General features: G+C 39.5%; 1 protein-coding gene and 1 non-coding gene across 10 annotated transcripts; both read right to left on the bottom strand.

Annotated features, from left to right (window-relative positions):
- Nucleotides 1-43633: 43633 nt before the first annotated feature.
- Trnat-ugu (transfer RNA threonine (anticodon UGU)) lies at nucleotides 43634-43707 on the bottom strand. Its single transcript has one exon. It is a non-coding gene; the product is annotated as a tRNA-Thr (tRNA).
- A 48355-nt stretch (nucleotides 43708-92062) lies between these two features.
- LOC126321333 (E3 ubiquitin-protein ligase CBL) lies at nucleotides 92063-278350 on the bottom strand. 9 transcript variants are annotated; one of them, XM_049994172.1, is made up of 14 exons: nucleotides 276969-278134; nucleotides 274221-274367; nucleotides 255357-255488; nucleotides 243989-244126; nucleotides 243640-243865; nucleotides 243312-243452; nucleotides 186911-186991; nucleotides 173958-174106; nucleotides 170965-171062; nucleotides 164252-164332; nucleotides 138869-138949; nucleotides 135205-135516; nucleotides 101041-101125; nucleotides 92063-94843 (listed from the first exon to the last, which is right to left on the bottom strand). In XM_049994172.1, exons 1-14 carry the CDS (start codon nucleotides 277505-277507, stop codon nucleotides 94504-94506), a joined length of 2550 nt encoding a protein of 849 aa, XP_049850129.1. In that variant the 5' UTR covers nucleotides 277508-278134; the 3' UTR covers nucleotides 92063-94503. The 9 variants fall into 9 exon arrangements, with proteins under 9 accessions (XP_049850129.1, XP_049850130.1, XP_049850131.1 ...); XM_049994173.1 differs by having other exon boundaries at nucleotides 243643-243865; nucleotides 276969-278073; XM_049994174.1 differs by having other exon boundaries at nucleotides 243646-243865; nucleotides 276969-278072.
- Between the last annotated feature and the right edge of the window lie 10008 nt (nucleotides 278351-288358).

Genomic DNA, 288358 nt, shown 5'->3' with positions numbered 1-288358 from the left:
TCCAGAAATGATAAATACGAATTAGCAAATAATTGTTGCTGCTTGGGTGTAAATACAGCACGCCAACCCTCAACGCTAAGCACTGTACCACAGTGCATGCAGCAGAGCTTACGGCGTTGTCAGTTGTTTTTGACGAGTTCTAGTCACAAGATGTTTGTCTGTGTATAGCGATTTGGTCTTACTCATTGTGGTTGATTCCCTTACCGACTTCGTTTACTGAAATTCTAAGAGGATTGCGATTAGTTAGCACAACAAAATTCGTAGAAGTACCAAGTTGGGTTCTGAAAGCTACTCTAAGCTTCATGTGTCAGACCACAGGGACCTTTATTAGATTTCTAGATTCATATCAAGCTTGATTACGACAAAAGTGATTCGTATATGGATTTGTCAAAAAACAGTGGCTTTGGAGATTTTGCTTTAGCCTTTAGGAAACAAAACTGAGAGGCTATCTTTCTTTTATCACATCTGGTGAGCAGATCAGATAACGCATTACTGCCTACATGTATATGACCGCCTGCGTAGTCGATGGATGGAGCCGGTGCGATAGATCAGCGTGTTCGGTCAGGGGGCTGATCACTCTCTGCAATACAAAAACTGAGTTTTCACCGATAAATGATGAGAAGACGTTATGCGACGTCGTCACGAAACTAATCTCCTTGGAGAAAGAGAGGGGCGTAGAGAGAGAAAGGGAGAGGGAGGGAATATTTATGGTTAAAGTCGCTGCCTTTGGGGCGCAATGACCCGGGTTCGATTCCCCCCCCCCCCCCCCCCCCCTCATATTTCCTCAGACATTTTTCTGGGGTAAGGAGGTCTGATACGGGGTCCACGTAGCCTTTGTGACGTCAGATGAGGAGCTGCTTGGATAAAGGAGAAGGGATATCATCAAGATTCATCCGCTGGCGGCTGGCGGGCTTGGCGACATGCTCATGTTTCACTACCTAGTAGGCAACAGTCGACCAGTCGGAATCCGTGAGTTCTTGAGTTACTGGTTTACATACCATTCATACTTTCACAAGTGATGCGCTCATTTCCGCAACGGTGCACAGTGCGTCATGTGATCATAACAATTCTTATATTCCTTAAACCGTTTAAGATATCGAAATTGGTTTCTTTTGCAAATAATAGTGCGCAAAGAGATATTTTGAAATATAAATAATCGAAAACTTTTTATTCACCGAGGTGTAGAAGTACCTCGTCCGCAGCAGTGGGAGGGTCGGCGGAATGGGACACGTAAACACGTCTGCAGTGCATAAGTGAAACCGAGGGGTTGCATTTAAACACGTTCTCAGCGCCTGTGGGGTATCGGAGCACGACGATTAACTCATCCACAGTGCGTAAAGGGTTAACCACGGGTCTAAATTCCTCGGTTTCAACCAGCTCTAGAGTGTGTAGTAAGATACCGTGGGCAACGGCCTTAACTCCCCTGGGAAGGTGATTGCATACTTCTAGACCATCAGCGGATCAAAACCTGCCTAACTGGATGCTACTGAATGCCATCTTCACCGTCACAGTCTGATACGACGCTTTCCCTTATGTATTTTGTTTTCTCGCACCGGCTAGAACTCGGCAACAGGAAGCAGACTTGCTGAATGTTGAAATCTTTGGAAATTAGCAATTGAACTCTTCACTTACTTGCACGCATGGAGTTTCTGTTTCAGAAATGATTGTGGCTGGTAGTAATGCAATGCAGAATGGAAGGGAGCACTACGATAGAGGGTTCTACAAACTAGCGTAAGAAGTAGCCGAACATGAACAATTGGAGTAACACAGAAAGGGAAACACTGACAAAATGTAGTACCGTTCATGGTACAAAACAGGTACTGTATTCTAAGGATTCGTGTGAATCGTATCGCCGAATGTTAATCGCAAATGGAAGATGGTTCATATGGCTCTGAGCACTATGGGACTTAACATCTATGGTCATCAGTCCCCTAGAACTTAGAACTACTTAAACCTAACTAGCCTAAGGACAGCACACAACACCCAGTCATCACGAGGCAGAGAAAATCTCTGACCCCTCCGGGAATCGAACCCGGGAATCCGGGCGTGGGAAGCGAGAACGCTACCACACGACCACGAGCTGCGGACATCAAATGGAAGATTGGGTGTGTCCTTGGCCCAAGCAAAGTACTTACCAACAATGATTGTTTCTAACCATACCCAATCACTGATATGAAAAACACCTGAAACTTCACAATGAGCGAAGTAGACTGTCTAATCGAAAGAATCTGGACACCTGTATGCAGTGCAGAGCTGACCACTAAATGTCACGAGAGGCGGACCTGCAAGTATAAAAGAAGGTGGGAAGTATTGTCAGCAGAGAAGCAGTAAGAGTAAAATGGGTAGGCCAGGAGTACTCAGAGATTTCGTATCTATACTACTACTAAAAAAAAAAAATCGTGTGACGAGGGCCTCCCGTCGGGTAGACCGTTAGCCTGGTGCAAGGCTTTCGATTTGACGCCACTTCGGCGACTTGCGCGTCGATGGGGATGAAATGATGATGATTAGGACAACACAACACCCAGTCCCTGAGCGGACAAAATCTCCAACCCAGCCGGGAATGGAACCCGGGTCCTTTGGATTGACATTCCGTCGCGCTGACCACTTTTTTTTAAATCTCATTTTGTTCGTGTTTGTTTGTTGTATCTGCTCGGGGCGGACGTCGCAAGAACCCCCGTTTCAGTTCGTCATTGATCCATTAACTCAGTTTTTTTTTTTTATTACAGAGGACAGCTAACCCTCTGACCGAACACGCTGAGTTACCGCGCCGGCATCACTCAGCTACCGGGGTTGGACATCTATACTACTCACTTGATGTCACTGAGTAACAAATCCAACAGGAACGTTTCAGCCCTTGTACAGCTGCCCAAACTGACTGTTGGTGATGTGACTTTGAAGTGGAAAGGTGAAGGAAGAACTACAGCTAACCCAAGACGAGGTAGACCCCATGTACTGATGGGCATGGACTGTCGAGTATTACGGAGGGTGGTTCTAAAAAATTGCATAAAATTTGTGGATGGAATTTCTCGTGAGTTCCCAAGTCCTATCAGCAGCCCAGCTAGCACAATGCCCGTGCTTAGGGAGTGAAAAAGAATGGGCTACGATGGTCGAGCAGCTCCTTGTAAACCACACATTTCTGTAGTCCGTGCTAAGTTTTGCTTGAGGTGGAGTAAAGAGCGATGTCACTGGACAGTTAAATACCGGAAACGAGTGATTTGTACTGATAAGTCATTATATACCCTGTGGCAGTTCCATGAAGGATTTGGGTTTGGCAAATGCCTGCAGAACATAACTTTCCATGATATATTGTGCCAAAATTGAAGTACATAGAAGGTTGTGCTACAGTATAGAGGTGTTTTTCGTAGGTGGAGTGTGGTCCAATTACCGCGTTTAAGACAACACTAAATATGGAAGTATATGAACACATTTTTGAGCATTGTGTACTGTGTACACTTGAACAGTTCCGAGACGATAACTGTTTGTGTGAACATGACAGTACACTGCTATAAGCTTGCATCATTGAGGCAATGGTCTGTGGACAACAACATTCGTAAATTGGGCTGAATCCAATTATGTATCGAGAGGTTGTAACAATGGAAAATTGTACTGAAATGCAGGAGGATCTGCAGCGAATTGACGCATGGTGCAGGGAATGGCAATTCAATCTCAATGTAGAAAAGTGTAATGTGTTCCGAATACATAGAAAGATAGATCCCTTATCATTTAGCTACAAAATAGCAGGTCAGCAACTGGAAGCAGTTAATTCCATAAATTATTTGGGAGTACGCATTAGGAGTGATTTAAAATGGAATGATCATATAAAGTTGATCGTCGGTAAAGCAGATGCCAGACTGAGATTCATTGGAAGAATCCTAAGGAAATGCAATCCGAAAACAAAGGAAGTAGGTTACAATACGCTTGTTCGCCCACTGCTTGAATACTGCTCAGCAGTGTGGGATCCGTACCAGATAGGGTTGATAGAAGAGATAGAGAAGATCCAACGGAGAGCAGCGCGCTTCATTACAGGATCATTTAGTAATCGCGAAAGCGTTACGGAGATGATAGATAAACTGCAGTGGAATACTCTGCAGGAGAGACGCTCAGTAGCTCGGTACGGACTTTTGTTAAAGTTTCGAGAACATACCTTCACCGAAGAGTCAAGCAGTATATTGCTCCCTCCTACATATACCTCGCGAAGAGACCATGAGGATAAAAACGGAGAGATTAGAGCTCACACAGAAGCATACCGACAATCCTTCTTTCCACGAACAATTCGAGACTGGAATGGAAGGGAGAACCGATAGAGGTACTCAGGGTACCCTCCGCCACACACCGTCTGGTGGCTTGACGAATATGGATGTAGATAGATGTTGATGAAACCACTGGAACATCTTTGGGATGAATTAGAACGCCGACTGCGCTCCAGACCTTCTCTAGTTTCAGCTCTTGAGGAGGAATGGACCGCCACTCCTCCACAGACATCCAGACACCTAAATGGAAGTGTATCCAACAGAGTTCAAGCCGTCAGAAAGGCGGAGGGTGGAAACACTCTACAATGATATCCAGTAACAATCATCTGGATACTTTGAATCAGATAGTGAATTTATAAGTGGTTGGAAAGCATAAGGGTAGGTCCAGCGAGGATGAGAATTCACATGAGACTCTGCTCCTGTTATCGATTGTCTTGGGTGCGAGGCCTGGAGTGTAACCAGCAGTGCAACAGCGTGGTTCTTAATTAATGAATTAATAACTAATTCTGTTAAACCGAAACTTTGGGTACAGTGCCTGCTGCATCTGCATATATTTCTAGTAGTTCTCATTGCCCAATTCAGCAAGATTAACTTCTGGACATTTTACTGAAATATTAATTCATGTTAACAATGCGGAAAGTATGTAAGTTTTTGTATACTAAATCAGTGAATTACGCTTCTGTTTCTTTGCTTACTATGTATAATGGAAAATGGGTTATGCCACATTATTATTAAAAATAAATAAACAGATTTAAGCGGGAACGTTTTAAAAATTTCAGTATTTTGTGTGCTTGTGTAGCTGCAATGCAAGTTTGTCATTTGTTCTGTTCCGACAAATGAAACAATGAGTTCGAATTAATATTTATTTATCTAGTGAAAAAATCCGCTCTTACTGCTGTTACAACTGTGGCATACAACAAAACATTGTTTTTGTCGAAATGTAAGATTTCATTAAAGTGAGCTGAGTTGAGACGGAAGGCAGTATTGACGGAGGTGCTACAAAGTCGGTTATGAGAGAAGTCAGCAAGCGGTATGAAGAAACTGGTTCAACCGACGATGCTCCAAGAACCGGCAGAATACCAATATTAACTGATCAAAACTGCCGTAGAATCCACCATCTTTCTCTGCAAGGTCGTCAACGTACCGCAAAAGATGTAAATCAAAAGTCAGTCCCAGGAAATACTGAGAAACATCGTAGTAACTTTTGTATTTGTAAATTTTTGAAATTGTTGGCTTGTGAGTATTTTGTTTGATTCTGAATTATATTTAATTACATTTTTATATTTTAACTCAAATTTTCAAACTGCTGGAGCATAGGGTATGTCTCTTGAACATTCGTAATATAGTATAATGTACTATTCAGCGAAAATAAACTCCTGAATCCGATATTCAATTAATCTCTACAAACAGTCCGTAATTAATACCAGTACTGTATACAAAAATTATCCATTAATTTTTACTAATTAACATATCAAAAGTTCAATTAGATGAATACATGCCCTTCATTCTTTCTTATTTAAATGATGCTACACTATTGTGCATTCTTTTTTTCCTATTTAAAAGGTACTACACTAGTCTGCAGATCTTGAGGACGGAAGCGACTTTAACACGATGGTTCCCTGTCACGTAACATAGCTCGATGAAACTTGGACCATACATGGAAATGTTTTACAGTGAACTACAGAAGGTAATTGAAATAAATACACAATAAGACAAGCAGAAATGATATTTTCATTCAAGGACAGTAACTACAATGAGGCCACTGCGATTTATGATGGACCCCTGGAAAGTGTAAAAGGTGGGACATGGTTCTTAATACGGCGTGTGATTACCACAGATGATAGGGCACGCTCTACAACGTGCTTCCATGCTGGCCATGAGATTGATAATGAGTACTTGCGGCAGGGAGTTCCATCCTCTACCAGCGCGGATGGCCGTTGGTGCATGTGGACATTCTGCTCCTCTATGCATCCCACACGTACTCGATGGGATTTAAGTTGGGGAATGGGCAGGCCAGTCCATCTGCCGAATATACACTTTCCAAGAGCTCCTCCACCCGCACTGTTTGATGCGGCAGTGCATTGTCATCGATAAAAATGATGTCAGGGCGGAATGCACATCTGAAAAGATGCACATGGGGAAAGAGTACAGTGTCAGAACAACGTTGACTGGAGAGAGTGCCAGTCTCAAATATCTGGAGGACAGTATACCCATGCACCATTCTACCTCTTCCTGTCATAACACATGTATCACCAAAACAGTCATGTTCTGGATTGTTCATGGTGCATTACATACCTTCATATGCCAAGAGGTGGGAGCACCTAATGCTTCCAGTGTCGAACAAAATCATTTTGGTGGTCCAGGTGCTAGGGTGTGGGGAGACAAAGTGTTGCATGAGTGCCGCGCGGGATTAGCCGAGCGGTCTTAGGCGCTGCAGTCATGGACTGTGAGGCTGGTCCCGGCGGAGGTTCGAGTCCTCCCTTAGGCATGGGTCTGTGTGTTTGTCCCTAGGAAAAATTTAGGTTAAGTAGTGTGTAATCTTAGGGACTGATGACCTTAGCAGTTAAGTCCCATAAGATTTCACACACATTTGAACATTTTTGTTGCATGAGTGTACTCACCTTCACATCGTTAAACACACTACTGGCCAGCATTACTGTGTCACTGTACTACTTCCCAATGAAGCACTTTTCAGGGGCGCATTCGGCCCTGACTTCTTTCTTATGGATGACAATGAGCGATGGCATCAGACAGAGCGGGTGAGGAGCTCTCGGAACGAGACGAAATTTGGTGAAGGGAATGGAGTGGCCTGTCTGTTCCACCGACTTAAAACCCGTCGAGCACGTATGGGACACGTTAAGGAGACATAGTGTAGCACGTCCACATGCACTATAGTTCAATTCCTTTTCTTGGTGGGTTTGCGCATGCCCGCCCAGACGCGGGAGATTGCTGTGTTGCCAGTTTACGGGGAAGCGCGCAGTTTATGAAGTAAAGCCACCACGGCCGCATTAACCCTTTCGCTGCTACAGAGACGTGCTCCCCGCATTCTGCGCTGTGCGCGATTTTGTCATCACTGCACTGCTCGCCTGTGCAGACACACGGTGTTTCGACTGCTTTGACACACTTTATCATTCGATTTCACAAAAACTATTTGGCCCAATAATTTAATTTTTACACATCTTCTTGACTGATACCTTCCCCTCATAAATGGCTTAATTTTATTTCGATGTTAAACGCAGTTATTGTGCAGCATTAGATTTAGTAAACCATTGCATGAAATTTTGAAGAGTTTGAAGAGGTAAAAGTCCATAGCGTATACTTTCTGTATGGTCGATTTTAGTTGCCACTAGAAATTTTAAAAAATTACATTCAAACGAATAAAATTCATGAAGTAAGACACTTCGATATTGTTTTTAAATAAAGAAAATATTATGCACCGAACAAGGTTTGAACTCATAACGTTTCACGTAGCAGCTTTGCACTTTCACCATTACTCTATTGCATGGTATTCAAGGGACTTTCAAAAGGACTTTAAAATAGCACGCAAAGTACCGACAAACGCTGGTGGTGACGATGAATTACTCACGTTTCGTCGAAGTACAATAGGAAAGAAACAATTACCGCTGTTCCTTATTGCGAAAAAGCGGTTAGTGAGAATGATACAAACACCTTTCCTTGCTATCGCCTGAATTAGGAGACCTATTGCTTGTTTGGTTTAATTAATTAATAGAATATGAAGCAATTGGTATAAAGCATGCTTTTTCCAAACTTTCTATAAAAGAAAGTCAGGTATCAAGACATTGCTTTTGTTCAATTACTTTATTAATGACTGAACGTTTGTAAAACTGAACACACTCGTCCGTGCTCTGCACTGCAGTCGAGCTCTGGCAACGTAGTTTTCTGTACATTGGCTGACTGTGTTTTGTGTCGTCAGATGCGCAGAACGAACCATAACTCAGCCGCCGTCGTAAATGACGCGCACTTTAACAACCATCCAGCTGGTGGAGAAATCGAATGCTTCACTTCAAGAACTCACAAGAACTCCTTACCGACCTTGCGTCCAACTGGAGAGCACGTTGCAGGGCATGATCTATCGTCTGCGGTGATCACGCACCCTATTAAAAACCATATTAGGTCTTTTGCAATGCCCAGAGGACCATCATAAATCGCGGTGGCTCATTGTAATTATTGTCTTCGAAAAATAGTGTCAACCTGTTCATCTCATTGTGTAGTTCTTACAGTCACCTTCTGTACTATTCTGCAGCAGTTCTTTTTATGTATGGTCCACGTTTCATCGAGCTGTGCTTCCTAGCAATGACTCATCATGTCCGCCCCCGGTACCTGAGTGGTAGCCGGCACGGTAGTTCAGCGTGTTCGGTCAGAGGGCTAGCTGCTCTCTGTAACAAAAAAACTGAGTTAATGGATCAACGACGAACTGAAACGGGTGTCTTTCGACGTCCGCCCATCGACGCGCAAGTCGCCGAAGTGGCGTCAAATCGAAAAACTTGGACCAGGCGAGCGGTCTACCCAACGGGAGGTCCTCGTCACACGCCATTATTATTATTAATGACACATCATGCGAAAGTTACTTTAGTCCTTAATTTTTACAGTCTATTGTATTGTCTGGTGCGTTAGGTGTAAGACTTCGAAAGGAGAGCTGTCGATGTGTGAGGCGGACTTGCCATTTTGCGGAGCTCCTGCGTCTCGCTGCAGTCCTGCTCGAGGAAGGCCTGCAGCGCCTCCACGTGGTTCTGGATGGTCTCGGCCGCGACGGTGAGGCGGGCGCGCTCGGCCTGCATGCACGCCTGCAGGCGCAGCCGCTCGTCCCTCCCCTGGGCGGCGCACAGGCGCATGCGCAGCACGTCCCGCACCTCCGAGATGTAGCGTCGCAGCGTCGTGCGGTGCCTGCTCACACAACGCCGCCATCACACACCATCCGACAAACGACATCTTTCTGATCATTTATTTTCCAGACCAACATTCGGGCACAGAACCCGTCATCAGTGGCACCTGATACAGGCTGTAAACCACAAGTAAAAGCAGACGAAGGGCATTTAGTAGGTAATGCAACACATGTTTTGATCAATTACGGTTGTAAAAATGAGAAATTTGTTGCCGGGCATCACGAAATATTTCTGCTTCAGCCCCTGTAGTTTCATGGAGTACCGACAGGTGGCGGCGCTATATGTAGCCTTCAAAATGGCGTCTGTAGCGGAAGTGTGTTCCAAGTAGAGAACACCGGCATCACACATGCAACTAATCACACCACCATCCGACAAAGGACACCTTTTTGATTATTTATTTTCCACACCGATATTCGAGTGAAGAACACGTCATCAGTGGCACCTGATACCACAAATAAAAGCAGACGAAGGACATTTAGTAGGTAATGCAACACACGTTTTGATCAATTTCGGTTGGAAAAATGAAAAATTTGTTACGGGACATCACGAAATATTTCTGCTTCAGCCCCTATAGTTTCATGGAGTACCGGTAGGTGGCGGCGCTATATGTAGCCTTTAAAATGACATCTGTAGCAGTGGTGCGTTCCGAGTAGAGAGCTGTCACTGCGTTTCTTTTAGCGGAAATCGAGAGCATCGAAGATATACATAGGCGCCTGCTGAATGTCTACATCTACATATATACTCCGCTAGCCACCAAATGGTGTGTGGCGGAGGGCACAATTCGCGCCAAAGTCATATCCCCCCCCCCCCCCCCCTCTGTTCCACTCGCGGATCGCGCGAGGGAAAAACGACTGTCTGAACGCCTCAGTACAAGCTCTTATTTCCCTTATCTTTGAATGATGATCATTACGCGATTTGGAAGTAGGTAGTAGTAATATATGCTCTACATCGTCGGTGAAGATTTGATTTCGGAATTTAGAGAGCACCCCCTTCTGTTTAGCGCGTGGTATATCTGCAAGTGTGTCCCATTTCAAACTTTCTATGAGATTTGTAAAGCTCTCGCGATAGCTAAATGTACCAGTCACGAATCTTGCCGCCCTTCTTTGGACCTTCTCAATCTGCCGGCCGCGGTGGCCAAGCGGTTCTACGCGCTTCAGTCCGGAACCGCGCGACTGCTACGGTTGCAGGTTCGAATCCTGCCTCGGACATCGATGTGTGTGATGTTCTTAGGTTAGTTAGGTTTAAGTACTTCTAAGTTCTAGGAGACTGATGACCCTAGACGTTACATACCATAGTGCTCAGAGCCTAGCCTTCTCAATCTCTTGAATCAGACCCAACTGGTAAGGACCCCATACAGACGAACAATACTCTAAGACTGGACGAACTAAATATTGTAAGCTATTTCCTTTGTTGAAGGACTGCATCGCTTCAGGATTCTAGCAATAAACCGCAATCTAGAGTTCACCTTACCCGTTACTTGTGCAATCTGGTCATTCCATTTGAGATCATTTCGAATAGTCACACCCAGATACTTGACTGATGTTACCGCTCCCAAAGACTGATCACTTATTTTGTACTCATACATTAACGGGGATTTTCGCATAGTTATACGCAGTAGGTTACACTTAAAAATATTGAGATGTAACTTTCTGAAAATCCTGATTCATTTGTTCACATCTTTCGTGTGATACTACTTTCCTGTACATTACAATATCATCGGAAAACAGTCTAAGGCCGCTGTCATTACCATCAACCAGATCGTTCATGTAAATCGTAAAAAGCAGAGGACGTATTACGCTGCCCTGGGGCACACCTGAAGTTACTCTTGTTTCTGTTGAAGCTATCCCGTTCAGGACAACATACTGCTCCCTGTCTGTTAGAAAACTTTCTATCCAACCACATATGTCATCGGATAGACCGTAAGCGCGCACTTTTTGTAGCAAGCGACCTTTCGACCTTTCGAAAGTCGAGAAATATGGCACCAACCTGGGAGCCGGTATCTAGAGCCTGTTGTATATCTACAGAGGCCTGACAGTGGACAAAAGCACGGTGAGTCGTTGCGCGAGGCGTCTGCGAGGCGTCTGTCTCAAAACATGCCCTTACCTACAATGAATAACAAACATACACAAAACGCAAAGAATCATTAAGTGTTGAAAATGTAATATGTATATTATTTATCAAGAATCATTTTTGTAGCTGATGTAATCATTAACGAATAACTACATGTTACAAAAGATATATCTTAGAGTTACATATAATAATACCTGAGGTCACGCTAATTTTTAGTTATTAAAAGAGCGCCATTATACGTTTCGCTTCCTCTTCTGTTTGCTTTCGATGTGAATGGTCGAACTGTATCTGAGTAATCAGACGAGCTCGCGTGCCCACACATTGTGTGTGTGTGTGTGTGTGCGTGCGCGCGCCTGTGTGTGTGTGTGTGTGTGTGTGTGTGTGTGTGTGTGTGTGTGTGTGTGTAATTCTGTTAAATAATTACAGAGCACTTGATGGAATTATTTAAGTACTGTTACTACCCTTCCACGTCAAATTCATTAAGATTTTTCAGCATTCAGAATTTTTAGCTGTTCGAGCATCATCGCTGACGAGAAGCAGTCGCCGCCATGACGCAACAAATATGAATTTAAACTAATGGTGCAAAGGGCGCACGATCTGGAACTATGTAAATTGTTTCATTTGCAGAGGAGCTGAGCAGTGCAATTTATAAACTTTTCTCACTGAATTTTGACTTAAAGCCCAACTTGGGACTTTGCTTGGACTAACGTAGGCATTTATATTTTTGTAAACAGTAAAGAGTTTTGCAGTATACAGTCCATGGAAGCATTAACTAATATAGCAGTGAAGTATTCGTCTTGCAGTCAGTATTACTACAGATGTTAAATAAGCTCTTCGCAGACCCATGCGAGTTTCTATGAATCTCTCCACCTTATGTAGAAATGGTAATACGTAATATTCTAAATGTCATGTAACTGAGCTTACCATACATAGAAATGGTAATACGTAATATTCTAAATGCATGAAGCTTCCTGGCAGATTAAAACTGTGTGCCGGACCGAGACTCGAACTCGGGACCTTTGCCCGCGAAAGGCAAAGGTCCCGAGTTCGAGTCTCGGTCCGGCGCACAGTTTTAATCTGCCAGGAAGTTTCATATCAGCGCACACTCCGCTGCAGAGTGAAAATCTCATTCTGGAAACATCCCCCAGGCTGTGGCTAAGCCATGTCTCCGCAATATCCTTACTTTCAGGAGTGCTAGTTCTGCATGGTTCGCAGGAGAGCTTCTGTAAAGTTTGGATAGTAGGAGACGAGGTACGGGCAGAAGTAAAGCTGTGAGGAGGGGGCGTGAGTCGTGCTTGGGTAGCTCAGTTGGTAGAGCACTTGCCCGCAAAAGGCAAAGGTCCCGAGTTCGAGTCTCGCTCCGGCACACAGTTTTAATCTGCCAGGAAGTTTCATATCAGCGAGCACACTCTGCTGCAGAGTGAAAATCTCATTCTGTATTCTAAATGCAACATAACTGAGCTTAGCTGGCAAATAATAATTTTCAGTATCAACTGCATTATTGCGGTCAAACAAAAATAGACAGCAGTTATTTCATTACGATTTTTAAAGACAATTTGCAACAACATTTAGGTTTTCAAATCTCACTTTATAGAAAAAAATATCTGAAACGCAGAGACAGCATATTGTCATCGTCACGAGAAGTTGCGCAGACCTATCTGACCTCACGTGTGCCGGCTGCAGACAGCTATGGCTCCTGCAATATGGAACGTGCAGACAGTCTCACTCGAGGTAATCGGCGAGTTACAATGAAACACCTCGCTACTGGACTTGATGTGTCCGCAGCTTGTGGTCTAGCGGTCGCTTTCTCGCTTTCCGAGCACGGGGTCCCGGGTTCGATTCCCGGTGGGGTCAGGGATTTCCACCTGCCTCGAGATGTCTGGGTGTTTGTGGTATCCTCATCATTTCATCGTCATTTATGAAGGTGGCGAGATTGGACTGAGCAAAAGTTGGAGCTGATAACCGCGCAGTTGAGCGCCCCACAGACCAAACATCCTCATCGTCAGAACTTGACGTCTCTGTTGTTAGAGCTGACACAATCGGCCACCAGCTGGGGTACTCAAAGGCAGATGCTCACTGGGCTTCTGTCCGTCTAACAGAACTTCCAGAACTTCCATCTGTTTTGCCCCACGAAAGTGCCCCGCAGGAAGCAGTACGTGGAAGACGGGGACTTTATTGATGCAGCATGACACTGCCTCCGTCGTCTACCAATAGAGTGTTACCATGTTGGCATAAAGAGCCTCACACTAAGGTGGCGTAAGGTCGTCACGTTGAACGGAGATTATGTTGAAAAATAGGGGTTTGTATTCAAAAGAATGGGGAATGATATGGTGTTTGGAATCTTGCAAAAAACCAACCTGCTTTTAGAAAAAAAAGTGGTGCATTACTTATTGAAAGCCCCCTGCACATACCGGGTGATCAAAAGTCAGTATAAATTTGAAAACTTAATAAACCACGGAATAATGTAGATATAGAGGTAAACATTAATACACATACTTGTAATGACATGGGGTTTTATTAGAACCAAAAAAAAAACAAAGTTCACAAAATGTCCGACAGATGGCGCTGGACAGCAAAACGTCAGTGACTGCGCATGACAATCGTGTAGAAAAGGAGCTGTAATGAGAGAGAGGATCAGATTCGCCAGCAGTCGCAGCATGTTGACGTTACCTGAAAAGGCGCTTTTAGTGAAGCTGTATTATCAGAATGGGGAATGTGCTAGCTCAGCGTTACGATCCTATCGCCATAGGAAGGGGATCCGAACGGGTAAAGGTCCGTTGACAAATGCAGCTGTGGCGAGAATGATAGCGAAGTTCGAAGCCACGGGTTGTTTAGACGATAGACCCCGTAGTGGCCGACCGAGCACAAGGCGTAATGTTGCTGAGACAGTTTAGGAAGAAATGGAGACTGTAGCGGGTTCGTCCATGCCCGGGGAAGTCAGCGCTCGTGCAGTCGCACGTCGCACCGGCATTCCATACACTAATGTTTGGTTGGTACTGAGGCGTACCCTCCGATGCTATTCGTACAAAATCCATCGGCATCATGAAGTGTTACTGGCGATTTAGTGAAACGGAGGGCATTTGCGGTGTGAGCGTTTCAAAAGATGGCGGAAGATGACGATTGGTTGAGTATCGTGATGTGGACCGACGCAGCTCATTTCACGCTCCGAGGGTCTGTCAACGCCCACAACTACAGAAATTGGGCTACCGACAATCCTAGAACTGTCGTGGAAACTCCACTGCACGACGAGATAGTCACGGTATGGGTTGGATATACCACATCTACCGTTATCGGTCCTTTTTTTGTTCGAGAAAATGCATGGTTCTGGTTTTGTAACTGCTACCGTGACGGGTGAGAGGTACGCCGATATGTTACAGAATCGCATCGTCCCCAGCTTCGCTGATAAACACCTGCTAGAACGTACGATGTTTATGCAGGATGGCGCTCCACCCCATATTGCTAGAGGCGTGAAAGATCTCTTGCGCGTGTCGTTTGGTGATGATCGTGTGTTCAGCCGCCACATTCGTCATGCTTGGCCTCCCAGGTCCTCAGACCTCAGTCCGTGCGATTATTGGCTTTGGGGTTACCTGAAGTCGCAAGTGTATCGTGATCGACCAACATCTCTAGGGATGCTGACAGACAACATCCGACGCCAATGTCTCACCATAACTCCGGACATGCTTTACAGTGCTGTTCACAACATTACTCCTCGGCTACCGCTATTGTTGAGGAATGATGGTGGACATATTGAGCATTTCCTGTAAAGAACATCATCTTTGCTTTGTCTTACTTTGTTATGCTAATTATTGCTATTCTGATCAGATGAAGCGCCATCTGACGGACATTTTTTGAACTTTTGTATTTTTTTTGTTCTAATAAAACCCCATGTTATTCCAAGCATGTGTGTCAATTTTTATCTCTCTATCTACATTATTCTGTGATTTATTCAGTTTTCAAATTTATACTGACTTTTTGATCACCCGGTATATCAATAACACCAGAACACTTCGTATGCTCTAAAGTGCACCTCAAGATACAAATTCCTCACCCAACCAGCGTACCTACAAAATGTAGTTCTTCCAAGTGTTTATCCTGAAAAACCCCTGTAAACACACACTGCTAGCTGTCCAAGCCAAACCTTATACACACTAAAACACATGGATTGGGCTAGATGTAATGTGCCTTACAATATTAGTAAGCACTTTAAAACATCATTTTATTCTCTGCAGATTCGAATTTTGAGACCTGTACCAGACAGCTCCGCATCATCCGGGAACAGGTGCTTTGCGACGTGAGATAATCATGTGAGATGCAACTTATACACTCAGATAGCCTAGTCATGACCTGAATTTGCAGCAGGAAATATACCATTCCATAACAACTATAATTAATTGCCTGCATCCATATGGTGGATCTGTGCTACACAGTTTTGCATCATTTACTAACAAGTGCTTTGAGACGTGTGAATAGCACTCCAGAGGCAACATGTGCACACCAAAAAGCTAGTAGCGACCCGATGCTATAATGAGGTGTATTGCATGGAAAAATATCTGATTCTGTCAGCACAGAAACCATCTGCAACATATCAATTACAATTTGTTGTCTGCTATGTCATATTACTTTAGTTATATTACACCGAATTTATACGTGTATTAGAAAAAAGCCTTATACAGTGTCAGTAATCGGAATTTTGCAGTAGAAGCTGGAAGAACTAGATGTAGGAGAAGGATGACCTAACGTATCTACACTTTAAATGGGGAAGACTAAATACAGGGATATTATAAATCACCCATTCTTTTCCAAAGTTCTATATTTTTTCCAAGTATTATATCCACAACTATGAGTGAAACGTGAACATAACAGTAAACATATCGAGTTTGCATTGGGACTAGTAGTTGGCGTTACGAGTGCAGTCCTTGACAAAATGGTGACAAAGTAACAAGAGAGTTTTCATGTGTTGGAATATGTGAGACTTTTTTTTATTACAATCATGCAGCATACATTAAGAAGGAATAAAGGAAAAGAACCACAATGGAGACTGAGCATGTGTGTCGGTTCGACAACTGAGAAACACTGATTGTCTCTATAAATAGAAAAGTATCGGTCGACTAAGTGTGCCAGATGCGACCGTGGAGAGATGACGAAAAAAAAAAACAATAGTCCGCGCAAGCCACGAACTTGAAATATCGCACCAAACTGAGTCGAAGATTTTGCGATGTCGGTTACATTTCATACTATACCGTCTGCAGCTCGTGCTACGATTAAAACCGAAGATTAGGACCGGTGCTTTCAGTTTTGTAGCACAATGCAGGAAGCACTTCAGTATGGACATTTCGCTTCCAAGCTGGTATTCAGTGATGAGGCGACCTTCAATTTGTCTGGAAAGGTTCATCGCCACAATGTGGACAGCGGAGCACTGAAATTCCTCGTAAAATTCTGGTGCATGGGTGAGATTCACCGACGATTAATGTTTCTGAGCAATGTCATAGATGAAACTGTGCCGTTAAAAAAACCTTGTTGAATTTGTGGATGTTTTCATTCGTCAGTAATATTTTTAACACCGACATTGAACTCTTGATGGCTGGAAATATGTTGCCTTGTCGGAAGTCACATGCATTGCAACAATAACGCGATTCCTATTTAATCGCTTCGTTGCCAATCAGCGCAAAGCCACAACAACCTCTAAACATACTCTTTATTCTTTATCATGTTGGCTTACTTGGCGTATCTAGAATGACTTCAACTATAAGATGCAGACAAGAAACCAGGGTTCTGTACCAAGGATTGATAGATCTTATGTAACTGCCACTCTACACAGTTTAATTGAAATCCCCTCAACCCACGCATTTCGTAAACCTTCACCTCATTCTCATTTTACTGCCCTCCAATCTCTTCCATCAATTTTCTGTTCTTCTTCTTCTACAACTATTACTACTACTAATAATAATATTCTCCTCCCTCCTACTTGGCCCTGCCTGTTCCCCTTTCCTTTTGCCCTTCCTCATTTTTCCGCCTGTCACAAAAAGGCACCACCCACTCCCAATGAAACGACGTGCAGGGCAGGCAGCCAGCTGCTACGCCTTAGCTACGCCACTACCTCACTGTTACCGTTGTTGCCTACTGGTGATTTGGTGCCTGCATAGTTGCTTTAAAGTCAAGTGGGTCCCATTGTACTGGTGAAATTCAGGGTACCTATACGTCAATATGTACTCATTTTTCTAAGGTATTGTTTTATTTTCATGTATAATAGATAGGTTACATCTAATAAAACTTTATTCCACTAATTTAAGCACTAGCCTTCTGCAAATGATAAGTCTCTCCATAATAAAACTGATCTAAAATTTTTGGACCATTTTTCTATCACAGGTAACCATAGCTCCTGGTTTTTGCCACTCGTCGATTAAGCAGCGACCAGAACTGACAGTTGCCTGCTGTTGCAGGCGCTAACTTGTGCAGGTTGTCTTGTAATTGATTACACAGTTCCACCATCTTAGATTTTAAAATGGCCATCTTGTATTCTATACTTAGATAAGTGATCTGGCAACCATGAGGGCTGTGTTCAGGTCTGCCATTTTGGGTCACTAAAGTGGCCATCTTGGATTCTACACTCGACACAAGTGGCCATCTTGGATTCTACACTCGACACAAGTGGCCATCTTGGATTCTTTACTTAGTATGAGTGGCGTGCTCAGGTCTGCCATCTGGAATTCTATTTATTTTTAATTTCCCGCCATTTTATGCTAAAGGAATTGGCCTATGTCTATCATCCTGGATAGTGATACCAGGGGATAGGGGAGGTATGGAGGAGAAATATGGAAATGTTGCATGATGTCATCTGGTGATATCATCAGCTGATGTTATCAATGATATTATCATAAATCTGGCATAATGTAGCCTGTGCTTGAATCGGTAATTACCCATTACTTTCCATTACGCTGGAACTATAATAGTTCCATGACGGCTAGCAGGATATTTTCCAATATTTCCAGTAGTACTTCACAGAATAAGAACAGTAATTTCCTCTACTGAGCGTGTTAGACAAAGGATACGGGCTAATGAGATGGTTGTGAACAATACAAACCCACGTATTTATGGCAACTCTCTGTTGTTGTAATTGTGTTGCAAATCAGATTCCAGATTCAGTATGTTGCACTGAAAGCAGTCAAAAAACTTGTAACAATTGCCCCGAGGGAAGTCCAGCAATCTTCAAGCATCCCTGGTGGGAAAAACTGAAGCTGTGACATTTGGATTACATGACAAAATTGTACCTTTTATTTCCTCTAATAATTCTACGAATTTGTTTACGTCGTTCTTTTACTCTGTATAGCCACACAGAAGATTACAACCTCTTCACCATGCTTCACAGTTAGAAGAGAGTCTGGATTGTGTACTACAGCTCTGTCATCAGAAAGCAAGATTGGTACCCTATGATCTTTGCTGTCAAGGACTCTGCCGACAGCCATTAAGAGGCCCCAGTGGGGTGGGCCATCACACATGCTTTGTCACTTATGTCGAACCTAGATAAAACCTGGGTACTAAGTGGCTGGGCTAAGCCTCTGCTTCATTTACACTGTACTTTTGAGACATGGCTATTCACTGGATTTCAACGAGACCAAATTGCTGGTCTACAGATTACTGATGGATTTACTTGACCCTGTACTGTCTGCATTATTCTATTTGTGTGTTCTACAGTTTATGAAGATCCGCCAGGGACTGGAATTGTGAACTGTCAAGTGATAATGATGTGTCCATATTTTCCGTGAAATGAAAAGTGTGTTGCACAATACCAAGTATAATATTTGCACGAATACTCTAACTTAGTGTTTGTGTGAGGATCAGAGACTAAGGTAAGTGATCATGGATCCGGAATTTTTGAAACTGTGGCAGGAACAAATGCATATTCAAATGAAATACCAGGCATGACATGGCGAACTATAAATGAAAACTCTGGAACAACAAAATAATTCTCCATAAACCATTAATTTCGGTGTTTGCTCCTAAGAAATGCGTCCCAGAAAACATAACATAACACCTATAATCCTGGGCCCTCTTCTTCAGCCATTAAATTATTCAATCCACTATTGCTCAACATCAAAACATGGTAACTCCAATCCCCTATCCATGCTATCTCTGAGACCAGCCCCCACAACTGACTTTCGTGAAGTACTGAGGTATCAGACAGACAACACCTAACAAAGTCGCCCACAAAAATTTCCTGATACCACATCTGTAACAGCGAAGGATACAGCCGAGGTTCTTATCCTCAAATAAGTTAAGAAATACATTCAACAATGTTGCCTGGAACGCCTGCCATGCCACTTCCTTCCAGAACACGTTTTCCCCTAAATAACGAAATCTAGATGAGACAGGGAATACTGTTTCTGACATCGGAAACGACTCCTGCCCAGTGCTCGTCCCACCGCTGTTGTGTTAGTGTGTCGAAAACGTCCAGCACGCTGACCACTGGTAGATAAAGGCACTCACAAAGCGGCGTGCCAACTGGCCCAGCATCACACTGGACACTGAGAGGACAGTCTGCAGGGCGAGACCTGCGAGTCAACCCAGTCAGCACCCCCAAAATGATTTCAACTCGACAGCGCCCATGGGAACACTTCCATATGGATTTCGACGGTCCCTCCTTTGGAGAGATGTGGCTCATCGTCATGTAATCATTTCCCAAGTTTCCTTATGTTGTTAAAATGTCAAATACCACAGCAATGGGGACAATAAGAGCCATACAGGAAAAATTTGCCATTGAAGGGGTCCAAAAAACAATATTTTCTGCTAATGGCTCCCAGTTTTCATCGAATGTTTCAGGATTTCTGCTCTCAGGCGACATAACGCATCTGACAACGGTGCCATTCCATCCAGCATCCAGTGGTGAAATCGAGCAATTTGTAGGCTCATTTCAGGTCCTATCAGCTTGCTCTCAATTTTGTACAAAATTTTCACAAAGATCTTGTTAAACCGAATTAGTCCCACCCTAGACTCAGCCCAACCTATAGAACAAGCAGAATTACGAAGCAATTTTAGCACTATTGACCACAATCTGACAGTTAGTGAAGTGATAAGCAGAGCGAATGAATACCAACTGCCTCTCTGGATTGCCTTTGAAAAGACATTTGACTTTGTTAGCCATGTAGCTGTCCTCCAAGCAAGGAGTGGGAGCAGCATACATTGAAGCGCTCAGGAAAATCTACGAGAGTTCTTCAGCTTATGTTAACATCTGCGAATCAAACCCAAGAATTCCGCATCATGAGGGGTGTCGAGCAAGGCGATCCCATCTCCCCAAAACTGTTCTCTGCTGTATTGGACATGGCTATGTCAAAGCTGAGCTTGGAATGTAAGGGAATTAGAATTAATGGAAGAAGGCTTACCAACTTGAGATTTGCTGATGATATTGCCTTACTGGCCAAAGACTTCGCAGAGTTCCAAAACTTAGTTACAGATCTTGCATCGGAATGTCAGCTGGTTGGCTTGAACATGAACCTTTCCAAAACAAAAGTAATGTCCAACAAATGGGTCCCAGCTGGAGATGTGAAAGTCAAGGACAGTCTATTAGAAGAGGTCAGTGAATATGTCTGCCTTGGCCAGATTATAAATATGAAGGGAGACATAAGGCCAGAAATCTATCGACGCATCAAGCTTGGCTGGCAAGCATTTGGGAAGAATTCAACAGTATTCAGATCAAAAATGCCAGTAAATCTGAAGAAAGCAGTATTTGATCAATGCATTCTTCCTGTGATGACGTATGGCTGCGAGGCATGGACACTGAACTCATTTACAAAAGGGAAACTTAGGACAGCACAGAGAGCCGAGGAGGGATCAATGCTGGGCTATACAAGAAAGGATAGGAAAAGGGCAGATGACATCCGGTCTGTGACGAAGGTTAATGTCATCTTAGAGACAGTACGTTCCTTGAACTGGCCACGTCGCAAGAAGAAAAGACAACAGATGGACGAAGCTAGTACTGGAGTGGAGACCGAGAGAGCACCGGAGGCCTAGAGGAGGACCACTGGACAGATGGGACAGAGACATCAAGAAGATCGCTGGTAACACCTGGCAGAGAACTGCCCAAGACCGTCCCACTTAGAGAAGACTGCTGAGAGCCTACCTGAATCCCTGACTAGAAGAGGCCACATCATTTAATGATTGAATTGGCTGCTGCTGATGATGATGATGTTGATTTCAGGTGCAGATGTAGAAGACGCTGTCAGCCGGACCCAAGGTCATCGTTCTAACTCAGTTCCTGGCTTCCTACCTTCCTACAGGACTGCATCCACATTTGTACATGTTTGACCTCACGGGAATGCTGTATAGCCACTAACACCAAACCCTCTGTGGCATCACGCCTACGTCACGCCTACATCAGTCCAGCTGTCGCCCCCACTACTCACTGGACAACGGGCTTTAGGCTTATACTTTCAGGAGGATCATGGGATGGATGTTAGGTGTTCTGTAAGGCACCCTGCGACAGAGAATGTTTTCTTAGTCGACGCTAACGACGACATGCTGGTACAATACGCCAACCAGATGCGCCTATGCAGAGTGGCTTCCTCTTCGAGGAAACCACGACTGCCTTTGATGCCAGTATGATACAATTCCAGAAGCCTGCTCGAGACCCACAATTCCATGTTCAGTGCCATTGGAGCTGGTCTAAGTTTCCCACTAATGTGTTTCTGTATAAAGTTTAGCCCAGATTTACCTACCAATCCATACAAAGTCTACGTATTGCCAAAATTATGTACCCACAAACTGTTAGCCAACTAAAACTCGTATCCTAACCTTTGCCTAACAGAACCTAATTTGAACTGAACTGTAACTGGTCTTAATACAACTTATCTTTGTATTTGTATTAAATGCGCAACTGAAGTAAAACAATTATCTGACCCTAATAAAAATTTTCACTTAGCTCTTGTCTTGACAACATTATCGCAGATGTTTCGAAAGCACAGCAGCAATCAGCAAGCCGGCAGCAGCTAAGCTAGATTTCTATTTTTAAATAAAATTTCCAAATAATATCAAACGGTTGCACACCACAGAGTGCAATGTGGTAGTGTGTAATGATAAACCTTCTTTAAAAAGTGGACTGTGGAGCGTAACTTTTTCTAAGCAAGGATATTCCAAGACAACGATTTTAGAATGAAGTATGTATTCAATAAGACAGTGAAATTTCGCGTGATCTTCATACATAACATTGGTCTGAAAAATACTAGGCTTAACAAAGGATATGTGGCGAGCAACTGTCGTCCATGCCATGTTACAGACACAGCACGTTGCTGAGTCAGGGGACCATATTGAACACATGTTGAAACTTGTGACCATATCCTAACGAACGTGCCAGAACGATCCTTATCATTTGTTTTATCGTTCTCCCCTCTTTCCTACACCCACATCACATTCTGACTGCTTACAGCGCTATATTTTCACCTGGTGGCAGAAAATTGAACTGTGATTTTTTTTTCAGGATACTCCGCGAGGGCGCCGTTTAGTGAATGTACCTACGATTTTCAGCCTCCTGCGAATTATACACCTCAGATTGCAGCACTCGGAATACCTGCAGTTTAATTACTATTGCACAGTGCAAAGATTCAAGCACCAGTTTTAAGTGAGGAATCTAGGAATATACTAAAGCTACCTACACACCGCTCTTGCAGAGATCACGAAGACAGGAGTAAGTTAATTACAGGTTGCAGAGGGACATTTAAGCAGTCATTTTCCCTCGCTTAGAAGAGGTACAGTGGAAAGTACCCTTTGCCATGTACTTCACAGTGCTTTCCGGAGTATGGATGTAGATGGAGTTGTAAACGTAAATATATGGTGTGTGTGAGAAACGGCTTAAATGAGGACCACTTGTCTAAACAATGGTGTTGGCAACTTTGCGGGCACGGGATGCAGTAACGAAAGTATACCAGTGGAACAGACTCTCAAGGGGAATCTTTCCAGGTGAATGGCTGCTCGAAACATGCACTGCACCACAGATGCACACAGACTGGGGTAGTAATTACGGCTGTTTGCTGATTACGCTCTGGTGTACGGGAAGGTGTGGTCGTTGAGTCACTGTAAGAGGATACAGAATGATTTAAAATTTCTAGTTTATGTGGTGAATGGCAGCTTGCACAAAATGTACAAAATGTAAGGTAATACAGCCGAGTAGGGAAACAAATACTGTAGCGTTGGTATACAAGATTAGTGGTGTGTTCCTTGATACAGTCATGTCGATTAAATATCTAGGTCTAACGTTGTGAAGCTATAAGACAAGGAAAGAGCACTTCAAGTTGGTAGCTGGGAATGCGAATGGTCGACTTCGTTTCATTGGGAGAATTTTGGGAAGTGTAGCTCATGTATATAGGAGACCACATACTGTGATGCATTCTTGAATACTATTCGAATCCCCACCAAGTCGGATTAAAGGTAGACATCGAAAGAATTCCGAGGCATGCAGCTAGATTTATTACCAGTAGGATCGAATATCACATGAGCATCACGGAGATGCTTTATTAACTCAAGTAGGAATACCAGTAGGGAAGGTGATGTATTGTGAATACTAATGAGGAAATATAGAGAACTAGTATTTGAAGCTGACTGCAGAACGATTCTTCTGTTGCCAACATACATTGGACATAAGGTCCATGAAGATAAGAAGAGAGTAAGTAGGGCTCGCACAAAGGTTTATCGATACTCGTTTTTCCCTCGCTGTATCTGCGAGTGGAGCAGGGAAGTAAACGACTATAACTGAGACGGCGTAAGAAGTTCCTCGACAGCTCACAGCGCTGTTGCCAGCTTTCAACAATGAAGCGCTAACGGCTGCACGCGAAAACAATAACTGTTTACTGAGCTGTGAGAACACTGAGGCGTTACCATACAGACGTTACAAAATCACGTTACGTTATCGACTGAGGTAGGTCTGCGAAGCTGCTGCACCCAGCCCACTGTATCTGTCAGGGATCAACTACGCCGACTCCCATAGTAGTGGGTATGTGGACCGACCACCATGCATTGTACGGTGGCTTGTGGAATATGCATGTAGATGCAGATGTGAGGTATAATGCTATGGACAACGGTCACATGGCCTCCCATGGGAATTGTGGCTGTAACGAAAGACACCACAATAGCTGTCAACTACGTGAACATTATTGCAGAGCACCTGCATCGCTTGGTGCTTGAATCCCTACCCAACGACAACGGCAATTTCCAGCAAGACAAGCGGCGGCGTCACAAGGCAAGAATCGTCCTTGAATAGCTTGTGAGGAGTTATAGTGAAATCACATTGATAGCTTTGTCGCGGAATTTGCCTGCTCTGAACCTGGTGAAAGACATCTGGGATGCTATAGGGGTCACCTCCGTGCCCAAAAACCATCGGCCAGTAATTAACCGGAATTCTGTGACATGTGTGCAGATATCTAGCGCAGTTACCGCCTATATCGACGTCTACATACATACTCTGCAAGCCACCGTATGGTGAAAACCATACGGTGAGAACCATATTCCACTCGCAAACAGAGGAGCCATAATTTCTCACATCTTATCTTCATGTACCCTAGGCGGAATGTACGTTGGTGGCAGTAGAATTTTTCTGGAGTCAGCTTGAAATGCCGATTCTCTAATTACCTGCAGTAATGCCCTGCGAAAAAAGCTTCGTCTTCTCTGCAGGTATTCCCATTTGAGTTCAAATAGCATCTCTGTAATACATGTGTGCTGAACGAACCTCTCGGTGACAAATCTAGCAGAACGCCTCTGAAGTGCTTCAATGAATTCCTTTAATCCGACCTGGAGAGGATCCCAAATACTTGAGCAATACTCAATAATGGGTCGCACTAGTGTTCTATAAGCCGTCTCCACATGGAGGAGCTACACTATCCCAAAATACTCCCAATAAAAGAAGTCCAGCATTCTCCTTCCCTAGTACCAACATAACTGGTTTTTCCATTTCATATCGCTTTGCAGTATTACGCCTAGATATTTAATCGGTATGATTGTGTCTATCAGCACCCTACTAATGTGTATGAGGTCCCATACTCCGAGGAGCATAAGGGACGATGCGGGAGACCCGCAGTGCTGTACCAAGCAAGGTTCTAGTGGAGGTGGTTTGCCATTGCCTTTCTCCGACCGTAATGGAGATGAAAGATGATGACGACGACGACACAACAACATCCAGTCATCTCGAGGCAGGAAAAATCCCTGAACCCGCCGGGAATCGAACCCGGGACCCCGTGCGCGGGAAGCGAGAACGCTACCGCAAGCTGCGGACACCCTACTAATGCTGTATTCGAACATTAAGGATTGTTTTTCCTACTCATCCGAATTAATGTATGTTTTTCTATATTTAGAGTAAGCTGCCATTCATCACACCAACTAGAGCTTCAGCCCTACAAACACTCAACGACGACACCTTCCCGTACGTCACAGCATCATCAACAAACAGCCGTAAACTGCTGCTCACAGGTCATTTACGAGCCACTCACACATAAGGGAACATAAATCGTATGCTCGGATCTTCGTCAACAATATGCAGTGGCGTACCGTGTCAAATGCCTTCCGGAGATCTAGGAGCATGGAATCTATCTCTTGCCCTTCATCCATGGTTTGTAGAACATCGTCACAGAAAAGGTAACTGAGTTTAGCACGAGCGATGTTCTAAATTCGTGTTGATTTGTGGATAGAAGCTTCTCCGTCTCAGGGAAATTTACTGTATTAGAACTCTCATGGAGACGTCCCAAGCGGTGGGATCGACTGTTTGAAATCATCTATGCCGCGATGTAGGTTGTTGTTCCAGGTATCACACACTGCAACCATTTACCCTGGCCGGCCAGAGTGGCCGAGCGGCTCTAGGCGCTACAGTCTGGAACCGCGCGACCGCTACGGTCGTAGGTTCGAATCCTGTCTCGGGCGTGGATGTGTGAGATGTCCTTAGGTTAGTTAGGTTTAAGTAGTTCTAAGTTCTAGGGGACTGATAACCTCAGCAGTTAAGTCCCATAGTGCTCAGAGCCATTTGAACCAGTTACCCTGGTGGACTGCCGGCCGCGGTGGTCTAGCGGTCAGGCGCTCCGTCCGGAACCGTGCGACTGCTACGGTCGCAGGTTCGAATCCTGCCTCGGGCATGGATGTGTGTGATGTCCTTAGGTTAGTTAGGTTTAATTAGTTCTAAGTTCTAGGGGACTGATGACCACAGATGTTAAGTCCCATAGTGCTCAGAGCCATTTGAACCATTTGAACCCTGGTGGACTCTCGTTTGCGAGTAGTCGACGAAAAAATGAAATTGGAATTGTACGCGACGCTCAGTAGCGTTAAAAGAGAAGAGTTTCTGGACCGGTTGTGTGGTGTAATGGATACGGTAAGACCTTTACGAGCTGAAGGTTATGGGTTTGAATCTCGTCTCGTGCTTTACACATCTTATTTTTAAATCTTTGTCGAAATGACTTTAATCATTATTTTTATACAGAAAACTGGTTTACATGTAACTTTTTGTTTCTGTTTCTTCGCTAGATCATTTTAATCATCGTGTGATTTTTCATTTGCTCTCATTTTTTCTTTATGACATTCTTTTTCCACTCGGAATTTCTGTGAATATAAATTTGCTTACATTTACCTGATATAGTATTTAAATATTTGAAAATGCCGATCTATCGGTTAAAAAACAAAAGACGTAATAATGTAGTTATACTGACTGTTGAATGATATCAAAAGTATTTTTTGCTCGAAGACGTGAACTTTTTTTGGATGACAACACTAGTCAACAGTCATTTTGCATCTGGGATGTGATACATCAACTAGTGTGTATTTTGGTGTGTAGAATCCGAATATATCTTTCAAAATGTTTTAGCACGTACCATTTTTGAGTTTTTAAATGTTTTTTTTTTATTTTTCGTATTCAGTATTTCGCTTTTTGCTGTTCTTCTGTTTTGATGTTTATTTATTTATTTATTTATTTATTAATGTGCAGAGGAGAGCTAGAAGATCTACAAATCGTCTGTAAATAGTTGGTGTGGTAATTCAGTAGTGTGAAAGAGATCCTCAGTGAGTGTTTCCTATGAAAGGTAGTGCAAACTTTCTGTGTTTAAAACTTATACTAAGAAAAATGGCATCTAGTAAATCTCGTTGGCACTGTCTAAACCACCCCGACAACTTTTGTTATGTGTATGGGAAATTCACTCCAAAAGCACAAAGAAAACCGCTTCATATTGCCTGCATAACCTGTACTACAACTTTAACCGAGTGGTTGAAAGGAAAACGCCGAGACATGCCATTCGCTGTTCCGATGGTGTGGTGTGAGCCTAATGACCATTATTCAAACTGTTACTCCTGTCTTACAAATATTTCGGGACATTCAAGCAAAACTAGACATAAAATGAAGTATCCAAATGTATCTGTAGCGCATTTGCTTGTGCCCCATGATGAGGGGTTGCTTGTTCCTGTTTGTAACTCGAAAGCCATGGAACCAGACACCATGTCAAGTACATCAGAAAGTATTGAACATATAGAATAGTACTGCCCTCAATATCACGACACTTCGCCTCAGCTCTTTAATCAAAATGAATTCAACGATCTGGTTCGCGATCTAAAACTTTTCGAAACAGCAAGCTGAACTCTTGGGGTCGAGACTGCAACAACGGAACCTTCTAGCTCCAGGGACAAAAATTTCCTATTTCAGATCAGTAGGTGCTCCTTTCGCTCAATGTTTCTATATGCAGAATTCGGCGTGTTTATGTAGAATGTCAATGGTCTGATGATGCAGCTAGGTGTACAACATAACCCACAGAAGTGGCGACTATTTATTGACTCCGGTAAAACCAGCTTGAAAGCAGTACTACTGCATAATGGCAATGAATTTCTCTCGGTACCTTTGGCTTACGCAGTAGACATGAATGAAACTTATGAAACCATGGCTTTGTTGCTAGAGGCAATCAAAGATAAGGATCGAGACTGGCAACTTTGCTGTGATTTAAAAGTTGTTGCACTCCTTACAGGTTTACAGGCTGGACTCACGAAATACTGCTGCTTTTTGCGCCTTTGGGACATCCGTGACACCAAGAAGCACTATACAGTCAAGGAATGATCTATAAGGAAGTCATATGTACCTGGAAACCTAAATGTGAACAATACCCCATTGGTTGAGCCCGATAAAATCATTTTTCATCATCGTATCAAATTGGGCCTTATCAAGAACTTTGTAAAAGCTCTGGATAAAGAAGTGAGGCCCTCAATCGCTTAAAAGAAAAGTTAAGTGAAGCAAAGCTGAAAGAGAGTAGATTTGTTGGACCACAAATAAGAAAATTGTTGAAATATCCAACCTTTGATACCAAACTCACAGAGATCCAATTAACTGCTTGGTCTCCTTTTAAAGTAATTGTGAATGTTTTTTTTTTGGGTAACAGAAAAGCCAAAAATTATGCTACCATTGTGAATGACCTGTTGAACAACTATAAGAACATGGGTGTAGAATGTCGCTTAAAATTCACTTTTTACATTCCCACCTTGATTTCTTGCCGGAAAATTTGGGAGCGGAAGCGATTAGCATGGTGAACTCTTTCACCAAGACATTCTTACCATGGAACACCGTTACCAAGGCCATTGGAACCCTTCGATGATGGGTGACTACCGCTGGGTTGTTGTTATGGAGAGTGATGAAGCGGCAAACAAAAGAAGAGCTCCGTCGTCGCATTTTTCCAAAAAGGGGGGACGATTAAAGGGGAAAATATCTTCTGAACTAATTTGGACCTTTTATTGGCACAATGCCAATATATACATACAAAATACTATTGATTTCAGACGTTCTGAATGTGTATTTTTGTTTGACATAATTGCGTCAATTTTCGTTATTACCATTTTTTATTCTGCTGTGTATTTAGGAAATGTGACGTCGTAGAGAAAAACTGACGTTACCAGTGTATTCAGCGGCACAAAATCAGGCAAATCCACCCATTTGCAAACCAGATGCAGAAAAAAATTTAAATTTATTACCTAGTGTAATCATTGTGCAAACATTTAAAACATACCCTGAATTGCTATTGCACTATGGACAAATAACCTCAGATGAAGATTTAAATGAAAGAGGGGATTAAGTAAAAACAAATTCAAGCAAAATGAGAAATAGAAATAATGAATGCAATAAGATGGACGAAAAAATAGGATGATAAAATGAAATGAATTAAATTGAAATTAATATCTAAAGTTCATTAAAATCACATGACCGAAGATTTCAAGCGGAAAGAGGATGACTATTGGATAAAAATACCAAAATGAAGTTGCTAATGCGACATTTAAAATGGTTTGCCACAGGAAGAGAAACAAAAAATTACATTTAAACCAATTAAGTGAATAAAGATGATCAAAAATTTCACAAAAAATTTAAAATTCAAAGAAAATTAAAGTAGCTACCATGATTAGAGCCCACGTCTTCTTCACAGCAAGACCTTATCCTATCCATTACACCATCAATACGATACAAGTTTTTTTAATGCTTCATACAATATTCCTAAATTTCTTGGTTAATAACTCGCACTGGAGGTATAATGGTGCATATTATTTTTTCTTTCTTCACTCTTCTCCTTTTACGTATGTAAACGATATACACACAAAGCCAAAGGTAAATAAACCAGTTGCTTCGTCGCAGAGATAATGTTTTGACACAAAAAGGAGAAGAGATACGCTCTTCAATTGATTAATTTGTGTATCTTCACCTGTTTGTTTCTACACTCCTGGAAATTGAAATAAGAACACCGTGAATTCATTGTCCCACGAAGAGGAAACTTTATTGGCACATTCCTGGGGTCAGATACATCACATGATCATACTGACAGAACCACAGGTACATAGACACAGGTAACAGAGCTTGCACAATGTCGGCACTAGTACAGTGTATATCCACCTTTCGCAGCAATGCAGGCTGCTATTCTCCCATGGAGACGATCGTAGAGATGCTGGATGTAGTCCTGTGGAACGGCTTGCCATGCCATTTCCACCTGGCGCCTCAGATGGACCAGCGTTCGTGCTGGACGTGCAGACCGCGTGAGACGACGCTTCATCCAGTCCCAAACATGCTCAATGGGGGACAGATCCGGAGATCTTGCTGGCCAGGGTAGTTGACTTACACCTTCTAGAGCACGTTGGGTGGAGCGGGATACATGCGGACGTGCATTGTCCTGTTGGAACAGCAAGTTCCCTTGCCGGTCTAGGAATGGTAGAACGATGGGTTCGATGACGGTTTGGATGTACCGTGCACCATTCAGTGTCCCCTCGACGATCACCAGAGATGTACGGCCAGTGTAGGAGATCGCTCCCCGCACCATGATGCCGGGTGTTGGCCCTGTGTGCCTCGGTCGTATGCAGTCCTGATTGTGGCGCTCACCTGCACGGCGCCAAACACGCATACGACCATCATTGGCACCAAGGCAGAAGCGACTCTCATCGCTGAAGACGACACGTCTCCATTCGTCCCTCCATTCACGCCTGTCGCGACACCACTGGAGGCGGGCTGCACGATGTTGGGGCGTGAGCGGAAGACGGCCTAACGGTGTGCGGGACCGTAGCCCAGCTTCATGGAGACGGTTGCGAATGGTCCTCGCCGATACCCCAGGAGCAACAGTGTCCCTAATTTGCTGGGAAGTGGCGGTGCGGTCCCCTACGGCACTGCGTAGGATCCTACGGTCTTGGCGTGCATCCGTGCGTCGCTGCGGTCCGTTCCCAGGTCGACGTGCACGTGCACCTTCCGCCGACCACTGGCGACAACATCGATGTACTGTGGAGACCTCACGCCCCACGTGTTGAGCAATTCGGTGGTACGTCCACCCGGCCTCCCGCATGCCCACTATACCCCCTCGCTCAAAGTCCGTCAACTGCACCTACGGTTCACGTCCACGCTGTCGCGACATGCTACCAGTGTTAAAGACTGCGATGGAGCTCCGTATGCCACGGCAAACTGGCTGACACTGACGGCGGCGGTGCACAAATGCTGCGCAGCTAGCGCCATTCGACGGCCAACACCGCGGTTCCTGGTGTGTCCGCTGTGCCGTGCGTGTGATCATTGCTTGTACAGCCCTCTCACAGTGTCCGGAGCAAGTATGGTGGGTCTGACACACCGGTGTCAATGTGTTCTTTTTTCCATTTTCAGGAGTGTATAATTTGTTCCGGGCGGACGTATGACGAGATCCGACATACTAGATTTGTTTAAAAATGGGTATTTCAAACGTACATTAAAAGTGCTAGAAAAAGTTACTAGGAAACTAAGGTTTTATTCATATATTCACATCGACCACACTCGTCCGTTCATCATTTCGCCCGCGCTGAGAATCCTGCTTCTGCAGGTTCAGAGCAGATAAAAGGAATTTGCGCTAGCAGAGGAGGAGCAATCCTGCATCGGAATTGTTATAATCAGGACTACGCACAATGGAATTAATGTGAAGAAGTATGTAACTTAAATGATGAATGTTGTTGTTGTGGTCTTCATTCCTCAGACTGGTTTGATGCAGCCCTCCATGCTACTCCATCCTGTGCAAGCTTCTTCATCTCCCAGTACCTAATGCAACCTACATCCTTCTGAATCTGTTTACTGTATTCACCTCTTGGTCTGCCCTCCAATACTAAATTGGTGATCCCTTCATGCCTCAGAATATGTCCTACCAACCGATCCCTTCTTACAGTCAAGTTGTGCCACAAATTTCTCTTCTCCCCAATTCTATTCAATATCAACTCATTAGTTATGTGATCTACCCATTTAATCTTCAGCATTCTTCTGTAGCACCACATTTCGAAAGCTTCTATTCTCTTCTTGTCCAAACTATTTATCGTCCATGTTTCACTTCCATACATGGGTACACTCCATACAAATACTTTCAGAAAAGACTTCCTGACACTTAAATCTATACTCGATGTTAACAAATTTCTCTTCCAGAATGAGATTTTCACTCTGCAGCGGAGTGTGCGCTGATATTTAATTTCCTGGTAGATTAAAACTGTTTGCCAGACCGAGACTCGAACTCGGGCCCTTTGCCTTTCGCGGGCTTTCTTTCAGGAGTGCTAGTTCTGCAAGGTTCGCAGGAGAGCTTCTGTTTAGTTTGGAAAGTAGGAGACGAGGTACAGGCGGAATTAAAGCTGTGAGGACGGGTCGTGAGTCGTGCTTGGGTAGCTCAGTTGGTAGAGCACTTGCCCGCGAAAGGCAAAGGTCCCGAGTTCGAATCTCGGTCTGGCACACAGTTTTAATATGCCAGGAAGTTTCATAACAGCGCACACTCCGCTGCAGAGTGAAAATCTCATTCTGGAAACGTCCCCCAGGCTGTGGGTAAGCCATGTCTCCGCAATACCCTTTCTCTCAGGAGTGCTGGTTCTACAAGGTTCGTAGGAGAGCTTCTGTAAAGTTTGGAAAGTAGGAGACGAGGTACTGGCAGAAGTAAAGCTGTGAGAACGGGGCGTGAGTCGTGCTTGGGTAACTCAGTCGGTAGAGCACTTGCCCGCGAAAGGCAAAGGTCCCGAGTTCGAGTCTCGGTCTGGCACAAAGTTTTAATCTGCCAGGAAGTTTCAAATTTGTCTTCTTCAGAAACGCTTTCCTTGCCATTGCCAGTCTACATGATGATGATCTTAAATGTATTGACACTGAAGATCTGTTGATATTAGTAGCAGTTAAAGTTGATCCAGGATAAGTATGACTTCCAGTTTCTTTCAGTTATTCTTCCCAATTAATTTTGTTTATTATTCAAGCAACAATTATTAATCAGCTTCCATTATTTGTCCGCCAGCTTATGCTGCCACCAGTTAAGGGACCACCAGGGTAAATGGCTACAAGCTGTGATAGCAGGGACCTTAATCTACATCACTGTATAGATGGTTTCACTGCTGGGGACCACTTCTTCTCGCAATGTGTTCAAGAATACTGCAGCAAACAGATGTTAAGAATATTGGTCAGTAATTATGAGGGTGCGACCGTTTACCTTTCTTATATGCAGGGGTCATATGCGTTTTATACAAGTAGCTTGGGACTTTCAGCTGGTCTAGAGGTAAATGCAAGTTAATCCGTGCCAAAGAAAATCACTCCTACACTACTGGCCATTAAAATTACTACACCAAGAAGAAATCCAGATGATGAACGGGTATTCATTGGACAAATATATTATACTAGAACTGACATGTGATTACATTCTCACGCAGTTTGGATGCAGAGATCCTGAGAAATCAGTACCCAGCACAACCACCTCTGGCCCTAATAACGAACTTGATACGCCTGGGCATTGAGTCAAACAGAGCTTGGATGGCGTGTACAGGTACAGCTGCCCATGCAGGTTCAACACGATACCACAATTCATCAAGCGTAATGACTGGCGTATTGTGACGAGCCAGTTGCTCGGCCACCATTTTGGTGAGAGATCTGGAGAAAGTGCTGGCCAGGGCAGCAGTCGAACATTTTCTGTACTCAGAAAGGCCCATACAGGACCTGCAACATGCGGTCGTGCATTATCCTGCTGAAATGTAGGGTTTCTCAGGGATCGAATGAAGGTTAGAGCTACGGCTCGTAAGACATCTGATATGTAACATCCACTGTTCAAAGTGCCGTCAATGCGAACAAGAGGTGACCGAGACGTGTAAGCAATGGCACCCCATACCATCACGCAGGGTGATACGCCAGTATGGCGATGACGAATACACGCTTCCAATGTTTACCTCGATGTCGCCAAACACGGATGAGAGCATCATGATGCTGCAAACAGAACCTGGATTCATCCGAAAAAATGACGTTTTGCCATTCGTGCACCCAGGTTCGTCGCTGAGTACACCATCGCAGGCGCTCCTGTCTATGATGCAGAGCCAAGGGTAACCGCAGCAATGGTCTCCGAGCTGATAGTCCATGCTGCTGCAAACGTCGTCGAACTGTTCGTGCAGATGGTTGTTGTCTTGCAAACGTTCCCATCTGTGTCAACAGGGATCGAGACGTGGCTGCTCAATCCGTTACAGGCATGCCGATAAGATGCCTGTCATCTCGACTGCTAGTGATACGAGGCCGTTGGCATCCAGCACGGCGTTCCGTATTACCCTCCCGAACCCACCGATTCCATATTCTGCTAACAGTCATTGGATCTCGACCAACGCGAGCAGCAATGTCGTGATACGATAAACCGCAATCGCAATAGGCTAGAATCCGACCCTTATCAAAGTCGGAAACGTGATGGTACGCCTTCCTCCTCCTTTGCACGAGGCATCACAACAACGTTCCATCAGGCAACGACGGTGAACTGCTGTTTGTGTATGAGAAATCGGTTGGAAACTTTCCTCATGTCAGCACGTTGTAGGTGTCGCCAACGGCGCCAACCTTGTGTGAATGCTCTGAAAAGCTAATCATTTGCATATCACAGCATCTTCTGCCTGTCGGTCAAATTTCGCGTCTGTATCACGTCATCTTCGTGGTGTAGCTATTTTCATGGCCAGTAGTGAACATAACTGTATAGATGGTTTCAGTGCTGGGGACCACTTCTTGTCAGAATGTGTTCAAGAATTCTGCAGCAAATAGATGTTATAATACCAGTCGCTTGGGACTTTGCGCTGGTCTAGAGGTAAATGCAAGCTAATCCGTGCCAAAGAAAATCACTCCTATATTGCTTCCTAAGGTGGACCGACACGCCATGAAACAAGCGTTCACGATGTTTCGGCTGGACAGAGTACGAAAACGTCAGTACACTGCGAACGAGTGAGGGAGTGAGTTGAAGGGCTGGACTTACTTCATGGCGGCCCGCTGCATGGTGCAGAACTCGGCGGGCCGCAGCGGGTGCCCGCCTGTGGGCGCGGCCCCCCTTCTGGCCCCCAGCCTGCGCGGCGCCGCCTCGTCAGACGGCTTCTTGCGGCGGCCCTGCTGCACCGCCGGCCGCTCGCGGCGTGCGCGCGACTCCACCGCATTCTGCGGAAACACAGCTCAGCAGAGACAACACACGAGCATCTGTAGCGTGTCCCAGATACGGAGTAAACACAATTATAGCTCGCCGACGTGAACACACTCCCGTGTTTGAAAAGCAACTTTGTTGATTGCGAAGGACCACTAACTTCTGGCTTTAGTTAAACACTTTCAAACACCACCTCCTATCTAAAGGGCTGACGATTTGACACCTCATCCTCAAGGTGGCTGCCGACCGACTCCTCGATTTCGCGAGATGCAGAATACTCCACGAAATTATGAGGGGCAGTCAAATGAAAACTTAACACCCGCCACATCGGGACCATGGAATGGTTCCATGCAAAATAATCACCACAAAAAAATGTTCAAATGTGTGTGAAATCTATGGGTCTTAACTGCTAAGGTCATCAGTCCCTAAGCTTACACACTAATTAACCTAAATTATCCTAAGGACAAAAACACACACCCATGACCGAGGGAGGACTCGAACCTCCGCCGGGACCAGCCGCACAGTCCATAACTGCAGCGGCCTAGACCGCTCGGCTAAACCCGCGCTAATCACCACACACATTAAGCCATTCATCCCACCCGGGGGGCCGGCCGCGGTGGCCGAGCGGTTCTAGGCGCTTCAGTCCGGAACCGCGCGACTGCTACGATCGCAGGTTCGAATCCTGCCTCGAGCATGGATGTGTGTGATGTCCTTAGGTTAGTTAGGTTTAAGTAGTTCTAAGTTCTAGGGGACTGATGACCTCAGATGTTAAGTCCCATAGTGCTCAGAGCCCTTTAAACCATTTGAACCCACTCGGGGACGGTAACAGGACTAGCAAATAGGCGCGGCCAGGAAATCACATGTTATATCATGACGACATCCTTTCTCGCATCATTACATGAGGCAGGTTTCGTGGCAACTCCTCCATTTGTAAACATGGGCTTCGAAGTTGAGGAAAAGGCCTCTTGTGAGTATTGTATTGTGTTCTTACACCATTGCGCTGTTTTAGCTGTGAAGTCATCGCTGGTGTGCATCCACACACACAGTAAACAACGGGTCCTATGGATAAAACGAAGAATGTGCTTTATTCTCGGAGAACATACGTTTACGTGAGTATTGCGAGTCGGAGAATATGCTTCATCTGTGAATGTCCTCAGCTTGAGTTAAAGGAGGTTGGAAGTTGCTCAACACGAAGATTCGCCGATTTCGTATGAATATAACTAGAGAAGTTTTTGAAAAGCGGATTTCATTCTCTGATTTTTGAAGTGAGCTCTATACCATACTCTAAGCTAAGTGTAAGTTCTGAAGAGGTTAAGTTCTTCCGCGTTTTATCAGTGAAAATGGCTGTGTTTATATTGCTCGGAAGATAAAAAAAATCAACGTAGCCCTAAGAAATACTGAAGGGAGAAACTCTAGAAGCCCATACAGGTTTAACAACAAAAACATTTTAAGCATAGGCTTCCGTGGCCGTTGTCACAGTCAATAAAATTCTGGTTATATGACCCTATTGTGAATGTGTAAAATTTTCCACCGCATCGGCTCCTGTTAAAAATGGCCTTCGGTTATGAGGTAAAGGGTACATCTATTTCTACCTGGTTACTCTGCAATTCACACTTGGGACTTAACATCGGAGGTCATCAGTCCTCTAGAACTTAGAACTACTTAAACCTAACTAACCTAAGGACATCACAGACATCCATGCCCGAGGCAGGATTCGAACCTGCGACCGTAGCGGTCGCGCGGTTTCAGACTGTAGCGCCTAGAACCGCTTGGCCACTCCGGCCACTCCGGAAGATTGCATTGAGAGCTATGTAGGGTGCATTTAGAGGATGACACAATATTTTATAACCCGAATCGGCCCCATGCGTTACTATTCGCTGTGAAGAATGTACTGGTGCGTTGTCATGCGGCAAACGGACAAAGTTATATACTTTCTAGAAATAATGTGTAGTTTTTACAGACATAATCTGAAAACAGCACACCATAGAAAGTCCCAAAAGACGTTCAGTATGCCATTCACAGACGGCGTCGACGCCTCCGCTTTTTTGCATATACTCAACAGACGACAGTAACACGACAGACGCAGTTGAAGCAAGCCAGACGGCTTCGACTTAGACAACAAGGGTTCCAACTGTCTTCTGACTACCCTTAACTCACGAGGCGTGGTCTCTTAGACCGCGCCAGATTGTACTAAGTCCTTCTCCTTGGTCAGTTATGGCGAAATGGTTTTATACACGGCCTACCCTCTTTTAATCACCGACCCTAGAAATTATTACTGTCAGTTGCATTATCGCCCTGTTGCTGGCAAATGTTGTTCACATGTGATGGAGTATCCTAGACCGCACTTCGTGAGCTACGCATCTGTTTTAATTAAAAAAATGGTTCAAATGGCTCTGAGCACTATGGGACTCAACTGCTGTGGTCATTAGTCCCCTAGAACTTAGAACTACTTAAACCTAACTAACCTAAGGACATCACGCACATCCATACCCGAGGCAGGATTCGAACCTGCGACCGTAGCAGTCGCACGGTTCCGGACTGCGCGCCTAGAACCGCGAGACCACCGCGGCCGGCTGTTTTAATTAGTTCAGTACCAAATATATTCGCAAGAATGTGACGATTTTACGCAATCTAAGTTTGATGAAGTCAGTGGATGGAGGATGATGTCAGTGATAGAAGAAGACAGCGATTTTTTCAATAGTTAGTGATCAGAATGCTGCTAGCGATCAAGAGGACCTCTGAGAGAAAGAACTTCAGGACAATTGTGATGAGCATCTTCCTGTTTCTCCAACAAAATACTTAATGTGTTAGTTAAAACTAAATGAGTTCTGAGTGACGGCAAAGAAAAATGTAGAACTGAGTATTGAATGTTAATTCTGCAGCCTTTCGTTTTGTAACGATTGAGTTCAGTTTTTATTTGCAAGTTTGAACCCCGGAAATTAGTTTTATGTGAAAATTTGCTTTCTACAGAGATACCACAATTTTTAAGAACGTAAAATTCATTTCTCTAAGAGTTCGTTTATGTGTATTATTGAGAAAGCTTCACAAAAGTATGTGATTTTGCGTGATACAAAAATTAAATTCTACTGGCTTTATTTAGCGCAATACAGTCAACAAGGAGAATATAAACAACACTTATATATTTGTAACCATAAATGTTATACAACTTAAATTAAATTTTCAAAAGATTTACTGCTTAAATTTTGGTTTAAAGATAGGGATCCGAGAGATCATACCTTGTAGTATACGTTACGGAAAAGTCACCTCGTGGATTAAGGGATGGAATAGTTCATTTTGACTGATAGACACTGACCAGAATAACTTAAACGTTCATAGAACTAACAGAAAGATAAAAAACAGTAATAAGAATAGTTAGTAAATAATAGAATGACACAAACAGTGTACAGCAACACTAACATTTCTGTAGCAGTTACAGCGCGTTTGTATTAGAAAAATTAACAGAAGTGTAGTACCAGAAGCACACAAGGCTTTACAGCAGGCATTTTGAGTGTCTTCTGTGCTCAAGCAGCTCAAAGCTCTATGCTGCGATGCTCATCAACAGGTGGACAGTGGAATTGAGAGAGGGCGCTGCTACCCAAGAGCGATATCTTTGGTAGTGTCAGTCTTCAAAGCCTCACACTTTCCTAACTATTGTTATTACTCTCTTCTTGAGTGCAAACATTGTTAAACTTCCACTTCCTTATTTCTTAATTTTAATAAGTGTGAGACGCTGCAATTACAGAAAACTAGAAACAGAAGAAACTGCTACTGGTCCGCCCTGTGTCCACAGGGCCGGACGCAGCAACTAGAACGGCACTGAGCACCGCAGGAATGCGCAGAGTGGAGCCAAGTGCTCGTAGGTGCGCAGCATTGTAGCGATGTGTGCGCGCAATACCGGTGGGAAATGAGAAACGACGTCCATAATGAACCATTTACTTTCACGTACGTATACTGCACTAAACTTGTTTGTTGTGCAGAGCGATGCGGTTTGACGTCCACGCCGGACGCACCGCACTGCGCCGAACCTCTTTCCTTTTTTCGGCGCAGCCCGTGGTGGGTAGCTCGCGCAAATTAACGTGGGACCAGCACGGCAAAGCATTCTCGTCCTGAACACCGGGCGACTCCACTCCGTCGTTCCGAAGGGGTAGCAGCCTCAGTTGACGGTCGTCTGCCGACATTCACAGTTGGGAGCAATCTCCTTGTCTCTTTCCAACACTGCCTTGGAGTACCATAGTTCCAGGAAAAGTTTTTCAGAATCAGGCACGTGTGATTATATGCAATACCATTACACTTTTGTGGAAAGAGCCAAAAATCTCACGATACTGTGCTGCAGTGGCTTGCACGAACCACTAGCTATTTGAATCACAAGATAAAGAGAGTAAAAAAGAAGGAGAAAACTTAGCTACAAGTGCTTCCAAAACCTCCGCTACTTCAGGAGAGACACGGAAGGAGGACAAGAAAACTAAAATAATTTTGACGAACAGGCTGTCAGGCAACTGAAAACTAATTTCCTCCTGGCTCCTATTTCTTATTTTACATTATTTAGTATCGGAGCAGGCACCATTGTCCGCTATACAACATTTTTACTCCTTTTTTTGTTTTATGAGACTTGCTTCTGGCAACAAGAGGCTGGACTTTTTTTTATTTGGTTGACCCTTTGTTTACGAGACTATTTATTTTTCTGCACTCTAGTGAGAAAAACTGACGTTGAAAACCTATATTGATTAAATGATTGGTTTAAATGGCTCTGAGCTCTATGGGACTTAACATCTGAGGTCATCAATCCCCTAGAACTTAGAGCTACTTAAACCTAACTAACCTAAGGACATCACACACATCCATGTCCGAGGCAGGATTCGAACCTGCGATCGTAGTGGTCGTGCAGTTCCAGACTGAAGTGCCTAGAACCGCTGGGCCACACCGGCCGGCAAATGATTGGCCATGCTGACATAACTTCTTAATACCATCGCTTGCTGGCTCACTAGCTGTAGGCCACAAATTATGCGGAATTTGCGGCTGCACGTAGGTTACAGCCGTCGAACTGCACCACTCATTCCGTTTGGTTGTCATTCACTACGGAGGCCCTACCACTACCGCAGTCCACGCTCTACTGCTCAGTCTGTTCAGGTATGGGCCATGTTATTTTATGCATGCTCTAACAGTTTTCCGTCCAGCTTTAAGTTATTCATGTAGCTGACAGCACAACAAACCACAGCGGCGAAAAAAAGTGTCTCCATCTCCGCAATCAACAGCTTATGTATCAACATGGAATTTTCTATGTTCAAAAAAGGTAGGAAGACGGATGTATCAGCCTGTCAAAGATGAAGTCAGTGAGGAGGAGCAAAACGTCGAATTGTGGAAGAAAGCAGATGTGGCCTTTCAAAGAATCCATTCCGGAATTTTTCTTAAGCGATTTAGAGACGTTATATGCTGCACCACTGCTTTGTAATTTGGCATTTGTTATTGACCAATCAAAAAACCGGACAGCTGCAGGCTTTAGAGAGGCCAAGCAGATAGGAAGCTGGCAAGCACGATGTCTTCTCAAACCATGGGTGTGCCGAGCCATCCCGTTTCAGCCACGCAGCGTCTGTCACCGCTTGCAGCCAACCCTGAGAGGTACTCCATGACAGTCATTGACCTGATGCGGGTTATCCAGTCTGCTGTTATTAGATGCCACCTCCGCTATTTGCAAAACTATCAACTGCGTGAAGGCTTCACTCCGTTCCACTGGGTGACAGGGTGGAGGTGGGGGGGGGGGGTGGGTGGGGGGAATCCCGCGCTGCCTACCTGAAAATCCATTGTTCAAAATGGTTCAAATGGCTCTGAGCACTATGGGACTTAACATCGGAGGTCATCAGTCCCCTAGAACTTAGAACCACTTAAATCTAACTACCCTAAGGACATCACACACATCCATGCCCGAGGCGGGATTCGAACCTGCGACCGTAGCAGTCGCGCGGTTCCGGACTGAAGCGCTTAGATCCGCTCGGCCACCGTGGCCGGCAAAAATCATTGTTCTCACCTGGCTCTGACTACGTTAGTTGCTGAACCACCGTTTCCCTATGTGGGTACTCTGTGCTGCTGTCGACTCTCCTCTGCAAGGCACTGTCACTGCACAATTAATAAAATGTTCCGGTCTATTGTGCCGTGGTCAAAAGGACTTCACTTTAAAACCCGACGTTTCGTCCGCATCTGCGGAGGACATTTTCAAGGCAGATCGTAGTTTTGTTGAATGTCCGATTCACAAAATGGCTCTGATCACTATAGGACTCAACTGCTGTGGTCATTAGTCCCCTAGAACTTAGAACTACTTAAACCTAACGACATCACACACATCCATGCCCGAGGCAGGATTCGAATCTGCGACCGTAGCAGTCGCACGGCTCCGGACTGCGCGTCTAGAACCGCGAGACCACCGCGGCCGGCTCCGATTCACACCCTGGGTCGCTACACAGTAGAGCAAAATGTCTTCCGCAGCTGGGGACAAAACGTCGGATTTTAAAGTGAAATCTATTCGGCCATGGCAAAATTGCCCGGAACCTTTTATTTATTGTGACATTTCCGCCTGGAAAGTATACATTTTAGAACCGTCGTTGTAGCCTGCACTGGGGTCCTCGGTTCCTCTCCGTGTGCTGTGGTGCTTCCTGTACTGAGCTGCACATGTGTGCCGAAAGTATGGCCGACTCTCTACGACGCTCACCATATCAGCGTGTTAGCCCCCGGATGAGCCGTGTCGTGCAGCTCCACTTGCCGAGGTGCTGACCGCGTAACTTCGCACCGCTGCCGCCTGTTCTGCGTGGCTACGCTGTGTCTTGGCCCCCTCATCAGGCTGTGTGCTGAGGTCAGCACACTCCATGTCATACAGGGTCAGCCTGCATCTTAGGCTGCTGACCACAGCACAGTATATAATTTGCGGCTTCGCTTTCAAAAGAACGAACGCGGCAACAGGGGTTGCAGAAATTTAAAGGGCTACCTGACTTCAGACTCTCAATTACCAAGTGCATTTAACCTTACCTGTTGATCTTCAGCTGTCTTGACCGTGGCCTCATCTATTCTAATACGAATTTCTGACTATTAATTAAAAGGTTGTAGGTGGCAACAGGGGAATACTATGGACCAGAAGTCGGACAGATCTTTTAAAATCTTGCATATATTTCCATAATGTTAGGTAGCTTGTTACAATTAAATTATCGGAATCTACACGCAAAGAATTACCACAAAACTGACAAAGTAAACGTCTTGCTGCAGGACAAGATAAAGGGAACAATTTGCAACATAAACGAACTTCCTGTTAACTTGTTCAGCATTTGATCAGAGAAAGAGTGTGTGTTTACACTGAGAGATAAATGGTAATTATTATTATTATCCACGAGAAAGAATAAACTGAAGCCCCGGCAGAGGCAGTATACTGTACTATGAAACAAGCATGGTTAGGTTCGTCGCGACTACCTGTCGATATGAAAGCCGCTGCATTTGTGATGGTTCACGACCGAAATAATAGCGGTTGCTTTACGTTTAATGCGAAGCAGCTGGAACCGAATTGTAAGGCCCACAGCTGCTACTGATAACAGAACGCAAGCACAAAGATATACAAATGGCGGTAGCTTCTGCACTACTGAACTCCACAGAGCTACTCCCACTAACCACTGCAACCAACCGAGGACGAGAGGGCCTCTCCCGTCAATTTTGCTATCGAGAATGTGGCAAACCAGTAAGCGTCCGCCGGCAAAAAGAGCCGTAACCAACCTAACCGGAGTGAGGGTTAAGTTTTGTTCTGGCGCGCAAGGCCTGGTCTCACGCTTCTGAAGTTGGTTCCCTGGAGTGGCGCCAACCCGTCGAAAGGGAAGGGGTAGACTAGAGTCCCTCCGCCACGTGGAAGACGTGGTCTTGAATAACGGCTCGAACAGCCTTTGTGGCTGTTCGCCATATTGCAAATTTTTAGGAAATTTAAATCAAGGCTTGGAAAATTACTCCACCCCCTCGAGACAACAGCCCTCAGGTTAGACAAGCTTACGATCATAACTGCCTGCGGGGGAAAAGTAGTTTGATATGTTTTAAATGACGAGTAATTTCATCGTCTTTCTGAACATTAATCGAATATACCTTTGTGGTGCATCGAATGATTCGTAAATTTGCTTGTAGTCTGAATCTACTCTCAGAAAAATAAAATATATTTTGTTATGACACACTTACTTTGTGAGAAAGGCTGGACAGGGGGCTGTCGTTCCTACTACACACTTTGTGGTAGGCTACACAAAAGTTACTGCTCTACAAAGCTAACTTTACGACTGCTTTACTTTACCCACGGAATAAATGAACCAGTGTCTTTACCACTCCATGACATGTCATTGGACGTCCATCTGGCTCCACGCACCTATTGCGCTGCAGGTCAACCTATAATGCCACATCAGATTGTAGCGAGGTGAATAACTACATTCGCCGTCCTAACAGACGCTACATACCGAAAATATAGATCTTTACAATGAAAGGAACACCTATAGCTGCTTACAGGCGTTGATATACGTCAACGGGGACAGATGAAAATGTGTGCCCCGACCGGGACTCGAACCCGGGATCTCCTGCTTACATGGCAGACGCCCTATCCATCTGAGCCACCGAGGTGCGACTGCAGGGATTCATTTCTGGCACGTCTCTCGCGAAACCCACTTTCCCAACGTATTCTCCCGTAGTACTCATTACTCGCGGCGCGTTTCCGATTCCCGTAAGAGTTCGGGCACTGTTTGTGCATTCGCACAGAAGCTAAGGGTGTTCATTTCATTGTAATTTCATTCTAACGAGCTGCATGGTCACCGATGGTATCTGTTCTTTCGGACATGTCCACGAATGTAGTGCGGGACAATACGTTGAGAATGTGGATTTCGCGAGAGGCGTCCCACAGATAAATCCCTGCAGTCGCACTATCCTCTGTGTCCTCGGTGGCTCAGATCTATAGAGCGCCTGCCATGTAAACAGGAGATCCCGGGTTCGAGTCCCGGTCGGGGCACACATTTTCATCTGTCCCTGTTGACGTATGTCAACGCCTGTAAGCAGCTAAGGGTGTTCATGTCATTGTAATTTCATTCTGACGAGCTGCATGGTCACCGATGGTATCTGTTCTTTCGGACATGTCAGAAAGAGCAGATACCCTCTTAGTGTATATGAATGTAGATCTTGCTAACGGAGGGGGAACTGACTCAGCGTCTTCCCGAATGCGATTTCAGTGTCTTATCAATGCGTCACTTCATTCGGTGTTCAACAACAGAAAACTCGGTTTCCATCCATTCAGTACGGTGTGCTACTTCGCAATTCATACTCTAGCGGCATTCCGAGAAGGAATAGTGCGGTAAATAGTAAACAGCGCACAGTACAAGGAGCATATGACGGCTGCTCAATGCAGAACTTCAAGTCATTCTTCATCGCTGCTTCTGATAATACGAAAATGATTGACGGCACTCGTATTGACACGAGCTTCGTGCGTATGATCTAAGGAACAAATAGTTCACTAAAATAATGTATCACTTACAAATAATGTATCACTTACCTGTAGGAGGAAATGCTCGTCGTCCGGTGGCAGCCAAAACGGCTTCAGGGTTTCGGGGATCGCGGTGACATTGCCTTTCGGCGGCACGGTGGGACTTTGGCCAGTGAGCGGCATGTTAACGAGGAAAGCTCCAGGTCAGTTGCGGGGAGAGACATCCAGTGATACAGTGCCCCACACTCGCGTCGGTAAAACCTGTATTAATATCAACGAAACGTCTGAATGCACATTAAACTGATGGTGGGTACAGACATGGATAGCATTAGCACGCCCTCAGAAGTACAGGGGAAATAACACACCTGAACTCCAAAGTACACCGATTTTAATGTTTCCGGCAAATTAGCCCAAAGTACGCCATGTGAAGAAATAAATCGTGAGGACCTTAGCTGTTATTACAAAAGTCACCAGCATGTAACTCATAATATACAAGGTTTCCTTTTACAGCTATTACAGAATTAATCTATTATGGACTCATGCGATCTTTCAGTTTTTATTTGTGAATTTCATTATTTGCGAGTTCTTCGGTTTGCAGCTGAGGTGGACAGTTTGCAAAAACTGTTGAACAAAAGTGTAAAGAACACAAGCGTTGAAACTCCACTCAAGCAACCAACTACTTATAAATCAACTGTTACCAAATACTGTCTAGTCTTCGAGCATGAACTAAAAGATGAAGAGACTAGCATTATGGTGCAAGAGATTATCTTCTGAGACAGTGTATTAAACGAAGCAATGGAGATCAAAGCAATGACTAATTTAATTGAGAAGTACAAAGCCTTTAATTTAAGCAAAGCGAGGGATCTGGTACTCCGTTTGTTTGAAACACTTCGTAAAACATTAGGATACGCTCTCTTTCTCTTAAAGTCTCTTTTTTTCGATCTGGATGTGTGGTAGTGGTGGTGGTGGTGGTGGTGGTGGGCGGGGGGGGGGGGGGGGGGGTGCGTCATCAGCCTTGCGGTCCACCACGAATTCCTCTCCTGTGCCAATCTTTTCATCTCAGACTAGCTCCTTCATCCTACGTCGTCAGTTATGTGTTAGATATATTCCCATCCGCGTAGTCCTCTACAGTTTTTACCTTCGACAGCCCCCTCTAACACCATGGAAATTATTGCATGATGTCGTAAAACATGCCTTATAATCCCGTACCTTCTTCTTGTCACCATCTTCCACACGTTCTTTTCTTCGCTGCTTCTACTGTGAACCTCCTCATTCCTTACTTTGTCATTCCATCTGATTCTCAAAATCCGTTTATAGCGCCACATCTCAAACTGTTTGATTCTCTTCCTTTCTGATTCTTCCACAATCTTTGATTCACTGCAATACAATACTGAGCTCCAAACGTACATTCTCAGAAATTTATTCCTCAGATTAAGGCAAAGTTTGATACCAGCAGTTTTCTTTTGGCCAGGAATGATCTATTTGCTTGTGCAAGCCTACTTTTCATGTCCTCCTTGTTTCATCCGTCATGTGTTATTTTGTTTCCAAGGTCCCAGAGTTCCTTCACTTCATCTACATTGTGGCTCCCAATTTTTAATGTCAAGTTTCTCACTAATCTCATTTCTGCTACTTCTCATTTTTTTCATATTTCTTCGATCTGCTCTCGGATATTCTGTTCTCATTAGGCTACCCATTACAATCAACCTGTCGTAATTCTTCTTCAATTTCAATGAGGATAACAATGTTATCAGCAGTTCTTATCACTGATATCCTTTGACCCTGAATTTTAATCGCACTCTTGAACTTTTCTTTTATATACATCATTGCCTCTTCGATATATATACCGAACAGTAGGGGCAAAATACTACATCCCTGTCTTACAGTCTTTTAATATGAGCATTTAGTTCTTGCTATTCCAATCTTATTGTTCCCTCTTAATAAATTGTGTATTAATTGTCTCATCCTAAAACTTACTCGAATTTTCCTCAAAATTTCGAATATCTCGCACCATTCCAAACAGTCGAACGCTCTGTCCAGGTCGGTAAACCCTATGAACGTGTCTTGATTTTTCTTAAGTCTTGCTTCCATTATCACCTGCAACGTCCTACCTGCGTCTTTGGTGACTTTACCTTTCCGAGAACCAAACTGATCGTCATCCAACAGTTTTCTTTTCCACTCTTCAGTATGTTATTCTTGTCAGTAGCTTGGACGCATGAGCCGTTAAACTGATTGTGCGGCATTTCCCGCACTTACCTGCCCTTGCGATCTTCGGGATTGTGCTGATGCTATCCTATCGAAAATCTGATAGTATGTCTCCTGATTGATGGATTCAACACGCCAACTTGAATAGTTGCTTGGTTGCCACCTTCCCCAGTGGATTCAGAAAATCCGAAGGAATATTATTTCCCCTCTCTGCCTTATTTGATCGCAAAAATCTTCTAAAGCTGCATTTAATTATGACTCCAATGCTAGGTCCCGTAAGTCTTCGACATCGACCCCCATTTCTTCGCCAATCACGTCATCAGAAAAGTCTTCCCCCTCCCAGAGTGTTCAATACTCTTTCCACCCATCTACTCTCTTCTCAGCGCTTAACAGTGGAATTCCGCTTGCATTATTAATGTTGCAGCACTTGCTATTAATTTCGCAGAGGTTTCTGACATTTCTATACGCTGAATCAGTCCTTCCGACGATCACTTCTTTGTCGGTTTCTTCACATTTTTCCTGCAGCTACTTCGCCTTAGCTTTCCTGCACTTCATTTTTATTTTTTCCGTACGTTACTTATATTTCTGTATTTCTGAATTTCCCTGAGCATTTTGGAACTTCGTTTTTTCGTCAATCAATTGAAGTATTCCTTCTGTCGTATGTGGTGTCTTCACAATTATTTTCCTTGTACCTATGTTTTTTTTCCCAACATATGTGATTGGCGTTTTCAGAGGTGTCCATTCCTTTTCAGCTGAACTACATACTGAGGTATTTATTATCACCTAATTTCTAGCCTCAGAGAACTTCAAGTTTATCTCATCATTCCTCGGTACTGCACTATACCACTTCTTTGCACACTAGTTCTTAAACATCAGCTTATTCTTCATAATTTTTAAATTCTGATCTCGGTCTATATCTGCACAAGGTGCACCGTACAAACCAATATCTAATTTCTAAATCTCTGCCTGACTACGATATAATCTGTCTGGAATCTCCCTGTATCTCCAGATCTTTTCACAGTATACCTCTACCTCTTATAATTTTCGAACAGGTATTTGCTATTAGTATCTGAAATTTATAGCAGAATTCGATTACTCGTTCTCATCTCTCATTTCTACTGCCAAGTCATATGCTCCCATAAACCATTGTTCTATTCATTCCACTACTGCCGCATCCCAAACCTCCATGATTATTTGGTTATCATCAGTAGTATGGCAAAGTGCCACCTAGGGCAGTTTGACCTTTGCAGCAAAGTTGTCTACATTAAAGGGCATGGTCAATAACCTTCTACACATGATGTCACCAAGCCATGCCCATTCTTCTAATCGCCTCCCATGCAACTCCCCACCCCTTCCCCCTTCCTCTCCACTCCCTTCTCCCTCACCTCTCTGCTCTCACCCTATCTCCAACCAATCATAGCACAGTACTAAAAATGAAAGATGGTTGGTTTGGTTTGTTGTATTATGTGTATTGGGTATTGAACCGGAGGCCTAGAACCGATGGAGGGCCTTTGTTGCGCCGTAGCCGTCAGTGGTTCACAACACCACAACAGGTCAAAGCAGTCGACCCACCTCACTGCCAACCCACACCCAACACAAGGTTATTCAGTGGTTCGGCCCCTAGTGGAACCCCCCCCCCCCCCAGGAACGTCTCATACCAGACGAGTGTAACCTCAAATGTTTGCGTGGTAGGGTAATTATGGTGTACGTGTATGTGCAGACAGTGTTTCCGTAGTCATCGCCGACATAGTGTAACTGAGACGCAATAAGGGGAACCAGCCCGCATTTGCCGAGGCAGATGGAAAACCGTCTTAAAACCATCCACAGGCTGCTCGGCACACCGAAGCTGGCCGGAGTGGCCGAGCAGTTCTAGGCGCTTCAGTCTGGAACCGCGCGACCGCTACGGTCGCAGGTTCGAATCCTGCCTCGGGCATGGATGTGTGTGATGTCCCTAGGTTAGTTAGGTTTAAGTAGTTCTAATTTCTAGGGGACTGGTGACCGCAGATGTTAAGTCCCGTAGCGCTCAGAGTCATTTGATCTGGCACGCAAGACCTAGACACTAATCCGCCAGGCGGATTCGTGCTGGGTACCGGTATTCCTTCCCCCTCGGAAAGCAGTGCATTAGATGGCGTGGATAGCCGGGCGGTACTTGGTTGGTTGATTTGAGGGGAGGGGCCAAACAGCGAGGTCATCGATCCTATCGGATTAGTGAAGGATGGCCAAGGACGTCGGCAGTGCCATTTCAAAGCAATCATCCCAGCATTTGCCTAGAGTGATTTAGGGAATCGTGGAAAACCTAAACCAGGATGGCCAGACGCGGGTTTGAATCGTTGTCCTCCCAGATGCGAATCCAGTGTGCTAAACACTGTGCCACCTCGCTCAGTAAAAATGAAAGAACCAACGAGAAATCCAGGATGGTGGAAGTAGTCTAATCATGTAAATGGGAAAAACTTAAAAAAAAACCATCCCCTGTCCCCTCCAACCAATCACACAGTGTAGTAATACTGATTTTCAGCCAATCATACTACAGCACTGAACATTCAAGGTGATGGAAATACGTAGATCAATCGTGTGCTTCATACCTCACACCTCCTCCTCTTTACAACCAATCAGTGTACTAGAAAATAGTGCCAAATACGCATTACTAATAACTTACCCTCAACTTGAAAGTCAATGACATGCATTATATATGTGAATTGGTGCATACACATTGCATAGTGTTCCACCTCCTTCCCCTCTCCTCCAGCCAGCGCCTAGTATTGCTATTACAATGTAGCCGCATTTGGTCTGCACTAAAAAGTATCGGAAGCAATTATTATAAAATTGTCAAAGTATGTGAATTGCATAAAATACCGAAAATGTTATCAACTACATTCAAACTAGTCACAGGAATGCTGACAGGTGACGTCGTCGACACACTCCAATGTTTCGACAGGAGCACATCCTGCCATTTACAGCAGGTGAGGTAACATAAAATCCGTCTCCCTGTTTTGGAGAAGTGATAGAGCAGGAATCCGTGCACAATTTAAACAAAAACCACCATCTCCATTCATAGGGTTACTTACTATTTTAATTTCAACAGCTTCCTTAATAATACTATTCCAATAACTGGAAGTGAATGCAGAATATCTGTATTGTTATATTCCATAGGATAACCGGTGCCAAGACATTGTTCTGCAGTAGCGGATTTGCTCTGCTGTTGTAAGCGTCAGTGCTGCTTACGCTCAGAGCAACGCCCCTCCACAGTCCCGATAGTCTGACCAATACAAGACATGCCACATCTGCAAGGAATACGGTAAACACCAGCCTTACGTTAACCAAGGTCATCCTATACCGAATCTAAAAGAGCGCTGATCTTAGATGGTGGTCAGAAAACTCACTTCACATCATATTTCCGCAAAATATGACCAATCACCGGGTTCACAAAAAAATGTTTCAAATGGCTCTAAGCACTATGGGACTTAATATCTGAGGTCATCAGTCCCCTAGAACTTAGAACTTCTTAAACCTAATTAACCTAAGAACATCACACACATCCATGCCCGAGGCAGGATTCGAACCTGCGACCGTAGCGGTCGCGCTAATCCAGAATGAAGCGCCTAGAACTGCTCGGCCACAGCGGCCGGCTCCGGTTCACAGTTGGTCGATAGTGCAATGCATATCTGATCTGTCTTCCACTATAACCATTCTGGCGAAAGGTGACTTCGAGATCGGCTAACTCGCTGAAGAACTCTCAGGGTCCGAGATGACATCGGCCCTGTGAACAAAGATACAAAGTACCGCTTCACGTTGAGCTGGATCGTGACAACTATTAGTCTGCAGATACAAGTCACTGTGAACAGGCTTCCGACAAATGGCACGCCCCAACGCACCATCCACCTTCCTACTTGTACTTTCTGTACTTTTGCCTTGTTAATAGCAGGTCGTGCTCCCGTCGAAATATCCGCGGCTGTCGACGACGTCACCTGGCTGCATTTCCATAAGATTTTTGAACATTGTATGTGCCGGAAGAAACTAAGGTCCCACGTTGTCAACTACGTTTGCATGATTGTCTTTCCACAAATTGTTTATAGACGTCATCACCAATCTCTCTTTTCTTGTTGTGTGATCCGCCTCACGCCATATTTCTGTATGGTGGGGTGGCTGGGTCAGCGGTACAATATTCCGCTCTTCGGCCAAAGAAGTCTTCAAAATATAACAAAGATGAGAAAACTGTGAGGACTGTTTTTCATTTCTAAATTAAAATGGTTAAAGATGACCAGCTTAAAAGACGAAAATCCATATAATTTAAAAACACATAGCAACTTGTTGAGATTCTTCTACGAAAAAGCACTGAAGCAGAGCACTTTCACTTTAAATCTAAAGAGCTGCAAATGAGTAAGAAGTATTTTGGAAGGAGAGAGGATATTCCATACGATTGTTGGGTTTGGGTAGAAAGATAGGGGGTCTGTTAGGTAGAAAGAACATGGACATCATAGTTAGGGGTTGATGTGGATAGTGGGAGAGCAGAAAATGAGAAAGACAGGGAGTGAAGAGAAGTTTGGTGTGTGGGTGAAGTAGTGATCACAAGAGGAAAGCGATGGGGATGGATGGAGATGGAAGAGTAGAGAGGAGTCCTAGTATGTGGTGGTATAAATGGGGAAGACTTGAAGCTGCTAAGAGGGATAAATGTCAGTGTGGATCTTTTTGTCTAGGAAAGGGCGTGGTTGAAGTTGCATTGAGATACTATGTGGAGCGTGTAGGGTTAGGGACAGTGGGATGAGTCTGTAAAGGTGCGGCAGCACACCAGTGTTGGTGATCAGATGGGAGACAATGGGTTTATGGGATGAGTTTGTAAAGGTGCGGCAGCACACCAGTGTTGGTGATCAGATGGGAGACAATGGGTTTATGGAAATCTAGGTTGCGGATAGTATAGGAGATGTAGAGGTCTTTGATGTTGTGAAGAGGTCTGCTATTTACTGAGTTGGTAAAGGACACAGTGAAGGTGAACAGAGTACATGGCTTTCGAGGTTTTGGAGGAACTTAACAGAGCTTTGGTGTGGTGGATATCCATGAGTAGAGGATGAGTCAGATCAGGGTTTTGTAGGTGTAGAGTATAGTGGAGGGGTGTCGTCTCCCATTTCAGCTTGTTAGCGGTTTTAGTCTATTGTGGGCTTTCTATTGGATGGCTAGTTTCCACGTTAGTTGCTGGTCGAGCATAAGTCCAAGATATTATAGTGTTTTAGTTAACGGGACAGAATAGTCATAAATGGTACTGTAAAAGTCTTGGGTACAGAAGATATGGATTGTTCATCCTATAATTATTACCTGAATATTGGAGAGGTTGATCTTGAAAAGCCATTTTTTACTCAAAGAGGTAAACTGACTCAGGTGGATTTGAAGGGAATATTGGTACCTCTGGGCTGCAGGGTAGAGGGTGTGAAAACAGCGTCATAAGCACACATAAGCAGGTGGAAAGCAGGTGGATTGGTGGAGGTGATCTGAGCACATCATCAATGTGGAAATAAGATAAAGGAAGGGGGGGGGGGGTTGGATGGAGCCTGCAGCGGACTGGACGGTAAGGGAATTGTTGTTAATAATGACAAAGAATGGGAGATTGCAGAGAAAGAATGCAATACACGCAAACATGGTTAACTGGAAGTGTGCATGACTGGAATTTTAAAAGAAGATCAGAATGTCTCTGATTGTCAGAGGAGAAATTGGGATGGGTGCCACACTGGTTAATGTGAAGAAAGTGGAGTAGGTTCAGGTGTTGGCTGATGCAGTGGGAGGGGATGGGTTCCAAGTCCATGATAAACACTAAGGTGAAGTAAGTAGGAAGAGGTATCAGTGAGAGGTTTGTGCAGTTTGAAGAAACCATGATTATGGAGGTTGTCTGTAATTGAAGACAGTAACCTGTGGAGAGGACAGAATGTTAAGAGTGGCGAGGGTGACTAGGAAGGAGAGGGACACTCTTTGAGGTAATGCAGTCATGACTGGGGCTGTGTCGTGTTTTTTGTGGAGTATGTCATGTGCTGTGGCTGGTGTACTTAATTCTGGTTGTGGTACGCTTCCATGTATTGGAAGCTGGGACTCAGGGGTGGGACAGCAATGTTTGTGCATTCATGGATGGTAGGGAATGATAGTCATCAGAGATTCAAGAGATCAAGAACAGATAGGATGCAAAGTGGTCAGCTTTGCTCAGGTCGTCAGGTAATGGATGTTTGTTGTGGAAGAATGGGTAGTGAGGGATGGGGGAATTTGCTAGTGACTAGACTGAATGCCTTCTAATACTTCGAAGAGTTAATGGAGAGTGTAGCGTTTAGTGTGATGCATGTCTGGCACCAATCCCAGAGTTTCTTTATATTTGACAATTTACTGATGTGCCTCTGTATTTGCCAGTGGTGTGCAGGTGAGTCATATCAGTACATTTCATTCAGAGCTATATATCATTCATAATGGAATACTGGAATGAGTATAAACATGTTCTCTATAAAGACTTAAAAACCATTTGCTTATAAAATACAAATAACGAATTAGGAATATATGTGGCTCTAAGCACTATAGGACTTAACATCTGAGGTCACCGGTCCCCTAGACTTAGAACCACTTAAACCTATTTAACCTAAGGACATCACACACATCCATACCTGAGGCAGGATTCGAATCTGCGACCGTAGCAGCAGCGCGGTTCCGGACTGAAGCGCCTAGAACCGCTCGGCCACAGCGGCCGGCAGGAATATGTCGCTGTCGAACATTTTACTTTCATTACTACTACGCAAAACCGGAAAATGCGAAATAAATTTAACTACTGTTACGCATCACAGTGACTTATTATCACCAACCTGCGACAAAAGTTCTATCTCCACACTTCGAGTTGTTCTCACTGTCACCAACATATGTCTGCACTGGGTAACATGTGTTCTAAGTTTAAGACACAAAAGAGCCCTTTTTGTCGTCATTGTACTTGCAAAACGTGTAGAATCTCACATATTCTACAACTTTATTTTTACTCGAATTTCGAGGAGGTCTTGCGTATTACAATGAACTTACAAGTTGCGTGTACTTTTATAAGTTATACAGTCACATATAGAAGCGGAAGAATGCTTAGTTTACAGGTCCACAGAGTTTGCATGTGTACTTCATTTATCGAAGTTTCATCATAAACAGGTTCTGTTTAAACTAAGAGTTTCAGCTGTAGTGCGCATGGACAAGCCACGAGTATTTTAATAAGTAATATAGTCAGTATGCGACAATGTTTTATATGACCTTTATTGTTCTTGCACAGTGTATGAAATCTTCACATAATGCAATTTTATTTTGCTTGAATTTTGAGAGAGATCCTGCATATAGCTGTTTTCAGTTTATTAACTAACATAGACAATTTAGATGATGAAACATTTAATTTTGAAGCATCACTGTGCTTGCAACGTGTGAGAAATTTCACAATAACTTATAAATAATTTTATTTAGGTTCAAGATATCGACTTCGACATTGTCTCGTTCTGTTTGGGAATGGGACAGGGAGAGAAGATGCTAGTTGTGGTACGAGGTACGCTCCGCCACGCACTGTATGGTGGATTGCAGAGTATGTATGTAGATATGTAGATGTAGATGTCTTTGGAGATGTCACATCTCTCACTATTACCATCTCTGGTTGTCTCTCGCACAAGTGTGTGTTTATAAACAGTCCATGTCACTGTGGTTCTACAGTTTAAGTGATATATCATAATAAAACACTTATACCTTTCTAAAATCGAACAGCTTATTCCTTCCATCCCTCTAAAAAAAATCACGTGTGTGTGTGTATGTGTGAGTGTGTGTGTGTTTGGTAGTAGGCTTGCTTTCTATTAGATGTTGGTATAACTAATGACAGATCAGCGAGCCACAGTTTCCCAAAATGCAACAACAGTTTATTTTAGTAATACTTGTAATCGATTTTATTTTTCTTGTGATGCATTATGTTCGTTCCCATCCCATCCTAAACTGAGGATGAAAGAAACAATGTCACGTGATTTTTAACAGTTTGCAAACATTATCAGACAGAATACACTTTACGTAGTTATATACTGTTGCAACGTAAACTTTATATTTTCCGACGTATCCTAGAATAGTGCGGCTTCATAGATGAGGTAAGGTAATTAATTTGAACCTTACAACGTTTTTCTTGTACTTAACCTCTGTTAATGCAGTCAATTTGTGCTCAAAATTGCCCCAAGGGGGAAAGTTGTGGCGTAGTTCTTATTTCTTACATTCTATCTGTTTTCTGGAATGCTGAATCCGAAACTCAGATTTGTCAACAAAACTTCGTGACACAACACTGAAAAAAATTCAAAAAGGTACAAAATCTCATTTTCCGCGATTTTTTTGCTTATAACTTGAAAGTTGCCAACTTTTCATATATAACCTCCATAATTCGAAACGAAAGTGCACAAAAGTTTCTACAAATATCACTTTTTACATTTTATCTTCACCAGACCGTTGTAGATCAAGTGCCAGTTGAAAACTGGCATATTTCTGCTGACAGCAACAAACCTCTAATTTATCGAATTCCTCCCAGTTTTAAGCAGAATACGTTGTTCACTGGTTTCATTTGCTATGCCAGCACCAATACTAAATAAAAGCAATTCCAAATTCACATTATATTTACATTCTTGCAAATAATTCTGTCGAGTACATCTTTTCATTTTATTTATTCTCACTCTTCATCAGGGCCAGTTCGAGAACATGTTTCCACATAAGCGACTTATTATTTGGCGCACTCCCCTTGCCTCATTTTTCTTCCCTCAAGAATGAGGTCCCACAAGGTTCAGTCTTAGGGTCCTTATCGTTCTTATATATATTAATGACTTGCCACTCTATATCCATGAAGATGCGAAGCTGGTTCTTTTTGCTGATGATATAAGTAACCACACCCAACAAACAAGAATTAGCTAAGGGAATTGTAAATAATGTCTTTCAGAAAATGATTAAGCTGTTCTCTGCAAATTTTGATAAAACACAGTATATGCATATCTGTACAGTAAATGGCACACCATTAATAAATACAGAATTTGAACAGAAATCTGTAGCTAAGGCAGAATATTCCAAATCTTTGGGTGTGAGCATTGATGAGAGATTTAATTGGAAGAAACACACTGCCAGTCTGCTGAAACGTTTGAGTTCAGCTACTAATGTCATTAGGGTTATTGCAAATTTTGGCGATAAACATGTAAGTAAATTAGCTTACTATACCTATTTTCATTCAGTGCTTTGGATGGCATCATATTTTGTGGTAATTTATCATTTATCATTCTACATCAACGCACTTTATCCAAAGTTTCATACGTTTTTTAATAACTTTGGATAAAAGATTTTTGTAGCACCTGTAACCCATTTTGCACTGCATCAGTGACTTCTGCATCGGTTCCAAATCTTCTTCCCCTGAGCGCTTCCTTCGATGGTCCAAACATATGGAAATCATTTGGAGCCAGGTCTGCACTACTACACAAGTGTGCAAATACACTCCTGGAAATGGAAAAAAGAACACATTGACACCGATGTGTCAGACCCACCATACTTGCTCCGGACACTGCGAGAGGGCTGTACAAGCAATGATAACACGCACGGCACAGCGGACACACCAGGAACCGCGGTGTTGGCCGTCGAATGGCGCTAGCTGCGCAGCATTTGTGCACCGCCGCCGTCAGTGTCAGCCAGTTTGCCGTGGCATACGGAGCTCCATCGCAGTCTTTAACACTGGTAGCATTCCGCGACAGCGTGGACGTGAACCGTATGTGCAGTTGACGGACTTTGAGCGAGGGGGTATAGTGGGCATGCGGGAGGCCGGGTGGACGTACCGCCGAAGTGCTCAACACGTGGGGCGTGAGGTCTCCACAGTACATCGATGTTGTCGCCAGTGGTCGGCGGAAGGTGCACGTGCCCGTCGACCTGGGACCGGACCGCAGCGACGCACGGATGCACGCCAAGACCGTAGGATCCTACACAGTGCCGTAGGGGACCGCACCGCCACTTCCCAGCAAATTAGGGACACTGTTGCTCCTGGGGTATCGGCGAGGACCATTCGCAACCGTCTCCATTGAGCTGGGCTACGGTCCCGCACACCGTTAGGCCGTCTTCCGCTCACGCCCCAACATCGTACAGCCCGCCTCAAGTGGTGTCGCGACAGGCGTGAATGGAGGGACGAATGGAGACGTATCGTCTTCAGCGATGAGAGTCGCTTCTGCCTTGGTGCCAATGATGGTCGTATGCGTGTTTGGCGGCGTGCAGGTGAGCGCCACAATCAGGACTGCATACGACTGAGGCACACAGGGCCAACACCCGGCATCATGGTGTGGGGAGCCATCTCCTACACTGGCCGTACACCTCTGGTGATCGTCGAGGGGACACTGAATAGTGCACGGTACATCCAAACCGTCATCGAACCCATCGTTCTACCATTCCTAGACCGGCAAGGGAACTTGCTGTTCCAACAGGACAATGCACGTCCGCATGTATCCCGTGCCACAGAACGTGCTCTAGAAGGTGTAAGTCAACTACCCTGGCCAGCAAGATCTCCGGATCTGTCCCCCATTGAGCATGTTTGGGACTGGATGAAGCGTCGTCTCACGCGGTCTGCACGTCCAGCACGAACGCTGGTCCAACTGAGACGCCAGGTGGAAATGGCATGGCAAGCCGTTCCACAGGACTACATCCAGCATCTCTACGATCGTCTCCATGGGAGAATAGCAGCCTGCATTGCTGCGAAAGGTGGATATACACTGTACTAGTGCCGACATTGTGCATGCTCTGTTGCCTGTGTCTATGTGCCTGTGGTTCTGTCAGTGTGATCATATGATGTATCTGACCCCAGGAATGTGTCAATAAAGTTTCCCCTTCCTGGGACAATGAATTCACGGTGTTCTTATTTCAATTTCCAGGAGTGTATGTTTTCTGATGTATTGCTGCGACACATTGAATTCTTTCCAGACTTGGAGTTTCCACTGTATCCATCGCATGTTGCAAACGTAGAGTCTCATATAGCTATGAAACGACTTTCACTATTCTTTTAATTCTCTAGTTCAATTACTTTTACGCTCGTCCCATCTGAGAGGCATGCACGTAGATCATCGAAAATTGTGAATATCGCAGAAATATTTAGTAGGTTGATAGGTATTACACGGATAAAAACAAACCATACCTGGTTATGTTAGCAATATGAGCATATACATATTGTAAAAATTATGACTTGAAAATCGGAAAAAATTACTAAAATTGACGGAAAATGCTTGTAAATTGTGGGGAGACATGACAAAATGCGGGAAAATTGAGGGCGAATGAGAGAGTACTTACATGTCTGCTAAGTGCAGAAAAATTCTTGTACATGTGATCGAGAAAATAAATTGAAATGGAAGCACTGGGACCCAGGAAAACAGTAATGTGATTATGGGCGGCGATAAGACGACAGGAATACAATGTTTAACGTGCATGACCTGCAAATGTAGGGTATTAAATTTGTATATGTCAGATCACAAGCCTAGGTGCAACCACCATATTATATGTAACCACCCAACTTAAAAAAGCTTTTACATCCTCTGTAGTAAAAGGTATTGTATTACCAGATTTGGGGCTGCAGTATACAACTACTGAATTGATCTTGTGTTTGCCCCTGTGCAATAGTGCCTAAGTTACTTAAACTTGAACAAACAGTATTTACAATGTGTTGCTCTGTACTATCTACCAACCACAATCATGTGGTCCTGCTAACAGTTAACTTACAGAACAGTTGCTGCATTATTTTTAACAACATTCTGCAGTATGCCTACTGATGTGGTAGGAATACCTACAAATTTTCTGCAGTCTTGGATGTCTTCATATAAAATTGTTCTGGACTTAGTTAGAACACTACATACCTGCAATCATAGACCTCATCATACCACAGCCAACAGAGGACTACCAACACAAGTGTGCTGAATCATGTCCACCAAACCGATGGGAAACCTGTTTTGGCACCCTCTTTTAGATGAATGAAGGTCCATGCGTATTACACCATTTCCCATTTTGGATGTGAATTGAGTCGCTAGTATCATAGATACTTTGATTCCAAGTTACTGTCAGATGTTTGTGAGGTTGTGCAGACCCTGTGCATACATTTGCTTGACATTTGTTGTGTATGTGCATGTGTGGTGGGGGGGGGGGGGGGGGAGGCTTCATGGAATTAGTGTAGCATGTCAACCAAATCGATGGAAAACCTACTTCAGCGCCCTCCTTTTTAAGAACGAAAATGCATACGCAGTTCACCATTTCCCAAACACATTTTGGACATGAATTGTCTGTCTTATAAATACATTGATTCTAAGTCCCTGACAGAGGTTTGTGAGGTGCTGCAAACCCTGTGTGTACATTTGTTTGACAGTTGTCCTGTTCATAGAGTTAGTGCAGCATGGTGTGTGATTTCACATGTCAAACACCGCTGCTATGCATTTGTCTATTTCCTCATAACATGCATTTTCTGTTGCTAGTGATCATTTATAGAACTGATGCGAGTATAGCGTAATTAGTGTTAATGGTGGGCACTATACACTTCCAGAAAGCTATATTATGCATGTGCAGCAAAGAATTTATTTTTTTCTTTGGTGTAGAAGCAAGTAGTTTTAATTTTTAAAGTTTGTCACAATACTGAGTGAGATAGAAAACCTACAGGCAGGGTGCATGTGTGTCAGATGTTGGACATATATGTCCTGTGTTAGAATATTAAGAGCATTGCACTCTGCATAACTAATATTTTGGAAACCACATGGCTTTAACAACATAGTGTGTTTAACTGCAGAATCTCCTTGATACTGATTCCACACATATAACAACATTCCAAAACTGACAGCACAAATGATTTACGTAAAATGCTTAAATCTGTCCAGAGCTCCATCAAGCATAAACCATATGTTTCTTCTTAACTATTTGTTATATTACCACAACATTCTCATATCTACTATACGCCGCTAACATGTGCTAACCTTCTCAACATGCACGCATCTGGAAAGACCTTATGCACTTGGACAGGTCGCGTTTGATAGACTGGTGCAGAACAGTATTTGCTGAACAGCAGTTACGGACTCAGATCGTTATGTTCCTTTGCTAGAACGTGGAATGTAGCGAATATAGTGCCCTTCTACTTCTGGTGAGTAGCAGATTAAATCGCTGACAGTGTTGCAGGGAGGTTGGTCCAGAAATTAACCATGAATTAACATACTGTGCAGTCAGTTACCTACATTCACAATCAGGTAGATGGTACAAGCAAAGCGGTGGATGTGTGGTTTATTGTTGATACAGAAACTGTGAAGCATGCTGCAATGTCATTAGTCGGCGTTGAAATTACGGAAAAAACGGTAAAATTTCTTACAGTACATCGTCCAATATCAATGGTCCCTTTTCCATCCCATCCATCCACTAGTATGCTGTTGATTACCGCATAATAATTTACTGACCACTTGCTTGAGATGGAGAGAGTCCTGGTGGGAACAAATCTTCCATGGACGGCCAGCACCACAACACTGATCATGTAAATTGCTGCAATGTGCAGAATCACTGCTCTTGGTCTCTTCAAGCTGGAACACTGAGACATCTTCTACCCTGTCACTGTGGAAGATGATATTAAATCTAGAGGTCATCACCTTAGGACAGCTGTTTCGAAATGCTCCACAATGCCGCAAATGATGTCTGCCACTTTTTTGTCAATAAGAAACACCACCTCTGACTTCTATTTCAACCATCCTGTGTGTTGTGGGAGCAGCATAGTTTACACCATGCAATGCCTGGCTTTATGTGAGAGCCAATGATCTGAAATGCGTTAATGTCGGTTTAGCATCTGACACAGACCTCAAAGTCACGGTAGAAAAACAAAATCTATGGCTGTATGCACAGCTGTTGTCATACATCACTTTGATGTGTTACAGCAAAATGTAATGTATGAAACTGCTTATGGAACAACAACACAAGAGCACTGTCCTTGTGACTGATAGTCTATGGGGTACAGTCTCCGTCCAAACTATTTATGAAACAAGAATGCAAGAATCGTTCCCTTGTGATTGATAATCTGTGGGATATGGTCTTCATCCAATACAGGCGACATATGGTCTTCATCCAATACAGGCGACCAAACTTTACGCAGGTCCGTTGAAGCGACTTTAATCACTGGATGCCTGCTCTAGTGGACCAATACTTGTATATTTAATAGTACCACTGCATAAGATCGATGTTAACACGATGTTTCCAATATATCAGAAGACAGAGACAAAGGAAAAATCTTATTGTGTTCTCCACCAAATGACATTAGCGAAGTTTTTATAGTTCACAGATTTACTCTGTTGGATGTTGCAAGAATAGCGAGGAGTTGGAGAGAGAGAGAGAGAGAGAGAGAGAGAGAGAGAAGGTGGGTGGGGGGGAGGGGAGGGAAGAGACACTGTGCTGTCAACGAAGACTTAGACACGATTACACTGTCATATTTCTAGTGGAGTAATCGTAGGAATACAATAAAGGAGATTAGGTCAAGAACAGGGGGATACTTATAGACAGTCTTTGAGTATCAGTGAATTGTAGATGTTATACTTCTGAATTTATTTCTGCAGTCCATGTAAGCTCTGCATGATTGTGAATTTCCTCCTACACGTTATTGTGCTACTTTTCTTGTTCTGGTAGTTCTCTATCCAGTCAGTGACGGGTGGTGAACTAGACATCCTTCTAACTAGTAGAACAGTGCTGTCAGAATGTAATGGGATTTCGAGATAAATGATAGTGGACACCTCTTACTCATCGAAATCATATGGACTGAAATGAAGACTGAGGGATTCATGAGAATACGGCATGTAGGTGATACTCTGATGAAAGGGGAGCTCAGAGATGGGCTGTATACCATTTTTCTAAGTATTGTGGGCAAACATATCACAGCATCTCACAAAGTGACTGCAATTAGAAAATTAGGGCCTAATATGAAGGTTCTTAAGAGATATAATCAGTAGCAGAAGCTCCATCTTAGTTTTCTTGATAATACAAAGACAACATTCTTCCGTGGGATTTGTGTGCCTATAAATGGATGGATTGACATCTTAAAAGGTGGACTAAATTTACATCTACATCTATATGTATACCCTGCATGCCATCGTAGGGTGCATAGGAGAGGGTACCCATTGCCACTACTGGTCATTTTCTTTCCTACTCCACTCACAGAGCGAGGTAGAGAAATACTGAGCCTCCATATAAGTGCTAATTTCTCATCTCTTATTTTCGTGGTCTGCAAACGAAATTTTTGTTGGCGGCAGTAGTATCCTTCTGCAGTCAGCTTCAAATGGTGATTCTCGTGGTGTCCCTTGAAAAGAACATCGCATTCCCTCCAGGGATTCCCATTTGAGTTCTTGTTGCATTGCCCACTAATTTGGCGGGAGCCAATAGAAACGCTTCTACAAAGCTGTGTTCTAAAGGAAACCTAGGTCTGCAGACTCGTACACATCTGGGATGTGGTGGTCAGTAGACAAGTATTTTGCTATTGCTCCCTGGTTCAGCCTTTCTGGGATATATTGAAAACACATCTCAGAACATTTTGCTTTGCAGGAGGGATGAGGGGAAGCACATTGTTCAACATCCCAGTAATTATTGCAATAACACTGAAGCGTCTAGTCCTTCTTAGAAGGATAGGGCGACTTTTGCGATTCTGGAATCTTTAACAACTGTCTGGCACAGCGAGCGATGGGTTCTCGGCTAGGAGGAGTGCAACCATGATATGCTTGAGGAGGTTCATGACCCGGCGACAGCAGTCGCAGCAGTTCGCATGTGATCAGGTGACGGGGGCAGGGATGAGGGCACAGGTGGAGAGGAGAGTGAAACATCCCATAGACTGACAGGTCTCAGCAGGATCAGTTTGGGAGTAGTATATTAGTATTCTAAGTGTCTTAGTTGCATCACCGTGACAGAACGCAGTTAACATTGGATATCTTCAGCTATTTGGCAACAGCTGCCACACATTTGAGTATCAGAGGAAATGACTACCTAGCCTGTGGAAAGGCTCTAGAGATGTCCTGAAAACCACTTAGCAGAACAATATGTTAATGTCATAACTAAATCAGCTGTCACAATTTAATTAATTTCCATATCAATCTGATATCGAAAGTGTCCCAGAACTGGCTTTACCCTTCTACACCTAGGTGTTACTTCCAGTACTTTTGGGATCACGTGATTAATATGTGAATTCACAGCCTAAATCGCCGATTTTTCTACATTAAGCCTTTTAACGAATTCCTTCAACACATTACAAGAACTTCAGAGTTAATTCGTTCTCTCCTGTAAATGCATCATTCTTTACTGTTTCAGTTATTCTCACCTCTTCGAGCCGTCCGTAGTGGCCGATCGGTTATAGGCGCTTCAGTCTGGAACCGCGCGACCGCTACGGTCGCAGGTTCGAATCCTGCCTCGGGCATGGATGTGTGTGATGTCCTAAGGTTAGTTAGGTTTAAGTAGTTCTAAATTCTAAGGGATTGATGACCTCAGATGTAAATACCCACAGTGCTCAGAGCCATTTGAACCATTCTTTTCACCTCTTCGAAAACAGCATGGATTCAAAGTCAGCAGCAGCATATACACATGGCAAAACAGTTTTAATTTACGCCATGTCAGTAGTAACACGATTCTATCAGTGCACACATTTTTTGTCTACTTTAGTTGCAGTTCTTCCAGATTTCAGTAAGTAGCGAAGTCCAGTTTCATGACAATTCCAGATCTGTTGCGGCTGAAATGTGCATAGAAATAAGCCGTATTGGTCAGGAAAATGACTCTGTCTTTCCCTGCTTGCACAGTTTTTGGTGTCACTGAAAGTGGAGTTGTTATTATGAGCCTGCAGCTTTTTTGGTCACAGAAAATGTCAAATGTCACATCCTGTTAATAGTCTGGTCATATCCTACCTCCCCACAATATAATTATAAACCCGCCTATTTTACCAACAGTCACATTTTCTTCGCTACCTTCAGATTGGCTCTCACTATCCTTGACAGATCAGGCGTGACACTGATCTGCTGTATCACTGACCACACTCATTTCCAACTTCTGAAGTTACGCAGATAAGTCAGTAGAGTAAGAGAAGGAATGATAGTGGAAGATATCATCAATTTGTGCTCCATTTAATTTGAGACTGATTGGTATTAACCGCAGCGTAATCACAGCTTTTGATTGGAAGATATTTAAATTTCAATTGAATGTTGGCATCAGAATTCTCTCAGCTGCAGTAAGCCACTTAGGGCTAAGTAAAGTGCAGCTCACTCTACTGTGGTCAGAGCAGAGCAATGGGTCTTGCAGACATGCCGGAAGGATACAACATCAAAACTAAAAATAAGACGCAGTTTGCAGGGGAAAACAACCCTTAATAACAAGCGATTGGACTTGTTCCAAGCACTGAAGCCAGAGAAAACTAGTCATCCAGCAAAATACAGTTTCAAGGAGTTAGCATATTCATGAAATTATCGCAAGCAGTTTTCCACGATAGAGTTGCCACTGTAGGAAAAAGTATAACACATAACATCATAAAAAAAGTAAATATAAGGAAAATGATTTGTCCGACATCACAGTCGCCAGAAATGTCATAAATAGGTGTCGCAGATCATTGTGCAAGAAGAACGCCCCAGGTATTGGCTGGGGCAGGACCTGTGTTTGATTTCAGTTTCACAACAGCGGTTTCATGTTGACAAAGTCTGAATACGAACATCCGTATAGGCAGTGACGTTAACTGGTTATGGCAATGCCTACAAACTTAGATGATGATGACAACGTAAACAAAGCTGTTGTGTCATTATCTCATCTCTCCCCTTGCTGTTAGTAAGTTGGACGATGCTTATTATATGGTTGTGAAATTTCCTGATGTATTAAATCGTCGCCAATGAACTTCTGGTCGTGACTGTGTTGGTTAATTTTATTGTCTTGTAGAATATTGTGCTTGTTTTTACCAGCCAGATTCAGATAGTATCTTCACATTTTTATGGTTCTAAATGTGCACAAAACTAATCGAAGGACTCAGCAATATAGTTTTTTTTGACAGAGTAGCGTATTATTTATTTTATTGTGTACAAATCTCGTCTTGAGTTGTGTAGCGTTGAAACAGAAATTCATTAGGCCGCGCCAGTGGGAGGGCAGTGCGAGAACGAGTGCAGTACAGGTAAGGGCACGTAAGGTTTAACAGGCATAGCTTGTGCGGATTAACTCTGACTACACAGAGCAAAAAGATAAATCTCTGTTATCACTCAATCACCCTCCCTAGTTATTCCTCTACTTACAGTTGCAGGCAGCTAGTTTTAGTACACGTTGCAGGAGGGTTTTTGTTCACATTCCTCCTATCCGTTTAAACGAATGTACTAATTATTAATGTCTAGATCACCTGAGATGTTTAACAGGAGTGCAGCTCTGATTCTATGAACTATCAATATCCTAATAATTCACAGGTCGGAAGAATAAATGTTGCAAGCAGACTAACAAGAGAAAAATGTTTTATAGCCTTGAATACAAACTAAATCACCTTTACTCCAAACACATCAAAACCGTTCCACGCAAGTGCAGTAGTTTACTGATTAAGTTTATCTTTGTATTTTTATTTTTTCGTGAGTCCACAGTCCATAGCCACCAATAATTTTTTGTAAGAGGAAACTTGGTGCATAGTACGCTGTAATATTCTTTATTAATCGTGCAATTGGCCGAGTTTGGCGTTTGTCATTTTCGAGCACTTGTGGGTAACCATAGTGCGATTTATCACGTATGACGTGGCATATGAATCAAGTTATTGTTGCACATGTGAGCCATATTCGACCTAATCCATATACAACATTAAATGTAAACGAAAATCAAGTCATTATATGACATGGTCACATGATGATAAGAGTTATCTGTAACCACTCACTATACAAACTGACAGTTACAATCAGCTGTTCACTAGTTCATTAGCTCGTTAATAAACTAATCATCTGCATTAGTTAATTAATGAACAGGTGATTGTAACTGTCACTTTGTGTAGTGAGTTGCTACAGATAGCCTTATTGTTATGTGGTCCTGTAATGTAAGGACTTGGATTTCTTCAGCAAGTAATTTTGTATATGGACTATATTAAATGTGGCAATATATGTGGATTAATAATTTCATTTATACGCCACATCAAATGTAATAAATCATATGTTGGTTACTTGCATGTGCTTGACAATGTAAATATTGAAATCGAAAGACTGCACAATTTATAAAGAATATTGTAGTCTACTACAGACCGTGTTCTCCTTTACAGAATTTGTCTTTGTTTAGTCTTTAACGAAACTTTTAGGGAGACACGGCTGTTATATTGCTTTAGAAGGTTGATCTGCACTGCCATCGCATTCTACACATAACAGAAAATGTAAGAACAGCTTATATGAATGCGTGGTGTCCGTTTTTTCGGACGGGTATTACATAAACTGAAGGTGGAGGGCAGAGAAAGGACAGAAAAGGAAAGGAACTAATTATATCAGCTTAATCGGGACCTTACGTGGAATCAAAAGCGACCAGTGAAAATGTATGCCTTACGTTCCTCCTCCCCCTCTCCACCTTCTATTTACATAATACGTAAGAATATGTCCACCTTTTATAAGTCATTACCCCAAAATTAATGCACTAAAATCTGACTCAGAGCGAAATGTAACAAATATGAACGTTTTTGAACAAAACTGTATAAAATACATGAGTAATTTGTCCTGTAAGGTAGCCACATCGTTTACTTTTTATGGAGACAGCGTCCTTTCACTCACTTAACAATGAAATCGTTATGGACTCTTTGCAATGGCAGTCAGCGCTTATTTAGTACGTTACGATACCTTGTTACTGGCAGTTCTTTCGAAGACTTGAAATTCACAAGTGCAGTTTCACTTTACAAAATTTGAGACACAGTAATGGAAACGTGTCACGCAGTAATACGGCACTTGCACTAAAGGATTATATTCGGGTAAGTAATGTATACAAAGAGATCTATATATCTATTTTTATTAATAACTTTGAATTTTTTTTAAATATCTTTCATCGTGCCCGTTCTCTGTATTTTTTGTGCATCAAATCTTGCGATTCATCATTCGTAACATTTATATTTTTGTACTCGTCTGCCCTAACATTCGACAATGCCGAGAGTGACATAATTTTCGTTGCAGTCTAATAATAATTTTCTTTCGTCTTGTTTTGAACTCATTTTCCATACAACAGCAACAAACTTAACCTCCTTGGTCTGTATGCCATACGACAGACTGTCTAGGATATTGCCAATTCTGCCCACAGACGGCACATTTCTGGGAAGCACAATATACACTCCTGGAAATTGAAATAAGAACACCGTGAATTCATTGTCCCAGGAAGGGGAAACTTTATTGACACATTCCTGGGGTCAGATATATCACATGATCACACTGACAGATCCACAGGCACATAGACACAGGCAACAGAGCATACAGAATGTCGGCACTAGTACAGTGTGTATCAACCTTTCGCAGCAATGCAGGCTGCTATTCTCCCATGGAGACGATCGTAGAGATGCTGGATGTAGTCCTGTGGAACGGCTTGCCATGCCATTTCCACCTGGCGCCTCAGTTGGACCAGCGTTCGTGCTGGACGTGCAGACCGCGTGAGACGACGCTTCATCCAGTCCCAAACAAGCTCAATGGGGGACAGATCCGGAGATCTTGCTGGCCAGGGTAGTTGACTTACACCTTCTAGAGCACGGTGGGTGGCACGGGATACATGCGGACGTGCATTGTCCTGTTGGAACAGCAAGTTCCCTTGCCGGTCTAGGAATGGTAGAACGATGGGTGCGATGACGGTTTGGATGTACCGTGCACTATTCAGTGTCCCCTCGACGATCACCAGAGGTGTACGACCAGTGTAGGAGATCGCTCCCCACACCATGATGCCGGGTGTTGGCCCTGTGTGCCTCGGTCGTATGCAGTCCTGATTGTGGCGCTCACCTGCACGGCGCCAAACACGCATACGACCATCATTGGCACCAAGGCAGAAGCGACTCTCATCGCTGAAGACGACACGTCTCCATTCGTCCCTCCATTCACGCCTGTCGCGACACCACTTGAGGCGGGCTGCACGATGTTGGGGCGTGAGCGGAAGACGGCCTAACGGTGTACGGGACCGTAGCCCAGCTTCATGGAGACGGTTGCGAATGGTCCTCGCCGATACCCCAGGAGCAACAGTGTCCCTAATTTGCTGGGAAGTGGCGGTGCGGTCCCCTACGGCACTGCGTAGGATCCTACAGTCTTGGCGTGCATCCGTGCGTCGCTGCGGTCCGGTCGCAGGTCGACGGGCACGTGCACCTTCCGCCGACCACTGGCGACAACATCGATGTACTGTGGAGACCTCACGCCCCACGTGTTGAGCAATTCGGCGGTACGTCCACCCGGCCTCCCGCACGCCCACTATACGCCCTCGCTCAAAGTCCGTCAACTGCACCTACTGTTCACGTCCACGCTGTCGCGGCATGCTACCAGTGTTAAAGAGTGCGATGGAGCTCCGTATGCCACGGCAAACTGGCTGATACTGACGGCGGCGGTGCACAAATGCTGCGCAGCTAGCGCCATTCCACGGCCAACACCGCGGTTCCTGGTGTGTCCACTGTGCCGTGCGTGTGATCATTGCTTGTACAGCCCTCTCGCAGTGTCCGGAGCAAGTATGGTGGGTCTGACACACCGGTGTCAATGTGTTCTTTTTTCCATTTTTAGGAGTGTATTTGAAAAGTTTTTGATGTTCGCAATATTACTGCGCAGCCTCTAAATCTCACCTCTACAAGTTCAATATTATTGCTCACCAGGAAGTACTGCCCAATATTATTGACCTTCTAGAGCAGTTATTTTACCCCTCCCCCTTCCTATTTCCTTTCCTCAATATTTCGTATACTAGGCACAGAAACAGCCCACGAATTCTATTTACTTCTTTCTAATGATTGTAACTATCAGTTACAACAACAACAACAACAACAACAACAACAATAATAATAATAATAATTAGAGTGTATCGTACGAGCACATCGCACTTAAGAATTATATTCAACTTATCATACTTTTGTATTATTCAAACGTGGTTAAAGTTAACAATTACAACAAATTTACAAATAACCACGACTGCCAGTATAGTTATTGGAACAGAGAAAATATGTGTACTATACTACATATTTTTTTACGGACTAATTAGTTAAATTTTAACTGTTTCCATCTATATCGCTTTTGATTTATTTCGAATGAATTATTGTTTGAAAGATCACGACGACAGAACAATGACAAACATTTAAATGCCAACTTAAAAACTGTTATATTCAAACTGATTTGATGTGTGTGCTTCAGCTTGTGAAGAAAGCAAATCCAGTTTTTGGCTGGGTTTTCGAAACCTCAACTCACAGATTCCCTTCCAGCTGCAGTCGAGACCGATGTTTCTCCGTCTTGATGAATGGAGCTGCGGGAAGTGTTGACTCACACAAGTAAGTTAATACGAAGGGTTGATACGCGTCCACTGTTCCTGTTGCTAAATTGAACTATACGTATCTTGCCTGCATTCAAAAATTTTTCGAGAGACTATAATGTATATTTATTTCGAAGTATTCTTTCACAGCGGAGTTCTATTAGTTCCTCCTGTTCTGTTTTTGACGAATGGTCTCTTATGATCGCATCCAACGGATTGTGCAACCAGTCATACTCTGATGAAGATTCGGGACCTCGAATTTTTGACGAACGTTTTTCATATGTACTACGCCAATTGTACTAATTTTATTTACATCCAACTCAATTTTCCTTATTCGAAATCATTAGGACAAGAAAATAGCTCGCAGTTGTCCTTCTCCATCTAGGTTTTCCAAAGTCCAAGTTTTCTCTTACATGCACGTACTTTCTCGCTTAGAAAGATGATGATGATACCATTATTTCGACCTTGAAGTGATAAGTTAAAATCATACAGCTTCTCAAAAACGTTGGGCAAGTAGCACAATTTTAGAGGCAATTTTTCATCTAGATACAGGGCCATGAGTGTACGACTACTCTTCAAGAGGAAAAACCTAAGTTCATCCTTTAATTGAACAACGCAAAGAAATAATTTTACCACAAGATAACCTGTGTGCAATAGAAGTGATCATGACAAGAAGCCACCTCCCCGCAAAGAATGGATATCCTACTGTTCAAGGCTCGTGCTTTCACGAAATTTATGGCACTAACTGCATCATTCTCGTTTGGCACTTTACAGACTTCCGGCTGTATTACTTACTTTGCTGATCTCCGGCTGTATTACTTTAGAATACAATGCCTCCCTGTATATCACGCAATGTGTGAGTCTTGGAGAAGGAGAAATAGCATACGCTCGTGCCGTGGAAGCCCTTTTGAGTGCCAGTAAATGGTGCCAACCTATCTGTACATACACCAGCACAATTTGCCCATCACATATTGTTGTCAACAGAGAAGGAATTCACTAGAAAGAAAATATCTTCCAGAGCTTTATAAAATAGAAATCTCTCCTGCATTTCAGTGTCATAACAGTAGCTTACAAAATAAGATGTTGGGGAACTGTGATCGTTCCTCACTCCCCAAAAGAACGCTGGTAAAGCCTAATATCAGATAATCAACTTGATCTTTGTGCACTCTGATTTTGGGTTTTAAAACTAATATTATGATAGGAACAGAGAAAGATGCGAAAGAAGCATGTATTTTTATTAAAATCGAATCTTTTTCGTTATTACAATTATATACTCTCGAAGGAGGAGAGAAACTCGGTGAATTACTCCCATGGGATTTATTGTTACCACGGCAAATCAGGCACTTACCCATGCGAATGTCGGAACTTGTGTCACTTTTTTTTACATCAGAATAGCTATTACTACTGAACATGCACGTGGATTCAACTGCTAGCTAACTCACCATCTTTGATCTCACTCCGGAGTCCAGGCTGAAATCGCGCACATAGTTACAGTGGCTGCGATTAATAATCTATTATTGTAATCAGTGTTGCAAGTACGTGGCGGTCATCTAATCGCGTGGCTTGTTGTCATTAGTGGTTGTCGAATGCTTGGTAAATAGCTAACCCCGCGGTTGACAGCTGACAGAAACTGTGTGACGAAATATTACTTGCGACTTTTTTTCTCAGCATTCCCGCTGACAGGTTTTACTGGTCATTTCTTGTGAAATAAGAAAGAAAATTAACTTAGTTCACGAAAAAATGAGAATATGACGCCGACCATCTTTGTTCACCGGAAGTCTTTTTCTTACATAATCTGATATATAAATGTATCAATGGAAGCCGCCGCCCCTCTCTATTACACTCTGCACACGTCCCCCCCCCCCCCCTTCCTGTCCATACACACCTCGAAATTAAGGACGGCAGGTGTATGGGACGCTTAACCAGCGGTCCTGTCATAGCCGAAGTACAGCATTTGGCGGAAAGCGAATAACAAAATAATAGCGAAGGAACGCAGTTGATAGAAAAGAGCTTCCGCAGTTTCAGATTCACGTTTACTTTGATACCGGTCTTCAGTAAATATTATGAACCAACCATTCTGCTGGCAAAACGGAAATTTGTGGTAAGGTCGTATGGGACCAAACTGCTGAGGTCTTCGATCCCTAAGGCTACACACTACTTAATCTAAACAAACTTACGCTATGGACAACACACACATCCGTGACCGAGAGAGGACTCGAACATCCGACGGAGGGAGCCACATCATTCTGCTAGCCTGACCGTCTTTTATCTACCAGACTGGTGTAATTAATTAGGTTGCTGAAAAGCGGATGGCTAGATTCTATTTGCTAAAGGACCCAGAGGGAGTTAGTTGTTCATATTATTGCCCATCATTAAAGATAGCGAAAAAATAATTATCACAACTAAGTAGTGTCTGTACTTTAGTTATGTCCGGAACTAAGAAATGGAGCAAAGCACTTTGGAGCAGAGGACTGGAAGCAGAAACCTGATAACAGCAATGTTTGTGACGTGGTGACATTAATAACGAAAGTCAGGAAGGAAAATAAAACAGCTCATCTAATGTTCTTAAAGGGGCACACCGGTATTCGGTACAACAAAGCAGTAGATGGCTAGTAAAAGGCAACATCAAAGAAGGGAATTCGTTATTTATACAGCTTCCATTTTATGACATAGGACCTACTTCATGTTTTAAGAAAAGAGGCATGCCAGCAGTGGGAACATCAGTGCAAATATCGTAGTACGGAAAGCAGGTGTAGTCTACGTACGTTTGAATCCAGCGTACCATTCCAACAAAACCGTCAAGAATGTGCCTAGGAGACATGAGACATCAGTTGCCCGTTCCAGTGTGGGGGAGACGCGTGTTTCTGCGCTCCTCTATGATCGTAGTGACAAACACTCCCACATGAAATGAACATCCGGAGATCGGAATCATGTCATATTGGGAAATTCGCCCCGCACCAAAATAAACTGTGGGAAAACCTTGCAAAAATGCAAATTTCCTTTCCAAGGAATATTATTAGAGTCAGAACAATCTAGAAATTAACAGTTTAATAGCACGTTACCAACAAGAGGCGGGCATAAATCTCTGACATATCAAATACTGATGTTTATAAATTGGGATATGTATGAAATGGCTTTGTAAGTTTGCTTTAATTACCTTCATTAAACTTACTATGTAATGATTTCATTCTTTCCAACAAAAACCCAGTAAAATTAAAGTAAAATGAAACGGTGTGTGTGTGTGTGTGTGTGTGTGTGTGTGTGTGTGGTTTGAGAATATGCCATTCTTACTTAACAGTTGTAAATCCCATTCGCGAGGTACAAGCATATGCAGACTGACTTGTCTGATGTGAACCGTTGCCTCTCTACGGGAAACTCCCAAGATTATTACACAGGGAGAAACTCCAACCAAACCACATAAAGTAATAATTCTGTATTGTCACGAAGAAACGTGCAGTCGAAATTCGGTAGTTTCAACTTACAAGAGTGGACTAAAAGTTCGGAAGAAAAATAATAAATAATAAGAAGCTGTATTTATCAACTTCATCTTCATTGAGTCCAATGACTTTAGTTTAGCTAGCGCTATATTCATTTTTATTTCCTCAGAAGAGATAAATGTTTCTAACTTTGTATAATAGTGGTTTACAGCACAGATAGCGCTCTCATTAGAAGAAGTTTCCTTTATTTCCAGCAATTTTAACTGCTGGAAAACAAAAATAACACGTGGGGCCAAATATTGCCTCGATCTCTACTAGCTTACGCTCTTTTGCTATCAAAATGGTAAGGGCAATAGTTTCGATACGTTCTGGAATCTACTGCCTGTCCCTGAGGAAATAGGTACCACAAAAATACTAGCTGTCATCTTTCTTCCAATGCGATATCGCTTTGGTGTTATTGACCAAGAAGTTTGCAAAAACACATAGCTGGAACACTTTTTCTTGGACGCAAAGCATGTTGTTTACCTTGTAAAACTGTCCCACTACCAATTCTATACTTGGATTTCGTTTTTTTCTGTAAACCTACTTCAAAAAAGGCAGTGAAAGTAAGTAAATAAACATATCTAATCCGTTAAGAGTGGGCATTATCCACTGGTATTACTGTTGCCGAATATGTAGCACTTGCACATATTTCCGAAACAAGTATGAGCCTTACATAATACGTTCGTCGTGACTGTCCAATGTTTCCTAATGAAAAGTTGGAGATAATGTTTATCATCCTGGTGCATATTAGCTGGAAATATGAGAAAATCTGAATAGAAATGTAACACACTGACGTAACAAAAAATGCACTACTGGAAATGAATAGCTAAAAACGCTACCATAACAGCTTATCTAAAATTACCTTGACGCGTTTGTAGAACGAAAGCGTGGATTACACAGCACAGAGAATTGTGTTTTTTTCTCAATCTATAAAGTAAATAACAGGCTAATATAAACATTTAAAAGATATATCCCATAGATGCTATATAAGAAGTCACGAATGTATGAAGCATCTGTGAACATGACTTCCTGTTGTGGAATTTTAGGTAGCTCTCTAAAATCCATTTATACTCTTTTTTCGCTCTTAATCCAAAAAAACTTTCCGCAAGTAAAGGTATCTGTATCAGAAGTATCACTGGAACATTTTTCTCCATTTTTACGGTGAAGAAGCGTTTAGCGCTGCCACCTTACACCACGCTAACATTTTTTATTTTGCCCAGCGGTGTTGAAAATGTTGTAATATCAGCAATTTGTCCCTGCACTAGAGTACAGTATGATTGAACCGTCAATAGAGGTGATTATTACCGGGGTCCAGATTGTATACTACGGAACCCTACAGCTCCATGACAAAATGCAAAATGCAAATTTCAGCTAGATAATAAATCCATCTTACAAGTATAGGAACTAAGCCCTCCAGTTGTTTATAACAATCTCACAGAAAATTTCGCTCTGCAATTATCATTAGGTTTCCCTGAATCTTGTTAAAAGCTTCATGACGAAAAAATTCTCATAGAATTTTACCTCTATGACTCGTAAACCGCAACTACCGTCAACTGTTTTGGGTATTTTTATTTGTTACTGCTAACGTACTGACGTCATGTCGAGTGCCATCAGAAGTCTTATTACCGGTACTGGCTACTTATGGAGGTTTGACCTGTTGAAATTAGGTAAATTCCTTTTTAATACTCACGTTTGTTTCCATGAGGTAAGAAACAAATCATAAAAACGGATATTATTCGGAGAATGTAAAGCAGTCGACGGCGTAGTTTACTGTATCTTGTTCCCGCAGTAGTTACAGGTCTGTGCGGCTGTAGAAATCTGCAATAGCATTGACTTTGCGGTTAAAGGCTTGTGTCATTACGGATATTTGCAGGTGCATCTGCTGTTATCCGCAATGTGAAATACTTGCGTACTAAAGCTCGTTGTGTGATACTCTCTGAATGTCTGAAGATGTTCGGATCCAAGAGGGAGGACACTTCTCCATCAGGCCTCATAAAAATAAGTAGAAACGCTTATATCTATACATATTCAAATTTCCACGACATTCCTCCCTCAGGCCTCAATAACTTAGTAGAAACACTTATACCTGAACACATGCAAATTTCCAAATTTCACACCTGACTTTCAGACAATAATGAAAACTGAGTCTCGAAAATAACAATAAGTTACAAGTCTTACAGGCAAACGAATATTTCACAGCTAAGGGTAGGTGGATCGGTTTGTGACCTGATCGTTAAATTTCAGCCAGCAAAGTGCATATGTACAGGCTGAAGAACTTGCCGTCAACAAAAAATCGGACATAGTTCGTGAGCCCGATGATAAGACCATACAGAACAATAGTCTGTGTAGAACTGGGAAGCAACTGGAGGTTGCGTATTTGAAGACGGAAGGACAAAAAAGCTCCATAAAGAAGAAAAGTAACAGAAAAAAGGATTTCCCGAGAATATACTGAAACGACTCAGAGGAACAGCGTTCCTTTCATTAACACGCTCTTATAGCCATAGTTTGCAGACCGGTCACCGGTGTTCACAGTCGTAGAGCTTGGTGAAATACTGATAGTCCTGAGTGTACAGTTCGACTGTGCAGGGTGAACATTACTAAAACAGACAAACTGCAGGGACGGATTCCTGACTGGAAATGGACGAAAAACGGTCCTATGGACATGTGCCCCGAAATGTATCACTTCCACGGTAGATAGCGTTGACAAATAAAAGTTCCTTTGACCACGTGCCGTGTGTTCCATATGTGTTGCAAGCTGTGTGATTGACGCAGCGCACTGTAAACAGCAGAATGGTCCGGTATTCATGTCGGGAACAAGTCAAGACGGTGTTTGTGTACGGCCAAGCAGATGTAAACGGTCGCGAGACGCACGGCTATGGCAAAGAAAGTACTTTCACAGACACCAACCATACCACAAAACATTTCAAGCTCTTTTTGGGCGTTTGTGGGATCATGGGCCCGTTCAGACAGACGCACATGCAGGAAGGCAGCGGACTGTGCGTACACCAGATCTGGAGGAACAGGTTCTACAGCATATGGAGACAAACCCTAGTACAAGCTCCAGGCAAGTGACCCGCCAACATGGCGTAAGCCAAAGTGCGATTATGTGTATCCTGCATGACAGCCGCTACTATCACTATCATATGCGAAGAGTGCACGTGTTATCAGTGGCGGATTTCCCTCTACGGAAGGATTTTGTCGATGGTTTTTGATACAGCCAGCCGAAACTTGGAGCACATTTACACAATCTTCACGCCCGACAGAGTTGTTAGCAAAGACCAGTCAGGTCGCGGCCCTAGCTGGCCAGCCAGATCACCTGATCTATCAATGTGTGATTAATTTTAGTAGATAGCTCTCAAGTCCAACGTGTATCACAACAACACTCATAGCATCAGAATATTTCGGACGAGACTGCAGTAATTCCAGCAGAATGAGCATAGGAGGTGCTTACACTATGTTATACGAGGCAGTACCTGAAAGAAATCAAACATTTTTTTGGTGGGCAGAGCTTTTGTGGTACCATGTTTTTCCACTAGGAGTGCATAGAGTGAACAGTGCCATTGCTGAAAAAAGTCAGGACTAGTCTTGCCAGAGTTTATAGTGATACCTATATTGTGTGACTGCTGTTTTTGCAACGGCTGATTTTTGTGAACAGTATGCACTGGTGAAATTCTGCTTTTTGCCTGGAAACTCTTGAAATGTACAACTGGTATACTAGGATGATGCTATGGGAGAACTTATGCATTTGAGTAGTTTTACAGTTTTAAAAATGGTGAAATATCATTTGGTGACAAACCTCATTCTGATTGTCCTTCGATGACCTGAACACATGAAAATGTTGAAAACATTGCTGCAATCATCAACAAAGATTGTTGATGGACCACTGAAGAAATTGTGGAGTTGTCAAAAGTTACTTGGAGTTTGTAAAGGGGCATTCTCCTCTAGCGTCACTTTTCCTCAACAGTAGCAGTCGACACCAGTAACATTTTTTTGAATTTTGGACAGTTCAATATTATCTCAGCTGATTTTCTGAAAAATTTCATACTTTACATCTACAACCAGGGACATCAAAGGGAGAGATAATACAAACTATTTGTGAAGCTAATTTGTTTGTGGACTTGTGTGCTTTTTAAGAAAATGAATAGGGATGAATGAAAAAGGGAGGCAGAAATGGAAGCTGTAGGATCAAGTCAGGACATGTCTGAGCCAAGTGAAATTGTAGTCAGTAAATAAACAGTAAAACAGATATTTTGCAGTTAATTTTGGCAAAAATAGAGGAAATGAAGTCAGATAACAATAGCAATTTGGACACAGTACAGGATCAGATAGATCAACTTAGTAATGAAGTTTCAGAGCTGAAAAATGGATTGTCAGAGGATTTCAAAAGTGTGAATGATAAAGTTGATGTTTTAGTTAGATATGGTTAGTCAGAATTTGTATCACAATTGGAGGAATGAAGTGAAAGAAGATCTAAGCACGAAGTATAATTTTGACAGTAACGTGTTTTGTGTACCTTCTGTAACAAATGATGTTAGTTGTGTAATGGAATCTATTTATTTTGTTCAATCTTTACCTGACAAAATAAGGAACCAAAGTGTAGTGGCACCACCATTTAAGATAAGAAAGTTAGATTCAATGCAATATTTCTTAACGCACAAGTTACAGCCAGGCTTGGGCCTGTTGACAGTAAGTTATGGCTGACCAGCGGTTGCAAAGTAGAATGGAGAGCAAACATAGCAGTTTGCATGGCGCAAGTTACTGGCAGAAGGGGCCCCCTTGCCCAACCTAGGTGTTATGAGTACATGTCTTGGAGCGGCATGATAGCAAAACAGAGGTGCACAGCCACGTATAAATAGGTACCAGTTTCTAACAATGGAATTCACGTGTGGCAGCTCTCCTGGATGGCGGTGCGTGTTACACCACCAGCTACACGCAGCAGCAGATGGGGCGCCAGCGTTCCAATCCACAGCGGGTCACTTGTTCGACCTTCTGAGGCCAATGTGGGGTCCGTAGACAGCCAGCGGAGGGTCACTCGATGGCTCGCTACCGCGGGCAGTCTTGTTGACTCCCAACACACGCCGGAGGCATCCCGAGCTAGGACCACAGATTTGGCTGTCAGATAGCAGGCGCATGTTGTTGCCACAGTCTTAACCATGACGTCAAAGAAGCACACAGCAGACTGCCCTGTGGCTCCCAGTGGGTGGCGCTGAGGCAACAGAGATGAAAGTCACTGTGTCGGTTGCGAGCGCATCCTGACATTGTCAAAACTCCATGGCTGTACACGATCGGCATGCTGCAGTACATTGCACGGGTCGCTGAGGTAGTCCTTCTGCACCAAGCTGTTTTGCAGACAGTAAAGTGGCGTCCTCAGCATCGCGAGACCCAGTGACGTAGACAGAGAGGAATGCGGCTCTGTAGCTGGGATTAATAAAAAACTTGAAGATCATGGCCGAGTTTTAATACAGCACATCCTGACAGTTTCTGTCCATGCCCTACATTCCTCCACCGCACGGCCAACATCTACATTTGGCAGTGATGGCTACATTTGATGTCAGAATAGCGGGCGTCGTCTGTACAGTACAACATTCAAGCCCACTGCCTGCATTGCAGTCACAAAATGTGGTGAGTAGTGTTGAGCAGCTTTTCTGTTTAGTGTTGGACGTTTTCTTTCTTTGCGCTGTCAGCATAAGTATTAGTGTGTTTGGGGTAGTAAGATTTTTTTTCTTTCTTGGCATTTAATTAGTTTTGTATTGGGTTGAGTATGATGTTTTATTTATCTCCTCCTAAAACATAAGATGATATACTGAGCTGTAGGAAGTAAGTTTATTTTTGTAGTTAAATGTTTTATTTCTGTGGGATTTTATAGGTTGATATGGGACTAACTGGGAACAAAAGTAACATAATGGCAGAACCAGAAGAGGTACAGATTTTGTTGGAAAAGGTAGCACAATTAACAGCAGACAATACAGATGTGAATTAACATCTAGGAGTGAGTGGGAAACCACATCTGATCAGTCGTTGTTGTCTAGGGTGCCACAGAGGAGACTGATACAGCTGCCGCAAGTTTGATTATTCCATTTTCTGGCAAGGCATCTTAAGATGTGCATTCGTTTGTGGAGGACTTGGAAACATCAGCTGTGATGAATGGGTGGTCTGATGAACAATTGTTACATGTAGCGAAGATTAGATTAACGGGTGAAGCAAAGACATGTAAGGTGTTCTCAGGCCTTAAGGAAGGCACGACAGTTTAAGCAGTTGAAGTAGGGGCTTTTACAGAGGTACAAGAAACAGAATAGCACTCGGTACTTTAGGGAGAGGTTGAGTTCAATCACGAAGAGACAGGGGGAGACAGTAGAGAAATTGGCGGACAGAATAAGAGAAATTAACGAGTATACTTACAAGTTGGGTCAGAGCAATGAAGTGAATGGTGTTATGTTGCAGGAGGTTGAGGAAGGGGCACTTGATGTATTTTTGAAATGGTTACCGGCACATATGGCGCGGAAAGTGCGTGAAGGGTCTCCGAAAGATTTGTATTCGGCCATTCATCTGGAAATCCAATGTGAGGAAATAGATATGATAGACAAACAGTGTTATGAGTGTGGTCATATGGAACATGTGCACAGGCAATGTACCCAGTCACCGAGGAATAGAGGGAGGGATGGAAATCTGCAGCATGGAGGATAGAGAAGTGGAGTTAGTAGAGGTGGACAATCATTAAACCCACCTAAGGGAGCTCTTGTTTAATTTCAATGCTACAAATACATATGCAGAGGTGGAATTTTCAGTGGTAGGATCCATAGGCATTAAAAAGGTTAAGATTTTTTGGAAACATAGGCGCAAGTGTCAGTGGCTACTAAGAGTTGCATGGGACAAAGGAAGTTAGAACCACCACATTAGAGGTTGTGTGGAGTGGGGGATAAGGAGGTCACACCTTTGGGGTCGGTGACAGTTCATTTTCGCATAGGGCAAGTCCGTTTTGATGTATGCATGGAGATAGTATCATGGGTAAGGGAGGGCTACGACATGATCCTAGGAGTAGATTTCCTGCATCAAAATCATGCCAAAATTGACCTTGGACAACAAACTGTGGAGCATTATGGAATGTTATTTCAGCTAGGGGAAACAGTTGTCGATGCAGAGCTGTCACTAGGGGCATTCCACGTAATGAACAAACCACATGAGCCACGTACATTAGCATTAAGGCTTAATTCGCATGAGTGTGTGTCTAGTGGCACCGGGAAGTCGCTTTGAGTAGGTGTTGAGTCAAATATACCTCTAGGTATGGTATGTGTTATTGAATCATTGGAGGATAATGAAGTTTTGGATCCATTAGATTGTTTTGTGAAATGTAGTATTGTACGCATACAAAAGGGTAACGGCGGGCAAGTGGTCCCTGTGAACATGGATAATTTCAGCGCTGTAGACGCGAATTTGGGAAAAGGAGATTTAGTAGCAAATTCGGATGTACCAGATGACGAATACTGGTGTTCAAGAGGCAGGCATAGCTATAAACCACTAACTGCTGATAGAACTGCATTGTGTAACAAAGTTAAGCATTTGAAAGCAGGAGAAAAAGAGCATATGGAAGAACTGTTGTGGGAATTTAAAGGATTTGTTTTTTCTGCAAGGGCTGTTACCAGCAAATCCATTAGCTCAACATAGGATACCAACAGGTAACAAAGCACCTGTTTACCATAAACCATAAGGAATAGCAAGGTATTTGCAGCTGATTGTGGAGGATTTCATTAATCAGCAGCTTGCGGACGGTATTATAGAGCATAGTAATAGTTGCTAGAGAGTGAGCATTGTCGTTGTGCCTAAAAAATCTATGGATAGAACTAAGAAATACAGGTTCTGTTGTGACTACTGATACCTCAATAATAAGACAACAGTGGATGCATACCCCATTCCAAATATGTTGGAGACTTTGGAACACTTAAGACAGTGCTAGTACTTTTCTACGATGGATTTGACAAGTGTTTATCATCAGTTAGAGGTGGCTCCAGTGGATCATCCAAAAACTGCTTTCTCTACTCCTGGAGGTCATTAACAGTACATCAAACTCCCACTTTGTTTGAAAAACTCTCCAGCAACGTTTCAGAGGTTGCTAGACAGTTTGTTGAGGGATTTGAAACCACAGTAGTGTCTTGTCTATTTGGATGACACTATAGTGTTTTCAAGTAGTACGGAGCAGCATAGACAGCAGCTAAAGGGAGTCTTTAAGACGTTAAGAGCAGCTCGTTTGACGTTGATCCTGGAGAAGTGTCATTTTGCATAGGGAGAAGTGAAATATTTAGGTTGTGTCATCAGTAAGGACGGAGTGTGAACAGATCCGAGGTTGGTACAGGCTGTAAGGGATTTTCAGGAGCTGAAAACAGTTAAGGAAGTGCAATCATTCATTGGAATTTGCAGTTTATGTGGATTTACATCACCATCAGTGGGACGAGTATTTGAGGCATATTATATGTGCATACAATGCAAAAGTCCGTACCAATACTGGTTTGTTTCTATTTGAGGTAGTGTATGGGCAAAAAATGCCATCACAGTTTGATTTAATGAAGCTACAGAAAGGAAGGGATGGTGAGTCTGTACGTCAATTCGCAAGGACATTCGGGATGTTTGGAAACAGGTAGGAAAGGCGAATATGAAGGTTTTCGAAAGGCAGGAAGTTTACTGCAGTCAGTATAGGGTAGGGCAATGTGTAATGCTATCCAGCCCCTGTACGGCAAAAGGGAAAACGAAGAAGTTGATCATGAGGTATCAAGAGCCATACCAAGTAGTTTAAACCACATCCCCCATTAATGTTAAGCTTCAGCTGCAAACTAGAACAATGAAAGTACACATTGGGCAGTTATGGCCATTTAGTAGTTGTCCGGATGTGATTCCAGATTCCAGGCATGTCACAGGAAGGGAAGAGGAAGAAAGAGAGAGTGGAGAGAGGTGTTAAGGGCAGGGAAAACCAGGAAGATAGAGTACAGCATGATATACCATATGCTTTGCGATCCAGCAAGTAGTAGAGTACTTTTAGTTCATTTCAGAGCAAGAGGGGCACATGTCAGCTGAGCAGCTTGTGCAGTGTGTTGCTCAATATAGGGAAAGGCAAGACAAGTAATGATTGTTTTAAGCACCTCTGTGCCAAGTGCCATCGCAGCCTTAACGTTGTTGTGTGTTGTTTTCATTCTGATCAGGCACAGAGCCAATTCCAAGAGGGAACCGACGGTAGTCCAAACCCCAGTGGATCGGATACCGAGGGCATGAGACGGGTAGGTAAGTGGTTGATCGAACATTAAGCGGTTTTAAGAGGACTAGACCACATCTTAAGTTTTTTAGTAGTAGTAGTAGTAGTAGTAGTAGTAGTAAATATGTCATAAGTCGACCCGAGGACTGGGTCTTTCCGAAGGGGGGAATAATGTTGCAGTACCACCATTTAAGATAGGAAAATAACATTCGGTGCAGTATTTCTGAGTGCGGGTCTGTTGACAGTAAGTTACACTGACCAGCAGATGAGATGTAGAATGGAGAGTAAGTGCAGCAGTTTGCATGGCACCAGTTACAGGCAGAAGGAGCTCACTTGCCCAACATAGGTGTTATGAGTACGTGACTTGGAGCGGTATGTTAGCAAAACAGAGGCACACAGCCATGTATAAATAGGTGCTGGTTTCTAACGTGGGAATTCATGTGTGGCAGCTCTCCTGGATGGTCGGGTGTGTCACACCATTGATTACACACACCAGCAGATGGGGCCCCAGTGTTCCAGTCCACGGAGAGTCCCTGGTTCAACCTTCTGAGGCCAATGTGGGATCTGTAGTCAGCCAGCACCGGGCCACGCGATGGCTCATTACCACGGGCAGTCTTGTTCGGAGGGCCACAGATTTGGGTGTTGGGTTGCAGTTGCTTGTTGTCACTGCGATCTTAACCAAAACAGCAAAGAAGCACGCAGTGGGCTGGCCTGTGGCTCCCAGCGGGTGGCGCTGAGGCAATGGGGACAGAAGCCACTGAGTTGGCTGCCAGCGTATCCTGACGTCATCAAAACTCTGCTGAACACGGCTGGCACGCTGTAGTACATTGCACGGGTCGCTGAGGTAGCCCTTCCGCACCGAGCTGTCTTGCAGACAGTGAAGTGGTGTCCTCAGCATTGCAGGACCCAGTGACATAGACAGAGAGGAACGCGCCACTGTAGCTGGGATTAATAAAACACTTGAAGATCATGGACGAGTTTTAATAATGCGCATCCTGACAGTTTCCATCCACATCCTACATTCCTCCACTGCATGCCAGCATCTACATTTGGCAGTGATGGCTACAAAAGTAATGCTATGGTACCTGTAAAGCTGATAAAACCTTGTGAAGACAGTGTGGATGTAGCATTTGATGAAATTGAAAGTGATCTTTTGCATGAAGTGTCTGTCAGCAGAGAGAATGATTCAGATTTTGGGTGTCCTTATATTAAAGTTAAGACTGATAAGTGGGAAGGTAATTGTTTGATATATACATGTAGCCCTATTTTGGTATATCTGTTCCAGTTTTGGGACAAAATCAGGTATAGTAAGAATTTTGTGGAACTGCTAATTATAGGTGTAAAAATAAGAGGAGCTACTGGTAACCAAAGGAAATTGGTTAAATCTCAAGTACTGTTAACTTTCAGTACAGAAGACAAGATCTTTGAACATGGATGCTTAATGATCCCTAGTCCAGAAGTAAATATACATTGTATTTGCATGTACACACAACTATGTAATCCTGGTTTGTAATGGATTTGTGCTTCAGAATCTGATACATATATGCCATCTGACTAAATAAGTAGATCCTTTTGCAATTTTGAAATGGGACAATGCCATTAAATATCTGGTAATAGATATCTTATCTTAGAAAGCTGTTAGTGTTAAATATTATTATTATTCCTGTGTACTTGCAGAAAATATTAAATTGAATTGTCAATTACCTCTTTAGGGTAAAGTCATCAGTGTTGTGGTAAATTGAGCAAAGACTCATTTTATTCATGTGTACTGTAAATATTAGGAATAATATCTTAAAGTTTTATATATGCAAGTATAACTGTGTATATTACTTTACTAGTTCATTTTTTCATTGTATTTAGCTCTGTTTATTAATGTACCGTATATGTGAACACTTTTTAACTCATTCTTCCATAAACCCATATACTTCAATAGAAATAGGCAAAACATATGCCGTGTGACGTGAGAGAGGTATTGAACAGCATACTTAGTACACAAACAAAGTTTCAGGATTTGATGTGAAAGCTAGACAGGATGTTGGAGCCTGTGATGAGAAATTTAGGGAGGAAACTGAAATATGTGGGTGGATCCACTCCCACACTCCTGTATGGCTGCACCCTTGCTGATCCAGTCAACTTACAAGAGATCATAAGTGCTGGGTAACATACTCAAGCATGCGTCAACTACATCAGTCTTGTGACGGAAATTTGTAAACTGTTAGCCAAGAAATTGTCCTATATGAAGAATTCATGGAGTTATTTGTTCAGAAAAGTAGTCACCTCAATGGACAGTGTTATTCCACATAAATGTATGTTTCTTCAAATAGGGGGATTAACTTCCCAATACATTATGTAACTTTAAAAAATGTTGTGGAAGGTTTATGTTCTATGTCTGACGACTTGTTATGTGAAAAGTTAAAACTTCAAGAGCACATTCATCAATTTCCTTATCTCAGCACTCAGTATATATTTTTTTAATTAGCTGTAAATGTATCTTCTAGGCTTCTATGTACATAGATTAGTTTGTATGAACAGTTAGCAAATAGTTTGGAAGACATTTATGATGTTGTTGTTGTTGTGGTCTTCAGTCATGAGACTGGTTTGATGCAGCTATCCATGCTACTCTATCCTGTGCAAGCTTCTTCATCTCCCAGTACCTACTACAACCTACATCCTTCTGAATCTGCTTAGTGTATTCATCTCTTGGTCTCCCTCTACGATTTTTACCCTCCACACTGCCCTCCAATACTAAATTGGTGATCCTTTGAGGCCTCAGAACATGTTCTACCAACCGATCCCTTCTTCTGGTCAAGTTGTGCCACAAACTTCTCTTCTCCCCAATCCTATTCAATACTTCCTCATTAGTTATGTGATCTACCCATCTAATCTTCAGCATTCTTCTGTAGCACCACATTTTGAAAGCTTCTATTCTCTTCTTGTCCAAACTATTTATTGTCCATGTTTCACTTCCATACATGGCTACACTCCATAAAAATACTTTCAGAAATGACTTCCTGACACTTAATCTATACTCGATGTTAACAAATTTCTCTTCTTCAGAAACGCTTTCCTTGCCATTGCCAGTCTACATTTTATATCCTCTCTACTTCGACCATCATCACTTATTTTGCTCCCCAAATAGCAAAACTCCTTTACTACTTTAAGTGTCTCATTTCCTAATCTAATTCCCTCAGCATCACCCGACTTAATTCGACTACATTCCATTATCCTCGTTTTGCTTTTGTTGATGTTCATCTTATATCATCCTTTCAAGACACTATCCATTCCATTCGACTGCTCTTCCAAGTTCTTTGCTGTCTCTGACAGAATTACGATGTCATCGGCAAACCTCTAAGTTTTTATTTCTTCTTCATGGAATTTAATACCCACCCCAAATTTTTCTTTTGTTTCCTTTACTGCTTGCTCAATATACAGATTGAATAACATTGGGGAGAGGCTACAACCCTGTCTCACTCCCTTCCCAACAACTGCTTCCCTTTCATGTCCCTCGACTCTTATAACTGCCATCTGGTTTCTGTACAAATTGTAAATAGCCTTTTGCTCCCTGAATTTTACCCCTGCCACCTTTAGAATTTGAAAGAGAGTATTCCAGTCAACATTGTCAAAAGCTTTCTCTAAGTCTACGAATGCTAGAAACGTAGGTTTGCCTTTCCTTAATCTTTCTTCTAAGATAAATCATAGGGTCAGTATTGCCTCACGTGTTCCAACATTTCTACGGAATCCAAACTGATCTTCCCCAAGGTCGGCTTCTACTAGTTTTTCCATTCATCTGTAAAGAATTCATGTTAGTATTTTGCAGCTGTGGCTTATTAAACTGATTGTTCGGCAATTTTCACATCTGTCAACACCTGCTTTCTTAGGGATTGGAATTATTATATTCTTCTTGAAGTCTGAGGGTATTTCGCCTGTTTCATACATCTTATTCACCAGATGGTAGAGTTTTGTCAGGACTGGCTCTCCCAAGGCCGTCAGTAGTTCCAATGGAATGTTGTCTACTCCGGGAGCCTTGTTTCGATTTTTTCGATTTATGATAGCGATCATAAATCAAGTATAGACTGTATAACAAGATGTATACATTTCTGGTTTCACTCTCTGATTATGGTCCTGAAGCAACTCGATTATAGCATCATTCAAAGCTATTTAGGACTCTGATTACCTGTATTTATCCTGATATTGTTTTATTGTATCTCATTGGAACTTTAGTTGTGTGCTAACTTATACTTAACTCTGTTTTGTGTACACCTGCTCACCACGACTGTGTGTGTGTGCACTCAAGGAGAGTGTGCAACTATTGACTGAGGAGGATAAATACTTCCTATAATTATTCTTTACATACAACTGAAATTATTGATATATGATTATGAACTTTATTCATTTTGTTGTGTCAAAACATTTCTTCTGTTGTGTACCTGAAGTGGTTTGGAGTCACAGATCGCCCGCATCTCATGGTCGTGCAGTAGCATTCTCGCTTCCCATACCCAGGTTCCCGGATTCGGTTCCTGGCGGGGTCCGGGATTTTCTCTGCCTCGTGGTGGCTGGGTGTTGTGTGATGTCCTTAGGTTAGTTAGGTTTAAGTAGTTCTAAGTTCTAGGGGACTGATGACCATAGATGTTAAGTCCAATAGTGCTCAGAGCCATTTGAACCATTTTTGACTCACAGATTGGTCCCCACATCATAAGCATAGGCCCTAATATTATTTCATTATTTTCTCCTTTCATGAGTAAACATATCCTTACTTACTCTGGTTTATGAGGGTGATTGATTTTGTAGTATACCCCTACTCGTGATTGAATATATTCTTCTGGTCTGTACCTGCTGTTGTGTTTTTTCAAGTCAGCTCGTTCGTCATAACTTAGGCTCTGAATTTTTTTCCTCTTTTATGATGATCTTGAAGATGTGACTTTACAGATGTAAACTTGCAATTTGTAATGCTAGTAATTTACATTATCTCTGCACTTATTTCTATAGTTTAATGTTGTAATGTTGTAGATTTGACTTTGTGTCATTTGTCTTGTGACAGAATATTCCACAGATCTGAAAATGTGAATGTCATGTCCTCATATATGTACAAATTATGACCTGTATAGTAGATATTTTTCTTACATTTTCTGTAACATGTTATGTAACAGATACTTCTATTCACCTGTATTCTGTCTTTTGGCATCATTTTGTACACGTTTAGTAACCCTTACAGTAGGTCACAAAATATCATAAACACATTGTTTCCATATTATGTAAGACTTTTCCTCAACAGTAGTAGTCAAAATCATTAATTTTTTTGAATTTTGGACAGGTCAGTATTATCTCAGCTGTTCTTCTGAAAAATTTCGTGTAATTTTATACACAATATGTTACATTTCAAGCTAAAATTTATGAAAGGGAATTACTTTATTTTCATTTACAACTGATACGTACTAGTTCTGAATGCACAGTTAAAATTGCTTTTTTTTTAAAACCATTTGAAATTATGACATATTTGGCACACTTAAAATTTCTATTATTAATTATGCAATCTAGTATTGTTTATTATGTTTATTTCTGGATCCATTTATAAATTAATAATCGGGACTATAATAGAAATTTATTTGTCAATAAAAATTGTAAATGCTTTGGAATATAGTTGTTATCACAGAGTGAAGTAGTAGTAAGCATGCCTTTCATATGATCTGATGTACTTTCGTATTTTGAGTGAGCACTATAATTTTAGCTTTGTTAATGTGAAAATCCAAAAGACCATGTCATATACTAAAATGTGACAGAATAAATTAACGTAAAAACAAATCTTCAACATTATTTAGATCAATTCACCTACGATGACCTAAAATGTGAGAATTTCGGCTTCAGGAATCAAACCTCTAGACAAGAAGAATTGGAGCCAACTCTACAAGAATAGATAAGTAAACTAAAAAGTTTATGGTAATCTTACTCCACTCTAATCTTCAGAAAAGACTTTGCTCATTGTGAACAATAGCAACAACAAGGAAGGAAGGGGTAGATTACAAGATCACTGCAGAAAATTGTGACAGAAGACTTGGGAATGAAAATGGTGGCTGCCAAGTTCTTGCCATGACTGTTGAACAAAAACAAAGTTGTGTGGAAGCACCATGTGCTTCAAAAGAAGTCAAAAATGATGCCAACATTAAAAAAAAAATCACAGATGATGAAACTTTGTGCTATGCTGTGCTTATGATCCTGAATCAAAGCAACAATCAAGACAGTAGAAGACTTCAGTTTCACCTGCCCCAAGAAAGCTCAACAGGTGAAATCAAACATTAAGGCAATACTGGTTTTTGTTTGTTCTGCAGGCTTTCTACTCTACAGTGTGTGTTGCAGAAGTGGCCTGATTTATGGCAGTTGAGTGACAGATTTTTCCATCCTGACAATACCCCTGCTTGTACAGCCTTGTCTGTACAAAAGATCTTGACTAAAAATGGTATGACCCCTGTTCCTCACCCCCCCCCCCCCCCTTTTCCCGTTCCTCACACAAGCTGGGCCACAACTTCTTTTTTTGTTTGCTAGAATGAAGAGAGACATAAAAGGAACACATTTCGCTGATGTTACTGAGGTGAAGAAAAGAATGACAGACGCACTGTTAAGCATAACAAAAGATGAACTTAAACGCTGTTTTGAAAAATGGAATAAAAGATTATAGACACATGTATTAGTGCAAGTGGAGAGTACTTTGAGTAAATAAGTTTAAAATAATAAGTTCTGTTTCTTTTGGGTACCCCCTCGTATATCCTCCCCTCCCCCCCCCCCCCCCCCGACATTATTATAGTGGTCTATATTTTATGAGACTATAGTGCTGATGTATAAATGTGAGAAGTTTGAAGAATATTATAGGTCAAATCTGTCATAGCAAAATTAAGGAAAGATTTTACTGTTGCAAAGATAATATGTTGTAGAAATCAGCGAGAGCAACAGTGCCCATGTGAAAATTAGCTAGTGACAAAAATGACATCTTTAATTAAAGAGCATAAGTCTGTGTGTTCTTTTAACAAGACTGGATAAAAATAGTAGTTTTGTGAATATAAGGTCATAATTATTTATGGGGACAAATCTCATGCTGTAAGCCAAACAATAATCTGTTAATACACTTACTTCTGAAATTGTGAAAAATGATATCGATGGTGTTTGTTACTAGGAAATGGGTCAGCATAAGTAAGAGTAAGAATAACAACAATATTAGGCAAAGGACAGATTGCTTCCCACTGTACAGATGAACCACTGAGTTGCAGACAAGCACAATGAAAAGACTGTTACACATTATAGCACTCTTTCCAAAGCATATGCATTCATGCAACTTTTTGTTCAGCAGTTGTGGCAAGAATTTGGCAGCAACCATTTTCATTCCCAAATCTCCTGTCACAATTTGCTGCACTGAACTCCAATGCCTGGCATTTCAGTCAGAGCTGTGACTGGTAGTGGTTATGTGCGCAGGATGTGTGGTTGCTTGTGCAAATATGTGTGCGTTTTCTTGGCTGAGGAAGGCTTTGGCTGGAAGCTATATTGTGTAACAGTTTCTTTGTTGTGCTTATCTGCAACTCACTGTATCACCTTTACAGTTAGCAGTAATCTATTTCTTTCTTAATAGAGGGGGCAAAGAAAGAATAACTATAATTTCAAGAAAAAATTTCAGGAAAGAAACATAATTTTCTGACAAACGTGTATATTATGAAACAGTTTATAAAATACGTCTCCAATCATCGGCACAGACACTTTGCAAACTCAATTTTCTCCAGTAGCATTCCTGAAAATGCATCTAGCAACTTAATTCTTGGGGAACTAAACATGATTTTTATAGTGTGACACGCAGTGAAATATTTCCAGATACTGAATAGACAACAAATAATGTGCAGAGGAAAACAGAATGTAGGAACAGGTGTTTTTGATACTTTACCAGTATTTCAAAATATTACAATGGTATTACTGAATTCTATCCACAGAAACTAACAATGATGAGAAGAGGCCCAGTTATTCAGAAAAAACTCTAACAATTATTTATTTTTAACAATGTCTGAAGTAACAGACATTGGTGACAATTTTGCAGCTGTACTAAAATTTAAAAATTTATTCACAATTGCAGAATCTTCTTGATATTAGCTGCATTAGGTATGAACATATTACCTATTGATGACGCATGTAAATTTGTGCCTGACCAGGACTCAAACCCAAATTTCTCCCTTGTCACAAGTTGTCACCTTAACCATTTCAGCTATCCATGTGCACTTCCAGGACTGACCCAAACTTCCAATTCTCATACTGCTTATCATCCCATTGCCTGCAACTTTACTTGGATTTTTGCCACATGGTTTCAAGGAGACAAACATATTCATTGTTAGTATTATGGTCATCATTTTGTCCCTCAATGACTGTAATACTTATTTTTAACAATGTCTGAAGAAACATACATTGGTAACAATCTTGCAGCTGTACTAAATTTATGAAATTTATTTGCAGCTTCTGAACCCTTTCTGACATTAGCAGCATTAGGCATGAAGATATTAGCTGTTGGTGACAATAAAATAGCTAGAGCCACAGGATTTCAAAGAGCAGCTGCAAGATCATCACCAACGTATGTTTCTTCATACATTGTTAAAAATAAGTATTACAAGCCTTCATGGGCAAAATGACAATCGTAATACTAACATTGACTATGCCTGCCTCCCTGAAATCCTGTGGTGGAGACCGAAATAAAGCAATGGGGTGATTGATAGTATCACATATGGAAGTTTTGGTTAGTCCTGGAAATGTGCCCAGGTAGCTGGAGTTGTTAAGGTGACTGCTCAAGACAAGCACAAAATCTGAGTTGGAGTGCTGGTCTAGTGCAAATTTTCAAGATATCTTCAGTATCTTCATATATAAAGCAGTTAACATCAGAAAGATTAGACAATTGTGAGTAAATTTCTATCAGTTACAATAACTGGACCCATTCAGAAGTATGCATGCTGCACAGAGATGAAAAAAGGAGTGAGATGAGAAGTAAAGAACACTTTGCATGTGCTTAATTAACATAGACAAAGATAAATTAACATAGACAAAGATAAATTAACAAAGACAAAGATAAATTGTCTACCTTCAGAGATATTGCTAGATACATGCTATAGCAGTGATTTAATATTAAAGGTTATTGATTTTTCTCTCTTAAGCATGCTGCAATTTTAGTGTTTTTAACCTGAGGCAGTTCGCCTTTGTTTATTGGGCATTGTGGTTTATGCATTCTGAAGTGCACACATCATTTTCCTTTGTTGTGACCAGAGACTGAACTGGGAAAAAAATCCTGGTTGCAAAAAGTAAATGTGCAGCCAGGTTTTTATTCAGCTTTGCCCTCTGCTAACAACAAAGAAAAGACAGTGAATTTCAGAAGGTGTGAACAAGAAAACACCAATGCCCACAGAAGCTATTTTATAAATGAAAGTGTACTGCATCTGACGAAAAATACTCTCAAAACTGCACTAAGCGTAAGACAGAAAGCTCAATAATTATTGATGTATAAGAGCTGTTGTGGAAATGGGTGAGGCAAACAAGCATATGTGATTAAATTCTTTTTCACACATAAAGGAAATGTGAATATTTCATGTGATCCTCTGAAGCTCACATGACACTGGACATTTACCTGCAGACATTCTTCCAATTATGCAAATATATTGTTCTGTAAAGTGATGAAGAATCATATGTAAACTGCAGAATCCTAGAAAACATGACATCAATGTAGCAAGGTAAATACCAGTAATGCACCATTTCCTTTACACATACACAAATTGGAGTCAAGATGTGATATTATCTTTTTATTTATTTTCAATAAATGTTGATACACAGTTTCTATGAGGATAGTGTTCTTATTAAAATGAAATTGCTTAGATATGAGTCACCACATGATTCCAATGGACACTGGAGAAATGATGCAGTAACCACAAACCGCCTTCAAACTCTGCAGCAGCTACTTTCTCAATGGAACACACTGATAGGCATGAATATTTTGTTACTTATGAAGTGAATATGATTGCTTCAGTAGTTCTTTTAAAATATTGCAACAGTGGCATATTGAACTGACTGTGAAGTATAAAAAGAACATTTAGCTGTTGTAGGGCACAAAAGTTTTATTGCATTGGCTTAAAAAAAAAAAAAAAAAAAAAGGCTGCAGTAAGAGGTGAAGATATTGGTGAGTCTAATGAAATGTTGCCACGTATATTTTCTATCGGCAATCATTTCAGTAATTCTGAAACAAAGTTTGCACCTTTACCAAAAATGTTCAAGTATGTAAGAAAAATAAAATATCTGGTCACTACTGAATATTATGTTTGTAGTTAACCAGAATTCAAAGAAGAGTACATACATGGGGGAGGCCTTTCTCCAATTAAATTTGTTTCTGACCGCTGAAATGTTTCTCAGCTGACAAAGTTTTATTTTTAATGGAATTATGGATTCCTTAATTTATTTTAACAAAACTAAAGTGATGCTTTCACTTACATGAACTGAACTCTGAAACTCACTCCATCATCCTCATCATAAATCACTTCAACAGTTTCTCATACATATGAAAGTGTAAATACATTATTTCCTTCTTCATATTTGATATATCAGGAAACTTTGTAACTCCTTACAGAGCCTCCAAATGGACACAGACATATCACCAGCCACATAGATTAATTTAAATAACATATTTTTCTTATTAAGCAATGAAACAATTATATTACATAATTATTATAAATAACTTTCATTTGAGACTCTAAGAACAAGTACATAGGCATAACAACCAGATAAATTAGTGAAAAAGGGACATTTTGGTACATATCCGTGATCATCTGTATCTAAATACAATTATTAATATCTGACAAAATGAAAGGGCAACTGTACTAGCTGTATGCATTTGTCAATTGCTGTTCAAGAAAGTTCCAGTGTCCTGGGATGAAGGAACAATCAGTCAGTACTGTTTAATTTGTACATTGGAAACATCACATTATCCACTCGACCAGTGTGGTGAATTCTAAACAACTACAAAAAACTTCATTCAAAAGAATTCAATAGATGTACCACATCAATGAAAAATGAATATGAAAAAAGTCATTCATTCCATAATGATCCTGTAAACCAATAATGCTTAAAAGGCACTCCAAAACACACTTATCTGAACTGTAGGAAGTAATTCCTGATCCTGATCAAAAACACGATTCAGAACAATATTAACCTTACACACACTGATTTGGATCATCAAGAACAAGCCATATATACAATAACCTCTTGCATTGTAATAAAAAAAGAAAAAAATCTTTTTATAGTTTATAATATGATGATAATGGTACTGTGCAATTTAATATGTTAGATGATATTAAAATGTCTTGAGAACAGCACTTCAGCATTATTGCTACAGCATATTTCATTTAACAGTGCCAACAAAGAATTCATGTAAAAGTACATGCCACATTCTGTAGTATGAAACTTGAAATAAATACAGGTAAAAGTGTAAGGAATACGTGGAATTATGAGGCACTTGGAGATTGGATGTCGGCTTCACTATACACAACACGGAGGTTAATTCTTTTAGTTCACTTTTTCACAGATAAAATAACACAATATAAAATGCAATACAACAATAGTTCACATTCATTGATTAAAATCTTAATTAAACTTTGTTGGTTCAAAGAAAAATGTTCTTTAGATGGGAAATGCTGCACAAGGCAACAAAGAGGTATTTTTCTAGTAATAGTCTCACATGGCCTTTACTCAGTCAGTATAATCTCTCAGAATGATCAATTTCTTCCGCTGCTAATTAATGGCAAAACAATTTTATTTCTTGTACTGCACATACTCATTTGTATATACACATTTATATCTTTTAGTCTCAGTCTTTTCATGCATTTGTTGCTATATAAAAATATTTAAGTTTCATCTGCAACAATTCTTTGATTGATATGCAGAATCTCTCTTAAAACTAATTTCATGTACAGTAAAAGTAAACAACAACTGGAGAAATTAAGGCCATCAACAGATGTATCGAGACACTTGGGTACGATACACAAAATAACACTCTGTGTACAAGGAATGTTATATAACAGTGATGTCAATGTGAATAGTAACAAGATTAATATTGATGAGTAATGATTCTCATTAACAAATATAATACACAATACACAAAAATGTGAAAGTATAAAATGGTCTGTTATCAACAACAAGATTTAGAAATTTGTATGCTTTGATTTTAGAAGAAATTCTCCATAATGTCAATAAAATCTGTTCCACATACGTGCATGTAATGTCGACCTCTTCATACAGAAGTCAAAATGTTTCAAAATGTAAACATTCTGGATGGAAGAGGTTTGCTTCTAAACCACTATCTCATTACTCCAAGTCTTTTTACTTTTGAATTTCTGCTCAGAAGGAAATTAAATGATCAGTATAAAACTGCACTGACATTACACTTAGATACAAAAGAAAAATGCAATACAGCTAATGACTGTAGACTAGCTTCAGAAGCATATGATACTTAGGAGGAGAGAAAGTGGCGGCAGCACGTTACAAAATCAGCAGTAACGGGTGTGCAAGCTGCCGCCAGGACCTGATCACGCACTTGTTTGTTTTGTAGCAAATTCATGCAATATGTCCCATGCCATTTCTATATCATTGCGAGTGATTCCAAGAGCACGTATGACAGCATCCTGTGCATAGCCTTCTGATGTAAGCTGTGCAATATAGTCCATATTCAAATTCTCATATGCGACTGCTGCTTCACCCGCTGATGCTGATGCTATTGACTGGTGATAACGAGCTTTTTGTGCTTCACTGGCCTGTCTCGGCCTCTGAGTTGGACCATGCTGCAGTTGCATGTGAGACTGCATTTGAACGTGTGTTGCAGCCTTTGCTGGAGTCATTGTATCCACATGCATGTCGTAGCTCACTTTACTGTTGGGGAAGAAAAAATGGTTAGAAAGAGAAAAAAGGAAGTATTAAAAGTTGTCTACAAGTTACAAAACTAAATTTAATAACTGTAAATCTATCAGAAATCAAAACGACATGCATTTTGTATTGTCTTATAAACATATTTATAACCAGTGCTTCTTTTTAACACAATATTGGCACCTTTTTTCTTCCATTTTAAAAACTGTTCAATTTATTTTGAGCAAAATGTATTATAAATATTCCAGTTGATAGTGTTGTCTTTGGGAATAAAATTTCCAGTTTTGTTTCTTAAAAGTTGGCACTACACTTTATTCCTGGTTCATATGATAGTATCTCTCTTCCAATTAAGGAGACCATGAAGTTCAAAAGAAGTGAATTCCACAAAAATGAAAGACATAGTGGTGCAATTAGATCAGGTTTTATAAAAGGCAAAAAGAAGCTGTTGCAAAGTGTCTGCTTTCAGGAGATGACGATTATCTACGTGCATGTGATAAGATTTCAAGTGTTGGCCATAAAATCCTGGGAAGCATCTGACATTTTGCAATGCTGGAATTATAAAGTTAGCTCATAAATGAAAGAATATCTGCAAGAAAATAAATTCCCAGATATATTACTTCTTCTGTAGCACAGTTTGGGCACAATTGCAGTATCATCCAGTGAATGTGAAAGGGGTTTCTCTTAAATGAATCTTATTGTTATGTCAGCTAGATGATTTATGCTTGTACAGACAACTTTTGCATTGCTGATCATCAGGATAGTAGGGCCTAATCTCACTCAGTTCAGACCTAAGAAATATGTAAGTTGATGGCTGCTCCAAGGTTACTGTTCTGCAGTGGCAGCAAAAGCAAGAAGCTATGTAGAAATGATAAGTGTACATCAGAGGAATGTTAAAATTGTGGAATTTGCTGTAGTAATAGCTTCTTTGTGAGTACTGCCACATTTTATCCCTCAGAAAAAAAGCACTGATCATAATACAATTTATTTTCCTCCTGTATTTTGTTTCAAAAAACACAACAAAGGATACATGGAAAATGATACCAATTATACACAGTTTTAATATGTATATATCACAACTCTATTCTAAATTCTGTGTCATACTCATTAGGAATAATCTCTGCAATTATTCAGTTGTGTTTTAAAGATGTGGACACAATGACAAATAGCATACATGAATATAGGAAGAATATGATAAAGTAAGCAACAATAGTAAAAAAAGCATTAATCAACAACACAACATTATTAACAGAGAGAAGGGAAGACAGGCAGAAATGATATAAACAGCCAGTTTGTCTTCTGAAACAGTGCCTTTATTGTGTACTATACACCTATTGAAAAATGCCATTACACAAAATTTCCTTAAGAACTGAGGCACGTTATTCCGCAAACTTTTTGTCAGGGTCATGATAACCTGCCAGTCCAGTCCACTACTGTACCCATCATTGCTTTCGTTCCCTGCTAACTGCCCCTACTTTAGTTACATGCCAGCTGGGTTCCAAACTACAATCAGCTGTGATAAGCTTGCTTGCCTAGATGATGATAGAGGTACCACTGAATATAATTTAATGGAAAATTTACGAGGTTTGTTTGCCATGATGGACTTCAACAGATCACATTCAAACACATATCATGCTCCTTCAAAAACTGTTGTATAAGGCATGCTGTTGGCTTAATACAATGATAACTGTACTTACATACACTGAGTATTCAGCAAAGCTCACTTTTGTCTTTAAAAGAGCATAGGAGTTGCTGAACATCTGATTGAAGTGTGAAAACTAATTTCATATTGTCTCTCTTTAAGATCTGAGTTCCTTTACCCTTTGTTGACCTAAATGCACGTCTTAATGTTTTATAATGTATAGAGATTATTGAAGCCACTTCTTTTGTGAGAGCTAATTATGAATAAGGGAAGATTATATACAATAATAATAATAATAATAATACTGAATTTTATAAGAACTTCATTTAGATACTTATTATTGTACTTTATTCAAAATTAGCAACACATCAAATTTTAGGACATTACATTACCAATGTGGATGTGCACTTGGTATGATAAGTAAGTTCTGACATTTAGACAAATGAAACAATATGCTCTCATAATTTTTAATAAAAGAAAGTGAGTGCAGATCTCTCTCATTTTTCTTAAACTCTTGACTACTGGTTCCATGATAAATTTGATGCTGGAGACAACCATCACTGTGTCACTTTAGTCTGTCCTCCTCCCCCCCCCTCCCCCCTCCCCCCATCATCCTCTGAAGTTATTCTGCACAATACAGTTTCAAATATGAACAAAAATGCTAGTGCAAAACCTTGATTATAACCTAGCTCTCATGAATTAACAATTTGATTGCTCAGCATATACTTACTCCACAAGTAAGCTATTTTGAAACTCTTTCTTAAAAATGAGTAATGCTGCGAACTCTGAAAAAAGGAAATTCCTATGTGAATTCTATTATCTTTCATAATGAGAAGACATGCATTTTACACAATAATATATTGTTTATGATTTTTTTCTGTGGCCAGTTCTGTAAAGAAGATTACCCTGCTATGTCCCTATGAGTGTTATAACTCATAAATTCAACAAAACGACAGTGTCTATCAGTTCAATGGTGATGGTCAACATTTGTCTTTTTTCTCATCAATATGGTAACCACATATTTAATGACCTAAAAAACAGTGAAATATGCAAGCATTTATGACCTAAAACTTACATAAATATGATCTTAAGAAATAAAATATGACTTTACATAAGTTTATTTAAAAACTTTTCCATTGATTTTTTAAATACTGGATTTAATCCAAGGGCTATCTATAAATGAACAAACATTTTGATCTATTGCAATGGTGGGCAGGGCTACAGCTGCCACTTGGTGCCATAACGTTCCTACACACAGTATGCATCCAAAGGTGGTAGCGTGTGACCTGTGTCTCTGCTACTTTGCTTTCTGTGACATATTAATGACATATTAAGATGTGTGGTGCAATAGGAAAATCTCATTACGTGTGAAGCATGTTCTGTAATTAGGTTTCTATTGGCAAAAAACTGCAATTTATTATGACTTTTGTGTGATGTGTATGGAAAAGGAATAATGAGTGAAAGCTGAATGAGACAATGGTGCACTGATTTTAGAAATGGCCATACCAATGTTCACAATGAGGACTGCAAAGGTAGGCTTAGCCTTGTGACTGATGAACTGGTGATGAAAATCAATGAAAAAATTCATGAAAATCGTCATTTCATGATTATGGAATTTTTGCAACATTTTCTCCAAATTTCACAGAGTTTGGTGCATTAAAATTGTGCTAGAGAAGCTTGCTTGTCGTAAATTTTGTACTCGGTGGATTCTCAAAATCCTGATGGAAGAAGAGCCTGGCTGCAGCAATGATTGTCCTCTACAATTACGAGAAAAATGGTAACAAAAATATCAATCACGTTGTAACTGGGGACAAGACTTGAGTGAAAAATGTCCATTGTGAAAGAAACAAAATGGCAGTCAATGGAATGGGAACTCCAAGAAAACAAGGAAGTGTTTGCAAATGCTGTCAGCAAGAAATATCATGGCTAATGTGTTTTGGCCAACAGAGTAATTCTTATTGATTTCCTTGAATATGGCACAACAATTAACTCTGAGGGATATTGTTAATCACTAACAAAATTAAGGCGGTGATATAAGTCAAGTGTTGGGAAAAACTTAGCATGCACGTTTTGTTTTTTTTTCATGACAATGCATGTCCAAACTTGGCCAGTCACAGATGAGAGTTACTATAGAGTCTTGGATGGGTGGTTTCTATAATCTACCATACAGCCTGGATTCAATGTCGAACGACTACCACCTCTTCCCATCAATAAAACCATGGCTTTTACACAACGGTTTAATACTAAAGCCTAATTTCATGATAGTATAAACCAGTGATTGCAACTGCAGGTAGAAAATTTCTACTGAAATGATATTGTGTGATAAGTGCATCAATTTGAATGATAATTATGTAGGACAGTACTGAATGGATATTTTAGTTACTTTAGCTGAATTTTCCCAGAAAATAAGACAATAGGAAGTGAAACTATGCCGAATATGCTTCTCTAGTTAACACAATGGCAAACATTGTTAAGTGAAAAATTTGCTGTACTTAGCTTCTTGATTGGTTTATCTATTTTTTCCACTCAGTGATGGCTTGTTAACCAGATGAATATCATGGAATTTTATACATGTTGTTTCACACACTTTCTGTAAGTACTCATAAATTACAAGTAATGAGTGTTCCACACTGCTGTTCATCTCATCAGCAGGTATCTCCCATCAAGACACAGGAGTTATTCGCTTATTTGTGTCCTATCCACAACTCTGGCAACAATTTAAGCTATCAGTATCAGTTATGTCATTCTGTCAAAGCACCAAATGATAGTGTACAGAGTGTGGATGATCCAGTCACAATGACAAATCTGCATCCACTATTAACAATCTATCAAGTTGTGTGGATTCTTTTCTACCTCTATTGTAATTAGTACAATATTCTACTCACATTCCCTGTGGGAATAATAATATAGGCACACCAGTATATTTGAAAATTTTTCAATGCTTGAAACTTTGTAGTTGGTGTCTATCTTCTGGCATCTGCCAAATCACGTTATGTAAATAATGTGTGATACACGTAGATTTTGCACTTCTCTGGTTTTATGACTACTTCTAAACTATCATACCAAGAATGAACAGTGTAGCATCAGTTTATCCCACTAAAATTGGTGAAAAGAGTGGAGCACAACAAATCACATCTTACATACTGCAGGTTTTGAGATGTGGTACGATAGAAATTTTGGGGAAAATGATGTTAAGGCATTTGCAGTTCAGTTTCAGTTGAACAAATGAAATAAAATTAAAGCTTTTCATATGTTTTTGACAACTGTGAAAACTTTGGTAGAAATTGTGAAAACAAAGCATAGTATCTCACAAATTAGCTTCCACTGGTGATTACATCAAGACAGTTCCAGTGCCATCAAGTGAATGTCAATCTGATCATTAATGATGGCATAGCCTCTCTGTTAACAAAAAGTGTTTCTTCACAACTTTTACTGAAGTGGAAAGACCCGTCACTAACTTGCTTTGATCCTTCAAAGTACGTGGAATCTTGGCTCCTTCATGAACGGCACACCATTATGGACACCAACAGCAAGGAAAGATTGAGAGGAGGGATGTACAACGAAAGCCTTTCAAAACTATGAATAGTTATATAAACTGTAAGTTAATTTTCTGTAATAAATCATAAATAGAGAAATAATGTTTAACTTAATTAATAAAACATGTCATGAAAGTTTTAGTTTTCACCAGTACAAATATTGTATTCTCACTTTTAAAATGCTCAGAAAAGTGTTAAAATAATTTTTGAAGAAGTCTAAATTTCAGAAACACCCCCAGAAGGTCACAGTACCAGAGCCTCTTCTTTTTCTCTACAAAGCACTGCTGTAAAATCTCTGACCAATTTTACTGTTTATCTGAAAAATACCCCATCACATCCCCATCAAGCTTCTTTAACAGTAGACAATTATTTCCTGAAAATAATACATCCCCATCAAGCCTCTTTAACAGTAGACAATTATTTCCTGAAAATAATACCATATATATATATCTGCTTCTGGTATCTGAAACTCAGAAAGCTCCTGATACAGAGAGATTAATCCTGCCATTGTTATGTTTGTAACTCTTGTAGCTTTTGTGGGATTATCAACAGCTGGATTATTTTCTTTCTTCAACACTCAGTCCTTCCACTAAAACCAACAGAGCATAGATTAAGCCACTTTCTACTAGCTGAATGTAAATTAGAACTAAAAGTTGAGAAAATAAAACAGTGAACTAAAAACAGTAACCTCTTTAGTTCTTAATAAAGAACTTTCCTCACTCTTCTTTGCCTACAATCTATTTAGATTTATGTGTTTTCTAGTTTTATTTTAAATTTTATAGCAGTACCCCAGTTCATTGCCAAGGAATGCGAGGCAGAAGCCAACAAGCAATACATCAATGAGTGGCAATGAAAGCCTCTACAATTATGAATTGTTTCAAACTTCGGCAACGTGACTGATAATTATAAATTATTGCTTTGATAATTTCCATAAGCTAACAAAATAACTGATTTCTTCAATGCATTGAGTATTCTAAATATATTGCAGGACATACTAGTCCCTTAAAGAAGTCCCTAAGTTTAAATACCTTGATTTCCTTGACAATGATGTTGCAGATGGAGAGTCCATTTCAGTAATGGCATTGGCAACAGGTTTCACATGAGTCACACCACCTGTAAATGAAAGTTGTTACCAATATACTCTTCACATTTATTGATTAATTATTAAACTATAAATCCACAAAACATAAACACATCTGATATAATTCTTATACAGGGTGTTTCAAAAATGAGCGGTATATTTGAAACGGCAATACAAACTAAATGAGCAGCGATAGGAATACACCGTTTGTTGCAATATGCTTGGGACAACAGTACATTTTCAGGCAGACAAACTTTCGAAATTACAGTAGTTACAATTGTCAACAACAGATGGCGCTGCGGTCTGGGAAACTCTATAGTACGATATTTTCCACATATCCACCATGCGTAGCAATAATATGGTGTAGCCTCTGAATGAAATTACCCGAAACCTTTGACAACGTGTCTGGCGGAATGGCTTCACATGCAGATGAGATGTACTGCTTCAGCTGTTCAATTGTTTCTGGATTCTGGCGGTACACCTGGTCTTTCAAGTGTCCCCACAGAAAGAAATCACAGGGGTTCATGTCTGGCGAATAGGGAGGCTAATCCACGCCGCCTCCTGTATGTTTCGGATAGCCCAAAGCAATCACACGATCATCGAAATATTCATTCAGGAAATTAAAGACGTCGGCCGTGCGATGTGGCCGGGCACCATCTTGCATAAACCACGAGGTGTTCGCAGTGTCATCTAAGGCAGTTTGTACCGCCACAAATTCACGAGGAATGTCCAGATAGCGTGATTCAGTAATCGTTTCGGATCTGAAAAATGGGCCAATGATTCCTTTGGAAGAAATGGCGGCCCAGACCAGTACTTTTTGAGGATGCAGGAACGATGGGACTGCAACATGGGGATTTTCGGTTCCCCATATGTGCCAGTTCTGTTTATTGACGAAGCCGTCCAGGTAAAAATAAGCTTCGTCAGTAAACCAAATGCTGCCCACATGCATATCGCCGTCATCAATCCTGTGCACTATATCGTTAGCGAATGTCTCTCGTGCAGCAATGGTAGCGGCGCTGAGGGGTTGCCGCGTTTGAATTTTGTATGGATAGAGGTGTAAACTCTGGCGCATGAGACGATACGTGGACGTTGGCGTCATTTGGATCGCAGCTGCAACACGGCGAACGGAAACCCGAGGCTGCTATTGGATCACCTGCTGCACTAGCTGCGCGTTGCTCTCTGTGGTTGTCGTACGCGGTCGCCCTACCTTTCCAGCACGTTCATCCATCACGTTCCCAGTCCGTTGAAATTTTTTAAACAGATCCTTTATTGTATCGCTTTATGGTCCTTTGGTTGCATTAAACCTCTGTTGAAAACTTCATCTTGTTGCAACAACACTGTGTTCTAGGCGGTGGAATTCCAACACCAGAAAAATCCTCTGTTCTAAGGAATAAACCATGTTGTCCACAGCACACTTGCACGTTGTGAACAGCACACGCTTACAGCAGAAAGGCGACGTACAGAATGGTGCACCCACAGACTGCGTTGTCTTCTATATCTTCCACATCACTTGCAGCGCCATCTGTTGTTGAAAATTGTAACTACTGTAATTTCGAAAGTTTGTCCGCCTGAAAATGTACTGTTGTCCCAAGCATATTGCAACAAACGGTGTATTTCTATCGCTGCTCGTTTAGTTTTTATTCCCGTTTCAAATATACCAGTCATTTTTGAAACACCCTGTACATATGATGGATTAATTAATCTGTTGCAATGACTAGTAATAAAACGAAAAACTGTTGTAAACTGTAAAAATCAGCATCAATAATTATGAAAACTGAAGGGCCTGAAAATGAAGAAATCCTTTATGAGAATAATGAATGAGTATGTTAAACAATGGAAGCTCCTTGATGGAATAATGTCAATATTACGACAAGGATAGATTACTACTCACCATACAGCAGAGGTGCTGAGTCACAGATAGGCACAACAAAAAGACTATCAAACAAGTAAGCTTTCAGGCAAAAAAGCCTTCATCAGAATCAGACACCACACACACAAACACATGTAAATGCAACTCATACACACATGACCACAGTCTCCGGCTGCCGAGCCAGACAGTCGGGCCTCGGCAGCCACAGACTGTGGTTGTGTGTGTGTGTGAGTTGCATTTGCCATGAGTGTGTATTGATTCCAATTGAAGGCCTTTTTGGCCAAAAGGTTAAATGTTTGACAGTCTTTTTGTTGCAACTATCTGCAAATCAACATCTTCGCTATATGATGAGTAGTAATTTATCCTTTTCATAATAATGTCATATGAGTATATTGCTTGAATAAAAATTGACAACTACCATTTAATGTTGGCTTAGGTTTTAATGTTAACTTGTTCACTTTATGAATGCTTAAACTGAAAATTGTACGCACAACAAGAAAAGTTTTGCATCAGCCCAGTTCCCAGAACTCCTGAAGATAGACATTGACTGTGGATATTGCATCACAGACACAGTCCCTTTGATTGTTCAGAGATATCACTAAACCCACCCAAAGACGTAAACAACCATGCATGAGCAGTGCCTATTAGACGGAGGGGGTCCGACAGCCGATCAGTTCCAGTCATTCCACCGGGAGGAGGTACACGGATCATGTTGTCTGTAGTTCAACCATGCCTAGATGGTAAATGCCACAGTTCAATCATGTCTGCATAGTTACTTTGTGCCAGGAAGGGCTCTCAACAAGGGAAGTGTCCAGACATCTCAGAGTGAACCAAAGCGATGTTGTTCGGACATGGAGGAGATACAGAGAGACAGGAACTGTCAATGACATGCATCACTCAGGCTGCCCAAAGGCAGATGAACACTACCTACAGATTATGGCTTAGAGGCGCCGTGACAGCACCACCACCATGTTGAATAATGCTTTTCATACAGCCACAGGACGTCATGTTACTACTCAAACTGAACACAATAGGCTGCATGATGACTAACTTCACTCCCAATGTCCATGGCATGGTCTGGTCCATCTTTGCAACGATGATACCATGCAGTGTGGTACAGATGGGCCCAACAACATGCCGAATGGACTGCTCAGGATTGGCCTCACGTTCTCTTCATCGATGAATGTCACCTATGCCTTCAACCAGACAATAGTGGGAGATATGTTTGGAGGCAACACAGTCAAGCTGAACACCTTAGACACACTGTCCAGTGAGTGCACCAAGATGGAGGTTCCCTGCTGTTTTAGTTTGGCATTATAAGGGGCCAATGTATGCTGCTGGTGGTCATGGAAGGTGCTGTAATGGCTGAACGATACGTGAGTGCCATCCTCAGAGCGATAGTGTAACCATATCGGCAGCATATTGGTGATGCAATCCTCTTCATGGTCAACAATTCGCACCCCCATTTTGCACATCTTGTGAATGGTGCTTGACTAGAGTAGCCAGCATGTTCTCGAGACATGAACCCTATAGAACATGGCTGGGATAGATTGAAAAGGGCTATTTATGAATGGCATGACCAACCAACCTATCTGAGGGATCTACACTGAATCGCTATTGAGGAGTGGGACAATGTGGACCAAAAGAGCCTTGATGAACTTGTGGATAGTGTGCCATGATGAATACAGGCATGCATCAATGCTACTTGGTATTAGGGATATTGGTGTGTACAGCAATCTGGACCACCACCTCTGAAGGTCTCGCTGTATGGTGGTACAACATGCAATGTGTGGTTTTCATGAGCAATAAAATGGGCGGAAATTATGTTTATATTGATCTCTATTACAATTTTCTGTGCAGGTTCCGGAACTCTCGGAACCGAGGTGATGCAAAACTTCTTTTGATGTGTGTATATCGAATATTCCAATGAGAAAACTGTAGAATTACAAGGTGACAGAATGTCTGGCCAGTTCTTTGGTGAAGTTTCAGTTGCTGCTGATAGCCTCATTCCCACATTACATGGGTTCAACATGGTGTAATTGTTGAGGGATTCATTGATGTATTCAAGGCCAGGATAATATTGGGTGACAAGGGGGATGCTTCTGTGTGGTCAATTACACCAATAACCTGACCAGTGCTTTCCTCTTCCTCAACTATCCTGCAGACCTTGTCCACAAACAGATCTCCCAAGCAATACATTCCTCCTCATCCAACAATAATGTTCCTATCCCCAGACCACACAGAAGCATTCCCCTTGTCGCCCATATTATCCTGGCCTCAAATACATCAACAAATTACTATGCCAGGGATATGACTTTCTCAAGTCAAGCCCTGAAATGAGATCATCCCTTGACAATATTCTCCCTACACCACCCAAAGTTGCCTTTCATCACCCCCCCCCCCCTAACCTCTATAACATCCTTGCCAAACCCTACACGATTCCCAGACCACCTCCTCCACCCAGCGGTCCTACCCCTGTAACCAACCCCACTGCAAAACCTGCCCCATGCATGCCCCCACAACCACCTACTCCAGCCCTGCTACTGGTAAAACATACACAATTCAGGGCAGGGCCACAAGTGAAACAACACATGTCATTTATCAGCTGACATGCTTGCACTGCACACCCTTTTACATTGGTATGACGACAACTAAACTGGCTGACCGCATGAAAAAGGGCACAGATGAACTGTCCGCCTAGGAGATGTCCAATACCCAGTAGCAGAGCATGCCCTCCAGCATAATTCTAGGGACCTAGGAGCCTGCTACACTGTACGTGCCATTTGGCTTCTCCCACCCAACACCAGTCCCTCAGAACTGCAGAGATGGGAACTTGCACTCCAACACATCCTTTCATCCCGCCATCCCCCTGGACTGAACCTACGTTAACCAACCTCACTCGCATTTACTCTTCAGTCTTCTCCTCTTTCCCTTTCCTCTTTAGCCATTCAAGCATCTTTTCATCCTACATAGTTGTGTTTATCTTTATACTATATACCTCTTCACTTCTGTTTGCATTCTCTTTGGTCTGAAGCTGGCACAGTACCTACAGCAGAATATCTTTGGCTTCCCTCTGACACCCAGGCCACCATCTTCGGTACCCTCCCTGTTTACCTTTCCCCTGTTGCTTCATAACCTGGGTTGTGAGTAACTGAATCCACTTTCCCTTCTTCCCCTTTTTTCCCCTCTCTCCTCCCTGATGAAGGAACAAAGTTCCAAAAGCTAGGATAAAAATTTTCTGTTCTGTTTTGTGTATCTGTATCTATCGGCTGTACTGAGTCGAGGTAAGTACTGGCCAGCCCCTCTATCTCTTTGTTAGTATTTGTTTCACATCTTTATATGAGATTTTCCATTAATCATTTAAATAAATATAAAAACATAATTGAACCTCTAGTTCTTAGAACTTTCAAAGGAGAGAGTGGATGATAACATTAGGAAGGAAAAGCTACCTTTTTTTACTTGTTCTTGTGACTTTTCTCATTATGTATGAACTACAAGGACAATTTGAAAGAAAACATACCTTCAAACCATCACAAACAACTTTCAGTTATGTTACTAGTGCATTATCTCACACAACATGCCTCATTGGAAAACTTGTTCTCGAGCACATCATAGGCATACAGTTGCTTCAGGTCATAGATGGTTTTTTCAACTTTTGAAGTAAGAAGAAAATCACATGAGACCATTCCTATATTGTGAGATGGATATGGAAATACCTGGCTATGGGACTCCATACAAATGCTTGTATTTGGTTAATATGCTCAGAGCAGATGAATGTAATGATTGCACAAGATGCCATACAAACATGCATTTTCCCACCTCTAGGTTCTTCTAAAAATTAAGGAAATCATATTAAAAAGTACAAATCTGAATTACGTATTCAAGTGCAATAGCTCCAATATGCTTGCTTTCAAGGAGGAATGTGCACAGTTGTCTTTGACCCAAACTCCTTGTGCACTTCCTTATTGTTGGAAGAGTATGATTAACAGAGATGTAGTAGATGCATAATGATACTTTGATTTTGATTTCTAGAGTAGCCTCTCACTGAAATGAATAAATTTAACAAATAACTGTTACAGACCTCCACGCATTAGAATAACAGTTATCAAACATCTATTTATAGAGCTGTAAATGCTGAGCCATCACTTCCTTTGGTGGTACTGACCGAAAACCTACCACATTTGAAGACTTTCAAGTAAGATGCAAAGGATGGCTACCAAACTACTCTCAAGAGTATACTCTATATATTGGGAAGTATTGATGGTGTTTATTTTCCATATGCAAAATACATGTCTGCACCAGTAGCTTCGATGTACATCTGAACCATCTTGCATCTTTGACAGTTTTTCTTTCCTGTTATTGAACTCATTAAAACAATTACAGACTGTGAAGCATCTCCATGGGACTTACTTTTTGGCTGTTGAACTCATTAAAACAATGAAAGTTTATGAAGTATCTTCACCAGACTTTTTTATGTTTACTGAACTTGTTCAAACTGTGAATCACCAGATTCAAATATACAGCTCTGCAAAACTGAAGGACAAGATAGCTAAAGTAACATAACATATTAACTGTTGTGACTTGCCAATTTCTCTTTTTGCATTTGTGACACATGGCCCAATGTTGGATACAATCAACTCGTGAATGTTTCATAAAACACCGCGGACATGAAAGAAGTTGCTGTGGGGTTTGCTGCAGTTTCGTAGAGGTTGTTTACGGTTAGGCCAAGGCTGCGCTTGGGAGCATACTGTGGCAATGTCAGCCGGTGGGGACACGCCACACGCTTTGCCAACAGTGCACAGAGGTTGTACGTTCCCAACGTCACCCGCTGCCTCTATTTGCGGTCCAGCGGCATGAGAAATTTCAAAAGACTGAGCGATGGATTGGACATCATCAAGAGTTAGATTTGCCAACTGAAGGGCACATTGCCTAACTTCTTTGTCGAGCGCCAACCGGATAATAGCATCCCGTACCATGGAATCAGTGTAGGATTCTTTGTGAACATAAGTAACAAATTGACACTTTTGACTGAGGCCGTGAAGTTCAGCAGCCCAAGCGCGATAGGATAAGTTCAGTTGTTTTTGACAATGATAAAAGGCAACACGAGAGGCTACCACATGCAAATGCTTTTGAAAATATACGAACAGAAAGGAGCACATTTCAGCAAAGGACAAAGATGCAGGATCTTTCAAAGGAGCCAACAACAACCGATATATTTGAGGTGAAATCCATGAAAGGAACAGAGACTTACATGTTTGGTCATCTGCGACATGAAATGCGAAGAAGTGCTGTCGAAGACGTTTTTCGTAATCAGACCAGTCTTCCACCGCCTCATCGTAAGGAGGAAAAGGAGGGAGCGATGATGACAAGAGACGCCCCGGAAATCACGATTTGCATTTCTGAGAAGCGTTTGCTGTTCTATGAGACCTTGCAATAGTTGCTCTACAGTAGCCATGGAAGTCTGTAGGTCAACGATGAAAAAGAAAAATTCACTACCTCGTCGCCAATTGTTATAACGTCAAGTTGAACAAATATATTTCAAGGACGACACAATACATGTAAGTCACAGATCCAGTAAACAAAGTAAGATGGATGTACGCTTTAACAGTCAAATCAGAACTGAGTCTGAGTCTAGCGGCCGCTGGCTGGCTGGCCGCTTAGTGGCGCTGCTGCTGCATGGCTGGCAGACAGCACTGCATGTAGAGGACGCGCGTAGCTGCACAGCGGCACTTTGAAAGAGTGGCGAGTCACAACATTAACTACTCTGTGGAAATAAATAAAAGTGTGGGATCATGTTGCCAGGGTTCATGCACAGATAGATGGATGTCACATGGCATGAGGTCAGCAGGACTATAGTGCCAGACAAAGCTGGCCCACAACATGAGGCAGTTGAAGGGATGGGAAAAGACAGTCAGTGTCAATCAACGAGCAGTTATGATGCACTGCCGTAGCGTTCTTAATTGCAACATGGCCTGGAGACAAAATTTTGATGACTTCACGCAGGAAAGAATCACCAGGGAACTGGAAGGGTGCAGTGTGGCAAGTGCAGCCCATGGGTTTGGTACTGCTCACAGCTTTGTTCACAGGCATGGAGAGTGTTCCAATCTCTGGTAGCCAGCTCTATGGAAGTTGAATGCCCAACAAAGGTAATGGACCTAGATGGCTGTTAGAGGGCACAATCTTGTAGCAGCACTGTGATCACAGCATAAGTGCACCACTCTTATCACCATGTGAATGTGCTGGCCAATAGTGATCCTGAAGGTCGATATCAATACAACTATCCAGTGAATGGTCAAATGGTCCTGTACTCATGTCTGATATTGTCAGTTACTAGCATCTCTGTAGTCTGGAGTATTGTATAACAACCTCACTTGAGCCTTGGTCTTTCTCTCTTGTCGTGATGCAGATTGTCTCTCTCTCTGCTCTTGGTCTGTTGATATCATTGTGGCACAGGTTTCTGCTTTGCACTTTGTCTTTTACAGAGTTTGCTTTGATCTTGTTCTTGTCTGTGTCCTGTACACTGTCAGTGAGCTGTGTTTAGCTCGGCTACTGCTTGGTGTCATGTACCTCTACTGCAGGTTGCTCTTCTGCCTTGTGGCTTCAGGTTTTTCTCTCCTGGGTTCTGACACACATGCTGATATCCAGCTACTCACAGTTATAGCAAAAACCACAGGCAATTCTGCCCAAAGATGAGGAAGTGGTCAAACATGGTCAACTACAGCAGCAGTTGACTGCTATATTATGCACCATGTAAGAAGGGACCCCAGCAAACAGTGGGTGCAATTGCTACCACATTTAAGATGACTGCAGTTTTGCAAATCTCGTGCTCCACAGTGGCACAGCAACTGCATGATGGTGGTCTCTTTACCCAATGACAAGAATTTTGTGTTCCGTTGACGCCCTCACATTGTCGTCAGCATTTGCGATGGTGCCAAGAGCATAGGGATTGACCAACAAGAACGAGGGTCACATGCTCTTCTGAGATGAGTGCATATATAGCCTGGGTAGTGATTCTGAAGATCCACTTATATGGCCAGAGGTGGTAGCAATTAATGCACCCAGGAACACTACCAAGCATGGTAGTTTTGGTTGTCCAAGTATTGTGGTGTGGACGGGTATAATGTTGCATGGGCATACTGACCTTCAGACCTTTGAAGGTGGTACAATCACCACTCATTGTTACTCTGAATTTGTACTACTTCCTCATAAATGTTTTTTCAGGGATGCATTCAACCCCGTCTGCATTATTACAGATGCCAATGCAGGAGTGCATCGAACAGCACAGGTGAAATAGGACTTGGAACAAGAAGATTTTCAGCAAATGGACTATCCCTTGCGTTACCCCCATCTAAATCCCATTGAGCACATGCTGCATACTTTGGGGAGACATACATGAAGTACATTCCCATGCACAGATGGCATCCAGCAGTTGTCAACTGCACTAGTGGAGGAATAATACACCCTCCCAACGGAACTCCTTACAAACTTTGCAGCCAGCACGGATGCATGCTGCAGAGTATGCATTGCTGTACACAATGATCACACACTCTATTAAGAACTATGTCCCATCTTTCATGATATCTGGGGGTCCATCATAAATCATGGTGACTTCTCAGTAATTATTATCTTTCTATAAAAGTTTCATTTCTGTACATATCATTGCGTATATCTTTCAGTTACCTTCTGTACTAGAATGAAGCTGTTATTTCTATGTATGGCCCAATTTTCATCGAGCTATGTTACTTGCCAGCTGCACATCATGTGAAAGTTACTTTAATCCATAAGGTTTGCACACCGGTGTAGTTGCTCAGGATACTAATCTATGATCAAACTTTGAAATCAGAATGTGTTGGTATGTTCTGATGGTTCCTTCTTAGTTCATATCCACATCCATACTTATCGAACCTCTGTGAAACGCATGACAGAAGGTATTTGCCATTGCACCACATACTATGGTATCTAGCCATTCCAGTTGTGTGTGTAGCACAGGAAGAATGGCTGTTTAAATGCCCCTGTGCACACTTTAGTCACTCATATATCGTCTTGTAAGTCCCTATGATTAATGCATAATGGGCTGTACTACACTACTGGTCATTAAAACTGCTACACCATGATGATGACGTGCTACAGATGTGAAATTTAACCGACAGGAAGAAGATGCTGTCATATGCTAATGATTAGCTTTTCAGAGCATTCACACAAGGTTGGCGCCGGTGGTGACACCTACAACATGCTGACATGAGGGAAGTTTCCAACCGATTTCTCATACACAAACAGCAGTTGACTACCATTGTCTGGTGAAACATTGTTGTGATGCCTCGTGTAAGGAGGAGAAATATGTACCATCACGTTTCCAACTTTGATAAAGGTCGGATTGTAGCCTATCATGATTGTGGTTTATCATATCACGACATTGCTGCTCGCGTTGGTCGAGATCCAATGACTGTTAGCAGAATATGGAATCGGTGGGTTCAGAAGGATAATACGGAATGCCGTGCTGGATCGCAATGGCCTCGTATCACTAGCAGTCAAGATGACAGGCAACTTATCCACATGGCTGTAACGGATCGTGCAGCCACGTCTCAATCCCTGAGTCAACAGATGGGGATGTTTGCAAGACAACAAACATCTGTGCGAACAGTTCGATGACGTTTGCAGCAGCATGGAATATCGGCTCGGAGACCATGTCTGTGGTTACCCTTGATGTTGTATCACTGTAAGGAGCACCTGCAATGGTGTACTCAATGATGAACCTGGGTGCACAAATGGCAATACATCATTTTTTTTCGGATGAATCCAGGTTCTATCCGTGTTTGGCGACATCACAGTGATCACACATTGGAAGCGTGTATTCGTCATCGCCATACTGACTTATCACCCTGCGTGGTGGTATGGGGTGCCATTGGTTACATGTCTCAGTCACCTCTTGTTCGCATTGACGGCACTTTGAACAGTGGACATTACATTTCACATCTGTTAAGACCCATGGCTCTACCCTTCATTCGATCCCTGTTAAACACTACATTTCAGCAGGATAATACACAACTGCATGTTGCAGGTCTTGTAGGGGCCTTTCTGGATACAGAAAATGTTCGACTGCTGCCCTGGTCAGCACATTCTCCAGATCTCTCCCCAACTGAAAACATCTGGTCAATGGTGGCGGTGCAACTGGCTCGTCACAATAAGCCAGTCACTATTCTTGATGAACTGTGGTATCGTGTTGAAGCTGCATGGGCAGCTGTACCTGTACATGCCATTCAAGCTCTGTTGGACTTAATGCCCAGGCGTATTAAGGCCGTTATTGCGGCCAGAGGTGGTTGTTCTGGGTACTGATTTCTCAGGATCTATGCACCCAAATTGCATGAAAATGTAATCACATGTCAGTTATAGTATAATGTATTTGTCCAATGAATACTTGTTTATCATCTGCATTTCTTCTTGGTGTAGAATTTTAATGGCCAGTAGTGTATGTTGCAAGATTCCCGATATAATACTTGTCTTTGAGACTTTGCAAGTAGGCTTTCCTGGAATCCTTTTATTTTATATGTTTAGTCCTGTATGACCAAATTAAGAAGAAAAACTCCATGGTCCTAGATCACGTCAGTACATTAAAGTAAAATCAGAAAAATTAATAACAGATAAAATTTACAAGAAGCCTATACAGATGACAAGCTGCTGAGTATATTTTAGTATGATCAACAATATGATCAGGGAACTGCCCGATGAAATAGAAGGCATGAGCCATGAGGAAACTCTTCAGTTTGGACTTGAAAGATCAAGGATCAATGCTATATTTTTTAAATCTTGTGGTAGTTTACTGGAAATGGATGTAGCAAAATACTGTGTGTCTTTCTACACAGGCATCAAGGAGGTGCGATCCAAATGCAGGTTGTATTTCTGCCTCATATTAACCAAACAAATGCTGATAATCCTTGGAATAAACTTATATTGTTAACAACAAATGACATTAACCCACTAATCATATGCTCATTCTGTGTATAAAAACGATGGTTTTAATTTAATTGTATTTTACCAACTGTCAAAACTGTGTCTTACTGTAATTTACCATCAATTTATCTTTTACAAGCCACAAACTTATGTCCTGAACTGCATAATTTGGTACACTGCCTATGTTGCACACAGCATACTTCATTATCAAGCTAATGTCGTCAACAAACGAAAATAATTTAGAATCACCTGATATACTAGAAAGGCATTTATATACATAAGAAAGAGCAGTGGCCCCAGTGCTGACCCCTGAGGCATCCCCCCCTACTCAACCATGCCTCAATTAGACTCCATCTGGCAGCCATTCTCATTACTGTGGGAAATGACCTTTTGCTGTCTGTTCATAAAGTATGAGAGGAGCCAATTGTGAGCTACTCCTCTTAGTCCATAGTCGTCCTCTCCTGTCGTAATATTTTGTGTTCAACACATTCAAACACCTTAGTTAAATCAAAGAAGATGCCTAGTGTTCACAACTTTTTGTTTAATCCATCCAGCATCCCACAGAGAAAAGAGAATACAGCATGAAGCATTGTCAGTTGTTAAACTACTTCCACACCCAAATTATATGGCTGACAGCAAATTTCGTGAACTGAAATGATCAATTATGCTTATATGAGATGTGATAAAAAAAAAATGGGAATTTTTATTTTTCTTACACAAGCTTTATTTATTTATCAACATCAACTTTCTCCCCTTCACAGTAATCCCCCTCAGATATAATATATCTGTGCCTGCACTTTTTTCCAACCTTGGAAGCACATCTGGAACTCACTTTTGCCATGGTGTTCAGCTCCTTAAGCAATACTGTTTTTGTCATCAAGGATGGCAAATCAACATCCTTTTATGGTTCTCTTCAGCTTCAGGGATGGAAAGGAGGCCATGTCCGGTGAACACAGTGGCTGAGGAAACATAATGGTTTCGTCTTTTGCCAAAAAATCATGAACATGCATTGAGGTATGAATGAGAATAATATTGTGATGCAATTTCCATGAGTGGATTTGTGGCAATTCTGGTCCTTTTCTTTGGATTGCATCATGTCACAGATGCACAATTTCCAATTAGTACTCCTTATTGAGCATCAAACCAGAAGACAGAAACTCTTGATGCACTATCCCACTGTAATTAATTTTGCTGTTCGATGTTTCATGCCCAAACTATCCAAAAACAATTGCTTGGTATGAGCCAAGGATATGCCGACATCATCAGCAACCTCTCTGATGGTGATTCAGTGATTTTCCAAAACCATTTTCTTTACTTCTTTCAAACTTTGCTCCCAAGACCACAAATTTAATACAATATTCCTAGCCTCAGACCACACAGAAGCATCCCCCTTGTCACCCAATATTATCCTGGCCTCGAATACATCAATAAATTACTCCGCCAGGGATATGACTTTCTCAAGTCAACCCCTGAAATGAGATCATCCCTTGACAAAATTCTCCCCACACCACCCAGAGTTGCCTTTCGTCGTCCCCCTAACCTCCGTAACATCCTTGTTAAACCCTGCAATATTCCCAGACTACCTTCTCTACCCAGTGGTTCCTGCCCCTGTAACCGACCCCGCTGCAAAACCTGCCCCATGCATCCCCCCACAACCACCTACTCCAGCCCCGCTACTAGGAAAACATACACAATTCAAGGAAGGGCCACGTGTGAGACTACACATGTCATTTATCAGCTGACATGCCTGCACTGCACAGCCTTTTACATCGGTATGACAACAACTAAACTGGCTGAGCGCATGAACGGACACAGACGAACTGTCCGCCTAGGAGATGTCCAATACCCAGTAGCGGAGCATGCCCTCCAGCATAATTCTAGGGACCTAGGAACCTGCTACACTGTACGTGCCATTTGGCTTCTCCCACCCAACACCAGTCCCTCTGAACTGCGGAGATGGGAACTTGCACTCCAGCACATCCTTTCATCCCGCCATCCCCCTGGACTAAACCTACGTTAAACAACCTCACTCCCATTTACTTTTCAGTCTTCTCCTCTTTCCCTTTCCTCTTTAGCCATTCATGCATCTTTCCATCCTACATCTTTATACTATACACCTCTTTACTTCTGTATGCATCCTCTTTGGTTTGAAGCTGGCACAGTACCTGCAGTAGAATATCTTTGGCTTCCCTCTGACAACCATGCCTCCATCCTTGCTACCTTCCCTGTTTTCCTTTCCCTGTTGCTTCATAACCTGGGTTGTGAGTAACTAAATCCACTTTCCCTTCTTCCCTTTCTTTCCCCTCTCTCCTCCCTGATGAAGGAACATTTATTCCGAAAGCTAGGAGCTTAAATTTTCGGTTGTTTTTTGTGTCTCTATCGGCTGTACTGAGCTGAGGTAAGTACTGGCCAGCCCCTCTATCTCTTTGTTAGTAATTGTTTCACATCTTTATATGAGATTTTCCATTAATTAGATCACCTATATGGTCCACATTCTTCATTGTTTTGTCCCTTTTGTTAGCTATCACTTACATCTGTCATCTAAAGACTTTCTCTTCTTCAGTGTTTTATTTTCGTCACCAACTGTGCTAGTTTCATTTGCCTCCTATTGTCTTGTTCGGTTTATAGTCCACTTCTCTTTTTCTATTTATTGATTTATTTATTTAACATTCCATTATTTAACATTCCATAGTTTTAACGTTCGTTATTCGCTGTTTTCCAGCCAACAATCACTGCCAACAATCTCTTCCACACCTATCAGTATCATCCAATTCCGTCGATTTCGTGTTGCTGGTGATATTTTCGTGCCATTGCCTATCTTTCTCTACCACAGGAAACATTTTTTGGAACATTTCTGCGCCACCCGCGAACCTTTTTGCGTCACGCGCGATCTTTTTTGCGTCACGCGCGATCTTTTTTGCGTCACGTGCGATCTTTTTTGCGTCACGCGCGATCTTTTTTGCGTCACGCGCGATCTTTTTTTTCGCTACTCGCTATCTCTGTTTTTGAGCAGTGTGTGTTCTTTTTCCCCTGATCTGGACATACTTGCTTGGTCTGGTCAACTTTTTCCGTATTTTTCTTATTCGGTGGTCTTTCTTTGGTATTTACTTTACCAACACAATTTCTTTCTTTCTCGCCCTTCCTTCCGTGTTTTATTCCTTCTTATGATTACTATTCTAACTTTAGTTATTTAATTTCCCTACCCACCAGTTACCCACTATGTACCCTAATCCTATACCACATTATTTACATTCATTCCGGAAACATGCATTTACCGTAGCCAAACTGCAATCCCACATACTTTTCCTCCGTTCCTGCTTAACCTTTGGAATTACCCCTAAAGGACTTACCTTAAAAGTTCCCATCTCTGGGTGCAATTCCTCCTTCCACCAATCTCTCCTGGACTTCCAGAACCTTCAATCCTTAGCCCTTACCCAACTTGTCCTGAACCTCTACACTACTTCATGTAACCACCACTCCCAACAGCTCCTATCTCTCTTCAAAGTCCTCCACCTCTCAAACCCTTGCTTGGAGAACACACTCAGGAACATCATCCTAGAAGCCAGCCGCAAACTTGAGTCCCATGCCACACACCACCTGAAAAAACTATCCACAGTGCTAGTGCAACACCTAAGAAGTGGGGTCCCTCTCCCTATCCCTCACAAACACCAACCACAACAGAACCGTCAACAAACCCCCCTCATAGCCAACAAACCTAGCCTAGCCACCCTACTCAATCTCCCCATCCCAGCACATACCCCACACAGACCAAATCTCAACTATAACCACAGTCAAATGCCACATATCACCAACTCCAATTCAGTTCTAAACCTCTCATCCAGATCCCTCTCTCCTCAAGAGACATCTGTTCTATCAAAAGGCTTAACCTTTAGCCCCACACCTAAATTCAACCACACTGCCCTGGTTAAAGATCTCCTCTCTTTCACCCGGAACCTCAACTGGAAATATCACTTCACCACCCAAACACAGCCCCCAAATACTAGACCCAGTGTTGAACCTTGTTTAGAACAGTTCCGACCGCCTTCTCAAAGGGATCCTCCTCCCCTCCCCCAAAACCATCCCTTGCAGACGTTTCAGGAATTCCTCACATCCAGTGTTGCCTCCCAGTCCTTCTTGAAGAACATTCCGACAACCCCCAACATCACTCCAGCTGAATCCCGTGCCATTAAACAGCTGAAAACAGACCGCTCTATTGTAATCCTTCCGGCGGATAAAGGCTCCACAACTGTGGTACTTGACCGTGTGGAGTATGTGGCAGAAGGACTGCGTCAACTCTCCGACACCTCAACCTACAAAGCTGTTACCCTGGATCCCATTCCCTCCATTCAGACTGAGCTGCAGAAAATCCTAAAAATCCAAGGTCCCTCACAAGGCCTCACAATGGCTTCCATAGACTTACTCACTCCGCCTGAGCCACGTACCCCTACCTTCTACCTATTACCCAAAATCCACAAAGAGAACCATCCTGGCCGTCCCATTGTAGCAGGCTTCAAAGCCCCAACAGAACGTATCTCAGTTCTGGTAGACCAACACCTCCAACCTATCACCTGCAGGCTCCCATCCTACATCAAGGACACAAACCACTTCCTAGAACGCCTCAAATCCATTCCCACTCCTCTCCCACCTGAAACCTTTCTTGTCACCATAGATGCTACATCCCTTTACACAAACATCCCACACACCCATGGTCTCTCTGCCCTTGAGCACTACCTCTCCCAACGCCCACCCGAAGATCTTCCAAAAACCTCGTTCCTTATCACACTTACCAACTTCATCCTCACCCATAATTACTTCACTTTTGAAGGCCAGACCTACAAACAAATCAGGGGAACTGCCATGGGAACCAGGATGGCTCCATCCTATGCCAACCTCTTCATGGGCCGCATGGAGGAGGCTTTCCTGAAGACCCAACAGCTGCTTCCCCTGGCCTGGTATAGGTTTATAGATGACATCTTTGTGGTCTGGACTCATGGTGAAGAAACACTCCTTAATTTTCTCCATAACCTCAACTCCTTTTCGAATCTGAATTTCACCTGGTCCTTCTCCAAAACCAAAGCCACCTTCCTGGATGTTGACCTTCATCTTGTTGAAGCTCACATCCACACCTCTGTCCATATCAAACCCACCAACAAACAACAGTACCTTCACTTTGATAGCTGCCATCCATTCCACATCAAACGCTCCCTTCCCTACAGCCTAGGTTTTTGTGGCAAACGTATCTGCTCCAGTGACGAATCCCTCAACAATTACACCAATAACCTGACCAGTGCTTTCCTCTCCCGCAACTATCCTGCAGACCTTGTCCACAAACAGATCTCCCGAGCAATACATTCCTCCCCGTCCAACAACAATATTCCTAGCCTCAGACCACACAGAAGCATCCCCCTTGTCACCCAATATTATCCTGGCCTCGAATACATCAATAAATTACTCCGCCAGGGATATGACTTTCTCAAGTCAACCCCTGAAATGAGATCATCCCTTGACAAAATTCTCCCCACACCACCCAGAGTTGCCTTTCGTCGTCCCCCTAACCTCCGTAACATCCTTGTTAAACCCTGCAATATTCCCAGACTACCTTCTCTACCCAGTGGTTCCTACCCCTGTAACCGACCCCGCTGCAAAACCTGCCCCATGCATCCCCCCACAACCACCTACTCCAGCCCCGCTACTAGGAAAACATACACAATTCAAGGAAGGGCCACGTGTGAGACTACACATGTCATTTATCAGCTGACATGCCTGCACTGCACAGCCTTTTACATCGGTATGACAACAACTAAACTGGCTGAGCGCATGAACGGACACAGACGAACTGTCCGCCTAGGAGATGTCCAATACCCAGTAGCGGAGCATGCCCTCCAGCATAATTCTAGGGACCTAGGAACCTGCTACACTGTACGTGCCATTTGGCTTCTCCCACCCAACACCAGTCCCTCTGAACTGCGGAGATGGGAACTTGCACTCCAGCACATCCTTTCATCCCGCCATCCCCCTGGACTAAACCTACGTTAAACAACCTCACTCCCATTTACTTTTCAGTCTTCTCCTCTTTCCCTTTCCTCTTTAGCCATTCATGCATCTTTCCATCCTACATCTTTATACTATACACCTCTTTACTTCTGTATGCATCCTCTTTGGTTTGAAGCTGGCACAGTACCTGCAGTAGAATATCTTTGGCTTCCCTCTGACAACCATGCCTCCATCCTTGCTACCTTCCCTGTTTTCCTTTCCCTGTTGCTTCATAACCTGGGTTGTGAGTAACTAAATCCACTTTCCCTTCTTCCCTTTCTTTCCCCTCTCTCCTCCCTGATGAAGGAACATTTATTCCGAAAGCTAGGAGCTTAAATTTTCGGTTGTTTTTTGTGTCTCTATCGGCTGTACTGAGCTGAGGTAAGTACTGGCCAGCCCCTCTATCTCTTTGTTAGTAATTGTTTCACAAATTTAATACAGATTCATATTCATCCAAAAAATTTAGCAAATATGCAAAAGCAGAGCACACCACATTTCAAAAACAGCTAGCCTGAAAACAGCTATAAACAAAAAGATTTGTGTGCTTGGTGACAGTGACTGATGTAGAATTGCTACATTACTAAGAGATAAATGTAATTTAATGGTAACAGGTTTTGTAAAGCCAGGAACACAGTTTTGTGAGATAAATGGATTAAGAAATTCTACTGAAATATCCAGCTTAAGTAAAGGTAATTTTGTTGTGCAGGGTGGTTCAAATGATGTCTATGGAATGAAATGAATAAGTTTACAAAAGAAACGAATAATTTTTAAACAAGTTATTACATATAAATGCTCTCACCATTAACATCCCTCGTCATTATGAAATGACAACCAAGAAATTTACATTATTAACAAACTAGTCTCAGAAATATGTTCTATATTTCATAACATAGAGATGAGTGATACAAACAATTTAGGAAAAGATTTCATACAGCACATGGGCTACCTTTAAATAGAAAAATTATGAAATCATATCTTGAAGAAAACAACTCTAAGTTTCAAAACAGTAAGACAAACACAAATTTCATAATGGTTTAGACCAAAAACAATAGAAGCATCGGCAGCAGCAGCACAGTGCCAACCACTCAAAATCATCTCACCTACTGAAACTTGCCTGCAAGAAGCCACATATGAAAATTTTTAGAGTAAGTGCTTTGTTGGAAATACCTTTAGAAAAATAACTAATTAAACCTTCGACTAAGAAGCCAAAAACCCACCATTTGTTGTATTACATCATAATGTCCATTGTTGTTGTTGCGGTCTTCAGTCCTGAGACTGGTTTGATGCAGCTCTCCATGCTACTCTATCCTGTGCAAGCTTCTTCATCTCCCAGTACCTACTGCAACCTTTATCCTTCTGAATCTGCTTAGTGTATTCATCTCTTGGTCTCCCTCCACGATTTTTACCCTCCACACTGCCCTCCAATACCAAATTGGAGATCCCTTCATGCCTCAGAACATGTCCTACCAACCGATCCCTTCTTCTGGTCAAGTTGTGCCACAAACTTCTCTTCTCCCCAATCCTATTCAATACTTCCTCATTAGTTATGCGATCTACCCATCTAATCTTCAATATTCTTCTGTACCACCACATTTTGAAAGCTTCTATTCTCTTCTTGTCCAAACTATTTATTGTCCATGTTTCACTTCCATACATGGCTACACTCCATACAAATACTTTCAGAAACGACTTCCTGACAATTAAATCTATAGTCGATGTTAACAAATTTCTCTTCTTCAGAAATGCTTTCCTTGCCATTGCCAGTCTACATTTTATATCCTGTCTACTTTGACCATCATCAGTTATTTTGCTCCCCAAATACCAAAACTCCTTTACTATTTTAAGTGTCTCATTTCCTAATCTAATTCCCTCAGCATCACCCGACTTCATTCGACTACATTCCATTATCCTCGATTTGCTTTTGTTGATGTTCATCTCATATCCTCCTTTCAAAACACTGTCCATTCCATTCGGCTGCTCTTCGAAGTCTTTTGCTGTCTCTGACAGAATTACAATGTCATCGGCGAACCTCAAAGTTTTTATTTCTTCTCCCTGGATTTTAATACCTACTCCGAATTTTTCTCTTGTTTCCTTTACTGCTTGCTCAATATACAGATTGAATAACATCGGGGAGAGGCTACAACCCTGTATTACTCCCTTCCCGACCACTGCTTCCCTTTCATGTCCCTCGACTCTTATAACTGCCATCTGGTTTCTGTACAAATTGTAAATAGCCTTACGCTCCCTGTATTTTACCCCTGCCACCTTTAGAATTTGAAAGAGAGTATTCCAGTCAACATTGTCAAAAGTTTTCTCTAAGTCTACAAATGCTAGAAACGTAGGTTTGCCTTTCCTTAATCTTTCTTCTAAGATAAGTCGTAGGGTCAGTATTGCCTCACGTCTTCCAATGTCGAATCAATCATAAATAAAATTCCAATGCTAAAGTGTTACTTCAGTCACAAATAAAGCCAAATGTAATATGTATCACTGAACTCTTGTTGTATAAAAAAGGAATTCAGTTAACCTCTATTCCAAGGTACCCACTAACAAACTAATATTGTAGGAACTTCTTCACACATGGTGGTACTGCCATCTCTGTGAAGCACCAAATAAAATTCTGTGAGCTATGTTTAAATAAACATCTTTCATTATGAGCATTGATAGTGAGCATTCTATGAGTAAACTACCTGAACTAAACTATACAATTATAAATGTATATAGAGCAAAAAGTAGTAATATTCCCATCTTTGCGACCAAATTAGAAATTCTGTCAAATAATGTCACCACATGAAATACGAAAATAATTCTTTATGATGATTTTAACATTAATTTTTTGAAAAACAGTAATGCTATGCATGCTTTGACACACTAGAGCAAATTATTCAATATGATCTGCACAATACACTCTCCAAAAAGATCAACTGAGCACATACATTCAATAACTGACTAAATCTTCGTAACTGATACTACCTCCATATTCAGTGGCGAAGTACTGATCATAAAATACAGTGACCAAGATGCTCAGCTATTGAGCACAGATACCCAAAAAAAGTAAAATCAGCCCCAAAACAGGAACTCAAAGAACAACCTTTTCTGAGGACAATACTAGTATTTTAAATTTACCATTAGCCAAGGAAAATTGGGGAAAGTATTGATATGCAAACAACTGTTAACAGTATATTCTTAAGCTTTCATAATACCTTCCTTAATTATTTTAATAGAACATTTCTGCTTGAACAAAAAATTCAAGCAATAAAAATAGAAAGTCACGGGTAACAAAAGGAATCAAGATCTCTAGTGAAAGGAACAGATTTCTACAACACTTCCACAAAAACACAAAGTCACTCAAGATTTTTCTGACTGATGTAAAAAAAAACTATTTTAGCGTTATTAGACAGGTAAAACTTTTATGGAATGACAGTTTCATAAGTAACTCTTCAAACAAAATGAAACCCATGTGGAGAATTATTAAAAAAGAAACTTATAGTTCAATACCTAAAAAAGCAAATATTCCTCTATCACTTAAAGAATCTAAGGTCATAGATCCACATACAGTCCCAAATAAATTCAATAGATAGTTTACCTCACTAGCCAAAGATCTCATTCAGGCTACTTGCAAGGTACCATTCTCAAGTTTCACCAATATGCCAACACCAATAATGTTTAAATATTTGTTTGTGAAACAAACCACAATGAACTTATGAACATAGTAAAGTAACTGAGCAATAAAACCTCTAGTAGCTATGATGAAGTACCTGGCCTCATATTAAAAGTGTGTGATCCCCTCACAGTAAACCCATTATCAACCATTCATTAAAACTGGCATCTTTCCAGATGCTCACAAAATAGCTAAACTCTCACTATTATTAAAGTAAGGTTCCCCTCATTTAGTATCCAATTATTAACCTTTGTCCATTTTAAGCATTTTTTCAAAAATCCTGGAAAAACGTTTTTGTGACAGACTTAAACATGTCATAAACACCTATCAGCATTTGACAACATGGCTTTAGAAAATCTATGCCCACCCAAACAGCAGGTTTTGAAATGTTGGACAACACTCAAAACTCAATTGGCTAACATAATATAGCTGCAGGTATCTTCTTAGATCTCTCTAAAGCTTTTGACACTCTATATCATAAAATATTGCTTGATAAATTGGAAAAAAGAGAAATAAGAGGTGTGGCACATAGCTGATTATGCTCTTAGTTACAGAAATGCAGACAGAAGGTGTCACTTCTATATGATGTTAATGTACAGAACAAAATCAGTAATAGGATTTTCCTCTCAGCTGAAAGATCAATAAAATATTTTGTTCCACATGGCTCTGCTCTATGTCGTTCCTTTTCCTCATTTATGTAGATGACAAACAGGCCTGGAAACCTTCAGTCAGTGTCTGATAACTCTATGAAAAGACTTTCTGAGTGGTTTAAAAAATTGCCTTCTTGTTAATAGTGGATAAACTTTATGTATCAACTTCCATTTAATTCCCTCACCCTACCAAAAAACTATACAAATAAATTTAAATAATGATACAATTGAAAATGTAAATCCAATAAAATTTTTTGATCTATGAATTCAATAGAATTTAAAATGGGATACACATATAAACAACTTATCAAAGAAACTCTCAGCATTGTGCTAAGGAGTAAGAATATTGTAGTCTACTACAAGTAAATCCACAGTAATGCAGCATACCATACACAGTTCCACTCCTTGCTCCAATGTGGAAACATCTTCTGGGGAAATTCTACTCATGGCACAAACATATTTAAACTACAAAAAAGAGCATTGAGGATAATTTGTAGTCTCAAAAAGGTGGAGTCGTGTAAATGTGACTTTATAAATCTTTATGTTCTAAACATCCAATGTCTGTGCTTTGAAGAAACAATCCTTTCCACCTGGGAATACCCCATAAGAACAGGAAAATTAATGCAAAATAAGGATATACATACACATTATACCAGAAGACAGTCAAATATCCACCAAATCTTTTAAAGGACGCCATCGTACCAAAAAACTACAGTTCACCTTGGGTCATATTACATAATAAGATTCCAGATAAAATGAAACTTGCAGGATCCAGTACTTAAAAACAAACAAAAGGCATTTCTAACAAAGCATTGCTTCCATTTAGTGCTAGAATTCCTGGAAATGAAAAATTAAATAAGTGTTAACTGAATATTAATAATGAAGTGTTAACTGTGTTTCCAAGCATGAAACTTCTGTTTCCTTTGAAAAGTACTGTATTGACTGTAGAACATTCATAGGCAAAATAGTAACCTATAATTCTACAGTATACAAGTATGTTTCAGTTACACTTCTCCAAATTTTTTAATACTCTTTATGTATGTACACCTTTTATCATTAGTAAATTTCATTGTCTGTGTACTCTCAATGTTTAATTTCATGTTTCATACATTTTTAAATGGTATTCTCTCTCTTTCGTATTTTCAATGGTAATTTTTGTTATTTCTGAATTGCAGTGGTAATATGTATAGACTCTCAAAGTGGCAATCCATTTGCCTGAAAGTTTATTAGTTGCTCATATTCATCGTTTATAGAGTATGTGTGTAACTATATTCATCAATGAGCAAATTTGTATAAATTTTTGGTAACAATCCATTACCTACATATTTCTTAGCTGCTCATATTCATTTGTCTGTATAGTCTGTGTGTTACTATATTTATCAAAGGGTAATTTTTCTGTTTCCAATCTCACTGAGTAATTTTTTAGAGATAACAATGTTCTGAAAATGCATATTTCTTAATGAAAAATGACATACCCTACATCACGTGTGCTTTTTGTACAATATGTGAGCCAGAGGATAAATGAAAAACACATATACAAATACAATGTCATCAGTAATTGACATAGTAGAACATCAAGGGTAGTTAATTCAACTTCTTCTTGACCCCCTTTGAAATGTTTATCACACTTGTAAACTCCTGTCATACTCACATCACATTCACCAAAAGCCAGTCAACATTTCAACTGTAGTCCTGCACCGTATTCCATTTTTCAAGCAAAATTTAATGAAAATTCTTTGATCCATCTTTTCAACCGTCAACAGTAAACTAAATATTCAAAACAATTGAAAATGCAAACATATATCAGGAACATGTGTACCAATGACAGAAAAGAATTTGACAATCATATATATAAATCCCACGAAATTAAAAAAAAAAATTCCAGTTACTTTTTGATCACAAGCCTTCTCAATTACTTTTGCAAACACCGATGGCACAGGAATAGATATTCTTCCATAGTTGGCATCTTTCTTCATGGGTCTGCGCGTTCACATTTTTCAGTATTTCAGTGACACTGTTCCATGAGTCATACAGTGTGTGACCTAATTATCTTTGTAGACAGACTACATTTCTCGAAAATCCTATGAATGAACCAAAATTACCATGCACTTTACTTACAATTGTTGATAATATATTTGTTTTAAAGGATGGTATTTGGTTCTTTTGGGCCTATGTGGTCATTCCATTTTATAAAAACGCCAACCAACAAATTTCAGTACCTTGCAAAGATTTCTGAAATGCAGAATGTGTAAATGTTAACAATACTAGGCGCAGATTCCACACATTACATGGATTGCACACTAACAACATGGGGAAAAAGCTGCTTGTTGGGAAAATTAAAGAAATTATCAAAAAGAGGTGTCAAACACTCAAAAGCAAAACCATCCTGGATTGTCCTCCCCCCCCCCCCCCCCCAATATTTGAAGGAAACACCACTACCAATACCTAACTCACCAACATCAACAACAACAAAAGAAGAAACAAGGTGCCTCCAATATTCAGTCACTGAACAACAATGAATGCAATCAGCAGCAGAATCAACAACTGGAGCAGCTGAACAACTAACAGGAGAGCCAGACACAGAAGAAAATTCTGCACCAGATGATAACAGAAGCATAAGTGCAGTATGGAAAAGGAAAGCAGCACTTCCTTTACACCTGAATGATTTTTTATTGACAAGACAAAGGTAAGTGATCAATTAAATATGCCAAAGTCTAACAAATCTTTTAATTTCATACTGATTCATCAAAATGTCCAATCATTGCTAAACAAATTAAGTGAACTTGAAATTTTATTTACTGGTGAGTTAAAAAATGCTTCTGTACTGTGTATAAGTGAACACTGGCTGCCTAAAGATGCAACATCAGTCACAAAACTTGCAGACTTCAATATTTCATCATAATTTTCTAGAATTACATCCAGTCATTCAGTGTCATGTATATTTGTTAAAACTGGTATTGATTATTGTAACATAAGACCCATTGAACTGTTAGCTGAAGAGAAGGTTTTTGAAGTATCCGTGGTTGAACTCTGCATTAAAATTAATAATCATCTATGTATAATAGGAGTCCTGATGAGAACTTAAATGACTTCTGTCATCACTTAGAAGCAGCTTTAAATACTATAAAAACTTCAACAAAAAGTGATCATATGTGGAGAATTTAATATTGATTTTCAAGAAATCTCAAAAGACCAGCAGAGCTTAATGGCCCTATTGGAAACATATAGCATAAAAGCCACCATAGATTCTCCTACAAGAGTTACACCAACAACAAGCTCAACAACTGATCAGATATTGCTGTTGTTTGTTGTTGTTGTTGTCTTCAGTCCAGAGACTGGTTTCATGCAGCTCTCCATGCTACTCTATCCTGTGCAAGCTCCTTCATCTCCCAGTACCTACTGCAACCTACATCCTTCTGAATCTAATTAGTGTATTCATCTCTTGGTCTCCCTCTATGATTTTTACCCTCCATGCTACCCTCCAATGCTAAATTTGTGACCCCTTGATGCCTCAGGACATTTACTACCAACTGATCCCTTCTTCTAGTCAAGTTGTGCCACAAACTTCTCTTCTCCTCAATCCTATTCAATACCTCCTCATTAGTTATGTGATCTACCCATCTAATCTTCAACATTCTTCTGTACCACCACATTTTGAAAGCTTCTATTCTCTTCTTGTCCAAACTATTTATTGTCCATGTTTCACTTCCATACATGGCTACACTCAATACAAATATTTTCAGAAAAGTCTTCCTGACACTTAAATCCATACTCGATGTTAACAAATTTCTCTTCTTCAGTAACACTTTCCTAGCCATTGCTAGTCTACATTTTGTATCCTCTCTACTTCGACCATCATCAGTTATTTTGTTCCCCAAATAGCAAAACTCCTTTACTACTTTAAGTGCCTCATTTCCTAATCTAAATCCCTCAGCATCACTTGACTTAGTTCAACTACATCCCATTATCCTCGTTTTGCTTTTGTTGATGTTCATCTTATATCCTCCTTTCAAGACACTAGCCATTCCATTCAACTGCTCTTCCAAGTCCTTTGCTTGTCTCTGACAGAATTACAATGTCATCGGCGAACCTTAAAGTTTTTATTTCTTCTCCCTGAATTTTAATACCTGCTCCAAATTTTTCTTTCGTTTCCTTTACTGCTTGCTCAATATACAGATTGAATAACATCGGGGAGAGGCTACAACTCTGTCTCACTTCCTTCCCAATCACTGCTTCCCTTTCATGCCCTTCGACTCTTATAACTGCTGTCTGATTTCTAAACAAATTGGAAATAGCCTTTCGCTCCCTGTATTTTACCCCTGCCACCTTTAGAATTTGAAAGAGAGTATTCCAGTCAACATTGTCAAAAGCTTTCTCTATGTCCACAAATGCTAGAAACATAGGTTTGCCTTTCCTTAATCTTTCTTCTAAGATAAGTCGTAAGGTCAGTATTGCCTCACGTGGTCCAACATTTCTACGCAATCCAAACTGATCTTCCCCGAGATCGGCTTCTACCAGTTTTTCCATTTGTCTGTAAATAATTCGTGTTAGTATTTTGCAGCTGTGACTTATTAAGCTAATAATTCGGTATTTTTCACATCTGTCCACACCTGCTTTCTTTGAGATTGGATTTATTATATTCTTCTTGAAGTCTGAGGGTATTTCACCTGTCTCGAACATCTTGCTCACCAGATGGTAGAGTTTTGACATGACTGGCTCTCCCAAGGCCGTCAGTAGTTCTAATGGAATGTTGTCTACTCCCGGGGCCTTGTTTCGACTCAGGTCTTTCAGTGCTCTTTCAAACTCTTCATGCAGTATTGTTATCTCCCATTTCACCTTCATCTACATTCTCTTCCATTTCCATAATATTGTCCTCAAGTACATCGCCCTTGTATAAACCCTCTATATACTCCTGCCACCTTTCTGCTTTCCCCTCTTTGCTTAGAACTGGGTTTCCATCTGAGCTCTTGATATTCATACAAGTGGCTCTCTTTTCTCCAAAGGTCTCTTTAATTTTCCTGTAGGCTGTATCTATCTTACCCCTAGTGAGATAAGCCTCCACATCCTTACATTTGTCCTCTAGCCATCCCTGCTTAGCCATTTTGCACTTCCTATCGATCTTATTTTTGAGACGTTTGTATTCCTTTTTGCCTGCTTCATTTACTGCACTTTTATATTTTCTCCTTTCATCAAATAAATTCAATATTTCTTCTCTTACCCAAGGATTTCTACTAGCCCTCATTTTTTTACTTACATTATTCTCTGCTGCCTTCACTACTTCATATCTCAGAGCTACCCATTCTTCTTCTACTGTATTTCTTTCCCCTATTCCTGTCAATTGTTCCCTTATGCTCTCCCTGAAACTCTCTACAACCTCTGGTTTAGTCAGTTTATCCATGTCCCATCTCCTTAATTTCCCACATTTTTGCAGTTTCTTCAGTTTTAATCTACAGTTCATAACCAATAGATTGTGGTCAGAGTCCACATCTGCCCCTGGAAATGTCCTACAATTTAAAACCTGGTTCTTAAATCTCTGTCTTACCATTATATAATCTATCTGATACCTTTTAGAATCTCCAGGATTCTTCCACGTATACAACCTCCTTTTATGATTCTTGAACCAAGTGTTAGCTATGATTAAGTTATGCTCTGTGCAAAATTCTAACAGATGGCTTCCTCTTTCATTTCTTAGCCCCAATCCATATTCACCTTATATGTTTCCTTCTCTCCCTTTTCCTACTGTCGAATTCCAGTTACCCATGACTATTAAATTTTCGTCTCCCTTCACTTCCTGAATAATTTCTTTTATCTCATCATACATTTCTTCAATTTCTTCATCATCTTGTTCCTCCTGCCACCGATCTTCACTATATCTACCTTTAACCTATCCATTTCCCTTTTTAAATTTTCTAACCTACCTGCCTGATTAAGGGATCTGACATTCCATGCTCCAATCCGTAGAATGCCAGTTTTCTTTCTCCTGATAACAACATCCTCCTGAGTAGTTCCCGCCCGGAGATCCGAATGGGGGACTATTTTACCTCCAGAATATTTTACCCAAGAGTACGCCATCATCATTTAACCATACAGTAAAGCTGCATGCCCTCGGGAAAAATTACGGCTGTAGTTTCCCCTTGCTTTCAGCCGTTCGCAGTACCACAACAGCAAGGCCATTTTGGTTAATGTTACAAGGCCAGATCAGTCAATCATCCAGACTGTTGCCCCTGCAACTACAGAAAAGGCTGCTGCCCCTCTTAAGGAACCACACGTTTGTCTGGCCTCTCAACAGATACCCCTCAGTTGTGGTTGCACCTACGGTACAGCTATCTGTATCGCAGAGGCACACAAGCCTCCCCACCAACGGCAAGGTCCATGGTTCATGGGGGGAGGGATTAGATATTAATAAACCCAAATGTAAATGACAAATTCTGTGCCGGAAATCTTAATACTTGCTTCAGTGATCACTATGCACAGTTTATTGCTTTACACACCCCATACGAAACAAATGAGAAAGAGGAACTTGTAGAAGAAACAAGAAAATTCAGTACCAAACTAACAAACGTTTTTATACAGAGACTAAGAGAAGACTCCTGGTATGAATTGTACACTTGTGGAAATACAAGCAAAAAGTTTGAAAAATTCATGGAAATCTTCATGTCATAATTGTAAGCTGCATTTCCACTGAAAAATCAAAAATGTCAACTTAACTTCATGAATTTCATTTGTATGTGAAGAATTACAATCCTCAGAAATGTCATAAGGAAAGCTAAAACAATGGAAAATGATGATACATTGAAAATTCAAAAAAACAAATCTAAAGCTTTATGGGAAGTTATAAAAAATCAAACAACAAGTGAAACCAAACAATATAAAAATATAAACTTATGTTTTGAAGGACAAATGATTTCTTGCCCAACAGAATTGCAGAGACCTTCAATGAATATTTTGCAAACATAAGTGAACAGTTGGTGAGTGGACTGGAAGAACACAACAAAATATCACCTCCATCACCCAATAGCATGAGAAATGTGCCGACATCATTCTTCCTTTCACCCACAAATACTGAAGAAATTTGTTCAGTTATAAAAACCTCGAAAACAGGATACTCATGTGAAATTGATGGAATATCAGATGCAATTATTAAAAAATGCTGTCTTGCCTTAGCTGAACCCTTGACTCACTTGTGCAACAGCTCACTGGCATAAGGAACCTTCCTTCATGCTTAAAAATAGCAAAACTGAAACCACTGTTCAAAAAAGGAAATCCAGAAGGTGTTTTTTAAATTATAGACCAATAGCCCTGTATTTTCAAAAAAATTTTGAAATTTTTTTTAAAGATATTGTCTGATTTCCTAAATAAACATAAAATTCTCTCTTCCCCAAAGCATGGTTTCGGGAAAGGCTATTCAACTGAGAGTGTGCTATTAGAATTTCTTAATGAAATCTATGCTAAACTGGATGCGAGTGAGTTTGTGGAGGGCATATGTCTAGATTTATCCACGGCTTTCGGCATCATTGAGCATAATGCCCTACTGCAGAAGTTTGACCAATTAGGAATTCGAGGTATATCCAATGAGTGGCTCAGGACATACCTATGTGGTCGCAAACAGGAGGTTGTAGTGCAATATACTGACCATAACAAAATCAGCTAATACTATTCAGGATGTGAAAATGTGAAATATGGTGTCCCTCAAGGATCAGTATTAGGACCCATTCTGTTTCTCCTCTATGTCAATGATCTTAGGTACAACAGGTATTGCCGAACTACCCTCCAATTTGCAGACAATTCAAGCTTCCTTATTAGTGGGAAAATAGAAGATAAACTAAAAGACTCCACTACCCAAACAATGAACAGTGTAGAACAGTGATTCAACTATAACAAGCTAATTTTAAACAAAGAAAAGACAGTAGCACTTCAACTTCTATAATCTAAAAGGAAGGCACCACCCAAACATACAAATAGAACTAAGGGACATAGTTCTTGAAAGTGTTGGCTGCACAAAATTTCTGGGACTCTGGCTCCAGAACAGCACAAAATGGGAGGTACACATTGAATATGTGAAAAGAAATCTAAGCAAAACCTGATACACAATAAAGATTTTAAAAACTTGTTGCAGCAAAACCAGCTTGTTATGTGTATACTGCTCCTATGTGCATTTTGTAATTAAATACGGCATAATCTTCTGGGACAATGTAACAACAAATATCAAAGTTTTCAGGATGCAAAAGAGAATATTAAGAATTATTGAAGGGGTAAACAATAGGGAATGATGCAGACCCATACTCAAAAAATTGTCAGTTCTTCCTTTTCCTCGGATTTTTGTCTACAAAACACCAGTTTTCATAAAACAATATATTGATAGACACCCAGATATCTTATTTAAAAAATGAAGATATACATGCATACTATGCACTCCGTCTTCAGGCCACAAGTGGTCCATCAGGACCATCCGACCGCCGTGTCATCCTTAGTTGAGGATGCAGGTAGGAGGGGCATGTGGTCAGCACACCGCTCTCCCGGTTGTATGATGATTTTCTTTGATCGGAACATGCATACTATACAAGACAAAAATCTGATCTTCACGTGAAAAAGGTGAGAACATCATTGTGCCAAAAAGGCACTCTCCATATTGGGATAAAAATTAACAATAATCTGCCTAGCCGTATTAAATCAGTAAGTAAACTCAGTAGTTTTAAGGCTGAACTAAAGGCACATTTAATTGATCATTACAGTACCTAGAAACCAAACAACAAAAATAAAGATGCATTATGAATATTCTACTTTGTACGTTGTCTCTAATGTTTCTTGTATGTATGATTCTTTGCTAAATTACTTAAATATCTAGTCTTTAAGTATGCAATACAAACTGTATTTTATCTTGCAAAGACTTAACCATGTCCAATATCCTTGTATATTTTCTATATATGTAGGATTAGGAGGACTAAAGTAAATAAAAATAAAAAAAAATAAAAAATTGTTACACACGTTTTTGGATGAATACACTGATTCCAGCTATGACTCATTGATATTGTAGTCAGGGCACTATGGTTTTGTGTTTTGTGAAAAACACCCATTCGTGAAATCAAGTTGCCAAATTTTGAAGCATTCTGAAATCTTGTCAAGATCTTACAGGATAATGATGCAGCTTTTTTCAGGTAAAACTTCATTATAGTTAACTGTATCATGTGCCAAATTTCTGAGGTTACAATTAATATTGTCTGACAAGTCATTAATATGCAACATTGACGGTAAAGGTCTGAATCTATATCTCTGCCACATGCCTGAAGCTACTTCTAAAACTGTCAATGACCTTCATGCATGTTAACATACTGCATCCTCCCTACCAATAAATCCTCAATCCAGTCACAAATTTCTCGTATGCAAAATGCATTCCTATAGTAGTAACTTTCCTGATGAATCTGAACCAACAAATATTTATTTTCTGGTCTCTGAAACCACTCCCAAATCCCAATATAATGCTCCAGATACTAATCTGCAATAACTTAACTTTAAAATCACCACACTTTTTGCATTTCTGTCTTTTTGTTTTCAAACTTCTAGTTTGTTTCTACAGATGTTTATTTTTTTTCCATTGTCAATATTGTCTCCTGATGGCTAAATGAAATGCTCAAAATGTCTACCATCAGCTCTAACACAAGCTTCTAAATGCTACATCATGGATTGTCTTACTTGCTCCCATGTTCCAAGTGACTGCTGTACCTTCTAAAATCATTCTTGAAAATGCTGGCAAAGAATTTCAACATTTACAATTAGCCTTGAATACACTATGTCCTTTAAATGACCTCAAAAATAAAAATCCAGTGGAATGATATTGGGAGATCTGGTATGACAAGATGCTGCTGCTACATGACTTATCATTTATTTTGTAAACACTGATTTAAAATTCTTGCTTCAAGAGCAAAATGAGGTAGTATCCCATCATGAATCAGACACATGTTCTGATGTAGGTGTTGTGGAACATCTTCCAGCAAATAATTTAACTATTCCATTAAAAATTCACTACATAAACAATAAATTATTGACAAAATTATTTAATAGGATAGATAAAAAAAATCTATTCACCAAGTGGCAGCAGAACATACACATAAAAGATGGTTGTAACTGGCAAGCTTTCAGAGCAAATGGCACCTTCTTAAGGTAGAGCGGTTGAAGGGGAAGGAAGAGGAGTGAAGGAAAAGGACTGGAGAGGGGGTAGATTTTGGGAAAGTCACCTAGATTGCGGGTCATGTGAAACTTACCAAAAACCAGTCTTTCTTTCTCATCCATTACAATAGGTATCACCTCACCCGTGGTTCTGGGTGACTCCCAAAATCTACCCCCTTTCCTAGACGTCTCCAGTCCATTTCATTAACCCCTCTGCCTTCTCCCTCAGCCCTTCTGTCTGAAGAAGGAGCCACTTGTTCCGAAAGGTTGCCACTTACAACTGTCTTTTACGGGTGTGTTCTGCCAACGCTTGGTTTTTTTATCTATGCAATTAAATAATTGAAAATTCACTGTATGATGCCCCAGTCAGTATTGCATGCAAAATGAAAGGTCCAATTAATCTGTGACTAATTATACCAGCCCTTACATTAATGTTACATTGTTGTTGATGTAGTGTATCCAGAACTGTAAAACAATTCTCATCTGCCTATACATGCACATTGTGAAAATTCTGCATTGTATTCCTGGTAAACTTTGCTTCATCAGTGAAAAGTATAGCAGACAGAAAGTCTTGATCCTCAGCATACATCCTCAGCAACCAAGTGCAAAAAGCTTTTCTGGGTTGAAAACCTATTGCAATACAATCATGTACTGTCTGAAGATGGTGTGAATAAAGAAGTTGCTCTGGCAACACTTTCCACACTGTCGCATGAATCACAATCTCAGGTTTCTGCCATTTCTCTGGTACTGCTGCCACTATTGTCATTAATATGATGAAGTATTTGATCTTCTAAATCAGACATTCTAAAACTGTTTGCTCTTCCACAATAAACTGACATTTTCTCAGAAAAGCCTGGCTCTACAATATGTTCATGTATTTATTGAAAGCTCCTAATGTTCAGCAAATGTATACTGTGAAATCTGTCAGTATACAAACATTTGGCTTGAGACACATTGCAATTTGAATATCCACACATTAAGTGCATGTACACTGTATGCTGTTTAGAATACATTTTAGCCATAAATGTACAGTACACATTAGTCCAATATGAATACGGTCAAACAGGTGACATGCCCGTGACCATAAATCAAACATAACATGTTGCTAATGCATATTTGTTCCATGGTGGAAATAGCCTACTTGATTCCTGGTGGGGAAGAAGTTTCAGTACAAACTACAGACTAGATCAAAAAGAACTGCAGAGTAAGCTCCCACTACTGATTGTGTTCTTAATACTAAAAGATTTTGTTTATTTACTGGTACCATGGCAACTGAGAAAACATAAGAAGGCTTTACTAATACTTCCCAAAACAAATATTTGAAAAAAAACCTGTAGAACCAACCTCGAAATTTGAGAACATAAAGACAGAAATTAAGCAAATATTTACCAAGAAATAGTGTCTGTAACTAAGGGAAGAAGTGACCATATGCATATATGACCTTTTTAGCTTCTTTTTAAGTCCTCTATCCATTCCCCAAAGATTTCCCACACATTAAGTAACATCATGTATGTTTCTAAGAAAAACAGATGACAGCACTTGGGGACTAGCCCATGCACACCTGAATAAATGTGCAAAACCTCCATGAAGTTAAATTCATTCTATTTTATTTGTCTAGAGTTTTCACTATCGAAACAAGTCATGCTGTAAACTCACAGTCCACAAATATAGTGATGGTCACCTGGTGCTTTTGTGTTGTTGTTATTTCAGCAGACTCTGTTGGCCATGCTAAGGTAGTGTCCGTTCTTACACTAAAATATTCTAATTTTGTAAGTTTCTGATACTGACCTGGAGTAATAACAGTGTTCTCATAACTAGGTTCTTCTGTAGCTTCAGTAAGCTCTGCATAGTGTGCAGAATGTGTGCTGCCAGCACTCTGTTGTCGATGTAGCACAGTTGTTTCGTGTGGTGTTGTAGCAGATGACTGACTTTGTGCCACACTGGCAGTGGGGGTAACTACAGAACATGACACAGGAGAAGTAGATGTGGTGGAGTCAGTGCTGGAAGTAGATGCAAGAACTGGTTTTGCTCCCTTGACCACACCACTGCATCCTGGAGTAGGAACTGGCTGCAGAATATCATATCGCCTGTCTGTAGCACCTGAAATGACAAAATACTATTTCTGATAACAAATTCATCTTTAAAGCAGTGGCATATAAACAGATTTCTTACCATTATCAAGAAGTTTACATTCTGTACATTTCATTATAGTAGTCATTCATTCAACGGCTTCACACTATGAACTGAGGATATTGTATTTACTATGAAAGACCCCATAATATCATATACAGAATTTTCATTGATGAAAACTGAATATGTAAGAAGAAAATAACAGCATTGTTTTCATTCCATATTAACAAGATGACACATCATGTGAGAACACACAATAAAGTATGGTAACTTTTTAATTTGCCCGCCATCAGTCAGCAGCTCAAGGGCAGATGAACTACACAGCAGAAATATTTTGGTGACAACACACAACCAGAGTAAATACAAGTATCATGCTACACTTATCCATTCTTCTTGAAAAATTACATGAGGGGTGTTTGAGAGAAAAGGCACAAAAGAACACTGTGGGTAAAATTGAAGTCTTTATATTTTGTAATCACCAGAGGCCTGAGCACAACTATCCCACTGTTTCATGAGCAGAAAGATATCCTATTCCTACAATTCCCATGGCTGTGATGAGCCATTCCTCCACTGTGTCCAATTCGTTGTCCAAGTTGAAGCTCCTCCCTTTGGTATGTCTTTTTTGCAGACCACCAGCAGACACATGAAAATCAGTGGCAGATATGTCAGACTATCGAACAGGTGCTCAGGCTGTTCCCACTTGAACTTGCCCATCAGACTTTGCTTTACATTGGACATGTGTGGACTCACATTTTTGTGGAGTGGTATCACCTCCCTGTTTTGTGGAGCAACATCACCTCCTCTGTGAGCACCCCTGGTTGTGTGCTGTTTATGGACTTACATAGGCTACAGTGTGTCTCAAAGTTCATGTCACTGGTAATGGATTTCCCATGCCTGAGGAATTCAATGAGTATTGGACCTTGGACATTGAAACAGATGGTGAGCATCACCTTGCCTGCTGAGGACACAGATTTGAATTTCTTAAGGGGAAGTGACAACACTATATTTGTGTCCCTGGGTGTCTCACTATGTTATCCCAAACTGGCAAATGCAAATTTCAACCAGTTTGGATGTTACAATGTTAAGAACCTTTTCATTTGAACACTTCTTACAAAATGACTCCTCAATGCAAGCTTCATCTGTTTCCTTCCATTCCAACTGATCTGTGCACTGAGTGCCATCATACACCAACAAAGTTCTTGAAATCATCACTATATTTCTTTAGGGGTCATGCAACACTTCTTTTGTGTCTCCGGGGTCTTCACTGTGCCATCTTATTACAGTGCCATCTATTGTGGGATTGCCTTGCTATGTGGCCACTCTGTTGATAATTCAGTCTGATTGATAACTGTTTAGAGGGAGCCTGTTCTGGTTTTCTTCTGATGACCTCGTTCTTCACCTTATACCTGAATTTAATGCCCAGCTTCATCCTCTCCATTGTTCTGTTTACACACTGTAATTTATAAGGATTTGCTTTGTCAGAGCCAATGTTTCTGAATCAAGTTATTCCTGGTAAGACACGAGTATTGCACACTTTCATTTACAGTTTTGCTGAGACATCCTTGTCAATCAGGATGAAACAGAGCATTCTGAATTCTGCCTAACTCAATCTTCTTACTTGTGGAACGATTCCATTTATTACAAAATTGATACATTTTGTATGATCTAAAACACAGTAGCTACACATAGCTGATTTGTGTGATCTAAAATACTGCATTAGCTGTTATATTTAATTGCTTTATTTTCGATGGAACACTGTCAGCGTATGCATGGTGAATTATGGAAACATATAAAATGAAGAAGATCACAAAGATTTAAACTAAATGTCAAACATAATGTTGACTAAATCCTGCTCTTCAGTTACAAATCTGCATTGTAGTCAGTTTAGTGACTCTGAATCCTTCTGGTATCTCAATTTGTAGTAACAATCAAATATTTTAATTACACCACTATATTTCAAGAAGTTTTTCTGGGCCATTCCACAGTGAATGGTGTACAAGAACAGTCCTAAACAAAAGAAATATTTGAAATAAACAAGTTGAAAATGTAGTACAGCTATATAAACACATGTACACAAAAACAGTGTTCTTAGTTTTGAAGACTAGTGTTCCCTGTTTCAGGGAAAAAAGAGAAGATAGCGATTTTAATTCTACATCTTTCAACGAATCAATAAAATCAGTATTTTTAAATGGTTTTGTCTTTACCAATATGATGTTAGCTTCAAAATTATCCCTACTTAGAAATTCCAAATGTGTTCCCAGACTCCTGACACATCAGCTGAAAATCATTTCACTAAAATACATTGCTTCAAATTCAGTGAGGAGGCCTAAGTATTTTGTAGAATAGTTTCCTAACTTTTTTGTGTTTGATCACAGCAATATATGGGATGGGTTAGGTTGTGAATATGTGATATTCCAGGCCGATTTAGTGCCATCCAAAGCAACTTCTTATTCCTAGGTAACTTTTATGCTATCTTGGCATAAAAGCCAAGCCTTTTAGGCCAACTTTTATGCCATCCACAGTAACTTCTTATTCCAAGGTAACTTTTTATCCATAATAAAAATAAAATTCAGAGAATTACTTTCTATTATCATTAGAGAAGGAATAATAACCGAGCATACAATAACAAACAAAAGACTATTATTAAAAACAAAGATTCCAACACTTACCAAGCGGGAAAGCGCCGGTAGACAGGCACAATAAAATAACACACACACAACCGTTGGTTGCGAAAGCTAGAAATGCTGTGTGTGTGTGTTTGTGTGTTATTTTATTGTGCCTGTCTACCAGCACTTTCCCGCTTGGTAAGTCTTGGAATCTTTGTTTTTAATATATTTTTCCCATGTGGAAGTTTCTTTCTGTTTAAAAGACTATTATTTTTACATATAAATACTTTTATAAGTGTTATTTAGTAACACTGTGTTGATGTCACTTATTGGTCTGTACCATCAACCAAATACTACAGGTTACATTACCTTTCATAGTATGCATAGGTAGTCATGGATAAACCAATGGGTTCATGTGATATATGAAACATATCCATACACAGCTGATTTGAGATTTCACTTTTCAATTTCCAATGCCTGTAGTTCAACCTAATGGCTAAAGGAAGGAAGTCTCAAGACAACAATTTTTTACCTGGAGATTGAGAATCATCTTCAAATACTGTAGGCAACTTTTGTGGTTACATTTTATTTTAGAAGTTACTTTCCCTATTCTGGAGAAGCATGAAAGCTGCCAGTTGTCTTTGCAAACAACTAATTTGTTGGTATGTGCTAATACATATTATTCTTATAAATATTCATTGCTCAAAGCCTCTTACCTAATAAGGAATCAACCACCTCATCATCCCTTGGTGGGAATGAAACCATATAGTGATTTGCGGGCTCAGGTGTTTCTTCAACTGGCATTGAAAGCATACAAGAGAAATTGTTAACAGGCTGACAGTTATGAAAAGGACCAAGAAGTAAACAATTCACACACACACACACACACACACACACACACACACACACACACACACACACACATCTATCCTAAATGATAACACATTTTAATGTACTTTTATTCATTACTCACAAATTCATGACTACCATAAAATAATACAAAACCAGCAGTAGCTTTATTCTCTGATAAGATGAATTTGTGTTTCAAATCCTGCAAGAGATTTCCTTTATTAAACTATTGCCATGTCAAATATTTCTGCTTGTCAATCATATGATGTCCCTATGAGTGTTTTTCTTTAACAATTTTCTTTAACAATTGTCTGGTTTAGTGTTGAACAGGGAAACAATTTTAGTGCTGGAAATTCTTCAGGGGATTATTCATTGGAAAGAAATTTAAGTTTTGTCTTAATGTGGATGGAAAACTCTCATAAATGAGTTAAAATGTTAAACCTTGAGCTTTTGAATATTTGTATTTAATTTTTGTCTGGCTTGATCTCTCAGAAATTAAATATATAATGCCTTTAGTCATCTCAATTAATAATAAATACAAATCTTTTTATTTTATTTTGAGAAACATTCACTCTGTAAATGTATGTGTATGTTTCACTATCTTTGAATAAGAAGAATGGCACTGAAAGTGGAACAGTTTCAAGAAAGTCTTCTGTAATAATGAGAAGTACACATAAAAGAGAAAGTATCGAATGATATTTCCATGTGCAATAAATAGACCCTATAACAAACTATGCAGATTCACAATGAAATTGACAATGTTTTCAACAGTTCCCACATTGGGATAACATTTCTGTTAATGTTTATGAAGCTTGTTGTATAACCACTAAGGATAGCAATGTTTAATAATGCAAGTGCTGAAGAATGTGATGTGCCCTATGATGTGATTTTCTTTAACAACTGTTAAACTGGTAAGGCTGTAGTAGCTGTTACAAAATTTGTGCTGTGCAAAATATCTCTACAAATCTAAGGTAACCTCTTGCCTTTATCATGGACTCTGGTATCTGCTTTGTTGCAAACCACCAGCCATGTACAATTATGAAACAAAAGCCATGTGAACAAAATGAGGTTCATGTTTCATGTTTTATTGATATCAGCACATCGTAGATACAGTGCTACATCAGCTGGAGAAGAATAGGGGAAAAGAACTGGCATCAATGTTGAGGAATCCTCTTGCATTCATCTTAACTGACTTAGTGAAATTTAAAAGGCCATATGATAGATTTGTACTACTATGTGGTGAGCTTCCTTATTTGGCAAAGTGTAGCAACTCATTGTGACATCTGCTAGACATTAGGACAGAAAATCCCTGGGGAAACAATCAATAATGCAATTTCAGTAGCTGACTATGACTGTTTACTATTTGTAGATGGAGGCAGGGGCAAATTTCCCCACTATAGTCAAATAATTCTCAATGAAGTTCCCATTTGCAGAATGTAACATCCGAATTTCTCAGTGTGTTTCTTAAGGGGTGAAATACATTCCTTGCCTCATGACATGTGTCCTACACAACTAAAATACCCCAAGTTCTTGAAAGCGTGCAAATTGAACAATAAGCTTAAAACAACCTGTCAGCAGAATGAAAATATTACTCTGCAGTGGCCAAAGTGAAGGCTCCTGATGGATTACAATTTACTGGATGACTAACACAGATTGTTACCTGTTGGAGAGAGCTTCTGCAGTATTTGAGGAAGTAGGAGGCAGTTTCAGGAAGATAGAAGTTTTTTATCAGTCTGTGAGGCATTCTTGGGTGGCTCAGGTGATTGATGATGCTGTGATGGACATAGTTGTGGATTAAAGTTTTAGACTCAGAAACAAAGTGTATGCAGCTGCTCTGCACTGTGTGACTTGTTCTGAAAAAAAATTTGCCATTATTTCTGATGATACACATGAATCAATCTTGAATAGCCACTGTAGTCTTTGCTTGCTGGATATCTGATATATTTCCAAATTACTGAATGGTACATATTTCATCAAATGTGAGTTATCTACAACTTTTTTTGCCCTGTAAGTGTAAAATGTTCCATTTCCTTCCATGGCCACATTGAGATGCTACCAACAACAGAGAAGAGTTGATGATTTTTGATAGGAGCAGATGTTATATAATTGACAAACAAAGAGTTGTAATAAAAAACACATCAGTTTACTTGAAGAAATGTGAAATAACACTTGATAAAGTCCAAACATTTCACTGCATGTCTGTGTGCTGTTCTACCCCAAAATGAATTTAACTCTGATTTAACTGTTTTACTGCTGCAACACCAACTTCTACTACATTCATTTCATAGTAATGATTCAGGAGGAAAAACTACTCTGAACCATGTTGCAGTCGGCACCAGACTGAGGCTTTTAAAACTGACAGTCACTACTCCTCATGTGAGCACCTACACTTATTTGTTTATCATACTTTGTCATGATTGATATATATTCTAGCTAAAATAGCTTTGTGAGTGTGGTGTATATGACCTGACTCCCATACTTAGCACATTGGGAACCTAACAATACCAGAGAAAGAAAGTTGCTATTCACTGTATAGTGGAGACGCTGAATCTAATTATATATGGTGCCCTACTTTATGTGCATTCTGGGCAAACCATTCAACTACAGACAAATTTATAAGGTTTCTTTGAATGTTTGTTAGCATTATTATAAATAATGCTCTTAGTGTGGCAAATTACAATTAGATAAGAGTAATTAAAGTACTGCAAATAAGTGAGGCACTTGTAAACAATAACAAATAAAAGCATTAATTGTAGGAATATAATTAATGATAATTAAAAATGCTTTTATCTGTACATGATAAGTCACTTTGGATTACATTCATATTGATGGGTTACCATATCTGTTACAAAATTACTTAATCATTTACTCTGAACTATTTTAGTCAAAACAACTAACATGTTTCCACCACAAGCTAAGATGCAAAATTAACACTCTCATTGTATTAATGATAATACTAGGGTTACTTTCCTTGCTGTTAATTATTAATGCTTTTGAGGCAAACACCACATTTACTGGGCGCTTTGTGCACATCACGACGAGGTAGCAGGTGACAACTCTGTGGGCATTGGATGACTCATGGTTTCCACACTGTGCATGTGAGTCAGCAGACAATGACTGTTGCGTGCATGGTAGCTGCCATGCAGGACTGCACCAGGCATCTGCCAGCAGTGACGTTGCTTGACTGTCATCATCTACAATCATGACCAATGTCTAGAGTGACCTTCCAGAAGCTTTTGAAGAGTCTCACATCAGGTTTGGCAGCAAAGTTTCCACCCCAGTTGGAGAACATTGGAATGTTATATGGAGTTCTTCAAAATTCTGTCCTGCATATAACCTTACTTTTTATTGTTTATCCTGCCAAGTGAATTATTTTCGAACAATGGAAACTTTAGGTTGTAATATCAACTATTACAATTCTGTCACAAGCTTATCCTACTCCATCAGAGGCTGGAGCAGCTGTGAAAGCAGCCACGGCATCTACCAGCTCATCTGCAATCATTGTGGAGCTTTTTATATTGATATGACTACCAAGCAGCTGTCCATCAGGATGAACAGCCGCATCAAAATTGTGGCCATGAGCAAAATAGACCATGTGTGGCACAACACGTAACTGAACATAACATGCTTGATTTCAATGGCTGCTTCACTATCCAAACTACCTGGATCTTTCCCTCCATCACCAGCTTTCTGAACTACACAGATGGAAGTTATCCTTGCAACACATTATCCACTCCCAAAATTATCCCGGCCTCAACCTATGGTAACCTACTGTCCCAACACCCTCCAGCCAAAAGTTTCCAGCCTGTCTGTCCTATCACCCCCTTCCTATTCTCATCCTCACCTTCTCTATGTGCCATTCACTACCAATGCACCTACCCGTCTTTCCCCTTCCCCACTCTTCTCGTTTTTTGTTCCTCATTCCCCTCGCCCTCCCCCCTCCCTGTCCTACAGCTTCCTGACACTGTGCCTGTTGGCAGCCTAGCCCCTGCAAGTTCCACCAGACAGCACTCATCTTTCCCCTCACCCATATGCTGCTATCCTTTCTCCTTCCCCACCCCCTCTAGACTGTTGCCTCCATTCTACATGACAGTTGCACAAATGTCTGAGCTGCTGGAGATTGTGTGCTTGAGCTTGCTTGTGTGTGTGTGTGTTTATGTCTGTCTGTAACTCAATGTGTCATCTATATTGTAAAGGAATTATTTTGTTAGCTCTTGCTCTTGACTATTAATCTATGGAGGGTAGCATTAATAATACATATGGCACTTTAACGTATGAGTAGATTTCTGACTGCATCATCATTTATAACAGCTTGATAAATTTCAGGAAAAATAATAATTTTGTAGTTTGACAATGTTTGAACAATGTAGAAAATTATGTCTCTTCCAAATAGCTGACACAGAGGAAAATTCAAGTATAACTAATTCACTAGAAACATCTTAATGAGTTTGCAATCATGCAGGAACTGTAGTGGACTATGATATTTTAGTACACAGTGGAGTTAGAGGAAGTGGTAGCCCTAAATTACAGTCAAAATTGGGGTTCCACAACAGATAACACATGTGACCCAGTAAGAAATAGCTACCAGAAAATGTACTTCTTCAAATTTTACAGAATATACGTCAGAAACCATAAATTTGAAGGAAATAACTGTGAAGCAAATCAAAACAATGAATAAAGTAACCAGAAAGTGCAAGAGTATCTCTTGAAAACAAAATAGAAACTTACAGAGATGTCAACAAAAAAGCACAAACACTTAAGACAGTAGTAACTCCAAGGTACATAGATTTGTATGAAATAAAAATGGAAAAGTCAAAAAAGAGGAAGATTATTAAAATCCATTTACCGACTTTTCAATAAAATAGGAGAAACTCATAAAGACCAGTTGATGATCTATTACACACAATGCTGCAAGCTCAAATACATATCAGTGAAGTTTAATTGAAAATAAATACATCAATATAAGTGTAAATAGTGCTAATGACACCTATGCTTCTGTCACTCCTTCTAAGTTCCGTTGTCTATACAGAAATTGAACCAATGTATGTGCCATGTTCATTGATATTTCTTTATTTTAATTTTCTTCTTTCACATTGTTATTAGTAGTTTATGATCATGTGTCAAAACAAGAAATACAAGATCTCCCTGGAGGAATGGTCAGGTTCGGGGATATGACGGGAATGATCATTTGAAGCAAAAAAATCTAGTCAACATGAGCTTAAAAGATGCATACCTTAAGAACTTCGTGCACTTCTTCACCTTTGAGGGGTGGTAATATGGACCAAAAAAGAAAAAAAAATCCAGTAAACATGGGTGACAAAGTGCATACCTTAATAGCTGTTGGCATGTGTTCATCTTACTGTGAAACACATCCCTAATTTTCAAGCTACTGTCCTGAGTTATATTTGTTTATGCATTTCAGTGGTTAATACTTTAAATAAATACAGTAAAATCATGGTATTTTTGTTTATTCATTTAGTTTTTTTTGTATAGCTCCATATTAAACGACATATTTTTACATTTTATGTTTATTTGACATTGTTTCTCATTATGCCATTCTAGTATGCAAACAAATGTAAATTTTGGTTCTTGCTTTTTACATTTGTGTGATATGATTTGATTGATTTTATTTTATTTTGTGATCCATAGGTCCAACTGTGTTGGGTTCACGAGGACATAGAATGAGTCGGTTTTTTACAAATATAATATGATAATCATACAGCATTTATAGACATTTGTGTACATAATTATATAAAAATGTATACAGCAAATTCTTTGAGTAGCAATACAGAAAAAAGGCCATATATATTTTCTTAGAATCATTAAAGCACTACGGAAAACAGATATGGAGCACACGCAGATACAGAGCTCAAGTTAAATAGCATTCTTAGTGGCGTTATGTCAACTTGCATTATATAATATTAAAATGTTACAATTTATTTATTTAAAAATTCATCTAAACTGTAAAAAGCTTTTTCTAGCAGAAATATTTTAGTGCTTTCCTAAACTTACTCTTGTTATGAATCCCTGTCTTTATTTCAGGAGGAAGAGCATTGAAGAGTTTTGTTACAGTGTAGTGGACACCCTCTTGCGCCAAGCTTAAATTTCTGTGCTCACTGTGTATGTCATTCTTCATCTGTGTGTTATGCTCTTGATAATTACTGTTTGGTTGAAATATCTCTATATTTTTCCAAACAAAACACATGAGAGAAAAAATATATTAGCATGTAGTTGTGTATATTTTAAGTTTTGGAAAGCTATTTCTACACGAGTCTCTTGGTCGCAATCCACATATAACTCTTAAAGCTTGCTTCTGAGCAATGAACACTTTCCTTACTAATGGCTGGTTGTCCCAAAAAATAATGCCATATTCAATGAGTGAGTGAAAATAGCCACAGTATGTCACTTTTGCAGTGTTAGGTTCAACACATGTGGTGACAACCCTTAAAGCTTATGTAGCAGAGCTAAGCCTCTTACAGAGATCTGTAATATGTGAAGACCAGCTCATTTTCTTTTCAATGTACACTCCCAGAAATTACATTTCTCCTTCTGCAATTTCTGTGCCACCTGTTGATGCAAATTAACTATTTTTTGCATTATTTATATTTGTCCTTCAGATTAAACATGTTTTTTGTATGTATATTTTTGTGTTTTCAATTTTATACTTGCTCTTCAGGCTGTAGATTTGTTGAGATTGTTATATTTGCTTTTCACTTCCTCTACTATTATTTTGAAAAAAAAAAATATTGCTTGCTGTTAAACTAATTACAACCTGTTAACTTAGAGGTAGTAGATTTCCTTTCTGCATGTACCATTCAGGATGCACCAATGACAACATAATTTGATTTGTTATATCTCTACATGGAATGTTTTCTTGCTGAATATGGACACATAGAAACCCTGTGATATGCCAAATTTCACTGAAAATGGTAACTGAAATTTATGCCTAAAAGACAGTGAATGGATATACATATTTGATGCCTGTCTAAATGAATAGTGGCCATTTTTGTGATATAATCACATAACACATACTTTGTTTATGTAATAATATTTCTTCTCTGGGATTAGCATTTTTACATAAAATTACATTTTTCTATAAAAAGTAGTGCAAAACAGTATGTAAGAACTAAAAAAAAGCATTGAGGAGATTTCTTGATCCTGTATCCTTGCACTGTTTAGAGTTTGTGCAAATATTGCTGTTGTTGATACTCTTAAGACTTTTCTTTTATTTTTTCTTGCCATGCTGCTAAGGAAACTGAATTAATGATCACCAGGCATGTCTGGCAGAAAGTGTTTGTTTTTAAATTATGTCTGTTTTTTGATTCTCTACCTGCTGCATACACAAATAAATCAGAATGTTTTTCAACACATGAGCAGGCCGCAGCCAACTGTATATGTCAGAAGCATGAATTTGCCAAATTCTGTCCACACACTTGTAGTGATCACCCCTCTACATTGTTTATGGATATCACAAATGGGAGTCACAATGGAAACTGCAAACATTTGAATTCAAAAGGCATATCTGTTGAAACCATTGGGATGCCTGGCAACAGTAAATCTTCTTGTGTAACTTTAAACAATGAAATTATTATTATGAAAAAACAAAAAGGCTGTTAAACAAGTAAACTTTGTGTCAAAAAGCTTTCTTCTGAATTTCTCACACACACACACACACACACACACACACACACACACACACACACAGAGAGAGAGAGAGAGAGAGAGAGAGAGAGAGAGAGAGAGAGAGAGAGAGAGAGAGAGAGAGAGACATAGACATACAGATGCAACTCTCACACACATGACCAAGTGTGTGTGTGTGTGTGTGTGTGTGTGTGTGTGTGTGTGTGTGTGTGTGTGTGTGTGTGTGTGTGTGTGTGTGTGTGTGTGTGCACATGCATGTGCATGTGCATGTGTGAGTGAGTGCATGTGGTCTAGTTCAGAAGAAAGCTTTTTGCCCAATAATTTACTTGTTTAACAGTCTTTTTGTTGTGCCTGTCTGCAACTCTACATCTCCACTATCTCCCATTACTTTTCCATTTAAAATTGTTGCTTTGATGTTATAACAATCTTTTTCCCTAAAACCCCAGTATAGTTCCAAAACTGTGATGTATATATAACTGGGAGAAGTATGATAGGCATACCACATTTCAATGTTAAAATGTGCAGCAGCATGATTGGAGAATGAAATGAATTCAAGAATTCAGTTGAATAACTGGCAATTTTGCCTTGATTAATTACAGTACCTATAGACTTATACATTGTTGTTTCACCACGTGTTTCATTTCATTCTTCAACTTCTCAATTTTATGACTGTTATCATAATTAATCCTCATTTTGTGTTACAGAAGTCACAGGGGTGATAGAGGTCGTGGTACAATACAGTTTTATTTTAAAATTTTACATGGAATTCCTCTTTGGATATGGTAATGAAATTATTTCAAGGTAGTCATAAATTTAACTTATAGTATTTGTGGTTTGTTTTAAAATGTTGCAGAAGACTTGATGCATGTGCAAGAAAATAACAACAAACAGTTTCCAACCAAAGTGGTACCATGGTAGCCGAGAGTTCTTCAAAGAAAGCTAAACTTTTCCAACGAGTAAAACGTGGAATTTTTACATTTAGGGTGAAATTATTTAGAGTTCTTTCTTCTACTTTACTCCACCAGTAGTAGTTTCAGCTTTCTTTTTACTGTATAAGTAGTTTCAAATTTTTAATCCATTACTGAATATTTAGTTCGATAAAGGGGCCATATGTATGCAAATGGCAGGGTACTCACAAGATGTGCTCCCATTTATTTGGTTTACAAATTGTAATGTTTTTGATGATTTAACAGATATGGTGCAGATGAGGCAGAAAATATGCACCATATATCTGTCAAACCACAAAAAACAGCAAAAATTTTCAAACCAAAATGAATGGGAGAACACCATGTGAGTATGCTACTATTTTCATATGTATGGCACCTTTTTCTGACAAAACACTGAATAATGGCTTAAAAGCCAAAACTAGTTGAGGAACAAAGAAGAAGTCTAAATAAACACAGCCTAAGTGGAAAATGTTACATTTATTTAATAAATTTATGCCTGTGGAACTACTATGAAGAAGATATATGACTTCTCTATAGAATTCACTTTCGTATATATAGCATAAATACTTCAGCTCACAGGTTACTACATGGGAACATCAAAGAATCCCTGGATTCTTAGTATTTGATGCTTATGGACTAAAACGGCCCAATTGCTGATGATGGAATCAGCCCTCAGACACTCAGTCAATCGAAGCCTGTCCTTAACTTGTACTGCATATTCAGAAATACCAAGTGTATAAATATATATATAAAATAGAAAGAAACTTCCACATGGGAAAAATATATTAAAAACAAAGATTCCAAGACTTACCAAGCGGGAAAGCGCCGGCAGACAGGCACATGAACAAAACACACACACAGAATTACGAGCTTTCGCAACTGGCAGTTGCTTCCTCAGGAAAGAGGGAAGGAGAGGGAAAAATGAAAGGATGTGGGTTTTAAGGGAGAGGGTAAGGAGTCATTCCAATCCCGGGAGCGGAAAGACTTCCCTTAGGGGAAAAAAAGGACAGGTGTACACTCGCACACACACACACACACACACATATCCATCCGCACATACGCATATCCATCCGCTGTGTATGTGCGGATGGATATGTGTGTGTGTGAGCGGGGCACGCGGGCACGCGCTCGGAATTGCTGGCTTTCGCGGCCGATGGTTGCTTCTTCAGGAGGGAGAGGGAGGGACGAGGGGATGTGGTTTTTGGGGGAGAGGGTGGGGGGTTGTTCCGAGGGGATGTGGTTTTTGGGGGAGAGGGTGGGGGGTCGTTCCAGTCCCGGGAGTGGGGGGACTTCCCTTGGGGGAGGGGGGGGACAGGTGTACACTCGCACACGCACACACACGCACACGCGCGCGCACGCACGCACACACACATCCATCCGCGGGATGGATTGGGCGGATGGATGTGTGTGTGTGTGTGTGTGTGTGTGTGTGTGTGTGTGTGTGTGTGTGTGTGTGTGCACGCGCGCGAGTGTACACCTGTCCTTTTTTTCCCCTAAGGGAAGTCTTTCCACTCCCGGGATTGGCATGACTCCTTACCCTCTCCCTTAAAACCCACATCCTTTCGTCTTTCCCTCTCCTTCCTGAAGAAGCAACCATCGGTTGCGAAAGCTAGTAATTCTGTGTGTGTGTTTGTGTGTTTTGTTCATGTGCCTGTCTGCCGGCGCTTTCCCGCTTGGTAAGTCTTGGAATCTTTGTTTTTAATATATATATATATATATATATATATATATATATATATATATATATATATATATAAAACAGAAAGAAACTTCCACATGGGAAAAATATATTAAAACAAAGATTCCAAGACTTACCAAGCGGGAAAGCGCCGGCAGACAGGCACATGAACAAAACACACAAACACACACACAGAATTACGAGCTTTCGCAACTGGCAGTTGCTTCGTCAGGAAAGAGGGAGGGAGAGGGAAAAATGAAAGGATGTGGGTTTTAAGGGAGAGGGTAAGGAGTCATTCCAATCCCGGGAGCGGAAAGACTTGCCTTAGGGGAAAAAAAGGACAGGTGTACACTCGCACACACACACACACACACATATCCATCCGCACATACACAGACACAAGCAGACATATTTAAAGGCAAAGAGTTAAGGGCCCTTAACTCTTTGCCTTTAAATATGTCTGCTTGTGTCTGTGTATGTGCGGATGGATATGTGTGTGTGTGTGTGCGAGTGTACACCTGTCCTTTTTTTCCCCTAAGGCAAGTCTTTCCGCTCCCGGGATTGGAATGACTCCTTACCCTCTCCCTTAAAACCCACATCCTTTCATTTTTCCCTCTCCCTCCCTCTTTCCTGACGAAGCAACTGCCAGTTGCGAAAGCTCGTAATTCTGTGTGTGTGTTTTGTTCATGTGCCTGTCTGCCGGCGCTTTCCCGCTTGGAATCTTTGTTTTAATATATATATATATATATATATATATATATATATATATATATATATCCGCACATACACAGACCAGTCTGTGTATGTGCGGATGGATATGTGTGTGTGTGTGTGCGCGAGTGTACACCTGTTCTTTTTTTCCCCTAAGGGAAGTCTTTCCGCTCCCGGGATTGGAATGACTCCTTACCCTCTCCCTTAAAACCCACATCCTTTCGTCTTTCCCTCTCCTTCCTGAAGAAGCAACCATCGGCTGCGAAAGCTAGTAATTTTGTGTGTGTGTGTGTTTGTGTTTTGTTCATGTGTCTGTCTGCCAGCGCTTTCCCGCTTGGTAAGTCTTGGAATCTTTGTTTGAATATATTTTTCCCATGTGGAAGTTTCTTTCTATTTTATATATATATTCTATTTTATATATATATATATATATATATATTCTATTTTATATATATATATATATATTATATATATTCAGTAGTTAACCTTTCCTCCAAACCCCTCTCCCAATCTGAAACCTCTGTCCTATCCAAAGGCCTCACCTTCAGCCCCACTCCCAGGTTCAACCAAACTGCCCTTGTCAAGGATTTACTGTCCTACACTCGTAGTCTCTGCTGGAAATATCACTTTGCCACGAAGAAAAACAATCCTGATCCCACTCCTAATGATCCAACTCCCCAAGACACTATCCAAATTGAACCCTGCCTGCAACAGTTCCGTCCTCCATCACAGCGGGACCCACCTCCTCTTCCTCAAAATCACCCTCTCCAAACCTTCCAGGAATTTCTCACTTCCAGCCTTGCCTCTCAATCTTTCTTGAAAAACCTTAATCCTACTCCCAACATCACCACAGCCGAATCCCAGGCTACCCGTGATCTGAAAGCTGACCGATCCATCATCATTCTTCCGGCTGACAAGGGTTCCACGACTGTGGTACTTGATCGTCGGGAGTATGTGGCTGAGGGACTGCGTCAGCTTTCAGACAACTCTACATACAAAGTTTGCCGAAGTAATCCCATTCCTGATGTCCAGGCGGAGCTTCAAGGAATCCTCAGAACCTTAGGCCCCCTACAAAACCTTTCACCTGACTCCATCAAACTCCTCACCCCACCGTCACCTCGCACTCCTACCTTCTAGCTACTTCCTAAAATTCACAAACCCAAACATCCTGGCCGCCCCATTGTAGCTGGTTACCAAGCCCCACAGAACGTATCTCTGCCTACGTAGATCAACACCTTCAACCCATTACATGCAGTCTCCCATCCTTCATCAAAGACACCAACCACTTTCTCGAACGCCTGGAATCCGTACCCAGTCTGTTACCCCCAGAAACCATCCTGGTAACCATTGATGCCACTTCCCTATACACAAATATCCCGCACGTCCAGGGCCTCGCTGCAATGGAGCACTTCCTTTCACGTCGATCACCTGCCACCCTACCTAAAACCTCTTTCCTCGTCACCTTAGCCAGCTTCATCCTGACCCACAACTTCTTCACTTTTGAAGGCCAGACATACCAACAATTAAAGGGAACAGCCATGGGTACCAGGATGGCCCCCTCGTATGCCACCCTATTTATGGGTCGCTTAGAGGAAGCCTTCTTGGTTACCCAAGCCTGCCAACCCAAAGTTTGGTACAGATTTATTGATGACATCTTCATGATCTGGACTCACAGTGAAGAACAACTTCAGAATTTCCTCTCCAACCTCAACTCCTTTGGTTCCATCAGATTCACCTGGTCCTACTCCAAATCCCATGCCACTTTCCTAGATGTTGACCTCCATCTGTCCAATGGCCAGCTGCACACATCCGTCCACATCAAACCCACCAACAAGCAACAGTACCTCCATTATGACAGCTGCCACCCATTCCATATCAAACGGTCCCTTCCCTACAGCCTAGGCCTTCGTGGCAAACGAATCTGCTCCAGTCCTGAATCCCTCGACCATTACACCAACAACCTGAAAACAGCTTTCACATCCCGCAACTACCCTCCCAACCTGGTACAGAAGCAGATAACCAGAGCCACTTCCTCATCCCCTCAAACCCAGAACCTCTCACAGAAGAACCCCAAAAGTGCCCCACTTGTAACAGAATACTTCCCGGGACTGGATCAGACCTTGAATGTGGCTCTCCAGCAGGGATACGACTTCCTAAAATCCTGCCCCGAAATGAGATCCATCCTTCATGAAATCCTCCCCACTCCACCAAGAGTGTCTTTCCGCCGTCCACCTAACCTTCGTAACCTCTTGGTTCATCCCTATGAAATCCCCAAACCACCTCCCCTACCCTCTGGCTCCTACCCTTGCAACCGCCCCCGGTGTAAAACCTGTCCTATGCACCCTCCCACCACCACCTACTCCAGTCCTGTGACCCGGAAGGTGTACACGATCAAAGGGAGAGCCACATGTGAAAGCACCCACGTGATTTACCAACTGACCTGCCTGCACTGTGATGCTTTCTATGTGGGAATGACCAGCAACAAACTGTCCATTCGCATGAATGGACACAGGCAGACAGTGTTTGTTGGTAATGAGGATCACCCTGTGGCTAAACATGCCTTGATGCACGGCCAGCACATCTTGGCACAGTGTTACACCGTCCGAGTTATCTGGATACTTCCCACCAACACCAACCTATCCGAACTCCGGAGATGGGAACTCGCCCTTCAGTATATCCTCTCTTCTCGATATCCGCCAGGCCTCAACCTCCGCTAATTTCAAGTTGCCGCCGCTCATACCTCACCTGTCTTTCAACAACTTCTTTGCCTCTGTACTTCCGCCTCGACTGACATCTCTGCCCTTAACTCTTTGCCTTTAAATATGTCTGCTTGTGTCTGTGTATGTGCGGATGGATATGTGTGTGTGTGTGTGTGTGTGTGCGAGTGTACACCTGTCCTTTTTTTCCCCTAAGGGAAGTCTTTCTGCTCCCGGGATTGGAATGACTCCTTACCCTCTCCCTTAAAACCCACATCCTTTCATTTTTCCCTCTCCTTCCCTCTTTCCTGACGAAGCAACTGCCAGTTGCGAAAGCTCGTAATTCTGTGTGTGTGTTTGTGTGTTTTGTTCATGTGCCTGTCTGCCGGCGCTTTCCCGCTTGGTAAGTCTTGGAATCTTTGTTTTTAATATATTTTTCCCATGTGGAAGTTTCTTTCTGTTTTTTATATATATATATATATATATATATATATATATATATATATTTTTTTTTTTTTTTTTTCCCCATGAACCATGGACCTTGCCGTTGGTGGGGAGGCTTGCGTGCCTCAGCGATACAGATGGCCGTACCATAGGTGCAACCACAACGAAGGGGTATCTGTTGAGAGGCCAGACAAACGTGTGGTTCCTGAAGAGGGGCAGCAGCCTTTTCAGTAGTTGCGGGGGCAACAGTCTGGATGATTGACTGATCTGGCCTTGCAACATTAACCAAAACGGCCTTACTGTGCTGGTACTGTGAATGGCTGAAAGCAAGGGGAAACTACAGCCGTAATTTTTCCCGAGGACATGCAGCTTTACTGTATGATTAAATGATGATGGCGTCCTCTTGCATAAAATATTCTGGAGGTAAAATAGTCCCCCATTCGGATCTGCGGGCAGGGACTACTCAAGAGAAGGAAAACTGGCGTTCTACGGATCGGAGCGTGGAATGTCAGATCCCTTAATCGGGCAGGTAGGTTAGAAAATTTAAAAAGGGAAATGGATAGGTTAAAATTAGATATAGTGGGAATTAGTGAAGTTCGGTGGCAGGAGGAACAAGACTTCTGGTCAGGTGACTACAGGGTTATAAACACAAAATCAAATAGGTGTAATGCAGGAGTAGGTTTAATAATGAATAGGAAAATAGGAACGCCAGTAAGCTACTACAAACAGCATAGTGAACGCATTATTGTGGCCAAGATACATACGAAGCCCACGCCTACTACAGTAGTAAAAGTTTATATGCCAACTAGCTCTGCAGATGACGAAGAAATTGAAGAAATGTATGATGAAATAAAAGAAATTATTCAGATAGTGAAGGGAGACGAAAATTTAATAGTCATGGGTGACTGGAATTCGAGTGTAGGAAAAGGGAGAGAAGGAAACATAGTAGGTGAATATGGATTGGGGCTAAGAAATGAAAGAGGAAGCCGCCTAGTAGAATTTTGCACAGAGCACAACTTAATCATAGCTAACACTTGGTTTAAGAATCATGAAAGAAGGTTGTATACATGGAAGAACCCTGGAGATACTAAAAGGTATCAGATATATTATATAATGGTAAGACAGAGATTTAGGAACCAGGTTTTAAGTTGTAAGACATTTCCAGGGGCAGATGTGGATTCTGACCACAATCTATTGGTTATGACATGTAGATTAAAACTGAAGAAACTGCAAAAAGGTGGGAATTTAAGGAGATGGGACCTAGATAAACTGAAAGAACCAGAGGTTGTACAGAGTTTCAGGGAGAGCATAAGGGAACAATTGACAGAAATAGGGGAAAAAAATACAGTAGAAGAAGAATGGGTGGCTCTGAGGGATGAAGTAGTGAAGGCAGCAGAGGATAAAGTAGGTAAAAAGACGAGGGCTGCTAGAAATCCTTGGGTAACAGAAGAAATATTGAATTTAATTGATGAAAGGAGAAAATATAAAAATGCAGTAAATGAAGCAGGCAAAAAGGAATACAAACGTCTCAAAAATGAGATCGACAGGAAGTGCAAAATGGCTAAGCAGGGATGGCTAGAGGACAAATGTAAGGATGTAGAAGCTTATCTCACTAGGGGTAAGATAGATACTGCCTACAGGAAAATTATAAAGACCTTTGGAGAGAAGAGAACCACTTGTATGAATATCAAGAACTCATATGGCAACCCAGTTCTAAGCACAGAAGGGAAGGCAGAGAGGTGGAAGGAGTATATAGAAGGTTTATACAAGGGCGATGTACTTGAGGACAATATTATGAAAATGGAAGAGGATGTAGATGAGGACGAAATGGGAGATACGATACTGCGTGAAGAGTTTGACAGAGCACTGAAAGAGCGGAGTCTAAACAAGGCCCCCGGAGTAGATAACATTCCATTAGAACTACTGACGGCCTTGGGAGAGCCAGTCCTGACAAAACTCTACCATCTGGTGAGCAAGATGTATGAGACAGGTGAAATACCCTCAAACTTCAAGAAGAATATAATAATTCCAATCCCAAAGAAAGCAGGTGCTGACAGATGTGAAAATTTCGGAGTAGGTATTAAAATCCATGGAGAAGAAGTAAAAACTGAGGTTCGCCGATGACATTGTAATTCTGTCAGAGACGACAAAGGAGTTGGAAGAGCAGTTGAACGGAATGGACAGTGTCTTGAAAGGAGGATATAAGATGAACATCAACAAAAGCAAAACGAGAATAATGGAATGTAGTCGAATTAAGTCTGGTGATGCTGACAGAATTAGTTTAGGAAATGAGACACTTAAAGTAGTAAAGAAGTTTTGCTATTTAGGAAGTAAAATAACTGATGATGGTCGAAGTAGAGAGGATGTAAAATGTAGACTGGCAATGGCAAGGAAAGCGTTTCTGAAGAAGAGAAATTTGTTAACATCGAATATAGATTTATGCATCAGGAAGTCGTTTCTGAAAGTATTTGTTTGGAGTGTAGCCATGTATGGAAGTGAAACATGGACGATGACTAGTTTGGACAAGAAGAGAATAGAAGCTTTCGAAATGTGGTGCTACAGAAGAATGCTGAAGATAAGGTGGATAGATCACGTAACTAATGATGAGGTATTGAATAGGATTGGGGAGAAGAGAAGTTTGTGGCACAACTTGACAAGAAGAATGGATCGGTTGGTAGGACATGTTTTGAGGCATCAAGGGATCACAAATTTAGCATTGGAGGGCAGCGTGGAAGGTAAAAATCGTAGAGGGAGACCAAGAGATGAATACACTAAGCAGATTCAGAAGGATGTAGGTTGCAGTAGGTACTGGGAGATGAAGAAGCTTGCACAGGATAGAGTAGCATGGAGAGCTGCATCAAACCAGTCTCAGGACTGAAGACAATTATATATATGCGTGTGTGTGTGTGTGTGTGTGTGTGTTTCTCACCTGACAGTATTTAAGAGCTCAATATTTCGAAAATATTCTGTTAAGATGAGTAATTGGCTTTTATTCCTCATTCCATTTACAACCACCATATGTACATAAAATAAAAGTGTCATATATTACACAAAATTTGCTTAATAACTATTGTAAAGATCCAGAAGAGCAATTATCCATCACATGATTATAATTAAAGTACTGCCCTTATCCTGTTCCAAGCATTTTCTAAAAGAAAATCCAGGATGGATAATGGAAATGCTGAGTCACAGATAGCCACAACAAAAATACTGTCACAAAATAATCTTTCGGCCAACAAGGCCTTTCTCAAAAATAGATCCCCCCCCCACACACACACACACACACAGGTGTGACAGTCTTTTTGTTGTGCCTATCTGCGACTTAGCATCTCCGCTATATGGTGAGTAACAACTATCCTTTTCATAATATAGTTACATTTTCTAAAAGATATTTACTGACATTAGGCAGCAAACTAAGACACTACCAGTCTAAAATAATTTAAATGCACAGTTATTTCTTACTTAAAGGATCTCAGTTTCTGGATCCTAGAATTGCAAACATATGTATTTTAACAGTGCTGCATGCAAGTAATAAAACGAGCTTCCATAAGTATGTCGCATCCTTCCATATAATGTGAAACCATATATATTGCAAAGATAAGTATAAGCTGAATAATATAACAAGAAATGCAATTGCTCCTTTGAAAGTAAAGACTTCCGGTGTGTTTCTAAGCAAACAGTCTTTCATCGTTATACATAAACATATATACAGGAAAACATATGTTGTTGACTGATAAGGGGCATGTAAAATTGCTGTTAATAACAGTCACTGACAAATGCAATATGCAGAAGCAATTTACAACTACTTTTATCCACTACTGTATGTTTTTTAATTCTTTCCATACCAGTGAAAATCACCTAGTGAGAATGTAAGGAAAGTTGTCACATAAAAACAAGGAAACAATCTTCAGAAATATAGAGCCAAGAGGAAGTTATTTAGTTCAAGACTATCTGAATAAAAAGCAATTAGTAGAATGTACTGCATTTCATGCTCATTTAATATGTTGACTGCCATGAGGGTGCTGGCAGCCACAGCAGAGCTTCATGCCTGACACCGTGTGCCCACTGACCTGGTGGGGAAACATCCATCACTATACATGCAGCAGTTAATGTGCTAAAACAAGTTGCAGGTATGCCACATTACCTATGACTTCAGTTATTCTATATTCAGAAAAAGGAGGCTGTCAAAATGTGTTTTTTACTATAATGCATACAGAAAGCTACTAATTCGAGTACATATTCTATTCTGTCATACATGCCTACCTTATATAAGGCATGATCAAAAAGAGATGACTGCTGCTTATATGCAACTCTGATATGCTTACATAAGCACATATATGTAGGCAAGAGATTAGTGTGGCATTCGTGTCTTTCCAATGAGCATTCAGTAAATGCAGAAATATGAACAATGGCAACATTATTACCAAATGTGTCCACATAGTACCAACACTGTTAACATTTTCTTGGCTGCGGAAGTACAAACAATAGCAGAAATCCATCAGAAAAAGAAGTATGTGTATGGGGCAACATGTCTTTCATAAACCACTGTTGTGGAAAAATTGCAACAAGGATTGTTGCCACTTCATGATAATGCTCGTCTCCATATTGCAAATGCCATAGCACAGAAGTTACACCAACTCAAGTGGGTGATACTTGAGCACCCACACTATAGTCCAGATCTCTTGCCATGTGATTATCATGCCTTTGGTCCCTTAAAAAAGGCCGTAAATAATTCCTGCTGGATGCAGAAGTGCAGCAGGCAGTTACCAAGTACATATTTCTTCATCCAAATGAATATTTTCAACATGGTGCATCGATGGGATGATTGACTCAATGCTCATCATGAGTCTGCCTGATTGGTACATGATCCTGGACTACATGGCTTTCAAACTGAAACTTTTTGATTACCTCTTTTATTTAAAAACTGGAAAATGGCAAATCTTTTTGGAAATACTTGTATTTCCATTTTTTTCTTTGTGTGTATGTGGGCAGGGTGGAAGGAGGGGGGGGGGGGGGCAGGTTAGAATAAGACTTTAACTTATAGTTACATATCAACATAAATGTTGATGGGGCAGAAGTTAATTATTATTCAATTTTTTTTTCACTATTAACAGAGGGTACCTTTCAGGACAGGAAACTGAAGTGTGCATATGGGAACTTGTTGGTAGCAATGGTGGTATGAGGTATAGAGGTGTGGTAGGAAAGAGACGGTTAAATTTCCCATTAATTTGTGAGTCTGTTACTGACAGAGCACTAGTGCAGATAAATATGGGGAATGGCTCATACAGAACCTAATGAATTACACTCTTACAGCATTCAAATTGCCTTTCACATAGTTTAACACTAAAATAATTTGAGAAAGTGTTCTTGCTTAGTGTTTTGATTTGTTTGTTAATAACAGAAAATTTAATGGAAAAATTCTGATGACTTAAACTCATGAATAAATTTTGAAAATTACAGTGATATTAACTCAAACATAGGACATCTAATAACTGAAGAACCACAACAGCTGTTAAATGATCCTTTATTGAAATGACCAGTTTTGCAGTGTAAAGCTGCATATCTATACCCAAGTTAAAGAATGTAGTACTCATTATACTCATTATTAGTTTTATGAAATGCAGACCAGAGTTAAATGGATGACCCAACATTCTAAGTCAGATAAAAAAAGAAGAACTATGGAGTCGACCACCCCAGATAGCAAGGGATCCTACAACAAAAATGACAAGGGAATTGATAAAGTCTAAAATTCAGAATTTGAAAATGTGGAATTGAAATGAAAGTCATTAATAAAACAGGAATATAATTAGATAAACACACCTTTGGGAGAGCAATTCAATGTAGAATAGATTCACTTGATATGGTGGTGGGCAGGCAGAAAAACAGATCATACAGAAACCACAATAAAACAGGAAACCTACAATAAAAATAGAGCGTTCATGACCAACATAGAGAAACAGACTATCCGTTTTATCATGGTTTTTATCTGATCTGTTTTTCCACCAGCAACCACTGTTCTGGGGTGGTTAACTCCATCATTCTACTTCAATGGATGTTTTATTTTGATTTTACTAAGAATGTCGACTCAATCCATCTAGCCCTAGTCTGAATTTTATATGACATGATTGTAAGTAATGTTATCTATAATTTACACATCGTACACACCAATGGCCTCTTTCTGATGGAGCATAAAATGTGGTTTATCTGAAAATGCCACATGTCACCACTCAGTAGATGTCTAATTGAAGTCTTGGCATGCAAATACCAGTATTCATAGCTGATCAACAGCAGTCAGTATGGGCACATGGACTAAGTGTCTGTTGTAGAGACCCATACACAGCATTATTGACTGGAGGGTCATTGAGCAGACTCTGTTGGTAGCCCTTTGGTTCATCTGGGTGGTCATTTGGTCAACTGCTTCATATCTATTCACATGTACACATCTCCACAGTAATCGTTCAATCCTGTCATCTGTGGCCCATGGTGCACTACAGCTGTCTCAGGGCCAGTGTAAGATAGCACCATTTTGCCATGCATGGCACACTTTAACCATGACAGCAAGCATACAGTTTACAAATTTAGCCATTTTGGAAATGCTTCCACCCTTGACCTGAAAGCCACTGTCCATGCCCTTTTGAATGTCAGATAAATTGTTCCATTTCCTCATTACAACACTGATTGCACAGTTTTCTGCATCTCTCTGACATGCTTAGTATATCCTACATTACTACTAGTGCTGCCAACTGTCATCTGTGAGTGGTTATTGGACATTGACACTGAACATAGGTGGTGATCACATTAATGTGTCTGGATTGGGTACTTTTTGACTTCCAAGACAAGGCCAAATAATTCAGTTTAGCATCCTGTTATTCGCCTAGCACAATTTCTGTGGCATGGTGCTTAGCATAGATGATTAGTTGAATACAAGTTCTTTATTTGATTCTCAGTTGCTGCTTCAGATCTACTGTTGTTGTAGGAGTCTGGAATGTTCTTGACACAGTCTTGTGAGGCAAAATGAGAAGCTACCTGAATAAACTAGCACCAACATTGACATGCAAGTAGCTGAAGCAGTGTCAGATCAAAAGGCTATGAATCGTATGAGAATTATTTTGTACATTTAACTAATGAGGAAATTCAAGACTGTGTCTCTTATCTGAAACTGCCTTTCTACCTAGTTGGGTGATTTACATGGTCACCAGTACCAGGAGATATACTTCATCAGGAGACCATGCATTATCAAATGCCAGATTATTTGTCAGTTGCATGTTAACATGCCAGCAGTTAGTGTATGGAGACATCACACTTAAAGTATTGGTGCCTCCAAAGAAAAGAAATAAAGAATGTTTCATGAACCTGATCAGAAGATCTACTGGTAAACAGGCAGTGATGCACTCTTTGAAGCCTCCAACAGTTGATAACAGTTAATGAAAAAGGAATATACAGTAAATACACAAGATAATATTTAGGAAAGGCTCAGTTTTCATTACAAGTTCTCTTTCCTTGGCTGTAGCTAAGGTAGCAACTGTAGGAGTCAGGAAAGGGGGGATGATGATGTATCACTCATGTAGGATAAGAGAAACCTATGAAGTGTAGAGAGTAAGGTAAGAAATGGTAAAAAGAGTGACATTTGTAGGGTGTCAAATACTGCAGGGAAGAAGACAACTACACCAACGACAGATCAAAGGTGACAGAAGGTAAAATAAAATGTTGGTATGAAACAGACAGAAGAAATAAAATAATACAGTAGATGGTATAATGACAGCCAATGGCCTTGCACAGCAGTAACACGATTCCTGTCAGATCACCGAAGTTAAGCACTGTTGGGCTGGGCTAGCACTTGGATGGGTGACCATCTGGGCTGCTAAGCGCTGTTGGCAAGCAGGGTGAACTCTGCCCTTATGAGGCAAACTGAGGAGCTACTTGATTGAGAAGTAGTGGCTCCATTCTCCTAAACTGACATATGGCTGGGGGAGAGTTGTGCTGACCACCTGCCCTCCATATCTGCATCCAGTGACACCTATAGGCTGAGGATGACATGGTGGTTGGTTGGTAACATTGGGCCTTCATGGCCTTTTCAGGTGGAATAGTAGTAGTATAATGAGAAAGGGGGCAGGCTGAGAAGAAAAATGCTGATGAGGAATGGGATCTGATCAGGTTACACTTTTCTTCTCTTTCCTTCTCATTCCGCCTGTTAAGTCTCCCCTGACGTGTGGCTCTGGGTGACTTTTCCAAAATCTACCTCTTTTTGTAGACCTCTCCAGTCCTTTTCCTTCACCTATCTTCCTTTCCCTTCAACCCTTCTGCCTGAAGAAGGAGCCACTGAATCCAAAAGCTTGTCTAATTATAATCTTTCATGTGTGTTTTCTGTCACCGCTTGGTGAGTAGATTTTTTTATCTATCCAATTACCTTATTTTGTGAAAAATTGATTGTTCTCATTGTTATAAACAATGCTATTAGTCACAATGACATGAGTGCTGTCTCTACAACAGAGCAGCCATCTGTAATTCAATTGCTCATTTGCGTACTAACCATTAAACTGAAAAAAATCAGCTGAATATTGACCTGAAGAGTGATTAATGGCAATCATGAATAGGTGCTGTAGAGAGGCTACATATCATGACACTGAAAGTGAGAAAATAATTAGTGTTCTCAGAGTATTTTCTTACACTGCCTAAAAATCATCAGATATATATCACTTTCATAAAATGATGAGACTCATCTTGAAATTAAGCTTAATCACCAGTATTTCATTGCAACAGTAATAAGCTTCAGGATTTTTAGTGTTACTAGTTCTTTTAAAAATTCCGACCAATTGAGTGAAGTGAGAATGAAGACTCAAGAGCTTTATATGGCACTATAAGCATATAATAGGATCTTTTTTGTTTCTTATGCCTGATAGGTGTGGTCCACTGAATGAAAAAGCAGATAAATAAGATATTTTTCACTCTGGACACTATTATAAAACCTACATAGTTTTTAACTACCTACTGCATTCTGTATTCTCAGCTTCCAGAGGCACTGCAGATTTATATCCAATAGACATTGACATTTTGCAAAAATGTATGAATGTGATTACTACAGTTTATCAGATTATGAAAAATGGAAGAGAGTGCATAATCTTCAGAAAACATTCTTCCATAATGAGATGTAAAAGGGACACTTTTAAAAATACTACACAAACTGGACATATTAAGCTTCAGAGAATATTTACAACATTGTATGAAAATTAGTAAAGTATAATGGAAAGTTAATACTTTTCATTTTGTATTATGTATCAGTTTAAAAGTTGTTTATTACAGCATAATCAAGATTTTAACACTGTAGGAAACCTTAACAATTAGTGAATATGTTACACCATTAGCCATATGTTATATACACTAAAGCACTAAAGAGCCAAAGAAACTGGTACACTTGCCTAATATTGTGTGGGGCCCCACGAGCATGCAGAAGTGTCACAACACAATGGAGCATGGACTTGACTAACGTCTGAAGTAGTCCATAAATTCATAAGAATACAAGGGGGTGGAGGTCTCTTCTGAACAGCATGTTACAAGGCATCTCAGGTATGCTCAATAATGTTAATGTAGGGGGAGTTTGGTGGCCATCGGATGTGTTTAAACTCAGAAAAATGTTCCTGGAGCCACTCTGTAGAAATTCTGGATGTGTGGGGTGTCGAATTGTCTGCCAGAATTGCCCAAGCCCATTGGAATCCACAATGGACGTGAATGGATGCAGGTGATTGGACAGGATGCTTCCACATTTGTCACCTCTAAGAGTCATATCTAGATGTTTCAGGGTCCCATATCACTCCAACTTCACATGCCCCACACCATTACAGAGTCTCCACCAGCTTGAACAGTCCCCAGCTGACATACAGGGTCCATGGATTCATGAGGTTGTCTCCATACCCATACACGTCCATCCGCTTGATACAGTTTGAAAAAAGACTCGTCTGAACAGGCAACATGTTTCCAGTCATTAACAGTCCAATGTTGGTGTTGACAGGACCAGGCGAGGTGTAAAGATTTGTGTTGTGCAGTCATCAAGGGTACACGAGTAGGCCTTCGGCTCCAAAAGCACATATTGATGATGTTTTGATGAACGGTTTGCACGCTGACACTTGATGATGTTGAAATCTGCGACAATTTACGGAAGGGTTGCACTTCTGTCACACTTAACATTTCTCTTCAGTCATCATTGGTCCCATTATTGGAGGATCTTTTTCGGCTGCTGTGTTGTCAGAGATCTGATGTTTTACCAGGTTCCTGATAGTCAGAGTACACTCGTGAAATGGTCATATGGGAAAATCCCCACTTCATCATTACCTTGGAGATGCTATGGCCCATCACTTGTACGCCAACTATCACACCACATTCAAACTCACTCAAATCTTGATAACCCACCCTTGAAGCACCAGTAACTGATCTAACATTGCGCCAGACACTTGTTGTCTTATATAGGCCTTGCTGACCGCAGTGCTGTATTTTGTCTATTTACATATCTCTGTATTTGAATACACATGCCTATACCAGTTTCTTTGGTGCTTCACTGTATGTTTCATTCAGGGAGTGCAGATTTGTCTCATCTTCAGAACAATTGGCATCATTGTATTATTTGATGAAAGTAAACTCATGCAGTATTCAGAAGGATCAAAAGATTTACTGACAGGAAGTGAAAGCACTAGAAAAAACAAAGAGGGCTGGCATTTATCAGTTTGAGGGAGACCTACATAAATAGTAAATAATTAGTACCTAAAATAAAATACAGCTACCAAGAACTATCATCTGATTATTCTGAAATACAATTCTGTAAAGATGACCACCAAGAATCCTATTGACATAACACATTTTCTGAAATGATGACATTTCATGTGTACTAGAGTTTGTAGAAGTGTGAGACAGTCCTCAGTGTTTCAAAATATTAAGTTTCAGGCTGTCAGTTAACAATTCCATAGTGATACTATAGTGCAGTATCTTAGTTATGAATGTTGCTTAGTAAAATATGTATCACAACTCTAACTTTGAAACATAATGTATAAAATATTATCTCTGTAACACTGTAACGGGTAGTTGTCACATATTGTTACAAATTATTTGTATGAATTTTCATTTCAAGTTGCTCACATTTCTTACCTAACAAGGGATCAAGCATCTCATCATCCACTGGTGGGAGTGACACCATATAGTGATTTGAAGATTCAGGAGATCCTTCAACTGGTATTGAAAGCATACAAGAGAAACTGTTATATAATGGACAGTTATGCAAAGGAGAAAAAAGTAAAGGCTTAATAAACAGGTAACTTTTATAAATAACAGTGAATTAAGGCTCAATATGTTTTTGGAGACTATACTCATTTTCTTATACTCAGATTGTTTCCTATCATACTACAATAACGGATAACGGTTAAGGGTGCTCTGAGGCCTCCAACCAAAAATCTACAACTGACATATCAGTACAATTATATCATCAAAGTAATTTTAATTAAATCTTAAGACAATAAATATCTCAGACAGACACTGCTGCCTGTTATCAAACAGTGCAGATGCAACACAAGATTTATTTCACCCAAACTTGAGGAGTTGGAACATTGTTAAAATTTTGAAATGAAATGTCGTATGGCACTGTTGGCCGGGAGGCCCCATGCGGGGAAGTTCGGCCGCCGTAAGTATTTTATACACCTGACTTTTTCAATTATGTTGGTCACGGTAGCAGTTTGGTATGATGGTTTGAATTGCATTTGAGCTAGTAAAATATTCACCTGTACTCCATATAGTGGAAAGTACATGTGATAATTTACCATATTCCTACTCCACTTGTGCATGGAGCATAGAAAGAAAGACAGTATGCCTGCACAAAATTCTCTAATTTCACCATTATAATTCGTATGTATGAAACAAATGTAATCTAATTAGTGGAAGGAGTAAAGATAACCAGTCATCACTTAGTTGAAGCATTGAGGAGTCAACAAACACATTACAAAAAAAGGATTGAAAACATGACCCAGCTTTGGGACACGGACACACACACACACACACACACACACACACACACACACACACACACACACACACACACAAAGATTGTCCTAACGAACTACATTGCCCTGACACTGTAGCCTGCCTGAGTCAAGAGGTGGGAAGGAGCAACAAGGAGGTAGGAAGGGAATGGGAGGAGTGGAACGGAAGGAAGGCTGATGATTGATGACAGAGTGAGAGGCAACAAGGAAATGGGATAAGAATGTGGACCAATGAACCTGTATGAGTATGGACTAACACAGTGAATTATCAGCCATAGAAACAAGAGTGAAAGTTTGGGAAAGTGGGTAGCAGAGATTGAGACAACAATGGTTTCAGGATGAAACGATATGTTGTACATATAATTCACATCCATGTAATTCGGTGTATGTGTGATTTGAGGGGGATCCAGATGGCATAGATTGTAAAGTAGAGAATGAAGTCATACATGTTGTGTTCAACAGCATGTTAGGCCACTGGGTAGTCGAATTTACTCTTGGCCATAGTTTTGCAATGGCTATTGATTCAGACGGAAACCTGGAAACGTGGTTGGGAGTCATTTCCACATAAAAAATCTGTGAAGAAGTTACAACAGAGTTGGTATATGACAAGGCTGCTTTCAATAAAGTAAGATATGCCTGTGATTGGACTGGAATAAGATCTTCTGGGTTGAGACCATAGGAAAGGCCTTGTACTTGTGTCTTCCACAAGGCTATAACCAAAACTGGGTTTAGTTGTATCATAAGGATTGAGCATGATACTTCATTGATTTGTTGGGTGGCAGAATACTGATTTGGGAGAGATAGTACAGATTGTGGAAAGGTTGTTCCTTATCACTGCAGTGCATAATGAAAAGCTGTGGGTGGCCTGGTGAAGGATATGGTTTAAATTTTTCTAGTCTGATGTAATACTGGGTAATGTGCCAGTTGCCAGCACATTTTAAATCTGCCACTGGTTCTTAAGTCAGAAGGGAAATCCATAACATGCTATCTACTGTGAATTGACAATACATGCTAGACGCATTGAAATGTTTCTAGGAGTTGCTTGAAGGATGTGGTGATGCAGCGTTGTCATATTGCACAGTTGCATGATGAGGTAAGGCATTCAGATTAGGTAGAGAAGCTGGAAAGGTCACCACATACAGAATGACACCATGCAGAGGGCAATACAGTTCAATTCTTGGTTCCTTGTTGGATGTTGATCGCTGCTGGGCTGCATGTGAGTTAGCAGCAGAAGTCACAGAATGCCTTAAAACTGTGCTCCACATCCTGCACAACATTCTGGGGTTCTAGAAAATTTCAGCCCACTGGATACCCCATGAAATGTCCAAGATGAAACAATGGCACCACTGTGCCACTGCATAGCATATGTTGGGCTGATACAAAAGGGAAGGTAATGACTTTTTCGACGCATTTCCACTATCGACATGCTCATACGAATCAAACTTGAAATGCCAATCCAATGAATGGAAGCATTCCAGTTCTCCATGTCCACAGAAAGTGCACACTAAACCAAGTGCTGTGTAGGTGATATCCACTGTGGCGTTTGGCACTGATGGGATAATACTCCATCATGCCTACCACCAAGGGTTATGATAGATGCTGCCTACAACTGCACGTTCCTGCAGCACCACCTTAATCCAGCGCTTAGGCAAAGATGATGGAACAGCTCCTCATCATTCTGTATGGCAATGCATGATGCCACACTGCAGCTGCTGGCCAGGACCTCTTGCACCACTGACAAAGGGAGAGTCTAAAACATCCAATGTACTCACCTGACATGAGTCCCTGCAATCATGATCTCTTTGTCAAAGTTAAAGAACCACTGCGAAGTTATCCATGTTATAAGGCAGCCAGTACAGGACACAAACAGAAATAAATGTGCAAATGGTATACAACAACTTCCGGACATTTGGCGAAAGGTCATAAACAACAGGGGCAATTATAATGAAGGTGTGTAACTGTAAGTACATCTGTCAATAAAGTTATCTCATAGAAAAATAATAGTTTTCATTACTTTTTATCCATCACTTGTATCATTCTCACCCTATTTACTGAATGAATGCGTTTGCCTTTAACCATTTTATCAGCTGTTTTAAATGGCATAAGTGTGCACTGGTTATCATAGTTGAAAGCTATCATGTTAAAGGGGTTTAACTGATAAGTTCTTAATGGTCTACATGTTAATGCATGGTGTTAATACTAATTCATCTTCAGACTGCCATCTAAATATTAAATTCCTTGGCCTTCATTAAAGATGAATAAGAAAAGTGAATGTTAGTGAACTGTACTGGCAGTGGCCAAAATTTGTTTATACTTATTTATGTGAAGGCCACAATGGAGATGTCAGAGCAAGTCTGTCAATTTTGGAATGTTTTCATGGCCTACAATTTCTTATACGTTTTAAGGATTGTAATTAACTAGATATTTGCAGTTTCCTATGTTAAAGGTCCAACTGTTAAATTTTAATTGACATTATGTTTAAATGAGCTTGTGTCTGAGAATTGTTTGGCAGTTGATTTTAATAATGGTTAACAGAGAAAAAAGAAATTATTAATAAAGCATGTCTTCAGGTTCATGTAATCTGTAAATTTTAAAACAAATGTGTAATGAAAGGTGCAACCTGCCTGTAATTTGGAACAGATCACCAGCTATTTCTCTCTAATAAGTTTTTGATATATACTGATTTGCATTTTGTTGTCCACAACAAGGGCAGGGAACTTAGGTGGATCAGTAATGAGAATAGTAGGTGCTTTTAAGCAGCTGGTTCACAGGGGTTGTTAAAGAATTAGTGGCATACATGGCTGCGACAAGGGAATCCAATTGTGGACTATATTTGGAGGGTAGTGTCTGTCCATGAAGGCCTTACTTAGTAATACTTTCAACTAATGGATAAGGGAGTTCTAGTCACTAAAGACATACCAGACTACATGGGAGAGACATTTTAGCATGTGGGAGAGAATTTAGCATGGGAGAGGTGGCAGCTGTCAATGTGGAGATATATTCTCCTCTTTATCATGTATATCATGTACTATGACTTGAAATTTGGTATGCTTATGCCAGTATGGGCTCACGCGTGCCACATTACTATCCCATTCCCTTGCTGCTTCTCTCTCCCAGCCATCAACCTCCTTATCCTCCAACCCTCCCTTCCTCATTCAACCTCTTTGTTCCTCTCACCCATTCCACTAGATGGTGAGTGTTATGTTTACTCCTTCTATTATTTGTGTTCTACCATGGACTTTCCAGAATAATATCACCAACCTAATATAATCTTATTGTATTTCATGACTCATCTTAGAATTTAGCTCTCATATTTTCACTTATTAGAAATGCACAATGTCATTCCAGTGGAGTGTCCCACTACAGATAGTTGATCATTGCTGTGAAGCTTCTGCACTGATTAAACAAATCCATGACAAAAACCACATCTCTTGTTTAAACTTCCTCTAAGTAGAACCCATGAATGCTTTCAATAAAGTAAATTCAGAACAATTTTTTCCCTCCATCCAGGAATGGACTGGTACAAAATCTTCCCAGATGATACAATAAAAAGTACATTTTACCATACACTTTGGAGTTATTAGCAGAGAGCAGATATAGAAGTAGATGTAAAATCAAATTTAAGAGTGATCCATGAGGTAGAGTAAATAAAGTGATGCAGAGATAATGTAAGTAGCTGATGTAATAGAAATTAGGCGCAGAGTAAGGTAAATAATGAAAGAAATTGTAACACAAAATGCCTATAATAAGAGAATAACATAAACTAGGAGAGAGAGGATGTGCCATGGGAAAAAGGAATGTAAAAAGAAAAACCAGCACATGAGAAATGAAGGAAGGTGGGAAGCTGACATAAATTGATTCCCAAGAGTCACCCTTGGATACTTCCATGAACACAGTAGTTGCCAAATTGCAGATAGAAGAAATTGCACTCCAACATATCCTTTCCTTCCACTACCCTCTTGGGCTCATTAATTATTAATAAATGTTTACATTGCAACTTAGAGTAGGCCTGTATGTTTGTTACAACACGTCATCACATGTTATACCTAAGCAGATCATTTCAAGAATGATCCATAATTCCATTTGTGGAATGCACAGATGAACACATCTTTTATGACACAAAGATGTCCCACATTTCTCCAAAACTGAAAGTCAAAACAAAAAATATAAATAAAGCTGTGTATTAAATGTTGTAGTCCCTAACATGAGGGAACCAGTGGTTCTCAAAGCTAGGAGTACTGTGTTTATTTTCCAAGATGGGTCTTTTAGCTGTAAAGGAAGATTCATCTCCTGAAATAAATGCTGTCAAGTCCTTCTGTCTTTCATAAATTTAACAAATCTCAGAATGCAAATTTTGTTTGTGTACATCTTTTTATACATTTGATATGAAAACTTTGATAATTTTCATTTGGGTGATTAAATTTTATTATTCAACAATGGGACACCCATACAGTGATTTGAAGAGTCAGACACTTTGTCTACTAGCATCTGACACATATTAAGATTAGGTAAGTATTCAAGAGAATGAAAAATGAAGATGTAGGATGTAAATGAGATTTATGGCATAAAATAAAATTATTCTTCCATATTTTGTCTGTGGGTGGTATTCATTTTGTGGTTCTCATCTATACACTACCATGATGAATGCAGCAATGGCAGCAGCAGCAGCAGCAGCTCTTCACCTTTTAGACAAATACTATTACAATTAAATGAGCCAGAGAGAAATTGGACTTGACCTGACAGCTGATAATATGTCTACACAGACTCTGCCGTGCAGGGTGGACCTTATGCATGAACCCCTGTATTGAGTAAGGATGACAGTATCCAAAAAATTCATTTTCAAAGATATGTCACCACAAGGCACTTGTGTACTTCACACATAAAATGAGAAAAGTTCTTTAAATGTTATAATTCTTACATTTTCAAGTGAAGAAGACATTTATGGAGTTTCAGTAAGCTCTGGCTACAGCAACCATATAATTTCCAGTTTTTAAATTATCTCTGAGCTGCAAATAATTTACTCATTTATATTTAGCCCAAAATTCTTAGCATGACTATTGGTTATTATATTATAATACAAACTGTTTTTTTTAATTTTTTACAGTAAACAGATGAGTTTTGTCAACACCATAGAAAATATGCAGCTGCTCAATCTTTGCTGAAAGACTAAGAGAGTCCTCTACTAGCAAAGAGAGAAAGCATAAAAATAATTTAAGAAAACCTTGCACATAATGTTGCATAATGGACCAAGAGGCTCAACGGTAATAAGACTGAAGTGTCAGCATGTATCATGATAAATAAAATGTCTTATGCAAAACTGAATTTCCTATGAAAACTGCTGCTGAGGTTCAGCTACACGCCACCAGCAGCAAATGTTATGCACTTCCTATCTAAAAGCCATTGTAGCTGACAAACTGTTCACTTCTTCTCTACAAAGCAGCAAGGAACATGATTAACTAATTTCTAGACCATAATAACTGAAAAAATATTTGATGCACATTTAATTAAAGCAGTCGGGTTTTTGAATGTTCACAGATGGGAGCGCAACTGACATGTACCATAAAGTACCCAATATCTCTGCTGAGAATGATGCTTCTGGTAACAATTTCAAATGCTACTCTTATGCAGCTTAGACACATTGGCATACCACAAGAACTCTGCTGGCAGCAACTGACTGTAGTAGTACTCTGAATTTATATTTAGTTTTGTAAGTTACTTACCAAGAGTAAGACTGGAACTTTCATCAAAAAATTCATGACGGTCTATTTCTATATACTCTAATAGATTACTTTCACTCATATTTATTCTGAATTACTTAGGTTTCCTTACCTGAGAAGGAATCGAGCATCTCATCATCTCGTGGTGGAAGTGAAACTATATAATGATTTGGAGGTTCTGGGGCTTCTTCAGCCGGCAAGGACAAATGACTAGGAAGAGAGTGATCAGATTAGAAATATTCATTTACCAAGATAATCTCACAGCACTGGTAATTCTTAAAATAGATACATAAAATTTAGAAAAAAAAAATCGGAAGGAGAAATGAAAGCAGGAAAATCTTAAGTTGTGACCAGTAGTATCAAAACTAAAGAAGTCCCAAAGCAGTCCCAAAATAAAGAAAGACAAATATGCGCAACTTCCTCACTTAAAGTCGTCATTCACTCAAGATTTTTAGTACTATTTTTTATGAACTCACTATTAACAAATATGAATTATGTATCTATTAAGCAATGAAATTTGTTTTAATACTTTATTTCTATAAATAAGATATCAGGCAACATTGCAAAATTCAAGTGAGTATTGTGAATGTGCACGGAAAAGTGTAGAGGAAGACAAAATGGCAGCCGATGAAGATGAAGAACAAGAACTAAAACATTTCATGGGGGATGGCAAAGTGACTTATATTCACTGATATAAATATGTTGATGGAAGAAGGGCAGTCAAATCATAACTCACCAGTATATTTGCACTATGTTTTAACTGGACTAAAAATAAAACCACATTTCATATTATGCTGGCAGGATATAAATTATTAGGAATGTGCCCCTTGTACTGAGAGTTTGACTCATCATCTAATTACCTTTGATGTTATTGGTTTAATGTGTAGTCTTAGGTTGGAAAAACTAATAATTCACATGGAAATAAATTTATATATTAAGGGATGTAAGCCATGGTTCCAGACACATTATTATGAAGGGATATCTGAATTATTAAGAATAATGTGGCTGATAGATTTTACATTAATTTATGAAGGAACATAATACTCAAATAATGGTACAAATAAAGTGAAGCATAAAATAAAATCAAAAGGCATTGTTTTTCTCTCTCATATGTTTTGGGACTACTAAGAAAGAGCCTTCATGGTCTTGCCAGGGAAATATTTCAGTACACCCTAAAGCAACAACTTTTTCCATCAATCTTACATACTATTTCCAATCTACAAGAAGCCATGAGAATACACAGTTTGGCACAATGTGAGGACACACATTATGGGGTAGAACTATGGTTCTGTAAGACATTTAATAATCTCTGTAATGCACCAATAAAATATTTTGACAACATACTCATTCTCCAATAAAAGAAATCATGCTAATCAATGCTAATACAGTATCTTATACTGGTCAATGATGTACTTCGCCATGCCTCTGCATTTCTGTTTTATTGATGCCTATGTACAATCTGCTTTTAGCATATATACATGACACATGATAATGACCATGAGTTCAGAACTGGCCAGTAGTGACAAATCCAACATTTTATTGGAATAAGACAGATTTAGTGGAACTGGTGTCTTTTAACCGATATTTGATGCATCTCAATCCAAGTATAAGAAAACAATACATTTTTTCGTCTGAATGCTCATAATATATTTGAGTAGCTGAGAAATCTGGTGTAGCTAAAGAATTTATTTGTAGCTGTTCTTAAGACTTCGTACATATGGAATTTATTTTTGACTTATAAAGCTTTAAAAAAAATACACTGTCTGAAGTAGTATGATTGGGGACATGATTGAAGAGATTATCTGCTTGACTAAGCCACATAGATCTGGCTGTGCCAAAAGCAACTGACACTAAGGTCCACATTCGCAATACACAGCATCTGGCTTTGTGTGTTATTTATGATGATGGCATAACATAAGCTCCCTCGAAATTGTGCATGTTTAATGTGAAATGATAAACTGTTAGGAATAAGCAGGATTTGGCGTATAAAAACTCAAACTCCTGTACCACTACTCCTCAAAATTTTTGCTTCTATGATGTTACATTAGAGAGAAACATTTGGTCTCTGTGAGTGGATGGTTCTGAGCAGCAAGATAATGCAAGATGCTCCCAATCAGAGTTATGCTGTGCCTCATTTTTGGAAGGAATTTCCATAGAGCAAATTAATGTCTGATGTTCTTGAGGTGCATCAAGTCTTGTCTCATGATCTTCATTGCGTTCTGGAGATGACATAGTCCTCAATCTTTTAAGCATTCTAGTGTATTCAGAAAGACTCAACTGTTTTTAGGCATTTTTATTCATAAACAAAATAAATCAAAATATAATAAGCTGGGACCCAAATCACACAGTAAACATAATAAATTTATTTCCTAGCCCAGAAGTCAAATACAAATAAAACCTATAAAAAGAAGACAAGCGATTTTGTTAACTTTGAAATATACAAAACGGAATCAGTAAATTCATGTATCCGAGTAAAGTAAATTCAGTGTTAGTTTGTATTTGTAAAGGTAAGACTGCTGCACTTAATTCTGTAACTGACTTAGACTTGGGAAAATACATCTGACACCAAGATTTTTTTTTAAAAAAAAGGTTCTTTGTTGAACTACACTATAATGATTAGACATCCCAACTACTAAGCTGAGCATACAAACTTAGACAAAACTTTAAACTATGATATCTTCTATACCAGTGTCCTGATTTTGACAAAATTGAAACTACACACTGCTTGAAACTGCACTCAGGTCACATGTCAAAACAACATGAAAATTCATTTAGTAGTTTTCGAGATTAGCATGTTCAAACAGACACACAACTATTTCAGATAAAACTTTCGAGCACAATTTTTTTTTCTGTCATTTGATATATTGCTGATACATTGCCCCAAGTTACAATCAAGTTACCTGTAAGAACATCATGAAAATTTATCCACTTGTTTTGGAGATCAGGAATTACTGGTAACTGTACTACAAACGTAGCTTTTTTCCACACATGTGATAATCCAAACAATTTGTTATCTTTAATCAGTCTAACTTATTATTAAAAAATAAAAATTCTTTCACATTTATAAAAGCCAAATTAATAACAAATGAATTTTTGCCAGTATACCTCGGAGAAGAGCTAGGGCTGCCTAGAGTGGGTGACGCCCTCCTTGGAGGCAATGGAGGAGGTGGAGCTGCAGTCACAACTGTAGCTGCTGTTGCTCTGCGTTGCAATTGTGGAGAAGGATGTGGGGATATCATAGGGCTTCGTCCACCCTGAAGACAAAAAAATACAATTTGTTTTGTTTATTAAGAATATGTTTGTGTGGCATAGACCAGTGTTGATTAGGTATTACAAGGTGTACAACTTTGCTTTCACCATTTTTCCCCAACATTTGAGGCTTTAATGAATCAAATTGGTTACACATGTATCATTCAAAGTATTGTCCATATCTGGCCATTACTTTCTCCCATCTTTTGGGCAGTGTATAAATCCCACATCGAAAAAATTGTTCATCCACGAATCTATCCAACTTGTGACTTCTTCATGAGATCGGAAGTTTTGGTCAGCCAGGCCATGCACCATTGATCTAAAAAGGTGATAGCCAGAGGGGGCAATGTCTGGAGAATATGGTGGGTGGGGTAGGACTTCCTATTTTAATGTTTTCAAGTACGTTTTGACCCCTTTTGCAACATGGGATTGAGTGCTGTCGTACTGCGAAATCACTTTATCGTGCCTCTCTATGTATTGCAGCTGTTTGTCTTTTAATGCTCTGCTCAAATGCATTAATTGCATTTGATAACAAGCACCTGTGATTGTTTCACTTGGTTTTAACACCTCATAGTACATGACACTGAGTTGGTCCCACCAAATGCAGAGCATGATTTTGGAGCCGTGAATATTTGGTTTGGCTGTTAAGGTGGAAGCATGGCCGGGATATCCCCATGATTTTTGTATTTAGTGTTATCATAATGAACCCATTTTTTGTCCCTGGCCACAATGCAATGCAGAAATACCTTCTGTTTTTGCCTCTGAAGCAACTGTTCACAAACACACAAACACCGTTCAATGTCTCTCGGTTTCAGCTCACATGGTACCCAAGTTCCTTCTTTCTGAATCATTCTCATAGCCTTGAGATGTTTTGAAATGGCTTGCTGTGTCACTCCCACTAAATGTGCCAATTATTCTTGAGTTTTACATGAATCTTCACTCAGAAATGTCTTCAATTCTGCATCTTCGAAAACATTCTCTCTTCCAGCACTATGCCGGTCTACGACGTTAAAATCACCATTCTTGAAGTGTTGAAACCACTCACAACACATTCTTTCATTAATAGCATCCTCACCATATGTACTTGAGAGCGTTCAATGAGACTCAGCTGCTGTTTTCTTCATATTGAAACAAAACAGTAACACCTCCCACAAATGATGAGAATTAGGCTTGTAAACTGACATTTTCAATCAAGAACAACTTAATGATGCAGACACAAATCGACTAATGTTTGAATGAGGTTATGTTGACCGAGGTCCAAGCTAACTGCCTGATGTCTGCAATCTGTTTCTTTCGACCGCTACTTACTGTTGTCGCCACCTATCAGCAAATGGCGGAAGCAAAGTTGTACACCTTGTATGATTTTATCCAGTCGCTTAGCTCTGTAAATTAGCTTCAATTATGATTAATTTCCTTTTCCACACTGTTGGAAAGTGTCATGTCTGGGTAAATAGCCCATCAACATAGTACAACCTACCTCAAGCTGCCATTATCACACATCTATGCTACACTGTGACTTGGCCTCAAGAAGCTCTGACACCAGAACTTGGGCATTCAATGACCTGTTACTGTGTTGTGTTCTTAGATAACTGTCCTTAACTATGGTCCTTTCAGACATAGACTTTTGCCTTTTTAGAGTCCGTGAACTTGGCTGCTACAGAAAACAGTTACACTCCTTTATCAGACTACTGATATTCACAAACAGAATTTGTTGTGACTTTCTGTTTAAGTCAAACAATAATTTACTATAGAACTTTGAAATGTGATTTGATGTTGTTATCAATAAATGTTTTGTTCCTTGTCTAACTGGGAGTGAGTTCTTGCTTACCAAGCCTTGGATGGGGCACTTCAGTTATTGGCAACAAGAAATGGACTCCTGTCCTGTGCCCCAGGTAGAGAGAGCTTCCATGTTTTCTTTTCAAAGGCATGAGCACCCAAGTGTTTTTATGCAGCAGATGCAGCAAACCAAGTAGCAGGCACAAAACCTGATGTTGAAAGAGATGGCTGCCATCATCATGTCACCTGAAATATCCAAATGACCGTCTTGTATCGAGTCCATGGTGAAGGGTCTCAGGACGTCACCACCACCGTTTCCACCATTTGACAAAAAAGCAAAACCATGGGTTACATTGCCACCTGTAACAGCACCATATTGAGCATGGAGTCTCAGGTGATATCCAGCAGCATGCCTTTTTAGTAGCTTACACTGGGGCTGATGTCTATTACATCCTTGAATAGTTAAATCTAGAATAAGAAGAAAACGACTTTCCTGCGAACAGCTTAAAACTGTATGAATAATATTGTGACTCAAATGCATGAGTGGCTGTCCATCATAAGTATTTGTAATTGTCTTAACAAGATGGACAATCCCAACATATATGGCTCACACAGTTGCAAGGGCTTTTCTGGAGTTACAGTTACAGTGCAAAAACTCCAAGTGTAAGCAACCATATACCCACTCATTGCTCAGAGACACATTTTCAATTCATTTGCCTGACAGGGGACACAGAAATGATTTTCAAAAACTGAATGACCACTCATTACCAACATGCTTCCAGCTCATTTGAGCATATGAACAGCCAGTACAGAACTCCTCACAGGTGTTCCCTACCCACCTGCCCACCACTAAAGGTGCAGACCCAGACCCACTGCACTGGATTCACAGCTCCACTGAATAAATCTTCCCCTCTGAAAAAACTTTTGAGAGGCCAGCATACCCAGAAATTACAACCCTATAGTAATTGTTTCATCATGCACCATAGACAGCAATGCTAGTTATGACATGCAAAGTGTAAAACCTGTGGTAAATCAGCACATAACACAGAAACCTGCCAATCCACTCTCAAAATGAATGTTAACAGCAAGCTCTTTGGAAACTAGGACTCAGATTTGGATGCACATGTGTCCTCCAGGTGCAAGCAATCTCTCTCAGATGATCAAAATGTCCACGGGTGTACTGCCGGTCTACAGTGTCCAACGGGCACAATATTTTGGCGATCATACAAGTCGCCATCATCAGGCGACATGTATGATCACTGAAATATTGTGCCCATTGGACACTGTAGACCAGCAGTACACCCGTGGATATTTTGACTATCCAATATGCTGGGAGCAACTCAAGAATCTCTCTCAGATGAATTGTTAGCATTGGAAGTGTCGCTTAATGACATTCTTGTCACATTCTAAATAGATGCAGGCTCTTCAACAACCACTATTATTCAGGACACGTACAAATGGCTTGTCTCACTACCCCTGTGATCTTTTTCAAAACAACTGGAAATTTATAGCAGTGATAACATTGAGGGGGTGAGTTAATTTTTTTCATGGTCAAATATCAAAAATATCTTTTGAGGGCTCACATATTGGTCATCACCACATGGGGATCTACAAATATCTTAGGACTGTATCTTTTTTAACATGCTCAGTTTGGAAGTGTATGATTCTATGAATCAAATCCAATCTTTTGCACCTATTACCCATCTTCACTTAGCTTCAGTATTTTCCCACCAGGCTACCGGGTTAATGGATTGTGAGGCATATATTACTTTCAAGCTTTTGCCACTCCCACATTCTTTAAAGTATGTAATGTGCCTTTCACTTTGAGGGAAAAACTTTTTCATGGAACTCTAGCAGTTGCAAGACAAAAGAATCCTGACACAGGCCTGGCTACCCAAATTTTTTAATCTTTGATGATTTTAGGTAATTTTAAGTCACCAATGAATGCATCATCTATAAAGACACTTATCCCATTTTAAATGTCAAGAATATTACAGAAAAACTTGTTAGGGTATGCTGTCCACACAGTCATTGTCAGAGACCAAAACCTACAGCTGGCATTATGTGAAGGTTTCGCTATCATCCTGATGATTAACACCCCTTTTGGTCTATTTCAACACAATCATCATTGCTAGGGCACCAGCCATTTTTCAATGGTATCTGGAGCAACATACTCAAGGAGTTCCAGGAGTGGCTAATTATCTTGATGATATTCTTGTAACGGCTACAAATGCCAAGGACATGGCCACAAATTTTGTAGCCCTTTTCAGTGTCTTACAAAAGGATAGCCTGAAATGCAACAAACATAAAGGCGTCTTTTTTGTGCCACAAGTGGAATATCTGTGAACTATTTTCAATGCTTCTGTGATCCACCCCATTGCTCACCACATTGAAGCTATACAAAAATTCCCAGCATCATGGGACTTCAAACAGTGAAAGAAAGTATTAGAACAACTCTACTACTCACAAAAACATACAGAAATTCCTGACACCAAAGGACTCCAAACAGCTAAAGCCAGGATTAGAACATCTCTACTACTTCACAAAAAATCAAAGCAACTGGTATCCCAGTTGCGGCAAGCCCTTTCTGAATATAAAGTGAGTGCTCTCCCAATCATTGCGCTTAACAGTTTACATGGATGCCTCATATTATGGTCTCTGAACAGTTCTCTCTCATAAAGTGAACGGTGTTCAGTGCCCAGCTGCTTTCACATTGGAATTTCTAATACCAGCTCAGCACAGTTATAGCCAAATTGAAAAGGAGGCTTTGGTCATTACACTTGAACTGGAAAATGTTCATGATTGCGTGTATGGGCAATGTTTTTGTTCTTTTAAAGATCACAAACCACTTCTACCTCTGTTAAACTCTCACATGAACATACTTTCTAAGATGGCAAGGCACCTTCAACATAGGGCTTTGTTCCTCTCTAGATACCCCTATAGCATCTACTACTGCTTGAGGATGCAGCATGTGAATACTGATGCACTTTCCCATCTTCTAGTAGAACAAGATCCAGAATTTGATGACACACCAAAGGTTTGTTTTCACACATATATGGGGTTGGAAAATGTTTCACACATTTTCCCATAAACAATACAGCAACTGCCAGACTGTTGCCCAAGGATCCTGTCATCCACGAGATCATGCAACTTGTGAAATGCAGGTGGCCAAGGGAGAAAAAGACAGATACAACACTCAGAAGTACAGGAGTATTGGAACCGTCTTCATAAACTATCAGTGGTCAGTGGAGCCCTCCTCCTATACAGCGAAAACAGCAAAAACATGGTTATCACTGCAAAAGCTTTACAACACTGCACTATCATGGTAAGTTTGGAAAAATCATCTCAAAAAGACTGGCTTGTGAACATGATTTTTGGAAAGGCTTTGACAAAGGTATTGAACAAATGGCTTGTGACTTGCCAGCAATATCAGCTGAAGGTAGCAGCACAGGCACACAAATACTTCCCATGGCCTCTGGCAATGTCACCTTGGTCCAGAATTCATCTTGATTTTTCTGGTCCTTTTCTAGATTAATCTTGGCTAATACTGGTGAATGCTGAGAGCAAAGTTCCTTATGTTTCAAGAATGCAAACAACACGACTGCTAGGACTACAAAAGAACTGTCGCACATATTTTCTGTTGAAGGCTTGCCTGAAACCGCTATGTTTGACAATGGACCTCAATTTATATCAGCAGAATTTTGACAATTCTGTGAACAGAATGGTATCCAACTGGTCCAAACAGCACCATATCATCCAGCACTAAAAATGGCCGGGCAGAATGTTCCATCAGAACTTTCAAAACCCAAATGGCAAAACTGCAACTCAGGTACTATATTGATGATGTTCTCACTTTCCTTCTTGCATCATACTGTTCTACACTACAGGATGGGGTGAGCCCAACAGAGAAGTTGCATGGCCAATTACAGCTCTCTCAGCAACCCACTGTAAAACCTTTAACTTATGAACATTCTTCTTTGAGGTCTCACTGCCATTGCTATAAGATCCATGATGATGTGTTGGTGATGGTATTCTGTCAGAGTAGGCATCATTCAGTTCCAGCATGCATCACCTGCCTCCTTGGCAGAGGCATGGTTGAGGTCCACTTGCCAGACCAGTCTCAGTGTTGAAAACTATAAAAACAAGTGTGTTCTCACAGAACTCAGAGTGCCTCGGCAGGAGACTTCTTCACTGTTTCTGTTCCATATCTAGTCCACCTGGAGCCTGACAGTGACAGAAAGCTGCTGCAATAACATCAGGACCAAGCAACCACTGGACTCCTTGACACCAGCTTCCCTGGTGACACATCTTCCACATCCAATGCCCGTTTCCACAGAAATCAACTGCGAAAGACTAGAATCATCATTCCCTACAGACACCTGTGACGGCAATACCAACATCTGTGACATTGAGATGGTTCACTATCATTCCTCTTGGGGGATATGGAGGGGGGAGGAGGGGGGTAAATTGCTGTGTATGGGCATATAGCCCACCAAAATAGCAGGACAACACCAACAGTAGACAATTCAGGAGCTCTTAGGGGCCACATGAATGAAAGCCAAAACAATGCAAGTTCTGAATGACAACAACCACCATGGTGTGTTCTCGAGGGCAACTCAGGATACCAGCACTGCATTATATGGCACTTGTCTCACTGAAAGGTGGCAGCCACATTGCCCCTAGAAAGATCGGCTAGCACAGATCTATTTGCTTCTGCCATATAAAGTGACTGCAAATAGTGTGTGACAGATTCTTCAAGTAACACTGTACTTAAGACCCGATGTAGCCAGTGTCCAGCAGTCTACATCTACTCACTAGCATGGAGAATGTAGTATACAGGGCCTATCTCAAATCACCATCTGTCCATGTCTATGTTAGACTGTGAGTTGGCCCCAAGAAGCTCTGGCACCAGGACTCTGGTATTCAATGAATTCTTACTGTATTGTATTCTCAACCAACTGTCCTTAACTGCACTTCTTCCCAACATAGATATTTGCCTATTTAGACTGAGCAAACTTGTCTGCTACAACAAACTGTTACAATCCTTTATCAGGCTTCTAAAGTGCTCAAACAGAGACAGGTATAATCACAGATAGAATTTGTTGTGACTTTGTTGTTTTTAACTCAAACAGCAGCTTACTACAGAACTGTGAACTTGTCAACCTGGGAGTGAGTTCTTGCTTACTGAGCCATGGAACACACTCTTCAGAATTTTTTATCTTTAAAAATGGAGTACTTCAATAGAAACGTACAGACATCAGTTCTAACTAACTAGGTTCAAAGCCTTTCGCCAACAAAATAGCTTTACACACTGGACTTCGGCACTTTCCACCCTGAGAATAACTGTGAAGCTAAGTGACTGATGAGAACTTTTTAGACTGAAGTGTTCAAACAGAAACAACAAAAGAGACTTTCCCTCATTTTAAATTCTTATTGAACCATACAGCTTTCCTTGTGCAAGAGTCCTGCAAGAGTTCGTTCATGAACATCAATGCAGAATACTTCCCTCACTCCTGCCTCTGTAATTTTGTCCAAGCAGAAGATCATATGATGACTCCTCCATTCAATCAGTGTATGAGTACCTAAATGGCAGATATTGAGACAAGCAACGCTGGAACAGAAAATCAAGAAAACCTGCTCAAAAGGCAAGAACAAAAAATCAAGAAAACCTGCTCAAAAGTGCAAGAGGCTTGTGGACCAGCATAGACACCTGCAAGATTTCACAGAGATCATGTGACAGAACTTGTTCCCTTTCTAGCAGTAGTTTATTATATGTTGTGGAGCAATGAAGGATAACAATCAATTGGAAAAAGTGCAGAACATTCTCATTTTCACGAAGGGTCATCAGACAGATGCATATAATTATAGTCTAATATCACTAACACCTATTCAATGTATAATTATGCAAAATGTTTTATGCGTATGCAAATATGCCATGGATCTCACTAAGGCCTTCAGAGACTGTAGGCCCCACCTTGTTCAGAAACAGATCTCCAAACCCTTGTCTCTCTTGTTCCTACATACCTCCATCCAGCCACAAAGGAGCACTACTCTCATGACTCAATACCACCCGTGACTGGAATAACTGAATCACATTCTCCGACAAGGCTTCGACTACCTCTTGCTATGCCCTGAAATGAGGTGTGTTCTGCCCACTATCCTCCCTAACGCTTCCACAATGGTACTCTGCCACCCACCCAACCTATACAATATCCTTGTTCATCCCTACACCAACTCCCTACACCCCAACCCATTGCCGCATGGCACATATCCATGCAATAGACCTAGATATAAGACCCGTCCCACGCATCATCATCCCACTAACACCTACTCCAGTCCTGTCATAGACATCTCTTACCCCATCAAAGGCAGAGCTGCCTCTGACAGCAGCCACATGATCTACATACTAAGCAGCAAAAATTGTGCTGCTTTCTACATTGGCATGGCAACTAACAAACTGTCTGTCCACATGAATGGCCATGGCTAAATTATGGCCAACAGAAAGCTAAACTACCTAACTGCCAAAAATGCTGCCCAGCACAATGTACTTCACTTGACTGACTGCTTCACAGCTGGGATCAACTGGTTCCTTCCTACCAACACCACCTTTACTGAATAGCACAGGTGGTAAATCTTCCTACAATGTATCCTTTATTACCATAAGCCCCTGGCCTCAACCATTGTCAGTCCCTGTCCTCCACCTACCTATTCCCTTCCCTGCTCCCACTCCAGCACTATAGAAACCTTCTATTCTGCCAACACACCTACAGTCTCCCCCCTCCTTTACCTCTATTCTTTTCTCTCCCTCGTTTCAGTCTCTGCCCTCCTCTCCCAAGCACAGCCTCCTGACTCTGTTGCCTAGCACCCCTAAACTGTTCCCGCCATATCCCTGCATGTTCTCGCATGCAGTGTAACGTCTTTCCCCACACCTACCATGTTATCCCTCCTACCATGCCTCCTCCTTACCCCTACCAGCCACCCCGGATTACTGCTCACATTAGACCCAGTCACCATTGGGCCACATTAGACAGATACAGTGGCCATGCTTGTGTGAGTTGTGCTTGTGTGAATGTGTCTGTGTGTTTTTTATTTCTGAGGAAGAGCATTTTTGTTCCAAACCTTACATGTTTAGCAATCTTTTCACTGAGTCTGACATCAAAGCCTACTCTTTGTGATGGGTAGCAATCTATCTTTTCCATAATACTGTTGTTATTCCACCTGGGCTTTCCATTATTAGAACTGTTAAATTCATGGTTGTAATTAAGCTGATTATATTAACTTGTTTAAAAAACTTAAGCATTCATTTTAACGAAGAGGAAATATATAATTTTATTTTTAACTTTGTATGTGGTGCAGAATAATGTGATTGGGACAATTTCTTTATGAACTTCTGATCTGTGTTTTTACTGAAGCTTAAAAATATTGCTATTTCATGTGCCATACCATGATCTCTTATTTATTTATTTACACATCAAGTTTCATAGGACCAAATTGAAGAGCAAATCTCCATCTCATGGAATGTTTCACTACATGAAATTACAAGATACAAGTAATAACAGATAAAAATAAAATGTTTATGAACCCAAAAAAAGACAAGCTATAAATTTAAGTAAACGCAATCAACAATACAACAGAATTAGTTTAATTTTTCAAGGAACTCCTCGACAGTATAAAAGAAGTGACCCATGAGGAAACTCTTCAGTTTCGGTTTGAAAGTATGTGGATTACTGCAAAGATTTTTTAATTCTAGTGGTAGCGTATTGAAAATGGATGCAGCAGTATACTGCACACCTTTCTGCAGAAGGGTTAAGGAAGTCGAATCCAAATGCAGATTTGATTTCTGCCAAGTATTAACTGAGCGAGCGAAAGCCGCTTATTCTTGGGAATAAGCTAATATTGTTAACAAGAAATGACAGTGAGGAATATATATATATTGAGAGGCCAATGTCAAAATACCCAGACTCTTGAACAGGCATCGATAAGAGGTTCGTGAACTTACACCACTTATTGCCAACCCCCCATTTCTGAGCCAAAAATGTCCATTTAGAACGATAAGAGTTGCCCCAAAATATAATAACATATGATATAAGTGAATGAAAATGAGTAAAGTAGACAAATTTTCGTGTCGAACGATCACTCACTTCAGATACTGTTCGAATAGTAAAAATGGCAGATTAAGTCTTTGAACAAGATCCTGAACATGGGCTTTCCACGACAGCTTACTATCTATCTGAACACCTAGAAATTTGAACTGTTCAGTTTCACTAATCATATGCCCATTCTGTGAAATTAAAATGTTAGGTTTAGTTGTATTGTGTGCTAGAAAGTGTAAAAACTGAGTCTTACTGTGATTTAGTGTTAGTTTATTTTCTACAAGCCATGAGCTTAGGTTATCTCTGCACTATTTGAAACCGAGCAAATGTTGCACACAACATCCTTTACTACCAAGCTAGTGTCATTAGCAAACAGAAATATTTTAGAGTTACCCGTAATACTAGAGGGCACATCATTTATATAAATAAGAAACAGGAATGGCCCAAACACTGATCCCTGGGGCACCCCCACCTGACAGTACCCCCACTCAGACCCCACATCACAGCTGTTATCAACGTTGCAAATAATGACCTTTTGCTGCCTGTTGATAAAGTAAGAGGTGACCCTATTGTGAGCTACTCCCTGTATTCTGTAATGGTCCAACTTCTGGAGCAATATTTTGTGATCAATACAATCAAATGCTTTAATTAAATAAAAAAATATGCCAAGCATTTGAAACCTTTTGTTTCACCCATCCAGTACCTCACAGAGAAAAGAGAATATAGCATTTTCAGTTGTTAAATGACTTCTAAAGTCGAACTGTACATTTGGTAGCAAATCGTGTGATATAAAATGATCAATTATTCTTACATACACGGCCTTTTCAACAACTTTTGCAAACACTGATGGCATAGACATAGGTCTAAAATTATCTACATTATCCTTTCCTCCCTTTTTATAAAGCAGCTTTACTACTGAATATTTTAATCGCTCAGGAAACTGACCATTCCTAAAGGAAGATTACATACATGGCTAAATACAGAGCTAACATGTGCAGCACAGTACTTTAATATTCTCCTAGGCACTCCATCATAGCCATGAGAGTCCTTTGTCTTCAGTAATTTAATTACTGACTCAATCTCCCTCTTGTCTGTATCACAGAGGAGCATTTCAGACATCAACCTCGGAAAGGCATTTGCCAAGAGAGTTATATGATTCCCTGTAAAAACTAAATTTTTATTTAATTCACCAGCAATTTTCAGAAAATGGTTGTTAAAAACTGTACACACATTTGATTTATCAGTAACAGAAATATTTTTACTATGAACTGACTTTATATCGTCGAGCTTGTGCTGCTGACCAGACACTTCCTACACAACTGACCATATAGTTTTAATTTTATCCTGTGAATTAGCTATTTTCTATTTGCATACCACATACTCTTCGCCTTCCTAATAACATTTTTAAGCACCTTACAGTACTGTCTGTAATGGGCTACTGTAGCTTGACTGTGACTACTTCTAACATTTTGATATAATTCCCACTTTGTTCTACATGATATCTTTATACCACTATTCAGTCAACCAGGCTACCTTTTACTGCTAGTACCCCATTCAGAAGTTCTAATGGAAAGCAACTCTCTAAGAGCATGAGAGATGTGTTAAGGAAAACAAAACATTTATCATCTATGTTATTGGCGCTATAAACATCCTGCCACTCTTGTTCCTTCATGAGGTTTAAAAACCTCTCTATTGCTGTTGGATTAACTTTTCTACATAGTTTGTAATTATATGTGACATTTGTTTAAGTACAAAAGCCTTTTAGTGTTAAAATTTGTGCATCATGGTCTGAAAGGCCATTCATCCTTTTACCAACAGAATTCCCATCTAGCAACGAAGAACGAATAAAAATGTTGTATATGGCTGTGCTACTGTTCCCCTGCACCCTAGTTGGAAAAAACACAGTCAGCATCAGAACATATGAATTTAGGAGATCTACCAACATCATTTTTCTTGCACCTTCATATACAAAATGTGTATTGAAGTCACCACATGTAACTAATTTCTGGTACTTCCTATAAAGTGAACCAAGAACCCTCTCTAGCTTCAGCAGAAATGCTCTGAATTCAGAGTCAGGGGACCTATAAACAACAACAATTTAGTTTTACTAAATTCAACTGCCCTGCACAACATTCAAATATCTGTTCAGTGCAGTGTAGTGATAGGTCTATGGACTCAAATAGAATACTGTTTTTTATGTACATGGCCTCTCCTTGAAAAACAGCCAGCTAATCTGTTTCCTGGTACTAGAAGCCTGTGAATTGTCAAATTATTTAAGTGGTGCTATCATATACCAATAATTTCAGAGTCAACATCTATAAGCAGTTCACTAACTTTATCTCTAATACTTCTTATTTTTTGATGAAATACACTAATTCTTTCTCTACTTGGAAACATGACGTCCTCTAAATATGTCCCTTACTTAGAGCGACTTCCTTTTCAGCAGGTATACCTATCAGATGACTTCAATTTAAAAAAGTTGCATCTCTAACACCAACTACTACAAGAATTTTTCCATGAGTGATGATCCCACCACCACCACCACCCACTACACTGTCACTTATAATCTTTGCCAGCCTCACTTTCCCATACCTATTGAGGTTCAGGCCATGCCTAGTGAAACCCGGTCTCCTGATAGACTCAACCGGCAACATATACTGAGAATTCTGCTAACCCAGATTTATATGCCACCTTACTGAACTTCAGGAAGGTTTAATACTCCAGCAGCACCTGTGGAATATCACTTTAAGACTGCAAGTAAACCCTGTCATATCATACTTTATTGTACACTGGAAAAACAAGTGTTACAGAGTTACAAATCTGTACCAAATGCCCAGTTCTGCTAGTGGTTACTCATTCTGTTCTATGTACACCATTTCTGCAACAGCAGTGTAACTTCATAAGTATGCTTACATGAGAATAAGGAAAAGGAAAACATACCCGACATTCTGCATTTTCTGTCCTAGGTGAGAGAGCAAGGGCTTGCAGACAGCTGTTATTACAGTTCCAGTTGTTTAGATCCTGTAAAAATAAAATAAAATAAATCAAATTTGTACACAGAACATCAACTGACATATAGATAAGATTGAAATATGACATGGACCAATTCAATATGATAAAAAGATTTATTTAAAAAAAAAAAAAGTTCTCTGTAAGACTGTAGAAATTTATTGAAGATGCTAAATGTCAGGGTTATATAATTCAAACAATGTGTTAATTCAACAAGCAAATATAGTTCATGGAATTATTTAGAGATAGAAAATCATTGTTAGAGACACAGGCTGTATATACAAAGAAAGGAAATATGATGCAGCAGCACTCATTGTATATTAAATAAAGAGATCACATCTTGGCTATCTTTAGACCAAATCAAACTTCTGCATGAATTATAGAACTCTGTCATGTTTTTCCTTGCTGTGCTACATGGATTCAGGTCAGGGCAATCAGAAAGCCTTTTTTTCCATGTTCAATTTAATTCAAGCACTCATCAATTTATATTATAGTCACATTTTATTTTATGTTTGTTGCAGATCAGTAACTTGTTTGTAGCAGAGACTAAAGATATGATAGATTCAGTACCGTACACTATGCACAGGAAGCAAGTTTAATATTCTCCACCGGTGATGACAGAAAGATGTTATGTTTGGAGCAGCCTGGAGTGTAACTGCTCAGTATTGTTACTAAAGTGTGAAGTGGGTGTTTCCACTAACTTATAAGTGGCAAACAGACACTCAATTAAAACGTGTAACATTGGTTAAATATTGGAGCTCCTAAAGACATTGTAGCTCAGTGCAAGTATTCATCTCAATACAATTAAAACTCGGGCTTCTTACCAACATGAGTAATCACAATTTGCTGTATGATGAGTTAATGGTAGGGAAAACACTCACTAGGAGCTGAAATTTCATGACTACAGGCTCACTTCAATGAATGGCATACATTTGAATATGAGCATTGTAAAGCTGTCCACAAATAATCACTACATCTTCCTCAAAGACTGTTGGATACATGACAGAATGCATGGATACTATAAGAACTGTAATCAGCATGGAACTTAGTCCTCAATCTGACAACCAATGTACATACATTCAAAGAGAAGACAAAATTTGAAACACCCACGTATTTGTGTATGAAATATATCAGAATTGTGGTACCGGGCTGATGCTGTGAGACGGAATTAGTTCTGGCAGACATTTTCACCATTTTTGAATCCAAAAAATATTCAGACAATATAACCTGCAGCTTTGCAGTCCTCCTCAAATTTTAACACATCTGGTAATTCAGCAAGTGGTATAGTATTTTAAATAGTAATGCAACTTACAACTGATAATATATTGAAAACCAAAACTAATGTTTACAAATTAGATAATGGGGCTCACGGTGTTATTATGTCTTCTGTACCCTGCTTCTATCAGACTGCAGAATTTTGCTCTTAACTGTATTACCAGTTATATTTTTGTCAGCAAACATATTGTTAACAAAAAGTTATTTTCAGTTTGTATTATTTTGAATTTCTATTTGTTCTGTTGCTTTTAGTTTACTTCCTTGTGCACGAGGGAACCAGTCACATTTTACCACTCACTGCTCATCACACAAGAGAGTTTCACTGCAATGGAACCAAACATGTACACTGGACTGCAGGGCAGTTATTTGAAAACATATATGTTATGATTTGAAACAATGTTGCAAACTATTTTCATCCAGCAAATATCTATGAAAAAGGGCCTTCAGGTTATACAATGTCTCTGTGTGGTCTTGGACATCTTCATATCTTTGGTTGGTTGGTCGGTTGGTTTGGGGGAGGGGACTAGACAGTGAGGTCATCAGTCCCACCAGATTAGGAAAGGATGGGGAGGGAAGACAGCTACATCCTTTCAAAGGAATCATCCCGGTATTTGGCTGAAGTGATATAGGGAAATTATGCAAAACCTAAATCAGGATGGTTGGACACATGTTTGAACCATCATCCTCCCAAGTGCAAGTTCAGTGTGCTAACCCTGCACCACCTCACTAAGTTTCATATCTTTGCATGTGGAACTGTAACTGTGCAGATATTTAGAAATAATATCTTCACAGTTTATTTATATTAGAATATTGGGTCATTTAAATGTTCAAGGTGAAATTATTTGGCTGCAGAAAGTTTGTTTCACAGATGAATATCTTCTGTGGCAAACAAGCCAGTGCACAGAATACACAGTTAATGACTTGACCTCTCATGATGTGTGGTTCTGCCCACTATCCTCTTCTACAAACACTTCTCAAACTAAAAGCTCTTATTAAGTAAGGCTAGAGCTAAGAGCACTTATTAAATAGACTAATAGTCACTTCCTATAGATCATGTTAAACCATACATCATTCTGTGTGATGTATGCATCTTTGTGATAATCAAAATATCCACGGGTGTACTGCCGGTCTATAGTGTCCAACGGGCACAATATTTCGGCGATCAAACATGCCGCCATCATCAGGTGAACTGACGGACTGAGCTCCTGTGAATGTGCCGGCACGGAGATCCGTACGCTATGGCTGCTCAGGGGGAACTGGGTTCGGTCGCGGCGGCGGCCGATTTAAATACCCTCCGCCCGCGGCGAGCTCCCTCCGCTGTCCGCGCCCCACGCCACGGTAGCGCGGTGGAACAGATTGCGACGGCGTCTGAGATGACGTCGGTGTGATGGCTCTGTCCGCCGTGGTCGTCACAACTATGCGTTTGCTCGATTTACTCTTGATTAACCCAATCTGTGTTTCCCAAGCCTTGCTAAGATTATAGCCACAGTCACGGTTTATGAAGTCGTCATTGGTGCGAATTTCGATGGCCTCTCTAACAACGCTGTCCCAGTATCTCGACATCTGTACCATGACCGCACGAGAATTCTGGTACAGACGTCGAGATACTGGAACAGCGTTGTTAGAGAGGCCATCGAAATTCGCACCAATGACAACCTCATAAACCGTGACTGTGGCTATTTAAATCGGCCGCTGCCACGACCGAACCCAGTTCCCCCTGAGCAGCCATAGCGTACGGATCTCCGTGCCGGCACGTTCACAGGAGCTCAGTCCGTCAGTTCACCTGATGATGGCGACTTGTTTGATCGCCGAAATATTGTGCCCGTTGGACACTATAGACCGGCAGTACACCCGTGGATATTTTGATATTAAATACGCTGGGAGAAACTCAAGAATCACATCTTTATGATAGTTCAATATTGTGCTGAAACTTCCTGAAACACTTAATTGTGTGTTCACACCTGTGCAACTTTTCCTGCAAGACTAAGCACACGCAGCCATTGCCCAAAGATGCAAGGAGGTGCATGCACCAGAGCAAAGTCACAAATGCCTCTGTATTTGTGCACTCAGTTTTCCAATCCCAGATGAGGAAACATATGCAAAAGTTGTCTACCTGTCCATAGATCTCTCCATTTGATGCTTTGTCATACTACAGCTCACTGTTCAAAGATTCAGTCTGCCACACAAATTCAAATCTGACTTTGGCTTAGCGTTTTGGCCAAGTGGTCTAATTAGAAAAAAATGGAATTTGAACAGTATTGCCATGCATTTACTATTTTCTGACAGTTGAATCCCCTTTATTATAAAGATGGGGTGAAATTAAACAACTATCTATAGTTCCTTACAACCTGGATATCACGAAGTGGCCTGACTAAAACAGAAAGCTTTCATAGACACCTTCTACAAACATATGTTGAAGAAGAGAGGGAATTCTGGGGCCCTGGCTGTGCCGAAGCTTGCGTGGTTCCTTTATGAACCCTTCGATTCATAAATAGTTTGCATCAACAAGAGAAAATAAATGAACACTGGAATCTCTAGCATAAATGTGAATCCATAAAGTAATTTTTTATTTTCAAATGGGTTTGGAAACCCAACATCTAATCTCTTGGTAATTTTTTTTTTTTTTTTTTTTTTTTTTCCCCCCCCACCCGACAGTCTTTGTGTGTTGCAGAGCCATATACTGCAGAAACTGATCTCTTCTATTCTTTACAATGTAAACTCATAATACATTTGGCTTTACCAGTGAATCAGATTCATCAGGTCAATAATAAAATGTCCAGATGTTTCAGAGTCTTTCCAGTACTTCAGTGTATGAGCTCTTGAAGTGAACAGAAAATACATATTTGTAATATAAACTAAAGGACTTTACAGCAAACGCTGGAAGCTCCAGGTAGAAATATCAACAATGTAGGAAAAGATAGATTGCTACTTACTGTAAAGATGACATGCTAATTTGCAAACAGGCAGAGTTAAAAGAAACTTACACATATGCTTTTGGCAACAGTCCTCATCAGAAAATGAGGCCAGTATGCCTGAGCTACTGGAGTTGGCAGTTATATGTGAGGTGTGCTTGCTTGTGTGAATGAATGGTGTGTGTTTCTCTTTTCCTGATGAAGGCTTTTAACTGTGGCTGTCTTCAACTTAGCATGTTTTACTTACAGTAAGTAGCAACCTATCTTTCCCTGCATTGTTGGACTTTACGAGCATGTCGATTTGATGACTGTTACTTTTTTTCCTCAATATAAAGTTTTCTTGTATTTAGATCTCATCATCATGATTACACATTTTGCGAGATAAATAAAATACATGTACTTGGCATATTTTTGACCTGTTCATAGTGGATTGTTAAGAACAAAGCATGTGTTTTGCTCCTCACAGTAAGCCTTATAAGTAATGTTGGATAGCCTTCAGCATGCCTTTAGAGGGCACATTCATGCTGCAGCCTTACTGGTGCACATCACAGCACACCTTGATGTGTCTGTCAAACAAATCCACTGCCCACTAGCCACCCACACATTTGTATTTAAGCTGCAGCTGCAGCTCAATCACTGGAGTAGGATGTGTGATCCTCTCTAGGTGTGAATGGATTTATGTGTAGATATTAAGATAGAGACATGGACCTCTGTTTGCATGTGGGGCAAGCACAGGCACGTGACAAGGAGGTGCAAGGTGCTCAGGTGTAAACGCCCCTTAACAAAGACTTGAACCGAGGACCTTGTTGTTCATAGGCAGCCGTCTATCTGACTGAGCTATCCATGCACAACCCACAATCCATCCTCACAGACACAATTCTGCCAGAAACTCTCTGGAAACTTTGTACTGATGTTACTTGTGCTATAGCAAATCAAAACAAATATTCTTTAAATATGATTCATGTTCAAACTGAAAATAATTGTTTGCACAGAAGTTTGTTTTGATACTATATCACTATCAAGTCATGTGTGTCTACACTTTGGTCAAGACTTATCATCTCTGACACTTGACCTGTTGAGATAACATTATTACAGTTTTTATTTGATTTTTTGAAAATCAGTGATTCTTAGACATGTTAATGAAACAGTTTGGTGAATCAAAAGTCCTCTAATAATGTGTTTGAAGAAATATGGCTGATAGGTGGTATCTAATAGGAAAAGGAATGCTAGGGTTTAGTATCCCGGTAATATGAAGGTCATTTGAGATGAAGCACTGGTTCAGTTGTACTTGGATGGATGAGGAAACTGGCTGGGGCCCTACTGAAAGAACCATCTTAGTATTCTGAAAACTACAGGAAACCCATTCAGGGATGACCAGAATGGGTTCCATTGTCTTTCATTAACTTTTATATGTGATATCCTACAAAGGAATTCAGAGAAATGGCCTTTTTCCATGTTTCATTCAAATTCTCCATAATTAAGTACGAAACTGTCCAAAAAGAAACAATGGAAACTCCAGGTAGGAATATCAACAATGGAGAAAAAGACAGATTGTTACTTACCATAAAGAAGACATGTTGTGTTGTGGACAGGCACAACTGAAGGAAACTCACATAAAGCTCTCAGCCACAGACTTCATCTGTAAAAGAGAGAGAGACACACACACACCATTCATACACACAAACAAGCACCCCTCATGCACACATGACCACCAACTCCAGCATCTTGGGCTGGAATCCAACCCATTCTGACCTTCTGACCCAAGATGCTGGAGCTGGCAGTCATGTATGCATGAGGTATGCTTGTTTATGAGTATGAATAGTGTGTATCTCTCTTTTGCCAATAATATGTGGGTGTGAGTGCGGTGGGGAGGGGGGGGGGGGGGTGTGGAGGGGGCAAAAGCAAACCCATTTTTTGAGCCACATAGTGAAAATATTATGCTACAAAAATTAATAAGGAAAGTGTAACTAACAAATCAAGTACACTGACAATAAGACTATGCTAGCAGAAAATGAGGAACAGGCTCCAGGTAATGACAGAGAATTCTGTAAGTGTGGGTAAAGAGCTTGGAAGGAAACTGAACATTGCCAACGCAAAAATGGTGAGAATTGTAAAAGAAAATTACATGATTAATATATCACTAGATGGAATAGTATTGGAACAGGTTTAGTCATTTGAGTATTCAGGAAGCTTGATAACTTCCAACAGAAGTTGTAGAGACGAAGCGAAATGCAGAATCTCTACGGGAAGCAGAGCTTTTGAGAGAGTGAAAGGTTTGGTGACAGCCAGAAGCATTCCCATTACACTTAGGAAGAGGTTCACCAAATATTTTGTGTGGAGTGTGGTGTATTATGGTTCGGAAATGTGGCACTGAGACAGAAAGAACAAAAATATTTAGAATGTTTTGAAATGTGGCTATGAAAAGAATAATGGAGGAATGGAATTGGATTGACAATGAGAAATTAGGGGATGCTGAGCAGGGTAGGACAAGAGAGGGACTTCATGATGACGATACAGAAGAGGAAAACATATTGGATGAGACACATATTAAAAGAAATTGTCTACTAAATGGAATCACAGAAACAATAGTAGAAGGAAACAGATGGAGATGTGGAAGAAGGCTTGGAAAGTTAACAAATGTGTACAGAAGAAGAAGTTACAAGCAAATAAAGGAAGATGCTCAAGCCAGAGAGATACAGACAACATCCAGCTGATACTTCTCTGAGGACAGATTTACTAAAAAAAGAAGAATTAACAAATCATGAGATTTTAAATTATCATAAATGTTAACATATAAAATTTGAGAGTGAAAGTAACATAATACATGTGCAGCAAATATAAACTCTGAGCTGTAGTGCATATGTCTCAATATAACAGCCAAGATTGTCAGATTTTCAATTTTTGAAGGATAATATGTAAATTTGTAGAAAAAATGAAGGGAGAGAGAATTTTTATGCATTTTTTTTAAATAACTGCGTTTCAAACAAACAACTGTGAAATTTGTCTGAAAACTGTATTGTTTACTGCCAGCATTCATATAGAGAAGCAACTGAGTGTAGATACAATTTCTATACAAAATTTAACAGATTTAAAGAGCCGAGTGTGCCACAAAATACAGTAGGACTGACCCGTTGTTGTGGTCTTCAGTCCTGAGACTGGTTTGATGCAACTCTCCATGCTACTCTATCCTGTGTAAGCTTCTTCATCTCCCAGTACCTAATGCAGCCTACATCCTCCTGAATGTGCTAAGTGTATTCATCTCTTGGTCTCCCTCTACAATTTTTACCCTCCACACTGCCCTCCAATACTAAATTGGCAATCCCTCGATGTCTCAGAACATGTCCTACCAACCGATCCCTTCTTCTAGTCAAGTTGTGCCACAAGCTCCTCTTCTCCCCAATTCTGCTGAATACCTCCTCATTAGTTACGTGATCTACCAATCAAATCTTCAGCATTCTTCTGTAGCACCACATTTCGAAAGCTTCTATTCTCTTCTTGTCTAAACTATTTATCGTCCATGTTTCACTTCCATACATGGCTACACTCCACACAAATACTTTCAGAAACGACTTCCTCACATTTAAATCTATAATCGATGTTAACAAATTTTTCTTTTTCAGAAACACCTTCTTCCCATTGCCAGTCTACATTTTATATCCACTCTAATTCGACCATCATCAGTTATTTTGCTCCCCAAACAGCAAAACTCCTTTACTACTTTAAGTGTCTCATTTCCTAATGGAAATGGCCTCACGTGTTCCAATATTTCTATGGAATCCAAACTGATCTTCCCTGAGGTTGGCTTCTACCAGGTTCTCCATTCGTCTGTAAAGAATTCTGATAGTTCGGTAATTTTCACATCTGTCAACACCTGCTTTCTTTGGGATTGGAATTATTACATTCTTCTTGAAGTCTGAGGGTATTTTACCTGTCTCATACATCTTGCGCACCAGATGGTAGAGTTTTGTCATGGCTCTCCCAAGGCCGTCAGTAGTTCTAATGGAGTGTTGTCTACTCCGGGGGCCTTGTTTCGACTTAGGTCTTTCAGTGCTCTGTCAAACTCTTCACGCAGTATCATATCTCCCATCTCATCTCCATCTACATCCTCTTCCATTTCCATAATATTGTCCTCAAGTACATCGTCCTTGTATAGACCCTCTATATACTCCTTCCACCTTTCTGCTTTCACTTCTTTGCTTAGAACTGGGTTTCCATCAAAGCTCTTGATATTCATACAAGTGGCTCTCTTTTCTCCAAAGGTCTCTTTAATTTTCCTGTAGGCAGTATCTATCTTACTCCTAGTGAGATAAGCCGCTACATCCTTACATTTGTCGTCTAGCCATGCCTGCTTAGTCATTTTGCACTTCCTGTCAATCTCATTTTTGAGATGTTTGTATTCCTTTTTGCCTTTTTCCTACTCTCGAATTCCAGTCACCCATGACTATTAAATTTTCGTCTCCCTTCAATACCTGAATAATGTCTTTTACCTCATCATACATTTCATCAATTTCTTCATCATCTGCAGAGCTAGTTGGCATATAAACTTGTACTACTGTAGTAGGTGTAGGCTTCGTGTCTATCTAGGCCACAATAATGCATTCACTATGCTGTTTGTAGTAGCTTATCCATACTCCTATTTACCTATTCATTATTAAACCTACTCCTGCATTACCCCTATTTGATTTTGTATTTATAACCCTGTATTCACCTGACCAAAAGTCTTGTTCCTCCTGTAGGCCCTGCCCGGAGATTCGAATGGGGGACTATTTTGCCTCCAGAATATTTTACCCAAGAGAACGCCATCATCATTTAATCATACAGTAAAGCTGCATGCCCTCGGGAAAAATTACGGCTGTAGTTTCCCCTTGCTTTCAGCCGTTCGCAGTACTGGAACAGCAAGGCCATTTTGGTTAGTGTGACAAGGTCAGATCAGTCGATCATCCAGACTGTTGCCCCTGCAACTACTGAAAAGGCTGCTGCCCCTTTTCAGGAGCCACACGTTTGTCTGGCCTCTCAACAGATACCCCTCCATTGTGGTTTCACCTTTCGCTACAAGCAAGCCTCCCTACCAACGGCAAGGTCCATGGTTCATGCAGGGGGGGGGGGGGGGGGGGGCTGACCCATTAAACCTATTTTGTGCTATATGATGTTGCAATGATATTCAAATATCAAATGCAAGTTTCACAAGCATTCAGCTGAAGGCGAAGTATCTACAGTAACCAATTTGGAAGAAAAGTGTAAAGAATCATTTTTTTAAGATGAGAAATCAGGTGAGAGAGTGTAGAGGGCAGGTTGCTAGTCTTAAAGAATGGTTACTACTACTACTACTACTACTACTACTACTACTACTACTGGATGAAATAAACTACTGATTTATATTTTGGGCAGTACCACAGTATCTCAATATTACTGAATATTTATTACCTTGTGGTTCTGAGGCCTTCTATATTTATTCCCAAATGAAGTTTACAGGGCACAATATGATAGAAAGCTTACACTAGGAGTATTTCTTGATCTCTCAAAGGCTTCAAAATAACAGTCATGAAATACTTATGGATACACTGCTACAGCATGAAATTAGGGGAAAATACAATAATTGGTTTAGGTCATATATCTCAGAAAGAGATAAAAAACTGAAATCATCCTAAAAACATGTTGAAAGTGTACTTTAGGAATAAAGATAGTCTTCTCCCTGATGCTAAGGAACTATGAGAGATATTCAGTAAGCATTTCATAAACATGGATAATAGACTTTCTACTCTAATTTGTGCTCCCTTACCCCTCTCTCTGCTCAGACCTAGAGGTGCCATGCCAAACATTGTCTCTTGATCTAGTCACACCAAGTGAAATCTGCAGTATTATAATGCAGAAACCAAACTCACACTCATGTCGTCTAGATGGCACATCCAATTACCTTCTCGAACAAATCTGCCATCATGTGTCTTATCACCTGTCAGACCAAACTGATAAAATTTGCAACGCAGCAAAAGTGGTTTCCCTCTTTAAAAAAGATGGAGTTATGTTAGTAATTACAGATCCTCTCCATCCTCTGAGGAATATCAAACGTTCTATAGAAAGTAATAGCCTATATCACCATGTTATTAAATTACTAGACACATTTATTAAGACATCAGTTTGGCTTTTGAGAAGGGAGATAAATAAATGAGACCCTTCATTTCTAAATGAAGTTTATAATGCATTCAGTGATTGAAATCACTCAGCAGGAGTATTCCTTGATCTCACAAAGGCCTTCAGTTTCCTCATCCATGTACTACTTATGGAAATCATGTTAAAGCATGGAATTAGGGGAAAATATGGTGACTGGTTTAGATCACATGTATCAGATGGGGGTGCAAAGGGGAAAGAAAGGAAGAAAAGAAATGGTGGAAGTATACAGTCAGAGGAGCAAGTCATAAGCCAAGGCACTCTTCAGTGTTCTATGATTGATCCATTTGTTTTAATTATATTTACCAATGATCTGCCCAAACACATCCAAAAAAGATCTACCAGTAATGTTCGCTGATGACACCAATCTACTGTCTTCAAATCACCGTAATGATGAACTTCATAACTTGATTTCTGCTGATTTCTGATAGATTCCAAGCTGATGAATTGGTTAAACACAGACTTTACTGAATAAAGACAGAATTGTGTATGTAAATTTTTGCCCTTTTCATATGTTTTTACCATGGATAAATTATGTCAGATTCGAACTTGTATTTACAAACCAACAAGTACAATTAAAATCCATGGAGTGTGGGCAGACGACACTCTATAGAGGTATGTACACAACAAGAAGTTAGTAAATAGACTGAGAAATTTGTGCTACACGTTTAGTGTCCTGAGTAAAGTCTCCGACATTGAAACACTAAAATGTGCATAGTTTAGTACTGACAACTACAATCCATTTTTTGGTGTCTCACAGAAACAGATATTTATTATGCAGAAGAAAATAGTCTAAATAATGAGACAAGTGCCTCTCTACTCCACAACTAAACTTCGACTCGTACTTCTGAAGCTCAGTATTCTGCCAGAATATGTAACTTATTTGTTTATTATGAGTGAATTACAAAATTTATACATATAATTGTCTTGTTCCACATCCATTGTAACACACAACAGGATTTTTGGGGTCAATAAACATAAAATCAATTAATCTGTCTTACATAACTATTTTAACAATCCTTTTTCCACTAGATGTTCATAAGATGTTACTTACTTACCCCAGATGTCGTTAATCAGGGGGAATTTTACATAATAAAATTCATACTTCGTGCAAATAAACAAGAATTCAGTATTGTGACTATTTTGTACATTAGGTGTTGGCAATACACATTTGATCATACACAATGAATTAATAACTTCTAGTATTAGCTATCAACCCATTTACTGGTTCACAATAAGAGAAAACCCTTTGCAATGTAAATCATATGAAGACGCTTTTATCACACTTTAAATTTCTCCCAGTATTTTGTGCAATTTTTTTCTGGTTCATGTTAATTGCTTCTTCTTCAATTATTGGTCTAAATTATTAAAATGAATGAATAAATGAATACTGGTTTTACATAACTTCATTCCATGGAGTGATGTGGCACAGTGGTTAAGACAATGATCCTGTACTTAGGAGGATGGCAGTTAAAATCCCCACCCTGCCAAACAGATTAGGTTTCTGTGGTTTCTCAAAACTGCTTAAGGCAAATATCAAGATAGTTCCTTTAAAAATGGCATGATTGAATTCCTTCAACAATCGAGGCCTGTGCTTTGACTCTTACTCTTATCATCAGTAGAATCATAAGCTCTAATCTTTCTCTCTTTTTTCCTTTTAGTACATAGTTAGTGGAAGGCCTCATTCAAGACTTCAGTGTCTTCCAACTATTTGATGGACATTTACAGCCCACTTCAACTTTAAATTCATTACACTGACATAATTTCTTGTCAGTATCTTTTGATTTCCTCAGAAACTTCATTTTCCTGGATTTTACCGTTGTCACTGGCTGGTGTTTCAGAGTTAAGCCTTACAGTTTTCAATAAGTGGTAACAGTTCATCAGTCACATATTTCATATGGTCTGATTATATGGGGGCACTCCCCTCACATCAAAAACTTATTGAAATTACAAAAAAAAAGTCACACATATAATATGTAAAAGAGGTCATAGGGAGCACTGTCGTCCTCTTTTTTCCAGACTCAGAATACTTACAATTATAAATTTATACATCTATGTCTCTGTACTCTATATTAAAAATAATATTTCAGAATTTATTGCCAGAAGGGAAATACACAAACACAACACCAGGGCTAACGGTAATTTAGACATACCGCGGCACAGACTAGCGAGAACAGGAAATTCCCACAAAGTTAACCCACTCAAAATGTTCAATAAACTGCCAGTTCATGTTCAGTCTACGGATACAAATTCTTTTAAAATTAAGTGGTACAGCTGGCTGTCAGATCATCTATTCTATGACATTATAAAGAATTCTTTGAGATGCCTGAGGAGAATATAAGCATTTAAAAGTTGTCTGTAGTTAAACATATTATTTTGTGCCGTTGTTAATCGTGTATAATTACAAAGTTTATGCTATAAACAATAAAATACCTTATTATATTAGATTATAAGATAGCTTGTTGCATTAACTTTTAAAAGATAACCTTAGTAATTTGGTACACTGTCATGCTTCAAATGTATTCTATAATGTATTGACAGAAGTTTACTTTATTATTCTGTATGTACTAGTACATCTTGTATGACGAAGCCAATATCATTGTAAAATGATCTACGGTGAATAAAATTCTTGATTCTTGATTACACTGTTTAACTCCTATTTGTGTTCATTATTTACTTAATCAGTGTATTTTGTATTATTCCACTTACTGTCTGAAATTCACGTGGTTCTTATTTTGTTTAAATTCCAAAATTGATTTTTGACATCCTAAATAATTAAATGTATAACACATGGCACAATAATTCTGTTTTTATTTATTATTTTTTTCTCAACTGGTGTTTTTTGCGTAACTGATTTAACATGACTTTCTGTTTAACATTTTATGCTCATAATCCTTATAGAATCAATTACCTTGCGGCAGTGAACTTTTTGGTGTTTCTTGTGTAATCACAAGTACTATATTGGCAACTAGGCAGGATTTATTCTGATTGTTAAGTTCTGCAATTAACTAGTTATTCATTCCTTTTTCTTTTCCATCAAATATGTTGAGTAGCTGTTCTTTGAACTAGCAAAAACAGTGCCTATCATGGTGCAAAGTTTTTTTTAAACGTATTTTAATGTCCCCCCAATGAACCATGGACCTTGTCGTTGGTGGGGAGGCTTGCGTGCCTCAACGATACAGATAGCTGTACCGTAGGTGCAAACACAACAGAGGGGTGTCTGTTGAGAGGCCAGACAAATGTGTGGTACCCGAAGAGGGGCAGCAGCCTTTTCAGTAGTTGCAGGGGCAACAGTCTGGATGATTGACTGACCTGGCCTTGTAACACTAACCAAAACGGCCTAGATGTGCTGGTACTGCGAATGGCTGAAAGCAAGGGGAAACTACAGCCATAATTTTTCCCGAGGGCGTGCAGCTTTACTGTATGATTAAATGATGATGGCGTCCTCTTGGATAAAATATTCTGGAGGTAAAATAGTCCCCCCATTTGGATCTCCGGAAGGGGACTACTCAAGAGGACATTGTTATCAGGAGAAAGAAAACTGGCATTCTACGGATCGGAGCATGGAATGTCAGATCCCTTAATAGGGCAGGTAGGTTAGAAAATTTAAAAAGGGAAATGGATAGGTTAAAGTTAGATATAATGGGAATTAGTGAAGTTCAGTGGCAGGAAGAACAAGACTTTTGGTCAGGTGAATACAGGGTTATAAATACAAAATCAAATAGGGGTAATGCAGGAGTAGGTTTAATTATGAATAAAAAATAGGAGTGTGGGTAAGCTACTCCAAAAAGCATAGTGAACGCATTATTGTGGACAAGATACACATGAAAAAGCCCACGCCTACTACATTAATACAAGTTTATATGCCAACTAGCTCTGCAGATGATGCAGAAATTGACGAAATGTATGATGAGATAAAAGAAATTATTCAGGTAGTGAAGTGAGATGAAAATTTAATAGTCATGGTTCAGATGGCTCTGAGCACTATGGGACTTAACATCTATGGTCATCAGTCCCCTAGAACTTAGAACTAATTAAACCTAACTAACCTAAGGACAACACACAACACCCAGCCATCACGAGGCAGAGAAAATCCCTGACCCCGCCAGGAATCGAACCCGGGAAGTCAGGCGCGGGAAGCGAGAACGCTACCGCACGACCACGAGATGCGGACTAAATAGTCATGGGTGACTGGAATTCGAGTGTAGGAAATGGGAGAGAAGGAAACGTAGTAGGTGAATATGGATGGGGCTAAGAAATGAAAGAGGAAGCCGCCTGGTAGAATTTTGCACAGAGCACAACTTAATCACAGCTAACACTTGGTTTCAGAATCATGAAAGGAGGTTGTATACACGGAAGAACCCTGGAGATACTAAGAGGTATCAGATATATTATATAATGGTAAGAAAGAGATTTAGGAACCAGGTTTTAAATTGTAAGACATTTCCAGGGGCAGATGTGGACTCTGACCACAATCTATTGGTTAAGAACTGTAGATTAAAACTGAAGAAACTGCAAAAAGGTGGGAATTTAAGGAGATGGGACCTGGATAAACTGAAAGAACCAGAGGTTGTACAGAGTTTCATGGAGAGCATAAGAGAACAATTGACAGAAATGGGGGAAAGAAATACAGTAGAAGAAGAATGGGTAGCTTTGAGGGATGAAGTAGTGAAGGCAGCAGAGGATCAAGTAGGTAAAGAGACGAGGGCTAGTAGAAATCCTTGGGTAACAGAAGAGATACTGTATTTAATTGATGAAAGGAGAAAATACAAAAAAGCAGTAAGTGAACCAGGCAAAAAGGAATACAAACGTCTCAAAAATGAGATCGACAGGAAGTGCAAAATGGCTAAGCAGGGATGGCTAGAGGACAAATGTAAGGATGTAGAGGCTTATCTCATGAGGGGTAAGATAGATACTGCATACAGGAAAATTAAAGAGACCTTTGGAGAAAAGAGAGCCACTTGTATAAATGTTCTTGAGGACAATATTATGGAAATGGTAGAGGAGTTAGATGAAGATGAAATGGAAGATATGATACTGCGTGAAGAGTTTGACAGAGCACTGAAAGACCTAAGTCGAAACAAGGCCCCGGGGAGTAGACAGCATTCCATTAGAACTACTGACAGCCTTGGGAGAGCAAGTCTTGACAAAACTCTACCATCTGGTGAGCAAGATGTATGAGACAGGCAAAATTCCCTCAGACTTCAAGAAGAATGTAATAATTCCAATCCCAAAGAAAGCAGGTGTTGACAGATGTGAAAATTACCGAACTATCAGTTTAATAAGTCACAGCTGCAAAATACTAATGCAAATTCTTTACAGACGAATGGAAAAACTCGTAGAAGCTGACCTCGAGGAAGATCAGTTTGGATTCCTTAGAAATGTTGGAAAACGTGAGGCAATACTCATCCTACGACTTATCTTAGACGAAAGATTAAGAAAAGGCAAATCTACATTTCTAGCATTTGTAGACTTAGAGGAAGCTTTTGACAATGTTGACTGGAGAACTCCCTTTCAAATTCTGTAGGTGACAGGGGTATAATACAGGGAGCAAAAGGCTATTTACAATTTGTACAGAAACCAGATGGCAGTTATAAGAGTCGAGGGACATGGAAGAGAAGCAGTGGTTTGTAAGGGAGTGAGACAGGGTTGTAGCCTCTCCCCGATGTTATTAAGTCTGTATATTGAGCAAGCAGTGAAGGAAACAAAAGAAAAGTTCGGAGTAGGTATTAAAATCCATGGAGAAGAAATAAAAACTTTGAGGTTCACCGATGACATTGTAATTCTGTCAGAGACAACAAAGGACTTGGAAGAGCAGTTGAATGGAATGGACAGTGTCTTGAAAAGAGGATATAAGATGAACATCAACAAAAGCAAAACAAGGATAATGGAATGTAGTCAAATTAAGTCGGGTGATGCTGAGGGAATTAGATTAGGAAATGAGACACTTAAAGTACTAAAGGAGTTTTGCTATTTGGGGAGCAAAATAAGTGATGATGGTCGAAGTAGAGAGGATACAAAATGTAGACTGGCAATGGCCAGGAAAGTGTTTCTGAAGAAGAGAAATTTGTTAACATCGAGTATACATTTAAGTGTCAGGAAGTCATTTCTGAAAGTGTAGCCATGTATGGAAGTGAAACATGGACGATAAATAGTTTAGACAAGAAGAGAATAGAAGTTTTTGAAATGTGGTGCTACAGAAGAATGCTGTAGATTAGATGGGTAGATTACATAACTAATGAGGAGGTATTGAATAGAATTGGGGAGAAGAGGAGTTTGTGGCACAACTTGACCAGAAGAAGGGATCGGTTGGTAGGACATGTTCTGAGGCATCAAGGGATCACCAACTTAGTACTGGAGGGCAGTGTGGAGGGTAAAAATCGTAGAGGGGGATGAATACACTAAGCAGATTCAGAAGGATGTAGGCTGCAGTAGGTACTGGGAGATGAAGAAGCTTACATAGGATGGAGTAGCATGGAGCGCTGCATCAAACCAGTCTCAGGACTGAAGACCACAACAACAACAACAACAACAACAACATTTTAATGTCTTGTAAAACACTGTGCAGATGGTAACTTCAACACTTTACCCTCTTCTGCACTTTTTGTATCCTGTACAAAGTTATAATTTTGCCATTAAAATATAATTATTAGGGTCAAAACTGCATATTTGAGAACCTTGCACCAGACACCGCACAATTTGCCATTGGTCTGATGGTCAGCTGGCCTACAGGTTTACTTTTCTGTTAAATGTATTATACTTGTATTATGATGCAACATGATACAGTTAATAAGTTACAATGAAAGTTTATATAAAGATGCTGTGACTTACCAAACAAGAAAGTGCTGGTAGATACACACAATAAAAAACACACAATCACAGACACAAATTTCAAGCTTTCACAACCCACGGTAGCTTCATCAGGAAAGAGGGAAGGAGAGGGAAAGATGAAGGGATGTGGGTTTTAAGGGAGAGGGTAAGGAGTCATTCCAATCCCGGGAGCAGAAAGACTTACCTTAGGGGGAACAAGGGACAGGTATACACTCGCATACACACACATATCCATCCGCACATATAGACACATAGGCAGACATGTCTCTTCACAGTAGATATGTCGTCCACAAGTGGCGAGGTAACCCCTGACCAATGCACTCACCCAGCAAATTCTATTCCAGTCCTGTCACCATCTTATCATTCCCCGTCAAAAGCAGAGCCACCTGTGAAAGCAGCCATGCTGTTCACCATATCTGCTGCAATTAATGCACAGCATTTTATGTGACATAACCACTAACCAGCTATCCATTAGAATGGCCCTACCAAAGTGTGGTCAAGGATAAAGCTCACCACCCAGTGGCACAAAATAGGATTGTGTATAATGATCGAGTTCAATGGCTGCTTCCATCCATCTGGATCCTTCCCACCAGTACTAGGTTTTCTGGACAATGAATGTGAGTTTTCCTAGAAACACGCCATTTACTCTTGTAATTCACCTGATCTCAGTCTCCACTATTACACTGTCTCCACACCTCTACGCAACCGTTTTCTCTTCATCTTTCCTGTATCCCCCTCCAAATCCACACTTCTATGTCATATTCACTGTATACCATACACCTCACTGGCTCCAGTACCAGTGTGTATTCACACACCTAGCTTGTGCACATGCCATCCATGCCATCCGCATTCCTAGCCAGCACACACGCTGAATTCCTCTGAGCTGCTAGCTACCCTGACCTAACTACTCCTCCGGCTTCTTTCTTCCTCAATCCATCCCACCTGACACAAACTCCATTCCAGCCCATCCATTGAATTGCAATCCCATCTCTCTCTCTTTTCTTCCTCAATCCATCCCACCTGACACAAACTCCATTCCAGCCCATCCATTGAATTGCAATCCCATCTCTCTCTCTCTCCCTCTCCCTCTCTCCCTCTCTCTCGTGTGTGTGTGTGTGTGTGTGTGTGTGTGTGTGTGTGTGTGTGTGTGTGTGTGTGTGTGTTTTTCAAGGGGGGGGGGGGGGGGGGGAGGGGAGGGGGGGGCCTGGGAGCACACGCATCTAGTTCATCATAGGATTTCTCCCAAATGTTAGCAAAATTTTCATTCTCTTTTGTGGGTTTTCGAGTACTCAATACTTCTGTTACTCAGTGAGTAATTTCCTTCATTCCTAGATTATTTACATTCTGCTAGAACTTCCCTTACACATAAATTTAAAGGTTGCCAATTCAACTAATTACCTTGCAATTACAATTATGAACAACTTAAATTGGAACCATCAAACAGAAAAAAATGTGGAAAAGGTGAACAAAGACTGTGCTTTACCAACGGAGAAGGTGCAACAAATCTACAAAAGAGATTGCTTGCACTGTGCTTTTCATCATTTCCTGGAGTATTACTATATGGTATATGATCGTTACCAGATGGGTTGATGAACATTAAGGTTCAAAAGTTTGCAGCTCATTAGGTATTATCACAAAATAGGAGTGTCTCTCAGAAAAATTATTAAAACAAATGCATTTTTTGTTGCGAGAAGGTATTTTCATGAAATTTCAATCACCAACTTCCTCCTCTGACTAGTAAAATATTTTGTTGGCTACCAACTACAAGGAGAGAAATCACCAGAGTGATAAAATAAGATAAATCAGAAGTCACATGGAAAGATGTAGGCATTCTTTTTTCCCCTATGTTATTTGAGAAAGGAACAGTAAAGAAATTGCCTTCAAATGGTTCCATGCATTCTCTGCCAGTCACTTGAGTGTGAACTGCAGAGTAATCATGAAGATGTAGATTCAGTTTCTTTATTTTTATATGTTAGATTTGATAATTCATTTTTAGGAAATATTTCTTTAGTTACTGACTGATTTCGGAGACAATCCATAAATAATCTTTTTTTTTGCTTATTTAATTACCTACACTGGTGTGCAAAACTTAAGGACAAAAATAACCTTTGCAAATGTCATTGCCATTTAACAGAGCTCAATGAAACTTGAATCATACATGGAAAGAACTTCTACAGTATAGTGCAGAAGGAACCTGAAAGAATGAAAGAAACACGCAATGAGACAAACAGAAATGACACTTTTCTTCAAAGCCAAAAATTACACTTAAGTCACCATACTTTATGATGGTCCTCTGGATATTACGAAAGGTGGGGCATGGTTCTTAATAAGGTGCATGGTCATCACAGGCATTCCATTCCTCCAACAGCATACTTAACAACCGCTGGATGGTCATTGGCGCATGTGGACATGTCCAATGCATCCAACACATGCTCAGTGGGATTTAAGTCGAGGTCATGGGCAGAACAGTCATTTACTAAATATCCTCCCATTCCAAGAGATCCTCCAACTGTGTGTTCAATGTGGTCACAAATTGTTACCAAAAAAATGAAGTCAGAGCCAAATGCACCCCTGAAGGGGGTACAGTGTCACAACTATGCTGACTGGTGAGTCTATCATGTTCAAAGGTCTGGAGGTCAGTTAGCCCAAGCAGCATTATGCCTCCCCACATCATATCACTTGGACAACTAAAACGATCATGTTCAACAATGTTCCCAGGTACATTATGTGTTATCACTTATCGCCACATCAGGGTATGTCCAGTATCAAGCATGTATTGGGGAGATGAACTGCAGCATATCCATGTGCGAAATGACCATAAGCAATTGTCAGCCATGCTGGTTGAGGACTGGAATGCCCTACCACAAGAATTATAGTGCACAGAAAGTTCTTGTTGAGAATAATGAATTATTTAGGAATAAAGAGATGACTCACCAGAAGGCAGAAGAGCTACATCATTGACAGACACACAAAAAAAAAGTTACAGAGGTTTGCTTTGCTAGCTTTCAAATGAAAACTCTTTCTCAAGCTGTAAAAGAAACATATGTGTCTACACACACACACACACACACACACACACACACACACACACACACACACAAACACATGCGCGCGCGCGCACAGATACGCACACGCCTGTCCAGTACATTGTGCTCACTTGACTGCCAGTTCTTTCCTGGTGAGTGTACTGAGGTGAGGTGGGGTGGGGTTGCAGAGTTTGGTGGGGTGAGGGAGGAGAGGGGCGGGAGGCAGGGAGGGGGTTGTGGAAGTGTCCAGCAGCTGGTGGGAGAGTGGGGAGCTGTCTGTGGGCTAGCTAGAGGTGCAGGTAGAGGGCAGGTGGCATATGGCTGAGCATGTGATTTCACAGACTAGGATGTACGATGGCAGCACACACCTAGCTGACATGTGTGGAGTGGGGGTAATGGGAAAGGGACGCTGCACGTGCGCGTGCCCCCCCCCCCCCCCCCACACACACACACACACAGTTGGGTGGGGGTGGGGGGACTGCGAGTTACCTTCTTAGGTTTAGCCCATAGGGTATGAGTAACTAGCTGTCCTCCCACCCCCCACCCAATAATGTGTGTCTGTGGGTGTGCGTGTGGGCGCACTCCCATACACCATCCCTTTCCCATTACACCTGCCCAACACGTGTCAGCTAGTTGTGTGCTGCCATTTCACACCCTAGTCTGTGAAATCGCATGCTCAACCATCTGCCACCTACCTTCTCTACCTGCACCCCTACCTGCTCATGGGCATCTCCTCACTCTCCCACAAGCTGTTAGAAACTTCCCACAAACTCGTCCCTGCCTCCCCGCCCCTCTCCCTCCCTACCCTGCATCCCCACCTACCACTCACTGTGGGCCAGGAAAGAGCTGGCAGTCAGGAGCACAATGTAGGAAGACAGGTGCGCACATTTCTCCTATAGCTTGAAACTTGAGAAAGGAATTTCATTCCGAAAACTATCAAAGCAAACCTCTGTACCTTTTATCTGTGTATCTGTTGACGATGTAGCGCATCTGCCTTCCGGTGAGTCATCTCTTTATTCCTAAATAGTTTGTTATTCGCTGCCACAAGAATACTTTACCAATTTTGTGGACAGCATGGAAGCATATTGCAGTGAATGCATTCCCATCCATGGTGGTCACATACCTTATTAACAACAATGTCCCTCCTTTCTTAACCTCCAAAGAACCATAACAAATGGTACTGATTTCAACGCAATAATTCTCTTTCGGTAAAAATGTCATTTCTATTTGTTTCACTGTGCATTTCTTTCAGTTACCTTCTGTACTATACTGTTGCAGTTCTTTGTACGAATAATTCAGTTTTCATTTACCTTGGTTACTTGGCAGTGTCACATCACGCAAAAGTTATTTTTGTCCTTAAGTTTTGCGCATGTCCTCAAGTTTTGCCTGCCAATGTAGATCCAGCTCTGGCTCTGAAATTTTTGACTGTTCAATTACAGATCATTAACATGTGTACCTATTTTTGATTTCTTTTATACACTGTTTTTAGTCTCAGTTATTACTAAAACATCTACTTTTTATTTCTGTTGCACATTGTATAATTTATATGCTTCATTGGACAAACAAGTCATCTTCTGTACTGCAGATTTTAGTTTTTTTGTGAAATTGTAGTCCAACACTTATCATCACTTACACCGTTTGTTTTATATAAGGGAGCATGTGTTTGATTCCCAGTAATCACAGCAAAATAATTATATACTATTGAAAAGGGCTTCATCTTCCACTTTTGGAATTGTCAGGCCACTGGCAGGTATTGTAAATGTGAAATCTAACACACTATAAAATTTAATCCAATGCAATGAGAAACACATCTGTTAACTTTAATATTTTGGACAGTAATTTTTTTAGAACAAGTGGCTGACTATCCTTGGTATTCTACAGTAAAAGCAATCATTAACTACACAAATTAACATGTAACATCACAAACTATGGAAATAAATCATGTTGGCTGTTCATATTATCATTATCCAATACAACATTCAACATTCATCTTATACTAATTTTTTGTAATATGGGTCCACAGATTCTCGTATGCCAATGTTTTCTTTTTTTATAAATATGGTATCATTCTGTTATCGTTATATGTCACACAGGCAATATTCTGCAAGATGCGTATTTACTGCTGCAACATTTCACATGCCTCATTCATGCACATCAGATAACAAAAGTATGTACCATGCTAAAGTTGGTTATGCCCATACTTCCTTGATAAATGTAAATGAAAAACATGAGCTGTACCATCAACATCAATAAATATAAGCTAATAAAGCTAAGGGAACAGAGGCTAATTATGGCAAGTCATTGGCTTATCACCAGAACTATGTACTGGCACCCAAATTATAATTCAAACTATAAGGTACCTAATACTCAGTCATAAATTCATAAGTCTTTCCCTTTCATTTTCTTTTTTTCGTCTTTATCCCAATTATTTTCTGTCTGAATCCAAATTGTCACCATGTGACTTATTCTCTTCAATAAGGAATCATTCTTCAGTTTTATTTTTACTTTCCAAATTCTTCATTTAAAAGTTGCAACATCCAGAAGATTTCAGCGAAGAGTCATTACAGTTCCTATCACCAGATAGGAGTAAGGGCACCATCAGTCATAATTTTTTTATCTGTTCATTACAGATTGATTTCGGCAACTGTGAAACTTTCTTTGGTGCTACACAAATAAAAGAACATAATGAGAACCAAGCATTAATATACACATTAAAACCAGATCACAAATACATCACCTGGTAAACCATAAATTTAACATACCAATTACATCTAAGTCATGACGAATCATTGCAAACAAAATTGCACATGATACTAGATTGACTTTACAGATAACAAACAGTTAAACTGAGTTTGCTGCTTACATTTCAATGGACCATATTAATAGTAATTAGTTCCCTCTTTATTATTGGCATCTGTGCAATACATTTTTTTAAATAAAATATAATAGTTATAAAAAAATTACAATGGCACCCTAAGTACTAAAATACATTCAATAATTTTGTTAAAATCAGAAGGAATAATCCAGATGTAGGTCAAAATATTTTGGATAATTGGCAACATAGGTTGTAAATACTGAAATTCTTTATTTTACAGATCAATTTTTGTCGACTGTGGCAGCAAGCAATGCTGCCAATTATCCAAAATATATTGACAATAATACAGTTGTGGAGCACATGGTTCCCAATGGTCTTAGACATTAAAAAAAAAAAAAAAAAAAAAAAAAAAAAAAAAAAAAAAAATTGGTAGAACAAACTGAAGTATAGTAACATTCATTTTTGTACAAAAATACTAAAGTCAGTACTAATATTAAAGGGGAAAAAAAACAAGTTATACATTTATACATTCTGGATACACATCACACACTGAGTGTGTATTTATCTTTTCCAACTTGGCTCACATTACGAAAAATAGCTTACATGGTTGTCAAGTATGAACCAGTGTTAAGATCTCAAGGTGGTACAATGTATAAAGTGACTTATAAGAACTTATCACTGTTTATTATAGAAACATATGTAACTTGGTTTGGTGCTAATAACAACAATAATAATACAGGTGCATACACTGTCAGTATCTACTGGAAAAATGGCTTGGTTTGTGAGCAATGAATTTTATTTTCACTTAATGAGCCATTGCACAGCACTACATAGAGCCATATTTACAAAGTGTTGCATGTCCTTCTTTGGTCTTCTGAAAGCCCCTTACTTTTGGTAAATAAGTGGCTTTTGAAAAGTTCCCAAAATCGAATGATTCTCATTGCCACCTACTCATTGGGCAAGGTAGCATGGAGAGATCTCTGACAACAAAACATCTCCATTCTTTCAGGGGAGATATAGCAGAAAAATAAAATTTTTCTGCCCATCTTGTTGACACGGAAGCTTTTCTTAGAGGGAAAGGATGAATTTTTGGATCTCATTGAGGAAATGGAGATATTTTGTTATCAGGATCTCCCCATGCTACCTTGCTCAGTTCCTAGAAGCAGCCAATTTTGGGAGCTTTTCGAAAGCCATCTATTTAACCAAAGTAAGGGGGTTTCAGAGGACCAAAGAAGGTCATGCAACACCTCATACATAATGCACTATGTACTGCCATGCAATGACTCATTAAGTGAGAACAAATTTCATTGATCACAAACCAAGCCATTTTCCCAGTAGCCATTGACAGTGAACACATCTGAATTGTTATTATTATTATTATTAGCACCAAATCAAGTTACATATGTTTCTATAATAAACAGTGATAAGTTCTTACAAGTCAGTTTATACACTGTCCTACCCTGAGATCTTAAACACTGGTTTGTACTTGACAATCATATAAATTACTTTTCACAATGTAAGCCAATTTGGAAGAGAGAATTATGCTTTCAGTGTGCAATATGTACCCATAATGTATAACTTCTTCTCAATATTAGGTTTGATTTTTGATTTTTGTAAGGAACAAATGTTACTAGTATTTCAATTTGCGACACCTACATGTTGATTATTCCTCTTGGTTTTAACATAATTACTATCTGTGTTTTGGTATTTAAGGTGTCATTGTAATTTTATTATAGCTACCCTATTTTTTTAATGTAGTGGTACACAAATGACAGTAATAAAGAGAGCTCTAGTTGCCATTAACATCAAACACTGAGATCAATTGCTTTGAAATGTAAGCAGCAAGCTCAGTTTAACTGTTTGTTATCTGTAATGTCAATGTAGTTCCATGTGCAATTTTATTTGTGATGAGTCGTCATGATTTGGATGTAATTGGTAAGTATATTTATGGTTTACCAGAAAATGTATTTGTGATCTGGTTTTAATGTATATTTTAATGCTTGGTTCTCGTTATGTTATTTTATTCATGGAACACCAAAGACAGTTACACAGTAGCTGAAATCAATCTGTAATGACCAGATTAAAAATTAATGACTGCTGCTGCCCTTCCTCCTATTTAGGAGCTCAGTAATATGGTCGTGGAGCACATTGTTCATGACGAAAACAAACCTGAAGGAAGTTTTAGTCAATATCCTCATAGTCATGATGAATATACTCATCCAGCCAAACATCAGCTATTAGTTAGGACTAGATGGTGAATGAGGAAGGTAAATTTCATCTTTTTATACTTAAAAAACTTACAGATGATATGGATCTATTAGTAACACATCATGGATATTCCACTTATTCATTTATAATATGATATCTCAAGAGCTATCACAGGAAAATAAGTAGTATTGTTTTAAAAATGCAAACCAATACAGCCATGTTAATTGCTACCAGACAAAACATTTACTGCTTATGCACAGTTACCATAAGTCCAAACCAAGAGTTTACCCAGAATATGAGCTGTTGGGGAGGGAGGAGTCAACTCAGATCATTCTCACGGAAAAGGATGGAGGGAAGAAACGAACCACAATTTCTTGCCAAAAATTAATTTTACTGAAACACGTGTTTGCAATAAGAGACTATTGAACTCCCACAACAAAACTTCTGCAGTGAAATAAAGGAAGCATAGCAGATCTTGTGGCACTGTAGTTAACAAAATGCGAACAGATATTTGTCCTCAGAAAAACAAAGGATGTGTGCATAACTAAGAAATACAAGTATCAAATTAAAAACAATAGCACTAGAATTAAAAATGAAGAAGACATGGATGAGAAGAAGAAAATCAAAGAGACTATTTGATACCGCATCAAATATGGTGGACTACTAAAATGTTGATTCTGAAAAGTAGTCTAAAGTAGGTTGTGAAACAAGGTATGAAAAAGAAATAATAATATGAAAGGAAATGGTATGACAAAATACTAGCTTACAATGCAGATAAAAAAGATGCCCTACACTGACCCAGCAGAAGCAACAAGGTGGTACACAATATTACTTGGACAAAAGTAGAAATAACTATGAGATGACCAACCCAAATGCTTGTTAAAATACCACAGACTTTTTGTAGGCACAGCCCTATTAGACGTAAAAAAATCAGATTTGTTCTCCCTCTAAATTTCTGCAGAATCTTCAAAAAAACATTTATAGTGGTGTGCTCTTTGAACACATATGTGAAGCAACTTCACAACAGAATTGTTTACAGTGACACAAACTGTATCTTTATAAATTTAGCTATAGAAGGATTGACTTTTTACACGTAAATTCTTCTTTTCTATTTTATTTTAATTTTTTGTAAAAATCTAAAGATTTTTATCCCAATACTGCAATGAACTTCTCTTCCAATCTCTATGTAATATTGCCATCACCACAACTGGTGTTTTCATACAAAAATAATTACTTTTGATTAAAACAAAACAAACTGCTAGGACATATCATATCAGGGATTGATAAAAGAAATTTGGACGTGTATTTTGACAATGATTAAAAAATTAAAAACTGAAAAGCACTAAAGACTGGGTGTGAGTGAATTACGACCAACACAACACAAAAACAGGAAACAGAATTATTTAAAGAAAGAGCTAAAGTAATATTATTTGCAGATATTTTCATGTCACACAGAAGCAGAGAAAGAAATTCAAAGGTTGAAAGTACTGCAGGAAGAAAGGGAAAATGAAGATATAATTATAACAAAAGAAATATATTTCAGTTAATAAGGGCTAAATCAATTGCACAAATAATCTCAAGTGCATTGGAAAAGTAGCACAGAACACAACATACAATGAAAAAGTGTACAGTTTATGCTGGAACACAAAAGCTGATGTATGAGAAACCCAGTATGCATGTAACTGGAATAAAGTTTTAGGAGAAAAAAATACACTGCTCCCCAATTAGTAACTTAGTGAATGACTTAATATCAAAGAAAGAATGCGCGCAGCAAAGTACAAATAGAATGATGGGAATTAATTTAAAATACACAGAGAATGTATGAGTAGTGAAAGAAAAGGAAGATTACACAGCTGAATGAAACGGCTAGAAGTGCAGGATGAAATCTGTATTAATGAGATATATGTTGAAATTTTCTTTATGATGCTACTATATATGAGCTACACCTATATATGAGCTACACCTTATCTTTCTTACTTGTTCAAAAATAATGCCAGAAATACTGAGAGGCAGCTTAAGGCTATTAAAAGGAAAATGACGAAAAGGACCTAGCAGGAACCCCAAAAGAACTACTTTAGCTTCCAACAAGCTAAAATACGATAACGAGATGCAAATGTCTTTGTTAACATGAACCCTATACTTCACTGTAGCGGAAGTTCACTTAAGTTTATGACAAACTGATGACAACATTAGTGGAATATTGACATCAGTCTTTAGCAGTTTGAGTGACTGAACTAAATACATTGATGAACAGACAAAACGTGATTGATTTGTTTGTAGTAGGTTCAATATTTTACTTCCAAGAGTAAAACTTTCAGACTGTGCACAGGCAGTAAAATCAGTTAATGCATGAGAAAACCAGTTTGCAACCTGATTGATTGCTTTCATCAATACCCCACATTTAAACCTAATTACATAACAAAAGCCACAAAAGCCTCCTCTCTATCAAATTTAGTAGATTGCTATGCACATTACATGAACGCAAACAAAATAAAATCTAGCAACAGAAGACATGATGTATTGAGAAACCCAGTCTACATTTATACACTGAAATAATATATCATCCTTCCAACAAACGATTTCAGCTGGATGAACAGATCATTTTCAGATCAAAAACAGACAAAGTTCATTATATTTAATTTTTTCCACTTGGCACTATTGGCTACAGAGGATGTCCAGGAAGAATGTCAATCTTCACGGGTGTGACAGGACAATTATTCAAAGCAGAAAGGTCTAGTAAACATGCTCTAAAATGCACATCTTAAGAGCTATGAGCACTTTTTCAGCAGAAGAGATATTTTTTACAGTTGGGAATATGAAAAATATCCACAGATATGCACTTCATCTATGTTTTTACTACACTGTTTTGCTGCAAAAGGTCATTCCTGCCATGTCCCTGAATAATGACCATTCTACCTGGGACACCCCATATGTTTCCAGTGATAATCCTTCAGTAATTTTGCATGATCACAGAAATTTCTTTGTTTTCCCCCATTTGCAGATCCGAAGATGATTTCTTCATTACATCAAAACTGGCATAAAAAAGGATTAGTTTTTCAAAGGAAATTTCAGCAAAGAATGCAATTTACAAAACGTACAAACAAGAAGCATCTGTACAAAAGTTTGGTAGCTAATATTATGGAACAATACTAATGCAGAAAAACAAAACAACAGACTATGCAATAGAAAAGTGCTTAACATATATAAATTCTTGCACACAGTAAACCGAAAAATTGATAATATTAATATTCTGTTCCGAAATTGTCACTACCCTGTTAACAGACTGCTTTGTTTCTTGAAGATGTCACTGAAGATACCAGCTTTGTAAACAGATAACTTCCTCTAAAACTGATGAAGATATGGGGTATGTGGTAACCTCAAATCATATGACACTAACATATTTCTTTATAATAAGTTCATTCATTCATGATCAAGTTATAGTATCTTGCTGTAACTTCAAATCTTACATGGAACATCAGTCAGTTTACGATCTGTACTACAAACTTTTACACCATCCACCTATCCATCTCTACTGCATACCTAAACACCACCCATCTATCTCTTTGTAATAAAAACTCCACTTTGTAAATTACTGATTTTGGTGACTAAAGCATTATAATAATAGATTACTTTGCATACTCCCTTTCACTGATGTAATATGGAATAATTTTCTAGGGGAATTCCACACCTAGACACAAAGTATTCTTTGCACAGAAGCTTGCTGTAAGGATAATTCTGGTTCTGCCCACAAACACCATGCACACACTGTTTAAAAAATTAGGCATACTAACAACACCCTCATCATACATTTACTCTATTATGATGTTTGTAGTGAAGAATCAGGCACAACTTGAAAGTAATAACAGCATTAATAAATGTAACACTAGAAGCAATAGTGGTCTCCATTACTCACAACTTAACATTAGTCTTGCACACAGGAAGAAAGTATGCACCTATAACAATATTTGACTGCATCCCTCATGAATTGGAAGTGCTTACACAGTTTTAAAAATAATCTGAAACAGTTTGTGCTTTACAACACAGTCTATTCCATGGATGAACGTGTGAGTAGATAGTGTGTATGTAATTAGGTTACATTTATCAGACTTTGTTGTAGATTAAGGTTAAAACAAAGTGTCTAGTTAAATAAATGTTCAGCAAGTAGCCATGTTTGCACAATACAGAAACTGTCCTTTATTTACTTATTTATTTATTCAAATTCCTGTCACCTTTGCATACATACTCCTTGATGATGACTTAGATTCAATTGAGTTTGTTCATTTTCAAATCATTGCCTACTTCATGTGACCATAAAATAACACCAGTTTAATTTATAAAATTATCTATTCAAACTGTCTGTGCTTGATACAAGTGACTTACATACACTAGGTCAGATTGGCGAATATGGTTAGCCTATTTGTCAGGCACCCTCAGCGTTCAAGATATGTTCATGCACGCTGTCATCAGTACTGATGCATATGTGCTTATTTGAAAACCAGAATGTTCCTACATAGAACATTTATAAAACTAACTAAAGCAAGAGCACTTATGACATTAACTGTCAGTTGTGACTCTACATCAATTGGTAAGGAGCATTCATTCTTCTTTCTATTAGTACACACTCATTGGTATTGTCACTTCAAGAACATGTATGATGTTTTCAACTCCTGTGAATTTCAAGCTATGTGCACTGTAGAAATGCATATAAAGTTCAAAAAAACATTAATAAAACCGATTTTATGTACACAGACTGAAACAGCAAGTGAAAATTTGTATCAAGGCTGGAAAACGAACCTGGATTTCCTGCTTACAAGCAGGTGTGTTAGCCACTAAGCCACTTTGGCACAGCAGTTCGATGCTGAGGTGCTATTCCACAACATGGAAAGCCTCGGCAATTTTGATCATCTGTAAGGGGAATTTAAAGTGGACTGGGATGGCAGTGAGAATTTGAATCAAGGAGGGAGCCATGTCAGCGTAACCCATGCAGTTGTGTGAACCACTGGGCTCAGGTCGCTTAATGGCTAGGGCACTTGCCTAGTAAGCAGGAAACCCGGGTTTGATTCCTGGCCTTGGTACAAATTTTCACTCACAGCTTCAGTATATAATACATAAAATCATATCTGCACGAGACCAATAACATCTCTGAAATTGTGCCATTTCATTCGTGTAAATAAAAATGTGTGTGTTCCAGCATAAACCTAGAACCCTTGAAGGATCTTCAACCCAACTTGGTTCACAAAATTTACCATCTGCATTTTTTTTTTAACCAACTGTGTGATAAGATACTCCTACAAGTGACGGTACTGGTTGGATTTGGAACTCTGTAATTCCTAGAACAATTTCAACCAAACTCTGTATTTAAAAAAAATTAAGTGCAGGAATTAGAGATCTGTAGTGCCTGTGGGTCATGGGAGTGTACAGTGGAAAAATAAGTATAGCTCTGGAATTCTTGCAGCAATTTCATCCAAATTGGGATATTCACGAGTTCCTTACTGAGGAAAAGGCAATACTAAGGGATATAACATCCATAAAGATATGTGTGGGAATCGCAGGATGTGTGAAATTTAAAATGACCAATACTAGTGTCAAACCCCAAATTTCATTGTCAAAATGCATATCAGTGACAATCCTGATGATATTTAGTTCCACGTTTAATCAGATACAAAATGTTGACTAGCTAAATCATTTTAATGGCAAAAGGCATCATGTAAACAATGTATTAGGAGTGATTATCTTGGCAGAAAAGAAGAGAATGGGGCACTTTCCATCCTATTGCCACTACTCAGTCTGATGGCTTACTCTTTTAATTTTGAGAGACTGCAGTCACCAGTGAAATTTGTGCTCTAGATTGTAATAAACAAGTGGAGAAGTAGTGTATTAAATACTAAGGAATGTATTTAAGACTTTTAATATTTATGCAACTTAATGTTGCTAGCTCAAGAGTGGGCTCACTTAACAATTTATGTACTCTTGCACCTAGAGGGAAACTTTTAACCTTTATACTGTACTTAAAATATGCAAAGATGACTCCACTAGTGATAAGAGTCAATTCATTTTTCTGACTAATAGGATGTTAGGGGTAATTAAGTAACCAGGCAACCAGCTAGTTCCTAAAAAGAGAATCTCGCTGTCATATTTTCTACTCTCATCATCATCCCCCTCTCCCCTTTCTCACGTGCATGTGCACGTGTGTGTGTGTGTGTGTGTGTGTGTGTGTGTGTGTGTGTGTGTGTGTGTGTGTAAAAGATAAGTGAGGTCAAGGTTTATTGTCCCATCAATGGTGAAGTCATTAGAGATGAAGCACATGCTCAAATTTGGGAAAAACAGGGAAGTAAACTGGAACGGTTTTATATTTTATAATAGTTTTTAAAAAGAGAGCACTGCAGTGTTTGCCTTAAATGATTCAGGGAATCCAAGAGAAACCTAAATCCTGGAAGGCTAGGTGATAATTTGAAGCAATGCAACAAAATTATATTTACAAATAAAGTGATTTGCTAACACTCAAACCAAACCCACAAAAACATCAAGCTACTGGTATACAATAATGTAAATAGTACCCTACAGAACCCATCATTATAGAAAGTAAGGTAATAACCACGACAGACAAACCATTTTTAGACTTAATTTTCTTAGAATAATTACTACTTTAAACATGTTTGCATTTTACAGAACTGAATAAAAATATCTCCTCAGGGGACATCGCCTTAACATAGTATTGTCCGTGTGGGCAAGGTGGTTTGTGTGCTCTGGATCCAGAGGGCTATGCCGGCATTAGTTTAGCTACCAAGGGTCACCCAAGCTGGACAGGCTAAAAGGGAGAAGCCATACAAAGTGTGTCCCACAATGGGCTATCGCTCCCCCTTTCCTATCCGAAACCTGTCCTCACCATGTCATTTTCCTATATTCCCTGTAATATGTGTAAGACCTCAACGGGAGCGACTACGGAGAAAGAGTCTTTCAGAATGGTGAAGCTGGAGGAAGAGGTACCTTTTCTCTTTGGGTACAAAATGAGTACAAGTAGTGACTGTGCCCCAGAGGGGCAGGTGCAGAAAGCATCTAATTCATAGTGAGCAGCTGATTTTAGGTTGGGCATCCTGCTGCCTACGTAGAAAGGGGAAACTACCACATTACATTCCCAAGCAGTACATGGTATGTCTCTCCATGTGAAAGATTCCAGAGTTAAAACATCTCCTCATTCGGATCTCCGAGGGGGGAACACATTGAGAGTAGACATATTTGAAAAAAAGAAAGGGACAGTGAAGGAAGGAAAGATAATGATTGGAACATGGAAAGTGAGGACACTGCTGCAAGCAGGAAAGCTGGAGAATGCAAAACAAGAGATGAAAAGGAACAGATTAGATGCCCTTGGTTTGTGTGAAATGAGATGGGGAGAGAATGGGGAGATAGAAAATGGAGATTATAAGCTCTTTTTCTCAGGGGAAATTAAGAGTGGTGAAAATGAAGTAGGAATAACTGATAGGGCAAAAGCTGAAAAATAAGGTAATAAAGGTACAATATATTGATGGAAGACTGATGATGATACGACCGAAGGGTAGTTCAAAAGATTTGGTGTTAATACAGGTGCACATGCCAACCAGCCAGCATAAAGATGAGGGAGTGGAAAGAAAATAGAAATGCCTGCATTATCAAAAGGGGCACTGGAATGCAGTGGTAGGTGAAAGAAGAGATGAAGATACAGTAGGAAAATTTAGATTAGGAATAAGAAATGAGAGAGGTGAATAACTAATTAGCTTCTGTAAAGAAAATTCATTAGGAGTAACATTATTTGTACACCACAAAAGGAGACATTACACATGGATATCAAATTTGAATAGGGAAAGATATCAGTTGGACTACATCCTGATACAAAAAAGGTTTAGGAACTGTTTGAAGAATGCCAAAGCTCATCCAGGAATGGGTATAAATTCAGACCACAACCTAGTAGTGGGAGAAATACAAGTGAAGTTGAGAAAAGTCTGGAGAGGCAAAGCAAAAGAAAGACTAAACACAGAAATACTCAAAGAGGTAGGAAAGGCATCAGATTTGGAAAACAGATTTGTGGAAAAATGGGAAACAGGTAGTGTTGATGAAAGTGTTAATGACAAATGGATAAAAATGAGGGAAGGACTCATGGACTCTATCAAAGAAGTAATAGAAATTAGAGTATCCCAAAGCACCAGGAAATAATGGATAACAGAAAACATGCTGAAAAAGATGGAAGAGCAGAGAAAATGGAAAAAATGTACAAACTGAAAATGGAAAAAATGTACAAACTGAAAGAGGCAAAAAGAGGTTGAAGAGACAAGGGAAAAATGGATGAAACAGAAATGCAACAAAATAGAGAAAACAGAAAAAGAAGGAGAGTATGAAACAATGTATAGACTGGCTAATGAGATAGTTTTTGAATGTAAAAGAAAGAGGAATAACATGGAAATAGAAAGAGCGGATGGCACTCCAGCAGAAGAACCACAAGAGGTTTCGAGCAGATGGCAAGAATATATTGAATGCCTGTATAAGGGGGATGAAATACAAAGTGAAATTAAGACTGAAGAGGAGCAATATATGCCAGAAGATGGAAAGGAATTCACCATCTCAGAAGCAGAAGTAGAAAAGGTGCTGAAGGAGATGAAGAATAGGAAGGCATGTGGAATTGATGATTTGGCAGCAGAACTGTTGAATAGTCTACCCCTGTAACAAGATATATGACAAAGGGGAATGGCCTGAGGACTTACTTGCAACAGTTATGATACCAATAGAGAAAAAGAGAAACACTAAAAAATGTGAAGAGCATAGGACCAGCAGTCTAATTTCTCATGCAGCTAAAGTGTTGCTGAGAGTGTTGAAGAGAAGGCTATATGGCAAGCTGGATAGAGGGATTGCAGAGACACAGTTCGGATTTAGAAGAGGAAAAGGAAAAAGAGATGCTATTGGCCTGTTAAGAACATTAGGGGAAATATATATGGAGAAAGGTACAGAAATCTTTGCTATTTTTATAGATTTAGAAAAGGCTTTTGACAGAGTTCAGTGGAACAAGCTGATGGATATTTTGAAGAGGAAAGGAGTGGATTGGAAAGAGATGACTGATATAGAATCTATATTTACACCAGAATGTAAGGATAAGGACTGGAAATTTAATGTCAGAAGGAAGCAGCATTGGATGAGGTGTTAGACAAGGTTGTTGCCTTTCCCCACTGTTGTTTAACGCATACCTTGAAGAGATTATTGTGAAAGGCTTCGATGGGAAAGAGGAATATGTATTGGAGGAAAGAGAATAGACTGTATAAGATTTGCTGATGACATGGTATTTGTGGCAGAAAGTGAGCGGACAGTAAGTAACATGCTGAAAGAGCTGAATGAAGCTTGTGTGGAATATGGGATGCAAATAAACACAGCAAAAACAAAGAGTATGGTCATCAGTACAAGACACAGACTGTCCAATATTAAAATAAGACAATCTAGCATTAGCCAAGTAAGTGCATTTAAATATCTTGAAAGCACAATAACTGAAGATTTGAGATATCACCAGGAGGTGCCATAGTGAAGGAAGCATTCAACAGAAAGAGGAGACTCTTATGAGGCAAATTAGATAAAGATCTAAGGAAAAGGCTTGGCAAATGTTTTGTCTGGAGAAGCATTTGAGATGTGGATGAGAATGGAGAGAAGGAGGTGGATGGAAGGAGTGAGTAATGAAAGAGTATTGGAAAGGGTTGGTGAGGGATTTCTGCTGAAGGTTGTAAGAGAAAGGAATAAGAACTGGTTAGGACATTCATTGAGAAGTGAGTGCTTGCTAGCATATGCTTTGGAAGGATTGGTTTGTGAGAGACGACTGAGAGGAAGAAGGAGATACAAGATGACAGATGACATAAAGAGAAGAGGAAATTATGCAGAACTGAAGAGGATGGCAGAAGACCGGACGACCTGGAGAACTACCTTGTGAAAACCTGCCTTTTGGCAGAACACTGATGGTGATGAATAAAAATACTGACAGATGCTGACACAAAGGTGCTGAAACATATTCGGACATTTACAAATAATAGTTGTATGGTTAAAATTGTAACTGAACTCCCATAATTCAGCATACTGCTGAATGCAAGTCCAGTACTTACTATTGCACCACATTGCTCAAACTGTGTGCATGTTTCTTTTTTCTTATTTTTTAAAAAAATTCTACACACATCCTTCAAAAGCCTGAGGTTTATAATTTTATGTGGTATGGGACTTCTACAGAATGTGTGGCATGACTGTGACATGTCTACATACACAATATTTGTCCTTTCCTCCACATGCTATTCCTTGATGATCTAGCAAACTTCTGGCATACACAGCCATTGTACAGTGGCACAAATACTGTGATTGTTGCTCTGTTTTCAAACATAATGAAGTTGTTTATAATACTCATCCATTGCCACATGGGCCTAACAAATATACCACATTGTTCTCTCTTAGTTCTAGATTTACTTCATAATAACTGAAATAAATATAATTAATTAAAGCTTATCAACAAAATCCTAGTCTCTCTCTCTCTCTCTCTCTCTCTCTCTCTCTCTCTCTCTCTCACACACACACACACACACACACACACACACACACACACTCGTGCTTTCTACACATGCTTTCAAAATCCAGAATTTTTACAATGGTACAAAAAATTACAGTTATTATCCACATTCTGTACTACATTCACTGATCTTACCTACTGATAACTCATTAAATGGAATAAACACAAGCTTTTCGTTTTGTGCTTTAACAGTGCTGCTCCTGCAGGTCATTTCTAAGATGACCTGATGTTTGCAAAATCCTGTAGCCATTTCCTCTAAACATTTTATGCAGGTTGCTATGTAGCTCACATCCATTATCATTATAGGTTCTATTTGCTGTACTTGGATCCTCAGGACAATGCAATTTCCATGAATGATAATGCAGAGCAGTCTTTACAGGTGATTTACCATGTGAGCTGAAGATGTAGCTTAAGTTATATTTCCAGCTCACAGGAGCATTGAAGAAAAACAAAGAAAACAGAGAATGTTAATGAAATCTACAAGGTAAATGGGTTACCAGGAGAGCACGTAATACTAGATTACACAGTCACTTTCACCGAGAGGAGAATGCTATAAAAACTTACTTCCTCAGTGTCAATAAATTTTATGGACTCTGATTCATATTTCTCTGCCACACAAAGAACATAACAGTCTCACAAAAAACTGCTAAGCATCTGGCCAATCCTTTTGTTCTCTTATTTCAACAAACAGTCACTTTTTATACAACATTATTTTTACCACAATTCATTTCACGTTTCTATTCACCTTAAATTGGCATTTTATCTGCTGTTTTTCAGGTAATTTAATTCACAGCCAAGAAGATGAGCCAACACAATCGTGATTAAGTTAATGTGAATCAACTTTTAGTTTTCTGCCGACGGTCAATGTTTGAACATACACATATCAAAAAAAGTTTTGCATCACCTCGGTTCCGGAACTTGTACAGAAAATTGGAACAGAGATCAACATAAACATCGTTTCCACCATTTTTATTGCATATGAAAACCATACATTGCATGTTGTATCACAATACAGCGAGACCTTCAGAAGTGGTGGTCCAGATTGCTGTACACACCAGTACCTCTAATACCCAGTAGCATGTCCCCTTGTATTGATGCATGCCTGCATTCATCACGGCATACTATCCACAAGTTCATCAAGGCACTATTGTTCCTCAAAGGCGATTCGGTGCAGATCCCTCAGAGTGGTTGGTGGGTCACATCATCCATAAACAGCCCTTTTCAATCTATCCCAGGCATGTTCGATAGGTTTCATGTCTGGAGATCATGCTGGCCACTCTAGTCGAGCGATGTCATTATCCTGAAGGAAGTCATTCACAAGACGTGAACGATGGGAGTGCAAATTGTCGTCCATGAAGATGAATGTCTCACCAATATGCTGCTGATATGGTTGCACTATCTGTCAGAGGATGGCATTCACGCACTTTACAGTCGTTACAGCACCTTCAATGACTGCCGTCGGCCTCACATAATGCCATCCCAAAACAGCAGGGAACCTCCACCTTGCTGCACTCACTGGACAGTGTGTCAGGCGATCAGCCTGACCGGGTTGTCTCCAAACAAGAGTTCTGGGAACCACGGTGATGCAAAACTTTTTTTGATGTGTGTACATGATAGAATCTCAGACATCATCACTACTTAATCCGGTCATTCAATTGTTTCACTTAAAGTGGGTACTTTAATCCATTTCAAACGCTGAAGATAGGCTAAACATAATCCTAGTACTTTTTGTTTCAACTGATCTTATGAAGTATAGTTAATGACTTAATTAAGCTGACACCACAAGTCTAATAACAACATAAAATTTATCATATAATATTAATTTTTGTCCACTGTTATGAAATTACAAATGTAGATCAATTAAGTCAACACCACTAGTCTACTGTGACAGAAGACAAATCTTCATAAGATTTGGTCAGTCACACTTAGAGAGTTGCAATAATGTCTGTTGAGGGAACCATGACTACAAAAGAAAACATTTGTACCCTTAGTGTGTCTGTAAAGTTATTTAATCTAAGATTTGGAGGCAGCTTTGATTGTGACAACTGTGGTTGTAGTCAGTTACAAATCATGTACCATGTATGCATGAATGTCTTGTGGCCTAGATAGTGAGTTATTATGGGCAGATGGTGGGGCAATGAATGCTAGGCTTGCTCATGAGGTTAAAGTTAGTCCACCACATTCAGCGGTATGCACAGAACTGATGAGGCTGTTCAGGTTTGAAGCCATATGTTGTGCCTCAATGAGAGGATATCATAAGAGGGTGAAATTCACAAACCACTGATTTTTCTGTGTTATCCATCATGTCTCATTCTTGACATTGTTGATCGAAAGGCTCATTAACAACTTATTTAAAAATATCTCAGGCCGTTTTCCTTCACAGGAATTTTAATGTAGCTAATGAAAATTGTGCAGCGCAGCCAGGAATAAATACATTACTGAAAGAAACCAGAATAGCCTCCGATCCAGGAATGAATTAAATATTGACAAGCTGGAAAAGAAAAAGAACAAACAATGGATTGCTGAAAATTAGTTTTTGGGGCTTGGAATGTTAGCACAATAACTAATAAAGAAAATGAATTGGTGAGACTATTGAAAACTGCTAAACCAAATGTAAATCTGTATCTCTTAAACAAAAATCAAGCTTAAGAGTACGAAGTACATGGAGGATTATATAACATTTTACAGTGGGATAGCCCAGCAGAAGAGAGCAAGCAAAGATGTAGCAATTAAAATAAGTAGAAGTTTAGAAGAACGAATTAAGAGTTACAACTATAACTCAAACATTATGCTCGTATATCTGCAATGTAAGATTGAAAGGCATGAGATGATGATGAAATCCCGATTGGCAAAAGTGGTTTATAAAAAGTGTGTGTTACAAGAATTGTGTGTTAAATTACTTTTTCAATAGTGGCTAAATCAAAAACTCCTAATGATAGATAAGGAATGGAAGATAAATTAAAATGCTGTAAACAAAGTAGCCACAGGAGTTCCATAAAAGAAAATTTAGGTGAAATAAATGTGTGAAGATCTGAAGTGCAAACATTAAAGAGGCTTTTGAGGATAAGTATACAGCATACAGAGCACTTTTTGGCAGTTCCACAGTACAGAATTGGGAAGTTTATTGGATAAAGAGAAATATGACAAATAGCCTAGTAAAGAGAGCCATCAAGTTTCATGGACTAGATTCATTTCAAACATTGAAAACACTGTACATGATCAATAGTCTTTATCCTACAAAGCATTGAAAATGTTATGTGAAATTAATAGAAGCCTCAGTTTGGCAGACAGTACCTGTGAAATACACTCCAGGGTAATCAACAGCAGGCTTAAGGACAATATTATCAACCATCACCACGAAGGAACAGTCACAGCAAAACCAAGAGCAGGTAAACCTAATTTACACACAGACAGGGACTGTCAAACTTTACAGAGGTCATTTGAATAGAAATTGCTTGAAATCAAAGGAAGGAATTACTCACAAGTTCCAAAACGTTTCCAGCACTCCAGCTAGGACAATGACTGTGCACAGTGATTTTAAACAGAATAGGGTGCAATGGTCGAGCAGCTCCTCATAAGCCACACATTTCTGTAGTCAATGTTAAGCAATACTTTTTGAGGTTGTGTGAGAGTGATGACACTGGACAGTGGATGACTGGAAATGAGACATTTTAAGTGATGAATAACACAATGTCCTGGGGCAATCCAGTGGAAGGGTTTTGGTTTCGCAAAGCCTGAAGAACTTTACCTGCCATCATGTATAGCGCCAACAGTGAAGTATGCAGGAGGTGGTGTTATGGTATGGGACTATTTTTCATGAAGAGGGCAAGGTACCCTTACTGTGTTTACGAAAATGCTAAATGCAGAATCATATATCACATTTCACAGCACTGTATACTGCATACAGTATAGGGACAGTTCAAAGACAACTGCTTGCTGATGCTTGACAATAAAACAGCATCTGTGTTTTGTGGATGATAACACTGGCCTGTCCAGAATCCCAATCTGAACCCAATGGAACGCATATGTGGCAAGTTAGAAAGTAGACTTCACTACAGAAACCAGTCTGCAACATACATACCTTCTCTTGTTTCAGCTCTTGAGGAGGAATGGGCTGTCCTTCCTGCACAGACACAGATACACCTCACTGAAAATGCCCCCAGTACACTTCAAGCCATCATAAAGGAGAGGCGTGGACATATAACTCATTTAGGTCCACTAGTAGGTAACCAGATGCTTTTGATCATATGGTGTATATCGGATGAAAAGTGGAAAGGAATTGCAACTCGTATAAATCTACTTTTGACAATTCTCACAATATTCTGTTTCATTGCAAACACTTCAAATGGCTAGTCTCCAATGAATTTAGAGAAAGAAAAGATTATTGTGTAAGGACTCAAGGGAACGAAAGTATAATTCAAAACTTCTAGAGATTATTAAGAATACATCTTTGTAGAACACGAAATTGGCAACTAACATTTTGTAGAGTAAAAATGAATAATATACTTGCTTTAATGGTTTTTGAGAGCAATGTCAGATGCCATCATACAAACTGGAGCAATGTCATATGCCATAACACTAACTGTGCAATACTTGCATGTGGTTGCTGGTTCTAATATTGCAACAATTATCAGACTGTGAAAAGTGTCACTAAGTTATGACAGGTGCACTTAAAGATGACAAAGAACTATCTCATGGAAATATGGTGTGATGTGACCACATCTCATATTATGCACAAGAACCATTTTAGCAGTTACGTTGCGAAAACCTCAAACAACAATGTACTTGCCTCCATCAATAATATGAATGTAATTCTTTCGCGAGTTATATCCAGATTACATTGTTCGACAATGCAATACCAGGAATGTGACTAGTGATACATAGTAAAGATATAATTTTGAAAATATCTTAAAGCTCACAGAACATTACAGATTTTTGTGAAGTGTCATTGCCCTCACTCCATGAAACAGATAATTTCAGTCTTACTATTCCAGTCGTATTTCTTGGTAATTTAGAGATGATCTTTCTTGATTTAACTTCAGATTGAGACATTCAGAGGGGAGAGAATACAGTAGCACAGTAGTAAATTGCTGCTTGTATCATCTGAATACACAAATGAAGAGATACATTTAGCAAGGTACTGAGTACAAACCAGAATGTGACAAATTTTCTTGGAGAGTACATTACTGATAATGACACTGGTATGGCTATATACCAAAATAAGTCATGAACCACAGGAGAACGGAAATCTCTCTCTCTCTCTCTCTCTCTCACACACACACACACACACACACACACACATATATTCCAACTGGCTGACTGCTGCCTACAACACAACTTGAGGAGCAATCTATGTTAGTAGGTCACCTGGTAAGCATGTTACCAATCCCTTCAACTGTTATTTCCAGTAGATTAATCATGATACTGCTGCTATTTTTTTAATGAAACAATTCCTGATTTGGCCTTTAATTCTTAAATTATGTTCATGCAACCAGGACTTCCCCTTACCAAAATTACATTCGTAGACAGAATTTCACGAATACCTTAACACAGGCTGCTGTGTCCCTCCTACAAGATAACAATCTACAACACACTCTCATCCTGTGGGGGGCAACACTTCAGGCACCATCTGCAACAATAGGCTCAAGCACCTGCAAGCCAAACAATGATCCATACTCATTTGCATGCTGGTAAATTTTCTGGACAACATGCTAGTTTGTTGTCCAGTCACAAGAGGCACCAACTCCGCTGCCCGCAGAGCACACTTCAACTTTCACTGGAATTATTTTTCTACGACATCTTATATGTTTGCCAGTAGATCGAGCCATATCCATATGCCATGACCATATTTAAGCCAGCACTCAACCATGGATTGGCAGATTGGTCTCTGCTATCGAACCAGTTATTATTTTGAGCTATCTGCACCAGGTGCTGCAGCCCATCAATCAGAATCTTGGTACTGAATCACTGGTGGATACTTGTGTTGCATTGTTTATCCCCTAACTTCAACAGAACATAGGGCAATGGCTTTACTTTTCCAGACTCATACTGTGTGCAACTGTGTTGTTAACTCCAGACCGTTCCAAGCAAATCTTATTACTCGCTTGGGCCTTTGGCGCCATAGTCATCCATATGTAACTAAACACTCAACGAAGCAGACTTATGTTCTTTAAATATTCAAATAAACTACTCCACACTGTTCACTTGTGCAGTGTTGTCATTGCACCTCCAGTGGCACCCACCATAACAGACTCGCGACGAGTTGTGCTCCTGCGCCTACCTATGCCCTCAGATCAAAAGTGTGTTTCCTATCCATGTGCTGCCACACTTATCTATGCTCACTGGAAACAATCGTTTCATATCCCTAATATTCTCACACCCTCCTATGCCCTCTTGGCACAACTATTTTTTGTCTGACATGTTTCTGCACTAACTTATAGCCTCTGCACAAAACAAGTGTACTTCTCTTGTGCTCCCACACTCCTGTCTGCCCTACCGGTTGCTATACTATTTTCCGAGTGCTTGCCGAGTTCCTTCCACTCTTTGGGCATGATTTTTCCGTATCCTTTCCACCATTCTCTTGCATCTGCATCAGCCTTCTGCACACAGTGTATCTCTTACTGTGTTGGTGTCCTTGAAGATTTGTTCCAGATGGCTTGCTCCTCAACTGCTGCCAGCCTTGCCAGTCACACTCTTTGCCAGTCACACTCTTCGCCAGACTCTGGCCTGGGTGCCTCCACCAGTGCAAAACACATCAGAGGTGATCGCCAAACAGAAATGCTAATGTGTCTGGAAACAGTGGTGGTTGCGGTGGTGGTGGTTGTGGTGGTGGTGGTGGGAGGGCTCCACCAAGAGAAATATCCATTCATTTAGCTTAAGAAATGGACAGTGTCTTGAAAGTAGGATATATGATGAACATCAACATAAGCAAAACGAGGATAATATAAGGTAGTCAAGTTAACTTGGGTGATGCGGAGGGAATTAGATTAGCAAATGAGACACTTAAAGTAGTAAAGGAGTTTTGCTATTTGGAGAGCAAAATAACTGATGATGGTCGAAGTAGAGAGGATATAAAATGTAGACTGGCAATGGCAAGGAAGGCATTTCTGAAGAAGAAAAATTTGTTAACATCGAGTATTGATTTAAGTGTCAGGAAGTCGTTTCTGAAAGTATTTGTATGGAAGTGAAACATGGACGATAAATAGTTTAGACAAGAAAAGAAAAGAAAAGAAGCTTTCGAAATGTGGTGCTACAGAAGAATGCTGAAGATTAGATGGGTAGATCACATAACTAATGAGGAGGTAATGAATAGAATTGGGGAGAAGAGGAGTTTGTGGCACAACTTCACTAGAAGAAGGGATCGGTTGGTAGTACATGTTCTGAGGCATCAAGGGATCACCAACTTAGTACTGGAGGGAAAAAATCATAGAGAGAAACCAAGAGATGAATACACTAATTAGATTCAGAAGGATGTAGGCTGCAGTAGGTACTGGGAGATGAAGAAGCTTGCACAGGATAGAGTATCATGGAGAGCTGCATCAAACCAGTCTCAGGACTGAAGACCACAACAACAACAACAACAACAACAACAACAACAAGCAGCTTAAGAAAGACACCCTACACACAAGAAGGTTCTAGAGTAGATAGGCTGCCATCTATGAACTTTCACACCTTGACCAAAGGAAATGAGGCCACTTCCTGGACGAATGTTTGAAATCGCATTTCATAAGTAGTCCAGATTTTAAACAACAAAGTATGTACCTAACACATATGTGCTACTGTACATGTTCAGAGAAATTCTTAATGTGCAGAATAAATAAGTAAGTTCACTGCACTTCATACAATTCACAGATTAAAAAGGACAAAGACAAGAAACATGCCTGCGCAGACATATGCAAATTTTTCAGTACCCTTTGCGATTTATGCAGTTTCTAACAAATTTGCTTTTGGAAGAATTGAGTGCAAGCATTAGCAATTCATTTCATTCCTCACTTAATTTTTTTTTAGTGATACACTACTAAGGACTCATAATTTGATCAAGCATAGTACACACACGATGGTTATTCAAAGCATAAGTCCGAATCACCGTAGCTAATCAAATGTTGGATGAACATTGAAACACAGATGCTCACTGATTCCCAGCATGCCTTGCTCATCAAATGTCGTCATTTGCATTGGTGTTGTTACAGTATCTTTTTACAGCGTCAGTTCAGCTTGCTGACTTTGAAACACGGTCAGTGATTGTTTTTGACAGCAAGGAACATTGCAGTGGCAGAAATTCATCAGCAGATAAGTGAGATATAAGGCCACAATGCGATGAATGGTAGCAAAGTGCGTACGTGGGTGAGAGTTTTCAAGGAGGAACCGAGAAATGTCCATGATGAACCACGACCATCCGTAATCCCTGGAGTTTTGTTGCTGCATGGCAATGTCATAACATATTCTGCCCTTCATACCCAAAATCTGATCAGATCTTTTCAATGGGAACAGACTGCTCACTTACCATATAGCAGGGACTCGGCACCGAGTGACTTTCAGTTCTTTCACTACGCAAAGCAGTTTCTCAGCAGAAAGTGCTTTGCAAGAGATGACATGGTGAAAGAAGCAGTTAAAGACTAGTTTTCCTCATAGGTGGCAGACATCTACGACTTGTGAATACAAAATCTTGTAGATTGTTATGACATACGTTTAAACAAATATGGAAACTATGTAGGAAAATAGAGAAGCATGTAAGGAGCTAAAATAGTCCTTTGAAAAAATTCCTGATAGTTTATGTTTTATAAGAAGCCCAGTCTTACTTTTCAAATAACACTCATAATGTTGTGTCATAAGTTGCACATGGCTCAAATACCTCATAGTAGAATTAAAATTGCAGTATTTGTTTGCAGAATATTAAAAGAACATATCACTGACAAGGTCACTAGAAAAAGCTAAAAGTGGGCAAGGATGAGAATGGAAATCGATCATATACTTTTCAACAGAATCATTAGGGTGCTCTTCTACAAACATTTAGGGAAACAGAGAAAGCCTAAATTGTGGCACAATGATTCACAACAGATGCAATAAGCCTGACTATTATTTTCCCAATGACTCAAGTGACACATACAAAATTATCATATGTTGCACAAATGTTATTATTATTATTATTGACAACATCACATCCTTAATACAAAAATACAGTAACATAAAGGACCTCCACAGTCTTAGGTGAGTGAAGCACCACATAGGAGTTGCTGAGCCCAGTGGACTCATGAGGTGTCCAGCGAAGGAGTCCCCTATTTGAAAATAAAATATCTTGAAAACTAATATTGAGACGAGTGCAACAAAAGGTATGTTAATTGTGAAAGCTTTAAAAATTTTATACATAGGTTTCAAAGTAGTTAAAGCTGCTAATAGATGGTGCTGCATGCTGTGCAGCCCACACAATAAAATTCTTCCACTGCAAAGCAGTATTTGGAGTTACATCATAATATTTTCACCACTTACAGTACAGAACTGACATAAATGACTAACAAAATTTGCCATCACATCCTGTACTGTCCCAACAGAAATGGATTCAGATGCCACACAGACCGCCTACTCGAGCTCGTATCGCATGACGGGACAGATCTAGTAGATAGGTCTTTAAATACGGACGAAAAAAAAAAGAAAAATCACAAGGAGTCAGATTGGGTGAATGTGGAGGTCATTTCATCCCTGTGTCAGTAAATTTGCAATAATCCAATGCAATGACTATTCTTGAAGTATTAATCAAGAAAGCAAAAGCTCAGTGCAATGTGGTATGGCCCCATCTTTTATGGGCCACTTAGTGCCTGGTCAGTCCTCCAACAGTGTGGCAACAAAATGTTACAAAATTGCAATGTAACAGTCACTAGTGATCATTTTCCGCATGAAAAATAGTGCCAATAATGCCTCAGCTGCATACTGTAACCAATTAGTAACTGAGTGTATACAATCAATAGTTTCGCTTCACACAATGGGAATTTTTCAGAACCCCACAATTGTCAGTTTTGTTTACTCACAACTCCATCCTGATGGAAGGGTGCCTCATCTGTGAACCAGAAGCACACGACATTGAATCCTTCATTATCAATCACTGTGAGAATTGCACACCTCATATAGGTACAGTGTGATGGCTTTGGATTTTTGCATGGAAGCAAGGGGTAGGCTCTGTCTCGGTATTTTCTATAGGCTGAAATGCTTCAAATGAGTCTCTGCTGCAATTCTTCAGATGGATTTTGCTGTAGAATTATCGAAATTGTGGTAACATTTTTCCGGAGTAACTATGGTTTGCCAGCTAATCAGCCATGTTGCATTTCAGTTGGAATTTGGCAAAGAGATTGCACATGGTTTTCACATCAGGTCCTTTTAGAACATTAAATCTTGTTTCGAAACTGTACCTTGTTGGCATGGACTGTGTTCTAAACTGTGGTATTTCAGCACCATACAAAAAAGCATTTTTCAATGGAATCTATGTTTTTAACCTCTTTCTTTGGTACACAATTTGTTTCGACAATGAAACTGATTTCTCTGTATTGCAATGCACTATTGGCACTGCATACTAAAATTACAGCACCACCTGTCCTGTTAGCTGTGTTTCAACTATTTAAAAACTTCTGCATAAAATTCTTACAGCTTTCACAACAAACATCCATTTGTTGCACCCATCTATCAGTCTTAGTTTTCAGGATATTTCATATTGAAATCAGGGACTCCTTTGCTGGATATACTGTATTTGATCAATAACACTATGGTCACTATCAAAATATGAGACATTTCTGAGATTAACTAGACATTAACTATAACAACATCTCACACGATCACAGCTCTTTATTTGTCTGGCATAATGCTTTATAATAGCACATTCGATCAACTTCACAGCATTTTGTACATTGTCAACCAACTATGAAGCAGTACGATCCAATTAATATGTAATTTTTTTTCTGGTTTGTTGTATACCTATTACTACTTAGCTATGATACACTGTTATGTTGCCATTTCCAGACTAATCACTTGTTTTAAAATATAATGGTGATCATGATGAAGGAGCAGGAAAAACTGAGAGCAGAAACAGATCAAAATTTATCTGATGTAAAATATTTAACGTTTCATAACGTTTTTCAATGTTATTGTGCCTTAAAAGGTCCAGCACAGAAGAATGCCAACAAATTCTGTACACCTAAGGGCTTAGCTTAACACTATAAAAATTTTGAAAAAATATAGTATACCCAAAGTAAACTTCGGTAGTTAGACACAGGTCCTTCACAAAATTGGGTTAGAATGTGCTGATGTTACTGAATTTCTTTTGAGATTGAATACAATGGGATAAAAATATCAAAAAACATGGAGTGCTCTCATAAAAACATGGCAGTAGCATGATTTCATAATAGTTACAGAGGATGAGTGGGAGCAATATTTCTGTGGCAGTTAGCTAGAACCACTTGGTTTTTTCGGGTTTGGCCATCATCATAAAACACAGTCCACAGTAGTAGACAACAAAATAAGACATTCCTACAGCCATTACCATGAAACTGAAATTACAGCAAAATAAACTCAATGATCTTTCAACTAATACAATAATATGCTATCATTAGAATGTGTGACATGCTTTACAAAACAAAAAACAGCCCTCTGTTATAATGATTTATAAATAAATACCACAAAACAAAATACAGACTCCAGTAGTTCATGCTGTCAACTGCACAATAATACAAATTTTGATTTCAAAAAGCAATATGCACACCAATTATGCAATCTACACTCAAAAAATTTTAAATAGAAAAAACTGAATTAATTCACACTCTTTTTACAGCCCCATGTTGTAATATTCTACAACAGCGCATAAGATACATAGAAAAGTAAGTCAACAAAACAAATTAATCTAAAACAACCACATGCTGAACAATAAATCTCCAAAGATGGTGAGGTATGAGCAATGGAACTTTACATGAATTACTTTAAGTCTGAAACTGTAGGACTAAATAACACACAAACATGAACAGTCATGATTGTGTGTGTATTTTTCTTGTTTGGGTCATTAAAAATAGAATCATAAGATGTTTTGGCTTCACAGCATGTACTGTAATGAAATGTTATTCTTGTTTTTAACAGGTATTACAATTAACTTTTTTCCATATTAGTCATATGCATAAAATCAATACTGTATAAACAAAAATAATTCAGACTGTCTAAGAAGTAGTAACACAAACAAACATATGTTTGTACACTGAAGGACTGCTGTCACTGTTGCAAAATTATATCCAACATAATAAAGACACATACAAAGTAGAAAAAAATTTGTATAAAAGGACTAATTCAGTTGCAATAATTATTAATATCAAAGTAAAAGTTACAAGAACTGCCAGTGTAATAAAATCTACAAGCGAACATTTCATCTTACTGTAAATTAAAAGCAAAGTACACTGATTCCTAAGGGATTGTTTTAATATACATAAATTTCCACCCTACAGTCATAGGCATTAACCAGAAACTCTGACGTTACTACCAAAAGTTCCTGCAAACTAACACCAATAATGTCTATATCTCATGTGCGCTTTTCATTCATTCATATTTTCTCTCTCTCTCTCTCTCTCTCTCTCTCTCTCTCTCTCTTTTACAATACTCCCATGGACCCATCATCACAGCCTAACGTGCAGCATAATTATGCTGAAGAATGACAATGCATCTCAATCAGTCAAAGATTAGCTGACCTTAGGGTACAATTTGCATACAGACCTGTGATGGCAGTAGTACCAGCTTAAATCTGAACTGAAATATACAATCTCTCTTCTGGCACGATAAAGCACTTAACACTCAAAAAATTATATACAGGCTTATAGAAATATAATATTAAACATATTATCAGTGGCCAAATTTCTAGCAGGTAGCACATTGGGTTACACTACATGTCTTTCTTTCCATTACTGCTGTTCAACTCCGTTCATTGTCAATGCAACCTTAACGAAATGTCAAATGGAACATATGAAGATGACTATTACAGAATCCGAACATATGCTATGAGCACAAGTTATAATATGTCTTATTTCAGATTAATATTACATTACACTCTTCTGAAACTTGTGCTTTCTAAAATTTGGTGTCATAATCTACATAAATAAAATTAAAATTATCTGAAACCAAACAACAAAGCAGCATAATATATAATTAATTTCACTGTACTCATTGTACCAAAGCATTTTAGAAATGGATCTCAATCTGAATGGTAATACACATTTCCACTTTGTTGTCAAAGTCTGTAATGGTATTTAACAGATTATTACATAAAAACATGCCTTATCTTAGAACCTGGTGGTAATTAAATGTCTGTGTACAAAATCTTTAAAGTGTATACACAGCTAGTGATTGGTAACATAGGAGACTCCCAAAATGTCCTCTAGATAATTGTATTGAAAATGTAATGTCTATGTTCACAGTGTTTCTATTTTTCTATCATTGGATAATCTTTTCCCCATACAACCATTAATCCAAACACATACCAACTCTGAGTAAGGTCAACCTTCATTCACAGCATTTATTTACTAAGCAATAAATAGTAAACTGTTCTGGAAGTTGGCTCTACTCTGTAGCCTACATCATCAATTCAAATTGCTGCAGCGGTGCTCAACCTGGGATAACCACTTTCAGTCCTGATGTGGTAAGAAACAGCATGGGAAGACGTGAAAAGTTACTGACTATCCGACTGTGTGCTAAAGTCTTGAGATGGCCAAACAGTTCCAGAGTCTCTTGTAGGGATGGCGCAGGACACCATAGATGGTGTCAATCAGATGGTTATGTAAATCTCAGCATGGTTCTTGGCTTTATGAAAAGTGCAGACTGCCAAAACCAGATTTCGCCTCCTGCCTGCGTTTCGTTAAGCACATTTCTATAACAACTGTATTATATTAGCACTCATCAGTAATCCAAATAATTTGGTTATACATTTGACGTGCATAACAAGTCAACAGAAGCTAACAGCAGATTATTTCTGTTAATAGCCCTTGTCCAGGCCACAAATGGAAGATACCAAATTGTTATCAACACAAAATAACTAAGCAAAATATAGGCGTCTAGATGACAAATCAAATCATAAAGATGTATAGTAAACTGAATGGGAAAAGAGTGTATATGCATACACCCATACATGTACTAAGGTAGAGACCCAGTCCAGGTGACAACTTTCGTATTTGTACTGACATAAACCCTAGAAGAAATAAGTGCACACCTCAGACTACAAGAACAAAGATGATGATACATCCTTCTGAAATGGTATATTATTAAATTTTAACATATACTGCTCTTCAAATATTTATTGCACTACAATTACACTGGGCTGTCCAGTTTCTCCTTAATTACTTATCTAGCCATTATTTCGCAGACCTCTGCTCTGATTATATTCAAGAAGTGATATCTATTTTACATTTGTTAAAGAACAGAAAATTATTGGGGGGGATATATATATATATAACAAAAGCCCTGGCACGTCGATAGACACACAAACACACACACACACAAAATTCAAGCTTTCGCAACCAACAGTTGCTTCGTCAGGAAAGAGGGAAGAAGAGGGAAAGACAAAACGATGTGGGTTTTAAGGGAGAGGGTAAGGAGTCATACCAATCCCAGGAGCGGAAAGACTTACCTTAGGGGGAAAAAAAGGACAGATACACACACACACACACACAAGCAGACATTTGTAAAGGCCTTTTACAAATGTCTGCTTGTGTCTGTATATGTGTGAATGAATGAATGTGTGTGTGTGTGTGTGTGTGTGTGTGTGTGTGTGTGTGAGCGCGAGATAGTGTATGCCTGGCTTTTTTCCCCTTAAGGTAAGTCTTTCCGCTCCCGGGATTGGAATGACTCCTTACCCTCTCCATTAAAATCCACATCCTTTCGTCTTTCCTTCTACTTCCCTCTTTCCTGAAGGAGCAACCGTTGGTTACGAAAGCTTGAATTTTGTGTGTATGTTTGTGTGTGTCTATCAACCTGCCAGCGCTTTTGTTTGGTAAGTCACATCATCTTTGTTTTTATATATTTTTTCCACTGAGACCACGTTCAAGGAACACATCAGTATTTGACTGAAGTTATTTCAAGACCTTTACAGCAACATATCTGCATCAATTTACAAAATGGTGTACGAAACTTTTACAGTTCTCAATTAAGTTATAAGTTTCAGTATATGTTTTGTACCTACCACAAAAGATTAACATAAAAACTTAATTGTGAAATGTATTCAATGAACAACATGTTTCCATGTTTTTAGTATCCGCAGGTGTGGTATTCAGATATGGGAAGGGGATGCTTTGATTCTGTCTGTCTACTGAACTGATAGATTTTATTTCGTATGTGCTAATGGCACCACAGAAGGAAGGAAGACCAAGACAACTGGTCGATAGTGGTGGGTGTGGCAGTGAAGATAGGAAGGAAGGGAAGGATGGAGGGAGGGAGATAAAAACAGGGGGAGGGAGGAAAATTAATGTTGTGGTGACTGTTTTTGTTTTAAGATGCACAACAGCTGGGTGTTAAGCATCTATACAGCACACAATTATGTTGAGTCCAGTGAAGGTGGCAAGACAATTACCTTGAAATTGGATAATCACAACAATAAGCAGCAAGGACCGACTTGCATAAACAAGCATACATATGGCACACACTGTGGTGCATCAATAAGATTTACCTCATTCTGTATAATGCACAAATTAAGAGAGATGTTAATGACATGATAAAACCAACAAAATAGAAAACCATATCCATTTCTGAGAAAAGTAGGAAGCATGAATCAGCCACTAAGATACATTAACAATTTGATACCTCGAATGTATAAAAACTCTTCTTATTGAGCAAGAGACAGGCTGATAAAATTTTCAGTACCCCATAAAAAGTACAACTGGGTCTTCCTGCTAGAACAAATTGTCATTTATCATTGGACATTATCCATCTCGGAATATGGTTAACCCTACAAAGGAAGGGAGCAAAAGAGGGAGATGATGTAATTAGAAACAAAAAGTTAAAGAGTGCAGGAAGAGAAGCGGACAGAAGTTAGGAAGCCTCAAAGGCATGAAACAAAGACATTCAAACTGAAGATTAATTGACAACATTATTTACTATTTGCCTTTCTGTCAGCTACCACTGTTCCTGTTTTAGCGACTGATGAGACAGTGACCACTAAGGATGCAGCAACTAATCTAATCATTAAAGTAATATATTGGTAACAATGATAACAGATATTATTCAATATAAAAACATATATGTCGGTCATTTCAAAACATTTCAGTCCGTTTACTGTATAATGAACTTTTCAAATTACTATGACAAGAAACAACTGGATCAGGGAATACGCTGGAGTGGAATATGTAAATGTGGCTATAATGAGAATGAAGTGGAATTTGGCAGGACTTGCATCTAGGCAAATGGACAGTAAATCGACAAAGAAAATTTACTGGAGGCCGAGAGAGAAGAAAAGATTTGAGTTGGCCACCTAATAGGTAGTAAGTGGACACAATTATAAAATATGGAAAAGAAACATTATGTGCACTGTCTCGATCATTTGAAATCAATTTCACTATGACAAACTTTTATAATGTGGCACCTACTCTGACAATACCACCTACTTGAAGAAAGGAAGGAAGATTAGAGTTCAATATCCCATTGAGATAACTAGCTAGAATTGGGGGAAGGAAATTGTCTTTGCCATTTCAAAGGGACAATCAAAGCATCTCCACCACCCCCCCCCCCCCCCCTTGGACAATTTAGGCTAACCTCAATAACTTCAATGTGGGTGGCTCGATGTGAATTTGAACTGCCATTGTCCCAAATATGAGTTCAATGCCTTTCCACGGTGCCAACTTGCTATGTAACCTGATCGATGAAAATTTTCACATAATCGAGAACATTATGGGAGTTAAGCTGTATTTTGCAGAATTCTTGTAATCAGCAGTGATAGCTCTTGAACTGTTGCTGTTACACAAAGTTACAGTATCTCTCTCTCTCTCTCTCTCTCTCTCTCTCTCTCTCTCTCTCTCTCTCTCTCACACACACACACACACACACACACACACACACAACTTGTCAATGTCAACACATCACATGGGTCACATTCCATGTGAAGCTGCGAGTCTCGCCAAAACAGAATGACTACCGAAGCACTGCATCACGCAACTTTAAGGGACCATTTCCTTATTTCAGAATACAGAACCATATGAGTTTCTACCAACAGTAACTGTAATTGAGGAAACAGCAATTGTGCTGCTAAAAAGGAAAGGTAACATAAATGTGCTAAGTTGTCAATCTTGTGTGAACTAAGTAATTCCTTTTGTAATTGCATCAATATCCAAAACTGTCACCAGAGAGAACTAAGTCAATCTACAAATTTCCATAGGTCACTTTTGTGGAATGTTAGTAGTGTAAACACTGTTACAATCCTTCAAAGGTTCTTCAAGATAATATTATACTAAACAAGTTGACACATTTAAGGTCACTAGCATGGACTGTTGCTGAACAATGTTATAGTACAATTTGGAAGCAATGACAAACAGAACTCCCCAGCTTCAAATTTTGCACAGGATACAACAAAGTCATCTTCCTAAACAGATTAAACAACAAAATCTGGAAGAAGGAAATGAATTATGAGGAAAATTGTAGTCTACATATAAATTACAGAATACCTTCAAAAATATAGCTACAGAAATAGTGTGCACATAAAAGTCGCCCCTTGTAAAAAACCCTCCCGTAACTTACACTGTGTTATGTGATTAAAATACCTTGATATGATTCCAACTCATTTCTTACAGGAACAGCCTATTTTATTTGCAAAGGAAAAACTGTCAGGTTTAGGTTTGTTGTCACATCAACATAATTTCTTATGTACAACATTCATATTGAAATTGTGCATAAAGCAACAGTCTTAAGAACTTATTACACCATTCATAAGTGTCTAACTATTACAGATTTAGAAGCAAACAATAATTCTATAAATGAAAGGATGTTGCTCGTTTCAAATAAACCTGTACCACTTTAAATTTAAAAGGTAGTATTCATATATTTACTATGTCAAGTTCTTTTGTCTGCCTCTCTATGCAATGTTTTTTACTCTGCATATTTCAGCATATGAAAAACACAATTTTATTAGTAATTTGGTTCCTTACAAAAATAATAACATGTACTACCTACTTTTATATTTACATTATCTAGTACAATCAACAATACAGAAAATACTAAAATATAGTACACAATATTGCACAAGACAAAATTTATACATTTAGCATTCCATTTAATTTTACTCGGCATTTGCTTCATAGGTCATTGTAAGAGGTATTGCCTATAGTTATTCAAGTGACTGCACTTTTAGCTTTGATATATTACTAAACTTAAGGAATGCAAAAATTTTAAAAAGGCAAGCTGTTATATAGCAAATTTAAGAAATGCACACTTCCTATGAATGGCTAATTTAAAAAATGGCTGAAAAAATATGGTAAGACTACTTAAAGCTTACTGCTCATTTTATACAAGAACAACTATCCAAAACTGTTCCAATTCCACTGTACATCAGCAAAGTGTACTTATCAATAAATCAGCCAGAGCCTTGAGTCATTTCTATCACACTGTTTATCAAAACCAGAGAAAGCTGATTTCCACTATTAACAAATAAGAGTCTATTCATCTTATCTCACTTCACTTGGTCTACAAGAAGGGAAATTTTTATGATAAGGTTTAATATAAAACAAGCTGTAATGGAAAATGTAAATATCTTTTCTCTTCAGAATATATCAGGCTCTTACTTTGATGTATAGTTCCTATATTTCTGTCTGTGCATCATCTAAATTCTGCAATCCAACTTTTCAACTAATGGAACTCTTTAAATTTATTATATGTACATGTAACATTTAGCTGTGTCAGCCAATAATGTAACTGATACTGGCACGCACGCAAGCACAAGCGCGCGCCCACACACACACACACACACACACACACACACACACACACACCTCTTGTATGCATATATCCTGTCTTAAGGGCATACCAATGGTTGTGAAATTTCTATTTGGAATAGAAAGAAAAGCAGAGGGCTTATAAAGTTAACATGACAAACTTTACCTTTTTGAAAGTTTACTTACAAAGCAAACACAATGTTCAGATTTATTTTCATACAGACAATAAAATAAATGTATAATACAAGAAAATGGAACTTTCATTGGGGCTCCACATGGTTTCTCATGCAAATGTACATGCATACATGCACACATGCACGCTGTGAGTAATAATAAAACAGGAGATAAGAGGATGTGGAGATGTGTGATGGAAAAGAGGAATGCTCACACATGTGTACCATGTGCGTATGCAACCTCGAATGATGTTCTCTCAAAGTAACTATTGAATCAGATTGCCCTCACAAAATACTTATCATTATAATTGCTGATTAAATTATCACAGTATTATTGTTCACGTGATACACATCTATAATTTGCAGCAAAACAAAAGATAAGGCTGTGCTTTTAATATCTTATGATATTCAATGTAATAAATAAAAATACCTGGAAGTTCAAGAATGTATGAATCTCCCAGTACTTAAGCAACAAGTACATAAGTTCTGTTATATACACTTGAGAATTTCAGTAACAGTCTACTGTACTATTCAAAATACAATTATCAAAAACCACTGTACAATATAAAAGCAATCTTGTAGCCATTTAACTCCTGAATAACATGTACTTGAAAGATAATAAACAGACAAGTCTTATCACAGACAAAGCTCCTGAACAGCATAATAAGTTTACAATATGAAACTTATGTAATATTTATGATTAATACTGATTCAAAACTCATATTAATGTTGAGATTAAATAGAAATTCCATTGTTCAAGAAATGAACCATCACAAAATGAAGATCCTCTTCTCAATATTAGGATCTGACCTTTGAACACAGTTCAAATAACAAATGATAACAGATCACTGTACCAACTGTACTTAATTGCTAAATATTTCAGTCAATTTTGTTGGTAAAATGTGTCCAGGGCTAGCTTGAATAATTATGTTGTAATGATTTTGTTGTCAACAACACTCAAGATTAAATGAATAGTCAAGTGTACACACACACACACACACACACACACACACACACACACACACACACACACACACACACACACACCTGGGGTGGGGGGAGAGGTGAGGAGGAGAGGAGAGGAGAGGAGAGGAAAGGAGAGGAGAGGAGAGGAGAGGAGAGGAGAGGAGAGGAGAGGAGGAGGACTGTTTTGCCTGAACTGTCTTAAACCCATGCATATTGCAATATTAAAATAACAATATCTGAACAAATTTAAGTCCATCATTCATGTGAGTATATTACTACAATAAAACCCACAGTATGGGAACTTTTGAACTTTGCATACACATGGAACAGCCAGAATATTGTTAGAAGAATACACCAAACAGCAACATGAAGCAACTGACAAAGCAAGCAACATACAGGCTCAAAATAACACAGACAGAAAGCAGGCAGAATAAAATGTAAGTGGAGGAGTGGGGGCTATTATTCAGATGGAAGTGCTACCTCTTCATCTTCATCTAGATCCACAAGGTTTCCTGTAGAGCCAGCTTTATGCTGTCTCTTTGGGTCAAATGGATCAACCACTATTTGCTCAGTTCCCTTAATTTCTGCCCGACAGAATGGGCAACCCTGACCTTCAGAGTCCTGCAAAAGTTAGAAGCACACATTAAAATAATATTCCATTTGTCATGATGGGAGTCTATTAAAAATGATTAAAACAATCCATTGTTAATAGTTGCTAGCATTTCAAAGAGAAATTTATACGTATTTGGTGGTATATGACTTATCATATGTAAAAATCAGAAGTCATGTCTAAATGGAAATTTGGTACTCCTACCTGCCAGGATGTTAAGCACGGTGTACACAAAAGATGTCCACAAGGTTCTATTCGAATATCCTTATCATTTTCAGCACAAATTTTACAAAGTTGAAAGGTAGAACCCATTTCACAGTATAATTCATACTGCTCCTGAGTAACTTTTATATGATCTTCTGGTGTTGGCTGAACTGCCCATGAAAGATCAGGATTCACATTACGCCCATCAGGATAGAGGTAGCTAAGAGAAGTGGAGGAAAACAGTTGTCATAAAATACCACAGTTTGAAAAAGTATGCATTTAACTGATCTATGTAAGCACATGATTAACTTCACACTGCAACAGGTGATACATGCAAACTTACAAGCCTTCTCTGTAGCCATCCAGTAAGGCTTGGCACAAGGATTTGTTCTGCGGTATAGTCTGCAGAATATCACCGTCACACGTTACATAACCAATGGCCCACTGTCCGAGTCTTGTGCAACTCAGCCGAAATACATAACTGCAAAAATAATGTGTTTTCATTACACACAGTATTTGGTATTTTTATTTTGCAGCTTAGACGAACTTATATCTACTTGAAGATGTAAGAATAATTCCATCTCATACCCAAATTTGTACATCAAGATTTTTTACACTAAATAAATTATCAGGTTGTAATATAAAAACACAAATATCACATTTCTTCAAAGAAATGAATTAAAATACTTTTATGAATACCAATGCATAAAAAAGGTATTAATATTCCTAAAACAATGAAACAGGATATAAAATTTCTTTAGATTCCTCTTTTTTTTTCTCTTTAAACTTGTTGCCCTCACCCCTGAGACCTTGCTGTAGTTGCCATCCATGCATGCACCAGGTATGCAGACTCACCTCTTCAAAGAAATATTCTGTTTTTTCTTTTTTTTTAAACTACTCTGACATTATGAACATATGCTCAGATTTCACCTGTTCAAAAAAATCAGCCAACATAAAACCTAAAGCCCTGCTTTTACAACTGCAATTTCCAAATTGTGTTGAGCAGAACCTGTAGGTACCACAAAATATCTGTAGGCAATAAAAAATAAAACAATTATACTAGTGTCACATTATACTGATAAAATTATGTACTGTAATATCAATGCACTTCATCTTCTGGGAGGAAACTCCATACTGCAGGTTAGAGATGCTGGGTAAAAAAAGGACACACTCCCATCTTTTACAGGCAGCAGTATTAAAAACAGGGAGGGGGGGTGGGAGGGGGGGGGGGTGGGGAAACACCTACTGAGTTCAAACTGCTGTTCAGAAGCTACTACTGTCTCATAGAATCGAAAACTATTACTTAGGACACACAATTGTTTGAAAAGCAGGACAACAAACAAAATCAGCACTCAACAATGAGACTGTAACTCTCTCTGTGTTCTAGCTTCATTTGATTACAGTAGTTTGCAAACACATTACATGTCAGAAGACAACTGCTGACTCAGGGCTAGGTAGGTGACAGGCAAACAGTAAATATCAAAGTAAAGTGTCGTGTAATAGAAAAAATTTTACAATATGATTACAATTATGCTACATCAACATGTCACTATCATGTTGATGTAATTAAAAGATGAAGATTATTCAAGTGGTAAAGATCACCTTCACCATTCCATGATGACAACAGTTGAGACACTCCTGATCTAAAGTATGAAGCCAAAGGACTACTTTAGCATTGCAACAAATCCATTATCTGTTACAGTGATCGATTTTATTCTGCAATTCAGTTACGTTCATAGGGGGAGCAACCAACAATTTCTAAAAAAAAAAAGACAGTATTCTCAAATGTATGAACTGAATCAAGCAACTTTCCCTTATTACCAATGCATTAATTCGGAAATCTCCACAACAGGATAAAATATAGTGCATAATTTTATATGAGCAAGAGTGCAGTTAAGTGGTAAAAAACACTAATGAAGCACATCATGTCATGAAAATCTTAATATAGTATCCCCCCCCCCCAAAAAAAAAGGAGCATTACGAGAATACTAAGACAACAAGAACTAATCTTAATATAGTTTCCCAAACTAAATTAGGCATTACCAGCAATAAAAGAAAGACTCCCAAGTATTTCTCAGAATTGCAATCCTAAGTTTCAAATCAGCATAGTAAGAAACTACTAAAATTTGCACTCACAATAAACACAAGTTCTGGCCCAAAATGGAAAAATACAAAATTACCTAAGCAATTTTCAAATACACTATTTTCTGCAAATGTATATTGATAAACTATTCAATTTTTTATAAAATCTGGCAAAGCCAAGCCTGGAAAAAGAAAGTGAGTATGAATATGTTTGCAAAATAAAAAGTACATGCATAGAACGGCGTATCAGTGCTCTTGTAATTTATGCTCTTGTGTAACATCAAGAAACTTTAATAAAATATTACTGCACGAGAAGAGGAAGTGGATGAAGATGAATTTGTGGATGCACTATTGTAGGAAGAACCTGACAGGACACAGAAAGATCTAGGTTGGAACAATTCACTTTAAGAAAATGGCATCACCTTAGAAGTATAAAGATTCTTAGGAGAATCAACCATGACAAAACTGTTCAACAGGAACACAGAAAGTAAGTCAAGTGCTAGCACACCAGTTGGGAGTGATAAGAGAAGAAATGGCTATGAGAAGACATCATCCAATCACAAGCTGACCAACCCCTCTTGACAGCACGACAGCAGCTGCCCCTATGTGAAGAGGACATAAGCCCAGTGACCAACTGGTGACACTCCAATAGAACAGGCAGCTTCAAGACTAGTGACTTGGATAGATGCATCAACACTCTTTAGTTCACTTGTACACACTATGTAGCACAGACTTTGAATTTTTTATACTGAAGACGATTTAATTTTTCGTATGTTGCCCTTTGCTTGAGACACATTTGTGTAATAGTAAAATTAAGTATTGTATTTTTACATTTCATAATAAAACTCAGTAATATGATTTTTTTTAATGCTGTCTGGTGATCCGAAAAAGCAGGTTTCTTAGACACTACATTTCTGACAATGATCATGGAAACACAATATCATCAGTTCAATAAGTCACGGCTGCAACATACTAACACAAATTAGTTGCAAGTGAATGGAACAACTGGTAGAAGCTGACCTGGGGAGGCTCCATTTGTGTTTAGGGCATACGTTGGAACACATGATGCAATGTTGACTCCAGACAGATTGAAGAAAGGCAAATCCACATTTACAGCATTTGTAGATTAAGAAAAGGCAATGACAACACTGACCAAAATATACTCTTTGGAATTCTTAAGTTATCAGGTATTAAATGTGGGGAGCAAAAGGTTGTAACTTGTGTGTAAAGCAGACTGCAGCCATAAGAATAGAAGCAAGCAATAAATGAGGAGGGCATGAGACAGGGTTTTAACCTATCCTTTACTGCAATAGTCTATTGCTCTGATTAAAATTTGACAATTTTGTGAAACACTTGAAGAAATAACACTAAATTCTATCATCTTACAAACTTTTGTTATGTTTGAATAGGTCTGCAGCAAACTCTCTCACATATGTATGGATACCGTACACAAACACATCTGCAATAAACTTTCCCACATATGCATGGATACTGTACACAAACATCAATGCTGCTTTTTAAGTAAAGGTAACACTCAAAAATGGAAATGTTGTCCTTCAAAAACATTAGCCGATTCAGAATCCAGACCAATATTTTATTTGGTTAGAGAGCCTATAATGATATACTAAGTGGACAGCAAAAGTGAGAAATTCGGTTACTGTTCATATATCAGAATACTAGGTAAGAACTTTACCAGCTTTTAAGCAGCTATACAATATGATGGTGACACTATGAAACAAGAAGAAAAATTAATCCACAATGAAATTTATAACAAAGGAAAAAAATCATTTTAAACTGGCTGTAATTGTTGTCATGTGTGAGCAAACGTTCAAGAATGGAATAGCGCTTTTCTTTCGGGGAACAGTGACACCAGCTTGGCTGGGATGATTGTGGGGATGGGAGTGATGAGAGAGCAGCAAGTTTCATCATACTGCCAACCATGAAAATCTACACTACATAAACTGGCTTTATATGAACATCTACCACATTTAAACTGCAGTTTGTCCAAGTCCATTTATAGCTGGGATCGAACTGGCTTTAAAGTTGGACAAATACTCAACAATAGTATTCATTTCTGCAGGAGATGGCAAAAGTCCTGATAATGGCCAAGGCAAACTTATATGTTTCTTCCTCCAATGTTGTATGCAAGGGAAATGTTTGGAAGCAACAGACATTGTAACATTCTCTCAACATTATAGAAGCAAAATCTTATACTAACTCAGAGAAAACAGCTGTGTTCTCAAGTAGCACTGTAACGACAATAGCAACATATTTGGAAGAAACAGCCAAATATTTGTGACAACAAATATATAAATTTCACAGCTGTGTTATTAGGATGACGATGATTTAAAAGAGTGACACTACTGACTACAGGAATAGTAAGCAAAATTGGTAGAAAAGAAAATGGTCCAAAAACTAATGTAAACCACTTCTTTTAGTTCATTTTATTTCTCCAGGTATTATTAAAATGCAGACATTCAATAAATGGCACGAGTTTAGAATAGGTATAACAACTTTTTGGCAGACACTTCATGTAAATAAAACTGTTTGTAGTTTTAATGAGTCAGAAGATACTAAAAATAAATTTTTCTCAAGAAGCCTCTTAGAAAAAGGGGGTTGAGGGGTCATTTTAAATTCAGTACTGTCTTCTACTCGAGTAAATCTAGTAAAGATGAACACGAAAAGGAATTTAAGTTCAGCAAGAAGGAACAAAATCTTTTTAGGTTTCCCAATGACACTGTAATTTTGCCAAGCACAAAAAAGTCCTGCTGAATGGAATGGATGCCTTGAAAAGGGATTACAGAATATCAACAAAATTAAAACAAGGGCATGGAGAGAAGTTGAATTAAATCAGCTGATGCCGAGGTAATTACATCAGTAAATAAGACACCATAGGTTTTAGAATTTTGCTATTTGGGTAGTAAAATAATTGATGATGGCTGAAATAGTGGGGAATCTAAACGGAGTGTGGGAATAGCATGCAAAAAATAATTTTATGAGTTGTATTCAGCAAGAAGATTTTAGACAAAATCACCCATAAAATTGGTGCCCGAAAATGTTTCAAAATTTAGCTTCTTACAAAGGGTGTCTGGGAAGTAGGGATGGGCATTAAAGTGCTATTGAACTTAAAAATTTCTGATAATATAATTTTTGTATGAACACATAACTAACTAACTTCTCCCATTTATGTGTAAAAAATTATATCTTCCATATCACCACTCAAGGCTCTGCAGCAACCAGTAAGGCATTCACTGAAGTTCTCGATGACACATTCACAAACATGTGGTGGAATACTGTTAATAACTCTTTTATTATCACCCTTCAATTGTTGTATTGTTTGTGGTTTGTTCACATACATTTTTGATTTCAAAATCCCCACAAAAAAAGATCATAAAGAATAAGACTGCACGATTTGGTAGGCCACTCCTGGTTGCCTCACAATGAGAGAATTTTTTGAGGAAACTATTCATTCAGCAGAGCAATCATGATGTGCAATAAGTAACATAATCTTCCTGAAACAAAAAATCATCATTTTCATCAATAAGAGGGGAAAAACCAATCAGAAACCATTTCTTGGTAATGGTCGCCATTCTCAGTAATGGCAACTTCCACATTACTTTCAAAAAGTACAGGCCCACAACTGACACTGCAAATTCATGTGTTGTGGACGATTTCACCTTCCACAGTCACCTGCGGATATTTGTTACACCAAATTCTGCAGTTCTGCTAACTGACATACCCACTGAGGTGGAAGTACACCTCATCTGAGAAAATTATTAATTTTGTGAAGATCTCATTATTCACTTGTTGAGCCAAGACCCATTGGGCAAATTGATGTCTGTTTCCATGATGTGCTGGTTTCAACTCTTGCGTACGTCTAATCTTGTACACATGCATTTCCAGATCTTTTGAAACAATTTCATTGAGTGAAATTGGTGATAAATTCAATTATTGAGCTTGTCGGCGAACCAATTTTCTGGGACTTATTGTCACATTGCCACGCACGATAGCAATGTTTTCTCATGTTTGAACAGAATGCAGTCATCCTGTTTCCTTAACGTTTGAAACAGAACCCGTGGTCTCAAACTTCCAGATAAACTTCCAAACCTATGATCGGTTTTAGCAGCATTGTGTCCAAATGTCACACGCAATTCATGAATAGTTGCCATGGGACTTCCACTGTTTCTGAAATAACATTTTATCGCTTGGATATTTGCTCAGTTGTCATCTGCACCATGACGAAAATAAATGTCAAACAACAATGCTCACCACACAAAAGCTATCAGACTACTAATGGGAAGGATCACATTTTACAAACATGAAAAAACCACAGCTGCCAACCATCATAGGACAAAATGGTGCACTATTCAAATTCGTCCTTGCTTTCTGGACACCCATTATCTTAGGAACTGAAGGCATAATGAATAACAAACATGAAACTTTGCATGTAGTAACCCAACATAGGTTCTCAAATATAAAGTTTCATTTATGTACTTTACAATACAGAAAAATTAAGTACAAAGTAAAAGATTTTGTAAAAAGATAAAAAATGTGTTTTCTTTAACCCAGTTCTGCAAAGAACTATGTTCTGTACTACTTCCCAAATTGTGTACATTAGAAAGACCTTGATTTTAATCACAAAAAAGTGTATTTCATTACCAAACATGTGCTACAATGTTAGCTCATTTGATTTGAAGTTGGACACGAGAATTACTCGAAGAAAAAAATGTTATCTTCTGATCCTTATATCTCACAGAGTAATGCATGCTGAACATGAAACTCAATACACAATAGGTCAGTAGCACAAGGATGTGGAATACAAATTTTCACTCACCCACTATTTTCCAATAATCTACATATTTGTTGAAAAGATGACATTTTTTGTGGAAAAGTGTAAAAAGGATATATTTGACACTTATTTTACACATACCATTTCCTATGTAAGCTTCAAAACCAGTCTCACTTAAAAAATAAATAAATAAAATAAAAATAAAAGTTTTAAGCCTACCCAGAACATAGGTTTACTTTTCAACATGGGCCAACAATGTTACACAAATTTAGGTAAAGTAGCCCGAAAAACCACACTGTGGTTATAAGTTTTAACTTTGGCATCTTGCATCTCATTGATTAAAGACATGATAAACATGAAACTTTGGACACAACTACTTAGCAACAAAAGGTTCTGCAAAATAAAATATCATTTGAGTACTGCTTTGTAATTTCTATAAAATCAATTCAAACTCCTTTAAAAAAACGAAGAAGAAGAAGTTGATCATATCCAATTTGCTTTTAGAAAATCTGTTCTCCATAATCAACATCAAACTAATCACAGTTGGGAAGAGCATGTTTTCAAGCATTCAGAGAATCACATTTGATTTTCCAATGTGTGCTAACAAAACATGAAAATGAGAGGCAAATGTGAGGGAATGTACCACAGCAACAGGCTACACTGCAGCAACCTGTTGTCTATGTTTCACTGCATTTGATTTGTATTTTTAAATTCACAAGTACACTGAAGATCCAAAGAACATGGTACGCCTGCCTAATATCGTACAGGACCCCGTGAGCACACAGAAGTGCCACAAAGTGACGTGGCATGGACTCGACCAATATCTAAAGTACTGCTGGAGGGAACTGACACCATGAATCATGTGTGGCTGTCCATACACCCGCAAGAGTATGAGGGGCTGGAGATCTCTTCTGAGCAGCACATTGCAAGGCATCCCAAATATGCTCAATAACATTCATGTCTGGAGAGTTTGTTGGTCCATGGAAGTGTTTAAACTCCAAAGAGTGTTCCTGGAGTAACTCTGTACCAATTCTGGACATATGCGATTTGCATTGTCTTGCTGGAATTGACCAGTTCTGTCGGAATGCACAATGGACACGAATGGATGCAGGTGATCAGGCAGGATGTCACCTGTCAAGAGTCATATATATACACGTATCGGGGGTCCCATATCACACCAACTGCACAAGCCCTACAACATTACAGAGCCCCCGCCAGCTTGAATAGTCCCCTGCTGACATGCAGGATCCATGGATTCATGTTGTCTCCATACCCACACGTGTCCATCCACTCAATACAATTTAAATTAGACTTGTCAGACTAGGCAACATGTTTCTGGTCATCAACAGCCCAATGTCTATGATGACGGGTCCAGATGAGGTGTAAAGCTTAGTGTCGTGCAGTCATCAAGGGTACACAAGTGGGCCTTTGGCTCCGATAGCCCGTTTTGATGATGTTTCATTGAGTGGATCACATGCTGACACTTCATGGCCCAACACTGAAATCTGCGGCAATTTGGGGAAGGTTGCACTTCTGTCACATACAAGCATTGCTGACTGCAGCGCCGTATTCTGAATGTTCTGTATTTCAATACATAAGCCTATACCAGTTTCTTTGGCGCTTCAGTATAGTATCTCACTATATTGGATTCGTAAGTGTTCTTCATCTAGGTTCCCAAGCATCACATTTGGTTTCTTGGTTTGGATTCCAAAGCCTTGTAGTGACACCTGTCTGCTTATGAAGGCAATTGTTAAGTACCTTATCTCAGATTCTCAAATCTGTAAGAGCATCTTTCATATGTGGAAAGCAAAAAGTAATATCAATTTTGCATTTATCTTTTCAACATTATGGTTTATATTTTCCAAAATTTTTGAACCACTTTCTGCAGTTCATTTTCTGAAAATGATACCATCAACCAATAATACTGATGGAACAGAGCTCCTGGAAATAAAATGAGTTTCTGGTACCCAAAAAGCATCCTGTCTTTCGGGCCAATAAAATGAATGAGCCGAGTCTTGAGGATGTATGAACATTACTGCTGCCCCGTTTTGCTTTGTTGATATCTCAATGTCACAATGCTGAGAAGTTTAAAATCTAAATTGATATTACTTTTTGCTTGCTGAAGGAACAGAACTTAAAATGTCTCCTATGTATGGGAATATACCAAATGAATGCATGAGAGCAGGTTGTAGACACATGGCTGATGGCATGGGAATTAGGGTCTGGCCAACAGTCATGACCAGACAGCCTAATGGTAAGGCAACTGCCCACGATGACCTTGGTGTGTGACAAATTTCAACTTGATAGATCCAATTAATCCTGAGAAAACTGGCTTTTTATAGACAGAAAGACAGACAATAAAGTGCCCATATAATGGTTCCATTTTTACCGGTTGAGGTACAGAACCCTAAAACAGTAAGTAAACTGTTTATTATTTCAAAGTAATCATCATAACCGTTAATACATTTATCCCACTGTGAAACAAGACAATCACTGCATTCATGAAAATATGTTTGCAGTTGCCTACAGAGGCACGAGTGTACCCCATGTGTGCACCTCTTCATCCACAGCAAATTGACGGTCATGAATGTAGTTTTCAGGGCTCCAAAAATAAGGTAATCTACTGGGTAGAGATCAGGAGTGTATGGGGCATGTGTAAGAACTTCCCAGCAAAACTTCTGTAGTTTGTTTTGATTACACTACAAAAGTTTCACTGGGCAGCACATACACAGCCCCCATACAGTTCCAATCTCTCCTCAAGCAATTTCAATCGTTTTTGAGCCCTGAATAATCCTCATGCAATTTTCATCATTTTTGAGCCCTGAATAACAACATTTGTGGCCATCAATTTGTTTTGGATGAAGAGCTGCACACACGAGTACAATCTTGGTCCCGAAGACAATCACAAATATTTTTCCATGAAGGCATTTACTGCCTTGTCTCACAGTGGGATAAATGAATCAACAGTTAAAGTAATTACTTTTGAAATAATAAGCAGTTTAGTTACTTTCTTCCATCTGTCTCATTTTCAGCTGCAGTTTTGTCTGTTCAGGCTAATCTCTGGAACAACTGTAAGAATTTTAATACTGCTGTCAGTAATAGACAGGCTGATTCATGAGAAAGGTCTGAGTATTCAATTTATAAATATTTAACAGAAATTGGCTGAAGTATGATGAATTAAAGTTCCAGCTCACAGGAACATGACAGAATTCACAAATTCCAGACAACAGGTTCAGCTCACAATGCACCACGAACTGGTATGTCCACAATTTCCATGAACTGGTATGTCCACAATTTTAAGAGAATAGAAGCTTGACAATATTTTTTTTACATCATGTTGTGAAGTCCATTAGAACCAGTGAGCAGATTATCACAAGAGGCTAAAGTCTCTCGTACGACACCACATACGGCTGCAACCAAAAAATGGGGATGTGATCTGTATAAACTTACTGCTGTGCAATAGTTACATTGTATGGACCATGTGGAATGAATAAAATATTGTGAATGGTTTCAGTGACATGGAGTTGGTGTTTTACATTGAACATTTTTCTCTAATGTGGCTTGGTTTCACCTATCTGGCTACATTCATTCTGAAAATTCATGAATTTCGTCATCAGAAAATCAACATGCTCAAGTGCAATGTCATTCCAAGCAGGAAAAATCAAAATGTGGGTTACAATAACCCAAGTGTGAATTATATGATCAATCTTTGAAACTACCGTCACTTTCGATGTCTATTGTTCCTAAATAGTTCATGCATTTATTGCCCTGATGAATGAAAGTGAAAGCACTCATTCACTTCTCCAACAAAACAACACTACTGCCCATACAACACATCAGTCCTTACAACTTTTAGATTAAATCTTTGGAGGCAGAGTAATTACGAAAGATCTCTGGCACCCACACTCACCGGATCTGTCTCTGCCTAACTATTTCCTTTGGGGGTGTGGCTAAGACATTAGTGTTTCAAAATAACCCAAAGACAACAAATGAACTGAAGACAGCAATAACTGATACCTGGATTCGATTACACGTGAAACATTGGTAAATGTGTCTGTAAAGAACTGCAAACATGTTCAACTATGCCTTCAACTATGCATTTCCCACACATACTGTGATATTGGAGAGTACAGTGCATTTTACTTTAAATACATTGATTAATTACTTTCATTATTTTAATTGTAATAATGTTGAATTCCATCTTCCAACGTAATTGGAGCCACTACCAGTGAATCCCAGCCCCTACCTTCCACAGCGATATGAATGGGCTGCCAACCTTACGTGCCCTGCAAGACAAGACCGGCAGAGCTCACCACTGTGGAGAGACTTCATGGACACACTGTATAAGATGTAACAGATATTTGTAAGATAGATATTTCGCATTCTTTTAAATTTATATGCCACATAAATTACAAAGACTAGTATTGTCGAAATTGAACAATTCATTTTCTCTTAGTGTAATGTACAATGTTGTATTTGTGATCAAAGGAAGTTTGTAGACTTTCATCCAGACCTAATTTAGTAATTGCTGTTCATTGGCAATGTGTACAAGAAATTCAGATTTAAAATATGGAATTCACCTACCAGTAACCCATTTAAAGTAATATCAACCAGTAACAGTATGAGCATTATAAAAACAGGTGTCAAGGATTAAGAAGCTGAGACACTTCTGGGTAAATTTCTCAAACAAAAAGGGGGGTGAGAGGGAGAGATACTGCATCACTTCTGTAGAGTTTGCAAAGACAGATATTGAAGACTACTGTACCCAACACATTACTTTTCCAGTAGGGTTCTCAAATTCTTCATGAATTCATAATACAAAAATACTTCACGTAATTACCTTCCAGGCTTATTGATATATTTTTGCAACCGAGCCTTCACTTCATCATATGTCAAAAACGCCACATAGCCAGGATGTGTTACTGCCAGGATTTGCCAGTTCCTAAGCAGTGTGTTCCAAGGCTGAAATAACCTGTTTAAAAAAGAAAGTACACTTGAGTACATTTATTACAACAGCTATGAAACTACATCCTTGGGACAGTATTTAAAATGTAAAAATAGCTCTGAACTGACACTTCTCTACTTCCTCCCTACAAACAGGTTATCAATCTCATATCATTCCCCTTGATACTTCAAATTTTTCTTAATGTGCAATTACTATGGCAAATAGCAGTGAATTTAAGATTAAAATTCTTTCAACTATTGCTTTCTTCCATTAACTATGTTTCATCCGTTTTGGTGGAAGTTCATAAATGTTGTCGTCTACACTATTATGTTCATAAATTATATAAGAAATGAATAAAACAACAGAAAGTGGACCAAAGTTCAATTATAAAGATATCTATCCAAGATAATTGTTGTTCCCCCACCTCCAGATTACTGTAAATTCTTAAATGTCACATGTTCTTGCATTAAATGTTTTGGCACAGTTAAAAGATATTTTCAGTAGCACATGGGCATCACTACATCACTTGAGTGGTACTGATTCGAAAGAAAAAATGGTTAATGTATTTACTTATTACTACACAGCGCTAAAATTACATATATATCATTTAAATGATTACTCGATGTCACCATAGCTGAGGAAAGTGACGTGGAAGGAGCGGTCACATTTTTGGAGTTAGGAAAGTTTAATACACAACACAGTGAACACTATATTGAATTTTCTCTTCTACTGAAATAAATTTTTCTATGATTATGTATTCAAGCATATATAGTAATTCTTAATTTTGAGCATTCATATCAAGATAAAAATGGTGATTTGGTCCACAGAATGCACTCAAAAGAATCAACTGACAGCATAGCAGCAATGAATTGCAAATGTACTGATCCAGGGAATATAATGTGTGGTCTGTTGACAAGAGTGCGCTTGTTATATTGAGTGGCTATTTCCAGGCTTCACATATTCATAGTGTGAACACACCAAAGACGTATGTTAACACTGTGCACAGTTGAGTTCTGCGACAATACAAAAATATATATTTACTTTTTTTGTCATCATGGTAACTGTGTGTGATTTTCAGCAAAATATAATTGCAGACAACAGGCTATGGACCCAGGCAATCATATACATCTATTTTGTGAATTTACTAGGTTCGACTGGAGTTTTTTTGAGTGGACTGTGACGCTTAAATTTTGATGCTCATGTTCAGGGACTGTCATATTTAACTGGTCTTATGTGGAAAACCTCCATTGTTAGTTTTGAACAAGTACTGTATGTTTGATTTATGTTCAAATTTCCACGAAGATGGCTACACTTAAGTTATTGCATCCAGAAATTTGATGGTAAGTTGCAGATTATTTTTCATGTTGAAAAAGTTCTTGATATCATGAAGGAGAAACTGGCACCAAATGAAGCAGATGAGAGTCAAATAGCTTGGGATGGCTTTAATGTTAATGTGATGCTCGTTATACCTTCTGTGATGGAATATGACAAATTGCAATGCATTATGACAAGCGTAAATGCAGCTGAAATGTGCCCCAGATCAAAGACTATCCAAAGACAGTAAACTGAAATTGATGAAATGGCCTCAAAGCAGGCGTTTTTTGATTACAGAATGTTGCCAACAGACAACTGCACAACCCATCAGTCAAGTTTAATCTTTAGGACAAGTGCTAGCTGATACAGGTGAACCTGTTCCAGAAATTAACAAAATGGCTAAAATTTTGGGAAGTCTGCCAGGGAAATTCGGAAATTTTTCATCTGCATGGGGCTCATACTGAAGATCAACAAATATTAGAAAATTTTACTTCAAGATTACTGAAAGAGTAACAGAAACTTTAAAAGTGTGATGAAATGTCAACAGCATTCACAGCAACTAATGTGGGAAAAATAAGTAAGTTCAATTCAAGAATATCAGTTAGTCTAACATGGTCAGTAGAAAAGAAGTTGAATGTTGTTTTGTCACAAATGGGATCACTTTAAATCCAAGTGCAGCATACTTAAAAAAAAAAAAAAAAAAAAAAACTTTAAGACTGGTACTACTAAGCAGCAGACTATCAAAAGAAAAAGCAAATATTTGTACTTTAGGTCATGAAAATATTTTGTTAACTGATAGTGCTGCATCGAAAGATAGGATGTCACACAGAGAGACTCGTTCAACACTTTTGATCCCATTTAGTATGATGACTCTTGTTCAAATTGGAGACAACTCCACTGTTAAGGTAGAAGGCATTGAATCCACTGAATTACTGTGTTTAGTTGGCAGAAAATGGAAACCTTGCACTCTTGGAAAACTCATTTTACATTCCTAAACTAAAGAGAAATGTATTTCAAGTGGGAATTCTGACAAAAAGAGGAATGAAAGTTCTTTCGACAACTAGTGAATGGAAGTTCGCAAATTCAAGTCTAGTTCCAGCAGGAATTAAGATGGACAATCAGTGTTCTCAAATGATGGTTAAACGTCCAGACGAACTAAAATCAAATACTGCTTCCTTGAATTCCCCAATGATCTGGCATAGGAGACTTGGACACGTCCATTTCAAAGGTCTGAAGAATGCGGCTGATTTGAATTTAATTCCTGGTTTAAAAATGAAGATCTTTATTGTGAAACATGTCAGTACGACAGGAGGAATAGAAAATTGTGTCATTCAAATTTTGAGTTTGATCTTCAAATTTAAGTATGTGGATGAGAAAACCCTCTCTTGGAAGTGCACATTTGTTCACAGTTTTCAAGGACGATTGCACTTCATACAGATTGGGTATTTTCTTAAATGTGAACATGATACTTTTCCAGTGTTTTTCCTGTTTCAGAGATGGACTGAACGACAAACAGGAAACAAAATCAAAGTTCTGAGAAATGAATATGGGACTGAATTCATAAATAGGCAATTTGAAGACTATTTCAAGCAAAAAGGAAAAACTCATAAGAAGAGAAGTTTGTACACACCACATCAGAGTGGCCAAACTGAGTGAGGAACCATGTCCATTGCTGAGTATGCATACTACCTTATTGAATACAAGCTTATCGCAAGAATTATGGGCAAGGCAGTAAATTCTGCTGCATACATCTTAAATCATTGACCACGTAAAGCAAAAAATGTTATTACATATTAAAAATGGTTTGGAAAACTCCGCCTTTAACACGAGGGAGTTTAGATCAGCACATATGTACACATTCCTGGTCAATTTACACCAAAATGGGATACTAGATAAATTTCTTTGATCATGGTTGGCAATCATGGGTATAGTGCCAATTATTATCGTGTCTGCAATCCTGATTCAAAGGAAACTATAATCTACTGCAATATCTCTTTCAATGAAGAAGAAACCCATGGCTTAACCGTGGAACAAGAGATATGCTCAATTTCACTGCAAAGATATTAGAGATGAATCTGGAAAGGATGACACTAGTGAACAAGTCAAAGAAAATGAAAAGATGAAGCTGAGAGGCTGATAAATTCTGCAAGCATCTGCTGGTTTTTAAAAACTTGACATTCATGTGAAGCAAAATTCTGAGGGACAAGTGATTGCTTCAAACCTAGACTTTGTGTCCTTAATCAGAGTGCTATTCGTTTGCACAAATATACTGAACACACAAACATTAAATATTGTTATGTACCAGAACATGTTGAGGACAGTGAGTCAAGTCTGCTATGTTTTTTTATGATGGACAGTTGGCAGATCTGTTTACAAAACCGTTAACTAGAGACAAGTTCATACAGGATAGAAAAGCTCTGTCAATTATTTCAAACACAATTGCAATAAAATAAGATCGGGAGTGTTAACAACAGTGAGCTTGTTATACTGAGTGCCTGTTTTCAGTTTTTTTGGTATTAATAATGTGAGCACACAAGAAATGTATGTTCATTCTGTGCAAGCCGTGTTCACTGAAATGACAAAAATATATCTTTCCTCTGTTTTGCAGTTGTGGTTACTGCAGAGTTTGTACCACTCGGTGACTTTCAGCAAAATATAATTACAGACTACATGGTCAAATGCTGTACCACAAGCAAGAGATTTTGGTCCATCTGGTTTCTATGATAAGAGTATTTAGTCCAGTCAAAGAAGGAAAATTAATTCATGTAGTCACAAATTTTTGTACAATGGTAGAAGGGAGGCCCATGAGGAATGTACTAAAAATCCTGTATATGGGGAGGATTGGGGCTGGAGGCTTTAAGCATTTAAAGGTTACTTTTTTATGGTTTTCGTAAAGAGGTGTGTGTGTGTGTGTGTGTGAGAGAGAGAGAGACACTCCTGATGTCTCAAGTGACTGACGACATCATCATCATCATCATCATCATCATCATCATCATCCAAACTAAAACACTAAGGATAGAGACTTGACATCTGGAGGTATGGTAGGTTTTGTTTAAGAAAGGATTTTTCAAAATTGCACCTATAAAGGGGTCAAATAGGTGAAAATTAATTGCTATTAAGGCAGTTTTGAAGGTAGCCCTACAAAAACTGGTATTTGGTTTCTTGATTGGAAATAAAGAAACACACATTTCAGCATTTTTATTAATCCCTGTGGGGGTGAAAAAGTGGGTACAAGTTTTTTAAATATAAATTATTATTATGAACATATAAATAATAATGAGAAAGAAAACTGGCATTCTACTGATCGGAGCGTGGAATGTCAGATCCCTTAATCGGGCAGGTAGGTTAGAAAATTTAAAAAGGGAAATGGATAGGTTAAAGTTAGATATAGTGGGAATTAGTGAAGTTCGGTGGCAGGAGGAACAAGACTTCTGGTCAGGTGACTACAGGAGTAGGTTTAATAATGAATAGGAAAATAGGAATGTGGGTAAGCTACTACAAACAGCATAGTGAACGCATTATTGTGGCCAAGATAGATACGAAGCCCACACCTACTACAGTAGTACAAGTTCATACGCCAACTAGCTCTGCAAATGGCGAAGAAATTGAAGAAATGTATGATGAAATAAATGAAAATTATTCTGGTAGTGAAGGGAGACGAAAATTTGATAGTCATGGGTGACTGGAATTCGAGTGTAGGAAATGGGAGAGAAGGAAACGTAGTAGGTGAATATGGATGGGGCTAAGAAATGAAAGAGGAAGCCGCCTGGTAGAATTTTGCACAGAGCACAACTTAATCACAGCTAACACTTGGTTTCAGAATCATGAAAGGAGGTTGTATACACGGAAGAACCCTGGAGATACTAAGAGGTATCAGATATATTATATAATGGTAAGACAGAGATTTAGGAACCAGGTTTTAAATTGTAAGACATTTCCAGGGGCAGATGTGGACTCTGACCACAATCTATTGGTTAAGAACTGTAGATTAAAACTGAAGAAACTGCAAAAAGGTGGGAATTTAAGGAGATGGGACCTGGATAAACTGAAAGAACCAGAGGTTGTACAGAGTTTCATGGAGAGCATAAGAGAACAATTGACAGAAATGGGGGAAAGAAATACAGTAGAAGAAGAATGGGTAGCTTTGAGGGATGAAGTAGTGAAGGCAGCAGAGGATCAAGTAGGTAAAGAGACGAGGGCTAGTAGAAATCCTTGGGTAACAGAAGAAATATTGAATGTAATTGATGAAAGGAGAAAATATATAAAAAAACAGTAAATGAAGCAGGCAAAAAGGAATACAAACGTCTCAAAAATGAGACCGACAGGAAGTGCAAAATGGCTAAGCAGGGATGGCTAGAGGACAAATGTAAGGATGTAGAGGCTGTAGAGGCTTATCTCACTAGGGGTAAGATAGATACTGCCTACAGGAAAATTAAATAGACCTTTGGAGAAAAGAGAACCACTTGGATGAATATCAAGAGCTCAGATGGAAACCCAGTTCTAAGCAAAGAAGGGAAAGCAGAAAGGTGGAAGAAGTATATAGAGGGTCTATACAAGGGCGATGTACTTCAGGACAATGTTATGGAAATGGAGGAGGATATAGATGAAGATAAATAGGGAGATACGATACTGCGTGAAGAGTTTGACAGAGCAGTGAAAGACCTGAGTCAAAACAAGGCCCCCGGAGTAGACAACATTCCATTGGAACTACTGACGGCCTTGGGAGAGCCAGTCCTGACAAAACTGTACCATCTGGTGAGGAAGATGTATGAAACAGCCGAAATACCCTCAGACTTCAACAAGAATATAATAATTCCAATCCCAAAGAATGTAGGTGTTGACAGATGTGAAAATTATCAAACTATCAGTTTAATAAGCCACAGCTGCAAAATACTAACGCGAATTCTTTACAGACGAATGGAAAAACTAGTAGAAGCCGACCTCAGGGGAAGATCAGTTTGGATTCCGTAGAAATGTTGGAACACGTGAGGCAATACTGACCCTACAACATATCTTAGAAGCTGGATTAAGGAAAGACAAACCTACGATTCTAGCACTTGTAGACTTAGAGAACAATTTTGACAATGTTGACTGGAATACTCTCTTTCAAATTCTGAAGGTGGTAGGGGTAAAGTACAGGGAGCGAAAGGCTATTTACAATTTGTACAGAAACCAGATGGCAGGCATAAGAGTCGAGGGGTATGAAAGGGAAGCAGTGGTTGGGAAAGGAGTGAGACAGGGTTGTAGCCTCTCCCCGATGTTATTCAATCTGTGTATTGAGCAAGCAGTAAAGGAAACAAAAGAAAAATTTGGAGTAGGTATTAAAATCCATGGAGAAGAAATAAAAACTTTGAGGTTCGCCGATGACATTGAAATTCTGTCAGTGACCGCAAAGGACTTGGAAGAGCAGTTGAATGGAATGGACAGTGTCTTGAAAGGAGGATATAAGATGAACATCAACAAAAGCAAAACGAGGATAATGGAATGTAGTCAAATTAAATTGGGTGATGCTGAGGGAATTAGATTAGGAAATGAGACACTTAAAGTAGTAAAGGAGTTTTGCTATTTGGGAAGCAAAATAACTGATGATGGTCGAAGTAGAGGGGATATAAAATGTAGACTGGCAATGGCAAGGAAAGCGTTTCTGAAGAAGAGAAATTTGTTAACATCGAGTATAGATTAAGTGTCAGGAAGTCATTTCTGAAAGTATTTGTATGGAGTGTAGCCATGTATGGAAGTGAAACATGGACGATAAATAGTATGGACAAGAAGAGAATAGAAGCTTTCGAAATGTGGTGCTACAGAAGAATGCTGAATATTAGATGGGTAGATCACATAACTAATGAGGAAGTATTGAATAGGATTGTGGAGAAGAGAAGTTTGTGGCACAACTTGACCAGAAGAAGGGATCGGTTGGTAGGACATGTTCTGAGGCATCAAGGGATCACCAATTTAGTATTGGAGGGCAGCGTGGCGGGTAAAAATCGTAGAGGGAGACCAAGAGATGAATACACTAAGCAGATTCAGAAGGATGTAGGTTGCAGTAGGTACTGGGAGATGAAGAAGCTTGCACAGGATAGAGTAGCATGGAGAGCTGCATCAAACCAGTCTCAGGACTGAAGACAACAACAACAACAACAACAACAACAACAACATAAATAATAATAATAATTATTATTATTATATATGAAATATTAAAGAATTTTTAAAGCTACATCTATGAAAATTGGTATTTGACTTCTTGTTTACAAATTTAAAAAAAAAATCTATGTTTCAGTGTTCCCAGAAATTCAATCCCTAAGGGAGCACTAAAGGGCATAAAATGTTTTATGGAAATACTTCCATATGCAAGCATTTTTAGGTAAATCTATGAAAATTTGTATTTTACTTCTCTTTTAGAAACAAAACAAAAAAAGTATTTCACTGTTTTTTTTAAATTCAGCACATAAGGGGTTGAAATTGGAATGTTTTGTGAAAATATTTCATACTGAAAAAAAATTTTAAAGCAAAATCTTTGAAAATTTGTGTTTGGTTTCTCAGCTGAAATATAAAAATGTGTGTTTCACTGTTTATGGAAATCCAATACCTAAGGGGTGAAATAGAGCCAGACCCATTCATTGACTCATCACATAGCCCAACCTACTAAGGATGTTAGCTTGAAATTGAGAGAGGGTGTAGATCTTATATTGTAGGCTTTATTTGTGGAGGGATAATTTGAAATTTCACTCCTACAGAGGTAAAATATGGAATGAAAGGCTTTTTGAAAACATGTCCCTATTAAGGCAATTTTTAAGCTAGTACTACAAAAATAATTGTTAGGTTTCTCAGTCAGAAATAACACAAAGTGTTTCAGCAGATTAAGAAATTTAACCTCTAAGGAGATAAAATTGTGGATGATAGCTTTTTCAAAAAATAATTATTAGAGAACTACTAAAGTATTTTTAAAGCTACATCAATGAAAACCAGTATCTGACTTCTTGGTAAAAAAAAAAAAAAGTTTCAGTGTTTTTGGAAATTCAACCCCCTAAGGGAGTTAAATTGGGGATGTAAATTTTTATGAAATTATTTCATTAATAAGGTATTTTCAAAGCTACATCTGTGAAAATTTGATTTTGGGATCTACGTTAGAAATAAAAATTGACGTGCTTCACTGGTTTTCATAATTCAGTTGCTACGGAGATGAAAATTTTTTAAAAATGTTTCGTTACATTAAAACACATTTAAAGCAATGAAAATTGATATCCCATTTCTCAATTAGATATAAAGAAATGTGTGTTGGTGAATGCAACTCTATTGAAATATCACCACAAGAATGCAAAAGGCATGTTTAACAAAAACCTTGGATTCAAACTAGCACAATAGCTTTCTGGTCAGAAGTATATTAGGAGAAGACCATCCTTCTGTGGCCTTCATTAGTGTGAAAAGTTTAGAATGTGTTGTAATTTGTAACCAACATAAAAACTCGATTACAGATGAACAAACAAAAATCTGTGTTGACGATATCAGTCTATGTGAGTGAAGCATTGTGTGCTATTCTAGTTTCCAACAAAAAACTTCCAATTCATTTTTTCTCTAGGCCCAATAAAGTTTCCGCACTGCAAGGGATGAAAAATTCTCAGATTATTAAAAACATTGTCTTAATGCTACAAAATTAATGTTAATCTTTTAATGAAGTGGGTTAATAAATATCAAATTTCTGTAACATTTCTAAGTGCAGCTACACCAATGGTGATATTATCAGGGTGAGGGAAGGGGAGGGGAACTTGTGGGGTTGAAGAGCAAGGGCAGGTAGAATGCTGGATTGTGTTCACGCACTTTCCTCCTCCATAAGCGTGCAGACTGTGATTGAGCACGCGATTTTTCACTCTATTCATCCCCAGTACATTACAAGAACCAGCTACATGATTTTTCACAAAGTTATACCAATCCTCCACAGAGCGCCTTATGCTAAAGTACAATGAAGAACTATCAAAAGTGCATCATTTTAATACAATTTGTCACAGTCAAATACCAAATTATGATGCTTGTAGCTACGATCTTTAGACAGTGTGTACCGATTCACAGACTGAGCTGCACTTCAAAGCTGTAGCCTAATTGATATTGTTGTGAGCTACAAAGAGAAAGCTAATATGTTCACATCCACCTATTTTCACCTTTTCCCCCCATATTTTGTGTTCTAAAAGATACTGGGACTTTCTTCTTAATTTAATAGACGTATTACATGCAATAAAAAGTGTTAGTCATTACAAATGATATATTCACTGTAATTCTCGGTGCAAAGGAGGAGGAGGATCTTTGTGTTTAACGTCCCATCGACAACGAGGTCATTAGATACGGAGCGCAAGCTCAGGTGAGGGAAGGAAGCGGAAGGAAATCAGCCGTGCCCCTTCAAAGGAACCATCCCGGCATTTGCCTGAAGAGATTTAGGGAAATCACGGAAAACCTAAATCAGGATGGCCGGAGATGGGATTGAACCGTCGTCCTCCCGAATGCTAGTCCAGTGTGCTAACCACTGCGCCACCTCGCTCGGTCGGTGCAAAGGCTGTAACATTATTCCAGTGACCAGAAATCTTAACACGACTGTCAGTCTATGTCAGAATGTAAACAAGTTACACACTAGAAATTTTTGTTATTATGAAACTTCATGTAAAATATTATATACCTATCTCATGGTTTTATCAACTGCCTCACATTTGCATATTGTTGGTAAATATCTTATTTAATGGTGATGAGCAGCTTCAAAGAAATCTCCTCTTCCATTCAAATGAAATTACGAAACGAATCTCGATCTAGAAATAATGTGATGAACTATGTTACTTCAAAGTAATGGTAGTAAATGCAACATCAGAGTTATGGATATAGAAAGGGAAGCAGTGGTTGGGAAGGGAGTGAGACAGGGTTGTAGCCTCTCCCCGATGTTATTCGATCTGTATATTGAGCAAGCAGTAAAGGAAACAAAAGAAAAATTTGGAGTAAGTATTAAAATCCATGGAGAAGAAATAAAAACTTTTGAGGTTGGCCGATGACACTGTCATTCTGTCAGAGACAGCAAAGTACTTGGAAGAGCAGTTGAACAGAATGGACAGTGTCTTGAAAGGAGTATATAAGATGAACATCAACAAAAGCAAAACGAGGATAATGGAATGTAGTCGAATTAAGTCGGGTGATGCTGAGGGAATTAGATTAGGAAATGTGACACTTAAAGTAGTAAAGGAGTTTTGCTATTTGGGGAGCAAAATAAGTGATGATGGCCGAAGTAGAGAGGATACAAAATGTAGACTGGCAATGGCAAGGAAAGTGTTTCTGAAGAAGAGAAATTTGTTGACATCGAGTATACATTTAAGTGTCAGGAAGTCATTTCTGAAAGTATTTGTATGGAGTGTAGCCATGTATGGAATTGAAACATGGACGATAAATAGTATGGACAAGAAGAGAATAGAAGCTTTCGAAATGTGGTGCTACAGAAGAATGCTGTAGATTAGATGGGTAGATTACATAACTAATGAGGAGGTACTGAATAGAATTGGGGAAAAGAGGAGTTTGTGGCACAACTTGACAAGAAGGAGGGACCAGTTGGTAGGACATGTTCTGAGGCATCAAGGGATCACAAATTTATCGTTGACGGGAGGGCAGCGTGGAGGGTAAAAATCGTAGAGGGAGACCAAGAGATGAATCGACGAAGCAGATTCAGAAGGATGTAGGTTGCAGTAAGTACTGGGAGATGAAGAAGCTTGCACAGGATAGGGTAGCATGGAGAGCTGCATCAAACCAGTCTCAGGACTGAAGACAACAACAGCAACAACAACAACAACATTGTGATCGAACATCATGAATTACCTCGAAGAAAACTGTCTATTGACACAGTCAGCATGGGTTTAGAAAACAGCGTTCCTGTGAAACAAAACTAGCTCTTTATTCACATGAAGGGTTGAATGCTACTGGCAAGAGATTTCAGATCAATTCTGTATTTCTGGAAGGCTTTTGACACTGTTCCACACAAGCGGCTCGTATTGAAATTGCGTGCTTATGGAATATCGTCTCAGTTATGTGACTGGATTTGTCATTTCCTGTCAGAGAGGTCACAGTTCATAGTAACTGACAGAAAGTCATCAAGTAAAACGGAAGTGTTTCCTGGTGTTCCCCAAGGTAGTATTATAGGCCCTTTCCTGTTCCTTATCTATATGAACGATTTGGGAGACAATCTGAGCAGCCGTCTTGAGTTATTTGCAAATGACGCTGTCATTTATCGACTAATAAAGTATCAGAAAATCAAAACAAACTGCAAAACGATTTAGAAAAAATATCTGAATGGTGCGAAATGTGGCAGTTGAGCCTGAATAAAGAAAAGTGTGAGGTCATCCACATGAGTGCTAAAAGGAACTCGTTAAACTTCGGTAACACGATAAATCAGTGTAATCTAAAAGCCGTAAATTCAACTAAATACCTAGGTATTACAATTACAAACAACTTAAATTGGAAGGAACAAATAGAAAATGTTGTGGGGGAAGGCTAACTGAAGACTGTGTTTTATTGGCAGGGCACTTAGAAAAAGTAACAGACCTACTAAGGAGACTGCCTACACTACATTTGTCCATCCTCTTTCAGAATCCTGCTGCGCAGTATGGGATCCTTACCAGATAGGACTGATAGAGTACATCGAAAAAGTTCAAAGAAAGGCAGCATGTTTAGTACTATCGCAAAATATGGGAGAGAGTGTCAAACAAATGATACAGGATTTGGGCTGGAAATCGTTGAAAGAAAGGCGTTTTTCATTGTGACAGAATCTTCTCACAAAATTCCAATCACCAACTTTCTCCTCCAAATACGAAAATATTTTGTTGGCACTGATCTACATAGGGAGGAACAATCACCGCGATAAAATAAGGGAAATTAGAGCTTGTACAGAATATAGGTGTTCATTCTTTCCACGTGCTATACAATATTGGAATAATAGAGAATTGTAATGTGATTTGCAGAGTACCCATGTAGATGTAGATGCACTATGCAGTTGTTCATGTATAAAGACCCCGACAGTAATTTAAATTACCTTACTCACCATACAGATCTACCACACTGACAATTCCATGTTTTGTTTACACACACTGCAGCAATTCTATTCTGCCATAACTGGAGTACACTCTAGCTATATCTTTCAGAAAAATTGTGAGAATCTCACAAGCAAGCCTTTTCTAAGCTCAAATTGTGAAAATATAGGAACTGAAATATGTACGAGTTTCACACACATTCCCGATGACAATCCATGCAATTCCTAAAATTGTGATTTGGGAATAAATGATATTCTCGACATAAGTCTAAAGCATTTTGCATAGCAAACGTTTCTAAATAGGGGATCATCTACAACAACACAGGATTTTTCACCGTAATACAATAAAAATAAATAACTCAAAAATACACACACACACACACACACACACACACACACACACACACACACACAATATATAAGCACACTTTTATGAGAACAGGGTGAGTGGTTGACCATGGCCTTGATGAAGGAACCACATCGGCATTTAGTTTAAACTTTTTAGGAAATAGTTTCATACACTTTTAGCCGAAATTAATATGTGGTGCATGCTGGCACCTATGCGGTGCTGCATAAGGTGTAACTGTTAAGAACACAATTTTCTCACAGCAGGCAGGACTGGAAAGGACAGCACAGAGTCGCTTAAAATTGTACCTAAACACCAGGCACTATTGGGAGGTCATGAAGCTAGTGCAGTGAATATCAAAATGAGAAATTGTTTCTAGCTGTTGAAGTATGCTTCAGTGAAGAATTATTCTGGCCAGTTACCTGTTTATCACATTCCTTTCTTCTCAAAACAGAAACTTCCATTTCCCCTCACTGGATGTGCACACTACTCTACCAGCTGTTGTCAAGTTCAGTGAGCGGAGCCACTACTTCTCCAGCAGGTAGCTCCTCATGAGCCTCTCATTTAACAAAATGTGTATCTGAAGCAGTTTTATTGGTTTAGTATGGGTGTTCTCTAATATGCATAACTTTCTGCGTGTTTGGCCAAAATATTTCCTATCTCAACTGTGGTGTAATTTTCTTACAATCTCAAGTGCATATAATTTCCCCCCTCTCTATAATAATGTATGCTGCATTTGTGTTTCAATGTTATTTGCCATTCTAAAGACAACTTTTATATTACTCTTCCAAAACTTGTTCAATTTTATCATGTGCACTAAGGGTGGACCAAAAGTCAGTGCCTGTTACAACCCATTGAAATTGTGAAGGTATTCTTGCTGAAACAGTAACTGGAGAGAACTATCTGGAAATGTTGACAATGTATGCCATACTGGGACTACAAATAACCTACGATGATTAGAACTAACTTTACTTTGACCATGAAAGAAACCCCACTGCATTGCGCAACAACTGTGTGAAACTACATTGATGTAATTGATAAGAAAGTTATTGGATGGCAAGTGGCAACAGGAATTTCACCCAGACCTCCTAACTTTACACCAATGGATTTCTTATCTTGGGGTTACGTTGAAGTGTATGCTACAAAACCACTTGAAAAAAGCTATTTACAATGCTTCTGAAGCCATTGATTCTAATAAGCAACAGCATAAACAAGTATGCTTAAGCATCTCCAGTCATCTGACAAAATGTATCAACAAAGATGGAAAACAACTCAAGAAAGAATGTTTTAAGCAAACCTGCAGGTTAATAAAGAGTCCAATTACTTCAGAATTGGAATTTTTTGCTTTGTATTCAATTAGGCTACAATAGGTAGTGAATTTTGGCCTGCCCTGTTTATTTCATGGCGGAAAACTTTACTTTTTTCTGCTGGTCCACAATATGAAAAGTGTTGTGCTGTTTTATTATTGTGTTATAGAGTCAAGTACTTTCAGAACATGTTCATATATATGTAAATGAGTCCATTATCAGTGGTGTTCTGCTGGGTGGTTGTTTCTATTTTATGCACAATATATCAATGACTGATCCAGATGTCTTCTTCACATGCTGCAAGTTTTGCTGTTGTGTGTTCTTGCAGCATGAAATCCTGGCAATGCCAACACAGACCAGCAAAACTCGCAACATCTGCAGAAGACACTTTGATCACTCACAAACACTATGCTTAAAATGGAAACAATAACTCAGTAGAGCACCTGAGAAAACCTGAGAGATACAATAAGTCTTTTACAGGCAACAAATCACAGTTTGGAGAATAAGTTAAGAAAATGAGTAACTTGCATCCTAAAGTTTATCTAAGAACAGAAATTGAGACATGAACAAATAAATTTTCTTCATTTCACTATGTGCAATAAAAACTGCTAGCAATGAATGCCACACCACAAAAGCAGTTCTTCTTTTGAAGCAAACCAGTCAACAAGCCATTTTCATACGAATTGAAGTGTTGTTCAGTGAGAGTATGTCCCAGTGATGTAAACAGATGATAATTGGATGGAGCCAAGTCTGGAGAATAAGCCGCATGCCCTGGTATTTTCAACTGAATGCCTCAATTGTTTCCCTGAACCATTTTGCTACGTATGATGGAACATTATCATGGAGCAATATGACTGTGTTGTCTTCTTTCATATTCCAGCTATTTTTCAGATAATAATCAATTTAAATCGAACATTTGCTGCTCGTAGCGATTAGTGTTAACAGTTTCACCAAGCTATAGCAGCTGATAATAGATGACACTTTTCTGATCCCACCAAACACAGAGCATTGTCTTCTTTCCAAAGCAATTTGGTCTTGCAGTGGATGTCAATGGGTTGCCTAGATTCACCCACAATTTATGTCGCTTAGGATTCTCAAAATATATTCATTTTTCATCATCACTCACTAATCGATGGAGACATGACTTTCTTCTGTACCTGGCGAGTAGCATATCACAAGTGGTCTTTTGAACTGCTTGCTGGCTTTCATTCAGTTCATGTGGAACCCATTTTCCACTTTCTGCGCCTTTCCCATATCTTTCAACTGAAGAGAAACAGCTTTCTGCATCACATTCAACTGTTCTGCGAGTTTCTGTTCAGTCTGAGTATCATATTCATCCAATAATGCCTGCAATTCGTTTTCTTCAAACTTTTTCTGTGGTTTCCTGCACTCCTCATTTCTCATGTCAAGATCACCACTTTTGAATTTTTTGAACCACTTGAAACACTCTTTTGACAAGAGTATGCTCGCCAAAAGCTTCAACAAGCATTCAATGCGACTCTCCAGCAGTTTTCTTCATATGATAACAGAAAACCAATGCTGTCAGCAAATCATAGTTCATAGCTACAAAACTCGACATGTTTGTGTGTTTGAAACAGATACCAACGTATGGAACTAGGCTTACTGCGTGTTGACATTCGTCATCAGCCATTACATGATGCAGATGGCACTGCAGTCGCAGTCTCATGGGCCCTACACTAAAGGAAAATTCCAGTTTCATACTTCTACATCTGGAATATATACATATTTCTCCTTGGGCATCCATAGGTTGGTTTATCTCCCACAAGAGCAATCACATAACGAAAGAACTCATTCTGTCACATTACCCATAATACTGAGCATGACTGGAAAATAGTCTACTCCACAAATAACAAAATCATGAAAGGTCATGGACTCCAGAACCTTAGAAACGAGAACTTTGCCACCATGAAATACATGTGTAGAACATCTGATAAAGTTAAAAATACATTTTTAAAGAATGCCTTTATCGCGATACAAAACCTATACCACAGGTGAGTAGGAAAGTCACTACACAACATAGAGAATATTGTTTTTGATGCATGTTTTGTAAAATAGAAACATGACATTTGCTCCACTCAAGAACAGTTAACATGTCTGCACTGAAAGGCGAAAGATAAGCAGAGAATTTAGAAAAAAATGGACATTTAAATTTGTACACTGAATGAATCTGATACTCTGCTACACAGGTAGAAAAAATTCTCCATTGACACCTATTTCAACTGCTGCAATCCACTTTTCACCAGATGCTCATTGTGCTAGCTCCCAAATATCTATCTAGTACCTGGCGTTTACGTTCAGTATTTGATCTCTGTCCTTTCCAGTCCAGCATGTTATGAAGAAATTGTGCTCTTAATCTAACTCAATCTAAATGCCAGCATGCAACTCTTGCTCATTTCTACTAATGAACATAATATGCACCTAATTAATTTTCTTCCATTATTTCATTATTTTTATACTTTATTGTTACTCCTCTCTAATAATTTACCTTTATAATATGGTGATCATCCTCCACAGACCACCACCACCACCAACCTGCCTATAAACCACTCCCCCCACCATTTCTCTACAAATATTCCGATTTCAAAATTGCTTGTGTAACATTTTATGTTACTCTACTGAATGTGACTATAAAATCTGTAAAAGTTCCTGTTTCTTTCACACATGAATACACATGTGAATAGACAAAGATTGCACTCCACCTGTATTACCTCAATTTGGACCCACTGCTGCTTAGACACTTACACTAACAATGCAACAGATACCTTACATCACTGCAGGCAACATGTGTGTTTAAATACTTTTTTTTTTAACATTACAGAAATAGTTAAATAGCAGATTTTATAGATGATCTTTTCGTCTCCACTTTTTTACTTACAGAACAGTCTGACAATGGTCACTGGCTGGACAAAACCATTAACTGTATTTTGTAACGTTTTTGTGACAACAAAAGGAAAGAAGATAAACCATAATAGTATCTGAGTTATGGCCTACATAATTTAGGGATAATATAAAAAAACCTAAAACTGGCTTACCAGACAGAGATTTTATCACTATTTCACCCAAAAGAAATAAAGTGGAAATCAGCATGATATGTAAGTGTTAATATTGAGGAAAAACTATACTTCTTACACTGTAAGAAAGTTTTTGACAGCTGGCTGCTGCCAGCTTTTAACTGTGAAGCACGAAGTCCGATGGTAGATCTGGATCTCTGTGACTGAATAGAATAGTCATCTACAGAGTTGGTACAACACTGCATTACTGACATATATAACAGCAAAATTACATTGCACGATTGGTTGTGCTAGATGTGTGAAACAGTCGTACTGAGCCCATTTCAACTACTGAGCTCTTCTTTCATTGAATGGACTATAAATGACACTAAAGTGAACACACACTGTACCTTGTCTGTCATACTAATGGTATCTATTTATGCCACAATTAAGCACAGTGACCATGTTAGTCAGTATCAGAATGTTCACCTCCACCGGAAGTATATTGGCAACTTGTCAGTTTCACAAAGCCACCACAGCAATGATACTTTAGTTTCTGCAGTAGATGCTATAGGTTGCTGAAGGCTTTTCCCCTCCCTCCCACTAAAAGCACTGCACTTTCTGAGGCTGTCGTTCAATTTCGGACAGGAAACATTGACTTACAAGGCCATAAAATTTTAGAGTTCTGTTGCTGTCACTAAGTTCCAGATCACCTGCTTCGGGAACTTCACACATCATAGAGTGATTTGCCTCCCGAGATTAGAAATTAGCTACAATATGTTGCCTGCTTGCCATTCTCTCACTAGCAAGTTACAATATGCTATTCATCTCCCCACTTGTGTTCCCATCACACATGTCAGGAGCTGTTAACATGCTATGAAAAACATATGAAGAAACAGCATTTGTCCCTATTCTGCACTTTTCCAGTATTGTAGAATGTTGAATTATTCATTCACTTTCCTAACAAGTTTGTGGTAAATCTCTAATACATAACAAAACCCAACGCTCACTCATAAGGTAAAACAAATATTTAAACCTAAATAGATTATGCATCATAATGATTTCGTTTTCAAATTTCTTCAAATATCATTTGCAGATAATAGGCAAATATTAGTTGATGTCAACTTCAAAGACTTGTGATGATGATGTTCAGTTTGTGGGGCACTCAAATGTGCGGCAATTAGTGCCCCTACCAAGTCCTAATGCTCTCACAGTCCAATTTTTACATAGTCCAATCTAGCCACTGTCACAAATGATGATGATGAAATGATGAGGCCAACACAAATACCCAGTCCCCAGGAAGAGAAAATCAATACCTGGCTGAGAATCAAACATGGGTCTTTGTGATCCAGAGACAAAAAAGGCTAGCCACTAGACCACAAGCTGCGGACCTTCAAAGACTTGTGTTGGAAGTTGTTACTTATTTCTATGAATTTCAAATGTGTTGGATTTGTTTTTAATTTACATGAATTTTAACTTCTTGCTTAGTTCAGTACAGCCCCCTCCCCATTTTTTCTTTCATGTTCCTCTTGACTGTTCTAATATTTTGAGAAACTGTATAAGTGACGAAGATCTGCACATCAAAACTTGTTATATACAGTGTGTAGTTTGCACAATCAACACGAGTAACAAGTTAGAATCACTATACATAGAAGAAATACAAACAAAGGACACATGAGTACATTATTATTACCATCAACTCTACATTTATAATAGTCAGTTGTATCTTATATTTACCTGGTAAAAACATCAAATTCAAAATTTGATATATAGTCATTACACGTTAGGTCTATGGTTGACTTTAAAGCCATGGCTTCGAGTCCAGAGCTGATGGGGTGAACTTCATTTAAAACTTGTCTAAATACTTTCCATGGTACAAGAGTGCTGAAAAAATGTAAATTACAAAATTGTGAGACCATGTCATTAGAATATTTAAGTGCAATAAACATAGAAAATAGTGTTTACATAAAGTTTCAAATACCAAACAACATAAAATACTAAAGATAAGTGAAATTCGCTATTTCTTTTTGTCAGGAGAAAACTGAACAACATTTGATTAGATTTGATTTTAATTTTTTACATTTTAGGTTATTGTCCGCCAAGAATACCTTCACAATCAATGAATGAATGTGGCAATGTATTACATTTTAGAAATATGTTAACAGTTGGTAAAACTACGGCTGCCTCAAAAAAAGTCTCCAGTTATATTCTTAATGGTACATCAATAAGCCACCAGACAATGTATTCTACTCCATCACAAGTGGTTTCTCCTGCCTTTCAGCAAGAGAGGGATAGTATTAGCCAACCTCCCCCCCCCCCCCCCAATTTAGTTGTATCGCAGATATTACTCTGTAGTGCAACCCCCCAAAGGTCTAGATTATTTTGGAAGTTGGCAATTTTTGAGCTGGCAAACTCAATTAATGTGCATGAGAAATGAAGGTGGCAGTAACAAACTGCTTTGTAGAATAACCAAATGTCAACATTCACGCCATACTTAATGCACTTTTCATTATAAAAACTGAAACAGCAACATAAGTTCAGAAAAGCTGTATTAATTAACAAACCACCTATGAGTATTTTGGTGCATACACAAATTATGAAAAATGCATGGGTGGGCCACTATATAAATCTTACATTCACATTTAGAGTAGAATACAGTCCATGAGATGCTAGAAGCATTGGAGCACATGTGGTCCATCACCATGCTTCCATAGTCCAACTCTGAAATACACAAAACTATGTATTGTAGCTCGGCAGTATTTTCGGAGCACTTGCTAGCCAAGGTATGGGGTTACATTCGTTCCAACACACAGTATGTAGAATTGGATGACAATTTTTTTCCAAGATTAGGTTTTGATGCTTAGTGACTATACTGCTTCAAAAGTGACATATCTCTTGTATATGGCTCACATCATCTGACTACAAATAAGCCAACTGAGACCTTGTTAATGGCCTGCTTTCAGCACAAATCCATTATTCTCATTTTAACTACTTTCTCTTCCTCATAAGCAATCAATTGTGGCCTATTTATTACAGGTGTGAGGGCGTCAAGCTCTTTCAAAACATGTCAAAATAAATCATCCATCTTTCCAGCAACTCATATAAAATCCCATAACAAGACTTACATGTGATTAATTTCACCAGCCTGCCCACCCAATGTAATATGCTAAACCTAAATTAGTGTTTCACTCAAAAATACTACAAATATATTGCCTGTTTACATCAGTTATGTCCATCTGGGCAAGGTAGTGGCTTAACGAACAGTGCCCAAGAAACTGGATGTATATTACCTCTACATAGAATGAAATGAATTTTCTTTAAATATCCATAAACTAAACTATGATGATTCAGACTTTAGTAGTTGGTTGTCACCTAGGCCAACATGGAAAATTCAACTAGGATATTTCATGAGCAACTAAATATCAACTATAGAATTAATTTTTGACTCTGCAGCGGAGAGTGAGCCAATATGAAAATTTCCTGGCAGAACAAAACTGGGTGTCAGACCGGGACTCAAACCCGCGACCCTTGCCTTTCACAAGCAAGTACTCTACCCGATGACCTAACCAAGCACAACATACAGCCCGTCCCCACATATTTACTTCCGCCACTACTCCATCTCCTACCTCCCAAATTTCACAGAAGTTCTACTGTCTAACATATGGGGTTAGTGCTCCTGGAAGAAAGGATATTGCAGAGAGGTGGCTCAGCCACAGCATGCGAGACTGTTTCCATAATGAACTTTTTATTATGCGGTGGTGTGTATGTTGATAAACTTCCTGGCAGATTTAAACTGTGTCCTGCATAGGGAACTCAACTCAGAGTGCCAGTCCGTGGGTTACACAGAACTTCCTGTTTGGAAAGTAGGACATGAGGTACTGCCTGAAGTAAAGCTGTGAAGATGGGTTGAGGGTTATGCTTGGGTAGCTCTGTTGATAGAGCACTTGCATACGAAAAGCATAAGTTCCAATCAAGTAAATAGCTTTAATCTGACACAAATATCATATGCATCATCTGCTGAATAAATGTTATACTTTTGTATATTTAGATGTATGCATTTTTCACCAGTAGGGGTGTACGATTAGCAGCTGGATGTGAATGAAATGCAGCAAATTTCGTGTGTGCAGCTGCATTCATTTTTTCAGAGAGGAAACAATAAAATTGTAAGATCTTACAAACCATCATACTTCCAATGCCTTGTGTTTACATATGTGGCATGAATTCTTCACTACATTGAAACTGTTGTGCAATACAAGTTCTTAAAAACTGACACTAATTAGTCCAATATGTGGAACAACTATTAAGCATGCATGATATAAACCCCAGAAAGATAACACACACACACACACACACAAAACCTATAAAGTAATTGGGAAACTCACTACAGGCTAACAATATTATAAATGATATTCAAAGGAAAGGAAAGGAAAGTAACTGGCTGGGTGACAGAGAATGAAAACATTTAATAAAGAACGACTGCTGTACCTGTTACCAAAATTATTTTTCCAGAATTCTGCTGCATCGCTTTTAGTGATTCTAAATTGGTCACCAGCAAATGTTCCATTAGGGAATATTGCTTTGAGTTCACTTAACATATGACTAAAAACCAAACTAAGTTTCGTAAGGTTACGTCTATAGTGAGAATTCTCGTCAAACATCTTCTCTTTGCCTTCCTTAAAAAGTTTAATTGCTTGCTTGCATTTCCTCATCAAGTTCACTATAAATACGTTAAAATGTTCATTGCTGTGAAGAACCATCATCTTATCTTCATACTTCGAATAAATTAGCCTTAAGCGTTGATAAGTGTCAGGAAGAATATCTAAAATAAATGGTGGAGAGTTTTTCAAATTCATTTTTTGATGTTGACACAGCTTCACGACTTTATCCATTAACTTCCATGTTTTGTCCAGCGTCCTTTTATCGGTGGCGAGCTTCGGAGGTGTCACTGCATCTGAGAACGCACCGTGAAGTTTTGAGAAGATCGATGTTATGTGTACTGTTCTATTCCTATTATTTGCCGCCATGATGACGTTTCTTCACACGCACCACACAATTTTCGCACTAATACGGACTTCCTTTACGAAGCTCTTCTTCGATATTACTTCCAAACTCTCCACGGTTTTCCACTGAACGACACTCCACCCGTCACCCAGCGAAACCGCTTCTTCACACAGTAAACGATGTGACACTTCATCCCACGCACTGCTCGTAAAGCTTCATAGACGAATCATATATGTTGCTAAATACTGAATTAAACTGACAAGGACAGAGGAAACACGCCATTTTCTACTACCGATATCAATTTGTGAATGAACTACATTTGTTGCCATCTATAGGGCAACACCGAAACTGGTTGTGGCGGGTGATATGAATTGATCATACGCATACTCTTATTCCTGACTCAAAGAAATGGAATACGACTATAAGAAAGGTAATACTGTATAGTATAAACTAGAAAGGGCATATGCTACTAACTTTTTAATCATTTTTTAGTTCCGGCTAAATGAAAAGAGAAAGGCAACAAAGGATAAGTAAAATATTTAGTTGATCTGTACTTAGTTCATTTTGAATTTTAGTAGACCACGTCAGTTTAACACAAGCAAGAAATCAGTCTACTACTACATGTTTTCGTTAGGCAGCTGGAGCGACACTAGCGCTCCAAATGGTGAGAAAGCTGTCACTTGCGCCATAAGGATAATGTTTGTATTTTATCACTTTTCTACACGATTTACGAAATATCTACTTTACTTCTTTTGCCTCCAAAATTTTGTGTAATATAGAAGAGAAAGATTCTTCTAAAACAAGCGCAGATAGCGCAAATACTCATGAACGCAGTGATAAGCTACAATGTGTCTGTGAAAAAATACATGTCACTTAGGATAAGTCTTCGATATGTCAGACGGTGGTTACTCTATGGTCACGCCACAGACTCTTGATGGAAAGATATAGATACACAAACAGAAACACACATGGAAATGTACATACTATTTATGAAGACAAAGAACTTTGTGCATACACCTATACAATCAAATATACATAAATGGGTGGCCTTAATGGAGATTTGTTCCTTGTGTTAAACGTGTTATCCTAATCGCTTCACATAATGTGCAGTATAGTATGCTTCCATACTTGGATACCAACAACGGCAGTATTTACAGAAGAGTGGTATATTGTGTGATCTGTTAAAGACATTTGCTTGTGCAAATCTTAATTTTCTTTTCAGTAAATTAGAATATTAGCATGTAACAGGAGATACTGTAAAATGATTCAGATCATATGTCTCTGACAGACAACGAAAAGTTCAACAGGAAAGAATATTGTCTTAAGCTATCAATCATCACCCAAATGAGAACTAATTTCTTATGGTGTGCCTAAGGTTTTACCTATGTACCTTCACTTTTCCTTTTACCAGTTAACTAACTTTCTTAAATGACACAAATATTGCAATAAATTACAAATCAAATATGATCTTTAAAAATGAAAAATCTTGATAAACATTAATAAATACAGGGTGTTTCAAAAATGACTGGTATATTTGAAACGGCAATAAAAGCTAAACGAGCAGCGACAGAAATACACCGTTTGTTGCAATATGCTTGGGACAACAGTACATTTTCAGGCGGACAAACTTTCGACGTTACAGTAGTTACAATTTTCAACAACAGATGGCGCTGCGGTCTGGGAAACTCTATAGTACGATATTTTCCACATATCCACCATGTGTAGCAATAATATGGCGTAGTCTCTGAATGAAATTACCCGAAACCTTTGACAACGTGTCTCGCGGAATGGCTTCACATGCAGATGAGATGTACTGCTTCAGCTGTTCAATTGTTTCTGGATTCTGGCGGTACACCTGGTCTTTCAAGTGTCCCCACAGAGAGAAGTCACAGGGGTTCATGTCTGGCGAATAGAGAGGCCAATCCACGCCGCCTCCTGTATGTTTCGGATAGCCCAAAGCAATCACACGATCATCGAAATATTCATACAGGAAATTAAAGACGTCGGCCGTGCGATGTGGCCGGGCACCATCTTGCATAAACCACGAGGTGTTTGCAGTGTCGTCTAAGGCAGATTGTACCGCCACAAATTCACGAAGAATGTCCAGCTAGCGTAATACAGTAATCGTTTCGGATCTGAAAAATGGGCCAATGATTCCTTTGGAATGGCGCCCCAGACCAGTACTTTTTGAGGATGCAGGGACGATGGGACTGCAACATGGGGCTTTCGGTTCCCCATATGCGCCAATTCTGTTTATTGGCGAATCTGTCCAGGTAAAAATAAGCTTTGTCAGTAAACCAAATGCTGCCCACATGCATATCGCCGTCATCAATCCTGTGCACTATATCGTTAGCGAATGTTTCTCGTGCAGCAATGGTAGCGGCGCTGAGGGGTTGCCGCATTTGAATTTTGTATGGATAGAGGTGTAAACTCTGGCACATGAGACGATACGTGGACGTTGGCGTCATTTGGACCGCAGCTGCAACACGGCGAACGGAAACCCGAGGCCGCTGTTGGATCACCTGCTGCACTAGCTGCGCGTTGCCCTCCGTGGTGGCCGTACGCGGTCGCCCTACAGCATACACTTACAGCAGAAAGACGACGTACAGAATGGCGCACCCACAGACTGCGTTGTCTTCTATCTCTTTCACATCACTTGCAGCGCCATCTGTTGTTGAAAATTGTAACTACTGTAATTTCGAAAGTTTGTCCGCCTGAAAATGTACTGTTGTCCCAAGCATATTGCAACAAACGGTGTATTTCTATCGCTGCTCATTTAGTTTTTATTGCCGTTTCAAATATACAGGTCATTTTTGAAACACCCTGTAGGTACTAGTGAATTATTTATCCATAAACTTCCAAATGACACAATATATGCAATTTGGAATTCGTAAAATGTTTCCTCCCAGTATATGTCTAAAATATGATGACAAGCAGTTAGAAGAGATTCACAGCATTTCATTCTTGGGGTTACAATGAGATAATACATTCAGTTCTGAGGAGCATACAATAGAACAGCTGATGCGCCTAAACAAACCTTTATTTGCAATGGAAATGTTGTCAGACATAGATGATACAAAAATGAAAAGCTACTATACTTCCTTACTTTCACTTCTTAATGCCATATGGAATAATTTTTCGGAACAACACATCCAGCCAAGCGAACATATTCTAACTACAAATTATTGTAGTATGTATTATTTGTGGCGTGAACTCAAGAATATCTTTAGATGATTGTTGAAGAAACTGGGGATACTAACTACTGGTTGTAATATATTTTTTCTTTAATGAAATTTGTCACAAATAGAAACCAGTAGCTCAGTTCATGGAAATAGTGCTAGAAATAAGAATAATCTTCACAAATATTTAAAGTCATTTACTTTGGTCCAGAAAGGTATTCCTCATTCAGAAATACTCTTTGACAAAAACTCGGCAGCTCCCATAAAAAAAGTCAGCTACTGGCAAAGATAAGTTTAAAAGGCGCCAAAAGATTTATTGGTGGACAACTCCTTCAACTCTATCGACGAATTTCTTAGCACAACGAATTGACATGAAAATATTATTAATGATATCAAATAACGTGAATTGGGCAGTTTCATTGTGGTGCGATAATTGTGAATAAGTATTGTAAACTGATTTCCTTCATTATGATTTATGGGTATAATGGCCAAAGATTTAACATGTACTCCGCAGTGAATTCAGGCATTCAATGAGTGAGTTAACTCACCGATATAAAATAAAATATAAGTGTTCTGAAATTTGAAGGGCTAGGTTCAGCTTAAATGAATAGCCTTAATTGTAGCATTTTGATACAAAGAAAAATTACAAAATTTCTTTGCTACTTTGTAGATGTTTCACATTTACAATAACGAAGTATGTGGAGAGTAACATTGATGTTCACATAAATATTCAATGCACCATTTGCGGAAAGTGTCAATAGGTTTGTAGTACAAGCACCAAATAGTGAACTGTATTCACAATGTAATGACTGATGGAATATTATTGTAATAGAATTGCAATTATATGGGGAGGTCGTTCTCAAAGTGAAATAAAAGAAAATTTTCAAGTAACTGTATAGTAATCTCCTATGTAATTTGTTCTTGATGAAAGATATTCATAATCTTAAGATATACATATGACAAACAGGACAGTAAAGTATATGAAAAATTAATATGTGAAAGGTGCCATAGAGCTTAATGTAGTGCACTCACGTTCAGTATCATTATGAAGGTTTTCCATACTTCCCCTGCATTGATAAAGGAGAAAACATCCATAAAAGCCATTCTAGCTGCCTCTCCTCCTCTAATCTAAACTAATTTTCCTTCTATATATGTACAGGGTTTCCCTCCTAACAATCATCAGACGCATTTTATCTGCTGTTTTGGCAGGTATTTGTAATTTTGTATTCGCAATGTGTAGCTGGAGTCAGTTCAAACAAATTCCGCTTATCACGTTTTTCATGCTGCTTCTAGTGTCGACTGAAAGCGTTAATTTGTTTCTTGTTGCAAACAAAATGATTTTCTGCTGCAACATCAGAGGAATGCGCCTGATGATTCTCAGGAGTGACACCTGGAATACATATATTTGCTGAACCACTTGAGATAATGCGCGTGTTGAGTCTTAGGAAAGACACTATCGGATGTTTCTGCTAAGAGTCGTCAAGAACGTATTTTCAGATGTTTCGGCAGATATTTGTAATTTGGTTTTTTAACGTGTAGCTGGAGTTTGCCCAAGCAAATACTGCTATTCATACACCGCCCATTGACAACAGAAACCGTCGGTATGCTCCCAGTTTCAGTCAAAACGATGTTTAAAGGGAAATTTTAGGTGCCCATTCGAGAGAGCATTTCAAAATTTGTGTAATTTCATGTTTGTTTCACTGATACATGTTAGCAGGAACAATAAAACATGATCAGTAACTATTACTCCAACAGCCATTCACATGTCGCACTGCCCTATACCGTCACATATTGCCATGCAGCAGTGCTCCTCAGTGACTGCTAAATTGTTGTGCTTTCTTCCTGTCTTACTATCCCTGTAAAAACAAACTGATAAAACCAATACTGCACAAGACAAATTTGGGATTGCTGTATCGAATGGACACGTAAAATTCCCCTCTAACAATAGTTTGTGTGTAACAGGAAACAAACTGAGCTTTCATTTGAAACCAGGCAATACATGAAACATGGCATAAGCAGAATATGGATTTATTCCAGTTACACATCAAAACACAGAACTGCATGTACCTGCCAAAATTCCAGAGAAAATGCACCAGATAACTCTTAGGAGAGAGACATATATGCTGTTTTTCACCACCCTACATATGTACCTGAAAAGCTTGTAAGGGTATTATAGTGTAGGATGTTCTCAGAAATAGCTGCCTGTTAAGAAAAAAAATCAATATGTTGCGCCTATTCCCAGTTAATTATCACTGTAGTTAGCCAGTCAGGCTATTTTGAATGAACAGTCAAGTGGCCCCCAGAAATGGTGTCACCAAACACGTTCTTCCGTTTGGTTTCCTAACAGAGAAAAAGGGAGCAATACAAAAATTGGACAGCTGATGGTAGTAAGGATTGAACCACAGCTATGCTTTGAGAACCACTGACATTAATTTTCCTTGTGGGCCACTTGAGTTTTCACATGCAACGGCCTGATTTGCTAACCTCTGTGCTAATTAACTCAGAAACAGTGCTACATACCGATTTTTTTTCTTAACAATTATTTCTCACCACAACTTAACCTTGATATTCCGACTTTTTTTTGACAATCTAGTATACAGGGTGAACACAATGTCAAGGAACACTTTCAATTATTTATTGCACAAGATCCAAACATTATACAGATATCATACATACGTCATTTTGAAGAGAAACCCTAAAAGTTTTTTTTCGTGTATACCACCACAGCATAGTTTGGTAATTTGCCGATAGTCAGTGTTAGTCGCAAACATAGCGAGTTCATGTGTGGAGCAAGGTTTCTGTGTGTTGGAGTTCGACAAAAACAAGTGTGCTTCAGTTATTCAACGGATGTTTAGAACCAATTACTGTAATAAGCCACCAACCAGGAGGGACATTTACCACTGGCACAACAAATTCGTTATGACAGGTTGCTTGTGCCTGACAAAGGCATTCATAAGGGCTCCAATGAAATCGGTGCCTCATCCATCCTGTGAACTCGAAATGGCTCCATTGACAGTGCGGAAAGTCCTGTGACAGAAGCTATCTATGAAACTATTCAAATTGGAGCTAGTGCGGAAGCTCAATGACAACAACAAAGATAAGCGTTTTGAGTTTGGTCATAGTTGCAACAATTGAATGAGAATGGGGATGGCATTGAGGATTGCTTCGTTTTTTAGCATCGAAGCCATTTTTTACACTTATGGGAAAGTGAACAGGCATAAGTGTTGAATGTGACGTACAAAGCATCCAAATGAATGCAATGAATTTGAGCATGATTCCCCAAAGGTAAATGTTTTTCGTGCCTTGTCACGTCGAAAACTGTACGGGTCATTCTTCTTCGCCAAGAGCACTGTCACTGGATATTCCAACTTGGACATGTTGCAGCAATGGCTAATGCTTAAAATGCAATCAGACTCTCCGTTCATCTTGTAGCAGGATGGGCCTACATTCCATTTTCATCATGAAGTTCATGGGTACCTGAACACAAAGCGGAGCTCTGGGAGAGAATATGGGAAGCAACTGCTACAGTCGACAATGTCATGCTGGGAACGGTACAGCAAGAATTTGATTACCATATTAATGTCTGCTGGTTCACTCATGGTTCACATATCGAATGTTTGTAAAAAAACTTTCAGAGTTTCTCTTCAAAATGCAGTATGTATGACATCAGTACAGTGTCTAGTTCTTGTGCAATAAATAATTGAAAGTGTTCCCAGACTTTATGTACACTCTGTAAATATATATGTCCAATGAACATTTGTCTGGATATGCTTTGTCATCACATCAGATAGTAATGATGAATGAAAACTTCTGTGACAATGTGCCATGTGTTCCTTGTTTGTTGCAGTCTGTGTGATTGATGCAGTGTACTGTAACTAGCTAAGAATGGTCTGGTATTCATGTCAGGAATAGCCCAGATGGTGTTTGTGCATAGCCAAGCAGATGTAAACAGTCGACAGGCAGCAAGGCGATACCAAAACAAGTACCTTCACAGACACCTACAACATCACACAACATGTCAATTCTTTTTGGACATCTGTGTAATCCTGGGTCGAATGTGCATCTTTGGAGGACCAGGTTCTATAGAGTATTGAGCTGAACCCTAGCACCCGCCAACATGATGTGAGTCGAAGTACGATTATGTGTATCCTATGTGACAATGGCTACTATCCCTATCACCTGCAACGAGTGCAAGGATTATCAGTAGTGGATTTCCCTCTACAGGAAGGACTTCATTGATTGTTTTTATATAAGACCATCACAATTATGGGATTTTGGCGTCAATCCTCTTTACTGATGGAGCAAACTTTATCAGAGCTGGCATTGTCAACCTGCATAATCGTCATCTGTGGGCTGCAGACAGTCTTTGAGGAATAGTTGAGGTGTCTCATCAGGATCAGCGTGGGCAGCGTTTTTTGACAACTAAAAACTTGGGACAATTATCATTCCACATTGCATCGAGGGAGGAAAATACCAGGACTTTCTGTAAAATACTCTGCCTAGGCTGCTTGAGAAAGTGCTTTTCGCAATACGACAGGTTATGTGGTTTCTGTACGATAGAGCACCATCCAATTTCCGCATTACAGTTCACTGACATGTCAACAACATCCCTCCCAGTCACTGTTTAGGATTCAGAAGCCCTGTAGCGTGGCCTATTAAATCACCAGACTTAAATCTCCTAAATATTTATCTCTGTGGGCATCTGAAAATCGTTGTGTATGTTGAACCAGTTCCTGAGGCAAGTGCTCTACCATCTGAGCTACCCAAGCACGACTCATGACCCATTCTCACAGCTTCAATTCTGCCAGTACCTCGTCTCCCAGCTTCCAAACTTCAAATAAGATCTTCTGTGAACCTTGTAGAACTAGCACTCCTGGAAGAAAGGATATAGCAGAGACATGGCTTAGCCACAGCCGGGGGGATTTTTCCAGAATGAGAGTATGAGAGTTTGAGTCTCGGTCCGACACACAGTTTCAACTTGTGTATAAGTACATAAAGAAAAGCCTCGACACACTAAGATAAACGTTAAAAACCAATGTCAATAAACACTAGCATGACCACTGTAAGCATCAGTAAAGATGTATTTTGCTGTGCCAGAAGGCGAATGAAAAATGATGGAAATTTTGTTCAATTGTTTAGAAGACTCTGTCTTAAATTATCATAGGGAGAAGACGTATTCTTGTGAGAAGTGTGTAGTAGACATTGTGTTACCTGAATAATAATTTTAATGAAAGTATGAAGTGTGACAGTTCATTTTAGTGCATTATGCTAACGTCATAACACTGTAGCTGCCTGCGTTTGAAGAGGAAGTCCACTAAAAGTCAGCATTCTATTCATGATCAAAAATGAGAAGAACTTATGGCAGGATAAGAAATGTATAAATAACTAATTTATGGAAATCTCTATAGCGTAGAGAACGCAAAATTCGACGTAAGTCACATTAATACCGACTTACAGTGTACAAGAGTTGTAAATTAAGATCAAAAGATAATCCATTCACTTCAAAGTTTATAAAAATCAAGTTTGATACTATTGTAATTAATTTGTTTAATTATATCTCAAAAAGTCAGTTTAAATTTGAAAACTGAATAAATCACACTATAATGTAGATAGAGATGTACAAATTGACACACATGCTCGGAATGACATGGGGTTTTATTAGAACCGAAAAATACAAAAGTTAAAAAATGTCCAACAGATGGTGCTTCATTTGATCAAAATACCAATAATTAGCATAACAAAGTAAGACAAAGGAAAGATGGTGTTTTTTACAGGAAATGCTCAATATGTCCACCATCATTCCTTAACAATAGCTGTATTAGAGGAATAATGTTGTGAACAGCACTGTAAAGCATGCATGAAGTTATGGTGAGGCATTGGCGCCAGATGTTGTCTTTCAGCATCCATAGAGATGTCGGTCGATCACGATACACTTGCGACTTCAGGTAACCCCAAAGCCAATAATCTCGCAGACTGAGGTCTGGGGACCTGGGAGGCCAAGCATGACGAAAGTGGTGGTGAGCACACGATCTTCACCAAACGACGCGTGCAAGAGATCTTCACCAAACGACGCGTGCAAGAGATCTTTCACGCATTTAGCAATATGAGGTGGAGCGTCATCCTGCATAAACATTGTATGTTCCAGCAGGTGTTTATCAGCCAGGCTGGGGATGATGCGATTCAGTAACATATCGGCGTACCTCTCACCCTTTCACGGTAGCAGTTACTGACATTTTGCTGTCCAGCGCCATCTGTGGGGCATTTTGTGAACTTTGGTTCTAATAAAACCCCATGTCATTCCAAGCATGTGTGTTAATTTTTACCTCTTTATCTACATTATTCTGTGGTTTATTAATTTTTCAAATTTCTACTGACTTTTTGAGCATATATATATATATGCACAATTGCCGAAAATTTCTACTGACTTTTTGAGCATATATATATATATATATATATATATGCACAATTGCCGACCTGGTGACGTGACATTGAGAAAATCATGAAACAAGTTGTGTATAAGGTAAATAGTTCAACATTATTTATGATATTGTATGAAATTTTTTCACTTTCGAACTATTTTCAAATTTTCATGTGCAACATCATGACTGGGAGCAAAATAACCAGAACCAAAAATTCTTGTATAAAGTAACCAATCCAAAAAGGAATCAAAAGTGAAACTGGAATTTACGGAAAGTTTTGAAAATACGCTGTTTGTTTCATCGCAGCAAAGGTAGGACCGCTACACAACCAATTGCTTAACTATGCTTGGTAGCGTCTCCTGTGTTGTAATTAGACATCCTTTCCTTAATTTTCCTTTCCTAAATGTATTCTAGAGAACATTTCAGGAATGTTTACATAATGATTAGCGAGAGAAAACTTAAGTCTTTTTGTCATAACATTTAGTGCACCATAAAAGTAGCGAATTAACGTTTGACAACACGTAAATCGTATTTTTCAGTTTCCGAAAATAATATATTTCACTTTTCAATTTCTCAAAATTTTGATTTTAATAATTAGTCAAAATGGCAAAAAATCAGTTTCCATTATTGTTTACAATGGCGAAAACGCAATGAGCCAAGTTGGCATACAACTGCAAGACAAAACATCTGAAGTACCAGCGCCATGTCTTCCACACTCGTAAGTATTAGGTAGTTCAGAGATGAACATAACCGAAGTAACAGGTGCTAGTGAGCTTTCACAGAGATGTAACTCTGATGGCACATTAATGACAATAGATGAAACTACATCACGTATATGTCCACGAGCAACATTCTGCTTGCACAGGAAAACATAGAAAGCGAAGATAACACGATTTTTGATGACACTTTACCGTCACCCATCATACGAGATCCAAATGTTAATTTACAAAGTACAGTTCTTAACAACCAAAGTACATTAGATACCAACCAATTTAGCACACTTACTGCAATACTTAAAAAACTCGATAGCTTCAACACCGAAATAAAAAATACAAACACCAGTTTGCATACAAACATAAATACAAAATTTGACAGTGTGTCGCAAAACCTTACCATAATCACAAAAGATAAAAACAACATGAAACAAGAGCAGAAACAAGTTTTAAAAGATTTTCAGGACACAGTCACACAACAGATCAGTGATTTGACAAAGAATTTTCACGGGGAAATTTAAAGACAAGGAAAAAAAGCAAGATGTACATTCTGAAGTAAACAG

Source organism: Schistocerca gregaria, chromosome 2 (genome assembly GCF_023897955.1).
Source record: "Schistocerca gregaria isolate iqSchGreg1 chromosome 2, iqSchGreg1.2, whole genome shotgun sequence".
NCBI classification, from domain to species: domain Eukaryota; kingdom Metazoa; phylum Arthropoda; class Insecta; order Orthoptera; family Acrididae; genus Schistocerca; species Schistocerca gregaria.
This window is presented reverse-complemented; position numbering and strand designations above follow the sequence as displayed.

Bases quoted from the DNA above. Each gene is read 5' to 3' on its own strand.
- LOC126321333 (XM_049994172.1), bottom strand. From the start codon at position 277,507: ATGGCGGCAAATAATAGGAATAGAACAGTACACATAACATCGATCTTC. The intron at 243,866-243,988 runs GTAAGTTTGCAT...CACTTCTCTTAG, and splicing joins GATGGCTACAGAGAAGGCTT to CTACCTCTATCCTGATGGGC. The intron at 174,107-186,910 runs GTATGTTTTCCT...TTTTGTCTTCAG, and splicing joins CAGAAAATGCAGAATGTCGG to GGTGGACGAAGCCCTATGAT.